Source organism: Dermochelys coriacea, chromosome 6, assembly GCF_009764565.3.
Source record: "Dermochelys coriacea isolate rDerCor1 chromosome 6, rDerCor1.pri.v4, whole genome shotgun sequence".
Classification (NCBI taxonomy): domain Eukaryota; kingdom Metazoa; phylum Chordata; order Testudines; family Dermochelyidae; genus Dermochelys; species Dermochelys coriacea.
The window spans coordinates 23219545-23454496 of record NC_050073.1 but is presented as its reverse complement, the minus strand read 5'-3'; the positions used below and the strand labels follow the sequence as shown (position 1 = coordinate 23454496).

The following is a 234952-nucleotide window of genomic DNA, read 5'->3' as shown; positions in this document are numbered from 1 at the left end:
GAAAGCACAAAATGACCGGGAGGAGAGGTGGTGGGCTGAAGAGAGTAAGTGGTGGGCTGAAGAGAGGGCTGAAGCTGAAAGGTGGCAGCAGCGTGATGAGAGGAGGCAGGATGCAATGCTGAGGCTGCTGGAGGATCAAACTAATGCTCCAGCGTATGGTTGAGCTGCAGGAAAGGCAGCAGGAGCACAGACCGCCGCTACAGTCCCTGTGTAACCAACCACCCTCCTCCCCAAGTTCCATAGCCTCCTCACCCAGACGCCCAAGAACGCAGTGGGGGGGCCTTTGGCCACCCAGCCACTCCACTCCAGAGGATTGCCCAAGTAACAGAAGGCTGGCATTCAATAAGTTTTAAACTTTTAAAGTGCTGTGTGGCCTTGTCCTTCCCTCCTCCACCACCCCTCCTGGGCTACCTTGGTAATTATCCCCCTATTTGTGTGATGAATTAATAAAGAATGCATGAATGTGAAGCAGCAATGACTTTATTGCCTCTGCAAGTGGTGATTGAAGGGAGATGGGGAGGGTGGTTAGCTTACAGGGAAGTAGAGTGAACCAAGGGGCGGGGGATTTCATCAAGGAGAAACAAACAGAACTTTCACACCGTAGCCTGGCCAGTCATCAAACTGGTTTTCAGAGCTTCTCTGATGGGCACCGTACCCTCCTGTGCTCTTCTAACCACCCCGGTGTCTGGCTGTGCGTAACCAGCAGCCAGGCAATTTGCCTCAACTCCTACCCCGCCATAAACATCTCCCCCTTACTCTCTCAGATATTGTGGAGCACACTGCAAGCAGTAATAACAGCGGGAATATTGGTTTCGCTGAGGTCTAACCGAGTCAGTAAACTGGGCCAACGTGCTTTTAAATGTCCAAATGCACATTCTACAACCATTCTGCACTTGCTCAGCCTGTAGTTGAACAGCTCCTGACTACTCTCCAGGCTGCCTATGTATGGTTTCATGAGCCATGGCATTAAGGGGTAGGCTGGGTCCCCAAGGATAACTATAGGCATTTCAACATCCCCAACTGTTATTTTCTGGTCTGGGAAGAAAGTCCCTTCCTGCAGCTTTTGAAACAGACCAGAGTTCCTGAAGATGCGAGCGTCATGTACCTTTCCCGGCCATCCCACGTTGATGTTGGTGAAACGTCCCTTGTGATCCACCAGTGCTTGCAGCACTATTGAAAAGTACCCCTTGCGGTTTATGTACTCGCTGGCTTGGTGCTCCGGTGCCAAGATAGGGATATGGATTCCGTCTATGGCCCCACCACAGTTAGGGAATCCCATTGCAGCAAAGCCATCTACTATGACCTGCACATTTCCCAGGGTCACTACCCTTGATATCAGCAGATCTTTGATTGTGTTGGCTACTTGCATCACAGCAGCCCCCACAGTAGATTTGCCCACTCCAAATTGATTCCCGACTGACCGGTAGCTGTCTGGCGTTGCAAGCTTCCACATGGCTATAGCCACTCGCTTCTCAACTGTGAGGGCTGCTCTCATCTTGGTATTCTTGCACCTCAGGGCAGGGGAAAGCAAGTCACAAAGTTCCATAAAAGTGCCCTTACGCATGCAAAAGTTTCGCAGCCACTGAGAATCATCCCAGACCTGCAACACTATGTGGTCCCACCAGTTGTGCTTGTTTCCCGAGCCCAGAATCGGCGTTCCACTGCATGAACCTGCCCCATTAGCACCATGATGCCCACATTGGCAGGGCCCGTGTTTTGAGAGAAGTCTGTATCCATGTCCTCATCACTCTCGTCACCGCGCTGACGCCTACTCGCCCGGTTTCGCTTTGCCAGGTTGTGATGCTGCATATACTGCTGGATAATGCGTGTGGTATTTAATGTTCTCCTAATTGCCAAATTGATCTGAGCGGGCTCCCTGCTTGCCGTGGTATGGCATCTGCACAGAAAAAAGGCGCGGAATGATTGTCTGCTGTTGCCCTGATGGAGGAAGGGGCGACTGACGTCATGGCTTACAGGGTTGGCTTACAGGGAATTAAAATCAACAAAGGGGGTGGCTTTGCGAGAAACTGAATGGCCACCTCAAGGATAGAACTCAAAACTGGGTTTAGCAGGCCATCGATTTCACAGAGGGAGGGAGGAGAAAATGAATACAAAACAAATCTGGTCTATTTCTTGTTTTGAACCACTTCTTCTATCTTTATACATCATGCTGGCAGCAGAATGTGCAGTACGATCGCTAGCCATCATCACCTCCTGGTTGCTCGGCAGAAGATGGTGCAATATGACTACTGGCCATCGTCTTCTGCTAGCTGCAGATTAAAAGACAGTGCACTGCCGGTAGGACTCAATTGCCATGAGATGAAACAAGGGAAATGACCTGGCTGAGTCACTCCCACGTTTGCCCAAGCGCCCAGTTAAAAGAGCATCCAGGACTACGTCGACGACGGCTACCAGTCATACTGCACTGTCTGCTGCCAAAAGGCAATAAACTGCTGCTGTGTAGCAATGCAGTACCACGTCCACCAGCACCCAGGAGACATACGGTGACGGTTAGCTGAGCGGGCTCCATGCTTGCCGTGGTATGGCGTCTGCACAGGTAACAAGAAAAAAGGCGCAAAACGATTGTCTGCCCTTGCTTTTACGGAGGGAGGGAGGGAACGGGGGCCTGACGATATGTACCCAGAACCACCAGCAACAATGTTTTAGCCCCATCAGGCACTGGGATTTCTACCCAGAATTCAAATGGGCGGTGGAGACTGCGGGAACTGTGGGATAGCTACCCACAGTGCAAAGCTCTGGAAGTCGACGGTTGCCTCAGTACTGTGGACACAGTCCGCCGACTACATGCACTTAGAGCATTTGTGTGGAGACACAAACACTCGACTGTATAAAAACGGCTTTCTACAAAACCAACTTCTATAAATTCGACCTAATTTCATAGTGTAGACATACCCTAAGATGTTTTGTCCCTATTGGAGCTCCACCATCCGCCCTCCTGTCCCCTCTGCTTTGGAGTTCTACCATGCTCTGAGGTTGAGAAGGAACTGGAGTGGTGTGGGCCCACGCCTCCCTATACGCTCCCATACTGGAGCACAAGGAAGTGTATCGTGCAGGTGCAGACCCCTGGACACTGCTAACAAAACAAACATCTCCACTCAGGAGTGCATGGGCACATATATATCCTCACTTGGTGCACTCATAGGGATGAAATATCTTGAGGAACACCAGTTACTGTACAAGATAAGTAACCTCTCCTTTTATGGTTAAGACTTTGGACTGGGCCTCAGGAGGTCTGGATGCTATTTCTGACTCAACTGTAGACTGCTTGTGTGATCTTGGGTGAGTCACAGTCTCTCTGGGTCTCAGTTCCCCATCTGTAAAATGGGTACAGTAATACTTTCTTTCTTTGTGTTGTCTATTTAGATTAGAATGTAAGCTCTTAGGGATGGGGACGATCTCTTACTGTATGGTTGTACAGTGTCTAGCACAACAAGGCCATGAGCTTAGCTGGGGCCTCTAAGTACTGCAATAAAGTAACATAATTAATGCATATATAGCCCAGTTCTCCTCCCATTGAAGTAAAAGCAGAACTCTCATTGACTGTGGCTCCTTTTATTTTTAAGATACATTTTCATCCAGTATTGGAAATATTATCATTCAAACACACTAGCATTTGGAAGCTGCCTATGTGGAAGAAAGTACTGAAACATTAAAACTGCCCTTCTACAGTGAAGGCTCCATCTTTTGACATTTGGATTCATTAATCACTATAGAAGATATGCATGACTCAAAACAGCAACTGCACTATCCAAGTCAAACTACACAGAAATGTTTGAATTGTTCCGCATGCTGGACTGGATGAATTTGGATCCAGGTCTGCTGATTACATGATGTGCTTTGACTTCTGAAGACTTTCAGTCACTGAGTCCAGGAGGCTTTTATCATCTTTATCTTTAAGAAAAGAGAGAGAGAGAGGGCGGGGGGGCATCATTATAACCATTGACAACTGACGAACCATGCATCATTTACTATGGTACTTTTGGAAAGCAGAGAGATTCCCTGGTTAAAACACACCAGTACATAAATGCAAAATATTATTCTATCATGACTTTCATGGGAAGCAAACATGGCAGTTGAGCAAGTTCCAGTTTCCATTAAAACCTCTTTCCTAGTTGCCCATAACTGTCTCAAATGAACCACCTTGGGGCTGAATTTTTCTGGGCATTGTCTCAGTCCAAAGCTATTTCACCCCCTAGAAGTTTGAACAAAATGAGCTCAGGGGCAGGAGTTCGGGGTATGGGCTCTGGGTGGGAGTTTGGGTGCAGCAGGGGGCTCCATGCTAGGGTAGGGGTGCAGGAGGAGGTGTAGGCTCCAGCCAGGAGGCACTTACCTCAGCCAGCTCCTGGTCAGCAGCGCAGCAGGGCTAAAGCAGGATCCCTGCCTGCCCTGGCTCCATGCTGCTCCGGCTGCTAGGCAGGGGGGCCAGGCTGCTCTGCGCAGTGCTTGCTGCCCGTGCCCGCAGGCACTGCTCCTTCAGCTCCCATTGGCTGCGGTACCCGGCCAATGGAAGCTGTGGAGATGGCACTGGGGGCAGGGGCAGCATGCAGAGATTCCCTGAACGCCCTTCAACTAGGGGCCGCAGGGGCACATTGGTGAGTTGGCGCTCATGGCTCTAGCCCCGGGGTGGAGCACTGAGGCTCGGAGACTGGTGTCCGGCCCGTGACACAGAGATTTGCTGCAGGCCAGATGAAAAGAAGCAACGGGCCGCATCCGGCCCGCGAGCCTGTGGGGCCCCCTTAGCCTGAGGCCCTGTGCTGCGGCGCTTAAAGCCCCTGCATTAATCCGGCTCTGACCAGACCCATCACTGGTCAGCACAGAAATCATACTGTGAGGGTCTGCTCCATGAATATTTAAGATCAGTGTGTTCACATGTGCATTTGAATGTTTTCTCTTCTTCTTGGGTGCCACCCTTATCCTAGAGTGATCTGGAATGTTAGGAGCAAACAGGTAAAGACAACTGAAACTCACAAGTGAAACCTGCCAGCTCTAGGTCCTAGTCTGGGCTAGACTCATAACTCAAACTAAGCTGCTGAAACTGTGGTGGGCTCTCTGGGCTGGAGTAAACTCCAAAAGGTAGGACAAGCTCCCAAGCTAAGTTCATTTGCCAGGCTGGAGCATCTGAGCCACACCAAACTTCCAAATTGGAGTAAATTTCTCAGCTCTGTGACACTCCCAGTTGGAGGTGAACTCCTGAGCTATATTAACACCTCCCCTCCGCCTAAACACACACACACACACACACACACACACACAGAGATAGATTGTGGCCAATCAGCCCCCTCCCCCTGCTCCCAAAATGGAATCTCATAGCCAGAGCAGACCCTGTGACCTCTCCCATTTCCACTGAAAACTCCATTGACACCTAACCCTAGAAAAGGATACTTAGAGGGAGAAACCATCCCTGCAGTTGGACTCTACTTTCTATTCTCTCCTTCGAACTGATTAAGGAGTTTTAATAATACTTTAATGCCTGACCTCAGGAGGAAACATTCATGAGAGGATGGAGTGTGAGGTGGGAGGCCTCCAGGATCTCTCCCTTGTCTCCCAATCAGACAGAACAGAGTTATTTAGGAGGGCTATGTTCTTGGCCAGACTGACAGCTCTGAAGTCTCCTATATATTTGCAGAAGAGGTACATCGTGGCCGGCAGCAGTTTTAGGTTCTCTCACACTTCCCTGCCAATGTGCTTCATTACTGACCTGCAATGACAGCCCCTCTGTGGGTTGTGGGGATGGAGTTTGCCCTCCACAGCACATTGACTCCTCTTTTCTGCAGAGTCTCCTCAGGGGGCAGCTAACTAATGTTAACAGTGATGGTGGTTTCTGCACCAAATTATATCAGTCTCCAAAATACTACTAAAACCAGGCGTGAGCTGCAATCAGCTTCTACTTTTCACCAAAGTGGAGCAAATGTTCTTTTCATTGTGAGGTCAGCAGTGATCAGATTTAACTGAGGGAGTGCTCCATGTGTGTATATTGTACACACACACACACACACACACACACACACACACACACACACACACACACAAAATATATATTGTAACAAAGTTCCTCCTCTGCCTTGGTGGGTCCTGCACTTATTGGCAGTTTTTCTTGCCTCAGAGGTTCACGGCAGCCCTCAGTTTGGCCACTTCCATGGCTCAAACCTGCCATTCACTCAGTTCGCCTCATCACTGGCCAGCATGGGGAAAAGCAGAAGAAGAATACCTGCAGCTTCTGCTGATCCGCCTAGTGGATCGGGGAACAGGCCAGAGACCTTCCCCTCTGGTGGAACTCACAGTTCAGTTCAACTCCTCCGGTATTAAGTAGGGAGGTGGGGGGAACCCGGGCCCACCCTCTACTCCGGGTTCCAGCGCAGGGCCCTGTGGAATGCAGCTGTCTACAGTGGCTCCCGTGACAGCTACAACTCCCTGAGCTACTTCCCCGTGGCCTCCTCCCAACACCTTCTTTATTCTCACCACAGGACCTCCCTCCTGATGTCTGATAATGCTTGTACTTCTCCATCTTCCAGTAGTATGCCTTCTCACTCTCAGCTTCTTGCACCCAGCTCCTCGCACGCACCACAAACTGAAGTGAGCTCCTTTTTAAACCCAGGTGCCCTGATTAGCCTGCCTTATTAGATTCTAGCTGCTTCTTGATTGGCTGCAGGTGTTCTAATCAGCCTGTCTGCCTTAATTGTTTCCAGAAAGTTCCTGATTGTTCTGGAACCTTCCCTGTTACATTACCCAGGGAAAAGGGATCTACTTAACCTGACGCTAATATATCTGCCTTCTATCACTCTCCTGTAGCCATCTGGCCCAACACCTGTCACTATATATATATATATATATAATTTAAATGAAAATAAAACTCTAATTTGGAATAGCAAATGGAGAGTAACCATCACTCTTCACCATTATTTCAGGTTGAGTTACTTCTCCATTAGAAGTAGAGAAAAAAGAACTGAAACTTCAGAGTGATATTATCAGCATGTGTCATCCTGCTGTGCCGAAGCAATGGTCACCTACAAAAATAACACTGAAAGATCCATCCAAATATAGCCTCTCCTTATTGGTATATCAGTTTCTATGCTGGGTAACGTGTCTCTCAGCTTTCATTTAAGAGAGCGATGACATGCCATGAGGCATCAGGGCTTATGCTTGGTGAGAACAGAGCTCAAGAGAAATGCACTTAAGCCCCATATTAAAATAAAGGCATTTGTTTCCATACTACCACTGAGACAAAGGATGGAGGAGAATTCTTCATCTTAAGTATTTCCCATTTGAGGCAGCTCTTCAGTTTTCTTTAATTCTCCCATGGTGATTTATAGAAGTGTCAAGCTTACAATGAAGCAGCCTCCTGGAAGAGTTGCCACCTGAGTTGCTGAAATTAATGGCAGGTTTCAGAGTAGCAGCCGTGTTAGTCTGTATTCGCAAAAAGAAAAGGAGTACTTGTGGCACCTTAGAGACTAACAAATTTATTAGAGCATAAGCTTTCGTGAGCTACAGCTCACTTCATCGGATGCATTTGGTGGAAAAAACAGAGGGGAGATTTATATACACACACAGAGAACATGAAACAATGGGTTTATCATACACACTGTAAGGAGAGGTTTCAGAGTAGCAGCCGTGTTAGTCTGTATTCGCAAAAAGAAAAGGAGTACTTGTGGCACCTTAGAGACTAACAAATTTAGGAGAGTGATCACTTAAGATAAGCCATCACCAGCAGCAGGGGGGGGGAAAGGAGGAAAACCTTTCATGGTGACAAGCAAGGTAGGCTAATTCCAGCAGTTAACAAGAATATCTGAGGAACAGTGGGGGGTGGAGTGGGGGGGAGAAATAACATGGGGAAATAGTTTTACTTTGTGTAATGACTCATCCATTCCCAGTCTCTATTCAAGCCTAAGTTAATTGTATCCAGTTTGCAAATTAATTCCAATTCAGCAGTCCTTCGTTGGAGTCTGTTTTTGAAGCTTTTTTGTTGAAGGATAGCCACTCTTAGGTCTGTAATCGAGTGACCAGAGAGATTGAAGTGTTCTCCAACTGGTTTTTGAATGTTATAATTCTTGACGTCTGATTTGTGTCCATTCATTCTTTTACGTAGAGACTGTCCAGTTTGACCAATGTACATGGCAGAGGGGCATTGCTGGCACATGATGGCATATATCACATTGGTAGATGCGCAGGTGAACGAGCCTCTGATAGTGTGGCTGATGTGATGAGGCTCTATGATGGTATTCCCTGAATAGATATGTGGACAGAGTTGGCAACGGGCTTTGTTGCAAGGATAGGTTCCTGGATTAGTGGTTCTGTTGTGTGGTGTGTGGTTGCGGGTGAGTATTTGCTTCAGATTGGGGGGCTGTCTGTAAGCAATTACTGGCCTGTCTCCCAAGATCTGTGAGAGTGATGGGTCGTCCTTCAGGATAGGTTGTAGATCCTTGATGATGCGTTGGAGAGGTTTTAGTTGGGGGCTGAAGGCGATGGCTAGTGGCGTTCTCTTATTTTCTTTGTTGGGCCTGTCCTGTAGTAGGTGACTTCTGGGTACTCTTCTGGCTGTGTCAATCTGTTTCTTCACTTCAGCAGGTGGGTACTGTAGTTGTAGGAATGCATGATAGAGATCTTGTAGGTGTTTGTCTCTGTCTGAGGGGTTGGAGCAAATGCGGTTATATCGCAGAGCTTGGCTGTAGACAATGGATCGAGTGGTATGATCTGGATGAAAGCTAGAGGCATGTAGGTAGGAATAGCGGTCAGTAGGTTTCCGATATAGGGTGTTTATGTGACCATTGCTTATTAGCACCGTAGTGTCCAGGAAGTGGATCTCTTGTGTGGACTGGTCCAGGCTGAGGTTGATGGTGGGATGGAAATTGTTGAAATCCTGGTGGAATTCCTCAAGGGCTTCTTTTCCATGGGTCCAGATGATGAAGATGTCATCAATGTAGCGCAAGTAGAGTAGGGGCATTAGGGGGAGCTGAGGAAGCATTGTTCTAAGTCAGCCATAAAAATGTTGGCATACTGTGGGGCCATGCGGGTACCCATCGCAGTGCCGCTGATTTGAAGGTATACATTGTCCCCAAATGTGAAATAGTTATGGGTGAGAACAAAGTCACAAGGTTCAGCCACCAGGTTAGCCGTGACAGTATCGGGGATACTGTTCCTGACGGCTTGTAGTCCATCTTTGTGTGGAATGTTGGTGTAGAGGGCTTGTACATCCATAGTGGCTAGGATGGTGTTTTTAGGAAGATCACCAATGGACTGTAGTTTCCTCAGGAAGTCAGTGGTGTCTCGAAGATAGCTGGGAGTGCTGGTAACGAAGGGCCTGAGGAGGGAGTCTACATAGCTAGACAATCCTGCTGTCAGGGTGCCAATGCCTGGATTGGCATCCAGGATTTCCAGGTTTATGGATCTTGGGTAGCAGATAGAATACCCCAGGTTGGGGTTCTAGGGGTGTGTCTGTGCGGATTTGTTCTTGTGCTTTTTCAGGAAGTTTCTTGAGCAAAAGCTGTAGTTTCTTTTGGTAACTCTCAGTGGGATCAGAGGGTAATGGCTTGTAGAAAGTGGTGTTGGAGAGCTGCCTAGTAGCCTCTTGTTCATACTCCGACCTATTCATGATGATGACAGAAGAAACAGATTGACAGAGCCAGAAGAGTACCCAGAAGTCACCTACTACAGGACAGGCCCAACAAAGAAAACAACAGAACGCCACTAGCCATCACCTTCAGCCCCCAACTAAAACCTCTCCAACGCATCATCAAGGATCTACAACCTATCCTGAAGGACGACCCATCACTCTCACAGATCTTGGGAGACAGGCCAGTACTTGCTTACAGACAGCCCCCAATCTGAAGCAAATACTCACCAGCAACCACACACCATACAACAGAACCACTAACCCAGGAACCTATCCTTGCAAGAAAGCCCATTGCCAACTCTGTCCACATATCTATTCAGGGGATACCATCATAGGGCCTAATCACATCAGCCACACTATCAGAGGCTCGTTCACCTGCGCATCTACCAATGTGATATATGCCATCATGTGCCAGCAATGCCCCTCTGCCATGTACATTGGCCAAACTGGACAGTCTCTACGTAAAAGAATGAATGGACACAAATCAGACGTCAAGAATTATAACATTCAAAAACCAGTTGGAGAACACTTCAATCTCTCTGGTCACTCGATCACAGACCTAAGAGTGGCTATCCTTCAACAAAAAAGCTTCAAAAACAGACTCCAACGAAGGACTGCTGAATTGGAATTAATTTGCAAACTGGATACAATTAACTTAGGCTTGAGTAGAGACTGGCAATGGATGAGTCATTACACAAAGTAAAACTATTTCCCCATGTTATTTCTCTCCCCCACCCCACCCCCCACTGTTCCTCAGATATTCTTGTTAACTGCTGGAATTAGCCTACCTTGCTTGTCACCATGAAAGGTTTCCCCCCCCCCCCCCTGCTGCTGGTGATGGCTTATCTTAAGTGATCAGTCTCCTTACAGTGTGTATGATAAACCCATTGTTTCATGTTCTCTGTGTGTGTATATAAATCTCTCCTCTGTTTTTTCCACCAAATGCATCCGATGAAGTGAGCTGTAGCTCACGAAAGCTTATGCTCAAACAAATAAATTTGTTAGTCTCTAAGGTGCCACAAGTACTCCTTTTCTTTTTGAAATTAATGGGACTCGGATGATTTTCATGGGTCTGATGTGTCAACACTGTGAGATCATCCTGTAGAGCAATTAGGGAGTCCCCAGATTCGGGGACCATGACACAATGATGCTGCATCTCCACAATGTGATGTTGGGGCATAGTGCTACAACATCACTACATGCAGATAGAATTATTTAGTCCCACAGGATAAATACAATGGGAACCTTCCCAGCCAAACTATCCTGCTGCAACCTAAAGTAAAAGCCCTATTGAGGTGGAGAGCATTCTCACCACCAGGGAAAACAGAGCGATATAGCCAGGGGGCTTGGGAGAGGACTGTGCAAAAAGAGGGATAGCATTTCCCTTGAATTTTTCTCTACAACAGAAAATGAAGGCAAAACCCTGTGAAAATGGGAAGATGCCATTCTCGGAGCACATAAGCGAATTGCTCCAAGGTGGAGGTTTGCCATGTGTGCAGTGCAAATCTGTTATGCTCCCAGAAATAGCCATATTTTGCCCTTGATCCACTGTGTGAATTCTTGAAGGAATAGGATTCCATTCACCAAGCGAAAATATGGCATTTCATACCGCTCTGCTACAGTAACTGATTCTGCCCTCAGTTGGCTGGATACAATTCCTACTGACTTCAGTGGCAGCTACACCTGTTTTAACTTAAGGTAGAAGTAGGCCTATTTCCAGATATGAAAATATGTTCTTCAGATTGGGCCCAGTTCTCCAGTGCCTTGCACTTTGGGAAGCCATTTACACCTATGCAAAGCAAGTGCAAAGTGGGTGTGAAACACTACCATTCTGATTCAGAAATGTTTTACACGTACTTTGCACCTGTGAAAATGCCCACATAGTGTGCAAAGCATAGCAGAATCAGGCCTCTTATCTATCCAAGTGACCTTCCTGCCATGTAAATGCAAATCTGGAAAATAAAAGATCTTGGGATGGATTGTGCTCTTGGTTCCAGCAGAGTAAATCCAGAGTAACTCTACTGACTTCATGTGCTAAACTTTGTCACGAACTGCCAGTCTCTGCATGGGTGCAGAAAAGTCATGTGCCCCAGAACACATGTGATTAAAGCCTGGTCTACATTTAAAATGTACGTTGACATAGCTATGTTGCTCAGGAGTATGAAAAACCCACACCCTGAGTGATGCAGCTATACCAACGTAACCCCCAGGATAGACACAGTTAGGTCGTAGGAAGAATGTGTCCATCGACCTAGCTACCATTGCTCAGAGTCATGGTGTTCGTGCACCGATGGAAAAAACCACTTCCGTTGGTGTAGGATGCGCCTACACTCTGGGGTTAGGCCAGGATAGCTACAGCACCATAACTATGCTACTATAGTGCCCATAGGGTAAACATGGCTTTAATTTCTTTGTATGGAAACTGGCAAAATCATTTTTGCTCTTTATCAGTTCTTTCATGAACACTGCATAGAAATCTGTAGCTAACTACACCTGCTCTGCTGGCGATCATAATGGGTCCAACTCAGCCCAGGGCCCACACCCGTGGAAACTGGCACAAAGTACATGCAGTGCCCTGGCAGTGAAATCAACAGAGAGGGAAGGTTGAAGTGAGGAATGATGGGAGACATCATAGCTCAAAAACCTATGGTGCTAAGTGAGGAGGGAGTGGTCAGTGCCCATTCAGTGTGTTCCCTTAATAAATGCTGTTGGTGAAGCTCCCAGTGCAACATAAAGCTATCCTGGAAATCCCCACAGAGGGAGATAGCCTCTGCCCCCAACTCGGGTGTGTGCAGGGGATCAAGCTGGTGTAATTCATTGGGGCCAGGTGGAATTGGCCCATCCAGTGCAGTAAGCATGCTTATGCTGAGAGATCATGGGAGTATATTGTGGTCAGAGATTTCAAATCAGTAGCTACACGGCTGGTGGAGAATCATTGCCATGGAAAGATGGAAGCTGAGAACTCAACTCACCATACACAGTCAGCATGCAGCTGCATTTCTCCTGGCCCAGTTCATTCTCAATGACCACGGCGTAGTCTCCGCTGTCCTTGGAGCTGCAGGTGGGGATCATCAGTGTGCAGACGCCACTTGTTGAGTTGTACCAAAACTTAGAATTGGCCGTGATGTTCACATTGCCTTTGTACAATGTCAGCACTGGGCGGGGGTTGCCCAGGAAAGCACAACTCATGGTGCAGTCCTGGCCCCGGCAAACTGCATGGTTCTTCAGAGGTGCAATGAAATGGGGGGCCTGGCGCCAGTCTTTCTCGTGATACTCCTTCAAGTTGGCACTGAAACGCTCTACATAGGAAATAAAGAGATCACCACTGCCTGCTTCCAAATGTGTAAAACAGCAGTGCATACCTTCAGACAGATAGCTGTACCCCTCTGGGTTCTCCTCCCACACTGGTATGGATCACAAGTAGTGACTCCAATCCACTCAGTTACACTGGTGTAAAACTCGGCCCCGAGTTTCTTTTTCCCAGCTAGGGAACACTAGGTGAAGAGCAGAGGGAATGAGTAGCATACAATTGTCATGTCATAGGATTATTCTTAGCACTCCACCAGCCCTCTTCACTTATAAATACAAATCAGGAAGCAGCATGCTTGGTGGGGAGAGCAGGGGGCTGGGAGTCAGGACCTCTGGGTTCTATTTCCAACTTTAAACACAAACTTTCCATGCAACTGTAGGCAAGTAACTTAACCTCTTTGTACCCCATCTGTAAAAAGCGGTCAGATTTTTCTGCTTCATGTAGATGTTGCAATGCATAATTTCTTTAGTTAATGTCATTACCTTGAAAATGAGGTGTGGGATCTTTGGATGACAAGGTATGTTAGAAATGCAAATCATGATAATAAATTATTACACATGATTGTCAACTGAAGTACATAAACTTTTTTGGGGTGGAAGCATTACATCTCTGCATAGTTTGCACGGAGGGATTGGCAGTATGCACAATGCTGCAGAGCGTCAAGGAGACTGTATTACAAACAGCAGTGTGCATTGCAAGAATGTGCTACATTTTTCAGCCATCACCAAAAAAGCATTTTTAAAAACCTTTCTTTTTTATACATCTACTTTTCCCACCAGTAGGAGCTCCAGCTGGGTAAAATTCCTTGATCCTAAAATTTAATATGAAAGGGCACAATTCTGCTCTCAGTTACACCGACTTCATTCTCAGAGCACAGTTTTCAGCTTTTCTCATTACCCTTGGGCTGTGACAATAAAGCAAAGTCTGTCTACTTTTCTCTTCAAAATGTGCAACTTGAAGACTAACAAATTTATTTGAGCATAAGCTTTCGTGAGCTACAGCTCACTTCATCGGATGCATTTGCAAATGCATCCAATGAAGTGAGCTATAGCTCACGAAAGCTTATGCTCAAATAAATTTGTTAGTCTCTAAGGTGCCACAAGTACTCCTTTTCTTTTTGCGAATACAGACTAACACAGCTGCTACTCTGAACCTTGAAGACTGTCTGTCATTTTCAATGGGAGGTAGGGAGTAGTTCTCTTCTGCAACTGTGTCCTGCTATCCTGCATAAAGAATGGTTATCAAGTGCTCCAAGGCACAGAAAACCTAATGATTCTTTTATTTACCCTTGATTAACATGGATTTAACTCCACTGTTAGTCCATATTTACAGCAGTGCAAATGAGATTCAAATCAGGCCTGGAGTAGAACCAAGAAAAGAACACTATGATGGCTATAATTGGAAGTTTTCTTTCTTGGTGACACCCTAAAACAATGGAAGTACCTTAAGAGAAGTGACATGTTTGTGTCTAGATTATATGGCAAGAGAAAGACTGACTTTAAATACACATATGACTATAAACCATCTGTGTGGCATCTACAGTACTAACAAGATTGGAAACATTATAGCAAGAAGTGCACATGCTCCATGGAAAATTTATCTGCAGCTGTCCAACCTGCCTGATTATTTTGTGCTAATGTCCTGCTTATTAAACTAGAGATAGGCTTGCATGACAAAGTTTGGATCTGGATTCTAACTATCTCCAAGTGTCTGGATGTGGGGTTTGGTTTGGCCCATTGTGGGGATACGGCCCATTTATGATCCTGATATGAGCTTCCCTTGAGTGAGAGAATGTTCAGCTCTGGGGGTTTGTTTTGGGCCCATCTCTAATGAGGACATCATCTCGTCCACTAAGCCTGAACACACCGGTTAAGAGCAGAGGGAAACAAACTGGCGGTGGGTGGGAGGGGAGGGGAAAGAGAGGTAAAACTTTTAAAAAAAAATCTGCTATGCCTCTCAGATGTTTTTGCTATTCATTTTGGGAACTGTCCGAATCCATCCAGCAATGAGTTGGAGGGAAACCTAGTAGTAAAAAATGAGAACTCTCTCATGTTAAGACACAACTACCCTCTATTCACACATACACACAGAGAAAATATATTATCATTATTATGCATATGACTCTAGGTAACACCAAGAGGCCCCAGTGTGATTGCATGCTCATAGATGAGAAGACAAAGGGTGGGAGAAAGGAGATATTTTTGTCTCCATTCCAGGTGGGGTACTGAAGTACAGAACGGTTAAGGAACTTGCCAAGGTCACATAGGAAGTCTGTGACCAGGCTGCGAATTGAAGCCAGACCTCCCAGGTCCCAATCTAGTTCTTATATACAAGGGCACCCTTTTTCCTGCCTGCTCATACATCTAATCTAATGGTTACCTTTGTCTTTAGAGATGTGCCAGGGCTCCTTGGAATCCAGAGGGTCACTGTCTCCAATGTCATTGCGGGCAATAACTCGGAAAAAGTATTTCCTCCCTGGGACCAGGGCTGTGACTGTGTACTTGTTACTGTAGACTTTCTCAGCTGCAGTGAACCAGGTGGCAGTTCTAGCATCACGTTTCATGATGATGTAATGGGCATGCCCATCATCCATTATATCTGGGGTGTGATCCCATTTCAGAGTCACGGTGTTCGGCACTTCCTCAACCAGCTGCAGATTCTTTGGTGGCCGTGGGGAATCTAACAAATAGGACACACCTTTAGGTATTTATTTCCCTTATATAGGACCACCCCTCTATTTTTTTTCTCTCGAAGCAAACCCTTTTCAACCCAGTTGCTGCCTTGTGAATTGCTTATGCATATCACTGTGTGTCTAGCAAATTCTGGTACTGCACGTGCACTCCTAAATTTCATTCCCTTGGACCTTTCCAGCCCTAAGAACCTGAAATCCACAGCAGACTAATTGGTTCCCTGACTAAACCCAGCTGTAGCCTGGAAGCTAGAGCTTTTGCTATACTGTACCTGCCACATGTACTTGGATGTCATAATGAGCTTCACCATAGTCGTTTCTAAGGAGGATCCTGTACACACCAGAATCAAAACGCTTGGTGCTGTGGATGAGGAACTGGGAGTGGTTCTTGCCTTTGGTGATTATCTCTCTCCCTTTTGTCAGAATTCCGTCTTTTTGCCAGGTCACAGTTGGTGGAGGGGAACCCTGCCCGAGACAAACGTGTAAAAAATAATGGTGGCCTTAGCTTTCAGTATACAATAGATAGCTCTGAACCTAACATAACAGTGTCTTGGATGCAATCAACTTGATATCACCCAAAATACTCCAAGGAGAGCGCTCCCAGGGAATTCTGGCAGTAGAAATACCAGGGGAATGTATGCTCTCCTGGTACTAGGCCAGATGCTCAGCTGATATAAATGGACATAACTCCACTGAAGCCAATGGAGCTTACTCCAGCTGAAGATCTGACCCTTAGTTTTGTTTCAAGATGATGATGTTGCTAAGATTCTCAAACAGGTTAAAAAAAAAATCAGACTTCCCCCAGCATTACACTTGATCTAGTGGTCTCTACTGACTCAGCTGGAGGGATTCCAACATAACCTCGAGGCTAAAGTTTATCCCTGTTTAATCTTCTCGAAGCACTTTTTAAAAACAGAGGAAACGGCTGGTGCAATAGCGATAACACCTCAGCTCTAGACAGTGCACCAAGAGGTTCCCCCAGGGGAAACGGCAGCTCCTCTAGTGCAGTGAATTCAAGCTGACAAAGAACAAATGCCCCTGCAGTCCTGCCTTAAGGCCAGCTCCTGCCAGCCCTTCACTCCTGCTGATTGTCACCACTGAAGTTACTCTGGCTTTAGGGCCAAACCTGTGAGGTGCTGAGCACGTCCTGCGAGGTACAAGCACCCTGACCTTCCACTGACTTAACTACCCCCAGTAGAGATCAAGGGTGCTCAAAGCTTTGAAGGTGCTTGGCCTTAGAAGCCACAAACCATAATGTTTCCTTTAACAAATACGTGGCCCACATTAAGTCCCCACTACAAAGCACGCCGTGCCTCTCAGCTCCTAACAGGGAACATTCTTGAGAGCTTTAGTACAATACAATAAAATACCTTGAGACCATCACAGTGATGTAGCCATCAGAACAAATGGGAAAGGCTTGACTTTGTATCAGCCACAAGTTGTATCCTGTGCAATTACGGAGTTGAAAAAAACCCCTTTCTGGCCCCACGTGACAATCATGTGCACCCTTATTAACAACACTTCTTTATGCTGCTTGTAAAGCTTCGTTCTCTGGCATGCATTTGAGCAGAACAGATTACAGGATTCATAAAGCTCTGGTGAGTGTGGCATCTCAATCAGATAACATTGCACTACCGTGATTAATGAAACAGAAGTCACACACATTTTAATGATAGGTCTCTCATAGTAATTGTTAGTGCTTATTCTGGGTGGGTTGATATTAACTCCCTACCCAAACCCACACTACTGAAGGCTAGCTTGTGCAACCCTTTCTTATGCTGGTAGGTGCTTACTCGTGGGAATAGCCCCATCAACTTCACCAGTGTGAGGAAGGCTTATAAAACCAAGCCCCCAAAACAGTCAGCATTTACACACTGCTTCACGGATCCAAAGTGCTGCACAGCCATCAGGCCAAATCCTACTTGCCTTACTCGGGCAAACTGTGTCACTTAAGTCAGTGTGATTGTTCTTGCGAGGAAGGCCAGCAGAAGTATTTGTCCCTTAAAGGGCCAGATGATCCTTTTATATCCAACCATGAGGCATGTATCTGTACCACTTTAGAAGCCCAGGGGAAGGAACTGTGCCTCAGAGAGTCATAATGCCTTCTGTGTTCCCTCATTCTCATGGGAGTGAGTAATCAGCCATTAGTCTTGACCAGCAGCAGATTGCTTCACCTACTCCCACACTGGTTCAGCTGTGCTGGTGAGTACACTGATGGGGTGGAGAGAAGGATTTGACCATTTGCTTCCCTGCCCATCTGCAGTGTGTGGATATACTGGGTACTTATTCCCTGCTACTTCCACTGCACCTACAGTAGAAATGTGAGGCGGCCATGGGGAATTTCAGTGGATGTTCCAATCATATACAGCTTGTGAGACCAGGTCCCACATCCGTAAAAGGAGAAAAATGGGTTATGTGTATGATAAAATGTTGACGCCAAAGAAAACTTGCAATGCAGACTTTCCCAGAGATAGAGCAGGGCAGAAGGAAGCTCACAGTAAAGGCAGCATGAATGCAGAGGGCTGTCCCAGCACGAACCACCATATGACTCTTCAGCTTGGCACTTAGATCGAACTTCGGACGGGCTAAAACACAAAACACAAACCACCACCACAACAGAGAGAAAGAGAGAGAGAGAGAGAGAGAGAATAATTAAAATCTTAGAGGCCTCATATCTGAGCAAAGCCATTTCCCTGCTATCGGCCTGCTGTTTTAAGCATTGTGCAGTGAAAACAGCATGATGGGAGAAAGAAAAGCAGTCCTTGAAATTAGCTTCTGCAGAAGGTAGCTAAGAAATTAAGTTAGTAATTGCAACATAAGATGGGAATGAGATTGAGAGTCTGTTCCTTTTACTGGCAGAAATGAAGCTACTCTTAATTATGTACAGATACTGCAGTGACAGGCTCATTAGTACTAGAGGGAACCATGCATACATACATACGTACGTACAGGAAAGGAAACAGACAATGTATATTTTCATTTTGAAGCTAATGCCGATCAGTAGCCACTCTTTTACCATGCAATTTTTAAAGAAAGGCTGCGCCTCTACTATCAAAAAGGAATTGAGAAATAGGAGTAAGTAATACACTTTAATCATAGCTGCCCTTCTCTTCAAACCACCAAGGCAGTAATTAAATTGAACAGAAAAGACAAAGCTTGCATGAACAAGTGTTAGGGTATGGTTGTGAGGGCTAGATGGGGCAACGCTGACACCGGAACTCCCACTGAAATTAATGGCACAACTTGTGTGAAGAGGTGTTCACCAATGTGAGGATTGCAAAATCGAGCCTTGAGCACTGTTTGTCCTGTAATGTAAGGGGTTCATTACCTTCTGCATTCAACACCACCACCTCCTTCCCTCTCAGGTTCTAGGGGCATGGAACTAGGTGAGGAATATTTATTCCTTGGCACTCAAGGTCTCAATCAGAAGAGTCAATTATATTATTTTAAACCAAGTTGCAAGGGGGAGGAAGTATTACCCTTTCAAAATGATTAGTGTGAGAAACCTGTGGGCCAAAAAAGTTATGTTGCTTGAAATTACAACTTTAACCGCCTTAAAAATAACTGCCCACCGCTTACTTCCACTACGCTGCATGTTCCTATATCCTACCACAGTTTGTTTTGTTTTGGTCATACAGTAAATCCGAGGTTAGATTGGGGTTTCTCTTTTAGGAGAAGTAATAATTAGTATCAAGATTATTAGTGCAATTCTGAAGTGAAGACATAAAGGAAAAGCTGCTTTTAATAGATATTCTAATTTTGTGCTGTTCTGCTGGATGTTGTCTTCTGACATTCCCCTGGTCAGTGCCAGATGTTTTTATTCCTGATGGAAATCACTGCAATGTAGCATGACTCATGAGTTCTGTATCTTACCTTGCTAGTCTTTCTACCTCTTCAGGCAGCTCTGTCTCCCGGGAACATCCCAGAGACAAGCTGTTTGAATTTCCTAACTAGCAGAGTAAAAACAAATTCACTACCCATGAGTGCTAAACAATAAAAGTCTGAACTGCCACCTCTTATAATTGGGCTCCAAAGGGATACTTATGATAGATACCTCAGGAGTTATTCTCAAGATGTGATGGGCTCCTCTGGAGTCTTCCCCTTGACAATACAATCACCTCCATGTTGTCTGTTATCACAGTGCCACTTGATTGTTCATTTGAACCCAGGCTGTCACTCTTCGCTATCCAGTTGGAAAAACAGTAATCTGTGTCTCTGTACCAGTCTCTATCACAGATGGGCACTATGATAGCTTACCTGCTACTGATCAGTACACTATCTACCCATCTCTCCCATCAGGAGGCATTACTATCTACCCATCTAACAGCATCACTGGCAGCAGGGAGAATTCCCTGAGAACTGCCTCTGCAATCACAATAGCTGACATGGGAGACTATTGATGACAGAAGAAGCTGCAGCCAATTGGGCGGTAGCTGGAGATTTGAGGAACTGCTGTGAAAGATTGTTATGGTTCAGCCCTAACAGCAAGTGTGGCAGAATAGCTATCAGTCCAGCTCCAGGACTCTACAAAGAGCTTCTGTAGCCCAATGTCACTTGCCAACATCTTATCTGCAAACTCTAAGTGAAATTACTTGAGGATATGAGCAAAATATAAGACCCTTGGCACTGAGGGTGTCCCTTTATATTGGAGTAAACCACTGAACTGAACAGAAAGAGCATTTGTTAATAGCCTTTTCTGGGAGAAGTTCATTCATTTAATTTAAGTCATCTTCATTATGAGTCTGAAAAGGCTAGAAAAGCTGGATTTTACTCTATATATTTGAGCTGGTTTTCTCTAAGCAAAAGCAGATCCCTAATTGATCCTCCTTGCTGATGGGCAAAGCCCCTAGTGAAAATGTATTTGGCGTGAGCTTTTGTGGACATTACAAACCAGTCATGCTGGTAGACTGTCAGGGAGGACAACTGGATTACACGCTAATGTTCATCTAGCCATTAACAAAAGCTTTATTACTTGCAAAGAGCATGAGCATAATTAATAGTCACTCTGTGAAGCTTTGTAAACCATGGCTATTAAAATAAACACACTGACTCATGAATGAATGAGCGACAGAAGTGTCCTGCAGTCAGACAGGATATTCTGGAGATTACCTGGAGGAGGCATAGCTAGAATTCCTTTCTCTAGCTCTGCTGGTTCTCCCACACCAGCTTCATTCACTGCTCGGATTCGGAAGAAATATTTCTGCCTCTCCTGCAAGCCTCCCACAGTGTAGCTAGTGCCGGAGATTGGGATTTTAGAGCATTTTGTCCATTCCTTGGTGTTCTCCGCACGCATCTCAAGTATGTATCCTGAGGGCAAGTCTCCTTGATCTGGCTGCTCCCACACCAAGGAAATGCTGGAGTTGGAAGAGTCAACCACATGGATCCCCTTCACCTTTCCTGGAGGCTCTGAAACAGCAACAGCACACTGCAGATGAACACAGTGTACCGTAACCAGGGATTCTCACCCTCATCTCTGCACCAACCCCATATTTCAGGCCTACATTTTCAAAAGTGATTTGTGATTTCAGCCAAATCCTTTTTTGGGGGGTGCTCAACTTGAGACACCTTAAAGGAACCTGATTTTCAGTAAGTGCTGAGCACTGTCACAAGGTGCTGGTCCTGAGGTGTATGAGCACATTCCTATACCCTGTTCCCTGTAAGACTGAGTTTTAGGGGCAAGACAGCATATGATGTGTGACTTCAATAACAAGCAGTGCCCAAGCCCTGCTGCCCTGACAGGGAGGGCCAAAGCCTGAGCCCCATCACCCTGGGTGGGGAGGGGGGGGTGTCAAAGCCAAAGCCCAAGGGCTTCCACCCCAGGAGGGGGGCCTGTAACCTGCGCCCCACCACCCAGAGCTGAAGATGTTGGACTTTGGCCCTGGGGCTCGGGCTTTGGTCTTGGGCCCCAGCAAGTCTCACGCCAGCCCTGGTGACCCCATTAAAATAGGGACCTGACCCACTCTGGGGTCCTGACTCACAGTTTGAGAACCCCTATAATAAATGTTCACAGTGGGCTACAAGGATTGGATGGGAATGTTCAAGAAGCGTTCTCCAGCCTTCTGTCTGAGATAATGTGAATCCTTAAATATGAAGGCAGCAATATCTTTGGCTGTGACATTTTGTAGTGCAGCCCTCTGATATGAAGGAACCAAAATGTTTTCTGATCTGGGGAAATATTTAACCTAGTGCTCTATGTAGATGGAAGAATGATCTCCCCTTTAGTTTCACTGACTCTTACTTTCCCAGTGTTTTTCTAAACTACTTACAGCTACTGACATCCCTTCCTGCAACCATTACAGAAGCTCCCCAGTTCCCTACACATTTTAAACTATTTATATACTGGGTACTGGGCAACAAATTGGTTTAAAAATGGGTTTGGTTACGTGGCTGTATGGAACGGATGTTACCTTACCCAGAGATGATACATGGGCCTACTGGCCCATCATAACAGGTTACACAGCCCATTTCTGATCTCACTGAGGTTACTGGGAGTTTTGCTGTGACTTCAACGGGTGCAGGATTAGGCCCATATTTTTGCCAATGAAAAAACAGATTTGCAAACTAAGCTTTGGAAAATTTGCTCAACCATCTTTTGCTAATTCTGTAGAAGTTTCTCTTTCTTTTACCAAAGGTTCAAGGTGAGGTGTGGGGGGGAGATCACCCCACAGAGCACAGTTGTATAGTATGCTGAAGTCCATTAAACAGAAATGGTTTACACTGGTATGAAACAATTGCATTATGGCTTTTGGCAGAGTATAAATACCAGGAAGTGAATGAAAGCCTCCCAATACAGAAAGCACCTAAGCACAGTAGCAACTTATCATGTTGGTCTGGGCATGCTGTATGCATATAATATAGGTCTCGTCATGGGAAACAGCTTTAAGAAAACTAGGGAATAAGTAATAAAAGAAACCCATACTGATGGGGTCCTTTGCAACAACAGAGTTTGAAGCCACGCTGGGATGTCCAGGCCCTGCACGGTTCACAGCTGTAACACGGAACTCGTATTCTGTATCCTCCAGCAATCCAACCACTTTGAACTTGGTATCTAAAGATGGAAATGTCACAAGTGTGTAGACAGTTCATAATTTTAAAGGAAAGTCCCTTCACGCATAAAAGAATTCCCAAGTGAGCATCAAAACAAACAAATACATAAAAATCACCTTTGGCCTGAGACTTAAGCATGAGAAATTTCAGCTCAAAATTTTTTTGGGGGGGAACATTATGAATTATGATGATCTCCATGTATCCAGTCATGCACCTCACTTGCAGAATGGAGCCACAAGGATTCCAAGGAGAACCCCTGTGGCACACACAAATGTGCCTTAAATGTATAACACAGGAAAAATGTATAATTTGCCAGTATAGTTCCTTCTATTTAATTCAGGGCCAGGGTCTGATGCCCTCACTCATGTTAGGTGGTATTTTTTCCATGAGCAGTCCCACTGTACTAATCAATTTGAGTAAGACTATCGAAATCAGGCCACCAAAGACTCACCAGATAGCTCCTCCATTTAATTTGGTCAAAACCTCTGGAACCAAATATTTTGTTTTAAAATTAAACACAGCTTCCACCCTTTACAGTAATTAATTTTGGTCCTTCAATCAATCAAATCAATCAATTGCCATTGAATTAATAAGGAAATCCAAAATTTTGAATGAGATAGAAGAATCCAAGAAAGAATCACGATAATAAAAGATGATTAAGACCAAAAGTCTTGTTATTCAGATGTGGTTGACATAAATGTTTCCAATGTGTTATATAAGCTGTGATTTACATATATCATAAATGATCACCATTACATATGGATAACAAGCTCAGTTACTTACTTAAATCAAGTTTGGTCAAAAACAGAGGAAGGCAGTAGGGAAAAATTTTCAAATGTGTATGCTTGAAAGTAGACACCAAAATCCACATGTGGGCACATAAATATAAATGTCCTGATTTTCAGAGATGCCGAGTATCCAAAGCTTCCATTTGTTCTAATGTTCAGCACCTCTGAAAATCAGGCCATAGTTGTTTAGGTACCTAAACGTAGATTTAAGTCCCATTTTTCAGGCAACCATGTTTGAAAATTTGGACTTTAGTATCTGTAGCTGGTCTTCATAAACCATATGTTATGTCTAGACAACAATGTCCCTTTGCTTGAGTGATCAGAACGTCATTGTCTTATCTCATGTCCTCTCTAGCTTTCATTTTGCCTTTCCATGGTGCAGGGAAATAGGTATCTGACCTTGGACTAGCTCTTTGGTAACTGGGACCCAAAGGTTGCTGCCTTTCTTCCTTCTTTCCACAATGTATCCTTGTACTGGGGAGCCGCCATCCTGTGCTGGAGGGTTCCAGGTGATGGTGACAGCTTCCTTAGTAACGTCTGTAACTTGAGGTTGAGATGCTAGTCCAGGAGGCTCTAAACAGAGTTAGATTCAGCACAGAAGAATCAGAATCACCTACTGCTCCACTGCAAAATCTCTTTTGGTAAGAACAACAGATAGCAAGAGGTCAGGAAGAGTGATCTGGACCTCTAGGTTTATTCATTGCCAAAAACCCCTTTCTAAAGCTTTTGCTTTGTTATCTACTTCGCCAGCTCATTTTTGGGGATTCAGCAGCAGATAGTACTCATTAGTAAAGACCTGAAAATGTCGTTGTCTTATGTTTTGTTCCTAAGATAATGCTGTACATATCCATGGACCTAGTGGTCTAAAAGCACAGGACTGGGACCCAGGAATTCTTGAGTTTTAATCCTAGGTCTGACATTGATTTTTGTGTGGCTTTGAACAAGTTACTTACCCTCTCTGCCTCATTTCTCCCATCTATAAATTGGGGATACTAATACTTACTTACCTACCTTATAAGGGTGCCATAAAGATTAGTTAGATAACATTTTGTAAAGTATTTTGAATGTAAGAGGTGCCATATAAAAAGACAGTTACCTTTTCCATTACTGTTGTTCTTTGAGATGTGTTGCTCATGTCCATTCCATATTAAGTGTGTGTGCTTGCCATATGCACTGATGCCAGAAGTTTTTCCCTCATCAGTATCCGTAGGGGACCGGTTCTGATGCCCCCTGGAGTGGTGCCCACATGGCGCAGCATAAGGGGCACTGCCAGCTCCCCCCACCCTCAGTTCCTTCTTGCCAGAAACTCTGACAGCGGGGAAGGAGGGCGGGTCATGGAATGGACATGAGCAACACATCTCGAAGAGCACCAGTTATGGAAAAGGTACCTGTCTTTTCTTCCTCGAGTGCTTGCTCATGTCCATTCCATATTAGGTGACTCCCAAGGAGTACCCCTGGAGGTGGGTAGGAGTTCACAGACGTGTAGATTGCAACACAGTTCTGCTGAATCCAGCGTCGTCCTTGGCCTGCTGAGTGATGGCATAATAAGCCGTGAACGTGTGGACAGAGGACCATGTTGCGGCTCTACAGATGTCCTGGATAGGGATATGTGCCAGGAAGGCTGCCGAAGATGCCTGCAGTCTCATCGAGTGGGCTCTGACAATCAGCGGCGGCGGAAGCTCTGCTAGGTCGTTACAGGTCCTTATGCACAAGGTGATCCAATTGGAAAACCTCTGTGAAGGCACCAGGTGACCCTTCATCCTATCCACTGTAACGATGAAGAGTTGAGTCGATTTTCCGAAAGGCTTGGTACACCAAGGCTCTCCAGACGTCCAGGGCATGAAGACGCCTCTCCTCACTGGTCTTGTGCAGTTTGGGACAGAACACCGGGAGGAAGATGTCCTGGTTCATATGGAAGGTGGAGACCACCTTTGGTAGGAAGGCCGGGTGGGGACGCAACTGAAACTTATCTTTGTAGAAGGCCGTGTACGGAGGTTCTGAGACCAAAACTTTAATTTCAGAGACCCGTCTCGCCGACATCACCATCATCAGGAATGCGACATTCCATGACAGGTGGGAAAGGGAGCAGGACCCCAGCAGTTCAACGGGTATTGCCAGTGAGCCTAGAAAGGATCAAGTTAAGATCCCGCTGCGGGACGGGGGCCCATACCTGCAGGAAGAGTCTCTCAAGCCCCCTCAGGAATCTGACTATCATGTCATGGGAAAACACCATCTGTCCTTGGATTGGCGGATGAAAAGCAGAGATGGCCACGAGATGCACTCTAATGGAAGAATGGGCCAGGCCCTGGTTCCTCAAATGGAGCAGGTAGTCCAGGACAGCCTGTATGGTGGAACACAAGGAAGAGATGCCCCGTTCAGATGCCTGACAGGAAAACCTTGTCCACTTGTCCAGATAAGTCAGTCTAGTTGAGGACTTCCTACTTTCCAGGAGGACCTGCTGGACTCCTTCTGAACAGGTCCGCTCCTCCGGGTTCAGCCACTCAGCATCCACGCCGAGAAGTGGAGGGACATGAGGTTGGGGTGCAGGAGCCGACCATGGTCCTGTGACAGGAGGTCCGGTCGGTTGGGCAGGGGCCAGGGAGGGGCTGCTCACAGGCTCATGACCATGCCGAACCAGTGCTGGCGAGGCCACGCTGTGGTGATCGTGATGACCTGCACCTCGTCCCTCTTGATTTTTGCCAGGGCCCTGCTGATGAGTGGAATCGGAGGGAACACGTACATCAGGGTCCCTGACCACGACAGGAGGAAGGCATTGGAGAGGAAGCTCTTGCTCAGACCTTGCTGAGAACAAAACCAGTGGCATTTCCTGTTCTGCCTGGTAGCGAACAGCTCCACTTGAGGAGTTCCCCACCTTTGGAAGATCATGCAGGCTCCCTCTGGATAGGGCAACCACTCGTGGTGAGAGGAAAAGTCCCTGCTGAGCTGGTCCGCCAGGCCGGGAAGGTAACAAGCTTCCAGGTGGATCTTGTGGCTGATGCAGAAGTCCCATAGACGGAGTGCCTCCTGACGGAGGGTCGACGCGCGCACTGCCCCCCTTGCCTGTTGATGCGGAACATCGAGTCTGTGTTGTCCATTAGGACTCATACCACCTTGCCTGACAGATGGGGCAAGAAAACTCCACATGCCAGCCAGATTGCTCAGAGCTCTTTGACGTTTATATGCAACCGCACTTTGTCCGGAGACCACATCCCTGAGTCTGGAGGAAACCGATATGCGCCCCCGAGCCAAGGTCTGAGGCATCTGACATCAACTCGATAGAGTGTAGAGGGTTGTTGAACGGAACCCCTTCCAGGACTGTTCTGCGGTCTGTCCACCACCGCAGCGAGGCAAGCATCACCTGGGGAATGGTAACCATCTTCTCAAGGGGGTCTCTGGACTGGGAATAGACCGTCACCAGCCATTGTTGCAGGGGCCATGTCCGGAGTCTGGCATGGTAGACCACATAAGTGAACGCTGCCATGTGACCCAGGAGGCGCAGACAGACCCCGGCTGTCATCAGAGGGAATGTGGAGACTTCCACGATGATGTTCATCAATGCGCGGAACCTTTCCAGCGGCAGGAACGCCCTGGCACAGGTTGAGTCGAGGATCGCTTAGATGAATTCTGTTCTCTGCACCGGCACTAATGTTGACTTTTCATCATTCACCAGTAGGCCCAGAGAGCAGCACATAGCTTGAAGCACTGCAACATCCCTTTGGACTTGAGACCTGGAGCTGCCCTTGACAAGCCAGTCGTCGAGGTATGGGAAGATCTGGATACCCCGGTGCCTGAGGTAAACCGCTACCACCGACATGCCCTTGGTAAACACTCTCGGTGCTGCTGCGAGGCCGAATGGAAGGACCGCAAACTGGTAGTGGTAGTGGCCGACTGTAAGCTGGAGGAAGCGTCTGTGTCCTTGAAAGATTGCTATGTGGAAGCATGCATCCTTCAAGTTGAGGGTGGCATACCAGTCTCCCGGACCCAGGGAGGGGATAATAGAAGCCAAGGAAACCATGTGGAACTTTAACTTCTTTAGGTAGTTGTTGAGGTCTCACAGTCCAGGATGGGCCATAGACCGCCCTTGGCCTTTGGGATTAAAAAGTACTGGAATAAAACAGCTTGTTCCTGTACTCAAGAGGAACTTCTTCCACCACACACAGCTGTAGTAACCAGGAGACTCTCATGAGGGGGTCCCTGAAGAGGGACGGAGAAGGTGGGTAGAAGGGGGAGTAGAAAGGAACTGGAGGCCCTGTTCCTCTGTGCTGAGGACCCATCAGTCCGAGGTTATAGCTGACCAGGAAGGGAGGAAGAGGGAAAGGCAGTTGGAGAACACTGGGAAAGATGGATCTGGAGAATAGTCTGGTAGGTCGCCCTTGGACGCACCCTCAAAACGACCGTTTGGCTTCCGCTTATTCTGGGTTGAGTCTGACTGGACAGAGGGTGGAGGCGGGTGGCTTGCACGGCGCTTGAAGCCCTTACTCATTTATGGGGCTGGTCTTGCTGAGGCTGGCTCCCCTGGCCCTGTGGCTGCTGAGGTTTAAACTGCTTACGTGCCATGGCTGGGATGTAGAGATCCAGGGTCTTCAGGGTGGTGCGGGAGTCCTTGAGGCTGTGCAACTTGCTGTCTGTTTGCTCTGCAAATAAAGCCCAGCTATTGAAGGGCAGGAACTGCATTGACTGCTGGGCCTCGGTGGAGAATCCAGAGAGGAGCAGCCAAGAGGCTCCTGCATGGAGATAGTGGAAGCCATGGTGCGAGCAGCAGCATCAGCAGCATTTGACGCTGCCTGGAGGCTGCTGCAGTCGTGCCCTCATCGAGGATCCCTCACAACTCCTTCTTGGAAACCTCTGGGAGCGACCCTTCGAACTTGGCCATGGCTTGCCACATATTGAAGTCATATCGGCCAAGGAGGGCTTGGTGGTTGGCTACTCTCAGCTGAAGGCTGGAAGACGAATAAACCTTACGTCTGAAAAGATCCAGCCTCCTGGAGTCTTTATTCTTGGGGATGGCCCCAGGTTGTCCTTGCCTCTCCTTGTGGTTAACCGCCTTGACCACAAGGGAATTGGAGGTCGGGTGGGAGTATAAGTAGTCATGCCCCCCGGTTGGCACAAAGTACTTGCATTTGGGGTTTTATAGATGGGGCCAAGGAAGAAGGGGTCTGCCACAGGGCACCAGTGATCTTGGAAATCCCTTCATGAAGGGGAAGAGCCACCCTGGCAGGAAATGAGCAGATAAGGACATTGAACAGAGTCTGAGGTCTCTTCCAATTCCTCTGCCGGAGACCCCAGGTTGGAAGTGACCCTCTTCAAAAGTTGCTGGGGTACCTTGGCGTCATCCTGAGGCACTGGGTGAGGGGGCCCAGTGACAGCCTCATCTGGCAAGGATGAGGATGATGCTGATGCCGGTGCTGTCAGAACCTCCAAGTCCATTGGTGGTCCAGCAGCTTGCTCCCCTGGGTCCTCCTGGACCTGTGAGGACTTACCCCCCAAAGTCTCAAGCACCGGAGGGGGAAGGGATACTGAGGCCGCTGGCCTCTCCGAGGCTCCTGACACCCATCGGGCAGCCTGGGAAGGTTGGGTGAACCCCCAAGGGTTGCATGGGTACCATGGCACCGGCCACTGTGCTTGGGGCCATGGGACAGGTTTCAGTGCTGATAATATAGACAGCACCGTCGGTACCGGGGCTTGTCCCAGTCAGGGAACCTCGCTCCGAGACAGAGCTACCAGTGGAGCGGTCAGTACCAGGCAACCAGGATTGGTCTGAGTGGTGCCTCTTGTCCGACCAGTGCCAGTCTGAGTGAGACTGTCTTGATTGGGCTCTTGGGGACTGATGGAGTGTGGCAGATCTGCGTCCAATACCTGGCGAGCCATGCATCACGCTACTTGATCACTCCAGGACATCAAATGGGAACGGGAGCTACTATGGGCCAGTTGCCGGGAGGATTGTCCTGAGTAGGGTGACCTTCCCTTTTGGAAACAGGCAATGACGGCCTGGCGATCAGCGGTCTCTGGTGTCCAATCAGTCCCAGGATAGGTCCTGGGCCCTTGAGGACAGTTGGAGCTGGTCCCAGAATTCTTGCTGGGTGGCAAGTGCCTCAGAGGGTCTGTGCCAATCTACCGGCAAAGTATGCCTCGAGTTCCTTGATTGGTGCCCCCAATATGCGGACCGAAGAGGGCCCCGCTGAGCCTGCCTCTGCAGTCCTGAGGCATGGTGCCTGCGGGCGGGCCAATGCTGGTGGGACGCCCCTCTCGATGGGGAACAGTACTACTGAGGTGGGGACACAAGCATAGGTCCCAACGTGGGTTTTCCCTGAGACTGGGGTACCACAGGAGCCAATGAGGGCGGCTCTTGGAGCTTCAGGATCTCCTGAGCCTCTTGAAGGGCTTTGGGCATTGACAGCACCTGAAGCTGGCCGGGGCCTGCACCGCTATCCAGAGTCACAGGCAAAGCATGGGAAGGGCTGCACCGCTTGACTTGAGCTGGGGCCCGACTTCCCGAGGGGGATGTTGAGCTGCCCGACACAGGTCTTGGCTCTCCTCCTGATCTTTCCTTTCCCTTGCAAGAGGTAGGAGATCTTCTTGACCAGAGCCATGGAGTGAGACTGCTGCCAGCTCATGGACTGCACTGGGGGAGCACTGCGCATGGAGGCCACGGTGCTCAGTGCGGAGTCGGACCGCTGCTCTGGTGCCGGAGTGAGTGCCAACTCCATTAGGCATGCTTTTAGACAGATATCGTGCTCCTTTTTCATCCTAGGTTTGAAGGACTTACAGATATGGCACTTGTCACTTATGTGCACTTTGCCTAAGCACCTTAGGCGGTTAGTATGTGAATCGCTGATGGGCATAGGCCATCTGCAGTGATCGCAGAGCTTAAAGCCTGAGGACCGGGACATGCCCTGACCCCCGGCTGGGTCCCCTCTGGGACTAACAAAGAGTTCGAGAACTACTACTAAGGGCAGCTAAGAAAGTACTAACTATATATAACTATTTTACAGGATTTCAAAATTCGCAAGAACAGAGAATGGAACAGTGCTACCCGAAGCAATGGACGTTCCAGCACTGTCACTGGTGGCAAGAAGGAAATGAGGGTGGGGGAAACTGGTGTCGCCACTTATACCATGTCATGCGGATGCCACTCCAGAGGGCACCAGAGCCGGTCCCCTGTGGATACTGCTGAGGGAAAAACTTCAGGCACAGGAGCACACACACTAATATGGAATGGACATGAGCAATCACTGAAAGAATAACCAAGGTTGGAAGTTCCACCGGAGAACTGGTCAGTTAACTTTTTTTTTTTTTAAATGTGGAATATAATTTTTAATGACATTTTCCATGGAAAATTTCAAATTTTCAGTGAAAAATAAAAAATGGAAATTTTTCATTCAAAAATTGAAATATTTGTATTCTGAAATACTGCCACAGTGCCTATTGGAAGCTGTAGTTCCAGCACCTGAGGCTCTCATTCTCTTATGTTGGCTGAGCTTACTGATTGGACTATATCTCCCATGATGCACCAAGACTGTGAATGATAGCAAGTCAGATGGGTGTGGTGCATTATGGGAAGTGTAGTTAGACTGGGGATCCTGGTCCATAGAAGAGAACGGGAGCATGAGATGCCTACATTACAAATCTCATGAGACACTCTGAAAGCATTTCAGTATTTAAATATTTCAGTTATTGGCTAAAAAATTATTGTGTGTTTGGGCATTCATTTTTTTAATTTAAATTTTGCATAGAAAGTAGACACTTTAAAAAAATAGTTTTGTCCCTTCCCTCCTACCCCCCATTTTTGTAAAAAAATTGATTTGATGAAAAAATTTCAAATTTCAAGCAGCCCTACCATACACAACTATGCCCTTGTATAAAAAAAACTAACAACATTGAATAGCAAATGTTGCAAAATCTCCCTCCGCCTTATTTTTGTTTTGGGTATCTCTCAGCTCTGAGAGATTGATCTAAGACAATACAAATAAGGCAAGTATCCTGTTAAGTTTGTGTAACCCACATCTGGCAAGTATGGGTCTTAGTGGCTAGTCCAAAGGAGCAGTTTTTTAATACCCTACTGCTTGCCGTCAAAGGACATTGTCCCTGGTTCAAACCGACTATCAGACCAAGTGAGGGATGGTTACAAAGGGCCTGCCCTTCTTGGAGCTTTCAACCCTGAAGTGCAGAAAGTCAAAGAAGAGACAATGTGCTCTTGGGGGTGGAGGGAGTAGGGGAGGGAAGGAGCAAAAATAAAGCCACATTAAAAATGGCAGCTCTGGAATGCTCAGGTGCTTACCAATAGGTTCCCCAGCAAAGATTTCTTCTGTCTCCAGTGGATCACTCAGACCTTCTGCATTGACAGCCATGATTCTGAACTGATAGGCTTTACCTTCTTCTACCTTATCAGTGGCAAATGTGGTGTGTTTGCTGTCAGTTTCCCCAATTTTGATCCAGGACTTTTTCCCAGCCATCTTCTTTTCAATGATGAAGTGGGTCATTTGCTTTCCTCCATTGTCTCTGGGTGCTTTCCATTTCATTTTAATGCATTTTCCCGTATGCTCTAGCAATTCCACTTTACCCTGTGGTGGTTTTGGTTTGTCTGCAACATTGGGAGATAAACAGTGAGTGGATGGCCATTATTTAGAAGGCTATCTCCTCATCTGGTGTAAATTGGTGTTAGAGTTACACGAATTTACACCAGCTGATCTTCTGAGTCACATTCTGTCCCCCATGCAGGGATTTCTGAGCTTTGGACCCACAGTAGTCTCAGACTGCACCTTTACAACTCTACATGACTACAGAACTAGTGAATTGCTATAAATGATTTGTTCAGGACCTACCAACAACGTTGAGAAACATATTAGCAATAGCTGAACCACAATCATTTTTCAGCTTCAGCATAATGTTTCCACTGTCTTCTCTCACACAGTTTTTTATTGTGAGCATTGCATAGTCACTGGCTTTGTCCATCACAACCTTCTCTTCCTCTGTCACCTCAATACCATCCTTGAACCAGGTGACTTTTGGCAGTGGCTTTCCCTTGAATGGAACCTTGATGTATGCTGTATGCCTGGCCTTCACAGTCACTGGGTGTGCTGCCAAAACCTCCAGCACAGATGGGTCAATGACAGGAACATCTTGGAAAAAAATGGAAAAAAGACATATGAATAACTGCAGCCACAAAGGTACTCTGGTGCTTTTAATGCATTAGTGACTTCCTCTGCAATGGTGGCATTGTTCAGGGCCTTAACTCTTTCACCCTCAAATTTCTTTAATGGTAGAATCCCTGATTTTATGAAGGTCCTGAGGGGCTCCCAGTATATTTACTACCTTTGGATTCAGATATTCCGGTTTTCTCAATTACCATACAGAGACCCGTCGGGCTTGCCCAAGACTGTCCAGCTCAGCAGAAGAGGAGACAAGGGGCCTCCAGGGAGCATCAGTCTCAAGAAGTTCCTGAGTTCCAGAGGAGAAAGTTAAATCCTGTGGTGATTCTAAACTCTGCAAGGCACAAGACTAAATCCCTGTGATGCTCCTGACCAAGGGACAGATTCTACTGAGTACTATGAAAGTATGTATCCATTAAGTACACACATAATTGCTTCAACAATTGCAAACAATGAGAAATTATTCATAGAGTGATGTCAGATTGGAAGGCGGTCTCAAATGGGGTTCCATAGGGATCCTACATCTTGGTAGGGGGTTAGACTAGATAATCCTGGCAGTCCCTTCTAACCCTATGGTTCTATGATTCTATAAAACCAGTGAGACTACTTGCAGAGTAAGGTACTATGGGAATAGAAAAGTATTGTGCATGATGAATAAATGTTGCAGAATACGGCTGCCGCTAGAGCTGTCTGGAAAACAGTATTTTCTGCCAATTTTTTTATAAAAAAGATTTCATAATTTTAAACAACATATTTTGCTGAAATTGTCCTGTTTGTCAATGAAAAACTGATCTCCCCCCCGACAGCGAAACAATTTCTGTTTTCATTTTTTGTGCAGACAACCAGAACTTTTAGAAACCATTTTTTTCCATGAAAAATTTCATTTATAAAAGGCCACTTTTTGTCAAAAAATCCTTTTTTCAACAAAAAAAGTCACGATCTATAGCCCCAACCAAATTGGTCAGCGTAGGTTTTTAGTTAAACAGAATTCAGTTACATTTTTTTCAATCTGGAATGTTCATATGTTAGTAACTAGTTTGTGCTACACTCTGCCTGATGTCTCAGTAACAATCACTAGTCTGAGCCCCGCTCATTTAAAGGACAGAGGCAGGCTGACTGCTATGTTAAAAGTGAAGGGAGTTTGAAGAGCTCAGTTAGCGCCATCTGCCGGCCAAGAGTTAGGCAAAAAAAATATTTTCCTGCTAGAAGATTTTTCTTGTTGTTCCTACAAGAGTAATAGTCAACAAATTGTTCAGGCCACATTTTTTCAAATTGCAATACTTAAAGATAGGCTCCTAAATGTAGCCACTTAAAATGATTTTCTGATTTACTCCCATTAAAGCGTGAGCAAATGCCCTTTTGTGTGTCAAGAAATGGGTTTTGCATACACAAATGGATGAGACTGCAAATGTCGCAGGCCCCAGGAAGGAGGCCTGTTAGAAATTTGATCCGACATGTGCAAATGATTGATTAGTGAGTAGCGTTAAGGAAAGGAGGTAGTACCTGCAATGGTTATGGTGGCCTCACTTTCTGCCCCCTTGGCTCTGAACGTGTACTTCCCTTCATGTTCCTCTCCCATTTTCTCAATGATCAATTTGTGGACAGCTCCCTGCTTGACTATCTGGATCACTGTCATATCTGTGATCTGAAAGGAAGATTAAGGCAGCTTACAAAAGACCTAATCAGAGATTCTTGACTATAAGGGCCTGATTAGAACAAGGAACAAAGAGTCAGGAATCCTGGCTTGTATGCTTGTAAAATGCTTTGTGATTCTTGGCTGAAAAGAGTGTCAGTGTCGAGTATTATGTATTCACTGTGAGGATCTGAATGATCACTGCTTCTCACTGGGGGAGCCACTCTGCACATGAAATCTGACTGGGGCAGCATCTTGGTGTCCAGTGGATATATTGCCAAATTTGCTGATGACCTGGGGTGGGGAGGGAGTGGGACCTGCTGACCCTGTGGGGAAGGATGCGATTCCGTGAGAGAGAGGGAGAGGCTGAGAAGGTTGGTTAGAAGGCGTGGGAAGGGAGTGAACCAATGACTTTTGGGGTGCTTGGCAGAGGAAGATAGTTGACAAACAAAGGGTGGGTGCCAAGCTAAAGGGATTCAAAACAAAGAAGAGAGAGGTTCCATTTGAGTTGGGAAGACTTAGACCAGTTTGTCCATCCTTATTCTAGGTTCCTTTCCAAGTTATCAACACTGGGTCGATACCTGCAGTCCTTACTCAGGTAAAAATCCCACTAAGTTTTTCCAGCCCTTCATTTTTCTAATTACAACATAAACTCTTTACCTCTTTGCCATCCTTCAGCCAAACTCCCTCTACCTTCTCATCATTGAGGATAACGCAGAGCTCTGCTGGGTTCCCAGTTGGAGCCTGAACATCAGACATGCCACTCTTGACTGTAGCAAATCTCTCTGAAAAAAATCCCAGGGAGAGTAAGGAATAAGTGAATAAGGACAGTGAGTAAAAACAACTTTGACTCACCAAGCGCTTCTGCACCAAAGCAGAGAATTAGCAAGGGATAAACCTCATACCATAAAAGTGTTTGGTTCAGTTGGGATAAACAACTAGACACTTAGTAGGATCAAACACTGGCGCCTGTCTCTAATTGATAAGTTCAATTTTATGATGGGAAAAGGGAGCAGAGAAACCCACTGGCAGAGACATCTGCCAAAAGGAAGGACAAGTGAATGTGTTAATATATCACAGCTGAGAGATGGGGACAATCGGAAGGGGCTGATATGCCAATAGTGATTGTAAGGTCAAGCTTCCTGAGAAATGGGGGAAAGAATGTCTCTCTAAGAAATCTCTCTTCAGTGCGCAAAGGCCATTGGGGGAAATTCATTGCTTCTGACCTGCCCCTTTCTGGAAAATAGGAAGGAGGTGGTCTTTTTAAAGGGATGGGTTTTAAATCAAGTTTTAAAAAGGCCAGAGGAGTTGAAAGCTCATCAGGACACCTGTTCATGTGAAATCTCTCCCCCGCCGCCCCAATTTTCTGTCTGAAGAAGTAGGAGAAGCTAACATATACCCTTGACCTTCCTCCAGCCAGGAGGATGGAATACACAGCCAGCCCTGCAGATGCTGTTTATGTAATTCTAACAAGTGGCCTGTAGATGGCACTCATATATCAGTCTGTGTTGGCCTCTTCCCTCCCTTCCCCTGAAGACCAAGAGCCAAATTCAACCTGACATGACCAGGCACATTCCACAAACCCAGGGCCAGGTTAAGGGATAGTCTCTGTAGGCACATGATGGCACATAAATCTGAGTTTTCATTTTAAAACCATTCTCTTCATAGCCCTCATGGCTGCACAAAGATATGCTGAAAAGATGACCTGTGTGTAACCCATGCAGTGACCCCTGCCTGAGTCTGCAGGGAGCCTGAAACAATAGCTGTAAAAGAGTGAATCGCCACATTCATTTCAAAGGGCTGTTAACTCTGAAACATCATGCTTTCGGACACAGCTGGGGGGGGGGAACCCATGCCAAACCGCTCTGATAGAAGACTGCATTGCGGAGGGCTTTTGTTGCCACCCCAGCCTGGCTGTGCTGAGGTGGTATTGGTAGAGTCTCCTTCCCCCTCACCCCAAGTCCTCTGCTCAGGTGGGTGGGGAAGAGTCCTTCCCCTTTCGGAACAGACCCCAGTTTACCTGGAGATGAGGAGCAGTGGTCTGTGGAAAGGGTGGTGTGCCCAGCCCAGCTGTTGTGTGGGTGTTCCTTGCCACTGCCACCCCAAACAGGAGTGAAGCCCCTGGTGCACGGGCAGGGTCATAGTGGGGGTGGGGTCATGCCCCCCTCTCAGAGTATGCCCAAGTCCCCTGTTAGCCTTTTTTAAACCTGTGCTACATTTGGTGTCTCCATCCTTCCCAGGATTATGAATACTGAGCTTCGTCCTGAGCCTGTCCTTCCTGAATGACAGGTCTGTGCACTGCCCCTGCCCTGCCACACCATTTGGCTTTATGTGGGGGAAATAGGTGTTTATCCATTCATTCTCTGTGCCGGTTTTTCTAAAACGGGCTTCTATGAGACAACACTTTTTGTGCCCGGGAAGCTCGGTATAAATCAAAGCCAACCTACCTCCACCATTAGTCACCTGAATATGGTAAAGGCCACTAGAACTCAGAAAGGGCTCAGAAAAATTTGACTCTGGTTTAAGCTGAAGTACCAATTGCAAGCAACTGGGTTATGTTGAGCTTTTTCCTCTTTCTGGCTTTGCCTTTTTCCATCGAATTTTCTAGACAGCAGTTTATTCTACAGGACTAATAATACCGTTACAATATTTCACAAAAAAGAAAAGGAGTACTTGTGGCACCTTAGAGACTAACAAATTTATCTGAGCATAAGCTTTCATGAGCTACAGCTCACTTCATCGGATGCATTCGGTGGAAAATACAGTGGGGAGATTTATATACACACACAGAGAACATGAAACAATGGGTTTTATCTTACACACTGTAAGGAGAGTGATCACTTAAGATGAGCTATTACCAGCAGGAAGGAGGAAAACCTTTTGTGGTGATAATCAAGGTGGGCCATTTCCAGCAGTTAACAAGAATGTCTGAGGAACAGTGGGGGGTGAGGTGGGGGGAGAAATAACGTGGGGAAATAGTTTTACTTTATGTAATGACTCATCCACTCCCAGTCTCTATTCAAACCTAAGATAATTGTATAATGAGCCAGTGGACTGATAGTGGTCAGACCCATCACTCTCACAGATCTTGGGAGACAGGCCAGTCCTTGCTTACAGACAGCCCCCCAACCTGAAGCAAATACTCACCAGCAACCACACACCAGACCACTAACCCAGGAACCTATCCTTGCAACAAAGCCCGTTGCCAACTCTGTCCACATATCTATTCAGGGGACACCATCATAGGGCCTAATCACATCAGCCACACTATCAGAGGCTTGTTCACCTGCGCATCTACCAATGTGATATATGCCATCATGTACATGGCAGAGGGGCATTGCTGGCACATTGGTCAAACTGGACAGTCTCTACGTAAAAGAATAAATGGACACAAATCAGATGTCAAGAATTATAACATTCAAAAACCAGTCGGAGAACACTTCAATCTCTCTGGTCACTCGATTACAGACCTGAGAGTGGCTATCCTTCAACAAAAAAACTTCAAAAACAGACTCCAGCGAGAGACTGCTGAATTGGAATTAATTTGCAAACTGGATACATTTAACTTAGGCTTGAATAGAGACTGGGAGTGGATGAGTCATTACACAAAGTAAAACTATTTCCCCATGGTATTTCTCCCTCCCACCCCACCCCCCACTGTTCCTCTGATATTCTTGTTAACTGCTGGAAATGGCCCACCTTGATTATCACCACAAAAGGTTTTCCTCCTCCCCCCCCTCCTTCCTGCTGGTAATAGCTCATCTTAAGTGATCACTCTCCTTACAGTGTGTATGATAAAACCCATTGTTTCATGTTCTCTGTGTGTGTATATAAAATCCCCCTACTGTATTTTCCACCGAATGCATCTGATGAAGTGAGCTGTAGCTCACGAAAGCTTATGCTCAAATAAATTTGTTAGTCGCTAAGGTGCCAAAAGTACTCCTTTTCTTTTTTGCGAATACAGACTAACACAGCTGCTACTCTGAAACCTGTTACAATATTTGTTCATGTAACAATAATGATCATTAATATTTACGCCAGTGATCTCCTGAAACTGTGGCCTATGTACTACTGGTAGTAGGGGGGAGGCAATCAGATGCTGGGCGGGACACTTTAAAATATCAGGATAAGACTCCCTTATGCTCACACTGATTAAAATCACAAAGGGACACTGAATACTTGTGAGTTTCAGACGCCTATATGCAAGGTCTTAATCTACTGCTTTACACTTAAATAGCATCTTGGATCAAAGAAAGGCACTTAGCAGATAACAGTTATCTATTATCTCTGCTCTACAAATAGGAAAACAGATGCACAAGGAGGTTAAGTAATTTGCCCCATGTCAAACAGCAAGCACACTGCCGAGTGAGGAACAGAACCCAAGTCACTTGATGTCAAGTCCCCTGCTGTAACCACTAGACAAGACAGCATCTCTGTAACATAGAACAGCGCAGCATGATTAAAGCTAGTTTCTTTTCTCAATTCAAACTATGCTCTTGACCCAGTTGCCCTTACCTTCCACCATTACATTGGAAGTGCTGCAGTACTCTGTTGGGTCATTATCTTGCATAGCAACCACTGTGTACTCTCCTGAGTCACTCAGCTCAGCATCATCAACGATTAGCTCTGCCCTCTTCCCTTCACGTGTCATGCTGTATTTGTCAGACCTCTCAATTACCCTCCCATCCTTCATCCACTTCAGCGTAACATCTTTAGAGGTCAGCTCACACTCCAGGCAAGCTTTCCCCTTCTCCTTGACTCGGACATTCTTCAAGTTGCTGAGAAATTTAATTGGAATTCCTTGAGAAAGAGAGAGGGTAAAGAGATCAGCAGTATGAAATTTCATATTTGCGGAATAATCTTAGAAATCAAGGCTAGAGAGGGTCTGTTTGTATCACCTCAGCGGGGTATTAATATGCTGCAGTGGGGGAGAGAGACTCCAAGCTTAGAACTTTACTTCCAAGATGGCTGCCGCTTCTGTAGGTGACATATTTTCCCTGATGAGTATGGTGCAAACTGCACGGCTGTCTGAGTAAAACCTTGGTGCCTCATGTAATAGTCTTTGGGTGGAGACTAAACTGAAACGTGAGAGGCTGGCTCCCATTCCTTAACTCTATGTTTGCACCAGAAAGGACTCGCTTCATTGCTTGCAACTGGTCCTCTTCAAATGCATCCAAAACAATGATGCTGATTCTATTTGAAGCCCCTTGGTAATGACAGCAAAGTATTCTGGGACACATCTGAGAAGGGTAGGTTGAAAACCTTTACTGAGGGCCCGGAGTAGCATGGACAGGAATCACAGAAAGATTGGGAGGGTAAAGTACTGGGGCCACATGAGTAGAGTGATGGAGATAGCTCTTTCACCAAAAACAATATTAGAAAGGACTCCAAGGTATTGTGGTGTTGGTTACAGTTACCGCAATACTGGTGATAGCACTGATCTTACATTTGCACAAGATCCCTGAAGAGCTTTGCAGCCTTAAACTAATGCAAAACATACACAGGGGATCATCTCCTCTTCTGTTGAAATGCGGCAGATTCTGAGTTGAATACTTTTTTTTTCTTTGCTCCATTTTGATTGTTCTCTGTTTTCATGTAATCAGTAAGTTCAGTCTTATTGTGCTTTTGATGATAAACTCCTCCCTTTCCCTTCAAATTTCCCTATGCATTTGCTCTCTGTTTTAAATCAAATCAGTTTGACAATGATAAATAGCTAAATCTCCATGAAACAGGGACTGTGCCTTCTGAACCTGAGAGGTTTCTTCTAAAATTCCCTACAGTCTATGGAATCCACAACAGAAGAGTATGGTCTTTGTCCCCTTCAGTGATTGATCCGCAAAAGCACTTGATGAGTCTGCTACAACTTTCAGCTAATGGAGTTAGCGGGGCTTTTCATCTTTGTAGGTCCCCCATTCAAATGCTGCTGTGAAGGGTTTGATTACATACATACTGCTCAGGCATGCCATCCCTGCATCACTTACGTTCAATGAAGAGTGGCGCTTTCTGCACCAGATCCCCAGCCTGGGCACTAAATTCTCCAATGTCGCTGGGCCGAACATCCTTTATTTTCAATGTGTGGGTTAATCCATCGTCAGATGTGATGATCTCATATTTGTCGTCCCGCTTCAGCTCCTTCCCATTGAACTTCCACGTGAAATTGGGCACTTTTTTGGACAGGCGGATTTCAAACACTGCTGTCTGCCTTTCTGTCACTTTCAGTGGCTTCAGTTCTGCCAGGAACTTTAGGGGCTCATCTGTTAAGATGTGGACAAACAGTCATGCTAACAGTTTAAATTTGTTCCTAAATGTAGCGGGTTTTCCTACACTGTGTTGGGCCAGATCCTCAGCTGGAATAAATCAACATAGCTCCATTGAAGTCAATAGAGCTACATTGATTTGCACCACCTGAGAACTGGGCACTACCATTTTGATTTCTTTTGTATGGAGATAACAGGGACATATGCATCCTTAATATAAGATGGCATACCTCTGATTAACTTCACAGAGACCTGTGTCCACTTATGCTATGGCTGAACGTGGTCCCTGGGACTTGATAAAAATTGAAAGTTTTCCTACAAAGCTGATCACCAGTGTGCACATTGCTTCTTAGTCCAGTTCTTCTGCCTTACTCTTATTCTTTTCTCCCCTTTATTCTAGTCACCGTAAAGCAGGGATCTCAAACTCAAATAACCACAATGGCCACATGAGGACTAGTACATTGGCCCGAGGGCCGCATCACTGACACCTTTTCATACAAAGATACAAAAGCCTCCCTCTGCCCACAGCCCCGTCCCCACTCCACCCCTTCCATGAGGCCTCACCCTCTTTCCTGCCCCCATTCCAACACCTTCCCCAAAGTCCCCGCCCCAACTCCGCCACCTCCCTGCTCCTATTCCAACCCGTTCCCCAAATCACCGCCCCGGCCCTGCCTCTTCTCTGCCTCCTCCCCTGAGCACGCTGCATCCCCGCTTCTTCCCCCTCCCTCCTGGAAAGTCTAAGCACTGCCAAACAGCTGTTTGGTGGCAGGAAGCACTGGGAGGTAGGTGGAGGAGCGGGGATGCGGTGCATGGGGGTGGTGGAGGCGGAAGGGCATGGGGTGAGGGGAGCTATGGCGGACCGCAGGAAATAACTCCGCGGGCCGCATGCACCCTGTGGACCGCGTGTTTGAGACCCCTGCTGTAAAGCAAATGGCCTCAGGTCAGTGCAGCCGAGATCCAGAAACCTTCCTGGAGTTTGTGTTTCGTCTGGAGCCATCTGCCACGCAGAGAGACGGCAGTCAGGTCAGACACCCCTGAGGCTGCCGTATCAGAAACAGAGCAGTTCCATGATCACTCTGTGGCCTAAGAGGAGTTTGTCAGCCTACTGGATAACCTGTGCCAAATGCATCTACTTGTATTTGCCACATAGTGTAATATTTTACTTTCATGAATAAAGAATGAGAACTGACAGCACTAGGAGGACCTTATTCTTCCTGTGGTCCTCTTGAAAACAAGTAGCAAAATAAGATACTTCCCAACGCGAGTACTAGTGGCAGAACATGTCCCCAGGAGATGGGCCAGCTACAACAGAAAGAGTTGGCAGATAAGGGGCATAACAGGAGTACTGTGGGTAAGGAAGGCGGCTGTCTTTATCCTGATGATTTGGGCAGTAATTTAAGGCAGCTTTGTTGCTGTATGCAAAATGGACAGGATCCATGATTTCCGGAGAAACTGCAACCACACACTTGTCCTGCAATAGCAAGGACTAGCAATGGATCTTCTCTGGGTGTGTACATTCCCCTCCATTCCTTGTGACTTTGTGTAAGCATGGTTCACTTCCATTAAAAGGACACTGCCAAGGTGTTTTTCATCATTTACATCTTTTCCCCTATACTCTGCTGACTCATATCCCAGCCAACCCCATTGACGTCAGTGGGGAATTTGGCCTATTGTGTATAATAACCAAGCTTCATGCTGAAATTTACCATCTCGGATGTACATCCCTTGATCATATGTGCACAGTGGTTTTTGTGAGGTTGATCATGACATGTACCATAGTGGGTTTCTGTTTCATGATAGAAAGACCAGTGAGTCATGGATGTTGCAAATAGATATAAGAAAAGATACATAGATTCGAGTTTGACTTACCAACCTTGACAGTCCTTTTAAGTATGTAATCTTCAGTTTCATCATGACATACGCACTATCATGCATTTAAAAATAAAAAATTACCGATCACTTTCAGTTGTGCAGAGAGTTTCTTGTCAGCCACAATTAGACTGTAGGTGCCCAAGTCTTTTTCATTCACGTTTAAGATGTACAGCATATACTTTGTACCCATCTGTTTTATTTCATATTTTCCTAGGCAGTACTGAATACGCAAGGGATCATTACCCTGAAAAGGAGAACATTGACATCTTTGACAATGTGGCACCTTTGAAAGGCTCTTCCAAGAAACACAGATGCATGTGGAATATGTACACCACCACATTTAAGGAGCTTCTCCAGCAGCTTAGCCAGCAATGGGGCTGCACGGTAAACCCTACAATAACTGTCCTCAATCTACATGCCCACTGACCAGTTTCAGATAGAAATCAGTGATCGGCAATGATGCTTTGCCCAGGCACGTCAGCCTTTCTGAGGCTCTAATAGGCTACTAGAAAAATACATCATGTAGTGCTGAGAGGGGTAATTATTGTGACCAAGAACATAGAGTCTTTAACCCATAGCAACTCCTTACTCAGGACTATATTCTGGTGTTCTTATTTCCTTTGTACCTTACTTTGTGAACTGTCTCCCTGAAATCAATGCACTGACTTGCAATGTAAAGAACCATTCAATGTGAGAAAGGATGCCAGAATTTGGCCCTTCATTTTTGCTTAGTCCTTAGTTGGCACTGAATTTGCTGTGGGTTTATGCTGACTGTGTAAAACATCGGGAGTTGACCTATCATGATTGCAGGCAAAATAAATGGAGGGTCAGCAGTTGGAGGGATTAGTAAAAATTAAAAAGAAAAAAAAACAAATACGGGAATCTGTGCTAGAGGGATTCTTTACCAAAGATGTAGCACTCCAGTGTCTTTACCTAACACAAAAAGAAGGAGTAGGACTAGTTGTACACCCCTCAAACAGACCTTGTCAGACAGGACACTGAATAATACACAGCATTCTTACCACCTTTCCCCACCCACAACTGAATGTGCAGCTAGAATAGCTAAGCCCTCAGTTAAGTAACACTGACAGATTGAATCTCAGTACCTCCAACTATTTTAGTCAAACCAAAGGAAATATGGGAGGTTACCTTATACCATGTCATCTTAGTATTGGGGTCCTTCAGTTCCAGAATGGTGTCAAATATAGCTGTGGAATCCACTTTAGCTGAGACATCCTCAAGAGGTTTTAGAACTTTGACTGCCTGCAAGATCAGTTTATGAAGAAATATAACAGAAATCTGTATTGCTTCCCATAACTTGAAGTAGACTGGATCTTTGTTCCCATTAATAATAGATTTTTTTACTATTATTTTTATTTCGCATTGGTTCTTGGAATTTGTGATACTCAAAAAGCAACACTGTTTCCATCTTCTGGACATCTGGTAATGTTTTTGGTGCACGCAAAGAGCAAGGATGGCCTTGGGATTAAGGCACTTGAATAGGAACACAGCAGAGCTGGGTTCAATTTCTGGCTCCACCACAGACTCCCTGTATGACCTTGGGCATGCCACTTAATTTTTTTTTCTGTTTGTCAGCTCTCCATCTGCAAATGGGATATTAATATGTCCCTTGTCTTCCTTCTCTATTTGGACAGTAACCCTTCAGAGCAGGGACTGTCTATGTTTTACAGCATCTAGCACAATAGGGCCTTGATCTTGGATGAAATCTCTAGGTGCTGTCATAATACAGATAATAAACAACAATACAGGAAAGCTTCTGGCTGAGCAAGTGGAGGCTTTTGTTACAATGAGAATTCTTCTTACAACACTCGTTATTTTCTAAGGGGCTGAAGGCACATTCTCCTTGCTGAATTTCAATGGGATTTGGACACCTAATAACTTTATGCCCCTTTGAAAATTGAAGCCAGATGACCAGATGCAAAACTTGGATGTGGATCCAGTTTTGGATTTTGAACTGCCCTTCCCCTGCTAATTTGTTTGGATGTGGATTTTCTTCTAGGCCCATCTCTAATGAAATCCTTTTCTCTTTGGCTTACAGCTGACTTTCTGTAAAGTGTTCAGCAATGCTGCCTCTGAAGGCCATTATTGTAGTGTGGTTTATGTGTAGGAGTGTTGTTCATTACAGGCACAAAAATAGAAATGCATGTTCAAGGTGTTTTGAAAGCTGACGGCATTACTAACCTCAACCTCCACTTTCTTCTTCATCTCCTTTAGCTTCCTGAGGAGCCCACGGAAGTCGGTGAAGCCGTATTCCATGCAGACCCTCTCAAAGTCCTTTTTTGGCACCTTGGAGAGGATCTCAAGCATTTCCTTCTCATCAATCACCTTCTTCGCTTTCTTCTTTGGAGCAGGAGGGCCCCTGTGCATAGACCCCATATAATGCAGGGTATATTTCAAAGTGACAAAAGCACCTCTCACCTCTACAGCTTTGGATGTAATGGGACTCCTGCCTGTGGAAGCTGTAGGGCCAGACTTCCCATTGGTAGGATTCCAAACAAGAATGGGGCTCCCCACTTGTGGGGAAAAAGAGGCAGGATATTTGTCTCCCAACTGCTGGAAGGAGGGAGGGGAGAATTCCCCAGCACCGCTGTCAGAGAATCTGCTGGGAGTTAGTTGCCTTCTCCTCCAGTGCTGAGGCCAGAGGGGAAGAGTGGGCTGACCTGTGAGTTACTGAGTCTGAACATGGCCGTCCCAAAGCTAGGAGCCTTGAGCAGTTCCCTGCACTGCTTCTGCTGTTGTTCTGCTCTGTAAAGTGGCTCTGTAGAAATGGCCTAGTGTCTCAGTGCACACCAGAGAAACCCGGCTCAGCTTGTTGAAATAAAGAAATAAAAATAAAGAAATAATACATAAGTCCTCCAGAGATAAAACTCCTCACCTTTTTTTAAGCATTTTTTTGAAATCCAACTTTTCTTGACCTGAAAAAAAAAAATCCCAAAGTAACTACCTGTATTCATTCAGCTGAAGCGTAATAATAAACAACAAAACAAATAACAACATCATGAGGGATTCCTTGGCTTTGATGCACTCTGCAGGCTAAGGGACAAATCCTGCAGGAAGTCTCAAAAGCAGCTGGACAGGCCTAAGACATAAAAACGCTATGCAGGGAGATTTGAGCACCATCCTAAGCCTGTTCTACAGAGCAGTGATTGACAGCAGCTGTCTACAAGTTTGCAGTATAAGGCACAGAATGGGCTATCGATATGTAACTAGGTGGATCCACTGGTCAAACTATGTAGTGGAGGGAAAATGCTGTTGCTCCTCTGAGGGAATGACTGTAGAGCCTTTTCTGAGGTAAGATGCCCTCTGGGTAAGGTAAGAAGCTTTGTGGGAGATGCTTGGCTCCTAGCAGTGCCAGCTGTGCGTGCTGTTGTCAGGGCTCTGGGGCTTCTACATCTCCTCGCTGCATACTGACAAGCCAACTTAAGAATAAAATGGAGCTAACTAAAAGCGCTGTGTTACTATTATCCTTGGGGAAGGGAGGGACCAAGACAAGGAGAGTGCCGAACTCATTGCCAAACCCAGAACTCCCATATGGCAGTGCAAGATGTTTGCCATGGATATGTTGGCTTCTCACAGGTAAATGTCTGCAAGCATCACTTTCCCACCCCCCAAAAAATGATGGGGAAATTGTCATTGTTAATAATCAAAATGAACAAAGAGGGATGGTGACAAGTGTGTCTACAAAAAGGCTAATAAAGGTCCCAGTGCAGTGCACAGGAACACATCAGTCGTGAAGTGGAAGAGGAGTTTAAAGATGCACCTGATTGCCCAACTGGACAGTAGATATGTTGGGATCTGCCTGCTTTTTAGTGCTTGAGGTGAAATTCCCTCCAGTTCAGAGCACCCTCACAAGTCCTCTGCACCACCCCAAGCCTTCCTAGACCTCTATGTGGGGGTGAATCTCACTCCTGCTCTGAGAGGAAGGATGGTCCAGTGGTTAGAATACTAGCTGCAAGCTCAGGAGAACCAATTTCAGTTTCTGGCCTCACTACAGACTTCCTGTATGACCTTGGGCAGGTTACTTAGTCTCTGTGGGCCTCAGTTCTCCATAGATTGTGAGGCACTCAGACAATATGGGGAAGAGGGGAGATAAGTATCACAGATAGAAATTAGATAGCAAGAAATCTGTGAAATATTAAAATGGTCAAATAACCCAATTTTATTGCTAAATCTCGACTATTACAGTCATTACATCTTGCACAAATAAAAAGCATTACACCAGGGTAGTTTTTTCCTCACCTGGTAGTGAAAACTCTCTTGGAAGCAAGCATCCACTGAGATTCCTAAAAAGAGCTAATTGGATCCTTCCAAATCTCATTCTTAATTAATTAGTCTAGTTATTAATCAAGCTGGATCCCGGGCACTTACTTTCAGTCACAATCAAGGACACAGTGTAGATGATATCAGCATGGTCATTGGAAACGATGCACTTGTAGTTATCAGCATCATCTGGGGTGAGGGACTCCAGCTGGAAGAAGAAACACATGGACCAAGAGACCAAAAGTGTTAGTGGATCAAATGTATTAAAATGGACTCAGGAATTCCATTATGTATTTATTTTTAAACCTTATTTTTTCCCAAGAGTTTATGAAATCATCTCTTGAAAATAGAAACCCTTGAGGGAGAATCTTAGAGCCCAATCCTGCAACCCCTACTCAAGTGATTAAGGAAATTAAGGTCAAGCACTAGCGACCTGATCCAAAGCCAAGTGAAATCAGTGGAGCTTAGGTGCCTAATTACCTTTAAGAATCTGGGGCAGGGAGTCTTTAAATTGACTTCAATAAGCTTTGGATCAGGCCCTAATTTAGAGGTTCTTGGCCTGAAATGGGATATTTTATCAGCAAAAACAGTTGAGTTTCTTTCCTGCTCTGTCCTTTAGGCTGGCCCTCTGCACAGAGATACATGTAACCCAAACCATGCATATCCAGCATGGAGAGCATCCAACAAAGAACAGGACAGCTACCAGGCACGGGGTTTGAGGCCCATGGAATAGATGGGTTTTCATGAGGGAGCTTTGTGGAAGAGGACCGGGAAGGAGATTGGCATGCATCAGCTGGCAGGCTGGTGAGCATAAAGGACTGCCTGAAAGATGACATGAATTAGGATAGGGTCAAGGACAGAGCAGATGGGAGAGATGCAGGAAGGTGGACATAAGGGCAGAACTTTTGTTGCAAATGACCCCAAATATGAAATAGAGCTGAAATGGGACGTACGTTGTCCATCAGCATTATTTAGTATCATCATTTCCATTACAGTAGTGCCTGGCAACCCCAATGAAAAATGAGGGCCCAAGAGTGCTAGACCCTGTACAAATAAGTAGCACAGAAAATGGTCTGTGCTTACTATCAAGGCCCTGTGCTCAGTACAGGGCTGAATGTCATCATCTACACATCATAAGCAATCCCCCCCAAGTCTTACAGCAGGACTATGGCAAATGATGGTGTGTTAGACCATTGCTGAAGAATGCTATAGTGCTTTTTTATAGAGATAATGATAACACAATCAGTTACAAGCCAAAAATAGTGAAAGACATGCATTACCTTTAGCACAAACTCCTTATTGATACTGTCAAAAAACATTTTTGAACCTTCTTTTATTGGTATCCCACTTTCTCTTTTCCATGTTACACTGGGCTTGGGGTTACCTTTCACTTTAGCTCGAAATACTGCTTTGTCTCCTGAAATTCCAGGAGGAGAAATATTAGAGTGAGGAATTTAAAAGGAACAACATTTATCCATTATGTAGTTTCTCTACACTCATCTAAATTACTTGGGGTCAGCTTAATGGTATAAACCTCTTTTCCTTTTTGGAAAAGGTCAGATTAATGTAACTCTATTGATTCCAGTGGAGTTATACTGCAGGTTATACTGGCGCATTAAAAATGATCTGCACTTTTAGGAAAAAGTAAAAATGGGATTGTCCCCTTTTTGTGAAAGATGGGCACTGAAGACTTGAAAAGTCTTTCTTTCTGTTTTACATTAGACAGTCATACTCTGCTTGTATACTCTGCTTTTCCTAGAAGACTTATGGATGACTGGAAAACTCATTTATTTACACATCTATTTACAAGGGCCATGTTCTGCTGGCCTTACTTAGGCAAAACTTCCCCAGATGGGAGGTTTGCCTGAGGAAAGCAGGTATGATTTGGCTCTCATTAAGGACTGATCTGCACCTTTGAAGTCAATGGAAGTTTTGTCATATACTTCAATGTGCGCAGGGCAAGGCCCTAAAAATAAATAGTTGATATATATCTGACCAAATAGATGAGAACACAGGACAGGCATTTGCAAATGAAATCAGGCATTTGCATGCAGAGTTACTAGGGCTGTCGATTAATCACAGTTAACTCACGCAATTAACTGAAAAAAATGAATCATGATTAAAAAAATTAATCACGATTAATCACAGTTTTAATCACACTGTTAAACAATAGAATACCAATTGAAATACATAAAATATTTTGGATGTTTTTCTACATTTTCATATATATTGTATTCTGTGTTGTAACTAGAAAAGGAGTACTTGTGGCACCTTAGAGACTAACAAATTTATTTGAGCATAAGCTTTCGTGAGCTACAGCTCACTTCATCGGATGCATAATTTGTTAGTCTCTAAGGTGCCACAAGTACTCCTTTTCTTTTTGCGAATACAGACTAACATGGCTGCTACTCTGAAACCTGTGTTGTAACTGAAATCAAACACTCTGATGCAGAAACTACAGAATCTGAAGCACCTAAAAAAGAAAAAAAAGACCCCTTCTGCTGGTGGCTTCTGACTCAGATAATGAAAACGAGCATACGCTGGTCCACACTGCTTTGGATTATTACCGAGCAGAACCTGCCATCAGCATGGACGCATGTCCTCTGGAATGGTGGTTGAAGCATGAAAGGACATAGGAATCTTTAGTGCATCTGGCATGTAAATATCTTGCGATGCCGGCTAAAACAGTGCCCTGCGAAAGCCTGTTCTCACTTTTAGGTGACATTGTAAACAAGAAGCGGGCAGCAATATCTCCTGCAAATGTAAACATACTTGTTTGTCTGTGCTGAACAAGAAGTAGGACTGAGTGGACTTGCAGCCTCTAAAATTTTACATTGTTTTATTTTTTGAATGCAGGTTTTTTTGTACATAATTCTACAATTGTAAGTTCAACTTTCATGATAAAGCGATCGCACTACAGTACTTTTATTAGGTGAACTGAAAAATACTTTTTCTTTTGTTTTTTTACTGTGCAAATATTTGTAATGAAAAATAAATATAAAGTGAGCACTGCACGTCATATTCTGTGTTGTAATTGAAATCAGTATATTTGAAAATGTAGAAAACATCCAAAAATATTTAAATAAATGGTATTCTATTAAAGTTTAACGGTGCAACTAATTTTTTTAATCACGTGATTAATCACGATTAATTTTGTAATTGCTTGACAGTCCTAACAGTTACCCATTTTGTGTGTTCAATTACATGTTTTGCACATGCAATGCCCTGTTTACACCCACACATGCAGGTTTGGTGAGCCCATTTCAGGCACCTGTTTTGAAATGTTATATCTTTAGTGTCCTGGTAATGAGGTGACTTTTCAGTGGAAGAGGGTGCTGCTTACCCTCAGAGGCTGTCAGTGGATGAGGCTTCTCCACAAATTCAGGGATGCTTTCTCCTAAAGGGATCTCAAAGGAGCGTGTCACCATGCTGAAGGATTCCACCGTGGTAGAAGATTTCCTAGAAACACCTTCCTCTGTTTGAAGAAAAATATATTAGCCAGGAGGAACAGAAATGTGGTTTTTGAGGTGTTTATTTCTTGTGGGGGAGGGACCCCCAACATCCATTCATTATATTGAAAATGGTTTAGATCAGCTGAAACCCGGATAGAAGCATGGTTCTGGGCATAGGGCACTACTCTTGGGACTTGAGACCCTGGGGACCTGAGACCTTGCTTCATCACAGACTTTCTGTGTGACTTTGGACAAGTCACTTAGCCTCTCTGAGATTTAGTTCCCCATCTGTAAAATGGGGATAATGGCACTTCCCTACCTCACAGAGGTTGTTGTGAAGATAAATACATCATATATTGTGAAGCACTCATATACTATGAATATGAGGGCTACAGAAAACCTGCTTATCAAAAGTCCCATGAAGAGATTTCAATAACTATAGTTGTCATGCACTTTGCATTGGGTGTTAGCCTCTTAAGGCCTGTTTTTTGCCTGTGGTATCTAGCCTGGTCCATGGACTGATTTGGATCAACCATACGCCTCCATGCAGTCAGAAATGTAAGCATTATGAGGAAAGACCACTCTTTCTGTTAGCCAGATTTATAATCTAAAAGCCATGACAACACCCTTTGGGGTTGTATCAGCTTCCAGAGACTGAAATGATACTTGCCTCCCACAATCTTGGTGTTCTGAGACATATGTTGCATCTGGGAGCTGGAGACTTTAATGGAGTGATGTTGCTGGACCCTGGTTTCCATTTGCATGACTGTGGTTGCCATGATGAAAATATCTCGACTTCTGCACCTCTCAGTATGCGTGTGAACTTTGGTGGGGAGAAAGGGGAGACAGAATGGGATTCAGAATAAAAAAACAAAACATGCCTAGCTGATCCGCTCAGACATAAGGCCTTCTACTACCATTTCTGCAGTTGTATTTTTTCAGCAAATCAGGACAATGTTCTGTGGTGGACTATCACAGAGGAATAATTTCAGCACTTATCAGCCCAAAGGCTAAAAGGATAAGATTTTGAAATTATTCATTTCAGAAGGCTCCAAGATGCTGCATTTTTGGTCAAAATTAGTGAACGTAAGAATGGCTATACTGGGTCAGACCAATGGTCCATATAGCCCAGTGGTACATCTACCCCGGGGGCTACATCAACTCATCTAGATATTTGCCTAGTTTTACAACAGGCTATATAAAAGGCACTAGTGAAGTCAGTAGAAACTAAAATTTCATACAGACAATGGCCTGTTTATACTCTATGTACTATACACTGATATGCAAGTACAATATTTATATTCCTGTTGATTTATTTTATAATTATAGGGTAAAAATGAGAAAGTCAGCAATTTTTCAGAAATAGCGTGCTGTGATACTTTTGTATTTTTATGTCTGATTTTTTAGCAAGTAGCTTTTAAGTGAGCTGAAACTTGGGGTACACAAGACAAATCAGACTCCTGAAAGTACTCTGGAAAGATTGAGAACCACTGATCTAGTCCAATATCCTGTTTCTGACAGTGGCCAGTGCTAGATGCTTCAGAGGGAATGAACCAAATGGCAATTTTGAGTGATCCATCCCGTCGTTCAGTCCCATATTCTGGTAGTTGGAGGTTTAAGGATATCCAGAGCATGGGGTTGCGTCTCTGTCAATCTTAGCTGATAGCCATTGATGGACCTATCCTCCATGAATTTATCTAATTCTTTTTTTTAACCCAGATATACATTTGGCCTTCACAGCATCCTATGGAAACCAGTTCCACAGGTTGACTGTGAGTTGTTCCTTTCGTTTGTTTTAAACCTGCTGCCTATTAATTTCATCAAATGACCCCCTAGTTCTTGTGTTACGTGAATGGGTAAATAATACTTCTTTATTCACTTTCTTCATATCATTCATAATTTTATAGTCCTCTATCATATCCCTCCTCTAGAGTCCTCTATCATATCCCTCTTTTCTAAACTGAACAGTCCCAGTTTTTTAATCTCTCCTCAAACCAAAGCTGTTCTATACCAGTCACCATTTTCATTGCCCTTCTCTACACCTTTTCCATTTCTAATATATCCTCATTGAGTTGGGGCTATCAGAACTGCACAGTATTCAATGTGTAGGCATACAATGGATTTATATAGATGCAATATGATATTTTCTGTCTTATCATCTATCCCTTTCCTAATGTTCCTAACATTCTGTTTGCTTTTTTGATTGTTGCTGCACATTGCGCAAATGTTTTCAGAGTACTATCCAGGAATACTCCAAGATTTCTTTCTTGAATGGTAACAGCTAATTTAGACCTCATCATTTTGTATAGAAAGCTGGGATTATGATTTCCAATGTTCATTACTTTGCACTTATCAACACTGAATTTCTCCTACCATTTTGTTGCCCATCACCCAGTTTAGTGAGATCCCTTTTCAAAGTAGCAGCCGTGTTAGTCTTATTCGCAAAAAGAAAAGGAGTACTTGTGGCACCTTAGAAACTAACAAATTTACTTGAGCATAAGCTGTCGTGAGCTACAGCTCACTTCATCCGATGAAGTGAGCTGTAGCTCACGAAAGCTTATGCTCAAATAAATTTGTTAGTCTCTAAGGTGCCACAAGTACTCCTTTTCTTTTTGAGATCCCTTTGCAACTCTTCACAGTCAGCTTTGGACTTAACTATCTTGAGTAATTTAGTAGCATCTGCAAATTTTGCTACTTTACTGTTCATCCCTTTTTCCAGATTATTTATGAATATGTTGAACAGTACAGTACAAGTACATAGGGGACCCTTCTATTTATCTCTCTCCATTGTGAAAACTGACCTTTTATTTCTACTCTGTGTTTCCTATCTGTTAACCAGTTACTGATCCATTAGAGGACCTTCCCTCTTATCCCACAACTGCTTAGTTTGAATAGGAGCTTTTGGTGAGGGACCTTGGCAAAGGCTTTTTGAAAGATATTAACTGGATTACCCTTGTCCACATGCTTGTTGATACCCTCAAAGAATATTAAGAGATTGGTGAGGCATTATTTCCCTTGTTAAAAGCCCTGTTGACTCTTCCCCAACATATTGGGCTTATGTGTCTGATAATTTTTTTCTTTATTATAGTTTCAACCAATTTCCCTGAGTTAGGCTTATTGATCTTTAATTGCCCGGATCACCTCTGGAGCCTTTTTTAAAAATAGGCACTATATGAGATACCCTCCAGCCATCTGGTAGAGAGGCTGATTTAAGCAATGGGCTTCATACCACAGTTAGTAGTTTGGCAATTTCATATCCGAGTTCCTTCACAGCTCTTGGGTGAATACCATCTGGTCCTGGTGACTTATTACCATTTAATTTATCAATTTGTTCCCAGACCTCCTCTACTGACATCTCAGTCTGGGACAGTTCCTCAGATTTGTCATCTAAGAAGAAGGGCTCAGGTGTGGGGCCCTTCGTCACATCCTCTGCAGTAAAGACTGATGCACAAAATTAATTTAGCTTCTTCACAACAGCCTTGTCCTTGAGTGCTCTTTTAGCACCTTGATTGTCCAGTGGCCCCACTGACTCTTTGGCAGGTTTCCTGCTTCTGATATACTTACTTTTTTGTTGTTAGTTTTTATGTCCTTAGCCAGCTGCTCTTCAAATTCTTTCTTGGCCTGACTTCTAAAACTTTTACACATGACTTGCCAGACCTTGTGCTTCTGTCTGTTTCCCTCACCAGGAGTGCTTTTAGCTATTTATTGTTTAAGGACTGGCTCCTCAACTGTTGTAAACCAGTGTAACTGTTGTTTTCAGCTAGATCGATTTACACCAGCTGAGGAGCTGGCTGAGAACATAAACTATGCTGCACTGCATCAGCTCTGATCATTTATTAAAAGGTTTTAGGGTGTGTCCCTGCAACTTTCACTCATATAACTAACACTTACTAACCTGAGTAACCTCACTGAAGCCCACTCACTGAAACAAAGACCGTTCATGTAATTAGGCACTTATACCCTCATTTTGCACCATGAAAGTCAATGGGAGCTTTGCCACTGATGTGCACGGGAGCAGGATTAGGCCCCTGATGCCTATTCATTTGTATTTTACTCAGGTTTATTAATCCACTAATTTTAAAGAGTGAATCAGAGAAAGAGGGACAGAATTTCCCTAACCAAGGCCTAGAGCAGAAAGTTCAACTCGGGGTGCATCCCACAGCCTGCAGTATGGGACAGGCAGGACCATATGCCCTGGGTGGAGCTGCAGGAAGCAGTGTGTCTCAGGCAGGCACACCACCACTGAAAGGAGCTTGTAGGAAGCATACCCACTTGGCTACCCTGGAACAGTGTGCAGTATTTGTTTCCTTCTCAGCAGGGCATGGAGAGGAGGCCAAACCCTCTTTCTGCTCCTGCTAGCAAGTCTCATACCAACAGCAGTGTTAGAGTCCAGTTAACCCTTGCACTAGTGCGATCACAATGGCTATTGGTCATGCCCACCCAGTGCACTGTAGGAGTGGGAAGGATGCTTGCCCCTCCCTCTGCTTGCCCAAAGATTCGGTACCATTAACACCGTAACGTTTTGTTTTCCTAGTGCTAAAAGTCCTCTTTGGCAACCAATATACAAAAAAGACTAGAACATAGGTCCACAAGTCCCTGACACACTCTTGTGGTGTTAAAGAATCATGTCAGAGAACCATCATCTGGAACCTGATCTCCTCTCACCCAGTTTTCCTGGAACAATGACCTGGTCTGGTGTGGGTTGGGATTATGTGTTACACCTCCAGGGGATGCAGGGCAGAAGGCACAATCCATGGGGAAGGGGAACTTTAAGCCACCTTTATGAGTGTGTGTGACCAGAGGCCAAACTTATCAGTGATGTCGCCTAGTGATTAGGTCATTGCGCTCTCAATTTCCCTTCTCGGTCTCTGATGCTGCCTCTAGGCAACTAGTTGTGACCGGAGGCCAGGCTTATCAGTGGCATCGCCTAGTGGTTATGTCGTTGGGCACTCAAATTTCCTCCTCTCAGACTCTGATGCCACCTGTCGGCAACTCCTTTAGTAGTGGGATGGCCTACATTTTGATGGGCGGCAACTCAGCCCTCTGTCTGGGTCACCACTTTAGCTCAACTCCCCTACCCCCTTGGGGTAGCAGTGTCCAATGAACTGTAGAGGGCCTTGCATTCTTACAACTGGGAAGGACCCTCACTCTATCACTTGGCCTCCGTAGGTGGCTTATCCTTGCCATGAGGATCCAGCATCTCTATCTTCTCTTTACACCTGGGGGGGTGGAAGTGAGATTTATGCTCCTATCTGGAAGGTTGGAAGGGGAGCCCAGGCCTTCCACTCCACCAGGCTTTGACCCAGGGTGCTCTGAGAAGCAAACTATGACAGGCACTAGGGAGTGCCCAAAGACTGTCTTGCTGGGCCACTTCCTACCATCCACTCCCCTCTGCAGTCTCAAAATCCAATTTAAAATAGCAATGGGGGAAAAGGGTAACTGAACCATCAGCCCAGCTGGGCTCTGCTGGTAGTCCCTTGCTCCCCAGCGGAGACTTCTGTGGCAGCTTTGGTCAGGAGCTCTCAGGGTAGATCTATCCTGTTCCCCCGCTTACCCCCTTCCGAGTTGTCTGATTCCTTTTTAGATCCTTCCTCCAGCGGGAGCATGCTCTGAAGTTTGGGGGGAAGGGGCAGAGTCCCTCCTGGGACCCGAACTGCTCCGTAACCTCTTCAGTTCTAGTGTGGGATTTATATACCTCACCACAGCATGAGATTCTAGGCTGCCAGCGGGGACAAGATGGCTCCCAGCATAAATGAGAGCCTTTCCAGGGATATTCTAATTTATGGCGGCCACCCATTGGCTGTCTCAAAGTCCAGAATCTCCATAGCATCATGGGCTAAGGGTGAATCCCCCTGCTGTCACCGACATGCCCTCTCTCACCCCGTCCCTGTCCCCAGGGTGTGTGAGGGAGGCCAGTTTAGCGTCACTATGCCTGCATTGGAGGGAAGTTTCCCTTGGCTCCTTGTGGGTAGAGGACAGGTGGGGAGGCACAGTTCCAGCCCCAGTACCTCCCCAGAGTTCCCTCGGTCCCTGTGGCTTTCTCTGTTCCACTCAGACATTATCTTACTGATAGGATTTGGAAAAGGTGTGACTGTCTGGAAACAACAAGCTTGTTAAGAGGGAGGTGAAGGAAGATTTCTGTTTTCATAGACCACGTTAAATGTCGTCTTTCCCCTCACATCTCTTGTTCTTCTCCCACCCTTTCCTCCCTGACGTACAATATTTTTTGGCACAGATGATGGGACTGGGCAAAGGATAGGAGAGGGGAAATTCCTTCTAATACCAAACACACTGGGAAGAACTACATTTTATTCTCACTTACACTGGAAGCCATAGGCGCCCGTCTTTTACTTTTTCACCCCCACTCCATCCTGAGGCCCACCCCCTCTCCATTCCCTCCCCAAAGCCCCCACTGCTCGCTGCTCTCCACTTTCCTCCAACCCCTTCCCCAAGCCTCCAAACAGCTGATTGGGAGTTCCGCCCAACAGCTGTGGCTGGTGGGTGCTGCAGCCCCAGAGGTCCTAATGGGAGAAATTTATTTGTCACACTCCTTTGATCACCTCACCTGCTCCTCTGCCCAGTAAGCCATATGGCTTGGGACTTATTCTAAGATTTCGAAACCCTAAGCAACTTCACACAGTTGCCATTGTTTAAAAATCAACCTCCACAAGAATACTTCCTCCTCTCCTCCCAAATGTGGAATTGCCTTTCCCTCCAAATTACCCTTGCCTGACCAAAGAAGAAAGTTTCAATCCTAGGCCAGCGACAACTTTTCTATACATAAAAATGTCATTGCTTAAGGTCTGCTACTTTGCACAGAGCTTTATACCATTAGAGATGACGTGCTTCTCTGTGGGACTAGTACCAGCTTCAAAGGCCCAAAATATCGGACTTTAAAGGTAAGGCATTTACTGTCATATATTGCTTCCCATCACCAGTGCTCAATTTATATCTAGGTCTTTGAGCAAGAAAGAATACAAAATGACAGCGTAAGCAAATCCTTTTCCCTCAGGGGCAGAGATAAATCATGGGGAACATATATAAATTGGGTGACCCCACCACACAGAGGTGATTTTCGCTCATTCTTTCTAGTGTGATTACTTCACCATATTTATGATGATTGCATCTTATTAAACATCTGCAAGTAAAGTTGGGTCTTGACAAAAGGATGGCCAACACTATTAAAGTACTTGTGACAAAGATTCAGTGCGAAGAATGGTAATTTTGTGTCAGTCACTGAAGATCAAGTTGTCGAGTCCATCTTCCAGCTAGTGTAGGATTATTCCCTACAGGAGATTTTCTATAGCTTTTTAAGCCTAGTTTTAAATGTCTCAAGCAATAGTGCTTCAAGGTGGTATTTCATGAGGTTTCTTGTCTTTTAACTGTCAATCCTCCTACCCCAAAACAGTGAACAAAACAAAAATTAAAATAAAGCTAAGCATGTCAGAGAACTCTTTGCTACCCCAGATACCCACAGCAAAGACAGTTAGTGAATATCCAGTGCTTTAACATTACAGGCAATATTTATTCATGTAAAGTTTACCTTCTCTTCAAGCTGCCACGGTCCTGGTTGAGCCCTACTATGAGTTTTCAGACCATCAATGGATCCTTCTGTATCCTTTGGCTGATGTGAAGCACTGTAGAGAGTTCCAGTCTCAGGAAGACAGCTGGGTCCCTCAGCACAGGACAAATATGGATCTAAGTAGTTCAAACTTTAAATACATACTGGCCTCTTGTGGGCTATGTAGTTACATCCATTACACTGACTTCAGCAGCTTCACATGCTTGGAGGAATAGGATGATAAAATCTTAAGGGCAAGGATGACTATATAACAAAAATAACCCATCTGAAGGTCAAAGAAATGGCTTCTTGGAGCTTTTCTCAAGATATGTCAGGGTGTGATTTCAAGATCTTGACCAAGCTCAGGTACCTTTTTATATTCAACTTAACTGTTTTATTTTGTTTGTTTTCAAATATAAAACATTTGGGGTCAGATATTCAAAAGAATTCAACACCCAAGAGCTTCTCTTAAGGCACCTAAGTAAGAGACCTGATTTTCAAAAAAGCTCAGCACTCATTGAACAACCTAAATGAAATGGCCAGATTTTTTTAAAAAGTGCTCAACGCCTAGCAGCTTCTGTTGTTCACAGACCTGACCACTTGACTTAAGTGTCCAAATGGGAAAGGAGCTCTTCTGAAAATGGGTACTGAGCTTTTTTGAAAATCTACCCTTTTATATTCAGCAATAAACTCTAGATTGTGCCACCCTTCCATGTGGAGTAGTACTTTACTGAAGGAATAATCCCACTGAAATCAGTGGGAGTTCTCCTAGAACAGGGTATTTCTCAGCATGAGTAAAGGTAGCAGAATCTAATCATTTAGTTCTTTCATTTTATTTGACATAATAATAGAAATGCTAAAATAATAAATACTTAACAGCAACAACAACCTTAAATTTATATAGCACTTTCCATTCCAAAGGATCCAGACTAGACCTCTTGTTTGTGCTGTGGCTGAAGTAGCGATCACACATTATCATCATTTGATGTCCATTCAAAGTGCTGTTAGACTGGTTACCCTGGATTTATGCTAGGTGTAAATGAGAGCTGAGTCTGGCCCAGGATGACTCTGGGAAATAACCCACTGTTACGTTTTAAAAGTATAGGAGCCTAGCAAAACGAAGACCTGAATGCAAAGAAATTTCCATCACTAGTTGGTTTCCAAAGGTCATAAGTGAGAAATGACTTGCATGTAAAACCTCCAAAACTTTCAAACGGGAAATTCATGGAATTCAGGCTACTTAGTTAGGTGTCTGAATACATATTTAGTTACCTATCTTTGAAAAATTTGGAACATTATATAAAATCTAGAAATAGAACCTCAATCACCTGACTCCCAGTCCTTTGCTCTAACTATTAGAACACATTCCCTCCCCTTCCTCTCCCTCAGATATGGGCAATATAATAGGGTGACCAGATAGTAAATGTAAAAAACTGGCATGGGAGTGGGGGATAATAGGAGCCTATATATGAAAAAGCTCCCAAAATCGGGACTGTCCCTATAAAATCGGGACATCTGGTCATCCTACAATGTAAGAACCCCCACTAAGCTATCCTTTCCTTTGCTCAACGGATATCTACCAATATGCCAGAGCTTCTTCATTTCTTACATCTGATTTTCGTATGCACAGTCCAGGGGCACACATTTTAAGTATGTAAAGGAGAAGGATTAGAGCAGGAGGGGCCATGCAGGACTCTTTCCTTTTGATCCCCGGAGAGAAGTGCTGCTGCAAAAAGCCTTTGCCTTATAAGAAGAAAGCAGAAGACTTGCAGCTGCCACTGGGACCAGAGGAACTGAAGTCAGACATAATAATAAAACTTTGACTCAGGAAAGCATTACAACTTCTCAAAGGAGAAATCTTTGTAATAAGACACATGCTGCTACAGGAATTCTCTGTCTCATGGACTCAAAGATGTGCTGAAGTGAAAGGGGAAGCAGAGGAAGCTGATCACATTGGAAGGGGACTGGCAAGACACACTCTAGAGGGCAGGAACAATGCCCAGAAAACGGTGACAATGAACATTTTAGAATAATAATGGTGCAGTGTGGTTCCTTGTTTGCATTCTGAGAAGCCTGAGTGAGACAAGACAAAGAAAAGCAGCACCTGAAAACCAGGGTCTGGTGGAGAGAATAAAGGACTGGAAGTCAGGATACTGGCATTCTATCTATCTTAGGGCTTTGTACAGCAGTCCATCAACATAGTAGCTTTCTTTTAGATACTATAAGCCATACTGCAAGCACTGAAACTAATTTGCTGCATAGCTCTGCATATGTCACTTAACCTCTCTTTGCTTCTCAGCTTCCCCATCAGTAAAATGGACATAATACAAAGTAGCCTTTTTGGGCCTTAAGGGTATGTCTAGACTGCTATTAAACAGCTGTGGCTGGCCCAGGTCAGCTGACTGGCTTGCAGGGCTTGGGCTGCGGCTGCAGGGCTGTAAAATTACGATGTAGATGTTTGGGCTTGGGCTGGAGCCTGAGCTCTGGGACCCTGGGATGGGGGAGGGTCCAGAGCCAAGGCTCCAGCCTAAGCCCAAATGTCTACATAACAATGTTTAGCCCAGCAGCCCGAACCCGAATCAGTTGACCTGGGCCAGCTACAACTGTGCCACAGGTCTTCTATTCCAGAATAGATGTATCGTACATGGCCTGTGTAGGCCATCTACATGGAAGTGAATTTCACATCCAGCTGCTGAATTCCGTTTGGAATGTGGAGTCTATTGTACTATGTATCTGGAGTCTGTGAGGAAAGTGTACTCCACCTTGTATTGCAGTATAATGCATTCAACTGTCTGGGGTAGGGGAAGAATCCCTTCCTGACCTCAGAAGGCAATCAGCGTGCACACTGAAGCATGAGGACTGTCAGCCCTTAGAATGCTTTGCCCTCACAAGTACAGCTGCAAATGTTACTTTCACTCATTTGCATTTCTAATTCTTTCTTGAATGCTGCGAAACTATTTTTCTCTCCGGAAATCCTGAGCTGCCCCTTATTACCATATACTCGCATTTACCCTCACTGATGTTAGAAATTATACACATATACTTAGGCTTGTCAGGGTGGGGAAGAGAGTTTAACCTCACAGAAAATATACTTTAAATTTTTTCAAGCAAAAATACAAAATATTAGTTTCACTTAAAAACACCAATGAATGGGACCCAGTTATGATTAAGAAGTTGTAAATTTAACCTCTCATTTTCTATTTAACATCTCCCCCTGATAAAAATGTCACCAGCCATAACACTGAAATCCCAGTTCTCAGGTTTATAACCCAATTCAGATTCAAACATGCACCTCATAAGATTGCCCATGTGCAGGTTACACTGTACCTCTGCTCCCCCTGCTGTCTCTGCCTGAAACTGCAGGAGACTGAAATGGATAAAACAGCTGTTTACAGACCTCTTCAATCTCTAGTATTTTACTCTTAATACACATCTCAGGCGTAGGAATAAATCTCAAAAAACGTGGAGCTACTTCACCACAGTATATTCACTAGCTATGGCCAAAATTTGTGAAAATGTCGAGTGATTTTGGGTGTCCAACTTGAGACATCCTAAAGGTGCCTGATTTTCAGGAAGTGCTCAAATTGGGCACTTAAAAATTAAGGCATCCAAAGTTCACAGTTACTTTTGAAAATCTTGGCCATAATTCTGAGTGCTCTTAGGTGACTGACAAGAGAATTTTGCTAATAGTTTGCGAGAATAAGAATAAACACAGTACTTAGACCTTGATTCTGAATGTGCTTAAGAGTTAAGCTTGGTCTCAGTGTTCATATAACAACAATAATGAGAATACTTAGCTCTTACATAGCACTTTTCATCTGTTGATCTCAAAGCACCTAACAAAGGGATGGGAAGCATCATCACTCTCATTCTACTGCTGGGGGGGGAACTGAAGCAAGAGGTGTGGTTTGCCCAAAGTCATACAGCAAGTCAACAAGTGACGATCACAACCCAGATCCCCCTCACCACCAGTCTTCGTGCCCCATTCACATCACGTTTCACACGCTGAGGCCTGGAACTGCTCACATGACAAGACAGAAGACAGACTACCGCTGATTATGCTGAGAAAAATAATTTTTGATGAGTTTCGAAACCACATGCTGGACACAGGAATTTGTTGTGGTCCTATGGGAAACACTGTGCACTACAGATGCTAACTGAGGTCTCTGGTATAAGACCACCTGCCGTGCTTTGTGGAGCGAGGAGGTAGAAGTGTGCTAGGCTTGTGTTTTTTCACTAGATAAAGTGTCTCCAAAAAGAAAAGTGGTAGTGCCTACTATCAGCTGAGTTCCCCATGTCCTTAGCAGGGCAGCTAAAGATTTAAACCTATTAAGTAGCAGGAAAGAAGTAATCCTGCCCATTCTAAACACCTTTCCCTATACAGGAACTCTCCTTCCTCTGCTATATTCAAATGCTTACTAAAACTACACATTAGATCATAAAAGGTCACAAGAGGTGAGACAAGATGATCTAATAGTCCCTTCAGTTCTTAAACTCTATAACCAGAGAGAGAAATATGTGAATGATGTTAATTATGGCAAGGCCAAGCAATAAATAGGCAGATTAGTGCCAAGTTGGTAAAACAAAATAACATTTCGCGAGCCATTTGAACATTTTGGGCATGAGTAACTAGAATGCTCTGCCTGTGGTGATGCAAAGCAGCTGTAAAGCCATTTGAACCAGTCAGTTAAGCCAGGTTTATGGCTGCTTTGTATCAATGAATGGATGCAAAGCAGAGAGAATGCACTGGTGAAACCGGCCGTACATTTTCAAGAGCCCCTCAGAGCATGCTATTAATGCAAAACAGGAGTGAGCAGCAGGCTAGTCTTCCTTAGGTTGAAGTCCATGGAGCTACACTGATTTACACCAGCTGAGCATCTAAGCCTCTGTATTGATCTTATGGAGCACTATTTACAGTAGTTCCTACTTTGTTTGCTGTGGAATGATTCTCTACTAGGAATTCTCCTCAGAAAAGAGACAAATGTTTAGATTCAGCTACTGTCCCATACCCACATCGCTATCCCTCAGCAACAAATATCCTTTATTTGATGCATGGCACAAATCGTGTGAAAACATGTCATTTTCTTCACTTACTTGGTTTGACATTGAAGGGCACAAAACATCTTAAAACATTATTTGGGGGGGGGGAGGGGCAGTTTCCACTTACAATGCCATTCTGATAATCAGTGATGCTTGTTTCTATGAAAGGGTCATTAGACGAGGGTAATGTCACCCTTTTAAAAAAGTTGGTAGCAAGGGGAGTAGGATAGCTGGTAAGTTTTACATAAAACTAACAGTCACGTTATGCTCAAAATGCTTAAGTTTATTGCTCTATTTAATGACTACCAACAGTTTTTTAAAAAAGAACGCCAGTTCACTCGGTCAGCGTATCACTGAAGGAAATATTTTAAATACAGCAATAAAATCAAGGGGTTTAAAGATAACACATTTTGCCACATTCATGCAAACTCTGCTGACAGGATTTTTACAGAGGCACGGATACAAGATAAACACAGGTACTGAGCCAACAGAAGACATGTCTTGAACTTTTGGGAAAGCTTTCCCCACAGTGACACAGTAAGTTGTATATATGCGCAGCTTCAGGCCCGATCCTGTGCAGAACATCAATGGGAGCAGATGCAAGCCCTTATTGTTCTGAATGCTGTTTTTGATCCCTTCTTGATCAACAAGTGCCATAAATTCTCAGAATTTTCAGTACTTCCTAGAAATGTTTTTTGTTCTTTCAAAAAAGTTGCGGATATCTTTAATTGTTCACTAGGACCCCAGTTCAGCAAAGCACTTAATTCACATACTCAAGTCCATCCATATTCAGTAAAGTGCTCAAGCATGTATGTAACGATGTGCATGCTTGGAGTCCTTTGCTGAACTGGGGCCTAGAACACAGCCAAGAGCAGCAGAGTCTCTATTGCCTAAAGGGAACCACTGCAGCACGGATCAGGGGTTTTAGGAACCAGAGACAGTGACAGTCTGAATTTATTTTCAAAGGCAAATCTCTAAACACTGGCCAACATATTAAAGCTGAGGTTTTTCAAAACTTCCTATGGGATTTGGATGCCCTGTTCCCATTAATTGTAATGAGAACTGGGCACTCAGATCAATTAAGGTATGTTTACACTGCAACCAGGAGGTGATTGCTGCTGCTTCGCTGATATTGTTACTCGAGCTATCTTTGATCTAACACATCCGAATGTGCTGCAATCACACACCTAACTGCAGCGTAGACATTCTCTCAGGGCTTGTCTATACTTAAAACACTGCAGCGTTACAGCTGTAACTCTTCAGTGAAGAGGGAGAACTTCTCCCATTGGCACAGGTACTCCACCTCTGAGAGGCGGTAGCTAAGTTCATGGGAGAATTCTCCCACTCACCTACTGTTGTCTATAGTCAGGTTTAGGTTGATTTAACTGCGTCACTCAGGGGTGTGGAATTTTCACACCCCTGAGCAACGTAGTTATATCAGCCTAACTTCCTGGTGCAGACCAGGCCTTTTGAAAATCTCAACCTAACTTCACAGTGCACACGTGATCTCCTTTACTATGTATTCATTAGAGAAGAGCTCAAGTCACAACATTCAGAATCTGTGTTAAAACACCCCAAATTTCATGGGAAATTGTATCATGGATTTTGGTCTGGCTCATAAAGAGAGTAGCTATTTGCCAAATTCAGATCTGGATCCAAGTTAAGATTTCATAATGCTCATAAAGATTGGGGGAATGCTTGAGTTCAGGGTTTGATTCAGACTCATCTCTAATGGTCACCATACTTTTCCATTCTTTTCTTGATTCCATGGTATATTGGAGATAAAGAAGTGGCAATCGCCTCATGTCAATGAATTGTTTTTTCTCCCCTCCCTTGGTTCTGCTACATTTTGTGGAATTTTTCTTTTTTCACAAGCAAACATGAGGTGTGAAACATGATTTCAATATGAATCAACTTGAATCATTTAATGCAGAGGCTCAGAAGGTTTATGATATACACAGTATTCGGTAGTTTAAAATGTAAAAACAATCAGAAAAAGGCAAAAAGTTAATTTCAAGCTTAGTCAACATACCATACATATTTCAGCATGACAGTTTCAAAGAGTTCCACACTGTATTTGGATCTATTAGCAATTAAATCATTTTTTAAAAATAGCAAACTCAAGACAGCTAGTGAATTTATTTTTGATTTTGTAACAAATGAAGCTACTATTCTTATTTACAGTATAAATAAGCCATTTTTTTGGTGATTATGTTCTGCCACATGTTTAAGACAAGCAGTATCTCAGCTCTTGAAAGTTGATGCAAACAAGAGCAAAAAGAATGCAATATCAAAGTAAAACAAATATATATATATATATTCAACAAAGACTGCCAAGTTACCATGCGTCTCTTATCAGATCTAAAATATAGCTGACTTCCGTCAAGAGTTCTCTTGGTTTTAATCACTAGGAATATCATGAAAGCTTATTCTTCTGCTGCTCTAGAGAGCTGTTTTTCATACAAGCTCATGACATGGTGGACAAACTGATATTGTTCACAAGTCTGGATCATTCCTCCCCTGAAAAGGAAAACAGAAAAAAAGGGAAGGGAAACAGTACTTTTGTTACATGTGAACAGTGCACTTAATGGTGAATGGCACAGCTAAAATGAATGGACTTGCGCTCCAAGAGCCTATTCCAAAGCCCAATGACTGCAGTCAATGGAAAAGCTGCCACTGACTGCACTGGGTTTGGATCTGGCCCCAAATGCCTCTGCTAACCAGTAAATGAGAGGTATTGAGAACAGAAATAAGTTTTACCTTTGCTTTTCTCTCAGTGAGGCCCTAATTCATTGACAATATCATCATTTATTATGCGTTACAGGAATCATGCTATGCACTGTATAAATACATAGTTAGACAGTCCCTGCCCCAAACAGCTTGCAGTCTAAATAGACAAGACAGGCGCGAGGGGAAACAAGTTAAGGGACTTGTCCAATGCCACCCAGCAGGTCAATGGCAGAGCTGGGAATAGAAGCCAGGTCGCCTACATCCCAAACCAGTGCCCCATCAACTGGGCCTCACTGTCTCCCATGCAGTAAATGAGATTTCCTCTCTCTTTCTCTCTCTGATGTCACAGGATGATGCATTCCAGAATACTTCCAGAGAAACAGGAACTGCCAGTAGGATTTCAGACTAGGCAAAGACATTTCAACAGAGAATAGCTCATATTCTGAGCTGACTGCCACCCACATCCTGATTAGTAAGGACTTTCAACATAGAAATCTGGGCTTCACTCAGCTTTCTGTCTAACTGAACTGAAAACCTGAAATGAAAACCAAGTTCACCTGAACCCATAATATAACTAGGCTAGAAGAGAAATGTGATTTGCTGTTACACTCATTGTAATCGTAGGGCCAGGTTGTACGTAAGTGGCCTCCTCCCTTACTTCCCTGCGTAATGGCTATGCCCAATCCCAGTTCCTCTGCTCAAGCAGCTCAAGGAGTGCAATCACTGCATGAGGCAGATGCTTCCAAGTCAGCAGGAGGATGGTGGTGTCATGTGTCCCCCACAACTCCTGCACTAGCTGGCAGGGGTGGGGAACACATGCTGCACCCCTTCAAAGAAACCCCATTACCAGCTGAGCATACCTATTTGTCAATCTGTTCTATTTAGAACAGCATCTTTGTTCATCTGCTTCAGAGTGTTTCTGTGCACCGCATTTCTGCTGCACACAGCACTGAAAATGTATCTCCATCAGGCTGTGACACGCAAGGAATGTTAGTCATATCCAGTGATTACTCCCCATGCAATTCCATTAACAGCTAGGTTGGACCCTGACGTTGTGGCAACAGAAGCAGTGGGGTAGCCATCTAGTTTCAGACCACAGGAAATGATTTTCCTTTTATCTCATTTTCTGCTATGCTGCTGCTTTCTCCCTCTCCCTCCCCCCCATCATGAGTTCACTGTCCAAGCTTTCGCAAAGACTCGAGAATCTACATTTTCCACCCTTCTTTGCCACAGAGATCTTTCAAATACAAGTTTTTTCACTGACAGATGGTACCTAACATCCCTGAACACTGGCTGAAGGGATGCAGGAAGCATTGCTCAGCCTTTTCTTTGTCATGTCGATTATTTTTAGGACCAAATGCAGGACTCCTGTACAAAGTCCAATACACAGGCCCTTGTAAGGGATCTAGGGAGAAGGAATCTTTGTCCCGCTAACCTGACAGCAAGTTGAAAAACACCCCACTGGCTTTAATAGGAACTACTGCTGTGTAGTCACAGATCCACTGATGACATTATCCTAAAGTATTTGTTCTTCCATGAAGAAGTGCTTAGCAGTAGCACACTGAGGTGTATATCACCCCTACCCACCAGGGGTTCTATGCGTTCTCTCTCCAGACCAACAACCAGTGTAGTGAAACTCCATCTAGGGCCTTCTGCAGCTATTGTGGCAAAAGGATTTCTCCCTCAATTGCAAAAGAGGGCACTTCTTTTGTAGATAGCAAAGGTCAGAAGTTCACGAGGGTGGCAACTGCACTACTCTTTTAATCACATTCACTTTATAATGCCAGACTCCAGAATGGACCTGAGGAAGGTTTCCACTTCCGGGTGCTGGTGTCTGTTATTTCATGTTAGTAAAATTAGCTTCCCCAAACCAGATATTGGATATTGGACATGGCACTGACTATCTGAAGATGTTCCCTGCTGTTCACAAGCAAGAGGAGGATTCTTAGTGCCAATGCTCATCATAGCGCTACTGCTCTGCATGTCTTGTAGTGTTTTCCTACTTTCACCTCCCTTGCTCAAAATGTTTATTCCAACCTCTCATCCCCCAACACCACCATGTCCCTGGAGACTCTTCCACCCCTGCTCAACCTGTTTTCTCTGCCAACTAAACTTGTACAATGGTGACTGGTCAAAGATGTTGCTATCTGCTATGCTTCTTTGCAATGGCTGCCTCCTTACATGTGCTGCTCCTGGGGCCACAATGAGACATGGGGCTGGAAGGGCGGTAGTGACAGCAGACAGACACATGGATAGATGGTTTCAAAGGGGCTGCTAGCCCCTTTCCCCATTCCCTTCGAAGCAGCAGGACCTTGCTGGCCATCAGGTCTCTCTCCTGTGATTCATAATACTGTTCCCTATTCCATCCCACTAATGACCATAAGGGACAGAGGAGAAGCAGACCTCACAGCCTGATTTTTCTCAATGTATCAGGGGCTCCTGCAGGGCCCCGGACTTGTTCCCCCTCTGATGAAGCAGTAGATATGAGGCACATTTAAATACCTGTTGTGCCCTCCTCTTCTTCTGAACTCCCATCCCCACAGGCTAGTATTAAAAAATGTACCTCTTGTAGCAAGCACATTTGTCTGGACACCTTTCGCTCTCATTTCTGTGGCTATCTGGTTGTGAAATGCATTCCCATATTACTCTCAGACAGAAGTCAGTAGAGGGCATTTCAGATCCAGCGACTCTCTCTGTGCTAGGACAAACCAATACTCTGTTCAATGTTTTCTTTTTTCTTTTGTGAACATTCATTGTCTGGGTTGACTTTCGTTGAAACAGCCAAACTACCAGCACCTCTGCAGGTCTCTGCCTATTAAGACCACAGCAGAGTGAAAAGCATTTCATTTTCTGCCTCCCACTGAGCAGAACTACTCATCTGAAATAAGGTTCAGCGTGGGGTTGTGTTTTTCATTCATTTTTTAAAAAACTTTGGTATATTTTTCATGACATTTCTTCCCCTTACTCCATTTATTATTATCGTTAGAGAGAGCATGGGGACACGTTTTGACAGAGCTTCAAACCAACGGAAGAAGAAAAATAATCTCTCTGGTGCAAAACTCAGGCCTGTCCACTTTGTAGTCAAAATCAAATGAAACTGGCATGATGAGAAATCCTTAAATAGAAACCTTTTGATTGTGGAGAGCTTTGCATCTCCTTTCGCATGTCTGCAAACATCTCTTGCCTGTGTGTAAAGAAATATCACCCAGCCTACACTATCGGCAGCTTCCATACTGCAGTGCTCTTCCACTGAGGCTTGCGATTCCAGCTAGACTATGTTCATTTTCTTCATCATTTGTGTTCCATCCTCACAGCTGGGTGCCGGTCTGTGATGCTGAGAGCAATGGGCCTCTCAGCCTTATTCTTTTAGCTATAACCGTGGGCCAGATTCTCAGTCAGTGTAAATGAGCAGTAGTTCCATTAAAATAAATCAGCTGTAACTCCATTAAAATCAAGGCAGCTATGTCAGCCGAAGATGTGTCCTCACTGTGACTTATTGGGCTTGATGTCTACTGCTGGGATTTGATAATTTTGGTAACACAGGCTAATACCATAGCACAGATGAGAGATGCCATTTAAAATTCTCAATAGTATCTAAGGCCCAAATCCTTCAAAGGTGTTTAGGCACCTATCTCCCATTGATTTCACTTCCCGCACCTAAATACCTTTGAGATCTAGGCCCAAGTGACTTAGAAGCTGAAGTCTCACTAAAAGTCAATCGGACTCGACTCATAGCCACTACTTAGGCTCAGGTACTTTTGAAAATTTTACCCACTGACCTGAGGTTTGTCTTTTTTCCCCCCTCATGACTCTTTTCCCCCTTAAATATGTGGATTTTTTTTTTTTTAAAGGAAGAAGATTCTCTTACCTGTCTAGCCGTAACTGGCAGGTTGTTCTCAGTATGTCAGTTATCCCCTCGTACTTCAACTGTTTACAACAAATGCTGGTGGCAATAAAGCAGCCAGTCCTCCCAATCCCTGCACTGGGGAGGAGAATGGGTAGGGGGAAGGTGTGGGCAAATAACCCAGAAAGAAAAATGTTAAAATTGAATTTATAATGTACGGAGGCTGCTGTCAAATGTGTGAAATAAACAGAATCTCCCATCATCCTAGGGGCGTGTGTATGGAAAAGTCATTACTAATTACTAATAAAAGACATTAGCTTCACTGGGACTATCAGTAGATGGCAAAGCATTTTACAAAGGAGGTCAGTATCATTATCCCCATTTTAAAGATGGGGAAAATGAGTTACAGAGAGGGGATGTGACTTGCCCAAGGTCACCCAGCAGCTGAACTGGGAAAAGAACCCAGGTTTCCAGAGTCACAGTTCAGTGCTCTATCCACTAGGCCCAGCTGCCTTTCTATGGTAGCATGGGGAAGGTTTGCATGGCTCTAGTTAGCTTCAGTGGTGTACTGTACAAGATAGTAAAGTGGTCTTCCACATTAGGCCTATCAATCCATCATCACTGTAGCCTCTGAGCACTAAGACGGTGTCTGTTGAAATCTCATAGATAGTAGTTTCACTCCCCTGACATGTTTCAAAGTATTAGATTTTGCTAATATTTCATGATTATGAAAAAAAATAACAGGTACTCTCCCCAGAAGGCTGTATTCAGCCGCAAAGGAATTTTAGTGATGCACATTATAAAGAAAAAGAGATATGACCTCATGTTGGTGCATCATGCTACAAAACGGGATCAGAGTCTGAATCCCAAGCATGGACCTTCATTTTGCACACGGGAAGGTGGAAGGACTGGAATGCTGTGAGGTGTATGCCAATGGCTGGTCCACCGCTCAGTTTGGTTGGGAAGCAGCACATCTGATTGTGGCTGGGGGTGATGCCACTGCGGCAGGGGTCTGATGTAAAATGGGATGGAGGTGCTTCTATGGGATGCAGGGCCTCAGTGAAACAGGGATTGAAAGATGCCTGCCATGGCTCTGAACTTGATCCTTCCTGCACCACCTAGGAGCTGGTTGGTTCACTGTTGATGTGGCAAGCCAATACAGAAACTTGGTGTCAGCTGAGAATATCTCATGGTGGAGCAAGGACAGTACAAATCTGTACAAAAGGACAGTACAAATCTAATCTGTACAAAAGAGATTAGAAAATAAAGTGGGAGTAGGTACTTCACCCCCTCAGAAGCAATTACTTACTAATGTGTGGAATGGACAGTCAGACACATCAAACCATGTTGTAACCTTAACCTTTTTTTTTTTCCCCCCAAGAGAACCTACCACTTAATGAGGGGCCCGGCAAGTGGGGGGACGATGACCCCAGAGCCCGGGCTCCAGCCTGAGCCCTAACGTCTACACTGCAATTTATAGCCCCAGAGCCCGAGGCTTGTGAGCCTGAGTCAGATGACACAGGCCAGCCATGGGTGTTTTATTGCAGTGTAGACATACCCTAAATAACAGAGACACAAATAACCATTATTCCTTGGTCAGATTAAGTTTGAAAGATCTCCCGGGTGTGCACATCTCAAGATGAGTTTTCATTCATACATGCTGTGACAAATATTGCTTAAATAATTATGACTAACAGCAACATACGTATTAAGTCTGATGCCACTTCCAAAGTCATTCAGATCTGGAATCTCACAGTTCTCTGGATTTGTGCAGGATACAACAACAATTCACCACTAAAGAAACCACTGATTTTTCTCTTCTGTTATCAATGTAAAGACATTTTTCTGTATATCTGTTTCAGGCCCTTGTTAATGACTAGAGGTGATTTTGTTCTCACATGTGCTATGCTTTTGTGGCAAAGTGAAGCTGTGAACTCCTCTTACTATCACCATGAAGAATGAGCAACAAAGCTGACAACACTTCTGCATGTTAACTAATTAAGTGAGCAGTTTCAGGAATAATTACCCTACACAATCTCCAGAGAACCTATATCCATTTAAACAGTGTTAAAATCATAGTGCAAAGACACTGGCAACAAGTGTTCAGGCAACAATTGGACTTATATATGACTGTGGCTAGCAAAGTTCCGGCATGGTTTCCCTGACCACTAACGACAGGATTTTGACCATGTTATTTAAACTTTCAGGGAGAAATTCCTGACCAAGCTGGTTAGGAAAATGGGGCTAGCAATAACTGTGCTTAAATGGTGTTAAGCTGTAGCAGGAACATAGTTAAAATGACAAAATGCAGGCACTACAAAGGAAGAAGGATGATCTTACTTTTCAGGCATAGGCCAAGACTAAGGCAATCTAGGTTCAATTTCTGGTGCTGCCATAAACTTCCTGTATGATCTTCGATAAGTCACTGTCTCTATCCCTCAATTCCCAACCTTCTACTTCCATGTTGCATCCCATTTCCCATCCTTTGTCTGTCTTGTCTATTTAGAGGGGAAATCTTCAGGGCAGGGACTGTCTCTTACTATGTGTATATATAGCACCTAGTTCACTGAAGCCTGGAGGTTGGTTGGCTCTCTAGGTGCTACACTGATAAAAACAACAAATAATATACAGATCTTCTATGGTGATTTTCATCCATAAATATCAAAGCATTTTACAAAAGAAGGTAAGTAGCACCCCCATTTTACAGATTGGAAAACTGAGCAAAGAGAGGTAAAGATACTTGCTGAAGTCACATAGCAGGTTAGTGGCAGAGGCAGGAATAGAAACCAGGTCTTCTGAGTCCAGTGCCTTACCCACAGGACTATGCTAGGAATGACAGCCTACCTTTAACATGTACTTTTTATTAAGAATACTTTCAGGATTAGGCTCATGTTTGATTTTTTAAAAGGTTTACTACTTTGTATTTAAGAGGGCTAACAGTATTAGCATCTCTGCAGTGGTTATGCTCTGCTAGAAGATCAAATCCTGAGAGCTGCTGAATACCTGCACCTTCCACTGAAGCCAATGGGAATTGTGGGATTCAGCACATCTTAGGGCATAGGCTATGGTTTGGTACATTTCCTAATCTTGAATACATACAGTTTACTACATTCACAGCATATATTTTTTCCAAAAGGGCATCTGAAAAAAATCGGACACTGCTCTAGTCACCAGCTGTCATTTAAAATTCTCTAGAAACCTACTACCCTCTCTGTTAATACTTAGGTAAGAAAAATGACCAAATGTCTTGCATTTCCAAAAATCACCAGTATGCTACTGGAGATGGAAAGACAAAACAGTAGGCGAGAGAGTAAAACAAGCATGCAAAGCAAAATATGAAGCTGTGGACTGGGGTCAGTATTGCCTGTGAAAGCTACCATGAGATTTCAGTGAGACATACACGAATTCACAGATATTAAGGCCAAAGAGGACCATTATGATTATCATGAATCATTCTTGTAGCTCTTTTCAGAACACTTTCCAATTAATTATATACAGAGGTAATAGCTCCCTGATTCCGTGTACCTGGGCACCATCAGTTGTTAGCTAAGTGATCAATTCCTCTTTATGCATCAGCATGAGATCTAATATAGAATTGCTTTAAGTCAGTTGCAATACTTTTTGTGTTAGAAAATTATAATTATAATTTTTAGAAACTCCAAGGATATTTTACTAGTGGCTGCATGAGACCTCCAGCATATGTCTCCCAGACTGAATCTCCCTGTGATAAAGCAGTTTTTCTTTTTACACATTATAAATAAACGTTTAAGGAGCTGCTCATCCTGTTTCCTTGCAATTGCATAAAGTTTTTCTTTTCTCTGCTAGGTCTTTAAGACACTCTATGTCACAGAGCTCCATAGAGATCTAATACAGCATTAACTTACCTGCAGTGGACAATGACTGGGGCATTCTTTTCTTCTGCACATTGCATGGCCTCTTCCACATCCTGCACCAGTTGCAAGAGGGCTGGTGCTTGATCTGGTGTCTTTTGGTCTGGCCAGGATGTATACCAGTAATGTCGCAGGTTTCTTACTTCACCACTTTTCTGTGACCCAGTTATACAGAAAATTAGTATACTACTGCAAACATTTTCAAAGATTCTTCATCAAAACTGATAAACGATGACAATCCGTTTCTTTGGGCGTGTCTACACCACCAGTGCGCCTCCGAGCTTGTGTCGACAGACTTGGGCTCACGGGGCTTGTGCTACAGGGCTAAAAACAGCTGTGTGGATGTTCAGGCTCAAGCTCAGGCTCTGAAGTCCAGGGAGGATGGTGGGGCTTCAGAGCCTGAGCCGCAATGTCTTCACTGCTATTTTTAGTGCCAAAGTGCAAGCCCAAGTCTATAAATCCGTGCTGCTGTGAGTTTCAAAATGCAGTGTAGACATACCCTGTGAGAACAGCAGAAGTAAACCAGTGCGAAAGGAAAATGAGCATCCACACACAAAGTCATAAAACGCAGAAATTCTGATTTCAAGGCTCACTACTGCACTTGAGCAAACTGTTAAAAAAAAATTCACTAAAAACCCTGCTAAACTCTCATGCCCTTTTTCAGAGTTCTCTGTCCCAGCTCCTCCACATTAGTGCCAAGAGTTGTGTGCAAAATGATTTCTCCTTTATACAAGTCTACAGCCATCTTACTCTCCTCCTGACAGATTCATTCAGGAAGGCTACAGTGGTTTATAACACAATTGTTTTAATGAAGTATTTGATAGACTCTCAGATAAATTGATCTATTACCCTTTCTGTTTGTATATTTTATATAAATAATAATATACATACACACAGCAAGACATTCAGAGACATTGAGGAAAGCGAGATTTGTGCCTTTAGTTATGGCCTCAAGTTTTTGGGCATCAACACAACCCACCTTAGGCCTAAGTTTCAGAGGTGCTAAATGGAGCTAGCAATCCTCAAAGTCTTGGGCTTAGCCTTGCAGAGACTGTCTGGAGCAGCCAGCATTTGGCTGAATAATTCTCTTCAAAAGGCAGGAAAGCATCCAAGGAAAGTAACCTTTAGCTTCCACAGACTTCCTTTAAACACTTGACCGAGTTTTAAGGAAGCAGTGGAGAGCAATTTTGGTTTCAGACTAAGAACTAGGAGTAACATTTTCAAAAATGCCTAAGGCCCAGATTTTTAAAAGGTGTTGCTCTGCTCAGCATTGCAATGTCTAATTAATTTAGTCTTATTTTCAAAAGTGATGTACACACTAAGGAAACTTAGTCTCACTGAAAGTCAATGGGACTGCAGGCTGCATGACCGTCCCTCCCTGTCACACTATGAGGGAGGCCATGCCTCCTCGCTGCCATGTACCTATAAAGGTAAGCTCAAAAGGGAGGAATTAGCTGCACTTAGTGCTCCGTCTGTCTGAGAAGGATGGCAGTCTGTCATCAGCCAGGGCAGGGCTGCAAATAGTTAGTAGGCTCTGACCTGCAATCAGGGCAGAGTGGTTAAGCAGTCTATGAGCCCCAGATAAAGGCGAGCACCAACAAGTCTAGAGGCTCTGGCAGGGGCGAGTGCCAGCAGAGTCTAGGGGCTGCAGCAGAGCTGAACAGTAGGGTACCACAGGCCCCCTGGCCTAAGATGGGGGTGCTGCCACCTCAAAGGCAGGGTGGTAGGGGGATGTGGGCCTACCCAGTTCCTTCACATCCCAACCCAAGGCCTTAACAGTGGCAGAGTAGTCCACCACTGGGTCAGCTGGGATCCGCCAGCAACATGCTAACCTTGTATCCAGCCAACACTCAACCGGTCATCTAGTTCCCCTGGGCTACTTCCTACATCCCTAGAATTTGGTACCTCTGTACTATGAGGGTCATCCGTCATCTTGGACAGCTCTGGCCAGTCTTCAGGCAGCAGGCCCAGCCCCCAGCAGCTCCTTGGCATCTCGGTCGGCTGGCTGCCGGGGGAGATCCGGCCAGTCCTCAGGTAGTAGCCCCAGCAGCTCCTCAGTGTCTCAACTGGCCAGCAGCCCCGGGAGCTCTGGCCAGTCCTCAGGAGGCAACCCCGGCAGCTCCTCTGCAGGCTCCAGCAGCAGGCGGGATGCATCTGTCTCCCGTGACGGCTCCAGCTCAACTTCTGCTTCCTGTTCCGCCCTTACATTTATGGCGGGGCAGACGTGGCTCCCCTGGTTCTGCCCTCCAGAGGGCGTGTCGTGGTCTCTCCCTGTCACTCTCTGAGGGAGGCCATGCCGCCTCACTATAGGGACTTGAAACTCTTAAGTCACTTTTGAAAATGAGACTGAGGCTCTCAAGTCAGTTAGGATTTGCAAAGCTGAGCAAAGAAACACCTGAATACCTTTAAAATCTGGGCCTAAGTCTCATTGACTTTCAGTGGGATTTGGGCTCTTTAAGTCCAGATCCTCAAAGGTATTCAGGCTCCTACCTTCCACTGAAAACAATGGGAGTTAGTTGCCTAAATACCTTTGAAGATCTGGGCCCAGAATCACTTTTGAAAATGAGATGTAGGAGCCTAAGTCACTTAGCAGTTTTAAATTTTCCAGTCGGAGAACCCTGAATTCAGTGACACTGTATACATTCATTCCTACTGAAAAGAAAATACTCTTTATCTATGCTTCACTGAGATTCAGGAGGCGTGGGGTTAGGTTGGGAAGAAACAAGGTTTAATTGGTGGTTCAAAGCCCAGAATCATGTTACTGCTAAAGGTGGGATAATCAATCAGTGGCTAGACCCTTGTTAGGTTCCTTTTAAAACGAAAAAGGCTTCTTTCTCCCTTTGCTTTATTCCTTTCTGAATTCCCAAAGCCTGCTAAGGCCTGATCTCTGTCCTGAAAGAATTATGATAAACCATCCTCAAACCTTGTTGCTGAGAAATGTGTATCAGTCTCTGCAGTGCAGCTGGTGGATCACATTAAATTTCTAATCAGTTTAGATACTACAACATCCTACCTCTATCTAAGGGAGAATGTCCATGGCATTGGAGAATGTGACGCAATTAATGGCTTCTGTGGTTTTCATTACCATGCCATTTATTGTAAGTATACTCCAGAGTGACAGGCATTATTGCCATTATATGATAAAAGAACAGTTCCAGACAATGACATCTCACTAAACAGCTTCTTTATTTCTCTTCTGGCAGCTTGGAACCATTCACCTACCAGCTTCATTTTTTTAGTACTGCCCCACTGATGCTGAAAGCTGAAGTGTTGCTTAGTTGAATAACCAAGTGGGGATGTGACCTTAAAATGAATGGAGGGAACAGGTTGTATTGAAAAGGAACTATGTGCTTGGACACATGCAATGCCAATCAAAGCTTCAGCGTCACTTGTGTCAGCATAACATTCTCATTTCCTGAAGGGATATAGATTATAAATTTAAACCGTTTTTAGTCCTCTCTGCTTTTATATCTGCCACCTGCTCTCTCCACCTCTTTTCATCTGCCTTGGGGTGGCTGGTGTTATAAGACATCCCTGATCCCAACCAACAATTTGGTTTTAAAATTCTATTTTTCCCCCGATAGAATCCTACAAAACTATATACATAAAAGAGGCCAGATTTACCCCTGCACTAAATGCACATCTGAGCAGAGCTGGCTGAAATCAGGATTTCCAAACAAAACCACATTTTTTGAAATTTTTCACAAAGCAGAAATTCCCAAAAGAATTCACTGCCAGGATTCTCGGGGCTTCTTTGCTCCCTTGTGCAGACTCAGGACCCAAGCCCTGGCTAGAGCTAGGATTCCCAGGACTTTCAAGCTCTCTGCTCCACGGTAGGGAGTCTGGAAACCCTGATATCACTGGTATGGCAGAGCTGCCCTGCAGTTGCAGACCCTGGTAAGTCTGGAGTCCCCAGCCCAGGAACAGTGCATGTGAAGGAGCTTTCCCAGAGCTGTGGCCCTATATAGTGTGCTTGGTGGGGTTGCCCTGGAGCATTGAACCTTGGAAGTCTGGGGCTCCCAGCCCACCAAGCAGTCTGCCGGGTGCTTCTTAACTGAAAACTTTTTGTGCTTTTGTTTTTTTTTGTTGAACTTTTCCATGCAAAACAGACAGACATGTCTTGCAAAAAAATTTTATTTGGCTGAAAACTCAATTTTCTGTCAAAAACAGTTCTGACAGGAAAATTTTGATCAGCCCTGATCACTAGTATTAAACTGCTGCATTTAACCACAATTCTTGAATAACCTTGTGGACATGGCACCCTGACTGGGATTGTCAATTTCACTGAGATAGCTGCAGTAGCTGAGTGAAATTAACAAAGGCCTTGACTGTGAGACAAGGGGACTCAAATGGACTTTGGCTCAATTTTATTCTTTCTGTTGTGTCACACTGTCTGAGACATGGTTGTATTTAAGAATTATGCAAGTCTGCACATGCTTGGAAGTAATCTTTCCTTCCCCTTCCCACTTCCCACTCCCTCAGAGTGTGATCTTCAACTCATCCTCTGAGCCAAATGCATGATTGACAGACTCTCCTTGCTCTTGAGCCAGACACAGTGTTTGGTATGCTGGCTCCCTGCATATTAGCACATGGCTGGTGAGACTCAAAGCTGTTTGTGTGAAAGGAGGCTTGTTCGCAGTTTGGGAAGTAATTCTGCCTTGCTATACTGAGTTCAGGGCTGGATCTGATACATGAAAAGATGTGTGAAGATTTTACAAAGAGACCTTTCCTATTTAAGTATATGCCTTGAGACCATGGAACCTAGTGAGTTGTAAAATAGGACGGTGATATCCTGGATCAGGTAGCAATAGAGTATTTAACAAAATAATTATGTGCTGGAACTCCGTATTCACATGGTGGCATGGCTGTTATTCGTTTGGAAATCTAAGTGTTTTATTTCAAACTGTTAACTGGCAGGATATCATAATTAGAAAAATTAACACTGGGGATGTAGTGGTGAAAAGTGCTCAACAAGCTATCAGCAGTTTTATTCCATTTACTGTAGCATATTTCCTTTAAGCAGTTTCAGTGCTAGTTCACCTAACTGCTTAATAGAATAATAAGGATGATACGTATCAAAAAAGGTTTAGCCGCATTGAGCAGTGGTGGAATTACTGTACCATCAGCAACTGCTAAATAGATTGGTAGACACATTACTGAGGGAAACGGGGAGGAGACAACACAGAGGCCAAAGGAGTAGAACAGATGGTCTAGAAGGGACAGGACATTAGACTGAGATTCCCGAGTTCCCTTCCCAGCTCTACTGCATATTCTCAGTGGCACAAAAGTCATCTTAGCTTTCTATATAACATTTTGCACCCAACAATTTGACAAACACAATAGTATACAAGAAGTTTAATAATGTTAATGTGAAGACTAGAAGCACAGTTTAAGCTTTTCCAAGATTAACAGCTTCCAGAGATCTCTACTCAACCTAGAAAATGTAAAACCTCACATAAGGCCAAATTCTCAGCTAGCGTAAATCAGGATAGCTCCAGAGAAGCCAATCGAGCGAAGCCAATTTACAGCAGCCGAGGAACTGACCCATATTGCATGAAATTCCTTGTACTCCATACAACATCATCACAAAGTTCATGATATTAACCTAAAGCCAATGTCTTTAGTATGACTTATAAAGGCCAGTTCAAAGTTAGGTAAGACACTATCCCCAAGCTAGCATGTCAGCACAGAAGACAGTTGCACAGAATTACTCACTGGTCTCTTCCAGTGAATGAACACATTCCTGTTACAAGTGGCCTGAAAGTCTTTAGACTGTACGCATTCAGTCTACATCTCCGACTGCTTTTATTATTGCATTGTTTACATTTTTGGGATCTGATCAGGGGCATCATGAATGCAGTAGCGACACGCGATATATGCACAGTAATGCACAGTGGATACGATTTGTACTCAGTTCTCCATGAACAGTCCTGTTTAAGGCTTTGAATTTCTACGCTATTGTAAATACATCTGAGCGATCTTACCTTCAGGGTGATGAGTCTTAATCGGTAATCATCTGCTTGTATGACCTGGTCAACTGTGATTTCTATTCCTTCATAGGTGACCTGTTCCTCTGGCCAGTACTCTGTACATTTCTGCATGCAACATAAAATATATTTAAGGAGACACCAACGGTGGTTCACTTCACTATGCAGAAATTGTGCCAAGTGCATGTTTAGATGGATCAGGATGCAGAATTTTTCTGTAACAGGATGCAACTCAACTTTTTATTTTAAATATAGGGGCCAAAGTTTCAGGTAGTCTTCTTTGCAGTCACCTAGTTAAAATCCAATGTGCAATTACCTATCTCACTCACATGCATAAAACTTGATTTGTGTGTGTGCACAATGTGATGTATATGCACATTTTAAAATTTCATTTGGGAAGCCAGAAAGAAATGTAGCAGTGTTTATTAATATGCTATTCTATTCATTTTTATTATGATAATGACTGATATTCATTAATAATCTGCTCTTTGATCATTAATATTTCTGTGCTGGGCACAAACTGATATGGAAATGTACAGTACACCTTTTCTGTCTATAATAAAGAGACATTGTTCTCTGAATTTGAAATTATAATCTGCATTTCTTTTCCCTACAAAAGGACATGACTGGAAATGATTTTGGAATATAGAGTGTGTTCAAAACCCCACTATAAAATGGGAAAAGATCCTACATCAAAGCAAAGGAACTAAAAGGAAGAAAGTGTCAGAATACAGATTTTAGTTTTGCTAAATTACTTTGGCCAAATCTATGGGCTCATTCAGTGTAACTCATACAGCCTGAATAACTGAAGCTACAATCCACATTTAAGGATATATTGTGCCACAGTGTTGCCTGAGAGGTAATGGAGAGCAACACTTCTCAGGGAAAGTACTGGGAAAGATTGTCTCTCACTGATACAATTTCTCCTGGGACTGCTCTGTGCACACAGAGTAGGCCCTCTGCACATCAGCAGAGATTGCTCCCCTTGTAAGCCTATTCCAGGGACCAATGTGGAGGGGGGTCAATTCTGAACAAATGGCTCCACAGGGATAAAACAGAGAGCAAGCAGTAAGCATGTTCCCTAGAGTACAGGGGCCGCTATTGTCGGAGGTCTTTATGCACCCATATAAGTGAAGGGAGAGAGAATACTTGAAAGCCCTTCCTTCTGCAAAATCCAGCACAATCTGGCCCTTAACCTTAAACTTTGTGAGCAAGTTAAAAAAAAAAATCTGCTGGAAGGGAAGGGCGAAGAACTAAAAAGTGTCTCGAAAAGCTGCTGGGCCAAATTCTCTTATGGTGTAAATGGATGCTGCTCCATTAATGGAGCCGTGCCACTTAACACTAGAAACAAATGTGGCCCATTATGTCACTGTGAACGCAGACTGAATTTTTCCCCTCCTCCTAAATTGCAGAATCCATTGTAAAAAGCGTCAAATGCGCCAGCAGCTATCAATAGCACAGACGCTATGTTGCTGAAATGAGTGGAGTAGGATCGCCCACACATTTCAAATCAGTTCGGATTAGATGTGACAGAGGGCTGGGATATTGAGCTGTTCATCCTCACGTTAGCAAAGCCACTGTGTATAGCAGAAGCACAAAGACTTCCTTACTAGCATCATAGCAGAACAAAGGTTTTAGTTCTGAATCTACGCACTGTGGAGACCTGATATTTATATATTAATATGTATTAGAAAAAAAAGAGAATATAGAAGACATTAGCATGGAAGAGCTTACCCTATATTTATGTCTGAATCTCACAGAACCATTTAATTTTTGATACCACAGGTATCAGGAAAGACTCAGTATCTCTCTATGTTAGATATACGCTGCAGCCAGCGTCACTACTGTGTCGGTAGCATGGCCGTGCAGTGTTTCCTGAGGCTGACATGACAGGTGAGAGAGTCTGTTGGTGTTGAATAACAGGAAATACTGATGCTAAAGATTATTTTGCATTCTAGTGGTACAACCCAGATGTAAAAACAACAGTGGGAAAGCTTCAGAGCAGAGAAGACAACGAAGGACATGATCGCTTCTTGGTCTCTTCTTCCTTCCCAAGTGTATGGTGGTAAAATTTTCAAAAGGGCCTAAGTGATCTTGAAGTCTAAGTCCCATTTTCTAAAGTGACCTAGGCATTTAGGGCCAGATTTTTAAAGGTAATTGATTTCAATGGGAGTTAGGCACACAGGCATTCCCACTAGGCACTTTTCTGCATGTTCAGGTGCTTAAATACCTTTGAGAATCTGACCCTAAGTCTCACTGAAAGTCCATGGGAGTTAGGCTCTTCAGACCCAGATTTTTAAAGGTATATAGGCATTGCTCTGCTCAGTGTTGCAATACCTAAGTCTCATTCAAATGTGACTTTCAACAAGACCAATGGTCCGAAGTGCTTAAATCACTTTTGAAAATGGGACTTAGCTGCCTAAATCACATAGGCCTTGCAACACTTTTGAAAATTAGCTCCTAAATCATTTGGGCACTTTTGAAAATTTTACCCCACTATTATTTCTTGCCTCATAGTTTCTACGTTGGTGTTGCGAAGTCCCGCGCTTCCAGAGTTTGCATCACCACTGTTTTGGGATCCTGTGGAATAACGTTATGATACTGGCCACAGGTTCCCAAAACAGTGGTGATGCAAACTCTGGAAGTCTGGAACTTTGCAGACAGAATTGTATGGGATGGATTGGTAGAAATACATTCTATAACCACAGACGTTAACTCTCATAAATACCAATTATAGCAGGGGATGATTCAAAAAAGTTTGGAACATCTTAATAGCTGCAATATTTTAACAGCATTTCCCCAAAATGATAAACAACTGGGGCAGTCCTCCACATACAAATCATCTTTAACTGCTTCTCATCATAACATTATAACAAGACATAGTATGTTTAATGAAGCAAGGACAGCTTAATGCAAAAAGGATGCAGAAGATAAGCCAAAATAAATACAGGATAAAGAGGTTCAGTCTCTGTTACTCTATTGTTTATAGGTATTCATATACAAAAATTAATAGGGCTTGAACTTGGTGGGGATGTTCCTTTGAAACCTTCAGAGATGAATTCAAAAAAAGGTAATTGCAAAGCACTATAAACTTTGGTCACTGAACCAGCTCATTTATTTCCATGGGTCTGGCACCTGTGCCTGAAATATCTGCTACAATAGAGGATTGAGACATAGCTCATATGTAATATCATTACCTCATTCATCTCTTCTATATTGGTAATCATGACAATGATGGGAGAATGCTCCTGCCACACCATTCTCCAGAAATCACTGACAGTATTTACTATGGGTCCCTGAGTAGCAATATATACCTTTTCCTCTTCTCCATAGCCCTGCCAACAAAGTAACAATAAATCACTATCAAACAGTGTGCGCACATACGCACATGCCTGGACACTTCAATCTTTATCCAGGGAAAGCTCTCATTGCCTACAATGGGATTATTGCCTGAGTAAAGTCTGCAGTATCAGGTCAACAGTTATCAATCCAAGAGGTATTGTGCTCACTCACTCTCTCCCTCCCGCGCGTACACACACACACACAGGCAAGGTAGAAGGTGCAACTTCAGGTTATACAAGCAGCAGGCAATACTATGGCAATGGGATTGATTCATGCTACAACAGCCTGGTGTTAACTCTAGGTCAGATCCTGCAAGCATAATTCCCATTGACTTTGCTGGGAGTTTTGCTTGAATCAGGCCAGTAAGGCAGGGAACTTCATGTCAAAAAATGCAAATATCTTGTTTTTATTGGACCAGAACCTTTACAATTGCACTCTGAGGTTCTGCTTCCAATAATAGAAAAACAAGACAGAAAAAGAAACCAAAACAAGATAGTCTTTAGAAGCCAATGGACATGGCGATTATTCTTAAATGATCAGTTGCAAACAGTCTATGCAGGTATATTGGACTGTTGAGCTCTTACCCGGATGTAGTTAGCATTGATATACGAGCTAAGAGGATCGTCCTGATCAGTTGAGGTAAGGCACACTCTGCTGTGAGGATCTACAGTGTGTAAAGAGAGAGTTAATAGTTATCTGTCAAGAGGAGTAAAAGATTTTTAAGATCATTTTCTAACCTTTAGTAATACAGCTAATTACTCAGGCATATTCATTAGTCTCCACAACAGATACCTGCGATGCTCTAAAGGGGGCACTGGGGAGTCTCTGATTGAAATGTGTGTATATATCACTGCATTTACTTTCAGTGTGCAACCATCAACAGATATTTGCATGCAACAAAATTAAATATCTTACTAAATTAATATTACTGCTCTAAGTAGAGGGGTAGTTCATCATTTATAACTGCAATAGCATTTGAATGATTCTTGGCATTTGACTATGTCATCTATGTCTAAGCTTTGAGATAAATTTCATGTAACGTATGCAAGCTCACTACATTCCTGTAATTTGATTTTGCGTTAATTTCATTTTTACGTGCATTAAAGTATTATTTAGCAAATAGTGTTAACAAGCAATGACTTCAGTGAGGCTTTCTGCCTAAGTAAAGGACTGAGTAAAAACTGTGTTAGGACCTCAAGATTTGCCCCATTCGGTTTTATAAATTCTATCCCTAACCTTATTTTTTGGTCTTAAATTAAGGCCTTGTCTACACAGAATAATTGCACCGTTTTCACTATGCTGGTATAGTTAAAGCTATACAACCCACACTAGAGTGGATGCAGTTATATTGGTGTATCTTAGGGCTTGTCTACACATAAACCACTACAGCAGCACCTCTGCAGGGGTGCCTCTGTAGCACTTCAGGAGAACCCCTCCTATCACCATAGGTAATCCACCTCCCCAAGAGGTGGTGTCTAGGTCGACAGAAGAATTCTCTCATAAACGTAATGCTCACCATCCCAGGAGTTAAGTCAGTTTAACTGGATTTTTCACATCCCCCAGGCCATGTCTACCCTACGAAAATACTCTGATTTTACAGAAGTCGATTTTTGGGAACAGATTGTATAAAGTTGAGTGCATGCTTCCACACTAAGCACATTAATTCAGCGGTGTGCGTCCACAGTACCGTGGCAAGCATCGACATTCCGAGCAGTGCACTGTGGGTAGCTATTCCACAGTTCCCGCAGTCCCCACTGCCCATTGGAATTCTGGGCTGAGCTCCCAATGCCTGATGGGGCCAAAAATTTGTCACAGGTAGTTATGGGTAAATGTCGTCAGTCAACCCTCCTTCCCTCCCTCCGTGAAAGCAACAGCAGAATCATTTTGTGCCCTTTTCCCTGGATTGCTTGAGCAGACGCCATAGCACCGCAAGCCTGGAGCCTGTTCAGCTCACGGCAGCAGTTATGACCATTGTAAATGCCTTGTGCATTATCGTGCAGTTTATGCAGAACCAGCACCTGAAAAACCAGGCGAGGAGGTGAAGGCAGCGCGGTGATGAGGACATGAACACAGATTTCTCTAAAACCGCGGTCCCCAGCAATTTGGAGATCATGGTGTTACTGGGGCAGGCTCATACCGTGGAACGCTGATTCTGGGCCCGAGAAACAAGCACAGACTTGTGGGACCGCATAGTGTTGCGGGTTTGGGATGATTCCCAGTGGGTTCGAAACTTCCGCATGCATAAGGGCACTTTCATGGAACTTTGTGACTTGCTTTCCTCTGCCCTGAAGCGCAAGAATACCAAAATGAGAGCAGCCCTCACAGTTGAGAAGCGAGTGGCAATAGCCCTGTGGAAGCTTGCAACGCCAGACAGCTACCGGTCAGTCAGGAATCAATTTGGAGTGGGCAAATCTACTGTGGAGGTTGCTGTGATGCAAGTAGCCAACGCAATCATTGAGCTGCTACTATCAAAGGTAGTGAGTCTGGGAAATGTGCAGGTCATACTAGATGGCTTTGCTGCAATGGGATTCCCCAACTGTGGTGGGGCTATAGACGGAATGCATCTCTCTGTCTTGGGACCGGACTACCAGGGCAGCCAGTACATAAACTGCAAGGGGTACTTCTCAATGATGCTGCAAGTACTGGTGGATCACAAGGGACATTTCACCAACATCAACGTGGGATGGCTGGGAAAAGTTCATGACGCTCACGTCTTCAGGAACTCTGGTCTGTTTAACTGGCTGCAGGAAGGGATTTACTTCCCAGATCAGAAAATAACTGTTAGGGATGTTGAAATGCCTATAATTATCCTTGAGGACCCAGCCTACCCCTTAATGCCCTGGCTCATGAAGCCGTACACAGGCACCCTGGACAGTAGTAAGGAGCTGTTCAACTACAGGCTGAGCAAGTGCAGAATGGTGGTAGCGTGTTCATTTAAAGGGTCACTGGCGCAGTTTACTGACTCGCTCAGACCTCAGCAAAACCAATACTCCCATTGTTATTGCTGCTTGCTATGTGCTCCACAATCTCTGTGAGAGTAAGGGGGAGATGTTTTTGGCGGGGTGGGAGGTTGAGGCAAATCGTCTGGCCGCTGAATATGTGCAGCCAGACACCAGGGTGGTTAGAAGAGCACAGCAGGAAGCGCTGCGCATCAGAGAAGCTTTGAAAACCAGTTTCATGACCGGCCAGGGTACTGTGTGACACTTCTGTTTGTTTGTCCTTGATGAAAAGCCGCCCCCTTGGTTGACTGTAAATTCCCTGTAAGCTACACACCCTCCCCCCTTCGATCACATTGCTTGCAAAGGAAATAAAGTCACTATCGTTTAAAAAACATGTATTCTTTATTAATTGATTATAAAAATAGGGAGGTAACTCACAAGGTAGCCCAGGTGGGGTATGGGAGGAGGGTAGGAGGGAAGGAAAAGGCCACTTTAAAACTTTTTGAATGACAGCCTTCTGTTGCTTGAGCTGTCCACTGGGGTGGAGTGGTTGGGTGCCCGGAGCCTCCCCCTTCCCGCATTCTTGGGCATCTGGGTGAGGAGGTCATGGAACTTGGGAAGGAGGGAGGGTGGTTAAGCAGGGGCTGCAGCGGCAGTCTGTGATCCTGCTGCTGTTCATGAACCTCCACCAGACCCCAGAGCATGTCCGTTTGATCCCGCAGTAGCCCCAGCATTGCCTCATGCCTCCTCTGATCTTCCTGCCGCCACCTCTCCTCACGTTCATCGGCCACTTTCCTGTACTCTGCTATCGTGTCCCTCCACACATTCTGCTGAGCTCTGTCAGTGCCAGACGACTGCATGAGCTCAGAGAGCATTTAATCGCGCGTGTGTTTTTTTCGCCACCTTATCTGAGATGGCCTTTGGGACGGATGCGGGAGACTTGAAACATTTGCAGCTGCTGGAGGAAAAAAAGGGAGTGAAGTATTTAAAAAGATACATTTTACAGAACAATGGCTATACTCTTTCACGGTGAACAACATTATTCACATTATATAGCACATGTAATTTTGGTACAAAGTTGCATTTTGCATCTTATATTGAGTGCTTGCGGCTTTGGTGTAAGAGATCACACACACAGTGCCGGGCAACAGAATTCGGTTTGCAGGCGGCCATGGTAAGCCATAGTCGTTCGACTTCTGCAACCTTCATAACAGCAGTGCCCTCCTCTCCCATACCAAGCAAAGCACGTTGAGTTGGCCATTTAGTGCTGCGGTTTTCCTGTTAACGTGCAGCAGCAGAAACCAAACTTATCCCCCGCCCCATCCAATTCTCTGGGATGATAGCTTTACCTCTCCTCCCACCGCATGGCTGGTATCAGGGAAGATCCCTGCTAGCCAAACGTGAACAGCTCAGCGCTAATGCCCCCACCACCACTGCGTGGCTAACTGCGGGGAGGATTGCTTTTCAGCCACAGGCAAACAGCCCAGTAGGAATGGCCACCTCTGAATGTCCCCTTAATTAAATTCCCCTATTGCAACCAGGTTACCATGAACGATATCATTCTCCTGAGGATAACACAGAGAGATAAAGAATGGATGTTGCTTGAATGCCAGCAAACACCAGGACCATATGCTGCCAGGCTTTGTCATGCAATGATACCAGATTACTTGCTACTAGCATGGTGTGGTAAAGTGTCCTACCATGGAGGACGGAATAAGGCTGCTGACCCCAGAAACCTTCTGTAAAGGCTTTTAGAGTATCTCCAGGAGAGCTTCATGGAGATGTCCCTGGAGGATTTCCGCTCCATCCCCAGACATGTTAACAGACTTTTCCAGTAGCTGTACTGGTCACGAATGCATCCCAAGTTCTCAGGGCTACTTAATCAATAAAAAATGCTTGCTTTTATAACATGTATTATATTTAAAAAGGTACACTCACCAGAGGTCCCTTCTCCGGCTTCGTTGGGTTGAGAGGGTATTTCAATCAGGGTGATAAAAAGATCCTGGCTGTCGGGGAGAATGGTGTGATGTGTGCTCTCCTCAAGCTCGTCGTCCTCCTCCTCCTCATCTTCCCCGTCCGCAAAATCTTCAGACATGGCGGAAAGTACCCCATCATCGGAGTAGATGGACAGGGGTGGGATAGTGGTGGCGGCCCCCCCTAGAATTGCATGCAGCTCAGCGTAGAAGTGGCATGTCAGGGGCTCTGTCCCGGAGCATCCGTTGGATTCTTTTGTTTTCTGGTACGCTTGTCTGAGCACCTTAAGTTTCACGCGGTGCTGTGTTGCATCCCTCTGTAGCCTCTGTCCCTCATGGCCTTGGAGATTTTTTGAAATGTTTTGGCATTTCATCTTTTGGAATGTAGTTCTGATAGCACGGATTCCTTTCCCCATACAGCGATCAGATCCAGTACCTCCTGTTCAGTCCATGCTGGAGCTCTTTTTTGATTCTGGGACTGCTTGGTCGCCTGTGCTGATGAGCTCCGCATGGTCACCTGCACTGATGAGCTCGCCTGGCCAAACAGGAAATGAGATTCAAAAGTTCCCAGGGTTTTTCCTGGACACCTGGCCAGTGCATCCGAATTCAGAGTGCTGTTCAGAGCAGTCACAATGGTACACTGTGGGATAGCTCCTGGAGGCCAATACCTTCGAATTGCGTCCGCACTAACCCTAATTCGAAACGGCGATGTTGATTTCAGCGCTAATCCCCTCATTGGGGAGGAGTACAGAAATCAGTTTTAAGAGCCCTTTATGTCGAAAAAATGGCTTTGTTGTGTGGACGGGTGCAGGGTTAATTCAATTTAATGCTGCTAAATCTGACAAACTCGTAGTGTAGACCAGGCCTCAGTGACAGAGTAATTTCCTAGTGTAGACCAGGCCTTATTCATTGGGGAATAAGCCACACCACCGTAACCATTTTTATACCACTGTAACTGCATCCACATCAGGAGGAGTTATACTGGTATAACTATTTTGGTAAAAAAACCAAAAAAACCCCCCAACCCCAACTGAAATAGTTATACCAGTATAAAAACAGTGCGCAGACCACGCCTAAGTTGCAGTGTCCCTTAAAGTACTGTCATACACTCACAGCGCAAAGAAGCAAAACAATGTTAGTTATTTTTCTACAGTCTTTTCTAAGAGTGTTTTGAGCCTACACTAGGTTTTGTAGTAGGATCGCCCCAGGATGAGATTTTTTAAATGGAAGTGACAGATGATAATACCTAATTCATAGATACAAATTTTCATCAGTAGATCTCAAAGTAGGTTAGTATCATTAGTGCCATTTTACAGATGGAGATACTGAGGCCGGGAGAGATGAAGCGACTTGCTCTAGTGGCAGAGCCAGGAATAGAACCCAGGTCACCCGTGGCCCATCGCAGTACTCTATTGCTAGGCCACACTGCCTCCCTAACAATAACATTATTGAAAAGTCTTAGAAAATTTAATAAGGAGTGAAAGCAATATGGCTGTATACAATTAAATAGGGTTGCCTAGAAATTTTGCTTAGAACCAAAAAGACTGAAAGAGAATGATATATAATATCTTTCCTTTTTAGATTTTGACCCATCTATGAAGTTCAATAGCAAGGATAAAATTTTCTATCACATTCTGCAAGATAACCCAAAAAACTATAGAAAAATGATAATTTTCTATTCAATTCTGTGGCACTTTTCCATAAGCGAAGAGGTTTCAAATTTTCTGTCAACATGCAAATTTAACAGTTTGTGAAACAGCCAAATTAATCTGCTTAGCTTGACACGTCTCCAAAATCAAACACACCCTCACCCCTTAAAAAGACTCCCCAAAACCATCTTCACCATCACCACCACCACCACAAAAATTGGGAATCTGCCAAAGAAATTTGCTATAAAAGAAATATAAATTAACTGGATTACAGCCCATTATCATGTTTTTCACGGACTGCAATTAACTCTAGGGTTGCACGTAAACTAATCATTATGTTAAGTACCTGCTTACCTTTCAGTGGTAATCGCCTCAAATACTTCTGGAGTTACATAGCTGGATAGGGAATTTTAGGTTTTTTGTTTGTTCTTTAATTTTTAAGGTATACTTTTTGCTTTCAATGTCACTTTTATAATGAAGTGCCTGCTGCTCCCTAATGTAGATTGGACGTCACATTTACCTGAGTCTGCCCACTGGCAAATATATCAGCACTACAGCATAGGTTTTGCTGTGTAACATGGTTGGCCATTCCTTCCTAACTGTTAGCTTGCACCAAGCAATTATGGAAGACCCTCGTGGTGACACAGGCAGCATAGGCTGTATTTGGTTAGTCTGGAAACTAAAGAGCCAGGAGATCCACATAGTCATGAACCCACTGGCCACCTCTTCAGCCCACCCCATCGTGCCCCAATGCTCTCTCCTCCATGGTACTGTGGAGAGAACTGCCAAAGAGCACAGCTTTATGTCAGGAAGAAAGTACACAATACCCCTGTATGGCGTACCAGTTCCCCACCCCTCCACTGGAACTGGGTGTGTTCCACATAGAGGGACAGAGGGCAGCACTTAAATAATTCCAACAGAAGTGATGATAGTGTGTCCTTTGGTTTCCCGTGTGGCAGCCTGCCATCCTCATCAACCAAATGGCATTGGGTTATTATGTTTCAGAGACATGGATGGTTTTGAAATTCTTGATTTTTATTCCAGTAAATGGAAAAGTCTGAATTCCTCTGGATAAATTCCTTGTTAACATTTATTGTCAGTCTAGAGTGGGAACCAGTCCTCCCATCTAGATGGCTCACAGCAACGGAAATGAGCATTACCGGATTTTGTAAGACTGAGATGAAGTTAGCATCAAGAAAACTAGCCTGAGGAATGACCAAGTACTTACTGAATGCACAGGGGAAAAGCTAACAGGAACCTGATTAAGAGCGATAGGACAAGATTTTCAAAAGTGGCTAGCAATTTTGTATGCTTCCATTTTTGTGCGTTTAACTTGAGACACCTTAAAGAACTCCAATCTTCAAAAAAGTGCTGGACAGCCCCCTTTAGAAATCAGGCTTCTTTAAGGTATATCTATTTGGGTTCCCAAATGGAGGCACTTAGAATCACTAGTCATTTTTGAAAATCATTGCTGTAATGTCCAAACTAACATAAAGCTTGAAAGAAATGATAAGGCACCCAACCGTTAGCATGTTTTAGGATGAAGGTTCTGAAATGTTTGGCTGAGTGTTTTTAACACTTCTGGTCCCAGAAGGGGTATCTATATGGGATTTCTGACTCAGACTGGAAGTTTAAGATTTGGGGGTTTCAGAAGAAAGCCTATTCTTGCCAGATTTCCACTCCAGTTTTGTAGACTGAAGTGATTGGCACAGTTGATCAGATTCTAATTTCTGGATAGTTATTTATCTGAGCCTAACTAGCACTCTGAACCATTTGGGCTTCCCTAACAAAGCTGCAACAGAGCTTGATGGTGGCATCTATCTGACAATGGCTTAGAGAAAAGAGAAGGATCTGTCAAAACATTAATATTCAGACACGACATCTTATAATTGTATCACTTTCCAAACTATCTTTAAGTGTGACAGAGGGGAAAACGATAATGGCTGTAAAATCAATCCCAAGCAAAATGTTTCTCAAAATTTCCATTCTTGGCTATAAGTAATAAAAAAAACTTACATTTAAAAAAGAAAGCTGTATTATATTTTCTTGAAGAGACTGGGCCAAATCCTGAGGCCCTTATTCATTTTTCACTTGGGGCCCGATCCTGAGAAGTGCTTCGCACATTAGGCCCAACCCAGCACACAGTGATGTAAGTGGGAATCTTGTCATTGACTTTAAAGGGCACTGGATCAATGCCTTCATTAAGAATTAAGTCAGAATTGAAGTGTTCAGTACCTTTTAAAATAAGGTTTATTGAGTGGCACCTTATGACTCAAGTAGTCCCACTGGCTTCAAAGGAAGCACTTGGATAGTAAAATACTGCTCAGCATGAGAAAGGGTGTCAGAATTTAGCCCTTAAACAGGAGTTTACTAGAGGAAATGAAGTAAAACCTGAATAAAGCATGAAGATTTTGGGCAACATTTTCAAAAGCACCTAGATAATTTAGGAGCTTAATTCCTATTTTCAAAAGTGATTTAGGAGCTTGCATCCCATTGGCTTTCAATAAGACTTAAGCACCTAAGGCCACGTCTACACTACCCGCCGGATCGGCGGGTAGTGATAGATCTATCGGGGATCGATTTATTGTGTCTAGTGTAGACGCGATAGATCAATCCCTGATCGCTCTGCCGTCAACTCCGGAATTCCACCACGGCGAAAGGCGGAAGCGGAGTCAACGGGGGAGTGGCAGCCATCGATCCCGCGCCGCGAGGACACAAAGTGATTCTAAGTCGATCTAAGATATGTCGACTTCAGCTACGCTATTCTCGTAGCTGAAGTTGCCTACCTTAGATCAATCCCCCTGCCCAGTGTAGACCAGGCCTTAGTCTCTAATGAAAACGGGATGTGGATGCTCTTGAAAACATTACCCTTGCTCAGTGTTAGCTTTAGCCTAGCCGAAGTATCCTGGAGAGGATTTGTGAAAGGCATTCAACCAAAAGCAAGAAACTAAGCAAATACTGGATACTGAGACTTCACTAAATACTGCGTCATCGAATTGCAGAATGACAAAATAGGTCTGGAACTTACTTGGGAGAATTGTTTTGTAGCGATTCTTCCGCACTAATCCTGGAATATCATATTCCTTTGGATCAACAAAGTTCATTGGGATTTCCTGTTGAAAGATGCACAATAGACCATATTAATAGATTCACAAGGGGGAAAAAACCATTACATCTTGACTGTGGAGGAGGAGCAGAGATTAAATCAATTGAGACATATAGTATAGTAGTTCTAGCAATTTACCACCAAAGCACGACTGATGGTTTCCTTTTTGTGTCAATGGTTTTCTTTTTTGAAATCATGAATATAAAAAAATGCTCCGGGTGACTAATTCTGTGAGTGGTGCATAGTATGGCGCTATTTCCACTCTTAATATTATAAGAAGTGTATTGTGACTTGAGGCATAGATGTAAGCCAAGGATCATGCGTACCCAGGAAGCACAGTACTTCAGACGCCCCTCTGAGTCACAGTCCCTCCCCTTCTTCCTCCTTGTTAAAACCGGGTCAGTAATTTGCTGCTGGCCTGCATCTGCAAAGTACAACACCCTCCATCACAGCTCACCTGCACTAGTCGGGTAGTATGGGAATGTGAAGTGGAAACAAGGGACCACTCAGTTTTTGTCCCTCCCCATCCACCTTCTCTGGGAGGGGGGATGGTAAGTAGGTACTGTGTGTGCACCTACCTCTCCTACACAACTAAACTCAAGGTCCAGGTAGCTCACACAGGGCTGACAGGGTGGGTTCTTACTCCCTTACACAGGTGTGCAGGCCAAGTCACTAACTGGCCCTTAGAGGGTGAGGTCTTTAGGGCATGGCCCTGATCCTTGGTGGGGTCTTTGGGCTCTACCCATGATATAATATTACATAACAATAGTAATTTCTTAAATGAGCTTTAACAGGGCTACTTCTTTATCAGAAACAGCCACAGGGAGAAACAACAAGAGAATTAGCAATGGGTTATGGAGCCTTTCACATCTATATTACAGATTCAAATCTCAGAGCTCAGGCTGGTTTCATTAGAAGCCAATTGATTGCTCTTCAGTGGGCTACAGCATGTGAAATTAGTTGATCAATTCATAGTGGATGCACAGCCATGTAAAGCAGTCTCAGGTGAGAGACCAAGGACTGAATGTGACCACAGAGACTAAACTCCCCTCAGACCCTGATTTTTCCCCTTCAGAATAGGATAGAGGCACGAAGGCAGAGCTTGTTCTGGTTCTGTGTTTAATATGTTCTGTGGGTAAACAAAAGGTAGAAGACTGTTAAAATTAAACACTGAGTTTTCTACTCCAGGTGCTCTCAGCCTACCTCTAACTCAAATTCATGGTGGAAAAAGCGGTAGTAATCTTCAATCTTAACAAGCACCCAACTAAAAAATAAATACATTGCTAGAATGGAGGTCATATTTTGTGGTTGATGCTATTTTGCATACGCAGTTTTGCTGATCTTTGCTTTACCTAATTATTTTGCAATTAGCCATGTGTTTTCCTGGCTTTCCCTGTCCTTACCATCAGTGATTTTGGGGAGATGATGTCCCAGAATACGCCAGAAAGGCCACATTCTTATATGCTTTTATTCAATTTAATTTTAAAAAAAACCCTCATAAATCAGTTCCTATTGGGTCCTATAGGGAACTGAATACAGAGGTCAAGGTGTTTACTCTGACAGATGGACAGATGAGCAAGTTGGAACTGGTAATGTAATTGACCCAGAGTCTCTTCTTGCAGCCAGTTTTATTAGCTAGAATTCTGTTTATAATGTATTCAAGAATTAGCTGTAAAAAGACTGAAAAAAATCTTACTTTGTCTCCCCAATCCCTATTACAATCAACATTCTCTTAATCTGTCAAATAAAAGGAAAAATTGACAACTTGTAAATCACTGTTGATAACAATTTTCCTCAAACATGGGAAAACGAATTAAACCCCTTTTCTGTTCCAATAGGACGCACTTGTCCTCACCCTGATTATCTCCCACCTTTATTACTAGCACTTCCTTTTCTCTAGCCTCCTGGATGCCCATAGTACTCACTCAAAATCCAGCTTCTCAAATGACCTTCCTTACCAGTCAGATTGATGGTCACACAACTGCGCAAATCCTTTCACTAGCTCCCACCACTTGTATGCTGCACCAAGTTTAAGTTTCTTGTCCTTGTCTTCTGAAGGCCCTGTAAAATTCCACTCTGGATGATACAACCCATTTGTCTCTTACTACATCCATTCCCCACTCTTATCCACCTCTGCTTTGCTGATGATGCCATTTATGCAATCTCATTCATTTCTTTCTCTTCTTCCAGTCCTCATGATTTTTTCCACACTATCTCTGGTGTGTCAGACAAGATGGCAGCCATTATCAGTGAAATGTTCTCTTCCCGTTTCATCATGACACCTTCCACCCCATCTCTGCACTGAATATCCCCATCTGAGATATCCACAGGAAAGGTCACAAACAATGATAAAACTGAACAGTAAGAATAGCAATTCCAAATCTACTACCACCCCATGCTATTTATTCCTCTCATCTCCTCAGTGCTCCTCTGTTTTCTGGGCTAGATTCTAATCTCTTTGGGATGAGAGCTGTACGCATTGTGTATCTTGTACAGCGCTGAGCACACTTTTGGGGCTTAAAAACAAATTGTTATACAACATTTCTTGGAGCTAATTTCCACCTTTTTCAGGTGTACTGTTTAGGGCAAAATCCAAAGGATCTTCTTCAGGTTTTACGTAGTATTTAGTTATTCATAACTCTCCTTGAGCCAGACCCTGAGGTTCTTCCTCAGGTTTTACTCACTCACTACTCCAGTAAACTCTTGCTGAAGTCAAGGGGAATTTGCTTGCGTGAGTAAAAACTAAAGCCAGGTCTATACTACAGAGCTATACTGGCATAACTATGTCACTCCAGGGCGTGAAACATGCACACCCTGGAGCAACGTAGTTATACTGACCTCACACCTCATGTAGATAGCTCTCAGGGAGCTGGATTAACTACGCCAATGGAAGAAACTCTCCTCTCGGCATAGTAACATCTTCGTTAACGCGCTGAAGCTGTGCTGCTATATGGAAAGACAAGCCCTAAGCCATTCAGCATTCGGACCAGCAGGTATTGCTCTTGACTTTCCCTTTAAAGCATACACACAATTTGATGCTTTCTCCACCATGAATTCGAACATTTCTAGCCATGTGAGTAAGAGGCAGACTGAGAGCACATGGCATAGCAAGTTCAGGGTTTATTTATTATTCAGAGCTGGTCATCATTTTTGCATATAAATCTTTTTTGACAAAACATTTTATGGAAAAAAAATTCAATTTTTGCCCCACTGAAAATAAAGTACATTTTTGACTAGCTTTAATATCACTTTACTAACCCGTAATATAGGGTAGGTCACATGGGCTACAACAATTCACTCTTGACTTGTCCAGCTTGACTACAGTAGCCAGCCTAGGCACTTCCTCAGCAAAGATGCATCTCAACAACTACCTTCCTCTAAAACAGCACTGTCCATTATTAAATGTTTCATTTTTAAACAGTCAGGATTTGTCTACACACAAAAGTTGATCTGCTTTAACTATACCGGCATAGTTAAAGAGATACCACTCTTCTAGTGTAGGCGCAGCTATATCGATATTATGGTGCTTATACCGATTATTCCCATATGGGAAAGGTATAAGGACATTATATCATATTATGTATAAGGCACTTTCATACCTGCATAATTACATCCATATCAAGTGTTGTAATGGTATAAACTAATCACACCTCTTACCCACATAGTTTGGGTATAACTATGTAAAGACCTGGCCTGCGTAGTGACAACTGTGCTCCTCCCCCAGAGTAATGTGATAACTAGTTACATTACTCACAGCCACCAAGGAATCAGTGATGAATCACAAAGTGGATTTGGCTTGAAGGTTTTCCTTTGACAGATGCTTTGTCTGCCTCCTGTTTTTGGGCCCTTTCTGATGGCCAAATCTTAAGGTCTTTAATCAGCTATTCCTCAGTGCTTCCTCAAAAGGGAGTGTGGGACTGAAGGAAAACTGAGTAAAAATGAGTAAGGACCACAAGGGTCTGGCCTTCTGTTTGGAAACTGTGCCCCAAAATGTCTTCTCTGCCTCTGCAAGGGAAGAAAGCCCAGCAGCTATAGGTGTGGGGAAATAGAAAGGGAGTACACTGAGGTGTTGTTCCATTCCTTTCTCTGCTCCATAAAAGGTTCTCCATGGATTCTCTGTCAGGTCAGGAAGTAGGTGGGCTCTGGGGACAACAGCTGTGCAAGGCATCATCTTCCTGCCACTCTGCTGGGATTCCATGCTTAAGAGAATGCAGACTGGGTCAGCATTAACTTAGGTGGTTCCTACCTGCATGCTCTGAAAGGCCCTGGCATGAAAAGAGGCATGAAGTTGGGTGCGGGTGAAGCAAAGGGCCAGATTCTCTGTTGCTTAGCATCCTGCACAGTCATTTTCACTCATGCAAAGTGGGCATAATACACTGCTAAATCAGAATTCTCCACTCACTCACACTCATACTATCCTTTTGCGCTCACTTTGCCCAAGTACAAATGACAAGTTGCATGACAGTGGAGAATCGAGTAGTTAGGACAGAAGCTTGGATAAAGAGCAGAGAAACTGAAAAGCCATTGTGCTAACTGCAATTAAACGTAGCCAGTCTTTTCACAAGGCTGTTCAAAAACTCTAATTCTACTTGTATGTGATGCTTGTATTTCCACCAAAAGCACAGTCAGAATGCTTCCCCAAAAATAAAAGTGGATACATGAAGTCAGGGAAAGATACTTCAGATTCATATTGTCAACTGAAAAAGCAGCTAATATCTAATGAACATTTTTCTAAGTGGATGACAAGGATAGTTAGTGCAAACTCTCCGTGGCATTTGTTAAGTGGGACAAACACCCTATGTTTCACCCATCTGGATAACTTTCAGGCAATTCAGAAGAGCAGCTCTGTACAGAGTATCCACTAGGAAAATGGATATACGAGGCTGAAGTCATGCCCGGGGTAACGCTATGGGATTCAAGAGAGTTATACCCAAAGCAAATTTGACTCTTTTTCTTTAGTCTAGTGCAAAACTGTGAAATTTTTGTTAAGAAGTAACATGCTGAGAAAAAGGCTTCTAAAAACAAAGCTAGATCTTCATTACCAAGACTAGGACTGCAAATGAAAAGATAGCTGAAAGCCTTCAAATCCAGTCATTTCCAAGTGTAACAAATTTGGGGATTTAATAAAGCGCTTCACTGAAGGAACTGGAGTGTGTATTTATTTATTTTGGTCTTCCAGAAGAACTTATAGAAAAGTCCAGTGAGAGTCACAGGAGGTAGCAATGTCCCATTTTTCAGATGCCACAAACTCTTCTCTCCACTTGAGAAGTCAAAATACTCACAAAAAACTCTGTCTGGAGTATGAAAGGATCTAATGCTTTCTTGTGTAGCTCCTCTGCAGTAAGAATATTTGATGCCGTTTGTAGGTACTCTCGGGCTGATTGTTCTCTTGGTGACATGACATAGCCGAAGACTTGCTCGGAACAGCCTGGGGTACACATGTCCAGCGTGAGTGAAACATTTGAACCTCTCCTGCAAAACAGCCCCAGGTGAAGACATCAGTTATGAAGGCTATGTGAAACACTCTGCATTAATTAAAACATGTTTTTCCATTTGGCCTTTATCTGCTTTCCTTGAGACAATGGTGCCTTTGATGAAGATTTTGAAGATTGAAGATGAAGATGAAAATGAAGATTTTGGAACTCTCAGAGCTTGTCTAGAATAGAAACAACTGACTTGTTGCTGACAACAGGTATCAGCAGTAGGCGCAGCTGAATCAGTGCTAAGACAGTTTAGCAGCAGGCATAGACAAATGTGCAGCACTGGTTCGCTGCATTTGTTGCTGACTCCCACTGGTCAGGAAAGGGTAATTTTTCTGTTGTAGACAAGAGCTCAAGCAACTAGTCAGGCTATCACTGATGTGGAGTGAAGGTATTGGTAGACCCAGGCCAACATTTTCAAAACTCAAATGCCTAAAGTTAGGCACCTCTACCAATACTTAGCCACCTGAATAGAAGTGACTTCATTCTCAAAGATGTGGAGCAGGAAACTCCAGGGAAGCTGCATTACCTCTGCAAATCATATCACATTTATTTAGGTACCTAAATATGTAGTGAGCTACCTAGCTTTAGGTACACAATTGAAAATTTTGGCCATAGTTTTCTTTAGGCCAGATTCTGACTCGTTACTCAAGTTGAATTGCACTTCATCATTAAACCACTTTATTTCAGTGGAACAGCAGGAAGGAAAACATGTTATTCAACATAAATTAGGGTAGGAAAATCTGATCCATTACAATGGATCATCTTCCTGCTTGAAAAGCTTTTCTCTCAATTAAAAGATCAACAACCTCTACAAGGGGAAACAACCTCAAGTCCCAGCAGGTTAACAGTAATGATAAAAATGAGTGCCACAAGTGTAGAAATGACTAATTTATACAGGTTATTCAAGTAACAGAATGATAGAGCCAAAATGAAATTGCTTGTAGAGGTAGTGATACCAAGAGATAAGCTTTATCACGTCCCCCGAATTTATGATTGCTGATTGATTTTAGATTAGTATCTGTTCAATTTTAAAAGGCTTCACAAATTTCTGCCAAGTTCACACATAACATTCAACAGTAAAATCCAAATGCCACCACTGAATCTGTGTTAAAAAATAATACAATAGGCTGATTACTAGGACCTAGTTGTAAGGCTTCGTACAACTATATAGCAGATTTATGTTTGCTTTCCCCTTTGGCGGAGTCTGGGGCTACTATGGAGGCAGATGCCTTAGCCCCAGGAAGTATGTATATTTGTGAGCCTCAAGGAACAGAGGGGCAGAAGGAGTTGCATGGATCACTGCCCTTTGGCTACTTAAGGAATGGCGCTGAAGAAGTCTTGCCCAGCTCTCTGTCAGGACAGCAGCCATGACACAAAGTCAGAAGGGAATGGTCTTGGATGAGACACAAAACTGAGGCCCTAAACACTTACCATCATTGAGTATTAAATGGCACTTTTCAGAAGAGTTTGGCATGTTTACCCATATCCTCCTCAAATCCAGTTCATACGTTTTGCCTAATTAAATTCTCTTCTGCCATTTCAGTTAGATACAGTATTCTCTTCACTTCCCATCCTACAGTATTGTGCAGCATTGCTGTGAACTGTGAAGTAACTGTCACATTCCACCCCAGAAGTGGCTGCATTGCTGTGATAGCTCAAGTGACTTGGTTCTTTCAGGATGGGAAGATGCTATGCAAATATATTATTAATATTCCTTCAGGGATGGAGGTGACTCGATAGAGTTCCTTCCCCATCTCAAGAACTAGCATTTAGTGCCATATGCCCTTAGATACTTGGGTTCTTTTCTCCAGCATAAATGGTTCGGAAAAGAAAGGGGTCGAAATATTTTGAGAGATTGGGATAAAGGATGGATAGATAATTCAACAAAACAGCATAAAAACTAAGACTGACAAACACTTCCTTGCTACAGTATAATCCACATTTGAAATAGAAATTTGCCTTCCCAAGATATGTTTATGTTGGGAATAAAAGGTTATCTTACATCCCAATTGTACACATTTCTCTTAGTGAAAGGATTTCAGTCAGTCACTTCCTTCCCAACTGACAGTTTTATTATTGCCGCAAAAATCTATATTGACATTAGCTACTTCTAACAAACTGGAATAGTTTGTATGTTCCTTACTGGCTATGTGTCCCCTGACAAAAGAGCAGGAATGAGTCTTTTTATATAGAGCTGCTGGAACAATTTGTATAGTGGGGATGCTAAGAGCCATTGAACCAAAACTGTAAACCCTGTGTATGATGGAAAACATCTCAAGCCAGGGGGTGCGGCAGCACCCTCAGTACTCCTAGTTCCAGCACCTATGTTTTTATGAGTAAGTATGGACAGTAATTGGGGATAGCAGAATGCACAAGTGACCATGCTGTTATTTCACAGCCTAAACCTGCTCTTCCTGTAAAAAATGGCAAAGGCATAATTGATTTGGGTAGATAAGGGGTCATGCCCTAGGTCACTGGAATGTCACATTATAGAGCAAAACAACATAAGGGGTTTGATGGCACACACGACAAACAATGCAACAAAATCATTAACATGCGAGAGCAAAAACTATTCTAAACCCAGCTAGACGGAAACCACTGATTTAACCCCAATTTTGTATATCATTTAGCAACTTCCTGGAGCTCTGAAAACTCACTAGGTCAGACACACTTTAATTATCTGATTTAAAATCGTGTGCATCCTGCTTTCAGCTTCAGATGAATGAATTAACTATTAGCTAGTGTCTCTGACAAAGCCTGAAACATGGAAATAAAGATGGGAGATGTTTACTACAGTAGCATACTTAAATGACCTTATTCTCATTCACACTATCTTGGCCCTCAAACAGGGTTTTGCAGAGCTCCCCTGGATGGGATTTCCATCCTCAGGATCCCTCTATTTGACTGACACAATGAATAGGAAAAAGGAGGAGAGAGAGAGTTACAGGCAGTGAAGAAACTGATAAAACTCAGGCTTCCGATGGCTGCAGCCCACACTGAGATGAAGAGAAAGGGGGACAAGATCTTTATCTCAGCCTTAGCTGCAGTGAAAAGAAGTGCTGAATGTATTTCAGTGTATGTCAATGCAGCCCTGTTTCTCTCATAAACATGCACTTAGTCTTTAGATTGTCAGAATGAAACAAATAATCCTGGGGATGAAAGTCTCAGACATAATTCAGGTCAACTGAATGCTCAAAAACCTCTTCCAGACTCCCAACTACACATCCTGAAGTCCAAATACTTGTCGGACACCTGTGCTTTCCAAACAATGCCTCTCACAGCCTGAATTTTTTGTGTGACTGAAGTACAGAGCTATGGGTGAAAGAAAGAAGAATCTATGCCATGAATATCTGATATTCTGACATATACTCCTCCTTCCTTCCACTGTAAAGTTGCCCTTCCCCAGGAGCGAATCCCCTCCAGCAGAAACACAACTGCCCCAGCTGGTGCAAGGAGTAAATTAATCCACAGTGGGTCTATTAGTTTACAATCCAATGAAGGTTACTGACTTGGGGAACGGCCCGTTTATAACACAATTACTACGATTAGCCAGATGTGTGACAATTTATTTTTGGAAAAGACCAGTCTGACAACAATGAAGAAATAAATGAAGAAATAAAGTATGGGAGAGCCGTTCAGTAGAAAAGATGACAGAGTCTTATATCAGGATCAAAGAGATTTTATAATATACAGTTACCATTTCAGAATCTAAACAAAATAAACATACAGATAAAAATAAGAGGCTGACCAAATACAAATAGGCTTTCTAAAGGCAACAAACAGATTATGAATGAGATTTGGTAACACTTGTACTGAAAGTTAATAATGACAAAACAAAAGTCATTATATATCTCATAGTTGTGACTGTCCTAGAAACAAAGAGCAAATTAGATAGCCATTCAGTCCAGAACTGATGTTTTAAAACAAAATACATTAATTTCATACAGTGAAACTACCAATTTGGTCCATTCAGTACTTCTAAACTCTACATAACTTGTGCCAAATGCCTTGCTCTCCATCAGAACTATCCTACCTTTCTTGCAATCCCACTGATTTAACTGTCAGAGTCGCTGGATCCGTCTCTGCTTTAATATCCATCACGCAGTCAAAGACTGGTGTCTCTGGCACTGGATCCAAATCTAGAAAATCATCCTCATTTTTATCCTCTGTCCACTCCGAGTACGTGAATGAAGGCTGGCGGCTCACAGACTGACGCCTGTCCTCTGGTAGGGGAAAGGGGGGATCCGAATGGGTTTTCACAAGATACCAAATCTGGAGGAAACAAACAGTTTTAAAACTATCTATGTATTTCCAGATCTTCTGTAAACTCTAAAGATAGATACACCTTTTGAGCAATAATCTCATTCATTATACCCCAGCAAAATTGAATTGCATTAAAAAGAACAGGAGAGTTCCATACAAGAGGAGCTTTCCTGTACAGATCACAAGAATACACCTTTTCCTATTCTAATTCTGCTTCCAGGCACAGAACGTTCCCTGTAGTCCATCAGGCTTCGCTCTGGAACACAGTGGAAGCATTCTATGCTTGTGACTATTACATACATGCCAATGTGAAATCACTGTCCCTTTGTTTAATTGATCAACTTTCACAGTGTTAACAAAACTCTGTTAATCTACAGATTACGACCTTTCCTGATTTAGATGCTGTCCATCTGGGATTTGGTTGGGTTTACAACAAGTAAATACCAGTTTCCCAAACCTTAAATCTCTGATGATCTGGCACTGTATCCCAAATACATATCCAAACTCACATTTGTTTTTCATGAAACCCCCATTTTACAACGGTTTCTGATGGCCGTTAAGCACTTCATAAAACCTGCACCCATTTTCAGTTCAGTGATAGAAACCTCTTCTTCAATCTAATAATCTGATTTAAACAAGACAAACTGTATAATAAATTCTGTTAAATTATGTGAAATAAATGTCTTAAATTAAATGTCTATAGTAAAAGGAAGGATCAAGAATGACGCAAATTTAAAAACGATTGTACCATAGGACCATTATGATCACCTTATCTGACTTCCTGCATAGCACAGATCATAGAATTTCACCCATAATTCTTGCATTAAGCCCATTCTTCTGAGCGATACTGACTAATGCACAGGCACCAATTATTGCTAATATGTTTTGTTAATGAAACTTCATTGCTCCTAAATTAAGTCTACTGCTTCATTCCCCCAGTGTACTAACTTTCAGTGGGAGTTAGGCCCCTCTGAAAACCCCAGCCACACTGGTTTACACAGATGCTGTGGCAGATTATATTGTTTGGGAACATTAGGTTGGATTTATTTCCAATTAGCAACAGGCCCTTGTGGCAAAGTCTGAGATCAGATCTGAACTTTGCCGAAGTCCTGAGATGTTTGGATCTGGGGTCTTGGGTTGAGCCGGTCTCTACTGCACAGAGCTAGGAACAATCTAACTCAAACTCATTTGGGGCTAGGTCCTGCAAAGTGCTGCACTCCTCCTTTCACATGCTGAATACCCTCAACTCCTTTTGAGTCCAGTGGGAGTCTGAAAGCACTCAGAATCTTGCAGGATAAAGCCTTTCTTGTTTTCTTTATTTTAAAGGACACTGTCAAATGTGAAAGTCGTGCACTGACAAAAAAATCAAGTTTCTTTCCTTAAGTTATAAACAACGATCTAGAATATTAACTCAGAAAGGATTTTAAAAGCCAATTTTCTTGTCACTAGACATACTTGTCATTTACTTTTGGCATTTCTCTGAGCTTGAACAATGAAAATTAATGAAACAAGTTTTCACTTTTGTTTATAGACAGCTTCAATGTTAGGTTCCCATGCACTAGCACTGCACTGCAATGTTTGGATTACAAATACTGAAAGGGAATGGGCATCTGTTTAAACAGATCTGTTTACATTGCAATTATTTAAAAGAAAAAGTATGGAAACATTTCTATTGGCCTTATGTTTTAGAAAAACTTTGGGCCAAATATGAGTCGACAGTGCCCTTTGAAGTTTGGCTTGAAGCATGAATGTTAGAGATCTGAACTCGTTATTATTTCCAAAGTTCGCTTTTGGAACTCGCAAATGCCACAGTGCTACGGACCTCTATTGCCCCCATCAGTGTGTAATGTTTGAGCAACTCCCAATCTTTAAAGTATTTATCCTCAACACACTCCTGCGAGAAGGGCAGGGATATTACCCCTACCTGTGAGATAGGGAACTCAGGCTTGGAGAGACGAAGCGACTTTCCCAAGGTCACATAGGGAAGTCTGAGACAGAGCAGGAAATAGAATCCAGATCTCCCATGTCCTAGGTTAGCACTTTAACCAATAGATCCTCCTTCCTCTCTCAACTGAATGACAGCCCATATTGTTATGGCAGGGTAGAATCTGCTGTACACTGAGTATATTGATCAAAAATGCTCCAGCCTTAGATAGAAAAATGGGGGGGGAACAGAAAGGGGCAAATTCACTTTGGCACAGGGACTGAGGGGAGATGACTTCAGCCTTTCCTAATCAAGGACAGTTGGAGGCTGCTATGCACGCTGTCACAGTCTAGAACATATGCGCCTGTCATGTGAACACTTCCCTCCTCTGGCTGCCCCCTCTGGGGATCTTGTGGAGTTGGTGCACAGTCTCCCTCCAAGAAAAACCAACGACGAGTCTTTGTGGCACCTTAGAGACTAACAAATTTATTTGGCCATAAGCTTTTGTGGGCTAGAACCCACTTCATCAGATGCGTGGAGTGGAAAATACGGAGCACATGAAAGGATGGGAGTTGCCTTACCAAGTGGGAGGTCAGTCTAACAAGACAATTCAATTAACAGTAGGATACCAAGGGAGGAAAAATCACTTTTGTAGTGGTAAAAAGAGTGGCCCATTTCAAACAGTTGACAAGAAGGTGTGAGTAACAATAAGGGGGAAATTAGATTTTGTAATGACCCAATCACTCCCAGTCTTTATTCAAGCCTAAGAAGTTGATCTGCCAGATGGTTCCTTTGTACTCAGCATAGCAAGGGGTTGTATCAGCTACGAACCTGACCCAAAGAGATCATCATAGGGAGAGAAGGGCAAAGAAGGTGGAATGGAGAGACCAAGTGAAGTCTTCCCCCAAGCCCCAGCAATATATTGTATATATGACACCCAACAAGATCAGCCAATGGGATCTTGTTATGACAGTGATAATGTTTGTAACTTGACATCCAGTTGATGACCGGTGATGGAGCTGGAGTTTGTAAGTAACCAGAAATGGAGGTTACTTAAGCCCTCTCTCTCTAGGGAGGAGGAATACGAGCTAGTTGGTTACAAAAGGATAATAAATCTGAGATTCATTTTGAAATTCATTCATTCTGCATCGATATAGCTTGACCCCTTGGGCTCTTGTTATGGAAACAAACAGTTTAGGTGCCTTTCAAACATCCGTTGTTCTTTGCAGTTGCAAAGGCCAAAGCCCTTCAGACCTCTAGAAAATGCAGCTGTCTCTCCACATGCGAGACATGGGGTTTTGGAATAAAATATTTGTAAGTGAATTATCATATGAAACCTGGAAACTACTTTAGGTATGAATGTAGGGTGGGGTCATAATGAGACCTACTCATACCTGCTCAGGCAGTCCGCTAGGGAGTTTTGCACCCCTGGTAAATACACTGCTGACAAGGTTATGTGATGGCTGATGCATCAATTCTAGAGGGTGACTGCCTCTATGCACAGAGGGAGAAACCTCGCTCCTCCTGCTTATATAAAATATCACTGTCATATTATCCAACATCTGGATTGGATTAGTGGGAGGAAGGCGTCACAGGCTAAACAGTCTGCCTGGAGTTTTAATGCATTGATATACATTCTGGATTCCCATAGAGTCCAGATGCCTCATGCCATGTGATTGCCCACATAAGCACCCCAACCCAAGAGGGGGACTGCCACACGGCATTAGTGATTTTGGAAACCCCTTCATGAAGGGGTAGGGCCACTCTGGCAGGAGCTGAGGAGCAGAGGATGTCAAACAGAGAGTCCAAGTGCTCTTCCAGAAGCCTCAGGTTGGAAGTGACCCTCTTCAAAAGTTCCTGGTGCACCTTGGGCGTCATCCTGAGGAACTGGGTGAGGGGACCCCGTGATAGCCTCGTTTGGCGACAACGAGGACGATGCCGATGCTACAAGAACCTCCATGTCCATTGGTGGTCCAGCAGCTTCCTCTCCTGGGTCCCCCTGGACCTGTGGGATCTTACCACCCAAAGCCTTGAGCACCGGAGGGGGATGGGATACCGAGGCCGCTGGCCTCTCGGAGGCTCCCAACGCTGATCAGGCAGCCTGGGAAGGCTGGGTGAACCCCCACGGGTTCCATGGGTACCATGGCGCTGGCCACTCCGCCTGGGGCCATGAGACAGGTTTCAATGTTGATGATCTAGGCAGCCCTGAAGGTAGCAGGGCTTGTCCCATGGGCAGGGAACCTCGCTCCAAGATGGAAGTACAAACAGAGTAGTCAGTACTGACAGACCAGGATTGGGAGGAGCGGTGGCTCTTGTCCAACCGGTGCCAATCACTGCGTCCCGAAGCTGACTGTCTGAGTGAGATGGGCGTCTTGTTCGGGATCTCGGGGACCCATGGCTTTTGGCAGATCTGCATCGGACACCCAGCAATCCATGCCTCATGCTACTCAAATGGTACCAGGACGTACAATGGGATCGGGAGCTAATATGGGCCAGTTGTCAGGAGGATCTTCCTGAGTAGGGCGACCTACTGCTTGGAGACAGACAATGATGGCCCGGCAATCTGCGATCTCTGATCCTTGATCGGTCCCGTGATTGGTACCGGGCCCCCGGAGACAGTCGGGGACAGTCTGGAAGTTCTTGCCGGATGGTGTGTGCCTCAGATGTGTGCCTCAGATTGGTGTGTGCCAATCTACCGGCGAGGTACATCTCGACTGGTGACCTGCTGAGCCTGCCTCTCTAGTCCTGAGGTGTGGCGGCTGCGGGCAGGCGAACGATGGTGGGACGCCCCTCTCAATGAGGAACGGTGCTGCTGAGGCGGGGACACACGCATAGGTCCCAAAGCGGGTTTTTTCCCAGACCGGGATACTGCTGGAGCTGGTGTGGGTGGCACTGGGAGCATCAGGATCTCCTGAGCTGTTTGAAGGGCTTCGGGTGTCAACGGCACCTGAAGATGGCCAGAGCCCGCACCGCTATCCGGAGTCGCAGGCAAGGCCTGGGATGGGCTGCACCGCTCGACGTGAGCTGGGGCTTGACTTCCCGAAGAGGGCGGTTGAGCTGCCCAGCACAGGTCATGGCTCGCCCCCTGCCCTCTCCTTTCTCTTATGGGAGGTAGGAGATCCTCAGTCTTTTTCAGCTTCTTGACTGGAGTCGTGGAGGGCGACCAGTGCTGGTTTGTGGACAATGCTGGCGGAGCACTGCGTACAGAGGCTGCAGTGCTCGGTGCAGAGTCAGACCGCTGCTCCAGTGCCGGAGTGAGTGCCAACTCTATTAGGAGCGCTTTCAGACAGATATTGTGCTTCTTCTTCATCCTAGGTTTAAAGAACTTGAAGATATGGCACCTGTCACTATATGCCCTTCGCTTAAGCACCTTGGGCAGCTGGTATGTGGATCACTGATGGACATAGGCTGTTTGTAGCGATTGCAGGGCTTAAAGCCTGGGGACCAGGGCATGCCCCATCCCCTGGCTGAGTCCTGTTCAAGACTAATGAAGTGTTTGAGAACTACTACTAAGGGTAACTAATAACCTACAAACTATATATAACTATATTACAGGTTTTCAAAATTCGTAAGAACAGAGAATGGAACAGCGCTATCCGAAGCAGTGGACGTTCCAGTACAATCACTGGCAGCGAGAGGGAACTGAGGGTGGGGGGAGCCGGCGGTGTCCCTTATACTGTGCCATGGGGGCGCCACTCCAGATGGCACCAGAGCCGGTTCCCTACAGATACTGCTGAGGGAAAAACTTTGGGCACTGGTGTATGTGGCGAGCACACACATACCTAATATGGAATGGACATGAGCAAGCACTTGAACAGTAGCATTTTTGAGGGGGGCGATTGTTAGGGAGTTGGGGAGCCTCACTAATGCAGATCCTGGCTGACCCCTAGCCTCTTCCAATTAGTCAGGCATATCTGCCCCGTCCCCATGTGTCTCTGCAGCTCCCTTCCGCCAATCCCCATGTGTTCTTGGCAGGGAGTCATCTCTCACACTCAGCAAGGTGGGATAAGGAGGAAGTGGATAAGATGACTGGGACAGAAAGGGCCCAAACAGATAAGGGAACCTCACTGAAGCAGAACAGGCTGTGGTAGGGACTCAGACCCTGGAGGAGTGGGTGCTTGGGGATCTGCGAGGCAGGTAAAAAGAGCTAAGGGGGAGACTGATAGCTACTGAGCAGGCTCTGCAGAGATCTAAGGAAGCCCTGTAAATAACGAAGAGGAACTCAGAGTTCCAAAAGGACCAGGCACGGTAGGCTAAAGAAGAGAAGGAAAAATATGTGTTTCCTCTTGCGGGGAGTAGAGCAAGAGAGGGATAACCTGCGGGTGCAGCTCAGGCAGGTGCAGGGCAGGAGGCATCCCTACCCCCAAGAGTTTCAGGCTTGAGGGTGAGGGTGTGTGATTGGGCATTTGCCCCACACTGGCATGTAGGGGGTTAGTAGATCCCTAGGGAGGTTGCGCGGGAAGCAACCAATAGGAGAGAGGCTGTTTGGGGCAGTCAATCTGGGCCCAGCAGGCCCATATAAGAAGCAGCACAGGGCAGAGCAGGGTCAATCACCGTGTGGAGAGTAAGGAGGGAGGACTGGTTCCTAGCAGGTGGATGGAAGCTACCACCATGGACAGAGCAGTTGCTGGCAGGGAACGAGGGAGTGAGATGGAGCTCCTGGCTGACTGCTAGGATTGACATGCTGAGGCCATGAGGTAAAGAAGGTGCTGGGGCTGTGGGGAAGTGGCCCAGGAAAATGTACTGAGAAGCTGGAGGGGATGCCACACATGGCTACCATCTACAGGGACCCTGGGTTGGGACCCGGAGTAGTGGGCAGTCCCGGTCCCCCCACTCACCATTGGGGAAGTGGCTGGACAGTTGTTCTAAACCCCACAAGGGGAAAGCAGAGATGGTGACACAGCTGGAGGGCTGTGTCATGAAGAGGACGCCCTGGAGTGACACGGCGTAACAGCAAGAGAAGCACCATTGGAAGAGGGCGTACTGACCTGCGGCGCCCTCCATATGCTAATGAGCAGCCTAAACTCCACAGTCACAAGCTTAATACTAAGGGCTCTCTGCTGTGCCTTAAACCCATGTTGGAGCTGATGTGAAGCCAGCCCAATTCAGGAAGGCAAAATTCCTCTCTGAGTCCCGCAGATCGCCCACCGCTAAAACTTTTCAGGTTTCAGAGTAGCAGCCATGTTAGTCTGTATTTGCAAAAAGAAAAGGAGGACTTGTGGCACCTTAGAGACTAACAAATTTATTTGAGCATAAGCTTTCGTGAGCCACAGCTCACTTCATCAGATGCATTGGCTGTAGCTCACGAAAGCTTATGCTCAAATAAATTTGTTAGTCTCTAAGGTGCCACAAGTCCTCCTTTTCTTTTTACGACTTTTCAGTTGCTCTCTGCTGCATACCTGTCCCGCTGCCCCCTCTGGGATGTCTCTGCCAGGGCACTTGTATGGAGCCATTCACATGCTGCAGGCACTACAGGAAACATGAAAGTGCCCAGTCACTGCACAGAGGCAGTGTGTGTGTGCATGCATCTGTAATTCACCTCTGCAGAGGGCCCTGCACAAGGCCTAGGCAACTCTTAAGCACGATGGGCTCCTGTGCAGAGCTGACCAACCAGGTAGGGGTGAGTTTGTCAGTGGTTCAATAGGCTGGAAAACCAAAGGAACACAAAGACTTGCTTTAGAAACAAAGGCGCTTTCTTCGATGCTGAAAAGGCATGAGGGGAATAAGGATCATGAAGCGACTAGAGGAAATTACATTACATTTAAAATTAACAGAATTTTAACTAAATTAATAAATGATAAATTCATCAAGTCAGTTTGGAAAATTGTAACCCTGGTTTTAAGTTCTAGAGGCTTTTGCGCTGGTCTTTTCTGCAGGGGTGAGCATCAGGGCACAATCTAGCCCTCAGGTAGTGAGGGAAGCCTACAGCACCAGTTACAAAAGCCCCAGTCACGACTCATTAGGTTAGAGCTGGTCCATGTCCACAGTTGAGAATCACCGTGTTTAGTAACAATGCATCACAGCCAGGATTCCCAGGAAAGGGCATCATAACTTACACAATGAATAAAGGCACGTTTTCTAGAGTTATGAACTCTAATATTCCATAGGGATGAGCTGGGCTCTGGATTTCAGGCAATCTTTAATGTGCACACAGAGCAGACAGGACCTCAGTTTTGAAGGTGTACTTTGTAAGATACCCCCCACGCGCAGGAGCCTGCACTCAGTTTATCTACCACCTTGCAGAGAAGGAAGAGCTGAATAAACCTTGCTTCAAGAGAATCTAGGTGCCCAATTTGTTGTTGTGCTAGAGAGGTGCTACTACAAAGAGGCCACAGGGAAGACATGAGGTGCATTCTTCTGGGAATACCCCCAGTGCAGGGACCCTGTATGCTAGGTGCACAGTCAGCTTTGCCAGATCTTCGATGACTCCACAGCAAACAGGGGGTACTCTAGGGCAAGCTTGGGCTGGAGGTGGAAAGGTTGGATTGAGGGCAAGAGGAGGCATGTTGGGGCAGACCTGCACTCGGGCAATATGACACCCCTGCCTATGCCAGTGAAGCAGGGGCATAAATTAGGGCAGCCCCTGAAAAGGGGATGCATAATTTGCCTCCCCTCTGTCAGTACTTTGACTCTAGCATCAGTGCAGGGATGGATCAGGCCCCAGAATTTTAAAGATCATCACACTCTCCCTTTCTCAGGAGAACAGTATGCAGGATTCTCTCTTTGGTCAAAACTAATCTCATCATAAATGCACTTCTCTGTCTGGAAAACGTCGCCTTCTAGCCTTCATCCTATGCAAATCCCTTCTAGGCAAAGTTCATGGTTAAAAAAACAGAAAAAGCAATCGAAAGAGCCTAGTTTGAGAGGAGACTGGGGGGAAATAGAGAAAAACCAATTGATAAAACTGTCATTCTCCTACAAGCTGGGGTTCTAGGAACACTGCCAAGCTCCACTGTGTGCATTATTTTCACATTTCTTGGTAAGTAAGCTTTTTATTTCCATGATGTTGTTCTGCAAATGCCTGTAACAACAGATTTGTTCAAACTGTAAAACCCGTATGACCTGGCATGAGAAGGAGTTGCAGTAGGTAGAGCCGCTCTGTGACTTGTCTGTGTTTGTCGAGTACTCTGAGCAAACAGTGAAATTCAGCCCCGTGCAGTAACCATGCACTGCCCATTATTCACAGCAGACTTGTAGGATTCCCATCTCGTTTATAGTAAACCACGAGACTCTGTTTTGAAATTGCTTTGTTACACAAAAGTCCCAGATTACTTCAACACATTACAGTGACTGCATTGGACCAAATTCTGCTCTCCTTCACACAGGTGTAAATCAGGAGTAACTAAGCTTAAATGGAGTTAACACTGATTTACAGCAGTAAAAATGAGATCAGAATTTTTGCGCATAGTGAACATTTACTTAGAGTTAACTCATGTGATATAAATTACTTGACTATAAAGGCACCCCATAACGTTCTAACACATCTACAAACGGGTTAGATACATTTCCCTAGGGAAATAACCCTAGGTTATTCTGATTTACCTCATAATGCAGCTTGGAGTGTTTCCCTGTAAAACTGCCTTAACTTCACACAGTTCATAGAGAAGATGAAAAGTCCAATTCTTGTACTTTAATAAGTGCAATTGCACCACTCATCAGAAGTTTATTATTTGATGACACAATACAGCTCGCTAAAGAACACCGGCATCAAAAAAGTAGAAAATTACACAGCCAGGCTAACCTCACTGCCCACACTAGTGATCAGAATAATGGAGGTATTAACACCAATTTACTGTGCTTTCTGCATGCTTTTAAAAAGCACACATTCAGCCTGATACATTAAGCAGAACCTTTCAGCAGCATATTGCCCCAGAGTCAACTTAACGATGGTATACACTGCATTACAATGCTTACTCACGCACACCACATGCATGTTAACTGTTGTTACCTCCTGGGCAGTCAGAAGGTATATTACAGAAAGGGCACTAGATCATAGTTATCAGCATTTCCATATTTGTAAATGCTACTTCAAGAATTTCATTCCCTATCTCCAACATAAAAATATACTAGGGCCTTGGCACCCTGCGTTGTGTGATTGGAGTCCCCTGAATCACAAAGACTTCTTCCTAGATTTTTCAGGCAGCATATGCTTTCATGCCAGCTACACCAGTGGAGAAGGGCAGGGTACTCTCCCTCTGTTCCCAGCTGACTGAGAGCAAACAGAACGTTAACAGTAGGGGCGTGATTGATCTTACTAAGCAGGTAGGCCCTTGGCCTACATATATAGGTGCATACAGTCCCAAATCTCTTCAGTGCTATGGGACAGCTTCCGTTGCCACTGGAGTTAATGGGTGCTTTGCAATTCACTGCTAAGGCAGTAAGATTAGATCCTTCTTTTGCTGGACTCCACCCTCCTGTTCAATGTAAGAATACATTCTCCACCTGCGCCTGGAGGAAATAAAGGGATCTGATGAATCACCATTCATCAAGGAAACCGAACAGGGAAAAGTGCACTCCACATTTTTGCGACATAAAGTGTGCAGTAATTATGTGGAAATAGCCCAGAGGTATTATTTTGAAATCAAACAACTCAGAGTAAATGAGACACCCTGTAAGAACACACTGCAAGAGGGTGTGAATCGATTTAGCGCTGTTCAGTAAGAACATTGGATTTCTAATTCGGTCGCTTACCAGAGTTCCTATGAGTAACAATCCTAGCGAAACTAAGGACAGCAGGAAATATAACATCGCAATGCTTCCAACTCTGGTCAGATCCTGTGAAACAACAGAAATGACAACAACTCACAGAGCGATTAAGGGATAGGACATAAGGGAACATGTGAGAAATTCAACTTATTGTTCTTGATATTCATTTCACAAGTTTTTTTTTTAATGCCATGTTTCTTTAGCATAAACTCTATGATCCAGAAACCTTGGGTTTTTTTACATGTTATGTAAAGTGCTATGTCTATTTACAGCACCATGAGCAAAATCCATGCCTATGCACGATGTGCTATCTGCAGGTCTTAAGTTGGCAGTAAGTAGTGCATAGGCCTCACGCTGGCCCTCTGTACAGGTGTGACTTTCACTCAGTATGACAGTCAATAATGGGAACAAAATCCCAAACTCCCACTAACTTCTACAGGAGTTTTGCTTGAGTAAGGACTGCAGGATTTGGCCCAGTACGGAAGTGCCAAAAGATCAGAGATGAAATCCTGACCCCGCTGAAGCAAGTGGCAGAACTCCCACTGACTTCAATAAAGCCAGGCTTTTACAGAATTGGCTCATTAAGTACAGCTAAAGAGATCCAGGCTGAAGAGTCACTTTCCTGAACGTTAGCAGATTGCTTCCTCTTTACTGTTTTAAAGCTTTCTTTTGCAAGGGAATGGTGTTGTAATAAATAATAACCAATGATATACATGACCATCTGTGCGCATGCAAACTTGTAGTATTTTTTTAAACTATTTATTTAGGAAGTTTTAATAGGTTTACAAATTCTTGCCATGTAAATACCAGAAACAAAACAACCATTGCAATAGTTAGCTTTTGTTAGAGACACTTTATATGGGAATATAGTAATCAGATCTTTCTATTTAACAGGATGCTACCATATTACAGAGTAAGCATCATTATACTACCTATGTCTTTTCTAATAACTTTATTAAATGGAGTGAAATCTCTATGTACACATATTTAACAGACCAGGTATGTCTACCAAATGTTTCTATTCAAAAATTGAAGAGGTGTGCTGGGCTTTTTTGCAGGTGAATGTACTTTCAGACTTGCCGTCCCATTGTGCTGCATTCTGAGAATCACACTCCTCCATACTCAACCTGCTTTATGTTTACTTTTACTTAAAGTCACGTAAGTCAGGACATTTCTGGGCTGAACAATTAATTTGTGATTGACAAATTACACTGCAAATGACATGCAGATAATTTAAGTGCCTCCTGCTGCAGGAGGAGTTTTAATTATGCATAATGAATCCAACTGAGAAAAAGTCATATAAAAAGTACTTGTCTATAATAAACAAAAGGCCAGGTAATATCCAAGTTCACAAACAAACACCGAAAGCAGTCTCCACTGTACTTTAAGTACCTGATATAAGCAGTCAGATCTCCTATATGCATTGCACAGCTACTACTGGAAAAGTTATGCACAATGACTCTGAACACCCACATGGTAAATATTTTTGTCGATTTTCAAAGGTGCTGATCACTGTAGACCCATATGGAGGTGCCTAAATGGCAATTGGCAGTGTGATTGTAGCACAAGTTGACATGCCTGTGCTAGCTTTGGTATAGCTAGCATGGCTAAATACAGCAGCAAAGATGCATTGGCATGGACTTCAGCATGGGCTGTACAAGCATGCTAGGAACCCTGGGTACATGCTCTCATTGTTAGCCTGTGCTTTAGCTATGCTAGCTAAAGTTAGTGCAAGTATACCAGCCCATGCTGCAATCACATCTCTGGCTGCAGTGTAGATGCACCCTAAGGCTCTGTCTACATTAGAGACATTTACACCAATGTAATTAAACAGGTAACTCACCAGATTAAGTCACACTGGTGTAAATCCCGCATTAGAGTGGTGTCACACACTAGGAGTTTGCACTGGGGAGGTTTCATAGGTATAGTTTTGCCAATGCAAATTTTTCTAATGTAGACACAGCCTAAAATGCTCTGAAAAAATAATCAGGAGAATTATTTTTATTTATCATGAGGCTAATGATTTAAAACACATTTCTAATGAAATTACATAGGTTACATTCATCTTCTCCAATGGGGACGCATGGGGGTAACCGAGGCCAGATTCTGGCCCACTATGTTTCTAAATGAGGGCTGGAATTGAGTGGGTAAACTGTTCTGGTGAGTCTTGTGAGCCTCCATCAGCTACTGCAGAATCTAAGATATTTTATTTGCCTTCATAAATTGAGTTCTAGCCCTTCCCTTATGGTGAAGTAAACCTTATGGGCTTGATTTTCCCCTGCCTTGCTCCCTATGTAATCTTTACTTCTCTGTGAAGCAGGTGCAAAGGTCTACATTCTGATTTAATAGCAGAGCCAAAAAGATCTGGCCTTGGATATTTAAAGACTAATTCAATATACGTTTGTTTCCGGAGAAAGTTCTTCTCCATTCCAGAGCAGATACATAGCACAGCAATCACCAGGTTTTAATAAAGTACATATTTTTATACATTTAATCCAAGAAGATACCAAAATTATTACTCAAGGCTATTGACCTTAGCCCTGCACTTCAATAGAGAGAAACAAGCAAACTTACCTCTCCTGGATCTGAGATAAACTGTTCAAATGGTGTTAGCAAGTAGGACAGCAGGTCAAAGGCATTCTGAGCTGTTGGGATTGTCCCGAAACCGCTGTACCATAACATCATGCAGAAAAGCTATGCAATCAGATAATACATAATAAGCATTCCTCATTAGACAAACATTCATTTTCATTTCAAGACTGCATAATTAATTAATTTAGTTCTCATTGATTTTATGCTGATCATCATTTTCACTTTAAGAAGTCAGGTATTTTCTATGCTGCAGCTTAATCAGAATAAAAAGACAGAGAGCCTGATGCTCAGCTGGTGTAAACCAGTGTAGCTCCCTTGAGCTCAACAGAGTGACACTGATTTACACCAATAAAAATCTGGCTAAGAGAATAAAGAGAAAGAGCATTTTATTCTTGAATTCTTAATGGAAGGCTATTAGAATGCATAAAATGCACAGCAACACAAATCTTATAAATGTATAAAGCTATAGCTATATCAAGACAGATATACATATAGATATATACACATATATATGTTAATACACACAAAAAATTCATTTCAAGCAGTTAAGATTGCTACTCACAACATGGCTGGCACCAACCCCCCCAAAAAGAAAATGAAGAGTTAAGCCACCTACATGTACATACCCTTTACTCCTCCACACAGAAGCACAAACCTTACCATTACCATATCGTTTACCATGCACCACAATCTTAACTCTATCCCCACCCCACCCTGTTCTGCACGCACTCTTAACCAGATTATTCTTCCCCAACATTATAGATGTTTGGTATAGCAGTTGGCTGTGTTGGGAGAAGGCAGTCTGGCAAAGGGGTGTTTGCAGAAGGGTGGTTAAAGGGGGCGATGGAAGGCTGGCATATGCAGAGGGGCAGAATTAAGGTTTCGAGGGTGGCTTGTGATGCATAGTAATTGTAGTAATGATGAGTGTAGCATTGACTTCAATGCAGCTACGCCAGTTGACACCAGCTGGGAATTACACGACAATACATGACTGAAATCTCTAACAACAAGAACAGTTTTAAAAATTAGGATTTCATGTTGAGCTAGTTATAAAGTATGCTAGTGCCTTACCAATATCTGCAAGAGGGCGAACAAATATACACCGCCTCCTGTTGTTAATCCGTTCCACCAGGCAGCCCAGCCATGCTGCAGAGTTCTTGGTAAGGCTTTCTGGGATTGTTCCTTCCCACTTTGCTGTCCATCAGCTTCATCAATTGACTCCATCACTGTTGGCTTGGAGAGACCTTCAAATGCAAATTACATGTGCAGGGAATGAAAAGCAGTGCAACTCTGCAGCCGTCATGGAGGCTTTGAGGAATATTATGTTTGTAAAGATGCTGGTTACCTCTCAGTTCTGCATCAGTAAGTGCAGCTCGAGATTCAAGCGTCACACTCTATTAGTACAGCAGTATTCACTTACCTTCGTCAGAAAAAGTAAGCGTGGGTGGATAAATTATTTTTCTTTTATTTCTGTAGTAACGGAACCTGGGGCTTTGTTGTTAATAAATTCTCATTTACATTGCTGCATCTTTCTTTTCTTCTTCATTTTTTTTCTAAGGAGCCCTGGGTTTGGTTCCCAGCTCTGGCCACTCACCTGCTGTATGATGCTGGGTAAAATCATTTAATCTCTCTCTGCCTGTTTCCCCTCTTACCCATTGCCAGTCCTGTCTATTTAGACTGCAAGATGTCAAGACAGAGACAGTCTGTTACTATATATTTGTACCGTTCCTAGCACAACACAGACCTTGATCTTGGTAGCAACCTCTAGATTTAGTAAAAGTAATAAATAGACTGGTCTGATTTTGCTCTGATAGCTGATTACTATTGGTGCTGTGCCATTGGCGTCAATGGAGCTATGCCAATTTACACCAGCTGACTGTCTAACCACAGAATAGTAGCATTTTATCCCCACTTTGTATAGGTGTAACTGAATTCACAGGCTGTGAAGCAGCAAGAAATCAGGCCCATTAACATCAATGAAATTACTCCTAATTTATACTGGTGTACATTAGAAGAGAGTCAAGCCCAAAGATTGCCCTGTGACCAAGACCATAGCCATGGCAACAAATTCTAAGCCAAGCACACCAGCATAGGATAATGGCCACAGAAGGGCTATCATTGTGTTTGCTGAGCTAAGATTCCTTCAGGATGCATCATCATTCATCATTTATTTTTCTAAAGATCCAAAAATTGCAAACTTTGGGACAGATCCTCAGCTGGTGTCAATTGGCCACAGCTCCACTAAAGTAAATAGAACAGTGGATCTATATCAGTTGAGGATCTGACTTTAAACACAGAAGATAAGACTTTATAGAAGCATGTTATCTCCCTTTTAAAACAGAATACTGCGTGGATGGACAGAGCCATAGGCTTCTTATTCTCCCTTATCTGGCTGCTGTTCTCCTATTCAAGTGAAGGACAGTGTGGATCTTATGGTGCCTGTTTGAGAGAACAAGAGATGAGCCCAGATCAAAGGTTTTTAGGCATGTAACTCCCATTGAAATCAGTAGGAGTTAGGGAGATGCTGACAATTTCCTATCAGATTCTCAGCACCCTTAATGACTCACTGACTTCACTTCGAGCTAAGAGTGCTCAGCACCTGGCAAGGGGTGTTCCACATCTGAAAGTGACAGCCTTGTATTTCTCACATTAATAAAACTCCCACTGATTTCACCTAAAACTCGTAGGTTCAAACCCTGCTGATGACTTATGTAGGAGCCAATATGGTACCAGAGAATGGATATTTTTATTTTCCAGTTTTCTATATAAAAACCTAGGAAATTACATACAAAATATATCTTAAAATAACATTATGACTTCAAAGTCAAGAAGCCAGATGTTAGAAAATTCCAGAATTAAGGTCAGCCTTATCTATGCAAAGAAGTTACACCACTCAAATTAAAATCAGTTTTGAGAAAGTATACCAAATGCAGATAAACCTATATAAACCAATGTAAGCATCCATGCAAGCTTTTGTGCTGATTTAACTATATCCATTTTAAAACACACCTTTAATTAACCCAGTGCTAATCTGTGTGTTGACCAGGTGACGACAGTCTTTAATTACATGGTCTCATTCCATTTGCTCTAGAGCAGTGGTTTTCAACCAGGGGCCCGGGGCCCCCTGGGGGGACACAAACAGCCTTCAGGAGGTCCTCCAAGCAGGGCTAGCATTAGACTCACTGGGGTCCAAGGCGGAAAGCCAAAGCCCTACCGTATGGGTCTGAAGCACAGGGCCCTGAACCCCATCACTCGGAGTTGAAGCCGAAGCCTGGAAAATGTCGCTTTTTGGGGGCCGCCTGTGGTGTGGGGCCCAGGCAACTGCTCTGTTTGATACCCGTAACTCTGCCCCGGCTTTTATATGCACAAAACCAGTTGGTATGGCACAGGTGGGCCATGGAGTTTTTATAGCATGTTGAGGGGGCCTCGAAAGAAAAAGGTTGAGAACCCCTGTTCTAGAGGACCCCTGCCTCAGTGGGCAGAAAGAGCAGTGAATGAGACACAGCTGCAAAAAGAGAGAGAGGATGTCGGGGTTAAGGCACTGGACTGAGACTTGGGAAAGCTGAGTTTTATTCCTGGCTCTGCCACAGACTACCTATGTGATGTTGGACAAGACTATTACAACACATGCATACAAAAGAGATGATTAAGGGTGCACAATCAACCTAACTGTGGCATTCCCTAACTACTTTGCCAGACTTTGAAACCTGATGGTTCTTTTGACATAGTTTGTGTGCAATGTTAGTAAAAGATATTCCACCAAAACCTATTATTTTTGTTTGGCTGTTTTTGGCGGCAGTCCACAATCCTCCTGGATTCCTGGTTCACACAGATTGAGGTTCAGACACCATAAGACTTGGCGTGCTGCCGAAGACCTCTGGCAAAAAAATCATTTTTGAGTCATAGTCTAATCCCATTATAAGCAGTGATTCTCAAACTTTTGTACTGGTGACCCCTTTCACATAGTAAGCCTCTGTGTGCGACCCCCTTATAAATTAAAAACACTTTTTTACATATTTAACACCATTATAAATGCTGGAGGCAAAGCGGCGTTTGGGGTGGAGGCATACAAGTCCTATGCTTATAAGGCAACTTGAAATATCAAAACAGATAAAGCATCATCTAATGCCACAATCTAACCTACTATCCCTGCAGTTTACAATAAAGGATTGCCAGTCTGGATCAGACCAGTGGTTCACCTAATCCATTATCCTGCTTCTGAAAGTGGCTTCCAGATGTTTAAAGATGTTTTTAGAGGAAGTAGCATGAAACTCGGTAACAGATCCTCTGCCAATAGGAGACGTTTCCTCTTCACCTCACCAATCAGTGGTCAGTTTATGCCTTAAAGCTGTATATCCAGAGGATTTCATTATTGCTCACCCTGTATCTGTAGCGTTTGCTCTGAGCGTATAGATAGATAGATAAGATGATAGTTAGGAGAAAGAGAAATATATATATAGTGTTCTGAATCTTTAGAGTACTAGAACCCTGACTGCATGCTAAAGGACAGCTATAGTAATGATGAGTGAGATAATGATGCCTTGGGCAACAAACATATGTGCCATGATTCAGAGGATAAGTGTTTCAGATGTACAGTGTTGGACTTATATTAGTGTGTACAAATCAGCAGGGAACTCCCAGGGTCTGACATTCAACTTTTACTTTAGTGGTTTCTGTGGAAAAAGTACAAACCCTACCGAGCCACACATACTGTAGTTTCCATTTCATCAGGAACCTTGTGCCCTCTCCAGTGGATGGATGCTAAATGCTCAAGGGATTACTACAGCCCCATTTATAGTCAGATTTTACCATTTATTTTGGGAATAAAGATCCCTTCCCCTGCAAAAAAACAAACAAACCAACAACAGCGTTTCTAATGATGGAATAAAATTTACTATACCAATAAAAATGTGAACACTTACACAATCATTACGCATTTACTCATATCCAATATATTGTACATATGAGAATTTTATATCTGGGGAATCCTACAAAGGGATTTTTAATCAGTAAAATCCAAAAACCTAAAACAGTTTGTGTGACTGTGATACTTCTCAGATCAATAGTGTATTGTATTTATGCAACATATAGACCCCTAATAAAAACAGCACTTATAAAGCAACATAAAGACAGTGTGTATATCAGGGCTTGTGTCCTGGGACGGAGTGGAAGACTGGGTTTAAATTCCCTTGAAGAGCTAAGCACATAGAAGAAAACTTTGATTTCCCATTCCATGAGCTGGAAGGTCTGAAAAGCAGCCAAAGACCAAGCAGGGGGGACCAAGACCAAGAAGACCAGAGAAATCAAGCAGGGGGAACTCCAATTCATGCTTCATACCATGGAGGCTCACTCTATGACAGGGATGAAGGAAGGACATTTGGGGGAGAGCAAGAGGTACGGCCCGGGGGATCCATGAACTAAACGGATCTACTTGCTGAAACATCAGCACAAAAAATGAGTAATGGTCCAGGTCTGCTACTACTGCTCTGAAGTAGCTGCAGCCACCATGCAGTGGCAGCTTGGCTGCATTGTGCCTTGACTCCCGTTTGTCAATGGAAAGATTTCATGCCCTTCCCACGCTGTACACAAGCTACTTATCCTGCTTTCGGGGGGGGGCAATGAAAATTAGCCCTATAGGGAGATGGCCAATAATAGGAAGCATTCTGAATATGAACATATTGGCAGTATTTTAATGCCAGGAACATTACTGATGTTTTAGATAAACATCCTAGACCCACACAAGACGCCTACATCTTCTGATGTCAAAATTCAGCCACCTGTTGAAATCACGGTCACTGAGCTCCAGCTATCTACTTGGTAAATCTGTGATAAAATAGAGACTACTCAGTACATTTACACTACTTATAGTGGCCTATCAGTCACTTATGAACATATACATCTTAATTCTGTATGCAGGTGATAGCCACTGGCACTATCCCTATGCAAATCTAATGAAACCCCTTTCAAGTCTTCAAGTAACAAGGGGTGATGCCTGGGGATGAGGTTCAGTTCAATAAGCACACAGATGTCTGTCAGGTGTTGGCAACTGCAAGAATTTTTCCATAATGGAAGAGCAGCCTGAGCCAGACAGAGAAAGGTAAACAAGGCAAATAATCAGTGCTAGGAATGGATCTAAGAGCATTAGAAGGACACTATCTAGAGATTGCGTTGCTCTCTCTTACCTCAAATGCAGTGAGGTGAGGAAGAAAACAAATGGGATAACTAACCTGTAAGCCAATGACCAACCTTGCCACCTTGAATCTCTTCCCAGTCTGTAATGGGTGTGGGAAAATTGTGGTCTTCTTGGGATGGGGCATCAGAAGAGGACAGCTGTCATATTCATGTGTCACAGAAAGCTTTTTGCTTAGCAAATGGGTTCATTCCTGTCTCCCTTGGAATTTGACTGATGAATCACTATCTCACAGCTCAAGATAGCTAAATTAAATGTCCTTATACTGGTCCTATGCCCAGTGGGCCAGCCATTAAGTAAGATATGCCCTGTTGTTGCTGTTTATAAATGGGTCTGATTTGTCCAAGAAACTCACTTCTTCTCATGGCTCTTTGTGCTGCTTGCTCATTGTTTCAAGATCTAATAGGTAACACTGAGAAGAGTGGCAGCACTGTCTAACCTCTACTGTGGTCTTGATGCTGATAACTGACCTCTGGCTTCTCCAGCTTTTTCCAAGTCTTCCAAGTCTGAACCATTTGGCAATAGCGACCATAATGTAATTAAATTTAACATCCTTGTAAGGGGAAATATCAAAGAAACCCACTGCAGCAGGGATCGGCAACCTTTGGCACGCGGCCCGTCAGGGAAATCTGCTGGCAGGCCATGCCAGTTTACCTGCAGCAGCTGCAGGTTCGGCTGATCACAGCTCCCACTGGCCGCGATTCGCTGCTCCAGGCCAATGGGGGCTGCGTGAAGCAGTGTGGGCCAAGGGATGTGGGAGCTGCGATGTGTGAACCTGCGAACGCTTTAGATAAACAAACTGGCATGGCCCGCCAGTGGATTTCCCTTTTGGGCCGTGTGCCAAAGGTTGCCGATCCCTGCACTACAGTATCATTTAACTTCACAAAGGGGACCTACCCAAAAATGAGGAGGCTAGTGAAATAGAAATTAAAAGGAACAGTCACAAGAGTGAAATGCCAGCAAACCTCATGGAGACACCATAACTGAGGCTCAAACTAAATGTATACTCCAAATTAAAAAAAAACAAACACCAAAAGAAAACAGTAAGAGCACCAAAAAATACCACCATGACTAAACAGAGTAAAAGAGGCAGTTAGAGACAAAAAGACTTCTTTTAAAAATTATAAGTCAAATCCTTACTGAGGAAAATAGAAAGGAGTATAAACTCTGGCAAGTCAAATGTAAAAGTATTAGACAGGCCACAAAAGAATTTGAAGAGAAACTAGTAACAGACACAAAAACTAACAGCACATTTTTTGAAGTACATCAGAAGCAGGAAAACTGCCAAACGATCAGTGGGGCCACTAGACGACAGGTGCTAAAGAAGCACTCAAGGAAGACAAGCCATGGTGGAGAAGCTAAATGAATTCTTTGCCTGGGTTTTCACTACAGAGAAAGTGAGGGGGATTCCTATATCTGAGCCATTCTTTTTCGGTGACAAATCTGTGCAACTGTCCCAGATTGAGATGTCAGTAAAGTAGGTTTTGGAACAAATTGATAAACTAAACAGTAATAAGTCACCAGGACCAGATGGTGTTCACCCAAGAGTTCTGAAAGAACTCAAATATGAAATTGCAGAACTACTAACTGTGGTATATAACCTATCACTTAAATCTACCCTCTGTACCAGATAACTGGCAAATACCTAATATAAGACATATTTTTTTAAAAGGCTCCAGAAGCAATTTTGGCAATTACAGGCCAGTAAGCCTAACTCCAGTACCCGGCAAGTCAGATGAAACTATAATAAAGAACAGAATTATCAGACACAGAGGAACAAAGTATGTTGGGGAAGAGCAAACATGGCTTTTGTAAAGGGAAATCATGTCTCACCAATCTATTAGAATTATTTGAGGGGTCAAAAACATGTGGACAAGGGTAATCTGGTGAATATATTGTACCTGGATTTTCAGAAAGCTTTTGACAAGGTCCCTCACCAAAAGGGTTTAAACAAAGGAGGCAGTCATGTGATAAGAGGGAAAGTCCTCTCATGGATCAGTAACTGGTTAAAAGGTAGGAAACAAAGGGTAAGAATAAACAGTCTATTTTCATGGGGTGAGAGGGAAATAGGAGGGTCCCCCAAGGACCTGTACTGGGACCAGTACTGTTCCACGTAGTCATAAATTATCTGGAAAAGTGGAGAAACAGTGAGGGAGAAAAGTTGGCAGACAATAGTAAATTACTCCAGATAGTTAAGTCCAAAGGTGACTGCAAAGAGTTACAAAGGGATCTCACAAAACTGGGTGACTGGGCTATAAAATAGAAAATGAAATTCAATGTTGTTAAATGCAAATTAATGCACATTGGAAAACATAATCCAAACTATACCTACAAAACGATGGGGGTCTAAATTAGCTGTTACCACTCAAGAAAACGATCTTGGAGTCATTGTGGATAGTTCTCTGAAAACATCTGCTCAATGTGTAAGGGCAGTCAAAAAAGCTAACTGAATGATATGAACCCATTAGGAAAGAGATAGATGATATGATAAAGTATCATAATGCCATTCTATAAATCCACTGTATGCCCACACTTTGAATACCGCATGCAGTTCTGGTCACCTCATCTCAAAAAAGATATTCAGTAGAACCTCAGAGTTATGAACACTTCGGGAATGGAGGTTGTTTGTAACTCTGAAATGTTCGTAACTCTAAAAAAAATGCTATGGTTGTAGTTTCAAAAGTTTACAACTGAAAATTGACTTAATACAGCTTTGAAACTTTACTATGCAGAAGAAAAATGCTGCTTTCCCTTTATTTTTTTAGTAGTTTACTTTTAACACCATACTGTACTCTATTTGTGCTTTGTGTGTGTGTGTCTCTGTCTGTCTGTGTGTGTCTGCTGCTGCTGATTGTATACTTCTGGTTCCAAATAAGGAGTGTGGTTGATTGGGCAGTTCATAACCCTAGTGTTTGTAACTCTGAGATCCTACTGTATTAGAACTGAAAGAAGTGTGGAGAAGGGCAATGCAAATGTTTAAGGGGGTGGAACAGCTGACATATAAGGAGAGATAAAAAGACTGGGACTGTTCACCTTAAAAAAGAGATGAGTAAGGGGGGATATGACAGAGGTCTATAAAATAATGACTGGTGTGGAGAAAGTGAATAAGAAAGTGTTATTTACCTCTTCCCATAATACACGAACCAGGAGTCACCCAATGAAATTAATAGGCAGGTTTAAAACAAACATAAACAAACACACAGTCAACCTGTATAACTCATTGCCAGGGAATGTTGTGAAGGCCAAATCTATACTGGGTTCAAAAAAGAGCTATGAGTTCACAGCTATTAGCCAAGATGGTCACGGGTGCAACCCCATGCTCTGGGTGTCCCTAAATCTCTGACTGCCGGGAGCTGGGACTGGATGACAGGGGGATAGATCACTTGATAAATTGCCCTGTTCTATTCATTCTCTCTAAAGCATCTGGCACCAGCCACTGTTAGAAGACAGAATACTGGTCTGACATAGTATGGTTAAGAATATAAGAATGGCTAATCTGTCACTCTTCTCTCTTTGTGTGAGGGGAGCAGCAAAAGGGAACTGGATTTTAGATCAACAATAGACAGCACTTCAGAGAGCGAGATTTGAATAGGTGTCACAATGCTGTCAGCCCATTAGTACTACGTAAATGTATTATTACCACTTATTTATATATTTCAATTGCACCAAAGGCCCTAGTTAGGGTCAGGGCCTCATCATGCTAGGCACTATGTAATTACTAACATATTTAATCACAGCATCTTCCATACAGAGCATGAATTTAAGAAAATGTACTAATTAGTTTTAGCGTAAAGGCAGTGCCTGGGCTTCCCAACTGGGATCAGCTTACAAGCAGAAGTATTATTTTCTGTTTTACAAATGGGAAACTGAAGCATAGAGATTAAGTGTCTTGACCAGGTTCTGGACCCAGATTTCCTGAGACCCACGGCTGTGCCTTAATCACCAGGACATCCTTCCTTTGCTCTGTGAGTTTCTGTACAAACTCTGAGAACAAACCAACCATTTTGTGTTCCTCTTCTCTACTGTAAATAAGCTCTGCAGAAAAACAAACAGCCACTTTTTCCAGTGCAGCCCCATCCATAAGGGTCTATCCTAATCTCTGCGGGAAATGAATGGGAATCTTGCGCCTGAGTGTTTGAGCCCAGTTAGCTGATTTTCTGCTCAGAAGTTCCCAGCTCAACCACTGAGTCACACACTCTCTCCACTTTATTTTCACACTGCTCCCACTCAGTCCACCTGCCATTTCATATGGAAAGGGTGGGAGGGGAGAAAAAGAAGCAAAGTCAGAAGAAAGAAAAGGAGTATTTGTGGCACCTTAGAGACTAACAAATTTATTTGAGCATAAGAAGAGTACCCAGAAGTTACCTACTACAGGGCAGGCCAAACAAAGAAAATAACAGAACGCCACTAGCCATCACCTTCAGCCCACAACTAAAACCTCTCCAATGCATCATCCAGAATCTACAACCTATCCTGAAGGACGACCCATCACTCTCATAGATCTTGGGAGACAGGCCAGTCCTTGCTTACAAACAGCCCCCCAACCTGAAGCAAATACTCATCAGCAACCACACAACAGAATCACTAACCCAGGAACCTATCCTTGCAACAAAGCCCGTTGCCAACTGTGTCCACATATCTATTCAGGGGACACCATCATAGGGCCTAATCACATCAGCCACACTATCAGAGGCTCATCTACCAGATGCGCATCTACCAATGTGATATATCCCATCATGTGCCAGCAATGCCCCTCTGCCATGTACATTGGCCAAACTGGATAGTCTCTATGTAAAAGAATAAATGGACAAATCAGACATCAAGAATTATAACATTCAAAAACCAGATGGAGAACACTTCAACCTCTTTGGTCACTCGATTACAGACCTAAAAGTGGCAATTCTTCAACAAAAAAAACTTCAAAAACAGACTCCAACGAGAGACTGCTGAATTGGAATTAATTTGCAAACTGAACACAATTAACTTAGGCTTGAATAAAGACTGGGAGTGGATGTGTCATTACACAAAGTAAAACTATTTCCCCATGTTTATTCCCCCACCCCCACACCGTTCTTCACACGTTCTTGTCAACTGCTGGAAATGGCCCACCTTGATTATCACTACAAAAGGTGTGTCCCCCCTGCTCTCCTGCTGGTAATAGCTCATCTTACGTGATCACTCGTCACAGTGTGTATAGTAACACCCATTGTTTCATGTTCTCTGTGTATATAAAATCTCCCCACTGTATTTTCTACTGCATGCTTCCAATGAAGTGAGCTGTAGCTCATGAAAGCTTATACTCAAATAAATTTGTTAAAGTGCCACAAGTACTCCTTTTCTTTTTGTGGATACAGACTAACACGGCTGCTACTCTGAAACAAGTCAGAAGAAATATTCTCATTCACCCATGCCCATTCTTATGGTATGCCGGGACACAAGCAAGAACAGAAACCCAAGCTGCCAGAGGGGGTACTAAAAAAATAATCAGATGGCATGGCACACTGCCTCCCCCTCTTCTTCCAGTCCCAGCTAGCATGTTGCAGGCCTGAGCAGATTCCCAACCAGTCATTTTAATTGCTAGTGCTTGAGAGCCTATTCCAAAGGGAGGGCAGTCTGTCCATTAATTTCAATGAGCTTTGGATCAGCCCTTGAGTTTGTTCCTGTGTTCTCTGCATCACAAAAGCTCTCCACCAGGCTATAATTTTTCTACACTCCAAAACTTTTTGAGCCACTGCCTAGTAATGACTGTTGCTGAATGAAGATAGCATGATGACAGGTTAAAAATACCATCTGGGCAGATCACATCCCACCTAAGGCCATCTTTATGGAAAGGTACTCCTACAATAACTAAAATGTCCAAGTGCCCCTGAATCCTTCTTCCAAAAATAAAGATAACAATTCTATTAACAATTTTGTGGACACTTATGAGCCTGTAAAGAATCCAGCTCATTGATGAGGAAGAGCTAAACAGGTGTTAAAAACTAGTAAATGATTATTTTAATCTGTAAAATGAATTATGTGACTCTGAAGTGACATAGGGACCAGATATGCTGAGCAAGAAGATGCAAATGTACATACTCTTTTTTCAGAGTAGAACCACCCTTTATGGTTTATGCTCAACTTTGTACCATTGCTGAGGTAATACAATAAATAGACACTCATCACAGACTCAGACCGTAAGGCCAAAAGGGACCATCTCGATTAGCTAGTCTGACCTCCTATGCATCACAGCCACAAACCGTCACCCACCCACTCCAGTAATAGGCTCAAAACCTCTGGATGAAGTCCTCAAATCTTGACTTAAAAGCTTCAAGTTATAGATAATCCACCATTTTCTCTTGTTAAAACCCACGTCCCATGGTGCAGAGGAAGGTGAAAAAACCCAGGATCTCGGCCAGTCTGACCCAGGGGGAAATTTCTTCCCAACCCCCAATATAGCGATCAGTTAAGACTCTGAGCATATGGGTGAGACTCACAAGCCAGATACCAGGGAAATAATTTTGTGTAGTAACTCAGAGCTCTCCACATATAGTGGCCCATCTCTGTCCATTGGAGATATTTGCTAATAGCAGTCATGGATAGGCCTTATGGCATTGTAAGCGATCTCATCATACCATCCCCTCCAGAAACTTAACAAGCTTAGTCTTAAAACAAGTTAAGTTTTTCTCCCCCACTACTCCCTTTAGACAGCTGTTCCAGAACTTCACTCATCTGATGGTTAGAAACTTTTATCTAATATCAAGACTACATTTATTGATGGCTGGTTTATAGCCATTTGTTCTTGTGCCAATGCTGGCCCTTAACTTAAATAACTCCTCTCCCTTCTTGGTGTTTATCCCTCGGATGTATTTATGGAGAGCAATTGTATCTCCCCTCATCTTTCATAAGAACATAAGAATGGCCATAGTGGGTCAGACCAAACGTCCATCAAGCCCAGTATTCTGTCCTCTGACAGTGGCCAATGGAAGGTGCCCCAGGAGGGAATGAACAGACAGGTTATCATCAAGTGATCCATCCCCTGTCACCCAATCTCAGCGTCTGGCAAACAGAGGCAAGGGACATCATTCCAGCCCATCCTGGCTAATAGCCATTGATGGACCTATCTTCCATGAATCTATCTAGCTCCCTTTTGAACCCTGTTATAGTATTGGCCTTCACAACACCCTCTGCCAAGGAGTTCCAGAGGTTGACAGTGCGTTGCGTGAAAAAATACTTCCTTGTGTTTGTTTTAAACCTGCTACCTATTAATTTCATTTGGTGGTCCCTTGTTCCTGTATTATGAGAAGGAGTAAATAACATTTCCTTATTTACTTTCTCTATACCACTCATGATTTTATAGACCCTCTATCATATCCTCCCTTAGTCGCCTCTTTTCCAAGCTGAAAAGTCCCCGTCTTATTAATCTCTCCTCATACGGAAGCCATTACATACCCCTAATCATTTTTGTTGCCCTTCTCTGAACCTTTTCCAATTCCAATATACCTTTTTTGAGATGGGGCGACCACATCTGCACACAGTATTCAAGATGTGGGCGTACCATGGATTTATATAGAGGCAATATGATATTTTCTGTCTTATTATCTATCCCTGTCTTGATGATTCCCAACATTCTATTCGCTTTTTAGACTGCTACTGCACACTGAGTGGATGACTTCAGAGAACTATCCACAATGACGCCAAGATCTCTTTCTTGAGTGGTAACAGCTAATTTAGACTCCAACATTGTATATGTACAGTTAGGATTATGTTTTCCAATGTGCATTACTTTGCATTTATTGACACTAAATTTCATCGGCCATTTTGTTGCCCTGTCTTTCGTTTTGTTAGGCTAAATAAGCCAAGCTCCTTAAATCTACTCCTGTAAGACTGGTTCTCCATTCCTCTGATCATCCTAGTAGCCCTTCTCCGCACCTGTTCTGGTTTGAATTCATCATCTTTCTTAAATATATGAGACCAGAACTGCACACAGTATTCCAGAGGAGGTCTCACCAGTGCCTTTTATTGTGGTAATAATATTTCCCTAGCTCTACTGGCAATACCTCACTTGATGCATGCTAGGATTGCAAAAGCCTTTTTCATACCTGCATCACACTGGTGGCTCACAGTCATGTTGTGATTGACCAATACACCCAACTTTTTCTCCTCCTCCATCTCTTCCTATTGATAAATCCCCAGCTTATACAAAACATTCTTGTGGTTAGTCCCTAAGTTCATGACCATGCACTTTGCACTACTACTCCAGTTTTCAAAGTTGTCCAAATTTTCCTGTATGATATTCCAGTCCTCCTCCATATTGGGAATACCAGAAGAGCTCTGTATAATCTCAAAAGCTCATCTCTCTCAGTAACAAAAGTTGGTCCAGTAAAAGATATTATCTTACCCACCCAGTCTAACATGATCTATCTTTAATAAAACCATGTTATATTTTAGCCAAATTATCGTTCACCATTTAACTACCCCTTTTTCAAAATTTCTTCTAAGACTTTGTATGCAATTGAGGTCAACCTAACGGGCCTGTAGTTTCCTGGATCATTTTTTCCTTTCTTAAATGTAGGTACTATATTTGCAGGTGTCCAGTCATATGGTACAATCAAGATTTGACGGATTCATTTAAAATCCTTGCTATTGGTCTTGCAATTTCTTGTGCCAGTTCCTTTAATATTATTAGACAGAGATTTACCAGGCTCCCCGATTTGTTCCCATTAAGCTGTTTGAGTTTGGTTTCCACCTCGGATGTAGTAATTTATGCTTCCATACTCTTATTCCCATTAGCCACCCTGCTACTGTCCTGAAGCTCCTCGTTACTCTTATTAAAAACTGAGGCAAAGTATTCACTTAGGTGTTGGGCCATACCTAGATTATCTTTAATCTTCACTCCATCCTCAGTATTTAGCAGTCCCATTTCTTCTTGCCCAGTTTTCTTTTTATTTATATGGCTAAAGACCCTTTTACTACTGGTTTTACTTTCCTTTGCAAGGTCTGCTTGGCTTGGCAGGTCTCACTTTTTCTCTATACTTTCTGACCTCCAAGTTGTAGCTTTCCTTGCTGATCCATCCCTTCTTCCATTGCTTATAGGCTTTCTGCTTTCTCTTCAAGATCTTGTTCAGTTTGGTCTGCAACCCTTCCCTATGAATTCCTTCCCTTGTTTGGGATGCAGGCCTCAGATAGTTTCTGCAACTTTAACTTAAAATAATTCCAAGCCTCTTCCACATACAGATTTTTGAGTTCTTCAACCCAGTCCATTCCCTAACTAATTTCCTTAATTGTTGAAAGATTTCACTTTTGAAATCAAGGACCTTAGTTGCAGACCTGTTTTTGTTTATCCTTCCATTTAATTTAAATAGAATTAACTCATGATCACTTGAACCAATGTTGACCTCTACAACCAGTTCTTCTATGAGGTCCTTGATACTTATCAATATTAAATCTAAAATGGCATCACCCTTTATTGGTTTAGTGACTATTTGGTGAAGAAATCTATCCGCTATCTCCTCCAGGAACATAAGGTCTCTACCATTATTAGTAGCACTTGTCCTCCAATCATATATCCAGTCAATGAATGTCTCCCATAACCACACAATTCCCAGTAGCATTTATTTCACTAAAAATATTAGAGACATCTCTATCCATATCCAAATTGGACCTTGAGAGTCTGTAGTAGACCCCAAGGACTATCCCAGTGGACCCTATATTTCCTTTCTTCCCCAAAGTGATTTTGACCCAAACAAATTCCATTTTATCTATTCCATCACTTCTAACTTCTTTACTATTTACCTAATCATTCATAGATACTAAGGTCAGAAGGGACCATTATGATCATCTAGTCTGACCTCCTGCACAGCGCAGGCCACAGAATCTCACCCACCCACTTCTCAATGCTACTCCACCACTTTTACCTTTATTTCTGCCTTTCCTGAACAGCACATACCCTTCAATACCTGTATTCCAGTCATGATTACTGCTCCACTATAATATCTGATTTCATTTCCTGCACCGGTCGTTCTAGTTCCTTATCACAGGATGTCACTTGATTTCTACAAGATCTTATTTGAAATGAGCCATACTTTTTCTTCCAAGAAATGCAATTGATTATAAAATAGTTAGAAATGGAGTTAACTTTTTAGTATTCAAAATAGACAACTAAAATACAGAATATAATAATTTCTTCTACATTTTAATAGCATTAATCTATTGTAACTTTGCACGGATGTCAATGCAAATGACAATTATTTTTATTTAGAAGTGAACACAAACCCATCCTGTACTTTTGCAGGGAAGATACACATTCATTAGCTATATAAATTCCAGCTACATGCATTTGGTTGGTGTGATACCTGGGTTAGTATATATAATGTGATTATAAAAGACATTTTCAAATGTGTTTTGTAAACAAATAAAGAACATCATCTTTTGTTCAAAATGATTCAATCTTTTTCTGGAGTTAACGTAGTATTTTCCTCCCTAATAATGGTTATTAATGCATTAAGGCACATCCTCAAAGTTGCCATGATCCAGGAAACACATGTGCATCTGCTTAACTTCAAGCTTGTGAGTAGCTCTACGGAATTCAATGAGATTACACACTTAAATACGTGTGAATTTGTTTGCAAGATCAGGTCCTTCAGTCATTGGTTAGCAATGAATGGGCTATACATTTTTCAATGCAATCTTCTTCTTTTTTTAAGTTAGGCGAAGGCAAAATAGTATCTGTATCAAAGGTGCTGCTTTTTTGGGGTGGGGGTGTCATCTTTTGTTAAAAACAGCCTAATTAAATTTCTTTTAGAATCTGCAATTTATTCATTTCTGGGCTGAACTGAAGTGAATGCAAATTGTCAGCCTGGAGCAGATTTTTATGACTGAGTACAGTTCCTCCTCTCAAGAGCTGTAGTAGCAATGATATGTGCTAATAATGAACATTTTTCACATTGCCTATTTGTTGATGAACACTTTGATGAACATAATGTACGCTCTTCTAACAAAGCCGACTCCTGCACACATCAAAACTCCTTTGAAAAGAATGAAGCAAACCTTTCATTTCCTTCATAATGCACAGATTCAATGCTTAGTACAAATTCTGAGAAGAGGCAGTTGCTGTACTTTTGCAGTAACTGCTTTTTAGGCCTTAAAAGCCTGCATTTCATTTACAGCTAGGGCCACACTCTGTCTCTCTTATTTAGGGCGAGTGGTACCTTCCCCCAAAAGCCGGATGCTACTCAAAGTGGTAAGGATTGGAGGCCTTACTCTGGCCTTTAATAAATATATAAAATCATTTAGGGTAAAAAAAATTTAAAACTGACTAAGGAGCCTAAGTCAGGTGCATTTGAAAATCTGATCTTTAACTACGGCTACACTACAACTTAGGGCTTGTCTACACTTACATTTTATAGCGCTCTAACTTGCTGGCTCAGGGGTGTGAAAAATCACCCCCTGAGCAAAGCAAGTCTGAGTGCTTTAAAGCGCTAGCGTGGACAGGTTCCGAGCGCTGGGAGGTGGATTACCAGGAGCGCTGGGAGAGCTTTCTCCCAGCACTCGCGCGCAACCACACTCGCACTTCAAAGCCACTTTGAAGTTTCCAGAGTAGCCATGCCCCTAGAAGAGTGATTTCCAATTTGCAGATACTCACACTAGCTCTCATGTGTATAAAAGTGTAGCTGCAGTAGCATGGGCAGTGGCAGTGGAGATATGGCTTAGCCATACCAAGGACTTGCCTACTGGTTTTAGGCAAGTTCGTACTCAGTATAGCTAAGCCGATCTTCCGCTGCCCATGTGACTGCAGCTACACTACTATTTATACTCGTGCTATTTCAATGAGAGTTAGAGTTAGAGCCAAGTATATGTATGCGACCTGTGAATCACGCTTCTAGCTCACAGTGTAGACCTAGCTTTAGTCCACTTTATAGGACTGCCTACAAGATTTCATTAAACACACACACCCTTCCACCAGGGATTCAATGCTAATCGGCAATAGAGCCAGATTGTGACCCTTTATTCCATTGCATCAGATACCCATATCACTGGGCAGCAGCAGAGGAAGGAGATGGGTGATAATAACGATTTAGGGCATAGAAAAGCTTTCATGTGAAAAGAGACTGAAAGGATTGGGAGTGTTTACCTTAGATAGGAGACATGAATGAATCGTACAGGGAAGGCAGATCAGGAACTGCTATTCACCCTGTTTGGTAATACAGGAACCAGGGGACAGTCATTGAAATTGAGCAAATTCAAAACGCAAGATGGAAATATTTTTACAAACAGTGCACTATTAGCCTGTTGTTATGCTCTGAAGCTCCTTAGAACAGCAATCTCCAAACACGAGCAAACAGAAGCAGACACGCAAGTAGGTGGTCAAACAAAACATGTAATAATCATGAACCAGTTAACACTGCAACAATCTGAACAAAACATAACAGTCCAAATGGCAGGTATGTAGCAGCAGGCCCTGAGTAACTGCACACACCCAACACTACATACACATGCACTGGAACACTGAATTCAGGGATCAGGAACCAGGAAATAAACAGGAACAGGAAGGCAATACACATGCACAACATCATACTTTTAGAACTCATTGTCATAGGACATCATTTAGGCCAAGGAGTACAGCAGGATTAAAAAAAGGATCAGACATTTATATGGATAATGAAAATATCCAGTGTATACAATATTAAAAAAAAACGAACAAGAGTTTTGGGAGGGAGAGAAATCTTCAGGCCATAAGCCAAACTCTAAGGATTGGAGGTTAGGTGGAAACTTTTCCTGGGGCAGGTTTTACCATAGTTGTCTATTACAGTGCTTCTTGCACCTTCCTCTGAAGCAGCTGGTGTTGACCATTATTGGGGACAGGATAATGGACTAGATGAACCACGTGGTCTGATCCAGTCTGACAATTCTATGTTCCCAACAATATACAAAGATTTAAAGGTTAGGATGATACAAAGGGGGAATAACTAGGAGTAAAAGGATGCAATAGAGAACGGGAACTTTTAGTACCGATACCAGGGAAAAAATATTCCTGACATTGAAATTGATAGAGCTGTGAAATCTTTCAAGGGAAATGATGGAAACTCCAGCCTTGAGCAAAGCACTATTTTTTTATTAGTAGTATTAGAACTACAGGGTGCTCAACCAAGATTTGGGCCCCACTGTGTTAGGAATTACATATACACCCATAGTAAGAGATAATCCCTTTCCCAATTGTTGTACAATCAACATAGACAAGTAGGAAAGGGTGGAAGAAAGGAAGTATTATTCCTATTTTACAGATGGGGAATTGAGACACAGAGCATGAATAACTTGCCTGAGGAAGTCTGTGGCAAAGCTGAGAATAGAATCTAGAGCTCCTGAGTCCCCCTTCAGAGTCTTAACTCTGCTAGAAGATATACTGAAGGGAACAAACTTGCACTGGCAACCTGGTGGTCTCTATTGTTGGAGGCTATACGCAAAGGTTTCATTCTAAAGCTTTAAGGAAGGTTCTAAATGACAACAGCAATTACCCACCATCCTTTCAGAGACATTTCACCGTTTATCAGGGGCAAGCAGTTATGAACATTTGAACCTTCATACTGAGCATGAATCAGACAGGGTTGTGTTGACTAGGATTTCAACATAATAGCCACAATTCAACCCTCAGTTACACCTATGTGATTGCTCTAAAGTTACAGAGGACATCACTTGGCCCAATAACAGAGGACATCACTTGTAACTGAGGACATCACTTGGCCCAATAATTAAGGGCCAGATTCTGTCACCCATAAGTGTGCAGAGTGATTACTTGTTAGGTCATCACCAAGTCTCTCTTTCTACCTACCTTAGGTACTTGTGTGGCCTCCACTACCATGGTATCTTTAATGCATTTATTCTCACAATAATCTCTGTGTAGGAAAGCACTATTATTATTTCAATTTTTTAAAATGGGGAATTGAGACACTAAGGATAAAAATTTCAAATATGACTTAGGAGCCTAAATCTCATTGCAAGCAGCTTTGAGTAGGGGTTGGGGGAACAATGTCTATTCACCACCTTTAGCCCCCAGATTTGGGGACAAGTTTGAGATTGATCCAATCTGTGTGTGGTAGGGTCAGCCTTATTAACACTCCCTTGTGGACCATCATGGCACTGTTCATCCTGCCTTAGTTTCCATGCAGGGAAACTCTCCCAGGCAGTAGTCTCTCTCTGCACCACCTGGCAAGGTGCTGGTAAAAAACTTAGACAACAGTTCCAAGTATAACATAAACAAAAGGATCTTCTCAGTTCTCTCTGGCTCAGTTCTCAGTTTTCCTGCTGTTCTCTTACAGTGCACTGACTCTGAACTTTCTCCCTCTGGGAGTCTCCTTTCTCCCAGGGCCAATCATAAGAGCAATCCTCCTTCCTGTAACTCTACAGTTCCCTACCAGACCACCCTTTTCTGGGACCTGCCAGAGGACCCAAGCACCTTTCAGCTGTTCCCTCTCCCTAGCTGAGCTCTCACAGCCTTTTGTAGGCATCCCATGACCCTTCCCAGCTTGGTTTAATAATTAAACAAGGCCATCTAATCTCCAGCCATCACAGGTGAGGCTGGGTCTAACTCCCTGTAAACGACCAACCTGCGACACTGATGTAAATGAGACCAGTCCAAAGTAGGGCTATCAAGTGATTAAAAAAAATTAATTGTGATTAAGGCACATAAATACCTTGCAACACCAGATACAAAAGTGCCATGCCCATGCTTGTTCTCACTTTCAGGTGACATTGTAAATAAGAAGCGGACAGCATTATCTCCCATAAATATAAACCAACTTGTTTGTCTTAGTGGTTGGCTGAACAAGAAGTAAGACTGAGTGGACTTGTAGGCTCTAAGGTTTTACACTGTTTTGTGTTTGAGTGCAGTTATGTAACAAAAAAAATCTACATATGTAAATTACATTTTCACAATAAAGAGCTTTCACTACAGTAATTATATGAAGTGAACTGAAAAATACTATTTCTTTTGTTTATAATTTTTACAGTGCAAATATTTGTAATTAAAATAATCATATAAAGTGAGCACTGTACACTTTGTATTTTATGTTGTAATTTAAGTCAATGTATTTGAAAATGTAGAAAAACAGCTAAAAATATTCAATAAATTTAAATTGGTATTCTATTGTTTAACAGTGCGAGTAACCACAATTAATTTTTTTAATCTAGATTAATTTTTATTAGTTAATGGCGTGAGTTAACTGCAATTAACCAACAGCCATAGTCCAAAGGCTTCTCTACTTTATGTCTATTCATGGCCCCAAGGAGCTGTTCTGGTAGCCAAAGCACAGAGGCTCTCTGGATAACACCCCACACACTAGGGGCCAATGGAAAGATGCCCTTTCCACAAAGGGATTTCCCAGGTAACCAGTTAAAAATGGCTTTCCAGCTGCCACAGAGTAAATGGAGTAGAAGCCTAAATTTGGCCCCATCAGTAAAATCTTGAGACCTTTTACTCAGCTCTTAGGCAAACATCCCTTGAAACGCAATATGAGTTTTCCGGTTTAAAACTGAGTAAAGCATGTCAACATTTCACCCAATACTGATTAAGAGCAATATCAGTTAACACAGTCTTGCAAAGATTTAATTTTGTTCTGTCATTTTCAAATGGCATTTCTCTCATTTACAGCACAGATGCAAATTACACAGCAAGTGTAAAAATATTCTGTTTCTAATTTGTTAGCTGGGAGACTGCAAGAACTGAAGACAATAATGATCCCCAAACTGTTGCTCTGTGCTTTCAAACAGGGAAGAGTACTGACCTGGGGGGAAGGGAAACCCCACTAAAACCTCTAGCCACACACACAAAGCAGATTGACTTCTATTCATTACACTTCCCACTGAGACACAAGGGTGACATTAAATTGACTCAGAGCACAGCACAGCATTTTAGCTTACAAGCATGATCTGCTCGTATTTTTCCTTTTGAGGCACTGAAGAACATTAGTGTCACCATTCTAGATGCAAAGTACAGACAGTGGGACATATTTTTGCCCTCTGACACACCCATGCAACTTCATTCACTGCAGTGAGGTTACACAAGCATAAATAAGGGCTGTATATGTTCCCCTACGCGTATGACACAGAGGAGTTTGGAAAATAGGGAGCAATTTTTGTGAAAAACATTCAAAATGTTCATTTTTTATTTTGGTCAAAGCTTTGTCTTGTGTTGTAGAAATTTTCCTACTGGCTCTATACAGAACAGAGTTGGAACTGATCCTTTTTACTTGTCAGTTAAATATAATTCAGTAAGTTACACTACATTGAGAGAATATTAAGGCTCCTAGCCCAGATATGCAGCCATGGGGGCAGCCCCCTGCACTCATAAGACAAGGATCAGGCCCATCATAGTCTTCCTTTTGATGAGCCGGTTCAATGAGAAACTAAAGAAATGGAGTAACATTTTACAAAGAGCTGAATGAGATTCTCATCAGCATGGAATAACCCCCAGGTGTAACAGAGGCGTAACAGAATTAGGTTATCCAGAATGTTTTTACAGGGCAATAAATCACAGCAGGACAGCAGAATGACCCAAGAGGATTAAAACAAAATACAACTGCACTCAGCTAAGTCTTTTCTGCAAGGATCAGTGTTAAATGACAAGACAGTAAAATAGGCCAACACATCCAGAACCCTCTGCTCCCCAGTGAAGGTACATCCCATCACCATAGGGCCTGGGTGTGGCACTCCACTTCCAAAACTCATTCTCATCCCTATCTCTGTCAAGCTACTCTTTCCCTGCGCACCTAGGCGGCAGAAGGAGGAAGTAGAGTTAAGAAGTAATCCTTTTTTCACTGGGAACAACTTGGGAAGTGAACTTGACAGAGGCTATTCTTCAAAAGCCAGATGCTGCCATCAGATGTGCTCACATAGCTCCCTCTTGACTTCCACAGGAGTTATGCTTGCAGATCTAAGGACAGAATTTGGCACTCTAAGGCTTTGTCCTCATTGCCAAAAAAGGTACGTTTTCACCAAGACGCAACTAATGCGTGTTCGCCTCCCGCTGTAACATCCTAGTAACAACGAGGCACTGTAGTCTTACCACCAGGTCAACCACAGATTGGTGGGGTCGGGGAAGCATAGTGCTGACCTCATCTAGCTACCTCATGGTTAAAAATACAGGTGCCTTGTCTACAACAGGATTCCACAGCAGGATTGCTAACATACGTTAGTTATACTGCTGCAAAAACATACTTTTTTTTCCAGTGAAGCCCAAGATGTGTGCGTGGTTTCCAAACCTTGGTGTCTTGCATGATAGAACAAGGAGATATTAAATGATCTGTTGGGCCATCCCCTTTCCACTCACATACCAACTTAAGCCAAAAGGGTGAACTTGGAATTCAAAATCATTACAGAGAGAGGCTTTCAGTCAGGTTTAGGTCTCTCTTGATTCAATTCTTCTTGGGTGCAAAAGAAAAATACATTTAATTAAATTACCAAGACAGTAGGTGTTTGGTTTTTTTTAAAAAATGAGATTTCTTGAGAATACAGTTTGTAGGTCATTGAGGAAAAAAATGTCCAGACATTTCCTAGTTTTATTAATCAATGTTCTGAAACATCACTTGTGAAACTCACTGATTTTTCATACTGAATCAGAACAACTCTGATTAATTTTCAGAGTAATTCATAACTTAGTATTATTGTTTATATTAGAGGGAAAACTGGGGGATTGGTAAAACCTGGATAATGATTGTGTGTTATTTAGCACAATTAGCACTTCAAAAGAGAGTGTAGTGTGCTTTTTTCCCCCATGGGAAAGTGAATCTGTTCTGAGCTTATGCTGGGACTCTGGGCTCAGTATTGCTTTTTGTGCAGCCTACAAGCTTGAAAGTATGCCTGGGCTCTATTGACCCAAAGTGTTTCCATTAGGCTCCTCTGTCTGGCAATGTTACACTTAGGGTTTGTCTACACATGAACATTAATCCAGAACAAACAAGGGTATGAATTTAAAACAGATGAACTATTCCTGATTAACTCCCTCGTGGATGCTCTTATTCCAGTGAATTAAACTAATTCAGAATTAAGAGTGTTCACGCACTGAATCAATCAGGAATAGGTATTCCAAAATAATTCCCACTATAGACAAGCCCTAAAATGCCTTCCCTCCCACCTATTTTTTCTCTCTAAAGGGATCATTTCAGGTTGTTTAGCAGATTGTACATAAAAAAAACAAAAACATGATTTCTGAAAGACAACACCCTAAACCTCTTATTGTTCTTCCATTGTAAACAATCCAGATTATTTGAAAAACTGCATCTTGCATTACAGGTCCTAATCCACACAGTCTTCCTGGGAGGGGAAGGATGTAGCCACCAGAGTCATGTGCCCCCAGACCTGACTCCACCAAAGGTTGAGAATAAGACACAGCTAGGGCCCCCCCCGGGCTGATGGCACTAGATACTGCTGAATATGTGCTTCCTGGGCATGCCTAGTCCTTCTAAAGGGCCGCTCTCCCTCACAAATTACACTGAGTGCTCCCATCCACATGGCATTCATAGTAGTGAATACCCTTAGCCCATCTAGTAAACTAAATTATTTAAATCAGCCTACCAGGTTGCCCATCTGTAACAAATTCATGTGCATCACACATGCAGTACAGACAACATGGTCAGCAGCTACACTGCTCACAGACAGCACTCTGCGTGAAATACTGAGCCTTTACACCACTGTAAACAGGAGTAATTTCACAAGTGAGGGGGCTATACTTGTGTGAGAAAAGAATCAGGCCCTCATCAGGCTTTTTGCTCCAAAACTATAGGCTTCTCCCACTTCAGGCTAAAGAAGAAACTCCACTAGCTGATACAAATGGTAAGAGCAGCAGCAGTAAAAACCCAGTTAGAAAACAGCAGTGATAGACTAGCCATTACATATACTGTGGGTCTGATACTCCCTCCACGCTGGTGGTCCACAGTTATGACTCTATTGTTCTCACTGGAGTCACTCCTGATTTATACCGGTGTAAGCAGAACAGAATCAAGCCCCATGTGTGCATATATAAAATGTACTTTGATTATTCAAATCCTGTAAGCAAGAGATTTATTCCTAATAGGATCTGTTAATATTTACAGGCTGAAACCCAGGACTTGTTGCTAAGGGCTCTCCTGTTTTTTTCCCCTTGGAAACCATCAGATTAGAGCATATGATATTTCTAACCAATCCTTAAAATCAGCTGGAGCCTCTTAAGTTAGTTTTGCTTTAAAAAATAAAAATAAAAATATTAAATGTGGTGTCAAATTACAGCTCTTTAAAAAAAGTGAACATAGACCCTTGGTGGGCAGAGGCAGCGAATATTAACTTCTATCACACCCACACATAATTAGCATTTGCCATCTTTCAATCAGAGCTCTGTTCAAAGCTTCTTTTGTCTTTGCACAAGGACCTTCCTTCCTTTTCTGTTCAACAGCTCACAAAGGGTCCTTCTGATTATTGACCAACAATTAACTACAGTCTAATTTAAAAAAAAAAAAAAGATACATCTCTCTTTGTTACACTGTTTTTTTTCCCATGAAGATTTTGGAATACATGGGAGTAATTTGTGGGTGCTCTGAGCTTTGTTAACAGACAATAAATGGCTTTCAGCTGTGTTGCTTTTCCCACACCAGTCCTAGCTAGCAACCTCTCTCTTTAATTCTGAAAATGGAAACACACAGAAAAGCTCTATAATTCTATAGCTAAAATAAAGAGCTGCAGCTTTGACTGTCCGCAAATCAGCTTCTTGGAGACAAAATGAAGATTTGTCTGAGATTTGTCAACTATACAGATACAGATGTAGATGTAGATGAATATGGCCAAGTTCTACTCTTAGGCCTGGTCTACACTGGCGGGGGATCGAGCTAAGTTACGCAACTTCAGCTACGTGAATAACATAGCTGAAGGCGAGGTACTTAGATCGATTCACCGTGGTGTCTTTACCGCAGTGAGTCGACTGCAGCTGTTCCCCTGTCAACTCTGCCTGCACCTCTTGCCGAGCTGGAATACAGGAGTCGATGGGAGAGCTAGACTAGACGCGATAAATCGATCCCCGCTGGATCGATCGCTGCCCGCTGATCCAGTGGATAGTGAAGACATACCCTTAGAAGAGGATAGCCCAAAATAAACTACTTATATCTTTATCCTTTTGGCAGACACACATTTAAGGGTATATTTAATGTAATCAAAAGTGTGTAATATTTTAATAAAAAACAACTTTTATAATACAGTACCCCATTCACACAAATTAAAGACTGCAATTTAAGTGTATTTTGTATTTTTGTTACTATTGTTATTTTGCTTGATGAAAATAAAGTGTTTTATAAAAAATAAACTCTCCGTCTAAGCAGTGATACAGGATAAATGGCATCTGTTTCTAACTTCCTAGTGATTTATTTGCCTACTGGTCAATAAGCCTGAAAGCAGCTTTCTGCTGTTGGGAAGTAGTGGGTTTTGCACCTTAATGCACATAGGTGATGGGTCCATCTCTCGCCCTGCAGAGAAAATGGACCTTTTGATGACATTTCGTTGGGGTATAAACTGGCTTACTAAATGCCTTCTTACCTCCCTGAAGCTGCCTAAGGCGGCACTAGCTGAGTCGCCATCAAAAATTACCTTCACTCCAAAGACATTCTTTCATGAGCAAGGCAGGTTATGGGAACGAATCCTTAAAATCAACTATAAGGTGTAAGCCCCAAGGGCACTGTCCAAAGAATGAATGTTTCGCTTCTTCCTGAGCATTTAAAAGTGAAGTATTGTCCTTGAACTGCTCATACTACTGAGGAAGCAATGCTCAGCTATTACAGTGCTAGACACCAGAATAAGCACCTGGACAGATAGATTCATAGAGAGATGGCCATAAAAGCCTATCAACTCAGTTTTACCTCCTTAGTGCATGATTGGGACTGCTGGTAAATGCCTTTGTTTTCCTCAGGCCTCCTTGATTAATCAATTTATTTTCAGGAGCACCTGATTTCAACATTTCATCTCATTCCAAACACAGCAGATCACATTCTTATGCGTACATGGCTGTCCCAGTTCATTGCTTCCACATCAAAACACTACTACAGTCATTCCCTGTGAAGTTTTTGCATTATTTAAAGTGTATTATATTTTTAAGCATATGCAACTCATCTGCTATCTTGACATGTTGCTAGTGTGTTGGTGGGCAGTTACTTGCTTTGTCCAGGTGACAGTTTTGTATCAGTGGGAACTAGGACATCTTTCAGTTATACCTCTCACCAGTACAACTATTCCTGTCATTCTGTCCAGAATGTTCCATTTGCATGGACAGACATTTGAGGCAGTTACATCACCCTACTCCTACTCCTACTCCCACTGGGAACTTTACAGTTGACTTCAATAAGACCAGAGTTAGGCCAATACTGACTGGTTTTGAAAATCCCATCCTTCACCCGGAGGCTTAAATAGAAGTTTCAGACAAGCCCCCACCCAAGACTTTCTTCTTTAGTTGAGGCCCAGTCCTGAACGCGCCAGACCAATTTTTCCTGAGCGCTCTCAACTCCCACTGGCTGAGGAGCTCAGCCCATTGGGTGGGCCCTTTGCAGCAAAAGTAGGATCACTGGTGTTAGTGACATCATAATGGAAATTGTAACAGCACTGCCTAACTGGTCTGGCTTTGTGCTAACCACTACCTCTGTTTCTCCTCCCACACTCTGGATCACCCAAACTCCCAGTCTGCTTTGGTTGCTGCCATCACCTGCTACAATTACTGGGCCCTTTGACTAAGATACAAAAAGAAAACTCCAAAATAAGCACAAAACAAGCTGGCCACAGCCCCTTCTTCCTCAGAGTCTCTCTTTTCAGCCCCATGCCACTCCCAGACTCCTTGAACCTCTCGCTACTCTTTGTCTATCAGCAACTCCCACTGCTTCCTATAGTGAGTCTCTCTTTCCTCCTGGTGACTCTTCAGGTGCTTCTCTTATCTACACTCCGATTTAGCCACAAGGCCTGTCTGTTGTGACTTTGCTCATTTTCTCTACCTGAGGAGGTAAGCTAAGTATCCCACAGGTGAGGCTGAACCTATTTCCCTTTCAAGGGCCAGTCACCCTGTGACAGAAATGAACAATAAAGATCCACTGTTTATTTCTTTTCAAAGTAAAAGTGCCATGGCCTGTTTCAGACAGACAGAAGCAGGAAAAGTGAGATTCACCAGGGAAAAAGCAAGTCTTTTTGCTTAAGGCAAATATAACATTGTCTTAAAGGCACTGCCTTTCACCTCAACAGACCCCAGCGGGCCTTACAAACTACATACATGTAGCACCACTAAAATGCAGCAGCCTCTGGATTAGAGGGTGGCAACCAAAGGGCACACAGAACCACCATGGGATAATGGAACTTCATCAAGGACTTTTGAGCAAACCCTTGCTCTTATGGAGGTGCCATTGGACCTTTAAAGTCATGCAGAGAAGACCCAGGCCTAGATCCTCCAGACCACCACGGAAAGCACAGCAAAGTTGAGGAGGGAGATACAAAAGTAACCATTTCTACGTCGCATAACAATGGGTATATCTGGGGGTGTGATTCCCACCTCAGGGAGACATACTTATGCTAGCTCTCATTGAGCCAGTGCGCTCAAAACAGAATATAGCTGCAGCAGCACACTAGCTTAATGAGAGCTAGTGTGAAAATGTCTCCTCAAGCTGGACATCCCACCCCCCAGCTTGAAACATACCCATACCGAGACAATCCCTGCCCTGAAGAGTTTACTATAATAACCCTCAACTCCCAGAGTAACCAGTAGGATTTGATGGTATCCAGAACCTTACATGAGTTATCCAGCCTCTTATAAGCTTGACACCTCCATCCTCACCTAGTCAAAATTCCTACTGACATCAGAGGATATTTTGCTTGAGTAAGAATGTCAGGATTTGGCCTCCCTCATTTGACCCATCTAGCCATCCATTCAGCTTCCGCAGGTAGGAGGCTTTTTTGTGCACATGGGACAACGTTATTCAAACCACAGCATAGACTTAAAGCAAAAACACTAGTTTGAAGGTCAGTCATCAACATATTGTATTTATATACCTATTGTCAAAACTGATGGAGCAGAAAAGAGCTTTAATAGAATATTTAGTTAGTTAATTAAATTTGGCATGTTAATGGGGTTTTCCCCATAACACTGTGGCACTGTTTCTACGAAAAGCAGTGAAAAAAGCGTTCTACTTTGAAGTGCTAATAGCTTTCGTCTTTCAAAAAGAAACATATGTTTAATGAATAAATATGTTATAAAAAGGGGCATGTCTGTGTGTGTTTGTGTTGGGGGGGAGGTACTATGTTTGTTCTCACTTAAAGAGCTCAATAATGGCAATTGCCAACAACGTGTAGCCTCTATTGTAAGGACAAAATAAAAATCATCTTGGTCATTCACTTCCAGGTGCAACTGCTGTTTTTTAAAATAATAAATTCTCTCTGCTAAAAATCTGAGTTGAAAATAAATTAAAACAAGATATTTGGGAAACTAAATAGTCACTTGCATACTGTGGGGACATATAAGACTCTGAACAGAATAGAATATAGTACCCAGGCACTTGGCTAGCACAGCAAGGGTTGCAGGATGTACAAAATTGAATAGAATAGAGTATAGCATATAGGCACTCCGATAATATGGTGAGGTGTATGGTGCAATAACCTGAATAGAATACACTATATAGGACATACCACAGTGGTGGGCAGTGTATGAGAACCTTAGAGTAGGATACTGCTCACCGGCGCTCAAATACCATGGTGAGGAGTGCAATACAAAAACCTGAACAGGATAGACCACAGCATAGAGAGGTTTAGATACCACATTGAGTAGTATGCTAGCAGAACTTGACTAGAATAGAGTATGTCATGGAACGAACACAAAGCACAATAGATAAGCTTGTCTATTTCCACATATGCAAATGTGACCGCAAAAGGTTAATGGTCTCATTCATGAAATTAAGGTGCCACTTCCTGACAGTAGGAAATAAAAGTGTGAAACCCTCAATGGTGGCTGCGAGGTTTCTTAGGAATTTTGATAATTTTTTCCTAAAATATCACATGTTCTGTGCTGCAGCATTTGCCAGTGAGTCTCACCTCAGTTCCTGGAAAAATCATGCAGCAGGTCCTCAAGGAATCAATTCTGAAGCACTTAGAGCAGAAGAAAGTGATCAGGAACAGTCCGCATGGATTCACCCAGGGCAAGTCATGCCTGACTAACCTAATTGCCTTCTATGATGAGATAACTGGCTCTGTGGATGGGGGGGAAAGCAGTGGATGTGTTATTCCCTGACTTTAGCAAAGCTTTTGATACGGTCTCCCACAGTATTCTTGCCAGAAAGTTAAAGAAGTATGGGTTGGATGAATGGACTATAAGGTGGACAGAAAGCTGGCTAGATCATCAGGCTCAACGGGTAGTGATCAATGTCTCCATGTCTAGTGGGCAGCCAGTATCAAGCGGAGTGCCCCAAGGGTCGGTCCTGGGGCCAGTTTTGTTCAATATCTTCATTAATGTTCTGGAGGATGGCATGGACTGCATCCTCAGCAAGTTTGCAGATAACACTAAACTGGGAGGAGTGGTACATACGCTGGAGGGTAGGGATAGGATACAAAGGGACCTAGACAAATTAGAGGATTGGGCCAAAAGAAATCTGATGAGATTCAACAAGGACAAGTGCAGAGTCCTGCACTTAGGATGGAAGAATCCCATGCACGGCTACAGACTAGGGACCGAATGGCTAGGCAGCAGTTCTGCAGTAAAGGACCTAGGGGTTACAGTGGATGAGGAGCTGGATATGAGTCAAGAGTGTGCCCTTGTTGCCAGAATGCCAAAGGCATTTTGGGCTGTATACGTAGGGGCTTTGCCAGCAGATCAAAGGACATTATCATTCCCCTCTATTCAACATTGGTGAGGCCTCATCTGGAGTACTTTGTCCAGTTTTGGGCCCCACACTACAAGAAGGATGTGGAAAAATTGGAAAGAGTCCAGCGGAGGGCAACAAAAATGATTAGGGGGCTGGAGCACATGACTTATGAGGAGAGGCTGAGGGAACTGGGATTATTTAGTCTGCAGAAGAGAAGAATGAGGGGGAGATTTGATAGCTGCTTTCAACTACCTGAAAGGGGGTTCCAAAGAGGATGGATCTAGACTGTTCTCAGTGGTACCAGATGACAGAACGAGGAGTAATGGTCTCAAGTTGCAGTGGGGGAGGTTTAGGTTGGATGTTAGGAAAAACATTTTCACTAGGAGGGTGGTGAAGCACTGGAATGGATTATCTAGGGAGGTGGTGGAATCCCCGTCCTTTGAGGTTTTTAAGGTCAGGCTTGACAAAGCCCTGGCTGGGATGATTTAGTTGGGGATTGGTCCTGCTTTGAGCAGGGGGTTGGGCTAGATGACCTCCTGAGGTCCCTTCCAACCCTGATATTCTATGATTCTATGACAAAGACTGGTACACAGTGGTACACAGAATCAGATTCTGGAGTGTTTACCTACTTCCCCACTCTGTCTTTTTGAGGTTCGTCTAGTCCAGTAACATGGTCACATTCTCTCACGAGAGCCACTGGAATTTTGCGTGGCTTACATGTCTGGTTGATCGCTCAGTCAGAATCTGATCAGTCCTGGGAAAGGTGCACCAAGGCAGATTTCTCCACCTGTTCTCTCTCTCAGTTACATGCCTTGCCTTACTTGGGTAAACACTGTGGCTCAAAGGAGGAGACTGCTCTATCTTTGTGCTACAGGGGGAGCTCCCAAAGAGGGCATACTGCAGTTAGCAGTCTGTCAGCCAGGGAGTGAATGTGGCATATGTATTCCCCTCCATACCCTGTCAGCTTCTCTGGAACAGATGGCGTTACCCTGCCCCTTTTGGGCAGCTTAGCACCACTGATGGCACTAGGCAGGCTCAGTGCCTGCACTCCCTCTCCAGATTGTGGCTGGCCTCTGCTATAAGTGGGGAAGGCTCCTTTCGCCCACTTCCCAGCTTGTGCAGAACCAGACACATTCTGGCCTCCCACTGCTGATTCCGATATTTTTGATCAGCTTCTTCCCCATGAATGTACATAGCAGATCCTGATTAGCAATAGGCACCCATCAAGAGTGGGAGGAAGGAGATAAGAATCTGTACAAAGATAGAGCAGTCTCTGGCTTCCTCCTCCTCCTCTTCTACAGCTGTGATACAATGAGGAAAATGTTCCGTCATTAAAACCTCTCATTCTTGGGGAGGCCTTCCCCTCCCACCCTCCTCTCAATGCAATTTTTATTAATGTATCTTCCCATTGAGATTTTATCCTTCCCTACGCTGAGATGCTGAGATCTCAGTAAGGTGCTGAGATCTCAAGAGGGAAAACATGAAATCACGAGCTGTCGATCTGTGAGAAAAGTGAAGAGAGATTACATTTCTCTGGGCTTAACCCTTGTTAACATGAGGAAAATGCACCGGTCTAACTAAAGGGGTGATTTGAAACCGATAGTTAAGCCGATGCAAAAGTCTGAGGAGACACTCTTATTTGGTTTAAAGCAGGCTCATTGCAGTTTAGCTTGAATTGCTTAAGAATAGATTTAAACTAAACTGAAATAAACCACTCCTAAATGAGAATAAGAGGCTCCAACCAGGCTTTGTACCAGTTTAACTAACTTGGTTTAAAAATGATTTAAGTTAAATTGCTGCAACTGTCCCATGCAGACCAGACCCTAATCTTAAAAATGACTAATATATTTTTAAGTCTAAACAGACCTGATTTTCAGACAGTTTTGGTATGCAGTTGTGTTCTTAGTTTCGGCATGTAATTAACCAGTTTCCCAGTCGATTGATAAATACATAACGGTGATGAATATGCACACAAATTAGGTATGCTACCTTTTAGTGCTTGGTCTAATACTCAGTGAAGTCAGTGGGGGTCTGCCCATTATTTTCGATGAGCTTTTGGATCAGGTGTTCAGCTGCATGCCTGAAAGACAGTTCACTCGCTACTTATTCAAAGTCTAAAATGTTCCTCCTACTAAAGTTTGAAGGTCATTTTTATGCTTTCACTAAACCAGGGACTACAAAAATGATGTGATCTGATAAAAGAGAAAGAACAGGGCATGTGTTAGGGAAAGTCACTATGGCAACAAACATAGAAGCAAAAGAAAAAAATGAGAGAGAAAAAAGACAAGAGAAGATGGAGAGGCTCAAGAAAAAAAAGGAGAAATGAGGAAAAGAGGATAAGCTTAGTGATACAGAGCAGAGGAAGGGAGGGAAGAGGGGGGGAAATAATAGAAACAAAGAAAAAAAGACATTATAGAAGACAAGCATAGAGAGGAGGCATAACCAGAGCGGAAACTAAACACAGCAACAGGCAATATCTCATATCACACAAAGCAAACATCAGCCAAAAGCGCAGCAAACAAGAACAACCCTGCTTCAACCTGTCAGAGCCTCAGTAAGAAGCCCTGCCTCCATCTCCTATGTCTCTGGCAGCCCTTCACCTGAACACTTGTGCAAGGGAAGCTGGAGTTAACCCCTTGTATAGCAAGAACTAGATAGGGCAGTGTCATTCTCCATTCAATGCTTGTATGCTTCACACGGGCAATTTGCATGAGAGATAATGAAATCAACTGGAAATCCACCACTTTCCCCTTTTTTTCCTATATCTATAATGGAAGTAAAAGATGTTGGGTAAAATTTTCCAAAGCCCCTAAATGACTTAGGAGACTAAGGGCTAATGGAACATAAGCCTCTACATTGCTTAAGTGCTTTTGAAAATCCTGCTAGGCTCATGCCTGAATCTTTGGGTGCCTAAATGCCTTTGAGAACCTGGCCATAAGTTCACTTTTCAAAAGTGACTTGTGCAGAAGCCCTAAGTAACACTGAAGTCAACATGACACAGGTGCCTAAGTAGAGCTGGGCAATTTTTTCCCCCAGCAAATAGTATAGTTGACAAAAAATGCACGTTTCAGTCAAACGAAGCTATTTGTGAATTTGGATCAAATTCAGTGAATAGTTTCAGCCAAATAAAAATGGAAAAAAAAATTCTGAAAAAGTCAAAAATGTTTCATGTCAACATTTTCAAAATGAAAAATTTCAACTTTTCATTTTGAAATGACATTTTGTTTCTAAAATTAGCTATATTTGGGCTTGGAAAGATTTGTTTTTTATCTGTAAATGTCTGTAAAGGTTGATTTCATTGTCCACACACAAACCAAAAAAGATATTTCCACTGATATAGTCAAAATTTCCAGATAGGCAAAATAAGAAAAATGCTGCTTGAGAACTTCTTAAGAGTTTGATTTAAGGATCTTGACATTGTATATTTTGATGTGATGTTGACAATTTGTATTTTAAATGCTCAAACTTTTTAAATCTGAACTTTTACAGCCTTTAAATAATTATCTGACCTCCCCTCTATTTGACCTTCCCATAATTTCCCGCAACTGTTAAAATTTAAATTAATAAAAATAAATATTGATATCATCCATGGAAATTATAAAAAAAGTTAAAGCTTAATTCTGCCAAACCTAATATATGTAATTTTAAAAAAATAGAAAAAGGGTAAAAAAAACAAAAAACAAACCCAAAATGTAACAAAAAGTTTCATTTTGAGCAAAATCATTTTTTCTTCAGTTTTTCATTTCACACAAAAAAAAAATATTTTTTTTTTAAAGTTGTCGTTTCAGGTCCATCCGAAACAAACAAAAACAAAATTCAGATTTTTGGTTCACCCACCAAAAGACAAATCAATTATTCACCCAGCTCTACTCCTATATGCCTGTCTCTTTTGAAAATGAGACAAAGGCTTCTAAGCCACTTTGGCACTTTTGAAATATTGACTTGCTATATGTTTTCATTTTCTTCAGTGGCGTATTTATGAATGGGGAATATTCATGCAGAATATGTACTCTCTGTTGCCTTTGCTAGGCATGGAGTCTTTATTAACGTCACTGACAAGAAAGGGACAAAGGTCTCATTGCAGGATATCAACTCCTATGTATATGTAAGCTACCCAGAATTGGGAATGATATAAGTTCTATCACACTCCCACATAGGTGGAGCATGGTCCTATTAAAGAGGCAACACATCTAGATGCAAGATATGCCACGACATGGTGTACCCTGAGGTCTGGTTTGTGCTGTGTCCTGGATCTCTTATCTTTTTAACTGACCTTTCTGAAGATAAAGCTTTGCACTGGGAGACCTGTAGAGAGCCAGGAGACCATGACAAGGGTGCCCTATGAATGGTGACAGAAACTTAGATGAGTTGGCCTCTTAAGATTCTCTGGGGAGCTGTGGTAGCCTGGATGCACAAAAGAAAAGATTATTTTGCTGCATCTTTGCAATCTTGCCCTGAGAGGCTGTCAAATATTGTTGGGCTTTTTGTTTTGTTTTATTTTGGAACATAGATCCTTCAGTCTTTACTGGTACCAATGAGAGTTTTGCCTGAGACAGGACTGCAAGATCAAGCTTTTAAATACACTACCTACTTCTGCTAACATCTAGAAAGTTCCCTGATAAGCAAGCATGTTTGCCTCAATTCCCTTTTCAGGATTGGTTTGACCTCTTCGTGTATCTTTAATTGTACTATTGATATTCTTCAGTTTATGTACAAAGACTGAAAACAAAAAGAATAACTGGTGCAATCAGTGAATTTGAACATATAAACCCAATGTATTGCTCATCAGCCTTCCATGTCAGTTCATTATAGTAGCCACCGTGCCATAATCCCTCTCCCGTAGACACAAGACAGCATTATCAAACAGACAAGAGACCAATTGATCTTTCAATCAGTTTGGTTAAGCTTGTAAAATACACAGCAAAAAATGTTAATGATTCCACTGTTGTGATGGGAAATAAGAGACAGAGGCAGGGTAAGAAGCACCTGCAGGAAAGAAAAGGACCATCTTCAATGGGTATTTAGGGAGGATTAGGATACAGAAACTGTTCGTTGCTATTCATCTTCTCGCACAGCAGCAAGTTCTTAGTGCAGCTTGGAATCCAAAAGTATAAAGGCACCACCGGCAGTAAAATGCCAGCATTGCACAGAACAAGCCAAGTTCACCCCTCTTTCCAAAGAAATTATTATAGAAACTCTAGAGGGTTTGCTGAAATTGTCTGACCGTTGGTTTCCTTCTCAGTGGCATAATGTGAAGAGCTGGAGTCTCTTCATTGTGATCTAAAAGAAAATTATTATTAAAGGGAAAAAAAAGAAACCTGGATGGTTTATCAGTAAAATGAATCCACTTCAGTGCAGAACACTCTGGCTGGCATTTTCAATGGTGTCTAAACGAGTTAGGTGCCCAACTTCCATTTAATTTTTAGGGGAGTTGGCACCTAATTCTATTAGTCTCCTTTAGAAATCAAAACCGGTAGCACTATCCCTTGTATGGATGGTATGATAATGTTTGACATCAAACAAAGACAATATTTAAGTGTAATTCTTATATTGCCACTAATTAAGGATTGGATAAAAAATAAGAACACACTGGGGACCTGTTCCTAAATTGGCATCAATGGAACTATGCCAGTCTACAATAGCCAAGGATCAGGCCCATGGAGAATAAATAGTTTTAAGGCAAGAAAACTAGAAATAAACTGATTAATGCATGGGATAAAGAAAGAGAAGAAAACCGAGTCAATTCCCTTATCCTTTACTGTTCTCTGGAAGGGGCTATGCATAAAAAGGAAGGAGTACTTCATAATCTCTCCAACTCTTTTCACCAATATTCCACAGGGGAGGCTCTCATTCCCACACAGGAGACTAAGATTCATGCACTAACCACTGTGCCACCACTTCTGCTTCAAAATCTTGACAAATGCAGAACTTTCACTGTTGGTGTGTCATCCTCATGTTACAAATATTAAGCTTGTCAACAGGAGTTACCCCTTTTGTGTCCCGATGCTCATTTTTGTTCTCAATGGAACCTCCACTAGCATCACCCAGTATGCTATGGATGCTGCTCCTTCATGATTGATTTTTACAAAAAAAAAAAAAAAAAAAAAAAGACGACAATGACGACGACAACGAAGTGCAAATCTTGCATTAAAACAGGTTGATTTTCTTTTTCATGGCAAAAAAGTAGATTTTTCCAAGTTTCTATTTGACTTCCATATGCAAACATATGGTTAGCCAAACTCCACTGATATGTTACTATGCAAATACATTTCACAAGCATGAACCTGTCCTTTTGAATGGAGCATTCATTATAAATGCCGACTCTTGTTTACAATTGCCATAATGAAATCATGGAATGTCCATGTAATGAAAGCTCATTTTTAAATGAGCAGACCCTATATTTGTATTCATCAAACTACTAAGTAATAAAAACGATCTTTCTTCCTTCCTCTTTGCTCCCCCAAGCAGCAAGCATTCTTTCCAAAGTGTGTTTTGCTATATTTTATTTCTGAAACAGAAATAGTGTAAGCACATAGAACCAGATTGACAAACCCTTTCTCACTGTATGCTGTTACTCATCCAAGAAATTCCAGTAAAGTCAATAGGACTGTCTGTGTGATCACCAATGAGAGTAAGGGGTCACAATCTGGTCCACAGTAAGTAGAAAATTAATTAGGACAAACAGAATCCAATTTTGGGGCACTTCTCTTCTTAGATCAGGATCAAAAATTAAATTATGTTAAGTAAAAATGAAGGAGGAAACAAAGCCACATATGAACAGAAGGGTTTTCATGAAATTAAGATTTATTTTCATTTAACTATTCCTTATGCAGTTTTATGAGCCCCAAACCCACAACATTATGTTGGTGCATACAAAGCAGAAAGTGAAACTGACTGGAACATAAAAGTGAAACTGGTCAGTTTCATTTTATTGTCCAAGCTAAGAAGAACAAACAAAAATAAGCAAAAAGTAAACATACATCATAAACGGCTAAAAGGACTGTATATTTGATTTTTTTACATCTTTTTGTTTTAATAATAGAAGGTATTATAAGTAATACAGGAAAATAGTCATATTTATTGTCCAATATTTAGTCCAAACTCATCCCTGGTGCAATTCAATTGATTTCAGTGTAGTTACACCAGACATGAATTTACACAGTGTTTTTTAAGTATTATTTTGTGTCTGTTATAGTAGTGGGGTTGTGAGCAGAACTGTGTATACCACTGTCTGAAATTAACACAAAATAATTTAAGGATGTTTAGAACATACAACACCAAACTCTACAATCTTACTCAGGCAAAACTAACAAAGATACCATCATTTAGACTGCAAGTTCTTTAAAGCAGTGACTGCCATTTGCTATACATTTGTATGGGGTCTAGCACAATGGGGCCTCTGCCTATTTGATGCTTCTAGGTGCTCCACAATATAAATGTTAAACAGTAATAATGTGAGGTTTTTGTGCCTAGACTTCCATTGGCTTCAAAAGGCTTTGGATCAGGTCCTTACTGCAAAAAAGCTGCAAAGAGCAGGCCTTAGCATGGTGATGTGAATTGACATTATGAGATACTTCCTTCCTGCCCTCAAGTGAACACTGAATACATTGATCTTCAACTGGCCAAACTGCCACCTGATCCCAGTTCTCAGCAGAGAATGTGAGGACCCATCAGATATATCTGCATGAGAAATTATCTTCATGCTCAGGGCTCTTATGTAAAAAAAGAGAGGTCAACACCTCTTGCAAAAAAATCACTTCTGAAATGAGGTAAGCAGAATGTGGGTGGAATAATCCCATTTACCTGACCAGCTTGTTCTCATAAGGGGAATTATTTTTCCCGCCAAACATTTTCCAGTATAGTATTTCATTATCCCCTTTTCCACAAGCTTCATTTTCAACATGGAATTACGTTCAGATTGCATATTCACATAGGTTGAAAGTACTTTTGTACCATAAAAACAGCCATGAATTATTGAATACAAGGTAGCTCGGCCTACAGAGTACTATAAAAAGCTGATTTAATGGAAGTATAAAAGCATATTTATGATGCAACAGGAAGGCAAATATATCAGATTTCCAGCAAATTAAATCAACCTTCTACTTAATACTTTAAAAAAAAAAAAAAAAAAAAAAAAAAAAAGATTTAGTATTCTCAGGGCCTGATTCAAAGCCCACAGACTCCCACTGACTTCAATGGGCTCTCATCCTGCAAGGTCCTAAACACTTCTGATGGGGCACAGAGCACCCTCAGCTCCCATTGACTCCAACGCCACTTGAGAATGCCAAGCACCTAAACCACTGGGTCCTAAGTCATTTAACAACTGTTCAGCACAGTATCATTAACAAGTATGATGAATAGTCTAAAAACCCACTGGATGCCCATGAAGTTCATTTAGGCTGGGATTTTCAAAGGAGGCGCAGAGAATTAAGCATCCAGATCCCATACAATTTCAATGGGATCTGGGTGCCTAAACCCCTTATGCGCCTTTGAAAATCCAGCATTAACACGAAAGATGAACAGACACTTCCTGAAAGGTGGGACCTGTCACGGATTGATGATCTGTTCATGAATATTGTCCTTTACTGGAAAAAAAGCAACAAGGGCTCATTCTGTGTTTACTGGGCTTTGGAAGATGCACACAACCTGCATTCATTTTCTTCCCTTTCCTGTCTACCTGTCCCCTTTATTCCACAGAAAAATTAGGACAAATTCTCAAAAAGAATATTGTTGGAATTTTTTCCCCTCAAGTATTGTAGTGTCATTGTGATGCAATGAACCATTAACTTCTGTACTTACCATCTGACATGCAGTGAGTACCCTTAGTCACATGGTAAACCCTTGCAAAATCTCCTCCAGGACTCGTTTGATTGGCACACAGCCGTTTGAGATGATAGTTTATGTCCTTATGTGGTTTACACTCTAGAATCCTAAAATAAAAAAAATTAAAGTCTAAGTCTTTCAGGCATAAGTGGAGATTTATTACATTATAGGCATGAAAAGAAATATTATGGGGTGATCATGGAATTTACTCACCTGTAACTGGAGGTTCTTTGAGATGTGTACTCCATATCTGGATATGCATGCACTTCATGTGCCCGAGACCAGAGTTTTCTAACAAGTAGAGTCTGTTGGTCCACACCTATACAGTTGTTCCCCTCATGCTTCAAAGCGAGAGTGTAAGGCAGGGATTCTCAAACTGGGGGTCAGGACCCCTCAGGAGGTCATGAGGGTATTACATGGGGGTCACGAGCTGTCAGCCTCCACCCCAAACCCTGCTTTGCCTCCAGCATTTATAATGGTGTTAAATATATAAGCAAGTGTTTTTAATTTATAAGGGGGGGGTCGCACTCAGAGGCTTGCTATTTGAAAGGGGTCACCAGTCCAATAGTTTGAGAATCACTGGTGTAAGGTGTGGTATTGACCAAAGACTCTCCAGTTCCTCCTCTTACCATGAATCAGAGAGGATCCAAAAGAGATGGGAACAAAGGTAGGTAGTAGAATACAGTTAGGGACCACACATCTCAAAAAATCTCTAGTTATAAGTAAGTAACCTCCATTTCTTCTTCAAATGCTGGTCCCTATGTGTATTCCACATGTGGGTGACTGGTAAGCTGTATTCAAACAGGAGAAGGGTGTGAGGCGTAGCTGATATAGATATCTGTAATGCTGCTGTCCCAACAGCTGCATCTGCAGAAGAGGCCTGGGCTAAGGCATAATGCTTCGTGAAGGTATGGCTGGAGCTCCAATATAGGAACTTCTTGAAGTAAGGCTATTGAGGTTGCCTGTGCTTTAGTAGAATGTGCTCTCAACACATCTGGGAAAAGCAGACCCACCAACTGATAACAAAAAGTGGTACAGCCGGAGATCCACTTAGAGAGCCTCTGAGTAGATCACACTTGTGCTTCAATTGCTCTGCTATACCAACAAATATTGTAGGCGTTTTCCTAATTGGCTTAGTTTTTTGTACGTAGAACGCTAAAGCTCATCTGCTGTCCAGAGGGTGAAGTTTCCTATCCTCATTGGAAGCATGTGGTTAAGGGAAGAATATTATTAAATAAATGGATTGATCTACGTGAAACTCAGAAATTACCTTGGGGTGAATTTTGAGTGGAGGCAAAGGAAAACCTTCTCCTTATGAAATGTGATGTATAGGGGGTCGGCCATGAGTACTCCCAGTTCACTAATTAATTAGAAGACTAAAAACACTAAAAATACTAGAAACTATATACAATTATATTTAAAGGTATGAAGACAGTGCAAAGATACTTTTGCACAGAGGATTCTGACTCAATCCAGGCACCAGTAAGAAGAAACTGTAGAGGTGCCTGCCCTTATATCCTTGGTTCGAAGCATGAGAGGAACAACTGAGCAGGAGCAGACCAACAGACATTATTTGCTAGAAATCTCTGGTCTCAAGTATGTGGAACACATGCATACCCACATGTGGAATATGCATAAGGACCAATATTTGAAGAAGTATGAGATGTGTGACTACATGGTATTATTAAGTCACTGATCTGGGGCAGGTGGGAGCAGGGGAACTAAATTACGGAGCTGAAAAAATGTTTAAGGTTCTGACATTAGCATCAGTATTTCTCACTAGCTATTGGCCAAATCTTGTAGTCCTTATTCATACCCAGATCATGTCCCTTCATGAAACTGATTGTACACACGCTAGGAAATTCCACAGGGTTCTCCTCATGGATTCTCCTCTGAATTATTCCACAGCAGAAGGGGTCTGCCTCCCCTTAGAGCCCCTTGGATCTGGCCCACACATCACATAGATCCCTGGGAATGGCAGGGTCCATGCATGGTCCCTGTGCCTCTTAATGGTTCTGAGCTCTCCCAGGATCCACCCTTGCATGCATTTCCCAGCAGCACTGCTTCCAGGAGAACCATTTAAAGAGGTTCCCTACTGCTGCTAAAACTCATCTTTCTTTGGCTTTTCTGGGGGGCACAGGGGTAGGACTGGTGGTGATGCATCTGTCTCCCCCACTCCTGGCCTGCCGCAGTCTGCCTATTCCCCACACTTGGAAACCTGGATGATGGAAAGTTCTCCATATGGCCTAGGGGTGAGGGATATGTGCCATGGAGACAGTTGAGTCCCTCCATTTCCAGGTAATGAGAGGGTGATCTATGTGCAAAGTGTCCAAAGGGAGCAATCTTTCCCACTATTCTAAGGCAGACAAAACTCCCATTTAAATAAAAATGCCTGAACTGCAACCACCCCATTCAATCTCCAGGAAGCCGGTAGGATTGCCCAGGGTCTGAGAATTCACTACCTATTGCCCAGCCAACTCACATGTACCACAAGAAGGGGTACTGAAAAGAGGAGTCTGCTTCAGGCAAGAAAGACACAAAATTCCAACAAATGTGGGAGATTTTGTGAGGCAACCTGAAACGCTGTGCAATGACAAGCAAAAAAAGAAAACCACAAGAGTGAAAAGAAAGCAATTCATTTCTAATAAACCACAATCTTTCTCCTACTATGTTGCTAATTTCTGGTACTGTAAGAAGGGCTAGTGTCATACTCCTTATGCAGTATCAAGCTGATACAGCTGCTCTGCCTTGGAGATCTGTATGTGTTCGTTACACCATTTTACATCTAAAGCTTGTAGAACTCCCCGTTAATCTGCAGCCTGCTCCCAAGCCATCTGATGCAGTGAGAATCTTTTCATTGGCTCCAACAGGCTTTGGATCAGGTCCCCAGTCAGAAAGATCTCTATTGAGCAGGACCCAGAGTACAAAGAGCCAGATCCTGAAAGCACTCCACCCATGGAGCACCTGCTGACATGTAAGGGAGTTCCTTGCACTCAAGGCTGGAAGGATCAGGGCCAAATAAGCAAGGAACAGGCCAAAGCCTGCCCAAGTGCAGGGAAGTTGGCTCAGCGATTGTATTGTTAGGCAGATTTAAGTTTTAAAGATATATACACTTTTAAGATAGGCCACAAACATGCGGGCATGTCAGGGTACAAAAGGACAGAGTCAGGGGGAAAAGAGTCAGGCAGAATAAAGTTGTGAGAAAGGCACCAAAAAAGGCACTCTGAAATCACCTCAGCGAATGCAGGAAGTCACAGTCTTAATGAATCCCCGGATGCCGCTAATCAGGATGGGGCAATGACAGGGGCAATCACCTATACAGAAGAAATTTAGGTTGTATCTACACCACAATTTAAGGTGTAATTGTAGCTCTTGTAGACATATCTGCTCTTGCTTTAATCTAGTGATTAATCTATGCTTGTTACACAACAAATTTAACAGGAAGGAACCACAGGCACACTAGGTTCAGTGCGAGGAATACGTTTTCTGCTATGACATGTATGTTAAATATCATTCAAATGTCATTTTTTGAGAGCAGCAAAGTTATACGTAGGACAAATTTATAATCTATGTATCATATTTATAGCCCTCAGAGCTGATCAGAAAATGGCAGGGAGGATATTTCTGAGGAAAATTTTGATTTTTCAACCGAAATTCGAGCACTAAAAATTTTCAGGAAAAAGTTGAAATCTTATGGCTGAAAACTACTCTGTAGTCAGACTACATTTCCCACAATGCACCACGCTCTCCTCTATGGGAACCGGATCCATAAACAAGAATGGGGACATGAGGCATTACATCAGCATATCTAAATGAAAATATTTTATTTTTCAGCCAAAAATTGTTGGTTTGCAAGCGTTCGATGAAATGTCAAAATTTTCCATGCAGACACTTTCCCCTCAAAAAATTCATTTAGACCCCAACCTAATTTTTCTCAGAAAAGTTTTCAACCAGCCTAATACAGACATATGTTGTAAACCATCACAGTCACAATACACAGATATTTCTATCAGTGCCAATTTCACAGAATCACGGAAATGTAAGGCTAGAAGGGGCCTTGAGATGTCATCTGTTGCAGCTCCCCGTGCTGAGACAGGACCAAGTATATCTAGACATGGGGTCTCACACTCAGATGACCACGAGGGCCACATGAGGACTAGTACCTTGGCCCGAGGGCCGCATCACTGACCACCCCCCCCCTTGCTGCCCTGCCCCCACTCCACCCCTTCCGTGAGGTCCCACCCCTGCCTTGCCTCTTCCCACCCCTTTTCTGAAATTCTCCTATACCCTCTGGAATTAGGCATTTCCCCCCAGTAATATAGGCACACTTTTTATTTTCACCTGTTTGAAGGGATGAGACCATTCAAAAATCCCCCCACTAAATGCTCCTGACTTTTTGCCCATTTTGAATGTACTGGAAGGAAAGCAAGCAAAGCTGTCTGATTCAGCAATGTCTCTGAAGACACACAGAGTCTGATTCTCCGCTCTCTTGCGCCTTACGTAGTCACTGTCATGGGTGCAACGTGGGCATGAAATACAACCATTCAGATTCAGTAGAGTTTTATACCCACTTTGAAATCACTTTGCGCTGGTATAAATGACTAGCCCAGGTGCAAGGCAGTGGAGAATCAGACCTTTAATATCAGGAAAAATATAAGAAGAGCCAGCACTAACATCTTCCTTGGGCTCTGATTTTACAAAGCAACACAATTATAACTGAGCCAGATCTATTGCCAAACTCAGTGAAGCTACACAAATTGACACCATAGTATGAGTTATATATCAGCCTTCACAATACTCACAGCATGTCATAATCTAAAGACTAACTACAGGGAGAGAAAACATGCATATCTCCCATTTTTTACTTAAATGAGAAGAAATTCAGCTGTTCACAATTATTTGATTCTACTGCTTTGGTGCATAATCTCTAAGAGACCTGACTCTGATGTTTCAAATTGATATTGAAGGCATTCCACATAAGTAATTTCAGGCATATCTGTGGGAGTCCTCAGGGCATGTCGACACAGCAAGAACTGTGCATGGACTAGCCTACCTGAGCTCCACCTAGCACAGGTAACAACAGCCGTGATGACAGTGCAGCATGCGCTTCAGTGCAGATAGTACAAGCCCAGCATGGACCCTGGGTATGGATTTGGCTCAGTAGCCTGCTCTAAAGCCCACACTGCTCTGTTTTCACTGCTGTTGTTACAGCACTAGACTGGGGCTAGCTCAGGTAGGCTAGCCCATACACAGCTTTTCCTGAGTGGACATTCCCATAGTAGCAGGAAATCAGAAAGATATGCCAAGCTGCTATTGTCCGATGAAGTGAGCTGTAGCTCACGAAAGCTTATGCTCAAATAAATTTGTTAGTCTCTAAGGTGCCACAAGTACTCCTTTTCTTTTTGCGAATACAGACTAACATGGCTGCTACTCTGAAACCTGCTATTGTTACGTGCCTGTAAGTATGAGAAGACTCTTAAAATCAAAATGGAATTTTAAAGGCAGCCAGTGATTTTAAAAAACGGCCACAGTGTCTTAAAACTCTTCTGTATGTATTTAACTATACTCACGTGAGTAGTTCTAACTACACACAGGAGAAAAGTTATTCATGTGCATAAGTGTTCGCAGGGTCAGGCTTCAAGTTAGACAAGAATTCAGCTTACTTTCTACTGTAGTATTTGAAACCTCTGGAAGATAAGTCACGGAGAACTGACTATTAAGGAATTGCGAGACTCAAGCATAGCGACAGCCAAATACTAAAAAGCATATTTAGAGTACTTCACAGAAGCAGAACTACCTTCACCCAGTGCACTGTACTAGCACAAATTCATATTTTAAGATCTTGGGTTGATTTTTCATTGGGAGCTTCAACTCAGGCCAGGTCTATACCAAAAAGTTAGGTCAACCAGCTATGTCGCCCAGGGATGTGAAAAATCCACAATCCTGAGTGACATAGTTAAACTGACCTGACCCCTGGCATAGACAACGGTAGAAGAATTCTTCCATTGACCTCGATATTGCCTCTTGGGGAGGCTGATTAACTACAGCAACAGAAGAACCCCTCCCATCACTGTAATGAGTATCTATAATGAAGTGTTACAGCACTGCAGCTGCAGAGGTTTACGTGTAGACATAACCCCAGTCTCTGTCTGTGCACATACTCAATTGTACATGCAGCCATCTGCACACATGCTCTGGCTCTGCAGGAGTAGCTAAAGGCATTGCTACATAGAATTTTAATGCAAATCTAGCAAAGAGTAAACAATTCACAAAGTGAGATGGCAGTGGAAGATTAGTAATTGCTACTCTTTTCTTTTGCTGGAAAGAACAGAGAAGTCTTCGTTTCTGGAAGACAGTCATTGCACAGGCAACTTATGGAAACAGCCCTGTGGGACTCATAATACATATCACCATCACCACTACTATGGCACAAGATGCTGTTGGGGAAATATTCTCCCACTTTTCCTTTGAAGCCCTGAATCAGCAAAGCACTTAAGCATGGTAAGTCCTACTGAAGTAAATGGGTTAAGCGTGGGGTTAGGTGTGTTGCTGGATAGGAACTGTGCAGAAGGATCTCTCTAAACCACGCATCAGACTCTTTCTCTGCCTCAGTTTCCCCTTAGTGTCAGTCATTCACCAACTCCCAATGCTGTCCTTGCAATTATTTAGCCCTCAAGTTAAGTCCAAAACTCCACCCCTTCCAGGGTTTAAGTCCAATATAAACACCAAACCAAATTTTCTACTCCAGGATCTTCTACAGGGTATAACCCTCCCTCTGAAGGTCTGTCCTCTTTCACCTTGTCTTCAGCCACACTGGGATCTATTCAGTTCCTTCTCCAGGGGTTACCGCACCAACTCATGGTGTGGCGGTATATGGGGAATCCACATATACACTCTACTGTGGGTTCCCAGCCACATGTGCCCTGCAACCTAAGTTTCCCGCTCTTTCCCTCCCAGGGCCTCTATACACTCCATGCCTGGCTCCTCACTGGTGCTTTCTTGACTTGCCCCAGGGGAGCTGGAACAATTTTTATAGTGGGGTGTTGATGATGGAAACAGTCTTTGGTGTTTGTTATTACTATTTCAAGGCATGGAGTGTGGCAGCACCCTCAGTTCCAGCACCACTGACTGGCCCAGACATTCTTGATGGAATATTGACTCCTAGGTCTGCTCTTCCTAGAGTCTCTCTCAGATCTGCCCTCCTTTTGATCACAGGCTACTGTTTTTTAGTCGCATGCTCCCTATCATTCTATCTATCTAAGAGGCAGTATTATTGTGTGGTTAAGGCACAGGACTGGGACTCAGGCTACCTGGGATCCATTCTTGGCTCTGCCACAGACCTGTGCTGTTGCCTTGGGCAAGTCCCTTCACCTCTCTGTTGCCCCATTTGCCTTGCATATCTAAACTGTAAGCTCTTTGGGTCAAGGATTGTCTCATACTATGTGCCTATACAGATTCTAGCACAACGGGGCCCTGATCTTGGTTTGGGCCTGTGGGTGCTACTGTAATTCAAATTACTGTAACAATGTATGGGTATTTCTTAAGAGCTATTTCTCTGGCACTAGGCCTAGTAGTGTCTGAATGCATATTTTGTCTCATATACGCATATCTGAGCAAGAATTAGATGGAATTAATTTCCTTAATGCAACTTTGTTAGGTTTTTTTAATCACACATATTTATCAAGGAAAGAAAATAAAATCCAAATCATATGGCTTGCGTGTGAAACTTTCCCTTCTCCAGCAACACCTCTGATAGGGGAAAAAAAAAAAAGTTCATTCAGTACTTACTAACATACTCAAATGCTAAGCGTGATGCTCAGATCTTTCCTGAGGAACATTTATAGCAACCACTTTAGGTACTGATGTCACTCAGGGTGGGCATCCATATTGGTTATCCGTTTTAAAAACGCTATTGTCCATTAAAAATTATGACCTGTATTGTTTTCCAAGCACAGAGATAAACATCCTGCTCAGTGAGCTGAATTCTCATCTGAAAAAAAAAAAAAAAAAACAAAAAACAAAAAACCCAAAACAAAACAGTCAGAATAAAAAGCATTTGGTATGTGTCTGGTGCACATATGTGGCAGCATAGCATATTCCCTGCCTACACTGAAAGTGTGGGAGCACTTAGTCATCTGATGTGCATATTTGATTGGCACAATCCCTTTGCTTTCTCACATGGTGAGAAAGATGATCGCCAATTTATTGTATTTTTACATCTTCATTACGTATGCATCAGTCAGAGATACCAGAACCCCTCAGGTTAAGATGTCTGTAACTACACATTGTTGGAAGCTGGACTGATCTACAGTGAAGTCCCAGTTCAGGAAAGTACTTAAATGTGTGCTTAAATTCATCCCCTTTCCAGGGTAGCACTTAGACACATCCTTAACTTTAAGCATATACTGAAATCCCACTGGTTTCAGAGTAGCATCTGTGTTAGTCTGTATCCGCAAAAAGAAAAGGAGGACTTGTGGCACCTTAGAGACTAACAAATTTAGTGAGCTGTAGCTCACGAAAGCTTATGCTCAAATAATTTTTTTAGTCCCTAAGGTGCCACAAGTACTCCTTTTCTTTTTAAAATTCCACCGACTTCAATTGGATTTAAGCATCTACTTAAGTGTGTCACAAATAGGGATATTTTCCTTAACTGGGGCCTAATTTAAATTCTGATCCAAAGCCCATTTAAGTCAATGGGAATCCTTCCAGTAACTTTGGTGGATTTTGGATTAGACCCTCAGTTTGTTTGCTTTGAATGCTCTTCTCTCAGTTTTGTACAAAGTTTTAGCAGCTGAATGTAGTGCTTGAAGTAAAACTATATACTCACTATAGATTAAGGCCTCAAGACTGCAACAGAATCCCTATGGATTGACAGACCCCTGTGCCTTTGCAGAGTCCTGTTGAATTCAGTACATGCCAGACACATAACATGTCCTTTTTAAAGTCAATGGGGTCCACATACATTGGTACAGTGGAAGGGATGGCATAATGAGCTGTGCATAAATAAAATTTGATGTGGCATCCCAACTAGGGTTGCCAGTTTTGTTTGGAGGTATTCCTGGATGGGTATTCATCATAGGACAAAATCTTTAATCAAAGATTAATCTGTAGGCCTGGAAATTCCAGGACAATCTCAACAGGCTCAACACAGCCTTCGTTCTTCCCATTTATATAAATGGAGTGCCTTAATGTTTTAATGCACGTGTGACTTTTTCAGATGAGACTTTAAAACAGTGAGGTACTTTCCGCTTTGCACGAACATGCGCTCTTGGGCCCGACTTCATAAAGTTTAGGGTCTAGGCCAAAAGATTCCTTTTGCTTGTTATCATTTTGATGCCATCTAATTGTTACTGGCTGTGCCCCAAAGGCCTTATACTCAACTCAGAGGCATTTCTGTCCGTCTGTAATGGTGTAACTTTTTGAATGCTGTGTCTGATCAATTCTATGATTTCAGGGAACGTTCTAGGCAACTAACTTTTGAGGAAAACTGGAAAACTAAGGGGGAAATGGGGGACACAAAGCCCCTGCGAGCTCTTTATCACACTAGGGATATAAATAGCAGTTAAAAAAAGTAACCATGTAACCAATTAAAATTTTATCGGTTACCCGGTGAAACGTTTAACCAGGGAACTATAAGTGCTGGGGGTGCTGCAGCACTCCCACGTTTTATACAGGTCCCCACTGCCGGTCCCCGCAGCCGAGGCCCCGGCTCTGTACCTGGGACTCCGTTACCAGCCACGCACTTTGGGTCCCTCCCGGCTGCTGCCCCAGGTGGCCGTGAAGGCTTGTGCTCCGGCCGGCAGTGCAGTTTAATCGTTAACCCTTAACCGAAACTGGTAAGACTGATGCTTATCAGTTAACCGGTTAAATTTGTACATCCCTATATCACACAACAGCCTTAAGCACCTCTGCTTTTGTCTATAAAGTAGGGCAGTGGTCCCCAAACTTTGTACCTCACACCCTCCCTCGCCCCTTTCTGTGTCCCCCTGAGCCAGGAGCAGGACCATGGCTCCTGAAGAGAGGATGCAGACAATGTGTGAATCCCCATTACCCCCCCCCCATGTCAGGGACTCTGTCTGCCCCCATACCCTCCTTCTCCCCCCACTACTGGCTTTGTATGCCCCTCTTCCCCCATGCCAGGATCCCTCAGAGAACCTCATCCATGGGGCAGGGAGAAGGGGGACCCTGGTGCTTGCAATAAGCTCGCCTACACAAGCTAGGAAGTGTGTACTGCCTACCTAGGTATTACTTGTATGGTGGGAGGGCCCAGAGGCCCATTGTACAAACACATAGCAAAATGTCAGTGCCTACTCTGAAGAGTTTATAGTCCGAGTGTAAAATTTGAGACAGCATGTGTAGAAAACAGACTGGGGGAGGACAAGGTAATGGTGAGATGACTGGTCAGCAGGCTGTGTGCTGGCTGCTGTTCTCCATACACAGCTGCTGGCATTTCAGCTGTGCTGAATATGTATATAATCTAAACAAGTACGTTGGATTCCACCACAATATGTCCTACACTATAAATGTAAAATACTGAGGGCCAGATTGTTTGCAGCCCTTGCATGGGAATGCAGGACGGGAGGGGCGTCCAAGAAGGCTTCTTGTCAGCGTGCTGTGCAAGGGCTACACACTGTAGCAACCCCTATGCTACCTGCATTCTAAGGAGTACAAAGGACTGCTCACCCCTGTTCCTCCTGGGGCACAGAGGAAAAGGCAGAGCCATGAACGGAGCAGCCTTCTTTCCCATATTCCCTTCTGCTCTCACACACACACACACACACACACACACACCTTGCAAGGAGCAGACGGAGGAAGACAGAGTACCCAAGGCACAATCTCTCCATTGTAGCTCCACACATATAAAGGGCTGGGGTTGGCAATTGAGCCCTTACTATCTAGTACAAATGAGGCTGATCTTTGAATCTTCAAGACTCCTATAACATAACATGACTGAGACTGATTTTCTTTTCAATTGCTCACCCATAGTTGCTTGTTTTATTCTTTTAAGGTTTTCCTTCTCTGGGCATGTGAATGCTGTGTGCATTCCCCCAGGGCCACTGAAAGGATGTGCAGTGGAATCAACAGGAGAGGAAACAAGGGGAGCAGTAACAGGGTCTCAGCTATGGAAGAAACAGAGTAAACACAGCAAGGGCACATCTTCAGTTGACTGTTGCACCTCTCGTTAAGTGATTGCCTAATAACTCGTGATAGTTAATACATTTGTTAAGACCAGTGTGGGTGCTTTCCCCCGCCCATATTTGATCAAAGGTACGAAGGTTACCAGGTTACCCAAGGGATCAGTTTAAGGTACAAAACAAACAGTTTGGATCAAACATGTGGATGGTCCATACCAACCTTTCCAAACATGTTAACTTCCTCAAGTTAACTGGCAGTCAATTTACTGGAGGCACAAAAGTCCGGTGAGATAAACTCCAAGATAGATTCTAATTGCAGCTACAACTTGTGTAAATCTAGAGTAACTCCAATGGAGAACTTCAATCTCAGGAACAATGGTTACTCCAGAGTTACACCAATGTAACGGAGATCAGAATCTGGGCCCTTGTTTTCATAGCCACGTGGATGAGCTGTCTCAACCCAAGCAGCTCTGCTCTCATGAGGATGGCGCAAAGTGCATAGTTACATTTTTGCAGGATTCTCATGCAAGAAAAACAAGTGTGTGAGAGGAAATGAAACCTTCTGCTTGTTTGAAACACATGCTCCTATACAATGGACAAAATTCTTGCCACAGTGCCAGTTTGTACCAGAGGTCACAATATAATCCACAAATATTACCTCTAATATCTAAGGGCTCTAAGATGGGCTCATCTAGCTGGGCCTTATGTAAATATAGTGCATAAGGGCTGGGGAGCAAAATCATCACATCCCCCAGCCTGGGACACTTATGAGAAATATTAAGACAGCTAGATCCACATAACTGCAGATCTAGTAGCCTTACCCCTTGCTCATCCTCAATGCTACACTCCACACTAGCCTAGGTCTAAAGGTGATGCAGAGGTCAAGGCCCCTGTGCCAGCTAATCACTTTTCCCTCACCTCATGTCACTCAGGGCAATTACTGGGCTTAAACGGCATGGAGGGCCTTCAGCCCCAACTGAATTTCTCTCCTAATATGCAAAACTTCTGCAGTGCAGCTCATGAAGTTCAAGATTGACACAAGCAGCTAAAAGTTTCTTTCACGGAAGCCAGAATACGGACTACGATCGACAACAACATACAAGGGATAAAAACAGGTCACATGCTCATTAGTCCATGTATAGAAGCTGAAATACTGTAATTCTGTATTCAGGATATGCTCAGAGGTATTGCCAAAGCATTCATGGAGATATTTAGCATTAGTGAGGCCTCTCCACCAACTGGCTTACGCTCAAATCTTTGAGCATACTCTGAGCAGGCAAATTAAGTTGTGGGAAGGGCTTTCTGGAGCAAACTAACAACATGCCCGTAGAAGACTTTTAAGGGAACCTGCCTGTTTCTTACTTGCCTACCTATGTTCTGCTAACAGGTATTTTCATACTGCAGTTCACAACTGGGACCACCTGCTATCTTATTCTTTGCAGGGACTCGCTATTGACAGGCGCACAGAACCTGTTCACTACTTCTTTAAATTCTACACAGTGAGGGGCTTCCTATACAAAATTAACAAGTTGAAAGCACCTCTTTTTTCCCTGGAAGAGGGTGGCAATGATCGCCATTACACTCTGGACTAGCTGCCTGATTCTTATGTAAATATCTTTCTGAAGACTCTATTGCCAGCACACATGACTGTGGGTGCATGATCACCTTGATTCTTACTTCCTATGGAAATGATTGAGCATAATGACCTCCCAACAGAGGGGCAGGAGTGTAGGTAGCCAATGGCCCTTCATGCTTCCAAAGAACATTAGTCGAGTTTAAGAGTTGCTAGTCATATTTATCTACGTAGCAACCGACCCTATCACGGTGTGCCCATAGTGAAGGGATATACCATTCCTAAGAGAGTGCCTGGCTGGGGTAACTTGCTAAAATTTAAACAAAAATAGCTTCCATGGCTAATGAGCATCTGTGCCTGTCTTCAGGGGCGAGGGGCTGTAAAACTAATTGTTGTGAAGTGATGCATTTTAATGGTCCCACTACTAAGAGGCCAGTCATTATAATGGCCAGATTTTTCAAAAGAGTTCACTCCCTAAGCAGGCACTTAAATGAAATGATCAGGTATTCAGAAAGTGCTCAGCACCCAACAACTCTTATTGAAAACAGTGGTGATTGCTAGGTGCTGAAAAATTTAGGCTCTTCATTTAGGTGCCAGATTACAAGCCAAGCTCTTTTGAAATATCTAACCTCAATAATGCAGGAGGAATTTCTTCTACACTCATCAGTACAGTCATAGTTTAAGGCATTGGTTCTCAACCAGACATCCGAGGCCCCCTGGGGGGGCCGTGACCAAGTTGCAGGGGGTCCGCCAAGCATGGCTGACATCAGACTTGATAGGGCCAAGGGCAGAAAACCAAAGCCTCGCCTCATGGGGCTGCAACCGAGGCCCCCGAACCCCACCACCAGGGGCTGAAGCTGAAGCCTGAGCAACTTAGCTTTGTGGTGCTCCCTGTGGCATGGGGCCCCGGGCAATTGCCCTGTTTGCTACCCCCTAACAGCTGCCCTGGCTTTTATATAAAAAAAAAAAACTGTGGCACAGATGGGCCGTGGAGTTTTTATAGCATGTTGGGGGAGCCTCAAAAAGAAAAAGGTTGAGAACCTTTTTTTAGGCTTTTTAGGCATTCCAGGGGTTTATAAGCATCTAAGGGCTTGTCCACACATTAAATTTATTCCAGAATAAGGTAGGGTGTGAATTTAAAATGGAATAACTATTCCAGAATAACTCCATGTGAACACTCTTATTCTGGAACAGGAGTGCCTTTTCTTCCAAAGTGGATTAAGATATTTTGGAAGAAGGGACTCTTATTCTGGATAAGAGTATCCACATGTAGATTTTCCCCAAGAATAACTCTATGCCTAGGCAAGCCATAAGGGGTACAAAATATTTTCAGTAGGATGATTAAAATTCTATATCATGCTGAAAAAGGAAACAGAATTCTTGGTGATGTAGGAGGTCTGGAAAAAACTGGCTCTAATCATGATAAAGCCATCCTTAAAGTACTAATTGTGTATCGGAATAACAGGGACAGGTTTTCCTGCTAAGATTGCTGAGCAGAGAGAATCCTCCCTTAGAGTAGATGGCTCCCTTTCTAAGCAGAGTTGGGCTGCCACTCTTCCTGCATGACCCCCACCTTTCTATAGGGCGAGGAAATCCATGCATGGCAATGGTGTGGGCTGCAGACAGCATTCACTCACCATCCCAGTGGGGAATCTACTTAAAAGTCAATTGAGCTCTCCACATTTTAGACACCCCTGTGGAAGGATTGAAAATGGCAGGCAGGCAGGCTGACAGGGTGCTGAGGGAGAGCTGGGGACTCAAAAGCCAGTGAGAACGCACAGTGACAGTGTATAAATCAACCTCGGCCTTCAGTGATTTCCATCAGATCCATGGGGACCTCACAGTATCAGCACTTATTCTGAGGCCACAAGGGAGAGGTCAGACACCACGTCACAAGCTGATTCAGAGGAAACTCCACAAAAAGAATATTGTGGTCTTTCATTCCCGAACTTCATCCCCCTCCAGAGGGTTTTCTATGGGAGGAGGCAATCTAACCCCCCCCCACAATGCATTAATATGCTATTTATATCTTACTCTAGGTCTGCTAATAGAATAAATGCTAGGTACCAGTTACACAATGCTACTGGGCAAGAATCTGATCTCAGTTAAACCAGTGTAAATGGGGAGTAACTCTTCTGAATTCAAAGGAGTTATACCAGATTTATACATGGAGTTGAGATCAGAATTTGGCCTGTTGTTGAGGTCAGGGCAATAATTTCCTACAATACTAAACAGGCACTAAATAGACTTACCAAGAATACAGTCATTATACCACATCTCCAGGATTTCCCCAGCTGAACCATCAGATGCCTCAGCCCTCACCTAAGGCATGGAAGAAAAAAAGGGGAGGGAGAGTGCTCTTTAGCAGAGATGAAAGAGAAATGTAAAGTAAAACAGAATCTCAAATTATCTGAATCAAAATTCCTTTGTACAGTAACAAGAGGGAAAAGCTAAAAACAAAACTGGAAACCAATTTGCAAATTGCCAATAAATTTCCACCAGGCTAATTCATCAAGGAGCATACTGCACCCCAGAGATCCCTTAATTAATAGTGTCACATTTGCAATGGGATAGTTAAGATTGTACCAGCGTTTCCATTATAAATCCCTAATTATACTTCAGCAAAACAGTTCATTACTTGCTGAAATACGATATACATGATACAGGGTTTTAGTCCAGGAGGCAATGTCTTTATATAACATATTTCTTAAAAAAAGGTTGAAATTAATCTAACTTCTGATTCAGGTTTTTGTTTGTTTGAGGATAGCACAAAGCAGAGGATTTTTAATTGGTTTCCGACACTTTGAAATAATAAATAATAATAAAATAAAAGGCAACATTTGGCCCAATCTTGGAAGGCGCTGAGTATCCTCCTTTCCCACTCTCTTCAAAGGAAGTGAGGATGCTCAGCACCTCAGGGTGGGATTCAGAAAAGAAATTAGGTGTCTAACTCCCATTGAAATCACAGTCAATGGCAAAACTCCTATTGGCATCAATGGAGAGGATCAGAGCCATATACACAGCATACCATTGAGACATATTATGAAATATAAAGTCCATGTCATAGCAGGGCTCTTTTGCATTCATGGTATATTTTATACTTGACAGAAGTGGTATTGGGCTGTCTGTAATATTTATATGTGCTATATTCTATTTTGCTGGAATCTTGATAGTGTTTTTGTAAAGAAAGATTTTACAGTTTCAAATGCATAGGCAAGGGCTGAGCATGTAAGGTGCTGAGCACCCCTGCATCGCCAATAAGAACGCAGGACACCCAGCCCCTTGCAGGACATGGTAAGCAGTTTTGCTTCTTAAAGCAACGTTTTGCTTCTTCTTGCTTGTTAAAGTCACTAGTATTTGCATCTAATGGGCCAGATTCCTCTACCCTTAATCACATTAATTTCTATCTTAAGTAACAAAATGGGCTCCCAGCAAGCAGTTAACTGTCTAAACACTTTAACTCATCAAATATTCATCACTGTGCTCATGGTGGGGGCAGCATTGCCAACATTCAAATTGTTTAACGAAAGAACAAGGAAAGAACTCTATGGCCCAATCCTGAAGTCAGTGAGAGTTTTGCCATTTTCTTATTTAAAGACGAAGGATAGTCCAGTGGTTGGTGTGCTAGCTTAGCACTCAAAAAGAGTCCTGGGTTCAGGTCTGCCTTCTCCTAAAGGCTTCCTATGTGATGCTGGACTGTCAAGGTTCCTTCCCCACTCTGAACTCTAGGGTAAAGATGTGGCAACCTGCATGAAAAACCCCCTACGCTTATTTTTACCAGTTTAAGTTAAAACTTCCCCCAGTTACAAATTATTTTACCTTTTGTCCCTGGACTTTATTGCTGCCACCGCCAAGCGTCTAACAAATATAACCGGGAAAGAGCCCACTTGGAAACGTTTTTCCCCCCAAAATCCCTCCAAGCCCTATACCCTCTTTCCTGGGGAAGGCTTGATAAAAATCCTCACCAATTTGCATAGGTGAACACAGAACCAAACCCTTGGATCTTAAGAACAATGAAAAAGCAATCAGGTTCTTAAATGAAGAATTTTAATTAAAGAAAAAATAAAAGAATCACCTCTGTAAAATCAGGATGGTAAATACCTTACAGGGTAATCAGATTCAGAACACAGAGAATCCCTCTAGGCTAAACCTTAAATTACAAAAAGACACAAAAACCGGAATATACACTCCATTCAGCACAACTTATTTTATCAGCCATTTAAACAAAACAGAATCTAATGCATATCTAACTAGATTGCTTACTAACTCTTTACAGGAGTTCTGACCTGCATTCCTGCTCTAGTCCCGGCAAAGGCAACACACAGACAGAGAGAACCCTTTGTTTCCCCGCCCCCCTCCAGCTTTGAAAGTACCTTGTCCCCTCATTGGTCATTTTGGTCAGGTGCCAGAGAGGTTATCTTTAGCTTCTTAACCCTTTACAGGTGAAAGGGGTTTTTCCTCTAGCCAGGAGGGATTTAGAGGTGGTTAGCCTTCCCTTTATATTTATGACAGACTAATTGCTTAGTGTCTCTGTACCTCAGCTCCCAGCTGTAAAATGGGGATAATAGCACTGCCCTACCTCACGGGGTGTCATAGGATAACTATAATAAAGAGTGCGTGTGATGCTCAGACAATACAGTAATGGGGACCATAGAAAGGTATAAATGAGAGAAGGGCTGAGCCCTACATATACCTGGGTTTCAAGGGCGGATCCTTAGAACCCCTTAAAGTCAGCACCCATGGCATTTGCCAGGCAGGATTGTTGCCTTCCTAGAGTGAAGATTATTGACTAGAAATCATATTATAAACCAAACTCTTCTTCCTTTCACTCCTTGATGCATGACAGACTTTAAATTGTGGTTAGTATGACTCAACTCTTGGTTTGGGAAATTGTCTCTCCATAAATAAGCTTCCTGAAATTGACTAACTTTATAAACAGAATAAATTGATTTTAAGTAGCACCTCCATCAGGAAGCAGGTTAAGATTTAGACATAATCAGATCTGTTAAAGTCACTAGTGTTTGCATCTAAGGGTAGAGGAATCTGGCCCATTAATCACATTAATTTCTATCTTTAGTAACAAAAAAGGAACAAAGGATTTTTAACTGGTTTCTGACACTTTAATAATAAAAGGCAACATTTAGTCCAACCTTGGAAGGTGTTGAGTGTCCTTCTTTCCCACTCTCTTCACAGGGAAATGAGGGTGCTCAGTACCTCGCAGGATCAGCACCTCATGGTGGGATTTACAAAGACACGTAGGCACCTAATACCCACTGAAATCAAAGTCAATGGCAAAACTCCTATTGGGAGCAATGAGTCCCACTGAAATCAATCAGTGCTAAACCCCACTGAAATCAATTTGTAAAATAAGGTGCTACTCCACATGAATAAAGATATCAGAATTGGATCCCTTAATTTGACTAATACAGTATATAAAAATATCAGCATATCACTATTGTACCCATATAGTCTATTCACATTACAGTTGAGTTTTTTTGCGTTTTTTTTTTGTTTTTGTTTTTTTTCAAATATTGATGAATTTTTCCAGGAAAACAGTAGCACCAGAAACAAAGTGAGCTGACTGCAATAAAAATAAGTATTGGCACTAGTTAGAAATCATATCATTACCTAACAATGGGATTTGCCAGTTGGCCACATTTATTTCAAGATACTTTCAGACAGGGAAGTACCTAATACATATGGCAAGGCCCGGCATCTGCAAACTACCATTTGGGGCCCGATCTTGCTCCCATTGGTATCAATGGGAGTTTTGCCACTGAATTCAATGAGAACAGGATCAAGCTTCATTTTGGGTCACTTTTGAAGTTACCTTTTATTACATTTACTTAAACTACTTAGAAGCTGAGACTAATTCTTGGACAAGTGCCAAAAAACCTTGCTAGAGTGAAGAACCAATGACAGTTTTAACATCTAATATCTTACATATCACCAAGACTAGCAAGCAATGCTTTTACATCATCTGATGGCAGCACTAGATTTTAGCTTTCTAATGGTACAAGGATTAATCTCTAACTCCGGCAGTTTGTGAGATATCAGCTGCTGAAATCATGTAGCAACTGAAGTGAGGAAGAAAGTAAGATGACAATCATATCCAGTAAAATACCATTTTAAAGATCAATACTTCATGAATTGTCTTGGCTAGAATCACTTTGAGAGCCCACTACTGATACTTTCAGGTTCAATAAATTTTCCAGACACTGGTTTGGGCTTTGATCTCATGATCAGAACGGGAAAAAGTCACATCCATACTCTTAAGTGGTAGAACAGGAAAGAAAAGCACAGAGAAAAATGTTGTTTGACTATTCTGTTATAAACTTTAATCTCATTTCATCCCATCTCAAAGTCCCTAAAGAACTGGCTACTAAATCCATTTTTTCCCCACTAGTTGGTGTTTTCCACATCTCAATGAAGTCTCAGCTCCCCAATTCACTGTCATAGTCTGTAACAAAGCTCAGTCCCAAAAATGTCAAATATAACAAAGAGGCACTCACAAGAGGGAAATTGGCCACAAACACTGCTACAACACCCACGCTCATATGCTCAGCATTTATCAGCCAAGTCTGAGTAGGAGTGGCAAACTATCACTACTTCTACTCGTGCTGACATGAGATGCTGTTGGTTACCAACCTGAGAAAAATTATCATAATTACTAAAGCCCACCAGCAGCACCTGTCCCTTCCTGCTACTCCTAGCCCACTGAATGAACTCTTGAAGGACAAAGACCAACAAATATCATAATCCGATTAAGCACTAAAGAAACTGCACACTGCAGCACTTATACAGCCAATTTCTAGCCCAAATTTTCTACTCACCAGTTCAGAAACCAGGAAGACAGTTCAGTTTCATAATTAGTGTCAGAGGGCATGGACATCACTCACTCTCTTTCTATGAAATAACTGTAGTTAACTATACACCCACCTACCTCCCCAAAAACCAGGCAGATAGCTGAAAAGTGTAAGCATCAGTCTGCTAAATAGCAACAGTTCTACTCTATGTGTATGAAAGTTTATCCATCAGCAGATGGTATCATACTGGTGGCTTGACTTATGGTAGGTTGAAAGAAGAATCAGTTGAAGAGGTTGCTATATAACAAAATATTCCTGCATCATTTTTCTATTATGCTAAAACAGTAATGTTATATGTTTAAAAATGGAGCAGTTCCTCTTAGCTTAGGTCACCTGTACACTATCCTGCATTATTGTGTTGTGTGTTCATGTTGCATCTTGCCACACCTCTGATTTACCACCATAACTGTAATCTTTTCTGAGGTTCTGAACTGTATTCCTAATATCCACTCTTCTTCTTAACTTTGCCTACCTACTTGCATCTGCTGCTACCATCAGCTGCCACTAATTCTATGCTCTGCATAACAAGAGACTTTTCACAGCTGAGCTGATTACTGTGGTTATGGACAATCTGCTGTGTCTGAGTCTCCAGAAGCCATAAATATAGGTACTTTTAAAGCATCTAGGTTCATACTGCCTCTTACTTGATGGGAACATCCATCTTTACTGAAACCATCTCCACTAGCTACTGCTGCTCATGTTGCTAATTTGAAAGGATTTGAGGGACAAAAAGTCTGCAGTTTGTAATTCTATGTGGGGGGGGGGGGAATTCTTAGATCCTCTATTTTCCTTACTCCAAAGTATTGTTATCAGGATCTTTGCACTTTGTGAGAGTGAAAGAGATACACAGCTAGTGGAGAGGACAACTGGGGCTAGTGGGGGATAAGAGAAGCAGATGGAAGGGATGAGAGACATGGCCAGATGAGTGGAGAGATATAACTGTGGCAGCTGAAAAATAAAGACAGATGAGAGTTGTAGCCAGAAAGGCCAGGAGACAGAGTCAGGAGATTTTTAGATATTTAAGTGGGAAAATCCAATTTTTTAAAAAACTGTATTAGCAGGCAAAAGTGAACAGTCTATATGTAGTACTGTATGGTCCATGTAGTAGTTTTGGAGAGGGACCAGATCCTGGCTCCTGGCTTCAGTCAGTGACTGATGCTCATGACTTACTCACTTGGGCTGTCAAGGCCTTGCCCACAGAACAGGTAGACAGCATGAAAGCTCTTTCATTTTACCTCCATGAACATGCCTTGACCCTGACTCAAAGGGACCACTTCTAGAGACGAGCGGTTAGTTTTGTCTCCAAGCTTAATCAGTCCTTAGCCTTCTCCACTGAGACTGCCAATAGGGAGGCAAACGGTGCCAACTGTAATCAGGGTGTTTTGTGATGTCTCCCCTGAAAAAGTGGACTGAGAGACTACTCAGAATCCATCAGATGGTAACAAACTTTGGCCACTGACAATCTGAGCTGGATATACACCAGCAATCTGGAGGCGAAACACACTGTAACTCATTACTAGTCCCTTGTTAACCAACCATACTACACAAGTGTACAGCACATTTAGGGCTGGAAAGAGATAAAGGATGAAACTACGTTACAATGCATGTGATTGAGAGGGACAGAATACTAAAGATGAACAAAATATGTTATAGGCTGGCGTGTCGGAATTCAATTTTTAGTTTTTTAATGTTGATGGAAAATTTTATATTTTACCTTTTTTTCTGGATTTGTATCTTATTTTAAGTTTCTGTAGAGTGTCAAATGACCTGGACAAGCCCATTACTATTGGGGGAGGCCACCCCTCTGCTGAATGGCTCCTGCTGGGGGCTGTGTTCCTCCTCCTCTTGCAGCCCTAGCCAGGAATCTCTGTTCTGCCCCACCAGCACAGCAGCCTCCCCCAAGACCCCTCCAGCACCTTGTGCCTGCAGAGATCATGTGTCAGTGGCCCCTTCAACCATGCCTAAGAGATCCCCATTGTCAGTGGCCCCGCTACCTAAGCTAATTAATAGGAAAAGCCCAGGAGAGGAGTACATTTTAAGCCCCACTCCTCTCACTGGAGATAAAAGCCTAAGTCTGGGCTGCAGGGAGGTGCCTATCTCTGCTTGTGAAACCAGAAACTCTCTGCTGGAGTCAGATGGCTTTGGCACTTCAGTCCTTACTTGTGAGAATGAGTGAAGCTCCTGCCTCACACCACCCGTGGCACTGCCCCCAACCCCCCCAAAGTGGCCAGAAGAGGAGGAGGTAGTTCTAGGGACATCACTCACTTTATAACGTTTAGCCAAGTGGTTAAAGCATTCACCTGGGATGTGAGAGACTCAGGTTCAAGTTCCCCCTCTGCCTGAGGGAGAAAAATGATACAAATAGGAGTCACCTACCTCTCAGGAGAGTGTACTAACCACTGAGCTGTGGGACATTTTAATTGTGGGGGGGAAAGCTCCCTCAGTCTCTCCTGTTGAAGTTGTTCCACTGAGGACAGATAATGAAAAAGCAATTGGAGCAGGGGGACTAGACCCAGGGTCTCCAACCTAAGTGCCCAAACCACCAGGCTACAAAGTCATTCTCATGCTTTCTTTAATCTTCAACAGGCAAGATTACCAGAATATGCCATAGCTCAGTGGTTAGACCAGTGGCTCTCAACCTTTTCTGACTACTGTACCCCTTTCAGGAGTCTGATTTGTCTTGTGTTACGCCCAAGTTTCACCTCATTTAAAAACTACTTCCTTACAAAATCGGACATAAAAATACAAAATTGTCACACACAGCACACTGTTACTGAAAAATTGCTTACTTTGTCATTTTTACCACATAATTTCTACCACATAATAATAAATCAATCAATTGGAATATAAATACTGTACTTACATATCAGTGTATAGTATATAGAGCAGTATAAATGAGTCATTGTATGAAATTCTAGTTTGTACTGACTTTGCTAGTGCTTTTTATGTAGCCTGTTGTAAAACGAGGCAAATATCTAGATGAGTTGATGTACCCCCTGAAAGGCCTCTGTGTACCCCCAGGGGTACATGTATCCCTTCTTGAGAACCACAGGGTTGGAGCACTCCTGTTCAAATCCTTTCTTGCCTGCTGCCTGACTGGGGAACTGAACCTGGGTGTATCAAATCCCAAATGAGTGCTCCAAGCACTGGGCTAAAAGTGATAAGACCATTACTTCCACCTCCTCTTTCTCCAGTAGCCCACTTTCAAATGGGACCCAATACATATGAGCATGCCCACTGGATCAGGCCCCGCTGGATCAGGCAAACACTTGTCTTTCGCTGGTTCACAGACTGCTCTGGGGCTTAGTTGGGAGAGAGGGGCCCCAACACATACAATCAGGCAGCGGTGTGCATGCCAGGAGACAGAAACTTAGGAGCCCAGGGAACATTTATTGCAAAAACTTTTAGGCGCTGAGTGAGTTTAGGCATCTATAGGGTTTGGCAACAGCTGAAGAGGAGTTCTGTGGATCACACTGGAGCCTAAAACTGGGACTTAGGTGCCTAAGTCTGGGGGGCATATCTATACTCACAGGTAGATCGGCACTGCTGCAATCGATGCAGTGGGGTCGATTTAGCGGGTCTGTCTGATGAAGACCCGCTAGATTGATGGCAGAGCGCTCTCCCATGGACTCAGGTACTCCAGCTCCCCAAGAAGAGTAAGGTGAGTTGTCAGGAGAGTATCTCCCATAGACACCGCTGTAAGTCAACCTAAGTTACGTCGACTTCAGTTACATAACTTACGTAACTGAAGTAGTGTAACTTAGGTTTACATACAGCTAGTAAGTAGACCAGCCCCAGGGTTAGGTGCTTGGGCACATTTGCAGATCTGAGCTTAATAGAATAGGGGAGGAAGATTTTCAAAGGCACAAGTGGATGGCTGCAGCACAATAAACTAAAGCTAAAGTAGTTATATGCTTTTTAGTCACAGGATTTGTCACAGCTATTAACGGAGCTCCCACAGCTTCACAACGAGGTAAAATCACATCCACAGTTTCAGAAATTCATGGCTCTGCCAGAGTTTCATCTTGTAAACATTCGTGTTCTCTGATTTCCATGTTTAAGAGGGACTTAAACAAGCCAATTAGCTGAAACCATTCCACCTCCCTTGCTTGCCATTCTCAAACTTAAAGAACAAGACACAATGGTCAGTGAGTAAAAAGAAAAGGAGTACTTGTGGCACCTTAGAGACTAACAAATTTATTAGAGCATAAGCTTTCGTGAGCTACAGCTCACTTCATCGAGCTGTAGCTCACGAAAGCTTATGCTCTAATAAATTTGTTAGTCTCTAAGGTGCCACAAGTACTCCTTTTCTTTTTACGAATACAGACTAACACGGCTGCTACTCTGAAATGGTCAGTGAGTGTAACAGAATGGTGGCAGTGATTCGTAGTGACAGAAGTAAGGCTCAGCTTCTTGATGAATGGAGAATCCCTGGCCCCAGGCTAGCAGAGTGCATTGTTAAGAAACAGAAAATTATAGAACAGATGTTATTGCAGTGCTGAATGGGAGATGCTATGCTAAAGAAAACAATATTCAGCAAGTCAAGGCAAGTAAAGATTTGCAAGAGAGAGGGAGCAAATCCTTCTTGTTTTAACAGTAAATCAGCTTTGCAAAACCATCAGCAAATAGCCCAGGCACCAAACGACTTCGTTTCAGCAGAATGACAGAAGATGCTGGAGGAAATATTAATTATATTTTACTTATCCATAAAAAAAAATCAAGTGAGCAGAATTTTGTGAGGCTGCAGTACATTCAAATCCAGCATTATGTATTCAGGAGCTAAGACACAGCGGTAACCAACATTTCTGGCAAAACATCTTCTCTCCTGCAGGAGCTGATGGAACCAAGATACTTGGGGTGCTATAAGCATCTTGGCTTGTCCAATTACCCTGATCCTGCAATAGAAGCAGGCAAGCATAACCTGATGCCCACGCAGTCTCATTGTCATTAATGGGGTTCTGCACAGGTGTAGGGGTGTGCCTGCATGCATCTCATTGCAGGAACACAGGCTAAAGAGTCTGTATTTTGGTCCGAGTCTGAATGTCTACACAGCCATTTTTAGCCCTGCAGCCTGTGATCTTCGAGCCCGAGTCATTGGACCAGGACCAGCCACAGGTCTTTTAATCCAGTGTAGACATACCCTTAATGAACACATTTGTAAGTAATTTTCATGTGAGCATAGAGTTCAGTTTTAAAAATAAACCAGGCATGGATTTAGTGCCAGTAAAAGGTGTCAGCCTGACAACCTTGTAATGAAGTCCTATCTGTACCTACAGGGTGAGCTTCCCCCCCTCACACCCTCCCATCATACCACAACCCCAATCATGTGGCAGGGGAATCTTCCTCTTGTGTTAACAAGGACAGTTCAGTCTCTATAACCCATGGAGTTCTTGACGTCTATGCTGAGTCTACCAATTAATGCAAAGTGTAGTCATGGGCTTTTGTGGAGGGAACTGCATCTCATTGAGGAGCCACAAAACATCTATTAGATGGGAACAACAATTTTCATCTCTACTGAGCTGCGCTGGTAGAAAATCAAGAATCTGGATGGGAATCTTGCCACTGACTTCAGTGGAGCTAGGATTTCAGCCCACAACTTAAAATAATCTGCTTCATAGCACAAAGGGCCTCAATCAGTTCTATAAATGTAGGGACTGTCCTATGAATTTCAAGTAGGGTGGTAACCTTAGGAAAAGGTTTACCTCTGTCCTGTGCTTGTCATATAACATCCTAGTCTATAATCCAAGTCAGGTATGCCTTCACTGCAGAGTTAACTCAGATGATCGGCAGCGGGTCTGAGCACTCAGGTTAGCCTGCTGCAGGGGTGAGTAGCCACACTGCAAAGCCCTACCTGAGTTACTGTGTTCTCACCCATGTGTGCTGCGAGGACTTCTGGGGGCACATCCCATGTTTCTTTGTGCTGCAGTAAGACGAGCCACTCCATGTTTCTTTCCCAGTGGCCTGTGGTAGAACTTGTATGTCTTTCTGAGCACACAGGGGGAACTATGGGAAGGCACTGGAGGACTAGCAGCACCCATGTAGTTTAGCCGGTATCCACCCTGCAAACTCAAGTGAGAGGTTTTTGTGTGTGGACAAGAGAGGGATTGGGGCAATGCCTGAGTTAGCTCTGCAGTGATGACATATACTCAGGCCATGCCACACTACAAACTTTGGCTGACACAAGTTATGCCAGCACGAAGCCACCACAGTTGGTATATTGCTTGTGTGCATGCATACTTGGCTCCTTGTGATGGAGTTGGGCATACTCACCAGGAGAGCTTGGGTTGATGCACAGTGTAGTGCACGCTGGGTACATATCCCAATGTGCAACCATCCATAGCAGTGTCTTTTGGGAAGTTTTGGCAATTCATGATAAAGCAGAAATGAGTCACGCAGGAGTGACTGGAAGCAAGGGCTCAACTTCCTAGCATACAACTGTCTCCATCCCAGAATGTCATCTATATTCCATAATTTTTGCATCTTTTAGAAAAATTCCACGAACCCATGCTGCCCTCCTTGCTGTCCACTATCTATGACAGAAGAATGGAGCCTGCACAGATCTGCAGTACTGCTATGAGCATGGCAAACACAGGACACACAATCCTCCGGTGTTTGCAGAGCCATAAGAAAAACCAAATAAACCGGGAACATGACAATTCCATGGAGGACAGACTGCTGTGGAACACAGCAAGAAACAATTCAAGGTTGTTGGTAGTGTTCACAAAACAGCTGCAGATGGCGGAGCACCTCTTCAGGGCCTGAAAAATGAGCACTGACTGGTGGGATCGCATCATAATGCAGGCTTGGGATGACATGCAGTGGCTGCACAACCTTCAGATGTGCAAGGCCACATTCTAGATCTGTGTGCCAAGCTTGCCAGCCCTCCAGTGCAGGGACACCACAATGAGAGCTGCACTGATACTGGAGAAGCAAGTGGTGATTGCATGGTAGAAACTTGGAATGCCAGATTGCTACTAGTTAGCAGGAAATCATTTTGGAGTTGGAAAATCCACTGTGGGGGCAGTTGTCATGCAAATGTGCAGGCTATTAATCATCTCCTGCTACACAGGACTGTAACTCTGAGCAACATGCACAACATAGTGGATGGGTCTGCAACAGTGGGGTTCCCAAACTGTGGTGGAGCAACAGATGGCACGCATTTCCCTATTTTGGCACATGACCACCTTGCCAAAAAGTACATCAACAGAAAGGGCTGTTTTTCTATGGTTATGCAAGTACTGGCGGATCACCAGGGCCACTTTACTGACATCAGGGTTGGCTGGTCAGGGAAGGTGCATGACGTTCGCATCTTTAAGAACACAGGACTGTTCAGAAAGCTAGAATCAGGGACTTTCTTTCCTGACCAGCAGATTACCCTTGGCAATGTTGAAATGCCAACAGTGATCCTGGGGGACCCAGCCTAGCCTTTGTTCCCCTAGCTCATTAAGCTATACACCAGTCACAGTGGCAGCACCAAGGAAAGATTCAACTACCGGGTCAGCAAATAGTGCTGAATGACAGTTGAATGAGCTTTTGATAGACTGAAAGGATGCTGGCGTTGTTTACTCACAAGATTTGGAACTCAATTATAAAAATTCCTAATGATTATATCTGTTTGCTGTTTTCTGCATAATATTTGTGAAGCAAAGGGGGAAAGATTTCTGCCAGGATGCAGGGTGGAGGTGAAGCAGCTGTCTGCTGAGTTTGAACAGCCAGACACAAGGAAAGCTCACTGCAGAGCTATATAGCTCAGGGAGGCTTTGAAAGAGCACTTTAACTGTGAGTCACAGTAATGTGTTGTGGTGTACTGTGCTTTACATGGCTCTGCTGTTTTGGGGGCTGTCACGAATTGTGTGGTGCTTGGTGTAAATCTATGAATATAACACTGACAATGCACCTATTAATTCTGAGGTGCTTTCTTCACATTTATGATTATTACACTGTTTGTCACTGATCCTATGAGTTGTGTCACACTGTACAGTAACAAGTAAGTGGGTGCTTGCAAAATTGCTAGGCACTTTGCAACATATGTTGTGAACTAATAAAGATGAATTATTTTCCAAACAATAGAATTTATTCACTAACAAAACCAGTTCAAAAAATCTGTGCTATTTAAAAGCAAATATATTAAAAACTTAATATATTAATGGAACGTAACCTAACAAGGGGAAAAAACGTTCGTGTCCATTTTACCTATACATACAGCAACCATGGTTTTCACAGGTCAACGTATGAGAAGCTGTTATTGTCCGTAATGTCCCCCGAAGTGGAGTGGTAGGGGTAGTGCAGTGGCCCCTGATGCTATGTGGAATGTTATGGGAGGTGTAGGGAGGTGCTGCAAAGAAGTTCTCCATGGACTGCAAAGGGAGGCAAGCCAATGATTGTAGGTCCATAAGAGCATGCAGCATCTGTGTTTGCTGCTGGAGAAGCCCCATTATGTCCAGATGCATCTCCCACTCCTTTTCCTGCTGGGACTTTCTCCTCTCTGCTCTTTCCCTTTCCATGCTCTCAGCAATGTTCACCCTCCAGGCCCTTTGCTCACAGTCTGATGCAGCGCTGGCTTGCAGGATCTCATTGAACATGTCATCCCAAGTCCTCTTCTTTCTCCTCCTTATCTGGCTCAGGCATTCCACAGGTGTTGAGGGGGAGCCCCTCAAGGCCTCAACAGCAGAAGCTGCAGATAAACACAGGTGTCATTGTCAGTATGGTCACAATGGAAAGTAAAAGTTAAGATTCAGAACTCCCTTCCCTTGCTCCCCTAAAGTTCTAAACTAGACTTGCTTATTGACACTTCTGCTTCGGACTGCTTGTGCATGGCACCACTCACAGCTCCAGCCAGGGTGAGTATGGCCCACTGGGGTGAGGGAAATGAGGAAGGAATTGCTCAGTTGCCTGAAACTATGAGTGTAGTGCAGTGGTTCCGAATACTGGCAGCATTTTCCACAGGCAGTGGCGATTTTAGCTGATCTCTCACTCCTCAGGGTAATAAAGGCAGAGAGAGCACAGCTGCTGATGATGTCCCAAAGCTGCCCCAGGCTTGTATGCCGCTAGCCTGTTTACTGCAGTGGTGCCTGCTGAAGTTATCACTGACTTGAGAAGGAAAGCGTCCTACCACTAAGGAAGAAATAAGGCAGCCATCCCTACAAACCTTCAGGAGAGGACTGCAGAGTACCTCCATGAAAGTTCCATTAAGATCTCCCAGGAGGATTCAAGGGACATTCCAATGTACATAAACAAAGTGTTCTGCACGCCCCGCTCCCCCTAAGTCTACAGCGGAATGAAAAGAAGATAACGCTACTCTTAGCTGTACCGCCACCTCCTCTTGTACAAGTAAATTAATGAAAAGTCAAAAGCTGTGACCCGTTAAGTTGGGGGTGCCATCACTCTAATGGGAAATACATTTACACACTTACCCAAGAGTCCTTCCACTGCATCAGGCTCTCCTGCCGCGACTGACTGGACTGCGGTGGAGTCTCAAACAGGTCCTGGCTCACAGCATAGCTGTACCCACTGGATGCAGCGCCCCAACCTGCTCCTCTTCCTCCTTCACCTTCTCCTTGTTCCCACAGCCACCTGCAGGGTGGTAGTGAGGTCTTCGCCAAGTATGGCCTGCCGCTCTTTGTAAAAGCAGCAGGTCTGTGGTTCAGCACTGGCTGCCTGGCCTTCTGATACGCCAGACACAGTTCCTTTGCTTTCAAGCAGCCCTGCTGCTAGCCCCTTTTGTACCCTTCTCCTGCATCCTCCGTGCAATCTGCTCATAAATGTCCATGTTTCTACAGCTGCTCCATATTGTACTTGCACAGACTCTTCTCTCCAAAGGCCCAGGAGATCCAATATCTCCTCTGTAATCCAGGTCAGAGAGCATCTGGAGTGCGTAGCCAGCATGGTCAGTTAGGCAGTTGCATACAATAAACGAGAGCTGCTACATGTGCTCGCCAAGCTGGACAATCAGGAAAAGGAATTTAAAAATGTTATAGGGTTTTAAAGTGGGGGGGAGGCTTCCGGTAAGTATGAGCCCTGGGCAGTGGAGTTCACAATTATGACCACAGTGGTCAGTGTTGGATATTGTGGGACAGCTGCTTGAAGCCTGTTAGGCTCAACATAAGTAACAAAGTGTCTACACTCACACTGCGTCAACCTTAGTACACCAACCATAGATTCATAGATACTAAGGTCAGAAGGGACCATTCTGATCATCTGGTCCGACCTCCTGCACAGCGCAGGCCACAGAATCTCACCCACCCACTCCTATGAAAAATCTCACCTATGTCTGAGCTATTGAAGTCCTCAAATCGTGGTTTAAAGACTTCAAGGAGCAGAGAAGCCTCCCTCAAGTGACCCGTGCCCCATGCTACAGAGGAAGGCGAAAAACCTCCAGGGCCTCTCCAACCTGCCCTGGAGGAAAATTCCTTCCCTCCCCCAAATATGGCAATCAGCTAAACCCTGAGCATATGGGCAAGATTCACCAGCCAGATACTACAGAAAATTCTTTCCTGGGTAACTCAGATCCCGTCCATCTAATATCCCATCTCAGGGGATTAGTCCTATTTACCCTGAATATTTAAAGATCAATTACTTACCAAAATCACATTATCCGATCGTACCATCTCCTCCATAAACTTATCGAGTAGAATCTTAAAACCAGATAGATCTTTTGCCCCCACTGCTTCCCTTGGAAGGTTATTCCAAAACTTCACTCCTCTGATGGTTAGAAACCTTCGTCTAACCATGGCTTAGTGCCGCTCGGGGAGGTAGTGTTACTGCGTCGCTGTAATGGTTCACTTACATCAGTGGGAGATAAATTTAATTGTAGACACACGCACAATTAGGTCGACACAAGGCAGTTTACGTTGACCTGACTTTGTTGTGTAGACCATGCCTCAGTCTTGCTCCTGCCCCATTGGTTTAAAATATCTCAACAAGGCATTGGTGTCATGATTGGTGGTGGGGAAAGAACTGAAATGCTTATGAAAATTTACTAACAGCTCTAGCTGGAGTCAGGAATACTGTAAGATGGATTGATTTTGGCACCCCCTGGCTCTGTTTGGCATTTGCAGACAGAGAAAGCACAGGAAACTGCCTTCCAGGAATCTGTAGAGATACTCTGTCCTGCCACTCCACTGGTTGAGAATATCTGGCTGCTGTTTTAGAGAAGAGATGATGTATTGTTTGAAAAGCCTGACGTCCTACTACTGTAAGAAATCAGACCTGGATGGCTTTCCTTCCACACAGAGAGGAGAAAACGAACCCTTGGCATCTCTACCAGGGCTAGCAGCTCAAGGCTCTCAAAGTTCCCAGCTGCCTTTTAGAATTTGTTTTGTGTTTGCTGGACTGGCCCTCCCTTTGTGACCAGGAAGTTGATAAAAACATGAGACACTTTCTAAGTTGTGGCTCCAAGTTAGTGCATTCTGCAGCCCAGAAGAGTTTCTGTAATTTCTGTTCTGGCTGCTGATCTGATAGAGGAATTGAAACTGCCTCTTGGTTACCCAGTGTAACAGGGTACTAGCCTTTTAAGGGAAGCTACATGCCTAGCAGAGCATGTTCCTGACTTCAGCCCAGAATTTGGGGCAAGGGTTGGGGCAACTAGGAATAACTGGGAAAAGCTGGGCTACATAAGAAAAAGTTTCTTGCTCACCTTTAAGCATAGGTAGCTTTAGCATGGGTTCGGCTGCAGTCACAGAACATGCAGCGCCACTCAGTTTGGCCCGGCAGTGGATGGCGTTGCAAACTGGTGCACAGAATCGCAATGCCATTCAGGTTTGGCTCGCCACCCCTACATCAGGTCGCAATGCTACTGACTAATATTTGTCCCAGTTACCCCTCCGTGATGCCAGAGGGGCAGCTGGGCCACACCTCAGTGTGCTGCAACCCCAGGCACCAGGTTGCAAACCCCCTCACTCAAATTTGGCCAGCACACGGGGTCACATTGCCACTTCTGTTTGGCGCCCACCATCGATAGTGCAGGGAGTGACTTGCCCACTCTAGCTGGGCTCTGATCCCATTATTGCCGCTGCTGGCATCAGTGCGCCAGGCCCAAGGCGACCTGCCAGGCCAAGAGCGCAGCGGTAGGAGCCGGGCTGGGGATACTGCTCTCACCAGCAGCGGGGCCAGAGCTCAGAGAGAAGTGAGACTGGGAGCTGCCCTTGGCCACATGCAAGGCAGAGTCCCGATTCCCATGGGGAGAGTAGAGACCCCACAGTCTTGGGCCCTTTCTGACTCCCCATTCCCTTATCCCCCCAACCCCCATTCTCTTAGCATAGTGCCCCCATCGAATCAGGAGTCTACATCTGCCCCTGTCCTGAAGAGACCAGGGATGAGGCAAGACTTTAGTGGGGTATTCTAGTAAAAGAGTTGCGGGTGGGAAGGAAAAAGGAAGCCTGAATAGGCAGAAACCCTGGAGAGGTGCAGGTTGTTCAAGGCCTGAAGATGCAGGAGGGAAAAGAACTGTGGGGAGGGGCAAGAGATTCAGTGGAATGAAACACTGCATTGAAGCAGTAAAGATGGAGACCTGGAGAAAAACGAGAAGGAAGAAGTTTGCTATGAAAGCAGCACCGTGGGTTTGACGCCTGGTGCTTGCACCTGCAGGGCTTCTAGAGAGGGTGGTAGGAAGGCTCCCTGCATCAAGGAGTAAGACCAAGGTGAACGCTGAACAAAGGACTGTGTTTTTCTGCTTACGTTGACCTTCTGCTATCCCAGACAGGGTGGACTCTAATGCTGGGCTGAAAGGCCACACTCCCAACCACCAAGAATGGGCCTGCCATTCCTAGAGAGTGAGGCACAAACTCTCTACCAGCAGAGGGTGATCGGAGATTGGTGAGCAAAAGCTGAGGCATAAGCTCACTTAAAGCCATAGAGGTAAGACAAATACTTCTAACTCATAACAGAAGGATTTCCATATGCTTGGGCCAAGTTCAGAGGTAAATAGATTGATGTAAGCAAGTATACAATAAGCAACAACAGCCCTGATCCTACACAAATCTGCTTAATTCTAGCAATGTGAATGGCCCATTGACTTGAATGGGACTATTTTGTGTGCTTATAGTTAAGCACGTGCATAAATCTTTTCAGGATGGGCTCTAAGTTGGTGTCTGGAATATGCTTAGAGGCAAAAGAGGGATTGTAGCAACAGAAACTCCCAAATAGAAGGTGCAAGAAGGTATATAATAACTGGAGTTAATCAAATACTTCAAATGAAAAATGTCAATCAAAATTAGATCTCTTTTTAAACAGATTTTTTAAATTAAACCTTGAAACTTCTTTAAAAGTTATCAAACTTTAAAAAACATGATTTTTGTAACCAAAAAAATCAGTTGGCTATCCTGCTAAATGTGTAGGGTTTCATCTGTTTTTTTGAGTTGTTGTGCCCCCCACCTGCCAGTGTTTTGATGGGTCAGCATAGTCACATAGTGGGATTTTAAACCAAAAAAAAATCAATCTTACTTTAGGACTCATATTTATGAAATTTAAAGGGGAGTCAAATATTTTTTTTAAAGAACTGTTTAAAAGAATTTTGCAGCAAATAGAAATATTGGACAGCTATTAAAGAACAGAACAAAAATGCTTTTTGCCTTTGCCAAGAGATGCAAATCACTTTCTAATCTTTAAACAGCTCTATTTAAAAATTCCCTATTATTCTAGGTTTCAGAGTAGCAGCCATGTTAGTCTGAATCCGCAAAAAGAAAAGGAGTACTTGTGGCACCTTAGAGACTAACAAATTTATTTGAGCATAAGTTTTCATGAGCTACAACTCACTTCATCGGATGCATGCAGTGGAAAATACAGTGGAGAGATTTTATATACACAGAGAACATGAAATAAACACTACCCTATACCGGAAACCTACTGACCGCTATGCTTATCTACATGCCTCCAGCTTTTATCCAGACCACAGCACACGATCCATTGTCTAAAGCCACGCTCTATGATACAACTGCATTTCCTTCAACCCCTCAGACAGAGACAAACACCTACAAGAACTCTATCAAGTGTTCTTACAACTACAATACCCACCTGCTGAAGTGAAGAAACAGACTGACAGAGCCAGAAGAGTACCCAGAAGTCACCTACTACAGGACAGGCCCAACAAAGAAAATAACAGAACTCCACTAGCCATCACCTTCAGCCCACAACTAAAACCTCTCCAACGCATCATCAAGGATCTACAACCTATCCAGACCCATCACTCTGACAGATCTTGGGAGACAGGCCCATCCTTGCTTACAGACAGCCCCCCAACCTGAAGCAAATACTTATCAGCAACCACACACCACACAACAAAAACACTAACCCAGGAACCTATTCTTGCAACAAAGCCTGTTGCCAACTGTGTCCACATATCTATTCAGGGGATACCATCATAGGGCCTAATCACATCAGCCACACTATCAGAGGCTCATTCACCTGCACATCTTCCAATGTGATATATGCCATCATGTGCCAACAATGCCCCTCTGCCATGTACATTGGCCAAACTGGACAGACTCTATGTAAAAGAATAAATGGACACAAATCTGACGTCAAGAATTACAACATTCAAAAACCAGTCGGAGAACAGTTCAATTTCTTTGGTCACTCGATTATAGACCTAAAAGTTGCAATTCTTCAACAAAAAAACTTCAAAAACAGACTCCAACGAGAGACTGCTGAATTGGAATTAATTTGCAAACTGGACACAATTAGGCTTGAATAAAGACTGGGAGTGGATGTGTCATTACACAAAGTAAAACTATTTCCCCATGTTTATTCCCTCCCTTCCCCCGCACTGTTCCTCACACGTTCTTATCAACTGCTGGAAATGGCCCACCTTGATTATCACTACAAAAGGTGTGTCCCCCCTGCTCTCCTGCAGGTAATAGCTCATCTTAACTGATCACTCTTATTACAGTGTGTATGGTAACACCCATTGTTTCATGTTCTCTGTGTATATAAAATCTCCCCACTGTATTTTCCACTGCATGCATCCGATGAAGTGAGCTGTAGCTCACGAAAGCTTATGCTCAAACAAATTTGTTGGTCTCTAAGGTGCCACAAGTACTCCTTTTCTATTATTCCACATCTCCTTTCAGCCTCCCATGGTTGCTTCTCCTGCAACATCCCTCTGCATGCCCCTCACTTCTAATCATTCAACATTTATTTAAAAACAAATTTACATTCATGCTGACTTAAGGCTAGATTCTGCACCCTGCAGAACATCTCACAGCTCACACATCCATTGCAGGATGGATTTAACCCTTAGTGACATGTAACTTACACTACCATTCACATCACCTCTGATTTTGATCCCTTGAAGTTGAATAGAGTTGGCATCCCAGACAAAGGAAATGCAAAACATCAAGCCAGATTCTGATCTGTTACTTTGCCCTAAGTCTGCTGATTTCAACTTTACACACTAGGGATGTGCAAATGTTATGGGCCTGATTCTCCACTGCACTGACAACACACAGTGTATTCATATCTGTGCAAACTGCAACCATTCTGACTGGAGAGTATTTTACAGTTGTGCAAAATGGTTAAATAAATATACATCATACAAAGCAGTGGAGATTTGGTCCCCGAAGTTCTTGTATCTTGTTTAACAAAGTACAAAGTACATGCCTCTTACAAGATATTCATGTCTTGGTGGTCCTTGTTCTCATAATAGTATTTGGTATTACTACTGGACTCTGCTGCAGTTCTTCTCTGGATTTAGACATGACTTCCCCATCTGAGGAGGAGATTCTATTTATGGGCTTGTCTACACAACGAAATTTACTGCTATAACAATATATACCACAGTAACTCAGTGTCACCACAGGGAGTTGTACTGTTATAATTATGCTGGTATAGTTTTGCTGGTAAATATTCCTGCGTAGACAAGCCCTAAGTTTCCCAGCCAAATATACCTGTCTTCCTGCCTCTCTTGGGGTAATAGGCATGTATGACTAGAATGGGAGGATTTAGTCTTTGCCGACTTACAAATAGAAACATGCTTTGTAAAGTTGTTTTCTGCATTCATGCCTCGTGGTTGATGCTAGTGTATAAACCCTAAGATGAAGGTGAAAGGAAATGGAAGCTCGAGATGTAATTCTTGCACTTTTAAAAATGGTTGAATCTAAACCCACTAACTACGTTGAACGTTCAGTGGAAAGTATTAACTTTGATTTTTTTCCTCTAACACTTAACAGTCTGCCATGTGTGGTGTTATTTTTGTACTCTATATTTAACATGAGCTACAACCTGCAGTATGCTGTTTTCCTTTTCAGTTGTCATAGGCCCCCAATCTTGCAAACTGCTCCCCAGTGGCCAGCCTTTGTGCTTGCAAAGAGCCCCACTGATGTTAACATCTGACTGTGCAGAGATCACCCACATGGAGCAGCCTGCAGGATCAGGGTGACAGTTGGCATAGTTTCTTCATGATGTGGACAGTTTAGTAACTATGGGAAATTGCAATTCCACCCCTGCTCCCCAACACACATCTGTTGCACCTGAAGCTTCACTTTTATTAGAGGGGGATTTCTTTGCCCCGGTGAAACAAACCCCTGTTGTATTGTTAACCTTAAAAATCCATGTATCTTAGCTTGCTTTTTTACTATTTTCCCTAACATGTAATACATGTTTAAAATAGTGGTCCAGATTCTGATCTCAGGCAAACCAGTGTAAACCTAGAAAAGTTTTTAAGGCAATCAGTCTAACTGCATCAGTATAAATAAGATCAGAATCTGGGCCAGCAAAGTTGACTTAGTTATTCTGTATTAACACTAGTGTAACTGACTGGAATTTAGCCCAATGGCATTGCACAGGTGAGAAGAGCTGCATCTGGCCCAATATCAATTTTTTTCTCAAATCTATTAACTTTACTTGTGGAAATTTGAAGACATCTTGTTATTCTGAGACTTACTATTTCAGACAATGCTATAGTAGCATCTTATGCTTGCAGCACCAGGCTCTGGGACTTTATGGAAACTATCTTCTATCCACTCCTTAAAAGGAACAGTTTTACCTTGCCCCAAACTGCTGACTTGTTGTCATCCGAGTTGTGAATGCTATTTAGTGCTTTCAGTGAAAGTTGATCTATTAGAAGTCTATGAGCCAAACTGAGAGTGCTAGTGTAAATCTAATGACATATAAATGACACACTTGAGCAGTAGAACTAGGCAATGGGATTCAGACTGGTCTGTACCAGTGTTATGTTCCAGAGTATGAACAGGGACTACAGTTTGCATCATCTTGTTTAAATAGCATACCGGCTGTATATACCAGTGATACCAGAAAAATTCCAGTGCAAGGCCATGTGCAGCAGTTAGACCTGAAGAGGTTGTCTGTAAATGGTAATGTGTTCTGAAGATGCATTATATGCACTTCACATCACCCACTAGTAGTTTTAATTGTAGCTTTCAAAACAAATCACAGATCCTGTGGCACGTCAGAGTACAGCATTTGCAAGAGTATTAGACCATAAAAAGGATGTGCCCTTCCACAATGTTCTATGGGTGCCAGCCATGTGCTGTGCCAGCCCCATGGCACATTCTCAGTTGCCTTTGGAAAAATGCCTTCAGGGTTTTGTTAAAATGAAATGACTAACTTGGCTATTCTGAAAGTGCTGGTTGTCTTCTGCTGTGTAACAGATCAGAATCAATCCATATTGCAAGAGTGTTGTTTATGCCCTTTGGGTGAGCCTGTTTCAGAACCAGGAGTTCCTGGTAATGTATATATCTGTGTCTGCGTAAACTTTTTGATGAGAATAAATAAGGGTATACCCATACTATCTAAGTGCTGTAGTGATGGGTACACTAGAAATACCTGAGATCAGGCTAGCAATGATCATTCTATCAGAAGTAAATTAACCTAAGATGAATACAAAAACAAATGTGCCAATGCCAGAATTCACTCCATTGAGAATATTAACCGTAATGTGCAAATTATTTCTAAATCAGGTCTTATAAGAGTTACTCAAAATCACAGGGACAGGATTTGGCTGCATCCTGCATATCATTATGGGAACATGAGTCTGAACTGGGACAAATGTCCTGCAAAAAACAAGTACTGTACTTTTCTAACCCAATGAGGACTCTGCAGTGGGCGAGACTGTATGGTACTTTCTCAGTGACTTACAATAATGTTGCCTTTTCTGGACATTATTATTTATTTGTAATACGGATGCACCTACAGGCCTCAGCTCAGGATCTGGGCCCCAATGTGGCAAGCCTTTTACATACATACAATATAGACAGTCTCTGCCCCAAAGATCCTGCAGTTTGCATGGCAAAGAACAGATTACCAACCTTCTGAAAGACAGCAGATTACACATGCACAAATTGTCAAGGAAAACTGACTCTTTTTCACTTTGATATCCTTATTTGATTTTGAATCAACACATTTAAAACAAACAAAACTGTTGCTTAATGCAAATTGGGACTTGAAGAGGGCAACTAGTCTGGTACTTTCCTCATGTACTGTTCCATTGAAATAGGCCTAGAGGAAGAGTCAATTACCAGTTTGTTTGACTTCCACTTGGGGATGCTGGAACAATTTATATAGTGGGGGTGCTGAGAGCCATTGAAATTAACTGTAAATCCTGTATATGATGGAAACAAGCCAGGGAATGGGGCAGCACCCCAGCACCTATGCTTCCACCTGCATGTATCTTGCTGTAAGGGATTTCAAATATCTTGTAAAATGGAAATACTTCAAACCTAAAATCAAATTGCGGCAACGAAATGATGACTTATACTGAGTGTACCAGTAAGGTTAAGTAAGGGACAAATTTGACTCCTACATCACAGCCACAAACAAAAAGCAGTGGCAAGGTGTGAGCGAAGCTAAGCAGAATAATAAGAAGATGTAAAGAGAGCCTACATAGGATGAAGAAAAGGAGTACTTGTGGCACCTTAGAGACTAACAAATTTATTTGAGCATAAGCTTTCGTGAGCTACAGCTCACTTCATCGGATGCATTTGGTGGAAAATACAGAGGGGAGATTGATATACACACACAGAGAACATGAAACAATGGTTTATCATACACACTGTAAGGAGAGTGATCACTTAAGATAAGCCATCACCAGCAGCGGGGGGGGGGGGGGAAAGGAGGAAAACCTTTCATGGTGACAAGCAAGGTAGGCTATTTCCAGCAGTTAACAAGAACATCTGAGGAACAGTGGGGGGTGGGGAGGGGGGGGAGAAATAACATGGGGAAATAGTTTTACTATGTTAATGACTCATCCATTCCCAGTCTCTATTCAAGCCTAAATTAATTGTATCCAGTTTGCAAATTAATTCCAATTCAGCAGTCTCTCGTTGGAGTCTGTTTTTGAAGTTTTTTTGTTGAAGGATAGCCACCCTCAGGTCTGTAATGGAGTGACCAAAGAGATTGAACTGTTCTCTAACTGGTTTTTGAATGTTATAATTCTTGACGTCTGATTTGTATCCATTTATTCTTTTACGTAGAGACTGTCCAGTTTGACCAACGTACATGGCAGAGGGGCATTGCTGGCACATGATGGCATATATCACATTGGTAGATGCGCATCTGATGAGCCTCTGATAGTGTGGCTGATGTGATTAGACCCTATGATGGTGTCCCCTGAATAGATATGTGGACACAGTTGGCAATGGGCTTTGTTGCAAGGATAGGTTCCTGGGTTAGTGGTTCTGTTGTGTGGTGTGTGGTTGCTGGTGAGTATTTGCTTCAGATTGGGGGGCTGTCTGTAAGCAAGGACTGGCCTGTCTCCCAAGATCTGTGAGAGTGATGGGTCGTCCTTCAGGATAGGTTGTAGATCCTTGATGATGCGTTGGAGAGGTTTTAGTTGGGGGCTGAAGGTGATGGCTAGTGGCATTCTGTTATTTTCTTGGTTGGGCCTGTCCTGTAGTAGGTGACTTCTGGGTACTCTTCTGGCTCTGTCAGTCTGTTTCTTCACTTCAGCAGGTGGGTATTGTAGTTGTAGGAATACACTCCCCATTGTTCCTCAGATGTTCTTGTTAACTGCTGGAAATAGCCTACCTTGCTTGTCACCATGAAAAGTTTTCCTCCTTTCCCCCCCCGCTGCTGGTGATGGCTTATAGATAGATTCATAGATTCATAGATACTAAGGTCAGAAGGGACCATTCTGATCATCTAGTTCGACCTCCTGCACAGCGCAGGCCACAGAATCTCACCCACCCACTCCTATGAAAAACCTCACCCATGTCTGAGCTATTGAAGTCCTTAAATCATGGTTCTTATCTTAAGTGATCCCTCTCCTTACAGTGTGTATGATAAAACCCATTGTTTCATGTTCTCTGTGTGTGTATATCAATCTCCCCTCTGTATTTTCCACCAAATGCATCCGATGAAGTGAACTGTAGCTCACGAAAGCTTATGCTCAAATAAATTTGTTAGTGTCTAAGGTGCCACAAGTACTCCTTTTCTTTTTGCGAATACAGACTAACACGGCTGCTACTCTGAAACCTGTCATTATACATAGGATGAGAGGCTAAATAAAACAGGAAACCACTACACTGACTTTAAGTGGGAGTTATGCTGTGAGGAATGCAAGGTCAGGCCTGGCAAGAGGAGTTCTTGCACCCTCTTCTATATACTACATTAATCTAACTAATTCATTTCAACTGTACCCCCTTAATCCAAGCCTCGATTATCTCCAGTGAACCAGTATCTCCAAACACTGCCCTCAGATGCACACACCTGGATCCATTAAGCCAAGTAGCTGCACAGGAGTATAAACCAGGGTAAAATTTAGCCTGCTGACCTTAAGAGTTGCACTGAGGGTTTTGATTAGCTTTTGTTGTTTGTTTGGTTTTATTTTATTGTTTTTCTAAACCCTACTATTGGTTAACATTTCAAATTGTCCAAAGTAGGTGGAAAGAAGGTCATTTTAAACTATATACAATCTTATGTCAAATGTGTTGTTGAAAGAGAGAGGTGAAAAGAATGGGGTGAGCTGCGGTTTATTTGGACTAAAGGAATCAAAGAATGGACATCTTTCAGACTTATATTGAAGATATAAAATTGATACAGCAACAGACCAGAATTTTCACGGTGAGAAGTGTCCATGCACAGATCATTAGAAATATGTTACTGAATAATCCTGATGGGACAAGGCTGCCCATTAATGACACTGCTTTCACTAAGATCATTTGGCAATGGTTTCAGGGTGGTAGGGCCCTTATGGGTAGCGTCATGCTTAGCACTTCAACCAGCGTCACTATCTCCATGGACCTTAACACAATCAGATGCTGGGACCTCTGGATTTACAATCATGCCAGTAATCTTTTTCCTGATCCTGAAAATCTTCTGAGCAGACCAGCTAAAGAGAGGGAACTAAGTGACATCACCAATTCCATGGTTTGTCTTAAACAACCCCTAAGATGTGCACCTAAAGCCATTATCCAATCCTAATGTGTCAATTTCCACCCTTACCTTTCTTTATCATCTATGTAATAAAAGTCCAGTGCGGCGAACCAGGACAAATATAGCCTTGTAACAGCTTGCTGTGACCAGTTAGGCAAGTCAAAAGCAATGCTGAGCAACGTGGCTTCAATACTTGCCTCTAACAGACTGGCTAGAGGAAAATCAGACCAATTTAGCCAAACACTTTCCACAGCCAGGGGAATAAAGCCAAAGTCCAGGGGTGGCTAATTGGATCACGTGCTGTGCCTGTGGTCTTCCAATAACTCAACTAAAGACTCAGACAGAAGTTGTATCTTCCTGTCTCTTGCTATCCTTTTGTCTCTTCTCCGTGTGCATTTGTCTTAAGAAGAGAGAGATTCAGACTAAAAGGAGATAAGCTACCAGCAAAAAAGCAACACTAACTTTCCTCCTCCAACCTGAAGATTTTATGCTATTTGTGAAAACTTTAAAGTAGTGGTTTTTCCCTGTAAAAGACAGTACAAATGGGGGAAGTGGCAGGAATAAGCATTTGTTATAATGAAGACAAACTGATTTTTCCCCCTTTTCTTTAAGTTTCTAACTAGTATAACTTATCACATGTCCCTAGTATAGACAAGACTTGACTTTCTCCATGATTGAATGATTAGGAAAGCTCTCTCAAGTCTTGACACACAATGAAATTTCGGACAGTTTGTCAATGTGAGTAACCTCCAGGTCTAGAATACACAGTAAATTCGCCTTTCTCTTTTCCATACCCATTTTTGCATAAATGTCTAAATTCCATTTCGTAATGGAAGCAAGCCATTCCAGGCACTGCATTTCAAGGCAAGTATAGCACTTCCCAGGTGATTAAAGCTCCTTGGCCTTCAGCCTTGTGCCTTACAAATACCAATGGAGGTATGCTGTAATCATCCAAAAATGCAGTGCCTGTTGTGTCTTATTGCTTAAAATGCTTGTCACGTGTTAATTGGGAGCACTGGATGTTTTATTGTCTACAGTAAGAGGAATACTGCTCATCTTAATCCTAAAACAAATTGCACAGCTAAAGTCCCACATCCATATCAGTTTTATTCTCATATATATTAAGCCCCCTTTGGACTGAAAGGGGCCTTAGTGTAAATGAGAATCTACCCTTTAGGCCAGTTAAACCAATTCTTGAATTTTATGAACTAGTGTAACACAAATCTTACAATGGTTTAACTAAACTAAACTGGCTTTCTAAAACCAATGTAGATAGTCTGGTGCAAGTCTGTGTGTGGACACTTATGCATCCGATGAAGTGAGCTGTAGCTCACGAAAGCTTATTCTCAAATAAATGTGTTAGTCTCTAAGGTGCCACAAGTATTCCTTTTCTTTTTACGAATACAGATTAACACTGCTGCTACCCTAAAACTTATTTTGGAACAGAAGTTTCTATTTTAGGCAAGGAGACGATTTTTTTTCCAGTGACTTCTACAGGCTTTGGATCAGGCTCTGAAAGTAGCAAGTAACTCTGCATTTAAATGGCCCTGTGTTGCTACTTTTTGAGTCTACTATTCCATTCAATATGATCTTAGACTTACTGAGTTGTTTTCTTAATTCCACTGAGTAAAACAAAACTAAATCTATAGCAGAATTCTTAAACAGTTGAAGAACTAACATTGTAAGGAAAGACTGCACAAACTAGCAATCTACACAGTGGATACTTCAGTAACTTTGCCAGAGATAAACAAAAACCCAAAATATGAAGGCTTGAAAATCCTGGAAGGTATTGCCCTGAGGTCTGCTTATAGTAGAAATTTTTGAACCGTTGTAGCTATAACCCTGTGATGCCACCCAGCCCCTGTGCAGATACTCTGAACCTGTACCTACTTACCTCAGTTTCAAGTTGCCCCAGCTTTTGAGTGTGTCTTGGAGTCACTATGACACCTCTACAGTATCCTGAGATTCCCCTTACTCAAAGAGAAGCCTGTGCGAGTAGTTTAACTCAGCTTTATGGCTGCTTTGCACCTCCCCAGCAATGCAGAAGAGAGTAGTAGAGGATAAGGGCCTGAATTTCAGAGCAGATTTTGCTCATTGTACATGCTATTTGATAAACAAAGACTGAAGGGAATACATTTATTTTGATCCCTTGAGATGTTATAAATCAAAATCCTGAGTAGGAGGTTTCTTACTCATGATTGTAAGCCTCCAATATGTGTAGCTCTTCACAGTGCAGGATCTGTCTGGAAAGTGCACTATATAATGATATGGAATTCTATTCTTGATTGATAAGATTTTTAATTAACTCAAGTTCAGGAGCAACTGATTACACAAATAATAGTTTAGGGGAGAGAAACATCAAATTAAAAATAAATGTCTCTTACATTTCAAGACTAAGATTTTTAAAAGATTTCCAACTGAGATAAGGCATATGCAGTAAACAAGCATTTTCAAATAAAACTGAATGACTTAAATGAGTTCAAGAGATTAATACAAGTTAATTATTAAGGGCCCCTCTTGGTTTTGCAGAGAAATATGCTGCAGATCCCTAGCGATGGGACAACTAACATGCACATGGTATACTGCAATTCATTGTCATTTACACATCCTCAAACTGCTCCACACCATGGAGAACAAAGAGTTGTCATATCAGGTGTTGAAAGGAACTGGGCCAAGCCCCAGAGCAACTAATCCCTATGCCCTACTGGCCAAACAGCTGCACTGCAGCACAAGTTATCCTGAGAACATACTGCAGCTCCCAGTCTGGAAAAACAGCTCCTATGCACTACAAGGCTATGGCACAGAAATTTGGAGGCATACAGTCAAGTGGCACATACACATAACCACCATTCTCGTCTTTCTTGTCATGCATAGCTCTAGGACTTAGGTGTAAAAGCAGCGCATTGCTGCTGAAGTGGATATGAGAGAGGAGCTTACGGACTGTTGGACAGCTGCATGTAATCAATGAGCCGGTGTATTTTCTGCCAGTTGTAACATAGGAGTATGTACCTAGCTAAGGTATTTCTAATAGGTCTATTGAGGCCACCAGTTGTATTTACTTGTATCTGTGGCTGTAATGGTGCTTTGCCAACATGCACATTGTCTGTAGGCAATTTCTGCCAGGTGTGCAAGGTGCAGCTACTTGGATCTGTGCACTGAACTTCAAAATATCCCCTGCACTGCCCTTTCCTGCCCATGCTAGAGTTTTGTATGGAGGAATGGGCGTGACAAGAAATCAACAGGGAGGAAGGTTGCTCTTGTGGCTGAGGCACTGGACTCTGATTCAGGAGTAGAATTCCTGACTCCACACAGACTTTTTTATGTGACCTCAGGAAAATCACCCCTCTCTTCACCTCAGACCTCATCTGTAAAAATAGGGATAAACATACATCCTGTGTCTGTCCTGTCTGGGTAGGTTGTAAATTCTTTAGGGCCAGCCTCTCTCTTAACATGTGCCCGTACAGTGCCTTGCACAATGGGATACAGCTCTCTCTAAGGGGCTACAGATGCTACTTAAAACACATGTAAATAGTCACAGCAACACTCCTGCAGGAGTAGATGATAAATGGAGGATAGCATGCAGGGGTGGTACAAACCCTCGGCAGGCGTCTTCCATGGCTAGCACTTAGCCCTCCTCTTGTCAAGCAATCAACTGAGCTCTGGCACTCTGCAAAGTTAAGAAACATGAAGACTGGCTTGCTTTTATTTCTTTGTATTTTTTTTAAATTCTATCCAACAAAGTAGTCCTTGTCTTATGGAAATATAAGGGATTGGGCTCAAATAAAGTAGAATAAAGTACACCAGTGACATTTTAGTAAAAGATTCGGCTTTATTTTAATTAGTTGGAGAATATATATATCTCATTTTAGTCTAACAGTTTTCATAGTAGCAGGAGTGTTAGTCTGTATTCGCAAAAAGAAAAGGAGTACTTGTGGCACCTTAGAGACTAACAAATTTATTAGAGCATAAGCTTTCGTGAGCTACAGCTCACTTCATCAGATGCATTGGTCCGATGAAGTGAGCTGTAGCTCACGAAAGCTTATGCTCTAATAAATTTGTTAGTCTCTAAGGTGCCACAAGTACTCCTTTTCTTTTAGTCTAACAGTGTATCCATGAATGTGTGTGGCTGCTGTTTAAAAGGCTAATAAACTTTCTTGCTTCACCCGTATGACATCTAGCTTGCAGATCGCATTGTAACAAAGGAATGAACACTCTTTAAAAGTTCACACCCTAAATTACTGTCAGTAATGCTATATTCAGCCTGGACAGGTTTCAGAGTAGCAGCCGTGTTTGTCTGTATTCGCAAAAAGAAAAGGAGTACTTGTGGCACCTTAGAGACTAACAAATTTATTAGCGCATAAGCTTTCGTGAGCTACAGCTCACTTCATCAGATGCATTGGTCCGATGAAGTGAGCTGTAGCTCACGAAAGCTTATGCTCTAATAAATTTGTTAGTCTCTAAGGTGCCACAAGTACTCCTTTTCTTTTAGTCTAACAGTGTATCCATGAATGTGTGTGGCTGCTGTTTAAAAGGCTAATAAACTTTCTTGCTTCACCCATATGACATCTAGCTTGCAGATCGCATTGTAACAAAGGAATGAACACTCTTTAAAAGTTCACACCCTAAATTACTGTCAGTAATGCTATATTCAGCCTGGACAGGTTTCAGGGTAGCAGCCGTGTTAGTCTGTATTCGCAAAAAGAAAAGGAGTACTTGTGGCACCTTAGAGACTAACAAATTTATTAGCACATAAGCTTTCGTGAGCTACAGCTCCCCGAGCTGTAGCTCACGAAGCTTATGCTCTAATAAATTTGTTAGTCTCTCAGGTTCCACAAGTACTCCTTTTCTTTCAGCCTGGACAGTGGCTATCAACAAAAGATCACTACTGCAAAAGGTTACTCCTATTTCATTTTAGCAAAACAAAGTTACACACTTGGAGTCCTAATGCTTGACTTTGCTCGTGTATTTAGACTTACTGAAATGAGTGGGACTCATCAGGTGCATATGTGTTTGTAGCATCAGGGTTGTGGGTTCCAATCTGGCCAAGTAAGTTAATGGCAAAATGTCCACTGATTGCAACTGGAGCACAATCAGACCCCTGAGGCATAAATGGAAGTGATTCTAACTATAAACCTTTTAATCCCAGTGTTCTGATATAAATATCTTTGAAAGTGCTGCACTTTATGCTCGTCTCTGCATTCATAATGGGACATCAGAAAACAAGTGTAGGAAAAGTTTATTTTTTTATTCAAATATTATAATGAAGGACAAAATTTTGCCTTAAGTGATGTATGAACAATTCCTGCTTTAGTCTATGAGATCTCTGTGGGTATTAGAGATCTGAATGTGACCATTAATGCATGATTCATGCAAGAAATATTTTCTCAAACTGTTTGATCTGAATGCACAGCTCACACCAACAAATGCTGTCCCACTACACATGGCTATCATGAAACAAAGAGAGGGTATTGCTCACACATTTCTTTGAAATCTATCATTTATTAATCTAAGACATGCAAAGGGCCTAGATCCTCAGCTGCTATCAAGCAGAATCGCTCTGCTGAAATCAATGTAAGGAATTTAATGTAGTAATAATCATGTAATGCAAGAGACCTAAAATATTGAATTGTTCTTCTTTCCCAAATGCGATGTAAGAATTACCCTTCACAGAAAGAGACATATATATGCTAAGATAACCATATGAAAAATCAGAAAGTTTTAATAACTGTTTAACTGTAAACAAGCCAACAAACTGGCTACACACAGTCACTGTTTTGTTCCGTTCTCTGCTTTGTGCCACCAAAAACCCTTCCAAACAAACCACCTCACGGACCTGCAGTTGCACAAAAGTCCCCAGCTTCCCAGGACTTCATTAACTATACAGGTCTCAGCACTGCCATTTAGTAGAAATCACAGGTTTCAGAGTAGCAGCCGTGTTAGGCTGTCTTCGCAAAAAGAAAAGGAGGACTTGTGGCACCTTAGAGACTAACAAATTTATTAGAGCATAAGCTTTCGTGAGCTACAGCTCACTTCAGTGATAGTCTACCATGGCGTTGGCTGTCACATCATCAGCTCGAAAGGCAGCATTATTCCAGGAGAGCATCGCAAAGCTGTTGCTATTGCTAATATTTTACTGCAGTGAGTAGTTATCAGATTAACCACCCAGTACGTGATTCCAAACCAATTTCCCCCAAACCCTGGGTCCTGCCAGCTGCATTAGGTTCATCCAGAAAGATCCGTTAAACAACTGGATTAGCCTGGGTTTGTTTTATATTTTTAACCCATTACTTTTGATTTTTCTATTGAAAACACTTTCCCCCCCCCCCCACCCTCTGCACATCGCAACAGTAGCCCGCAGCTGGAAAAGACGGGGGAGGGGGGAGACCGGAGTCCCCTAAGTATTCGTGCCTAGGGGATGTAAACAGAGATGGAGAAAATGGGTCTTATCAATCGCTCGGCATCTATGCGGCCGCCTTCAACGCGGCTTGCACATTTGCAACCAGATGCGTGGAAATCGGAGCAATTTCCCTGCATCCCTGGCTTTCTCTCTTCCCCCCCCCCCCCGTCACTCAACCCCCGCGGGGTTCATTTATTTAGCGGCTGTTCACCCTCCAAGATGAACCGCACGCACCCTCCCCACCCCCGGTCCCTAGCCCTGCCTTGGAGCGGGGGCTGCTGGTGCGTCGCTCCCCGTGCGGCCGCGGGAGCAGCCAGCAGGGCGAGATGGAGCTGGGACGCGGCGGGGGGGTGGGGGGAGAGGGGCCTGCAGGGGAGCTGAGCGGCTACACACACACACACACACACACACACACACCCCGGACCAACGCGCACGAACTGAACCAACCAGTGCAGCCCGATCCTGCCCCTCGCCCGCCTCTCACCATCGGGCGCAAGCTGGTCCCGCCGCTCCTGCGAGCCGCCACCGCCGCGCTGCCCAACCAGCCTCCCTCCCTGCTCCCCCCCCCCCGCGCCTCCTTTCCCCGGCCTTTCTCCAGGGCTCCCCGCAGCGCTGCCGCCGCTATGCAAACTGCCCCCCCCCCCCGGGCTCCGTCCCTCCAGCCCCGCTCAGGTACGGAGGGCGCCCAAAGGAAGAGCCCCCGCCGCGCTCCCTCACTCACGCGGCAGGAGAGCGCAGCCCAGCCGGCCGAGGAAGGCGAGGCGAGGCCATGTGGGTGGGTGTCCCGCACGCCGCGACAGCCCCCTCCTCGCGTCCGCCCCGGCTCCATGCAGGCGGCGAAGCCCCCCACCCTGCCGCGCGCGGCCAGTCCCCCGAGCACGGCGGAGCTCCACCCCCCATTGCAGCCCCCGAGCCTGCACAGCCCCCAAACACTGACTCGTCCCCACCCCTCTGGAAACTGCAAACGCCCCCCCCCCCTCCCCACAATGCAAAACTTCCCCAGCCCCTTAGACGCTTCAGGACACCCCCCCCCCCATTACATAGTACAAAGCATCCCCCCCCCCCCCCGCCGCCGCCACAGGACAAGGGCTCCATAACCCCACTGCATGCTGCAAAGAACCCCCATCCCCCTACACAATCCAAAGCCCCTTCAACGCGATTACACCTTGGGAAGCCTCCCTACTGCAACCTCAACCCTCCCGACTCTGCAGCGCTCCACCCCACTACCCAGTGCGCCCCACGCCCCTCGACAGCCTGCAGAGCCCCCAGCACACCGTGCAAAGCTCTCCAACCCACCCTGCGTGCTGCAAAGCTGCCTTCCCCTGTGAAAGGCGAAGGCAGCCCAGCCAGGGCCCTGGGGGTTAGCTAGGCAGAGCACCCGCTAAAGGGAAGTTCCCCCCCCTTCCTTGTTTGAGGTGGTTTGGCAGCAGGTGATGAATGTGGGGTGGTGCCCCCCTCCCCCCGAGCAGGTGTTTGGTGCACGAATCACTCCCCCTGTCTATGCAGATGCCCCTGGGAAGAGCTGCAAGGCTGGCGGCAGCCGCAGCAACAGCCGCCCACCACCCCCATTAAAGCCGTTCTCCCCCCCCCCCCATCTCTCTCTCGTTCTCTTTCTTTTCAGTTCACCGCCTTGATTGACAGGGAGCCTTTCAAAGGCCGCCCACACACGTTTTCCCTGAATCGGAGAGAGAGATGAAGAAGGAGAAAGCATGAATGAAAAATTCAGCCTGCAGGAGCGCCCAGGAGCAGGGGGCGGCCAGGGAGAAAAAGACTCCAGCCCCCTAGGGAGCCAGCGCATCTGGAGCTCCCCCCTTTCCAGCAGCAATAGCCTCTACTGCAGTCGTGTGTGTCCTGGTTCAGCGCATCCAGAGGCTGGCATATACACTGTAGACAAATGTGCACATAACACACAACGCAGACATGTTACACACACAGACATATGTAGATAATATAAAGATACCTAATGTAAATTACACACACTCACGCAAAGGGAGGCATGCATACATTACTGGCAGAGAGAGAGAGAGAAAGATAAAAACACAGAGGGAGACAGACAGACATTCACAGATATGAGACACAAGTTACACATACACTATGGACAAAAAGATTACAGGTACACGCACTCTCACAAACAGAGACAAACATTACACATTAAGGCCCCTGTTCTGTAAACTAATGAATTGGTGAAGTGCTACGTTGTGAGCCTTACTGAAGTCTATGGGATTCTGCATAGTGTAGCTGCCCACCAGTGCAGTATCTATTGCAGCATCCAAGTCTAAGATAGACACACAGGACCAGATCCTCGTCTGATGTAAATCAGCTTAGCTTCAATGGAGCTACATCATTTAGAACCAATTGAGGATCTGGCCCATAATATTTGATCCGGAAGTTTTATCTAGATGTTATAGCAGGGAACTGAGGCCATGAGGATGGGGTTCTTTCTCCATCTTTGACATCTACAGGGGGTCCCTATTATACGTCGGGGTTGCATTCTTGAAAGGGCCACACATACCGAAACAATGGATACCGGGGAATTTTTCCCCATAAGAAATAATGGAATAAGGGGGGGAGATGAGTTCACAGTGTTGCCACACTTGCCTATGACAATGCTCTTTTCGCCTAAACAGTGTGCCTTTTTACAATGACAAGTTATATAGTACAAATTTTACACATAAAACATTGAATGAAATAAGATAGAACCCTACGAACACCGTTCAAACACATAGAACATTTTAATAAATAATATAAAACAGTGTCAATTAGGCTTACAGTACCTTACGTAGGGGTGGTGGCTGGGTTTTCTTGGGCTAGCTTTTCCGTGGCTGGCTTTTCAGTTGCAGAAGTCCTAAAAAAATATTTTATCGACGTCTGCTCTCTTGCATGAATCTTTGACCGATAGATCTCTCTGTAGCAAGCCACTGCATCATTGAGAGCCCTGAAGACTTTGGCAGACGGTTCACGAAAAGGATCAGCGGTCTGTATGGTTTCGATCATCTCATACAGCAATCCAAAGAAACGGGAGAGATTCTTTGTCGTCGGAGTCCTGGCTTCCTGCTCTACGTTGTCATCGTCATCCTTGCTTTCTTCGGATATCCGTCGTTGGTCCAGCTCAATCAGTTCCTCATTTGTCAGTTGCTCAGTGTGAGACTCCAACAACTCCTCTACCTCCTTCTTCTCCACGTCCTTGAAGCCAACATCCTTCTCCAACTTGACGATTTCTTGCCGGAGAGCAGGAACGGCATCAAATCCCACAAAGCTGTGCACAGCATCCGGCCATGCATGGCGCCGAATGCCGTTCATACATTGCAAAGTGACCTCTTCTCACAATGCGTCAATGTTTTCTACGCCATTCAAGATGTTGTAGGACTTACAAAACTCCTTTACATTGGGCTTTCCTTCACCTGCTGTCTCCTTAATCAGCATGGAAAACGTCCTCCGTAGGTAATAAGCCGTGAATGTGGCCAAAACACCCTGGTCCATAGGCTGCAACAACAATGTGGTGTTGGGTGGCAAAAATAGGATCTTGACAGGCAGAGGGCTTCATAGTCCAGTTTTTGGGCACTTGCATTATCCAGCAGAAGGAGAATCTTAAAGGCCAAATTTTCCTTCTGACAGTAAGCCATAAATTGAGGAACAGCATGGTCTGCAAACCACTCATGGAAAATATTGCGTGTCATCCAGGCAATGCTCAACTTCCAAATTATGGGGAGACAAGACTTGACATAGTCCCTCATTGCTCTTGGGTTTTCACTGTGATAGACAAGCAAGGACTTTAACTTGTAATCACCTTCTGCATTTCCCCCAAGCAGAAGGATTAAGCGGTCTTTGGAGGCCTTGAATCCAGGAGCAGTCTTCTTGTCATGAGAACTATAAGTCCTCATTGGCATCTTCTTCCAGTAAAGGCCCATCTCATCTATATTAAAAACTTGTTTTGGATAGTAGCCACCTTCTGAAACAATTTTCTTTAGCTGTGCAGAAACATTTCAGCCACTTCTTCATCCACACCAGCCACTTCTCCTGTGCGTTTTACATTATGTAGTTTGGCATGCTTCTGGAATCTGCGAAACCACTCATGACTAGCACTGAAGATCTCCTTTTCTGCTGTTGAGCTCTCTCCCTCTCTTTCCTTTAAATCATTATACTGGCTTCTGGCCTTCTCTTGAATCAAGCTTAAACTCACAGGCATTTTCTTTTGATGGAGGTCATCAATCCAATCAGCCAGCAAACATGCCATCTTCTCCATTGTACTGCTTCTCTGTTTTGTTATCTTCATCTATGAAAATTTCATAGCACTTCTAGCGCTTTCATGAATTCAATCAGCACTCTTAAAAATTGTGCGTACTGTCGTAGCAGGCAAGCTGAAAATATGAGCAATGTCGGCTGCACACTCTTTCAATATGCTTTATAACATCTAATTTCACTTCTAATGTTACACTTTTATGTTGCCTCTTAAACACAGGCCCACTCTTAACACTTTGAACTCATTTTCCACTCATGATGGGTAGTAGTGTTCTGTACAGTACTGTACTCACGGCCTGCCCTGCCTCTTCCTGTCCCCCCTCCACCCTTGCCCCTCCTCTTCCTGGCCCCTCCACCCTCTCCCCATCTCTTCCCACCCAGTTCCGCCCCCTCCTCCAAGCATACCCCATCCCCGCTCCTCCCCCTCCCTCCCAGCGCCTCCTGCATGCCGCTGAACAGCTGATTGTAGCAGGTAGGAGGTGCTGGGAGGGAGGGGGAGAAGTTGATGGCTGCTGGCGGATGGGAGCCGCTGGGGGGTGAAGGTGGGCACTGGCTGCCCCTGAATGCTAAGCACCCACAGAAAAGCGATGCAAAAGGTGAAGCAAGTAAGTTGCAAATGACAGATACGTGGATCAGGACCAATGTGAATCGGAACACATTCCCCTATTGATAAGTGATGGATAAGTGAAATGACGGATAAGGGGGAGAGGTATACTAGTGACCCCTTGTACTTGTTTTGTGACCCTAGGCAGCCACTTAATTACCGTATTTCTCCATTCAGCCATTTGTGAAAAGAATATAACAATGCTTGCTAAAGACTCACTTGCAGATCAGAACTTCCCCAAAGCTTTGGCATGCATAGTGTAGGATTTGACTCAGGCACATCACTTATTTACCTAAGTTTAGGGATGTTAGGGGTGTGTTGGGGCTATGACTTCAATGGGTGTTATCCACTGAAGTCAAGAGAGCTTCACTAATTTAAACCAACAAAGGATTTGGCATGAGGTATAGGTAATATTTGTAAAGCACCCTTGGGTTAAAATTTAGCATTTTTATTTATTAATAATACTTATTTGGAATCCTTGAATGGAAACGCTAGTAATATTATTTACCTATATCTCACCTACAGTTTAAACCGAAGATAGCATTTTTTTCTTCTAAACTCTCATATAATGTCGTTGAGTGGTCTTCCACATTGCACCCAGAGGTAGCTGCATTCAGTGGTGTGTAAACTGATTTCTCCCTGTAGTCATATAGAGCCAGATTCTCAGCTGGTGTAAATCAGTTTAGCTCCACTGAAGTCAATATACACCAAATAATTTACATCAGCCGAGGTTCTGATCCATAGTTTATAAAGCAATTAGGGATTCACATAATGGTATATGCTAAAGTAATACATTATTATTATTAGTTTTAAAGTTTTGCAGTAGTTATTATCAAAGTACATCATAAAATGTTGACAAGCCCTTTACTAAAACATGACAAATGTGTCACTATAACATAGATGGGTCAGTGTAATACTTTAGATATTTGTCCGGGGGTTATAAGGTTCTTATGATCATGCTAACATTTCAGAATGACTCACCTACAATACATATCACTGCCACAGCTGTTGTAGACCTTGTTCTGAGTCAGAGAGTGACTTTGTGACAGTCAGTAAAATCCTAGTGATTTTCCCAATGAAGAATGAATTGCTAGTTGGTATCTGCAGCATGAGTCAGGATTTGATGTAGGGGGTGAAACTGGACTCATAAATGATAAAAAAGGCATGCGCTTTTACTAGTGGACTACTCCAATAATGTCCCAACTTGAATAATCTTCTTGAGCTGGACATCTGATACTGGTGTGTAGTGCACTACTTGTACCCTGTTTAGAATCTTCACTTAGCAAATGACAGGTTTCAGAGTAGCAGCCGTGTTAGTCTGTATTCGCAAAAAGAAAAGGAGTACTTGTGGCACCTTAGAGACTAACAAATTTATTAGAGCATAAGCTTTCGTGAGCTACAGCATCCGATGAAGTGAGCTGTAGCTCACGAAAGCTTATGCTCTAATAAATTTGTTAGTCTCTAAGGTGCCACAAGTACTCCTTTTCTTTTCACTTAGCAAATGATTCCTATTAACCCGCAGGAGCTCCCATATTGTTCAGTATCTAATATGGTATGAAAACAACTTGGACTGACTCTAAAATGTGAGTCTGTTTGAGGTTCAGCCAATGTTAAAGGAAATTGTGGGCCTGATATGCTAGATCCCAGGTAGATCTTCTTTGCTGGGAATCTCTGTGGGGCATTAGTAGCATACATCAGGGGTTTTCACACTTCATTGCAGCGTGACCTCCTACTGACAACAAAAATTACTACACATTCCCGGGCTGGGGGCGGCGAAGCCTGAGCCTCACTGCCCCTGGCTGAAGCCCTATGTTCTTTTTCCTGTCTCATGAGCCAGATTCTCCTATTGATCTAGGGGTGCAAAGGAGCTCTAAAGCCAGCCACACAGGCCAGGTGGCACATAGCTGAGGTAGCTTGTGCCTATGTCCCTGCACTCCTAGCGTAATGTATATGAGGGGGAAAGACATGGCTGGAGCACTTCTGTATTCCAGCAGTCCTTGCCTGATGTACAGCTCCATGGGGATGATAGCTAGCTGGCATATTTGCATTCCCTGACGATTTTCTAAGCTACACCAGGGCCAACATACTATTGGCCTCAAGGTCAGGTAACACCTCCCACTTCTGCTGTGCCTAGAGGATATTGAGAATCTGTGTCTGTACCTCTAGGCCCCCTGTAATCTTTTGTAACTAGTAGGTATAGGCGCCTCATGCATCTGAGATTTCTTTGCTACAAAGAGTTTCTCAAGTTTTCCATAAGAGAACTGTAGGCTGTGACTTATTTGTTTAGGCTTATGAGATGTCACCTGTCAGGTTTGTTGTGAGTATTTATTTTTTTTGTTGCCAATCTTCTGTATACAAAATGGCTCTGGCTTTTATAGGTAAGTTTCCCCAGTACCTTCGCTGTAAGTTACTGGACACTATTTTTTTCATAATTATGTGAAAACACACTGTAACTTGCAGTAACTTTTTCTTCAAATTCACTCATCTTTGTCGTTCCAGTATGTACCATTAGCATTTCAGGAAAATTGTACACCAGGGTTTCCCCATGGAAATCTTATAATGTCATTAATGTAATATGGAATATCAATGCAAGTTACAATGTTTTTATGTATATAATGCTGAATCAGGTAGAAATTTGACTAAAAGCTTCTGCTCTGTAGCTAGTTTTCAAATGGAAATATGCAAATGGATATATGGAAATAGGTGGTCATCCTTTTGAGGACTGTATCGCTAAAATAGCCTTATAATAAAGCACTGGTCCTGGTTTATATGTGTATAACCCAGAGCCCTGTTTCAAAACCTTGGCTGCCCAGCTGAATCAGGTGATCAGTAGTGATGGCTCAGAGGCATCATTGCCTATGAGAGGAAGTCTGTGGAGTCAGGGCCTGATGCTGCACCATTTAAGTCAATAGGAGCAGAAGTAGACCCTTGGAGACGGGGGATGTGGGTCAAAAGAAGGATGCAGGAGGAGTTTTCTGCCCCTGGCAGGTAGAAGTTCTAATAGGAAATACCTGCAGGGATAGAAGTCTTAGAAGGGAGAGACTTTAGGTAGAGGCCAGGCAGCAGATCCTGGCTTTCAAAAAGGAATTAATGGAGCGTGTGGAAGACTTGTGTTGTGTTGTGAAAGTGCTGAAGAAAGGGTAATAATTTTGCCGCTGTATGAAACTTCGTCTGACATACTGGCTGTTGAGGTGGCCTGTGGCTTCTAGTACTCTTCATATCTTCCCCCATGACCTCACTCATCATTATTACATATTGGGCCAAAACCTCAGCAGATGTAAATCAGGGTAGTTTCAAAGAAGTGAATAGTTCTGACAAACTACACCAGTTGAGGATCTGGCCCGTCTTTCTTTTCTGCACTGACATTCTTATATTAGCACCTATGCCAAGATAAGGAAAGGAAGGGAAACCACAGTAGGCTGTATGAGGCAAAAACAAACTGAATTTGTAAGAGAAAATACATGTCTTCATATGATGCATATAAATGCCAAGAAAGCTACAGAGACAAGGTGTGAAGATAGCCCCCAGGTATAAAAGTGCATGGGTGAGACTTAAAACACACTGCACTTATGGATGTGCTTGTTAATTTTGTAAATGTTTTATTTTTCTGCTGGATCTGAAAAAAAATCATTCCCTTTTCAATTAATATACACCCATTCAATTATCTAAATGCTTTATTATTAAAGCCTAGTATATCATATTTGCTTCAGGTTAAATATAAAATTAAAGGATTCTGTTGGGAGGAGGGAACTTGAACTTTGTAGGACTTTAAGGGGGGAAAGATACTTAAACTAGTGGTTGGTAATTTACAGTTTGCTTATTGCTATCTATAATGAAATGAATTCGATTCTAAAGCTTGGTGCCTCGGTTTCCCTATATATTAAAAGGGAATAATACATGCCTCACAAGGGTATTAAGGAGTTTAATAATTTAGGGTTAGATTTAAAAATGGGGGGGAGGGATAGCTCAGTGGTTTGAGCATTAGCTTGCTAAACCCAGGGTTGTGAGTTCAATCCCTGAGGGGGCCATTTGGGGCAAAAATTGGGGATTGGTCCTGCTTTGAGCAGGGGGTTGGACTAGATGATCTCCTGAGGTCCCTTCCAACCCTGATATTCTATGATTCTATGAATAATATCTGACTGATGAAATAAAGGAAAATCCTTTGCTATTGAAATAGCTGGTAACTGCTTTTGGATATTACATAAACTAAAGATACAATAAAGGGCACAATTTTGGTTGTGACGCTGACGGCAGCGTTTGCCATGCAATATTGATGTACTCAGGGGAGTGTGTCACTCTGGCATTCACAGCAACCAGACCACATGGAACTTCTTCCTCTTTCCTCCCACCAGTTTTTTATTTTGAATACAGAGTGCTGTAAAAGAAACATGAAGATTAATCATGTGCAGCTTTAGCCCCAGTACTCCCCGATCTCAGTGCCCACTGCTACACATAGGCCCTGATCCCGCAATGACCTCTGTGCAGGTGGGTCTCTGCACTCCCATGCAGCCCCCTTCCGATCAATGGAGCTATGTAAAGGGTCAGAGCTCAGCCTATGCAGTGCTCATTGCAGGATGGGGCCTTTGGTTCGGAGGAACCATGCTCATTGGCAAGGAAGCTGTATTAGTCAAACTGCTTTTAAATATAATTTAAACAGAGTTTGCCTGGCAAGTGCACACCAAACCATCATTTTACAAACATGCTGTCAAGTGGCTCCCATCTGCATTACATCTACAGGTGTCTCAGGGGACTCTCTTACAACGTGGTTGTCCCCTCACCTGGGTATTTCACAGTATCATTTATAATGTAGATGGTACCTTAATGCTAGTCCTAAACTAATTGTGCTAAAGTGGAAAGAAGCAACAGAGGGAAGTTTACCTTTATAAGCTATAAAGATGTTCCTGACATTACCGATGAAGTGAAGTAGGGCTGCTTTCCACAGGCTGGTCGAGGGGTTTGGCCATCTTAATTAAATATAAAACACAGCACATAGCTGGGGGAAGGAAGTCTGATGACACTATTCCAGCTTTGTTATCATGGTAACCATGATGTCATGAGGATACCATGGTTACCATGATATTCCTTATATTTCAAACATTTAAAAAAAAACAGGAGGAAAAAAACTTTTTAAAAAGTTGATGAGGTGACATCTTTACCCAGCATAAGAGAGCTGTAAATGGAAAAAACAACCAACATTTGTTTCTGTTTCATAGTTCACCTTCAGAGAGGACATTTTGAAAGAAAGAGCATTTCAGCTAGTAATTACTGTTTACAGTACTGTCCCTGTCAACATATAGTGTATATCCTTGGGCTTTCCCCTCTCTCAGCTTCTGTCACTTCCAGCAGCTTTTTGGGATGAGCACAGTCTTCAAAATGCTGAAGAGCTGTGGTTGTTTCTGAAACTTTAAAAGTTTTAATTTTCATGTGGGATAAAAACCTCAATCTGTGCAGAAGTGGAAAATAAAGCCATTTAACCTTTAAAAGTTACCACGGGGACTCTCACCTTCGGAGGAGGAAGGCATGCAAGATGGCTCTTGATTTCAGCCCTTAAGATGCTTCCCAGATGCAAAAATCCTAGTATGCTGCATTAGGCTGCTCAGGGGAAATCAAAACGGTGCTTTTGTTATTTCATTGGTGAGTCAATGGACTTTCTAGCCCTGGTATCCTACACTTGCAGGGACACAACCCTGGATAACAAGAGAGAGTGGGAGAATGCTTGGGTCCCTATTGACAGGCATCCCAGGGGAAAGGATGTGTATGTTGAGGGAGGACACATGTGATGTAAAGATCATTTATATTTTTAAGCTAATAATAGGTACAGGAGTTAGCAGTAGTCTGTGCAGACTAGGTTGGAGAACTAACAAATAAATAAAAAAAATCAGCACCTGCATTTTCAGAAGTACTAGTGATCTAGGGCGCCTCAATGTTTAGGTGCCCAACTTGAGACTTCTTAAAGGAAGTCAGATTTTCTGAGGGCAGATGCTCAGCATGTTTTGAACATCAGATCCATTTAAGGTGTCTCAAGCCAAGTACTCAGAACTCAAAACAACTAAAATCACTAGATGCTTTTGAAAAATTTGGCCAATGAGCCCAAGGTCATTCAAGTTATATGCACTGTTAACCTATATAACTGTTTGATCTTATCACTTCTATTGTGCTTTTTTACCTGCTGTTTGTTAATGTCACTTGACATATTTTGCTTTGAATTACATTGTAAACTCTCGGGGTGAGGACTGTATCGTCCTACGTGTTTTGTATGGTACCTAGCACAACAGGGCGTTAATCCTAACTGAGCAATATGAGCTTGTTATTACAGAAGGTGTGCAAATATATCATTTCGAACCATAAACCACACTGGAAATGTCAGCTTTTTCTCCTTTTGTAGATACGATATGACCAAAAAAAAAAGGCTTAGAAAACTCATCAAACCAGCCAAAAATGCAGGTGAAAATGGAAGTTTTACCACTGACTTCATCCCTGGTGGTTAGAGTGAAGACCCTTAATCCATTTTAGGCATCTAAATGAAGATTGCCAGAGTTAGGATGTGCTGAACACCCTTGCGTTCCATTGGCATCTGTGAGATCACCTCTACTAGGGTGCCTGGGGATTTAGGTGCTGCTTTCTAGGCCCAACTTTGGAAGTGTCAGCCTTGCATATTTTTTCATATTTAGTGCCCTGTAACCAGGCAACTGCCTTCTGAGCATCTCCACGTTGCCAGAAGTGGTCCCACAGCAACTTGCCTGTTCTCTTCTTCACTTCTTCAGGGCCCTTTACAACCCACGTGCAGACTCTCTTGTGGCTAGCCTCCCCCCAACACACAGCTGGGGCCAGTTTAATCATAGAAACAGTTCAAAAATTATTCTCAAAGTCCCACAAATAAAGTCCATCACTATGAACAAAGATTCCTACTCAGCTCTGTCTCTTCTACCTGATACAAAGCTCTTGTGTCCCAGTCTGCTTTTCACAGAGCCACTAGACCCAGCCCTTTCTATTTAGAGCTTTGGCTTCCTTCACCTCTCAGCATCCTTCCCCGTTCTTTGCCTATGCTTGTTTTTTGCAACAGCAGCCTCATCATACAGGCTATGACCGCCACTTTCTTCATTCATTTTAAGCCAAGTGTTTTGTTTGTTATAAATATCCTTTCACTCCGTCTACTTTCCTTAAAGAAACACAGTCAGGTTTTTGGATTTTTGTTTGTTTTTTTTCTCAGTATTCCCTTTCTTTGACATTCTCACTAGTCCCTTAAGGGAAAAATCTTTGATTCCAAGCCGATTCAATTTTTCATAAATGTAAGGGGACTGTTGCCCCCTTACTAACATTCAGTGGGGATGTTTTGGTTGGCTAGCTCCCAGTACTAAAAGGGGAAGGGTCTATGGGAAACCAGAACTCTGAGACTGATAATCCCCAGGAACAATGGGGAGAGGCCAATGCTCAGGTCAGCCTGAATGACAGGGTGGGCAGGCTAATCAGAGAGTCAGGAGGCCAGAGAGGTCCCCTCCTCTGTGTGAGCTGGAATTGCCTGGGTCAGACAGAGTGGGGCCGAGCTAAGGAGAAAGCAGGGGCCCAAGCTAAGCTGGGGAGCAGAGCTGTGCCAGATCCAGAGGGACCAGAAAAGCAGCCCAGAGAGAGTAGACCCTGTCCTGGGAGCAGAGCTGCAGCCCCAAAGCCAGAGGCACAGCCCAGAGAGAGCAGACTTGCCCTGGGAACAGAGCTGCAGCAACCAGAGCCAGAGGGGCCAGAAAAGCAGCCCAGGAAGCAGGTCAGTGCTGGGAGCAGAGTCACAGAAGCAGCCTGCAGAGCAGACGTGTCCTGGGAGCAGAGCTGCAGCAACCAGAGCCAGAGGGGCCAAAGAGGCAGCCCAGGGAGCTGGAGGCAGAGCAGCAGCAGCAGCAGTGCTGAGGCAGAGTGGTGGAGCTGTGGCTGGAGCAGTCTGGAGCTGGGTTGAGTGGTGGAGCTGGGGGATCCAGCACAGGGAGATGCCTCAGCCAAGGGGCTCTGCAGGCCAGGGTTGGATCATAACCCTGACAGGGCGGGGGTGACACTGGGAAGAAGGGTCCTACCACTTAGAGCCTAAGAGCGTGTGGCCACCACCAGAGCAAGCGTCCAACCCACAGCATCCCTGCAGCACTGCCAGGGCCTGAGAAGAAGGCCTGGGACTTACAAGGAACAGACTGTGAACTGCCCGGACGTTCCAGAGACACTGTTTGTGATGTTCCCTGCCACAGAGTGGGGTGATGTGTTTCCTTTAACCTTTTCCCATTTTTCCTTCTTTTTAAAATTAATTGTTGATTAAATAACTTGCATTTGCTTTAAATTGTATGTAATGGTCAGTGGGTCAGAGAAGTGCCCAGTGCAGAGAGAGTACCCCGGAGTGGGGACACCCTAGCCCCTGTCCTAGGTGACCACAGCAGGGCTGGGGGTCAAGCTCCCCAGGAATCCTGGGCCCAGCCTTGCTGGGGTTACGAGGGCTCTGCCAGACAGGAGAGTGGAAGGGGAGTCCTCAAGGGCAGGGAGGCCACTGGGTAAAGGAAGTGGGAGCCAGAACTCAGATCCTTTCACTAGCCCACTTCACTGGGGTAGTGCAGAAGCCAGGAAAGTTCCCCACAATAGCGGGACGGTTCCCCACTTACAAGTGGGTACCTTTTGGTAGCCTCCGCAGTTAATATTTTTTTTAATAATTTTAATGTTTTCTATTTCTCTAACTCATTCTGCTACTGCACATCCTTTATATGCTGCCTTCTGATTTCTCCTGCAATTGCTGTATTTAGGTTCTGTTCCTTCTACACAGTTCTCATATGCGTAATTTCCTCCATGTTTACTACACCTCATTGTTCTCTTACAAATGGCTACCACATGTTCATACCTTTGACAGTTATACTACCTCATAAGGGGGCGATATATAGTTTAACCCACAAAGAGTGATACCCCATGTGGATCCCATCTGGAAGTGTCCCACATCTAAGTTTTATATGTACAGCCATAGGTGTCTGGTTTTCTCCCTCTCTCCTACAACGTACATGTTTAACAAACAATATTTTCTCCTACATTTTTTTTAATATCATCCTTAGACAATCCTAGCAGCACTCTATACATAACCTCTCTTGCTGAATTGAGGCACTTCACAAGTAACTGCAAAATTCCCTAAGGTTACAGTTTTAAGAAGATTTTTCAGCTTGCTCCTTGTATGTACATTCTGTCAGTAAATCTCCACCCTGCATTTTCATAGCTCATTGTATGCCACCAACACTTCACTTTATCCATTCTGCCATTTTCAGAGGGTTAATATCTACTGTTTTTCCACCTTCTGTCACTGATTTGACACATATAAAATGTTGACTTTTATCCTGTCTTTGTTTTCAATTCTATGCATTTCTTCTTCAAATCCTGATATAGCTAGTCTTTTTCCCCCCTTCTGAGACCATTATGCATCCCCTGCTGCTTCTCCTTCATAGCCCATGGCAACTTTCTCTTCCCCCTTCTCTGTCTCCTTTGTTAATTTCAATGTTCAGCTGGTGGTTGGGACCAGCTGCAGCCCTCCACCCATCCTGCTCCTTCAGCTCACCTCACCATCTTCAGCCAGACACCACCATTCAGTCCAAATCAAATTCAGGCCAGGCCAGGCCAGGCCACACTTTCCTCTGTTTTGCTGGAGAAGGCAGCGTTTTTACTCCCTTCTTCAGAGAGCTCCTCCCAATTGTCTGGGAGAGAAGGGACTCCTGCCCCACCCTACAGTATGGGGCTCCTGATCCTGGACCTTTAAAGGGACAATGTCCTGGGTTTTTCCCATCCAACTACTAATTCCCCGGGACTGCTTCTTCTCTTCTGGCTTTGGCCATTTACTGTCCCTTTGTTCATTCCAGTGTTCCTGGAACAGGGTCTTTGGGTTCTTCTAGGCTTAAAAGGCCTCTGTATCCGGTTATATGCCCCAGATTTTAAAAATAAATAGCCAAATTAGATAGGAATTGGCAAAAAATAATTCCTCTGCCAGCTTTCTCCATACAAACAAATTTGTTGTGTGATGGCAATCATGAACATTTTAGAGAGAAAGTCTAGGGGTCAAAATCACAGTTATAATGGAAAGGCTGTCACTATGGAAAAGACCTCTGTATTATAAACAATGTTGATGCCAGCAAATAGCTAGAGGTGTTTCTAACAAATGCTTCCTTTGTAGAGAAGCAATCAGATGCCCTTCTGTAATGCTTACTGCACCCTAGCTGATTTTTCACATCTGCTGTATTTTTGCAAATATTAGTAAACAACAATTTTGAAATATGCATTGCTGTGAGGCAGATTCCATAGACACTTCAGACAGCTGAGTCTTAAACATCTGGGCATGGCTGGAGATTCTTTCCTGGTTATAACTACCCAGTATCCAAATGCATTAGTCTTCTCTTCCTAGTTCAGGAGGGAAAAAAAAGAATGACTATCAAAAACCATCCCTGGTTATAACCACCGCAGAATGCAAGTGCCTCTCTGAGCAAGAGGCTTCATGTTCATTTGGTCTATAAATCCAGTACAGCAATATTTTTATAAAAAACAGATCATTCCTATAAAAGCCAGAATTGTACAAAAGCATGAATTGAAGGGTGCAATAATCGCTCATTTGGGAAAGGGCCTCTCCAGTTATGTTACTCAAGCAGTCCACATGGCTTAGACAGATAAATAGAGTTCAGTATTGTGGATCACTCACTGTCGTCAGCTTCCACTAAAAGAAAAGGAGTACTTGTGGCACCTTAGAGACTAACAAATTTATTAGAGCATAAGCTTTCGTGAGCTACAGCTCACTTCATCGGATGCATTTGGTGGAAAAAACAGAGGAGAGATTTATATACACACACAGAGTGGTACAGTACCAAGTATATGGACAGCAACGGTTCCTATGGGATCAGTTTCTGGCAAGTAATAGCTTATTTTCTGTGGAATAGAATTCTCTCAGTTTGGACAGCATCTTGGTGTCTCCTAAATGCTTTCAGTAGATAGAAAAAAATCAAATCTTGCTCTGGCGTCAGAGGGGTTGCAGGGAGAGAAAGTCAGGGCAAAATTTAGTCTATTGTATGCATATGAGTTAGTGTGGAAGGGTGACACAAATATATTTGGAGTCCTTTATTTGCAATAAAGCATTTAATTGATCAAGAAACTGAAGACCTATACCTTGTACATAGTAAGATGAGATTGGCATAAGTTCTACAGCCTGTTTCTGTCTGGCACCTGAAACTGTCTTAGATCTTTCCCTTTGAATTCTGTTAGTTGATATTGTGTCACAGTCTCATTGTCACTCAGTATTATTGAACTGCCAATAGCAGGAGTGCCCTTTCTTTGTGACCATTGTATCAAAGCCCAGTTTTCCAAGACATGCTCAAAAGTTACACTGACTTCTGGTTTACAGATGCTTAGGAATTCATGTTCTGCTTATTTACAGAATAATAATAAACAATGGAAGAGTAATAGGGGATACAAAAGATAACTATTGCTTACCTTTGCCATAGCCCAGTCAAATGTTTCCTAATGCAGTTGTATCATTTCTCCACTATGTGGCCTAAAATGCAGTGGTACAACTCCTAGACTATACGGTAACTGACCACTTTCTCACTGTGCTTTTCAAAGAATACATGATACTTCACTCATTCTGCAAGGCGCATTTCTTCATTTCCTCAGTCCTCATTTTATATACAAGTCTCTTTACTTTTCAGTTATTATTAAAGATTATATAAAACCTTCCTGGCACAAATAGCCATAATATACTATAACTTATTTTGGTTTAAGCTTAAAATATGTAGAATGTTAGTACAGAAATCAAGATCAGGAGCATAGCTCAGACCAACCCATGTGAGCATTTCCTTTCTTTAGCACAGCAGATTGTCCTTGAATTTAATATTTCTGCGTGAACAAAATGTTACATTCAGTAAAGTTTATACACAGTATTCTGCAAGACAGATAACAGATTTTTATGGTATCATGGACAGAATCATACAATGTTTATATTACTTACTGCTTGGATATTATAGAGTAGTAGACAAATACAGATGTCTTAGTAGAGGGCATTGAAAAGCATAAGGCCTACAGTGCAATTAAAAGTACAGAATTCAAAGACAGGCTGGAAAGTCACCTGAACTGAAATTAGAAGGCAAGCTTTTTCCTCAAGAAAAAACAGGTTACTTAAGTGTGGCCAATAAAATACTCATGAAGGACACAGAAAATGTTTCATGGGATAACGTTCTCTAGTAGAACTATGCTGTTTTTACTGTAAACCACTGTACTGATACCCTGGTTTGAAATTCTTCTTTTGTTGTTTTCAAAACTACCATTGTGCACTGCACAATATGTAGCTTAAATTCTGCAACTCTTATTTTATGTTATAAAACACTGAGCCAAATTCAGGGACTTTGAGTGGGTTGGGCAAGTTAATCAGTACAAATTTTAACCTGACATTTGTGCTTTATCCTCATTTCATAAGGAAAGGCTTTGCATGACTACAGTCCACTAATAAGACTTACTAATCAAAATAAAATGAGGAATTGAATGTCATGGACTGAGGGCTCAAGAATTCAAAGGCAGGATTAAAATTTAGACATGTATGAATAAGAAGAATATCATCTGCAGTTATTCTGGGTACAAGTTATGAGGCTATTAAGCTTCATGCTTCAGGGTACAGACTGATCACAAGATGGGGTCAGGCAGAAAGTTTTGCACAACTGCATTATGGGACTGGAGGGGAGTGGCACAGGGAATTGTTTTTATTTCATTTCTTGCTTTCCTTTGAAGTGTCCTGGATACTGGATATGGGACTAGGTGGACCATTGGTCTGTACCAGAATGGTAACAGCTGGGTCCCTGTAGTGAGGCAGAGGGGCCTCCCTCCAGACTGGAGAGCGAGGGAGCACTACACTCCTCTTGGTGAGCAGAGCCAAACCCACCCCGGCCCCCTTGCCAGAAGTACCAGGGTGGGGCTGGAAGTATAAAGGGAGGGCTCTGCAGCTCAACTGGCCCAGAGCCAGCAGAGGAGATGGATGCCTCTGCCTTACAGTGGCACCCAGGAGTGGAACCTGCGCTCTGCCATGCCCTGCCCCCAGAGGAGACAAATGCAAACGAGGAATTGCTGAGACTAACTTCGGCGGTTTACCCTGAGGACCTGTGGAGGCCAGAGGTACCAAACCCCAGGGAGGTAGGAAGTAGCCCAGGGGCAACCAGCAAACGGCCGGCTACAGCTTGACTGGGTCTGAGTTGGCGTCTTGCAGAGGGATCCCTGCTGATCCAGTGACAGACATAAAATCATGGAGACAGAACAAAGCGGAAAACAAGCATGAGGGTTGTTAATGGTGGTGTCACAGATTCACAGTCTGGTCTATGCCCCAGCCTGTAACCAGTCCCTTGGAAGTGACCCCTTTAGTGTGCCAAACCCTAAAAGTTCACACAGGGCAGGCCTTTGGTCTCCAAAGGTTTGTCTACACAGCAAAGAAAAAACTGCAGCTGGCCTGTGCCAGCCGACTCAGACTCACAGGGCTCGGGCTGTGGGACTGTTTCATTGCTATATAGACTTCCGGGCTTGGGCTGGAGTATGGGCTCTGGGACCCTCCCACCTCACAGGGTCCTAGAGCCTGGATGCCAGCCTGAGCCTGGAAGTTTACACAGCAATAAAACAGCCCCGCAAGCCCGAGTCAGCTGGCACGGGCCAGTTGCAGGTTTTTATTTTCTGTGTAGACAAACCCCAAGACTACGCCTTCGGGCACCAACAAACCATGTTTCTTTCCATGGCTCCCTGCTGTGAATCCAGTCATGCCAGAGCCCTGCAGGAGGCTTGTACTGTCCCCCTTTAGGGCACAATGCTCTCAGTGAATATTTGCAGTGACACAGGCAGCCTTTAATAATTTGTTAGTCACCGGGCATACAGAATCTGGACATCCTTGAGTTAGCAAAGAGAGGCAAAAGGTAAGCCATTCTGGCCAAGCTAGAGCATGAGCTAGCAAAGCTGTAATGGATTCCATCTCATGCTCTCTCTCTCTTTTTTTTTATTTACTCAGGAGAAAGCAGAGCCAGCTTCCTCCAGAAGCCCACACTTTGTCCCCTGCTGTCATTCCTTTATTCTCTGTTCAGCTTCCTTATTCAGAGGTGGGGGGAAATCATCATTCCTCTTCATCATTGTTTGGTAGGTGTGAACGTTCTGGTCACTGGTGCTTTCCATTGTCTCTTTCTGATTCTGCACTGGTATGGCCCTTTAAAGTGCCACCCGAGCCCCACTGTTGGAGCCCTGGGGTAGTGGCGGCAGGGCTCAGGCAGCGCTTTAAAGGGCCAGGGCTCTCCACAGCGGCAGGAGCCACTGGCCCTTTAAATCACTGCCGGAGCCCTGCCACCGCTACTCCAGGGCTCCAGCAGCGGGGCTCAGGAGGTGATTTAAAGGGCCTGGGGCTCCGGCCGCTGCAGAGCGCCCCGGGCCCTTTAAATCGCCAGTCTGGGGAAGTCAGTCTGGCCTGGCACTCCGTACCAGCTTACTTTCACCTCTGCCCCCACTTCATGTTTTGTGCTGTCCCCAAGATTAGACTTAACTCTTCTCCCCTTTCCCCTGTGGAGTGGCAATGCAAACTGAAGCACGCATAGGAATCATAAAGTATTATAATAAAATCCAACTTCGTCAGGTGGCAGTTAAACCATATTCCAAAGAAGGACCCTGGAAGTGGAACTTGTTTAATTGAGAGTGGAAGCAATTTTTATGCAGACTGATGAAAACTTTTTGTTTTTTCCCCCTTTTTGTTAATGCCTATTTGACTGCTTGATAAACTGTTGGGGGAAAAAACGGTTTCAGTTCACCTCTTACGTGCTAAGAAAGCTCTCACTCCAGTTGTGTGGGTTCACCAAGGAGAAAGGCTGCAAAAACTGGAAAGGCCAGAGTTTATATTCTTGATATTTCTAGAGATACAACAAATGAAAATTTTAAACCTTTACCATTATCCAGGCTTTTTCATATATCACAAACCTACTTTGTTCCCCTTTGTAAGTCACCTTTAAGCACTGTTGCTGCATCTTTACTCCTTCACAATGGCTCTATCTCAAACACAGAAGCATCTCACATACAGTACTCAAAAATGCAAATGCATTCTAATCTGCTGTGCACATAACAAACTGACAAAGAAAGGTGGCATATATTTCAAAAGCTGCAGAGGTGGAGAGAACCCAGCTGGACCATCTGCATGTGTACTTATTCTTTTTAACTTTCTCAAATGGAATCACATTCAGAAGCATACATAAAACAGCCTCATCTGTCCATGTTCCCATTTAATTTTCATCATGTGGATCATTGGATGTCACTGCAGAAAACTATGGTATCCTGCAACTGGATATTTTCTATTCGGTGCCTTTGTTAGACTTTTCCTTCCACTGCTAATAGGAAAGGAAATCTCTTTTTAGTGAAGGCACTTGACTGGGATGCTGGAGACTTGGCTTGAGCTCCCTGTAGTGCCACAGCATTGCTGTGGTACCGTAAAAAAGTCACTTAATATCTCTGTCTCATTTCTGCAGATATAGAAAGGTGATGATGCTTTGCCTAGCAGGGGTGTTGTGTGGATATATACATTAATAGGTGTGAGATGCTCAGATACTGCAGTGATGAGAGCCACATGAGAACCTAGATGGATAAAGCAGTTTTCCCATTACTCAGAGCTCTCTGTGTGCCAAAGTCCAAAGCAGTGTTGCCAGCTCTCATGTTTTACCATAGGATTCTGGGGATATAAGCAGGGGCAGCTCCTTTTGAAGTTGATTGGAGCTGTGTGATTGGAGCCTGAGCCTGAACATCTACAGAGCAATTTTTAGCCCCACAGCCTGGGCCTGGTGAGCCTGAGTCAGTTGACTTGGGCTAGCCGCAGCCATGCTTTGGGTCTTTGATTCCAGAGTAGACCTACTTAAAGGCTTGATTATCTCCTGTCATGCACCTCATGTAGTCAGCTGTAGCTGGGCGTGTTCAGATGATTATTGGGGAGATTTAGCTTTTGGGAAGCAGAAGGGTTAAGTGTTTTGGTTTATTTTCTAAACCATCATTTGAAAGACCCCTTCCCTAGTTCTCATTTCTATACAGCCTCAGAAGAAGAGCCCACTCAATGTGACAATGAAGCAGGAGTCAATTTGTATTTTAAAGAGCTCTGCTAAGGTTGACAAGTTTGCAATGTGTTTTGCTCCCCTAATTGTAATTTCAGTGCTATAGGTCTTTGCTCTCTTATAAAGTGCAGAAACCTATATATATTGACACAAATATCTCTGAAAGCAAGACAGCAAGAAAAGGGCAACTTTTAATTTCTGTGTAATGTTGCTCAGCAACCAAGCAATCTAATCTCTCTTATTGATTCAGAGTATTCACACGTCACTAATGTATTACATGCACACACAAAAATAACACAAGAGATGCACTTGATTGCATTATTACTCACTTCCTACTTCTAACTTAAGGATGTGTTAGTAGGAGTGTTATACAAACTGTTGACACTGTATTAACAAGAAGAAATACAGTACAATGCATTGTAGGAGTATGGAGCAATACAGTTTTCCTGTGTGGGCTGGAAAAAGTATTTTTTAAAATATTCTGATTTCACAGACTATACACTGTTAGCTCAGTTGTCTCCAGTTACAAGTGTTCCAACACCCACCTTGCCCTATTATATGGTTCCTATCATGAGTGGCGTCATCATCTAATTGCTACAGCATTGGACAGGGAGTCGGAACTCATGGCTTCTAGTCCTGGCTCTGACAATTACTTGCTGATTGTCCTTGGGCAGGTCATAGATTAATTTCTGTGTGCATCAATTTCCCCATCTGTAAATTGAGATAACACTACTTAACTCTAGTTTGCTTATTTATACTTAGGATTCAGTCCCACTCTCTAATATTCAGTAATAGAGCTGGTCAAAAATTGGAATTTGCATCCCATATGAAATTCCAATACTTAAAAATTTGTTTTAATCTAAAATCAGGATGAAAAGTCAAAATATTGAATTTTTTTGTACAATGGAAAGTTCCAATAAATGTTGGTTTGGAAATGTCAAACCAAAACATTTCTACATTCGTTAACCAAAATGTTTTGCTTTGGTTTATTGAACCAAATCAAAAGTTTTTGGTTTGTCTCAGGTTGATATTAATTTATGTCACCCTTAGCAGCTTCATTGCCTCATGGGAGTTGTAGTGCGGGTGCTGGAATACATTTCCCATGATGCACTATGGTCATGATTCCCATGATGCACCATGGTGGTTCATCTAGCAACAAGACCATTGTGAGTCCTGGGAGATGTAGTCCAGCCAGAGAACCCACTCCACAAAGGAGAATGGGTGCATGAGGCACGCAAGCTGTAGCTTCCATGAGGCACTGCCCGCAGCTCAAGAGAACAAATTAATGTTGAAGTGACTTGAAGCAACTAAACACTTAGATTTGGTTCAACAAACTGAACTGTTTTGATTTGGGTTGACCCAAAACAAAATATTCTGTTTTGGTTTTCCTGATAGACAACTGAAACATTTTGGTAAAATCAAAATTTGTTGAAGGAACTTTCAATTTTGTGGAAACTGCATTTTCCATTAAAAACACATTTTGATGGAAAATTCCCAGCAGCTCTAATCAAGTAGCTTCATCATGTAGTGATGAAAATGATTAACTACTGTGGGGTAGGCCTATCCAACAGCAGATTTTCAAAATCCTTCATGAGCGCATGTTACTATATCAAAGAGTAGGAGCAATGCTCAGATCACGTAGCATCAGAGGATTTGAGCAATTCCTTGGGCTCTTATATGGCATAGTTGCTAGTGAAATCAATGAGGGACCCCACAGAACGAGTGACAGAATAAAGTTAAAAAAAATACAAAATGTAAAAGAATATTATTAAAATAAATGCAGAGTTATAGGGAGGAAATGGTCATTTCTCAGAGTGGAAGGATGGTTAAAGTACAGGTCCAAAAGTTTTGGGTTCTATCATTCTCTCTCCGGAAGACTCAGCACCCAAGTCACATGGATTCCAGCAACTTATATTGTCAGCAGGCATAGATTCTTGGACCTTCAGCTCCAAACCATGAGCCTTTCCTTTTGGAATAAAAGGAGTAATTCTGTTAGCTGGTAGCAGTTGTAGACTGTTATCCTTTATATGGACTATCCATGAGCAAGGGACACACTGCACATAATCAACATGTAAGCTATGGAATACACCAACTCTCCCCCTTCTGGGTTGAGTTACTTCCGGGAACAGCTGCCCCCACAGATACAGGGGTGAGGGAATTGTACAAACCTCTGCCTACAGAGGTAAATGGCCTTTCCTGGATAACCTTGGCCAAGTCATGTGCAGGGAGATTTCCAAGGACCTCCTGTGACTGCACAGAGCATTTGGCAGCTGGTTTTGGCAGAAAACCAGGAGAAATTTCAAGGCAGAATGTGGGTATCTATTTACATGCAGCACATTGTTTAGCTTCTAGATGTCCCAGTGTGCTAGATAAGGTCCAGACTGGTTGTGTTCTTTGGTAAAGGAAGGGAGGCAAAGCTGGGATCTGAGCAATTGCAAGAAGGCCTGTAATTCTGTATATTGTGACACCGAGTGACCACGCTGTCTGGGTGCTCAGTCCTCAGCAAGGTACCAAACCAATGGAGTTTTCCAAACCTCGCTGCTGTTCTTCATGTATCTAAGGCTACGTCTAAATGAGCTGTAGCTTACGAAAGCTGATGCTCAAATAAATTTGTTAGTCTCTAAGGTGCCACAAGTACTCCTTTTCTTTTTGCGAATACAGACTAACACAGCTGCTACTCTGAAACTAGAAACGCTGCAGCATGTAGACACACACTTCTCCTATCATTGTAATTAATCCACCTCCCTGAGAGGCGATAGCTAGGGCAACAGAAGAATTCTTCCATTGACCTAGCGCTGTCTACACTGGGGTTATTCCACCATGATTTCAACAATTTCCATCCCACCATTAACCTCAGCCTGGACCAGTCCACACAAGAGATCCACTTCCTGGACACTACGGTGTTAATAAGTGATAGTCACATAAACACCACCCTATATCGGAACCTACTGACCACTATTCCTACCTACATGCCACTAGCTCTCATCCAGATCACACCACACGATCCACTGTCTACAGCCAAGCTCTACGATATAACCACATTTGCTCCAACCCCTTAGACAGAAACAAACACCTACAAGATCTATATCATGCATTCTTACAACTACAATACCCACCTGCTGAAGTGAAGAAACAGATTGACAGAGCCAGAAGAGTACCCAGAAGTCACCTACTACAGGACAGGCCCAACAAAGAAAATAACAGAACACCACTAGCCATCACCTTCAGCCCCAACTAAAACCTCTCCAACGCATCATCAAGGATCTACAACCTATCCTGAAGGACGACCCATCACTCTCACAGATCTTGGGAGACAGGCCAGTCCTTGCTTACAGATAGCCCCCCAACCTGAAGCAAATACTCACCAACAACCACACACCAGAACCACTAACCCAGGAACCTATCCTTGCAACAAAGCCCGTTGCCAACTCTGTCCACATATCTATTCAGGGGACACCATCATAGGGCCTAATCACATCAGCCACACTATCAGAGGCTCGTTCACCTGCGCATCTACCAATGTGATATATGCCATCATGTGCCAGCAATGCCCCTCTGCCATGTACATTGGTCAAACTGGACGTCTCTACGTAAAAGAATAACTGGATACAAATCAGACGTCAAGAATTATAACATTCAATAACCAGTTGGAGAATACTTCAATCTCTCCGGTCACTCGATTACAGACCTGAGAGTGGCTATCCTTCAATAAAAAAACTTCAAAAACAGACTCCAACGAGAGACTGCTGAATTGGAATTAATTTGCAAACTGGATACAATTAACTTAGGCTTGAATAGAGCCTGGGAGTGGATGGGTCATTACACAAAGTAAAACTATTTCCCCATGTTATTTCTCCCCCCACCCCACCCCCCGTTGTTCCTCAGACGTTCTTGTTAACTGCTGGAAATGGCCCACCTTGATTATCACCATAAAAGGTCCCCCTCCCCCCCTGCTGGTAATAGCTCATCTTAAGTGATCACTCTCCTTACAGTGTGTATGATAAAACCCATTGTTTCATGTTCTCTGTGTGTGTATATAAATCTCCCCACTGTATTTTCCACCGAATGCATCCAATGAAGTGAGCTGTAGCTCACGAAAGCTTATGCTCAAATAAATTTGTTAGTCTCTAAGGTGCCACAAGTACTCCTTTTCTTTTTGTGAATACAGACTATCACGGCTGCTACTCTGAAACCTACACTGGGGTTAGGTTGACTTAACTATGTCATTTAGGGTTGTGGATTTTTCACACCCCTGAGCGACATAGCTGGGCTGATTTAACTTTTTAGTGTGGACCAGGTCTTAATGTCACACCCTCCACTCAAAGTCACTCAAGGCACTTCAGGAATCCTGTCATGGCCTTCTGGGTTGGGGGGAAAAAGGGGGACAAGATTACAATAACCTCTCCTGAATTGCACCTGAATTGTTAGAAAAGCCTTGAACGGAGATGGGATGGAGGGGAGGGACTTGGTCACTGTTTTTACAGTGACAGTGAAATAAATGTTCGCATTTCATGTTTGAATGTTGCAGAAGTGGAATGGAAAGCAGGCAAGGGCAATGTCTGCACACTAAACCAATAATATTCAGTAGCGCAGGCAGGTGCCAAGAGCCATATGGGTGCTCATCTAAGGATAGAAGAGGGAATTTAGTGTTCTGGGGTTTTTTTAAGCTGATGTATGGCTATTCAAGTTGCTTGAGCATTTGGTAGTCAGATTTTCTGAAAGCTCCCCATGCAGATTTCCTAAGTGCTTACCGTTCAGCTGAAATAACCACTAGAGTAGATATATATTAGCATACGTAAAGGAAAGGAACATCTGAATTGGTAGGAAGCTGCTGACAGGGTGCTCACCGTGACGTCTCCTTGCCTTTGGATCCTGCTCTACCTTGCTCCAAAGTAGCGCAGATTTGCTGACATTCAATCACACTCATCTATTCCGGTGGCTTTGGAGAAGGTGGACATTTCTTAATGGTTAATTTTTTTCTGGAGGGCTGATTATTTTCCTCCCTTTTTCCCACTTCTGCTGTAAAGTCTAATTGGTTGCTGCTGGTCAAAGGTGCCTAGGGCTTTGAATGAGTGTCTTTTCTATCAGTTTATATAAATATAAATAAATGAAGTACACCATAAAAAAAGACAGCTGTGCCAGTTCTCCCCTCATCTCCTACATATCTGTCTTCAAGGCAATAGATCAAAAGAACACTATAAATATTTGACAACAGGGATTGTGAATCCAAGGCCTGGCACTGAACAGTCACAAATGGACTTTTAAATCTGCATAAGTAACCATTCCAAAATACACATTTAGAAAACAATAAACCCACTTTCCCAGTCTTCCTCTTGCCAACAGGGGGAGGAAGTGCCTCCAGTTGTTTTACAACAGCCCCTTCTGCCTGGGTCATGGAATGGCCTCTGTGGAGGGGGCACAGTCTAGTCATGATAGTTAAGGTATGTTTACACTGGAATGAAAGACCTGCGGCTGGCCCAGGTCAGCTGCCTCAGGCTTGTGGGACTAAAAATCGCGGTGTGGACGTTGGGAGTTGCGCTGGAGCCCAGGTTCCTTCCCCCTTGTGGGGTCCTAAAGTCCAGGCTCCAGCCCAAGCCCCAGCATCTACAGAGCAATTTTACAGCCCCACGAGCCCGAATCAGCTGACCTGGCCAGCCATGGATTTAATTGCAGGGTAGACATGCCCTTAGAGGCCCACTGTATTAAATGGTCTGTCAGAAACTCAAAATTGCTTTCACTGGGTTAGAGAAGGATGGTCTTGTGATTAAGGCAGTGGAGGGGCTTGAGAGATCCGAGTTAAATTTCATGCTCTGACATACACATCTTGTGTGACTAGAGCAAATTACTTAACCTCTCTGTGCTTCAGTTCCCTGTCTGTAAAATGGAGATGTAATAGCCCCTTTCACCCTTCTTTTGCCTTGTCTATTTAGACTGTAAGCTCTTCTAGATGGAGATGGGCTCTTATTATATATGTGTAGGGCATCGGTTCAGGCCTCTAGAAAATAAATACAAATAATAATAATGATAGGAAATTCTGATTCCTAACATCTGGGGAGCTAACTTTGGGCCTCCTGGCTCTTTGTTTGTATTGATTCTAATTATTACATAGAATGTAAGATTTCTTTTTGTAAGGACAAAGACAAGCTTTTATTGAAGGATACAAATACTTGCCTGAGAGATTGGCGCCAGTAAATTGGTTTGAATGCAGGCAGATACATCTGCTTCAGATAAAACCACAGAGGTAAGATATACAGTCTCGTGTTGTATTACCCTCCGTGTACAGCTGTGTTTTGTCCTGCTTGAGTTTGTTGGAAGATTTTGGATGGAGAGTGATGACGAACTGCCAGGTTCCAGTGATTGTGTTCTGGGTGTTGCTTTTTTCCAGTTTATTCCAGTCTGATTCTGCATGTCAAGAACTGATGATAGCAAAGAAAAGGTAGACCATAAATTATGCTGCCCTTTTTATGTCTCTTGTTTTTAGTTGGTAAATGTAGTGCCTGATATAACAATATGAGTTTCCTGAAACTTGCTTAAAAGAAAGTTGGGATTTTATGGAAGAGAAGATATCTGCTCCTTCCAACCAATGCTTTCTATACATAGTGTTCTTAAATTTTCAGAAAGCCTTTGACAAGGTCCCTCACCAAAGGTTCTTATGTAAATTTAAGTTGTCATGGGATAAGAGGGAAGATTCTTTCATGGATTGAGAACTGGTTAAAAGACAGGGAACAAAGGGTAGGAATAAATGGTAAATTTTCAGAATGGAGAGGGGTAACTAGTGGTGTTCCCCAAGGGTCAGTCCTAGGACCGATCCTAGTCAACTTATTCATAAATAATCTGGAGAAAGGGGTAAACAGTGAGGTAGCAAAGTTTGCAGATGATACTAACTGCTCAAGATAGTCAAGACCAAAGCAGACTCTGAAGAACTTCAAAAAGATCTCACAAAACTACGTGACTGGGCAACAAAATGGCAAATGAAATTTCACATGGATAAATGTAAAGTAATGCACATTGGAAAAAATAACCCCAACTATACCTACAATATGATGGGGGCTGATTTAGCTACAACTAATCAGGAGAAAGATTTTGGAGTCATCATGGATAGTTCTCTGAAGACGTCCACGCAGTGTTCAGCGGCAGTCAAAAAAGCAAATGGGATGTTAGGAATCATTAAAAAAAGGATAGAGAATAAGATGGAGAATATCTTATTGCCCTTATATAAATCCATGATACACCCACATCTTGAGTACTGCATACAAATGTGGTCCCCTCATCTCAAAAAAGACATGCTGGCATTAGAAAAGGTTCAGAAAAAGGCAACTAAAATGATTAGGGGTTTGGAAAGGGTCCCAAATGAAGAGAGATTAAAGAAACTAGGACTTTTCAGATTGGAAAAGAGGAGACTAAGGGGGAATATGATAGAGGTATATAAAATCATGAGTGGGTGGAGAAAGTGAAAAAGGAAAAGTTATTTACTTGTTCCCATAACATAAGAACTAGGGGCCACCAAATGAAATTAATGGGTAGCAGGTTTAAAACAAATAAAAGAAAGTTCTTCTTCACTCAGCACACAGTCAACCTGTGGAACTCCTTGCCTGAGGAGGTTGTGAAGGCTAGGACTATAACAGGGTTTAAAAGAGAACTGGATAAATTCATGGAGGTTAAGTCCATTAATGGCTATTAGCCAGGATGGGCAAGGAATGGTGTCCCTAGCCTCTGTTTGTCAGAGAGTGGAGATGGATGGCAGGAGAGAAATCATTACCTGTTGGTTCACTCCCTCTGGGGCACCTGGCACTAGCCACTGTCAGTAGACAGGATATTGGGCTGGATGGATCTTTGGTCTGACCCAGTATGGCTATTCTTATGTTTTTATTCATTTAGACTGAATGGTCCTGATTTGCCATTGCCCTGCACCATTTGTACTCTTATGCACTAGTGCAGAGTGGTTTTGAAAAGCTATCATTCTGATTCAGTAGCATTTTGCACTCTATATTGGTGTAAATGACTGTATGAGGTTGTACAGGACTGCAGAGAGGAAGGACCAATACCATGAGTTATGGTACTCATGTATTTATTAAGTTCTACTCTTTGTCCTTAGATTGAAAATTCAATCTGCACACAGTAGGGCAAGGGGAATTGCAGTACTACTGCAATTCTGCAGATGTCACCATCCTTTCACCTAAGGAGGCATCATTCCCTGTGATATCTATCTGGCTGCTGTTTTATTTTGTCTCCCAAGAGTTATCACTGTTGGCTGACAGAATGATATTGTGTCCAAGTTAAGAGCTGCAAACAATTGGTTTTGATTGGACAGGGGATACTAAATGGAAAATATAAATAGTAATACCATATTTATTCAACTGCATCTTAAGCAAACATACTTACTTACTAATCTTTCACCTATAGTCAGAACACAGTGTGAATGTCTGTTTGAAAATCGCCAACTAAATCAATATGACATTTCCTGAGCTTTATTCCCTAATGATTTCTGGATTTTATTTTCAACACTTCTCCTTCTCCAGTAATTTACATGTTAAAATCCAAAGTGCACACAATGTCCGTAAGCCTGCATCAGGGAGGCAGCATTCTCACCTCTGTTGTGGAACTGAATCTGCAAAATGGCAGAGAAGGCCTTGAAAAGAAAAAGCTTGTGAAAGATGCAAACGCGCCATCAAAATGTTGGATGATTTGGGTGTTCGACCAATGTAGTGAGCAGGGGTGTTTCTCCTGGCCTATTTAGTGAGATGAGATTTTTTGAAAGTGTAACCAGACTCATGCGTTAATTATTTTACTTACTAGTATTACAGTAGCACTTCAAGGCCTATCTGAGACTGGGACCCTTTTGCTCCAAGCACGGGATACCCTCATAGTGATAAACAGTCGTTGGCTCGAAACATATAAAGTCATAGGTCCTAGTTCAGGAAACCACTTACACACAGGCATAATTCCATCCCTGCTCAGGATTTCAATGGGATTTAAGCACATATTTAAAGTTAAGCATGTGCTAAGCATTGACCTGAATAGTGATGCTTTCTGAAATCAGGGCCTGAATACACAAGACAAACACAGGGAGGGGGAAAGCTGAGGCACAGAGAAGTGATGTGACTTGCCCAGGGTCATCCAGCAGGTCAGTGGCAGAGCTGGGAATAGAACCCAGGTGTCCTGACTCCCAGTCCAAAACATTTCCATTTTTGATTAAGGCCCATGTTCTGATCTGATACACATGGGCATAAATCCAAAGTAACTCAGCTGAAATCAATGGTGTTACTCAGAATCTACATTTATGTAACAGAGAGTAGAAGCTGGCCCTAAAATGATAACATGGAGGCGGTGAAAAGTGGACAGATACTATAATACCACTTTTGGTAGTTTCCAGTACTAGTGTCTGTTCCTTCAGAATTTGAAACCTGTGGGTTGAACTAATTTCAGGTAGATTTCCTGCCTCTTGAGCCATAACAAAAACCAGACAGCTGTATTTGTTACTGTTTTGTAATATATTTTTCCAGGAAAACACAGCTTAAAAGTTCAGCTCAACTGAAATACCTCCGCATTGTTTGTTCTTTTTAAAGTGCCTCAGTAGACCGTTGACCGGATCACAGGTCCTGCCCCAGAGAATTTAGAAATCTACTTTCAGTACAGGACAATATCATATCAAATAAGGTATTTTGGAAATTGGAGCTTAAGAGTCATGTTCCATGAAAAGAAATGCAAAAAAAATAGATTGATAAGATAGGGAGGTGGTTGCATTTGAGTTATTCATTAAATGCAATGCAAAACACATTCTGTTTGAGAGGAAGAAAGGGAGGTCACCTGACAGACACCATTTGGGCAATCAAAGCACATAAAATGGAGGTGAGAGTAGGAGGCTACAAAGACACTGATCCTTAAGTGCTATGCCCAAACTGGGACCAAACAGAGTAGTTCTCAGCAAGACCTGCTTTTTCACCAAATTTCCTTGCTGAGGTATAATTAAGTGAAGTCACTTGTAGGGGCGAGAGAACATAGAGACAGTCAAGTTTGGATTGGGGCTAGATTGAGGATCACAACGCTGGACACAAATCAGAACTTGTTGGACTCACTGGTGGGATTTCCAAAGGAGTTGGATGCCTGATTCACTCAGGCTCCTTTGAAAATCCCAGCCTGAACCCACAAGTTTACTCTTCCTTGAGCACTCTGAGGATTGAGTCCCAGGAAAAAAGGCTCTTAATCTGTTCCTTCTCAATCTCCTCGTGCTTGGAATGCACACTTTTTGTCTGGCAATATTAAGGAACTACTAGTTTTGTCTTCCTTCCTGAATTCTGAGGATATGTGCTGGGCGGGGCCTGGTAATTCCGCTGGCTTTACACAAGGGATGAAAGTGGCCCAGGGGTTCAGACTGGGAGCTCTTTAGTGGTCAGTCAGAAGGAATTAGTTTGCCTTGTCCTTCTAAACATGGTCCTGATACAGGATCTTGGGATTATCTTGACTAGCTGCCTCTCCTTTGCTAGCTGGGCCATTGAGCCTAGTTTACATATAAGCCATTGAATTATTTTAAGTGCAGTATCATTTGGAGGTGGGCACTTATAAATACATTAAATTCATAAACACTCCTAAGCCACTGCATGTGTTCAAATTACAGGGGGAAAAACCCCTCTTATTTCAAGAGAAAGAGGGAATCCCTCTTCTGTTCCATGGATTTTATGTAATATATTAATGAACAGACACAAAGCCTATTTAATGTTTTCTGTAATTAATATGGTATGTGATTGAAAAAGGCAGCATTGTTTCAATTAGTTACAACAATTGTCAATTATAACTCAATTTTAATTGAAATACAGAGAGAGCCAAATGAATGTCAAATATATTCATCAAGATCAACTTCATTGAATAGAATAGTGAATGAATAATGATGAAACACCAAAAAATAAAATGTCATGGTTTGGAAGTAACACATCTTAGCCCTTTTATGCAGGTTATCAGGATTACTTGATGTAGTACTGAACTTTATGGTTAGTGGTGTGTTCATTACTGCTGGAATATAACTAGAGATTGGTCAAAATCTAAACCATTTATCCAAACTTCCCTACCTTGATGCATTTGGGTCTGGGTCTGAACCATTTCAGTTCTGGTTTTGCAAAACAAAATGCAGAGGACCAAGATTTAGAAAAATCAAATGCAAGTCTTTTTTGCCCTCCTGTATTAAAGACAGAGATACGCTAAATCAAAACCATGCACTTGAAACCCCTATCCTCCCTAAAATTGGATAAAATGAGATCCAAGACCTGATTTGGTTTTACAAAACCCAACAGATGAAGTTTTCCAAACCAACATCAAGAAATCATCCAATTTTTTATTACAGTAGAATAAGTACAGCTTCAGAGAATAATCTCATACCAAACGCCATAATTCATTAGTGGTAAATGTGTGGATTTTCTTCACCCTTCAAAGTTTGTTTGGGAAGGTGTTTGTGTCTCTCTGTCTGTGAAATTGTGTCACACATGAGCTCACAGACTCTGAAGTCTGAAAGAGCTTATGTACAAATGAATCTGGAAAAAAGGGTAAACAGTGAGGTAGCAAAATTTGCAGACAATACAAAACTATGCAAGGCAGTTAAGTCCAAAGCAGACTACGAAGAGTTACAAAGAGATCTCACTAAACTGGTGATTGGGCAACAAAATAGCAGAAATAGAAATTCAATATTGATAAATGCAAAGTAATGCACATTGGGAAACATAATCCTAACTATGCATACAAAATGATGGGATCTCAATTAGCTTTACCATTCAAGAAAGA

At 43.3% G+C, this 234952-nt stretch overlaps 2 protein-coding genes across 13 annotated transcripts; both read right to left on the bottom strand.

Moving 5' to 3' along the window:
- Positions 1–3569: 3569 nt before the first annotated feature.
- Positions 3570–50926, bottom strand: IGSF22 (immunoglobulin superfamily member 22). Its single transcript, XM_038406068.2, has 22 exons — positions 50777–50926; positions 49998–50129; positions 47935–48071; positions 46763–46862; positions 45270–45309; positions 44576–44753; positions 43523–43636; positions 42455–42617; positions 40226–40498; positions 38760–39044; positions 34905–35029; positions 34115–34256; positions 32285–32581; positions 31741–32043; positions 23862–24035; positions 22547–22675; positions 20737–21033; positions 18124–18212; positions 15900–16092; positions 15318–15617; positions 12601–12927; positions 3570–3912 (listed from the first exon to the last, which is right to left on the bottom strand). The coding sequence occupies exons 1-22, from the start codon at positions 50883–50885 to the stop codon at positions 3845–3847; spliced, it is 3975 nt and encodes a 1324-aa protein (XP_038261996.1). The 5' UTR covers positions 50886–50926; the 3' UTR covers positions 3570–3844.
- Positions 50927–62972: 12046 nt separating this feature from the next.
- On the bottom strand, positions 62973–203155 carry PTPN5 (protein tyrosine phosphatase non-receptor type 5). Of its 12 annotated transcripts, none has more exons than XM_038407612.2 (15): positions 202980–203051; positions 169924–169993; positions 154940–155070; positions 116207–116379; positions 115118–115237; positions 112529–112612; positions 101684–101922; positions 97450–97639; positions 92090–92174; positions 83085–83164; positions 82356–82493; positions 79156–79266; positions 73166–73326; positions 69306–69419; positions 62973–65227 (listed from the first exon to the last, which is right to left on the bottom strand). In XM_038407612.2, exons 3-15 carry the CDS (start codon positions 154947–154949, stop codon positions 65134–65136), a joined length of 1599 nt encoding a protein of 532 aa, XP_038263540.1. In that variant the 5' UTR covers positions 154950–155070; positions 169924–169993; positions 202980–203051; the 3' UTR covers positions 62973–65133. The 12 variants fall into 12 exon arrangements, with proteins under 12 accessions (XP_038263540.1, XP_038263542.1, XP_043372675.1 ...); XM_038407614.2 differs by lacking the exon at positions 202980–203051 and adding an exon at positions 202743–202761; XM_043516740.1 differs by lacking the exon at positions 202980–203051 and adding an exon at positions 202706–202724.
- Between the last annotated feature and the right edge of the window lie 31797 nt (positions 203156–234952).

What these genes read in the sequence shown, in the direction of transcription:
- IGSF22 (XM_038406068.2), bottom strand. Translation starts at nt 50,885, where the DNA reads ATGGCAACCACAGTCATGCAAATGGAAACCAGGGTCCAGCAACATCAC. An exon ending in AAAAAAATGCTTAAAAAAAG is followed by an intron (nt 44,754 to 45,269) that starts GTGAGGAGTTTT and finishes GTCTATGCACAG; the next exon opens with GGGCCCTCCTGCTCCAAAGA. An exon ending in TTCCAATGTAATGGTGGAAG is followed by an intron (nt 35,030 to 38,759) that starts GTAAGGGCAACT and finishes GATTTTTTTCAG; the next exon opens with AGAGATTTGCTACAGTCAAG.
- PTPN5 (XM_038407609.1), bottom strand. Translation starts at nt 203,029, where the DNA reads ATGGCCTCGCCTCGCCTTCCTCGGCCGGCTGGGCTGCGCTCTCCTGCC. An exon ending in TGTTACTCATAGGAACTCTG is followed by an intron (nt 101,923 to 112,528) that starts GTAAGCGACCGA and finishes TGTTTCCTCCAG; the next exon opens with ATTTGGTATCTTGTGAAAAC. An exon ending in CTACAAAACAATTCTCCCAA is followed by an intron (nt 83,165 to 92,089) that starts GTAAGTTCCAGA and finishes TACACACTGTAG; the next exon opens with ATCCTCACAGCAGAGTGTGC.